Source organism: Pelobates fuscus, chromosome 2 (genome assembly GCF_036172605.1).
Source record: "Pelobates fuscus isolate aPelFus1 chromosome 2, aPelFus1.pri, whole genome shotgun sequence".
In the NCBI taxonomy this organism is placed as follows: Eukaryota; Metazoa; Chordata; class Amphibia; order Anura; family Pelobatidae; genus Pelobates; species Pelobates fuscus.
Window position 1 is genome coordinate 112,712,114 of NC_086318.1, and position 278,325 is coordinate 112,990,438.

The window sequence follows — 278,325 nt, forward strand, 5'->3', positions numbered from 1 at the left end:
CTCCTAAGCCCGCCTCCTAACCCCTGTCAAGGCCCTTTTCTGCTAAGCTGTGCTTTGGCAACATGGGGCTACACAAGCTAAAACTAGGCCCCCTACTTAAACTTCTATAACACGCACACCGTTTCTCAGGGATTAACCATCATATGTCTTGCTATTTTTAAAGTTTGTCTTTATGCACAATCTGCATTTAATCTACATTTTTATGCATTTTCAGGTATCAATTGTAGCTATATTTACAAGTGCCTAATATGCCATTTGGTTATTTATATTTTAACTTTTAGGTTACGTGTAATATGTTGTCCAAAGTGATATTTTCTAAATACCTTTTTTATTCTTATTGAGCTTTTCACTAATTTGGATGGTTCTGTTCTGTACATTTAGTACAGATTATTACAACTATAAAATGTGTCAACCTTATTTGAAAAGTCTCGTCCTCTAATGACAACATAGATTTAAGTTAAGGTGAATTGTTTGCACCTCCGAATATCCACAAAAAAGTCTATCATAATTATTCTCAAGAATATAAATCTTACTGATTATTTGCAAGAAAACCCAGGGAAAACTAAAAAGCAAAGTAGTGTAAATCCGAGTTGCACTATCCTGCTGTTCTAAAATGTAAGAACTGCGTAGTTTCCTAATAATTTTCATCCGTGGACATCTTATAGATTGCTGACAGGTTCCTTGCAGTGCCCTGGGACTTCACTATAAGCTGCGTTAGGCACCGTGATCCGTCCCACGGGCAGCACTAATGAAGGGGCATTCCACTCTGGATGACAGCCAGGGGAGGGCATGCAGCACTCCTCTCTCATCATTGGATTAATGTCATATCTAGCCTCCTTTCTACTCATGGACCGGCTGAATGAACCAGATGACAGACTGGGTAGATGTCTGTCTCTGTACTACGCAGTTGTGCTAATAGGTGGGTTGGTATGTGGTCTTGGTGGAGGTGGAGCGAGGCATTTACAGCAGAGGTGGGTAGAAAGATTGGGGAGGTGGAATTAGAGTACGGCACTGGACAGACAATAACAAATAGTACATTATTAATAAAATACATGATCTGAAAACTATGGGAGGGAGGACGACATAAGGGGCAGGGATGGCCTCAGGCCTTTAGGCGTCCTGTGCGAAAAATCTTAACAGCCCCCCACTCTCCCCTTCATCCATGTATAGTGTGTGTGTGTAGGGGTGTAGTGATTGTATAGGGGACAGTCATACACACAGTTAGCAAAACACAGAGGTAGACAGTCACACACACACACACACACAGACACAAAGGTGCAGTCACACACAGTTACATTCATACATGAAGACAGTCTCACACACACACAGTTGCAGTCGCATACACAGTTGAAGTCACACACACATGCACAGACAGTCTCACACACACACAGGCAGACAGTCACACACACAGGCAGACAGTCAGACATAGTTACATTCACACACAGTCAGGCAGTAACACACACGCAGTTGCACACAGGCAGACAGTCACACACACAGTTGCAGTCACACACAATTATATTCATACATTCAGACTGTCACACATACAAACAGTCAGACAGTCACACACACATACACACAGGCAGACAGTCACACACTCACACACACACACACACACACACACACAGTTGCAGTCACACACACAGGCAGTCACACACACACACACACACACACACACACACACACACACACAGGCAGTCACACACACACAGGCAGACAGTCACACATAGTTACATTCATACATTCAGACAGTCACACACACAGTCAGACAGTCACACACACAGTTGCAGTCACACACACAGGCAGTCAGTCACACACACACACACACACACACACAATTGCAGTCACACACACAGTTGCAGTCTCACACAGAGGCAGACACTCACACACAGTTACAGTCACACACACAAGCAATCACACAAAGAGGAGACAGTCACACAAATGGAAAGTTACCTCTCTCCATAATGAGCTGTAAGGGAGGAGAGGAGGCAGTTGCAGCTCCTGGAGTTGTTAGGGAAGCAGGGATTCCTTCCTGCTTCCTCCTTCCTGTGCAGTGCCGGCTTCTGGGCGTGCTTATCTCCGCCCCCACTGCTGTTAAGCCCCATCCCTGCTGCTTGGTAAGCCCCGCCCCACCACTCTGTAAGCCCTGTCCATGTGTTTTTGGCATAGTCCCAGGTGAAAAAAAATGAAATCCTCCACCTGGGTAGCAGGTGCACATACTTTACATCTGGCCATATGTGAGCTGTGTCGGCCGTATGGCGCCCCTTGGTGCCATGGCGGCCTGTGCGGTCGCACAGCTCTCACACCCCTAAGGCCGGCCCTGATAAGGGGTATACGGAAAAGGTGCACAAGGTGAGGAATGATATGGAGAGGAGGTTACCAGGGAGTATGAGCAAGGTACACAAGGTATTGGTGAAGGGGATACCAGGGGTATGGCAAAGTTATACCACAGACATTTGCAATAAATGTGTCTTTCCTGTTGGCTTTCCTTGTAACCAGGCCCGGACTGTCCATCGGCACACCGGGCAAATGCCCGGTGGGCTGCGGTGGCCAGGGGCCGAGGCTGGCAGGGGAGGTAACAGGATCTATCCGAGTGCCGGCCCCGCTGTGTGCCTTTATAGGCCGGTGGGGAGATCAATGATCTCCCTCACCGGCCCCCTTGTGATAGACCTGCGGCTGGGGAGGGAGAGGACCCGGCAGAACTCTATCTTGCAGCTCCGCCGGGTTCCTCTCGCGAGATCCGGCGCGTTGCCATGGCAATGACCGGATCTCGCGAGAGTGAACTCTAGCCAGCAGGCTAGAGTTCACTCACCACTGGACCACCAGGGATGGCGTGCGAGTGCCTCTCCCCCCACTTCCCAAGTACCACCGTGCCGGTCCCCCCCTCCCAGACTAAAGGTAAGACGGGAGGGGGGGATATAATGCCTGCTTAGATTTTTTTTATTTGTTTATTTACCCCAACACACAATCCCTAAAGTTTACACACAGCACTCTCACACACATCACATCCAGCACCCTCACACACATCACCCTCAGCACTCTCATACACATCATCCACAGCACTATCACACTCGGCACTCTCACACACATCACCCTCAGCACTCACACACATCGCACTCAGCACTATCACAAAACACATCATACACAGTACCCTCACACACATCACACCCAGCATCCATCATACACACATACTGCCCCTCACATACACACAGAACCTCCCCAACACACTGCACCACACACATGCACAATACTTCCAAACATATGTATATATATATATATATATATTTATATATATACACACACACACACACACACACACTCTGGATCCCCTATACACACACTAGATTCCTTGTAGGCAAACACATACTACACCCCTAAACACACACTCTCTACAAACACTACAGGGAGTGCAGAATTATTAGGCAAGTTGTATTTTTGAGGATTAATTTTATTATTGAACAACAACCATGTTCTCAATGAACCCAAAAAACTCATTAATATCAAAGCTGAATATTTTTGGAAGTAGTTTTTAGTTTGTTTTTAGTTATAGCTATTTTAGGGGGATATCTGTGTGTGCAGGTGACTATTACTGTGCATAATTATTAGGCAACTTAACAAAAAACAAATATATACCCATTTCAATTATTTATTTTTACCAGTGAAACCAATATAACATCTCAACATTCACAAATATACATTTCTGACATTCAAAAACATAACAAAAACAAATCAGTGACCAATATAGCCACCTTTCTTTGCAAGGACACTCAAAAGCCTGCCATCCATGGATTCTGTCAGTGTTTTGATCTGTTCACCATCAACATTGCGTGCAGCAGCAACCACAGCCTCCCAGACACTGTTCAGAGAGGTGTACTGTTTGCCCTCCTTGTAAATCTCACATTTGATGATGGACCACAGGTTCTCAATGGGGTTCAGATCAGGTGAACAAGGAGGCCATGTCATTAGATTTTCTTATTTTATACCCTTTCTTGACAGCCACGCTGTGGAGTACTTGGACGCGTGTGATGGAGCATTGTCCTGCATGAAAATCATGTTTTTCTTGAAGGATGCAGACTTCTTCCTGTACCACTGCTTGAAGAAGGTGTCTTCCAGAAACTGGCAGTAGGACTGGGAGTTGAGCTTGACTCCATCCTCAACCCGAAAAGGCCCCACAAGCTCATCTTTGATGATACCAGCCCAAACCAGTACTCCACCACCACCTTGCTGGCGTCTGAGTCGGACTGGAGCTCTCTGCCCTTTACCAATCCATCCATCTGGCCCATCAAGACTCACTCTCATTTCATCAGTCCATAAAACCTTAGAAAAATCAGTCTTGAGATATTTCTTGGCCCAGTCTTGACGTTTCAGCTTGTGTGTCTTGTTCAGTGGTGGTCGTCTTTCAGCCTTTCTTACCTTGGCCATGTCTCTGAGTATTGCACACCTTGTGCTTTTGGGCACTCCAGTGATGTTGCAGCTCTGAAATATGGCCAAACTGGTGGCAAGTGGCATCTTGGCAGCTGCACGCTTGACTTTTCTCAGTTCATGGGCAGTTATTTTGCGCCTTGGTTTCTCCAAACGCTTCTTGCGACCCTGTTGACTATTTTGAATGAAACGCTTGATTGTTCGATGATCACGCTTCAGAAGCTTTGCAATTTTAAGAGTGCTGCATCCCTCTGCAAGATATCTCACTATTTTTGCCTTTTCTGAGCCTGTCAAGTCCTTCTTTTGACCCATTTTGCCAAAGGAAAGGAAGTTGCCTAATAATTATGCACACCTGATATAGGGTGTTGATGTCATTAGACCACACCCCTTCTCATTACAGAGATGCACATCACCTAATATGCTTAATTGGCAGTAGGCTTTCGAGCCTATACAGCTTGGAGTAAGACAACATGCATAAAGAGGATGATGTGGTCAAAATACTCATTTGCCTAATAATTCTGCACTCCCTGTACATCACCTATACACACACACACTATAGCCTGTATGCACACACTTGCTACATCCCCTATACACACATTCTCTACAGCCCCTAGCCACATATGCATTACATTACACCACAAACACAACACGACTAAAACCGACCTTATAACACAATACCACACCACAATCAGCTCACTCTATACACACACACAATCACACAAGCAGGCTCCAAACACATGCAATACTCTTTCCTGGCATTTTTGTCTCCTGGTATCCATTTATAGAGACACCAGAGACAAGTGGCAAGGAAACACAGTGCAAGCATGTTATTACATTTGCTTGCACTGTGCAGAACAAATACAGGGCTTTTTTTCTCATTCTAGAGCTCTTTAGCAGAGCTCTGCGCATGGTCTGCCCTGGCCTGCACTTTGAGAGGGGGCGTGTTTGTTGTTAGTGATGACAAAACACACCCTCTCTGCCCCGCCCCCTTCTTAGTGGGCCGCTGTGATAAAAAAATGCCCGGGCCAAATTTTTATCCCAGTCCGGCCCTGCTTGTAACGGTGCCTACAACATCCCAAAACCATTGATAGGTCATATTTCCTAGCAATAGATCTTTCATTTATCTTAATTTTATTTTTGTGGATGCATCAAAATGAATTACGGAGTCTCTCTCATAGGAGAGAAAATGTCCTGTGTCATTAAAAGAACATGCCATGTTATCACGTGCAAGATGCATTGCTTTCCATTTTTAATTCTATTCAAAGTGTAAAGGTTTAAAGAAAACCCCACCACTATTCGTTACCTATACTCCTTGACAAATCCGAAGCCACATTAGGATGGCATATTCACTTTATTAATCTGCCTGTCTTTTATTATCCACTATTGCGTGAGCTTATTGAAAGATAAGTGTTTAAAGTCAGTGTGCACAAACCTTACAAATATTTTACTTTGTTGATAGAAGAAAACAAATGATTTAAATACAACAAACTCAATTACTCTAAGCAACTGATTAATGTTTATTGTGACATTGTCAGTGTTGTGTATAGAGCTATTTTTTCTGCGAGAATTCCTCGGTTAATGTTTATATTAAGAAAATAATATCTCCAGCAGTCAGCAATCTTTTCTCTGGTCATACGGTATTTATGTAGTAAAGAGGGTTTGACAGTGATGGATATCTTCAGGAAATATCTTCTTGCTTGATTTTGTTTGTATTTCAAAGTGTTTCCCTGTGATTGTTTTTTTATTTTTTTATTTTATATATATATATATATATATATATATATATATAGCGCAGAAATTACCTTATTTTGACTCATGAAAACTGTTTACGTAATGCACTTATAGATATATATGCATCCTACTGAAAGTTGTGAATTTAAACTGAAAGGTTGATGACAAATAAAAGGTAAATTTTAGAGGAGAAAGTCACATGAGTGTTGACCAAAGTACTGCGTGGGATATATTAAGCAGCAAGTGAACAGTCAGTTCATGACTTTCATTAAAAAAAAGTTCAAAAATGGACAAGTGAAAAGATTTGTGTGACTTTGGCTAGGACCAAATAGTGATGGCTAGATACCTGAGTCAGAGTAACTACGCAACAGCAAGTCTTGTGGGGTGTTCCCAGTATGCAGTGCTTAGTACATACCAAATGTGGTGCAATGAAAGACAACCAGAGTACCTGCTTTAGATTTGTGAATGCCCAAGGCTCATTGAGGCATGAGGGGAGTGAAGGTTAGCCGATCACACAGACAAGCTACTGTAGCTCAAGTTGCTGAAAAATGTAATTCTGGCCATGATTGTAAGGTGTCAGAACACACAGTACATCACAGTTTGTTGCATATGGGGCTGAGTAGCCGCAGACCGGTCAGAGTGCCCATGTTGACCCCTGTCCACTGCTGAAAGAGCCTGCAATGCGTCAGAACTGGCCCATTTAACAATGGAAGAAGGCTGCCTGGTGAAATTAATCATGTTTTCTTTTAGATCAGGTGAATAGCTGGTTGCGTGTGCATTGTTTACCTGGGGTAGATATGGCAGCAGGATGCACTACAGGAAGAAGACAGGCTGTCAGAGGCAGTGTCATGCTCTGGGCAATGTTCTGCCATGAAACCTTGGGTCCTGGCATTCATGTAGACGTTACTTTGACATGTACCATTTACCTAGATATTGTTGTACACCACGTACACCCCTTCATAGCAATGGTGTTCCCTAATGGCAGTGGCCTTTCAGCAGGATAATGCACCCTACCACACTGCAAAACCTGTTCAGGAATGGTGTGAAGAAGATGACACAGATTTCAAGGTGATGTCTTGGCCTCTAAATTCCCCAGATCACAATCTGACTGAACATCTGTGAATCCCCCTCTCCCCCCCACGATATCCTACGCGATATTATATAGGTGGTTTTTATGTTGTGGCTGACCAGAATATATATTTGGGATATCCATCCCTATGGAGATAGACAGATACATATTTTGTAAATTTTATTTATATGCATACATAATCTGTGGGTCTTTTATATTAAAAATAAGATGTTCAGTTTTTTGCCTCCTTTTTCTATACTCGTATATTTAGTTGACTGCGAATTGACGGTGTCCAATTTTTATGCCTTTCATATCATCCCCTTGACTCTGAAATATAAAGAAAATAGCACACGGTATCAATCTCCCTGATAAATAGGTAAATTTCAGATGCAGCTCATGCAATATTAAATATGTTAAGTGCTGAGTTTATACTTTGCAAGGAAACTTGTTACCGACCATTCAAACCACACTGTCTCAGGAAAGTCTAATGCTACTGTTTTGGATAGAAGATAGAAGATACCTTTGTACAGTCATGATGTGCTTTAGTTTGATGGCATGATTTTACAGCACTTACTGGTATTAATGCCAGGTAACAAACCTAATAAATAATAGTCAGCAAGCCTAGCATGGCAATTATTGTACAGGAGATGGTGAGCAATAAATGATACACATACATAAATAACAGGTAGTACTTGAAAGTGCTGTTGGAAACTGCCAGAAGTTGAATACATTCAGATCACAGTTTTAAACGGACATTCTAAGCATCAAAACGTAGGTGTATAGATAATTTCCATGCAGTCTCACCGCTCAAATCGCATGCGTGGGATAGGCATAAGACTATCCTAGCTATAAGATAAGGCCAGGGACTAAAGAAGTATTTAGAAAATTGGGCAGACTAGATGGGCCGAATGGTTCTTATCTGCCGTCACATTCTATGTTTCTATTATTTTTCGATAGTGTTATGCTTTGGTGAGTTATTTTTGCCCTAGGGAAACAGGGTATTCACAGTGAACACCTTAACAGTTAACGCATTTGACTTCATTATATCTACACGTACACCCTCCTATTGTAGCAATTTACTTCAAGCACTTCAACACACGTCAATGAGGCTAATACTCTGCACACATGGAGATATTATATATTGCTGTCGGAGGTATACCACCGGAATAAACAATGTTATTAGTACATCATGATGTCATAGCAAGAGTTCTGGGGCTGGCTAATCTAAATTGGTCGGCTGAGATCTATCAGCTGACCATCAAGACAGGAGGCTATAACTCTGTCTACACTTTTATATTCAGTGTGTACTGGAATATGGAGCATTGTTCAAGCATTAGTTATGATGGTATTATATCTATTGCTAAAAACGTTTTCTACACAGAAAAATAGAATTCACACTTCATGAAGGCACTTTATATATCATTATGACGGTTTAGAAGTCACCATTATAATTTTGATTTGTTGACCTTAGCAACTGATTATATATGTTTTGTGATTACTAAGACATTTATTTATTGGTAAAAGAATCCAAATGATCATAAAATGTATAGAGCAGAGACTGAATGAATATCAGCCCACAGTCTGCTGTTTAATACATATTCTGGATCTGTCTCATTAAATATAGAACGGATCTAAAATGTTTACTTAAATACACACTTCTATGTATATGTTATTTTAAATAATATCAACCTTACAATATGTAAAAGCATTGATCTCCATGTAACTTTGAATTGTTTATTGTGTTCTGTTTTGTATAAGGAAAGAGTTACACTTTCTATTGTATTGCTGTATTTAGCTTTTTCTTGATAAGCATCTCCATGCACGTAACAGATTGCTCTCTTGTGTATTTCCATTCAAATTAAGTACAGATTAGCCCTTGCTATAGGGGTTTAAACCTTTTTGTCTAAGTCTGTGTGTCACATTGTATGACTGGTGATTAATTGAAATCACCAGGTGTTGCATATATTACAGTTACAGGTCCATTGATTGAAATGACCCATTAGCAATAGGTTAACACCGTGGCATCTCATCCCATTTTCGTGCGTAATTTCAACATATGACTGTCATTTGTTTATTTCGAGAACCGTTCAGTACAACACAAGCGAAGCCAGGGACTAGCTAGCTGAATGGCATGTACATCCAAAATATATTAAACTCATTGTTTCCACTATCATTTACAAACAAGAGGATATAGACAAATGATTTCAGCTTTGCCAAGACAAACAGGGCTAATTAAAAGCACTCTGAAAGTGACTTTAAACCCCACTGAGATACAGCTCTTGCCGTTATTAAACTGCTCATGTACAGCTGATTCACCCTTACGGATTTCATGTAAATATCACTGGCAAATAATAATGTCCATAATAATTATATAGAAAAGAAAGCTTTGTTTTAAACATACTAAATATGACTCCTTGAGAAACCCTAGCTACTGGAAGTGGGGAAGATGGGTCTTAACCTTTAAAGGAGTGGGGGGGGGGGAGGGGGGGAGGGGGGGAGGATGGAGGGATAATAGCATGTCCACCACTCCTTTATTTTAATTGTTTTTGTATGCCTCCCCCCCTCCCCCCCATGTTTTAGTTTTTTGTATAGAACCCCCACCTGCTGGCCAGATGTGGGGGCAAGGTACCTTTTCTCCCACTCTCATTATCCAAGTTCTGCCAGTGGAAAAATAGCACTTTAAATTATTGTTTACTTACTATAAACCAAATGAATGATATTTTGCAAATGTGCATCCTGTATGATGCACTCAGTACCAATTTAGTTTAAAATCGGTGCTTTGTAACTATTCCGGATCCTTTACTTTGTATAGAGGTCAGATGGAAAAAGCACTGATTTTAAACCAGACATGCAATGCATCCAAACAACTGTAGAAAATGTGGTTGTTTGACCGAATGCAGACATGAATTGCCATGTCAGTCGGAATTCGGCCATTTTCACTGAATTGGTCTCTCCAGAGAAAATCAGGTGTTTAGTAAAAAAAAACCTGAATGTTTCTATTTCTACTCTATATTTGCAATGTTTGTCTTGGGTTTGCCTTGTCTTAGCCGGATTAATTTGTAATTTGTTAATCTTAAATATAAATTTAAAAGAGAGCAGAGTATGTCATGAAAAATATAATGAGAAAACAGGGGGCTGGCTGCACTCACCTAAATATGCATAAGTAGGGTGCTGCTGGGAGCCAGTTTATACAATAAAAACAGAATACCCAGCGCACTTCATTATCCCCTAAACAGCAACTTCAGTGCTGACAGTTTTTTTTTTGTTTTTTTTTTAAACACCTAATCCAGGCAAAAATAATGGGGGTTTAGTTACATTATATGATCATACATTGCATAAGCCTGCCACAATGTCAATGTACACCATCTTTGGCAGGTCCTGGCTGGTAGTGTAGGACCTGCCAAAGATGGGGTATATCGATGTTGTGGCAGGCTAGGGGGATAATGGAGTGCGCTGGATTTTCTGTTTTTAATGAAAAATATAATAACATAAGTTATAGATGATCTTCAATGTTTTATCTGTTTTATCCAATGGTGAAAATTCTAGAGACGTGACAGCTTTCCTTTAAACATAACAGCACTGTAATCATTTAATTTCTTCTCTGCTTATAAGAACCCCACTAGAGACAGTGGGGGACATTCATTTCACACAGGGACCGGTCCATCACATACTTAACCAAAATGGCAATGATTACTAAGGACTTATTTATTAATTGGTCCCCTTTAAAAGCAACATACAAATGTGTTACATGCACCATTCAAAGAGCATTTTTTTTAAAACTTCTATCAAGTATGTTTTTTGTACAGATCAGTGATGGCAAATTTGGAATCCCAGATGTTTGTGAACTACATTTTCCAAAATGTTTAGCTGGGAATTATGGGAAATTTGCTCATAGACATTTTGTTTGCCAAGATTAGCACTCACTGCTCTAGATAATAGTTAAAGGGACACTATAGTCACCAGAACAACTACAACTTATTGTATTTGTTCTGTGAGTATAATCATTCCCTTCAGGCTTTTTGAGTAAACACTGTCTTTTCAGAGAAAATGCAGTGTTTACATTACAGCCTAGGGATAACGCCACTGGCCTCTCCTCAAATTGCTACTAGAGGTGCTTCCTGGGGCAGTGCTTCACAGTGTGCAGTACAGCCATTCAGTGTCTCCACCCTCTGCATGGAGACACTGAACTTCCTCATAGAGAGGCACTGGTTCAATGCATTTCTATGAGGAGATGCTGATAGGCCAGAGCTGTGTTTGGCTTGTGCTGGCTCTGCCCCTGATCTGCCTCCCTGACAATCTGTGCAAATTAAATGCTTTCCTATATGAAAGCATTGTGATTGGCTCAGAACACCACTTCTGCCTGCCAAGCAGGCAGATCAGGGACAGAGCCAGCAGCAGAAGACAGGAATAAAAGTAAAATGTTGTGTTATTTAGGTCGGGCAAACAGGGGTCAGGGGGGCTGGATGGTGGTTTTAACATTATAGGGTCAGGAATACATGATTGTGTTCCTGACCCTCTAGTGTTCTTTTGACAGTTTAGTTGCTGGTCAATCGAGCAATGTTCCATTTATAGAATGAGTTGCAGGTACATCTGGCAGTAAACAGCAGACAGTACACAGTGATACCTCATATGGCTTCCTCTGATGTTCTGCACTGCAGTGAGTGAGAAAAGTGACTCGAGGTTGGCATCTGGAAATGAACAGCCCATATTTTTTAAAAGCTTGGGAGTCCAGGCAGTTCCTGAAAGTGTAGGAAAACAATGAATGGTTTTAGAATACCAGAACGTAAATAGATCAGACAATAACAGGTAAGGTAAAGAATTGTTCACATCCTAATATGGACTAATTACTATAAAGTAAATAAAATTAATGTGTTCACCTCCGAGTAAGAACCAAAAGATGTATTGAGATCATACAGCAATTTACAAGGCTGTGAGTTTCAAATTGTTTATCTGCAAAGAGGAGCGGGGAGGGGTGAATAAATAAAAACTGTATGTGCCAGTCTGCGATTTTGTGTTTTTGTATGTATGCAACTTTGCGCATAATTGTGTGTCTGTGTATGTGCCCGTGTGTGTGATTGTGTGTCAATGTGTCCATGTGGCTGTCTGTATGTGATTGCATCCAAATCTATATATGTATGTGACTGTGTGTGTTAGTGTATGCATGTGATTGTGTGCATATGTATGTATGTGATTGAGTGATTGTGTGACTGTTAATGTATGTGACTGTGTATGTGATTGCTTGTCTATGTATGTATGTGACTTTGTGTGTGCCTATGTACTTATACGATGGCATGCGATTGTATCATGATGTATGTGATAGTGTGTCTATGTATTTTTGTATGTAACTGTGTCTATGCATATATGTGACTGTGTGTGTGATTGAGTTTCTAAATATGTATAAATGAGTTAAGAGAATGGCTAATTGCACATTTATCCTACTTATTAGAAAGTGGTTGCGTACCAACTCTGGTGCATTGAAACTAGACTGGAGCACAAAATCCATGCCAAGTAATCCGTTTCATTGACCATGACAAATATCCATGCATATAAAAGACTCAATATCTACCCCAGACTTTTAAAAAAAGAGGCTCTGCCATGTATTTGTTTTCTTTCAATTTTCCTTTTCCTTATACCCCTTTTATCTTAATGATTATACTCCCATATTTTTTTCCATTTTTTTATTACTTTTGATACTTTTTTTCCTTGCACCTGATCTGAATACCTGGGCGCCTCCATTTTGTTCCCATCTGTCGATGATGTCCGCAGTTTGTCCTTATCTGGGATTCTTTTGACTGATGCATTGTGGGTAAATTAGCTCAGCAACTGAAACAGAACTTTGCTTAAGCTCCGTCAATTACCAATAGCCAGAGATCACAGATTCCATGAGAAAAAATTGTCCCTTTTTCTTATGTATAGCTAAAAACTATAGTGAAATTCAAAAAAATAAAAAGAAGGAAAAAATAGAGGGACAAAAAAATGTATTAATTTAAAAAGTAAAATGTCAATTTGACAGAGTCACTTTAAATCAAAGTGGCCTTTTATGAGTGTGGTATCACATTCATTGTCAGGGTTAATATTAACCCCTTAAGGACCAAACTTCTGGAATAAAAGGGAATTGTGACGTGTCAGACATGTCATGTGTCCTTAAGGGGTTAAAGTGACTGAATTTTATTTTTATACTTTAGTATGTCTGGCAGTATCAGCATAATCTTTTTGTGTATATACAGATTACAATCACAATATTGAGTTTCTACATTCACAATCTGTCCCGGTCATGTAGTAACACTCCTGATCATTAACCACGAAGCTGTGCTAGATCTGGATGCAGGGAATTTGCTCACTCTATCCTAGCCTTTGGGATAGGATGCCCACATTATATCAAGTCATAGAGCAAACAAATGAATGGCATTTTTAATATAATAGACATGAATCCAAATTGTATGTAATAAGTCTTCTTAAATACAATCATAATGTGTACCCAATGGGTTCCATCTTGGCAGAATTAAACTGGGTGTTATTCAATCATTTTTTACTAGACATTTTCATTTCATTAAGAAGTGAATATTATGCCCCCTATCATTTGAAATGCACTGTAGCAGGGGTAAAGGAAAAATAATTAATTAAAAGCTAGTTACCCTGAACATGTTTATCTAATAGTTATCTTGGTATATCACATTTGTATTTAAATGAATATTATATCAATAAGATTATTTTAAACATATGCATTTTAGTATAGATGGAGAAGATTCAATTTAATATATATCATAAATATTCAGTTATATAATTACATGAAATTTAGTTTTTATTACTGCTATTGCCCTTTGGAAATAAGAAACTGTAATATGTATTACTGTAACTACACCATATATTATCTGGGTAGAGATTATGTATTGGAACGCACATTAGATACGTCGTGCGTTCCAGAGACGCAAGGGTCGCAACAATTAATACGTCACCCTGTGCGACCCGGAAGTGGAGCGCACGACGTACAAGTTGGAACGCACAATGCGTTCCACGTGCGCACAATGCCGAAACCCGGAAGTAATGAGTAGAAGAACAGAATCTGGAAATGAACGCCAGCAACCAGGTACATAAAGCGAAGAGGACTCGTCACAACACTACACCGACTGCGGAAGCCCCTATATTGGTGAAACGCATATCGGCACTGGTACAGAAGCTACCATAGGTACCATTTGGACTTTTTTATTATATACTGGACTTATTTTTATTGGGACTTTATTGTTGGGTCTGATCTGGCTATAGACAGCACCCATACACAGATATTCATTATAAATATTTTTATCCACTATAAACACATAGATATATGTGCACATCTTTCCAATAAAGAATTGTTTATTTTTGAAAAGACGTCTTTTTTCATCTATTACTTCCACCTAATCCATCAGGAAGCAGGATTGAGGACGTCCTAAAAGAGTCCTCCTGTGCTATTCATGAGAGCCTTATGATTCTATTTGGCTCCATGTTTGTGAGTATTTATTCTTGATTCTTTATAATCTCATTCAGTCTTATGGTATTACCCTATGTGATATATTTCCTCTACAGATCCGCCTAAAGTGTTCCACCTACTGTATGTATTTGTACCCTGAATATGTGATCACATACAAACTTTTTAAGACTGGGTAAAAGTGAGCTAAAAATCAAGGAAAAAGATTGGAAAACATAATGAGTACACCGAAGCAAGTATCTAAACATTATATAAGTGTTTAAACACTTGACGTCCCATGCAAGTTTCTAAACCAATGTAATCATAGAAGTCCAAATAAAGGTATGCACACAAGGCAAATCAATTTCAAGGCCTCTAAATTGTATGTGACAGTATATATAGCAGATGGTTCACACTTGGTCATGTTGATAAAGTAAACAGAACGTCTTTTGCTCACAGGTCTCCCAGCACAGTAACTCTTTCCCAATATTGGCAACAAGGTAAAACGCGTGCCTTTTGAATTAAAGATAAATCAAAGCAATGATCTGGCGAAGGAAAGCTAACAGCCGAAAAGCAGCAGAACAGCCCAAAAATAAGGTTTATGATTCCACTCACATTCTAATAGTCCAAAAGCAGAACATACTCTGTATTGGCAAGGGTGACACTAACAGTTGGTTCCTTCAAAACCAGTAGCAGTAATAAACAAAAGATGGTCCCGCACTCCTTTAAAGCAGTGATCCTATTATTGGGTGCCCAAGAAGACAGGTAACATTTCAATCTTCTCAACAGATTGATAAAGGTTTTTTGAGAAGACCAAAGCGTTCCGTTTTGCTTGGACAACCAATAACAGGATTACTGTATAAAAGGAGTGCTGGACCGTCTATTGTATTTTAGGGTTTCTCTTCCAGCTGAATGATCATGGTCTCAGCTAGAAATAAAATTCAATATAGATTTTGTTTGATCATCTGTGGAATAAATTCCTGACAATCAGTTTAACACTTAACATTTCTGTATGATAAGAGCGCAAAGCATTGCTTCAAAATGGACTGCACTCTTCTTAATAGAGCATCAAATTAAAGTGATCATTTTGTACTTGTTATCATTACTTTGTCTCACGATGCACCATATTTAGCTTGTATCTGCAGAAGGTATCTGTTTAAATTTCACATGCTGCTTATATTTCATGTTAATATGCATTCTGCATATTGTTTGGTGGGATCCCATTAAAAGCTGTAAGTTTAGAATTACCATTATCAGATAGCTCTATATTCATGTCAAAAATATGAAAGTGGTCAATTATTCTTTCATGTTCAAAACACCCATGTTAAATATGGCAAGTCAATGTGAAACTGAAAGAGGGGATTTTTGTTCAATAGTTTTGGCCTAAGGTCTGAAGCTATTTCCATAATATACAAATACATTCTACTGGGACACAAATACTAAACTTCAATCCATGCTCTTCTGGCAATAACTCTTATCTTGCATTTTAAGAAGAATAATGGTAATTATTCAGTTCAAACTGTAATCATCAACTGAAGTCATTATAATGCCACAACTGAGTTTATTATTTGGGCTGTCCAGAGACACTCTACCCCACACAGACCTACAGGCCACTGGTTTCTAACTTGTGTATAAAGGATCCAAAATTAGGTCCCTAAGCTGTTTCAGTGGATCCCCATTGGTTGGAACAGGCATATAATAGCCCCATAAGGCCCCGGCAACAATAATTGACACTGGAAAGAGACTAATTAATGTGTTATGTAGAATTAATTGAGTTATATATGATATTCCAGTAGAGAAATATATTCCTAATCTCACGCCATGTACATAATTGGAGTCCCTACGAAAACAGGCTAAAAACTATTGTAAATTAATTTAAGTCGAGTCTTCCTCACATTTTGTTTCTGTTTATTTGTTTGATTTGTTTTGTATATCTTGTTTTACAAAATATGTTAGTGATCTCTAAAAATCTTAATTGAATGTGAATAACCAAATACTAATTTTCTGATTGTTTTTACTTGGGACAGGATCCTTTGAATGAACTTAGTTACATGTCTGTTTTATGTGATGTCATAAGTAAATCCTTGTAGTCACTTCACTAATTCAACAGTGCTTTTGATTGGCATCTTTTTAATTATGTTATTCAAACACAGCCCACTTATTGATCACATTGAGAACTGTCATTTGGGCAAATATAATAAAATATTCATTGATTAAATTATAATCTGTTTGGTAGCACAACCAGAGTTCTTTGTGAATTCTCCTTGTGAGTAACTAAATTATGAACGAATGTGGTCAGCCAACAGTCAAGATGCAAATTTGAAATTGTGGTAAAAAGAGGAGGGTTTAAGCCCAGGAGATAAGACAAAGCAGGGGTGTAAAAAAGAATTCCTATATTATCTTTCACATAACGTAAAGAAAAACTATATACATATTTTTATTACAACATTTTTATAAATATAAACACAGCAGAAACATGTAAGGCAAGATAGAGAATGTTCATTATTAGACATGGGAACTCTCTGAAATAGTCCAAGATAATACAATGAACTTTTATTTTTATTGTGCTATGACCTATACATCTTGAACTTTCTCTTCCAGTCTTTTTAGTCTAGGATAATGATTTGGGGATATTGTCCTTCAAATACTGATTGTACTTCACTGTGATCTACAAAGGCCTGTCAAGAGTTATGTACAGCCATATATTGTATAGCAGCAACAAAGCCAAGTATTGTAATTTTGCAACAATGTGACATGCTAAGTTATAGTTCTAGGCATGAAGTATATCCCGGTGCATATAAAATACCAAAAGTAATTCTATTTTCCCTTTTTAGTCTTAAAGAATGTCCAAAATATAAAGTAATAAATATTACATCACAAGAATATAAATAGAGTTTAGTTTTATTTTATAAATATATTCTATTTTAGCGTAATCATTATTTTGTTATGTCATCCACATTTTGAGTATTTTCAAAGACTCTATTTTGGTATCGGAAGTAAAGCACAATTTTTGCCAATAGCCTTTCATTTGGGAGATTCTTCTGATGAAGAATAGTAAATTGTTTGAAACCTCAGGATGCAATTTGGGGTTAGAATGCACTACCAGTGTCTTCCTGTCCACCTCTCATAGAAGGTAACCAAGCTTTATTCAACGTGATAGGGTCAGATACAAAGAAATAGAAGTATCTTATGAATGAATTGATGATACGTCTCACGTTTTCATTAAATATGAGTTATTTGGTTGTGGGCAGACTAATTTTATAAAATCAAGTTGACCAAAATTTGAGCAAAATTAACCAATATTGGCAACCTATGACGTAATTATTATGATATTCTGTGGCTTTGATTCGTATAAGCCACTAAGATTTAATTAAAGACTTTTTTTTGGAAATGTAAAGTTATTGATAATGTGATAAGTATTTTGGTTTGGCTTATAAAGGGATGCCAAAATAGAAAGTGGCATATGGTACTGGACTTAAAGTATAACCATTCGTCTACTTCACCTAACACTGTCTCCAGCCACATCTTCACAAACATAAGCTAAAATCCCTCCTTTCCATATTAAACCACTGATGTAAAATGATCATAGTACTGCAGCAGTTGGGGTCATCTGCGACCCCAGTAGTTCATTGCGTCCTCTCGGCATGGTAACTTTCCTAGTGAATTCAAGGGAGCAATGCACACCGTCACCGGTGTATTCAACTGCTCCCAGTATTAGGAAGATTTCTTTTTCACTTTAAGACTGGGTGGACAGCTTACTGGCTGGGTGGACAGGAGCAATTAGAGAGAGGGGAGATAGCATAGATTTAGAAGATGGGATAGACACTTTAAAATCAGTTTTTAAAGTAGATGAAGAAAACACTATATTTAATTTAATAGCAGACAATATATTTGATATATCTGATATGTAAGATTTCCATACAATACCTATGCATAATAATAATAATAATAATAATAATAATAATAATAATAATAATAATAATACAATTAGTTTGTCCAAAGCCAAACATTTTGCAATGTTGTTTAATTTAAATAAAATATATGAATATCTTTAGTAAACACCATTTTAAAACCAATAACAAATTATTACATCCCTAATGCAGATCTGGTTTGTAAAAAAAAAAAAATATATGTGTGAGTGTGTGTGCTTTTTTAAGTTAGTTAGCACAGACCAGATTAAAAATTCCTAGATATTTAGTCCTGATAGAATGAGGGTACATTTAGTAAATGGGAACTTATGTTATACCAGAGAATAAGCTGTACTCTATTAAGAATTTAGACCTTTTGGAATCAGTCATTTTTGTTCTATTTATTCAGCAAAGCTGGTAATCTGGTCTTAACATTATTATTAATAATATTCTGTTTTATATTCCGTTTGCAGCTAGAGTCATCCTTTAGGTAAATAACACTGAGGATGGATTCTGATTGGCAAATGAATATATACATTTGCTATATTCTTATATGGTATAAGTTTATGGTTTGTTTAATGGTATATATTTTTTACAGACCCCAAAATACATGCCACACAACCTAAGCCCACCTGAACTTCAATGGTTGTTTATTACTTGTATGTTGAATTTACAAGCTGCAAACTCTGCATACATCTCACATTAGTACAGTGTAATGGGTGATGTCTGTCTCACTCTGACAGTTGGATTGCTGGCTCGATAGTGTTTGTCTCATCCTGACAATTGGATCTCTGTCTGTGATGATGGATGTAAATTGACAATATAATAAAGATGCGTGAGATTCAAATATCATTCTAATACAAAGCGTGTGATATCTGGATTTTGCTATAATACTTCTAGTCGAAGTCTCATGCAGGTGAACATTCATCAGAATTCAGTGTGGTTACCTCTGAACGGAGAGTCTTTCTAAGGTCATTCTATTTCTGTTTATATTATAAGATCCTAGTGCCCTAGAATTTCAATACACCCATAACATTCCAAATCTAGGAAGTCTAGTGCTTTAAAATAATACATGTCTGAAAATTAGCTTTTAACCTGTTGTATCGAGCTCCAACCAGAAAGGAATGGACCGTCTCTCCTAGAGACATCGCTTGCAGCCTGGGGAAAAGAAAGGCAAAAAACACACATTAAAGCAGGCCTAGATTTGCCTAGGAATGACAGCTGCATATTAATCCAAAGAAATTCTGAACAATCAAAAAGCCATTTTTCAGCAATATGTACCCCTAGAGTCTTCATCAGAAAGCAAGGGAATACACTTAAAACAGGATTGATTTCATCTTAAAGGGGTGGTTTCTTTGAAAGACTACCAACTGCAGTTGTCTTATTTGGTTTTCAAAATTATAACAAAATTGTGCCATATTGTGTCAAAAAAAGAGATAATATAACAGCTTTTAAACAAATTTTGTAATTAAGGGATCAATGGAAAACAAATTAAATTCTTATGCATAAGGTAAGGAATGCCACTGAATACTGAGCAGCTTGTAGTATTAACTTTATTTCACAAGCTTCTGCCTGAAAGTACAATTTATAACTGTCTGGATATTGTACTTTAATGTGCCCAGGTTGCTAAGAACAAAATAGCGTATATACATAATATATTTTTATTTTGTAAGCAAATAAAAGTTACATTTTACTTTAAAGAAGCACTGGGAGTGCTATCTTATCATACTCTGTATATATAGATGTATATATATATATTTTTTTTTCACACATTATAATATATATATATATACACACACACATATACAGAGTATGATAAGATAGCACTCCCAGGGCTTCTTTAACCCCTTAAGGACCAAACTTCTGGAATTAAAGGAAATCATGACATGTCACACATGTCATGTGTCCTTAAGGGGTTAAAGTAAAATCAAATTTTTATTTGCTTACAAAATAAAAAATTGACGCTTCAGTCTGACACAGCAGACTTTCGTCAGGATAAGCTCAATATACATCAAACATACAATATATAACAAAAGATACATCATAAACTCACCACAGAATCCATCCAGGGGGCAACCCGGTCCGTCCGAGCGCCTGACTCTGTCCCCATTCAATGACGTCATCGTGCATGCGTCCCTGACGTGTTTAGTCCACACACTTTGTGGATCTTTTACGTAATGTCTTTTGTTGTTGTTTAATTTTGGTTACTATGGCAGCGACCGGGGGAGCATCCTGGCATGTCAGGGACGCATACGCGATGATGCCATCGAATGGTGACGGAGTCAGGCGCTCGGACGGACCGGGTCACCCCCTGGATGTATTCTGCCGTCGTATATGGTGAGTTTATGATTTATCTTTTGTTATATATTGTATGTTTAATGTATATTTAGCTTATCCTGATGAAAGTCTGCTGTGTCAGACTGAAACGTCACTTTTTTATTTTGTAAGCAAAATTTACAAAATTTACATTTTACTTGAAGGAAGCCCTGGGAGTGATATCTTATCATACTCTGTATACTATGCTGACAAGCACCGGGCAAGATTATTAGATTACAGTGAGTGCAGGATCCTTTGCATTTTGCATATATATATATATATATATATATATATATATATATATATATATATATATGGCGTCCTGAGGAAAGTTCACAACTGTGAACTGAAACGTTGACCATTTGGATTAAATGGCAAAAAAAATTTGAAGTCCTTGAGTGCTAGCTTTTGTCTTGGAGGGTGTATCTATGTGCAGCTGAGCACCGGGCCAAAACTTACAGGAGAGCTGGAGTGCAGAACCACCATCGAACTGTATATATATATATATATATATATATATATATATATATATATACAAAGTCAGAAGGGCCGCACTCACCTAAACATGCATACATTACAGGGTGCTATTCCTTTCCTGTCACAGGTGTCTCGTTCCAGAATCCTATTTAGCCTTGACTTGCAGAGAGTCCCAGTGAGCAAGCATTTCCCAAGTAAGTGGATTAATCTCATAAGAGCAAGCATTAAGCTGCTAGAGTAGGACATGCCAAGAATGGGGTACTTTGATGCAGTTGGCAGGCTTATGCAATGTATGATCATATAATGTAACCAACCCCCCATTATTTTGTACCTAGGTGAGGTGTATTTAAGTAGTACTATTTAAGATTTGAAATCACTGTTTAGTTGATGCAGTTGATAGGCTTATGCAATGTGTGATCATGTAATGTAACCAACTCCCCATTATTTTTTATCTAGGTGAGGTGTTTTTAAATAGTACTATTTAGGATTTGAAATCATTGTTTAGTTGATAAGCGAGTGCACTGGTTTGTGTATTTTATATGTATATATATACTGCTCAAAAAAATAAAGGGAACACTTAAACAACCCAATGTAACTCCAAGTCAATCACACTTCTGTGAAATCAAACTGTCCACTGTCAACACTGAGTGACAATCAATTTCACATGCTGTTGTGCAAATGGGATAGACAACAGGTGGAAATTATAGGCAATTAGCAAGACACCCCCAATAAAGGAGAGGTTCTGCAGGTGGTGACCACAGACCACTTCTCGGTTCCTAGGTTTCCTGGCTGATGTTTTGGTCACTTTTGAATTCTGGCGGTCCTTTCACTCTAGTGGTAGCATGAGACGGAGTCTACAACCCACACAGGTGGCTCAGGTAGTGCAGCTCATCCAGGATGGCACATCAGTGCGAGCTGTGGCAAGAAGGTTTGCTGTGTCTGTCAGCATAGTGTCCAGAGCATGGAGGCGCTACCAGGAGACAGGCCAGTACATCAGGAGACGTGGAGGAGGCCGTAGGAGGGCAACAACCCAGCAGCAGGACCGCTACCTCCGCCTTTGTGCAAGGAGGAACAGGAGGAGCACTGCCAGAGCCCTGCAAAATGACCTCCAGCAGGCCACAAATTTGCATGTGTCTGCTCAAACGGTCAGAAACAGACTCCATGAGGGTGGTATGAGGGCCCGACGTCCACAGGTGGGGGTTGTGCTTACAGCCCAACGCCGTGCAGGACGTTTGGCATTTTCCAGGGAACACCAAGATTGGCAAATTCGTCACTGGTGCCCTGTGACTCTTCACAGGTGAAAACAAGTTCACACTGAGCACATGTGACAGACGTGACAGAGTCTGGAGACGCCGTGGAGAACATTCTGCTGCCTGCAACATCCTCCAGCAACACCGGTTTGGCAGTGGGTAAGTAATGGTGTGGGGTGGAACTTCTTTGGGGGGCCGCACAGCCCTCCATGTGCATGCCAGAGGTAGCCTGACTGCCATCAGGTACCGAGATGAGATCCCCAGACCCTTTGTGAGACCATATGCTGGTGCGGTTGGCCCTGGGTTCCTCCTAATGCAAGACAATGCTAGACCTCATGTGGCTGGGGTGTGTCAGCAGTTCCTGCAAGACAAAGGCATTGATGCTATGGACTAGCCCGCCCGTTCCCCAGACCTGAATCTAATTGAGCACACCTGGGACATCATGTCTCGCTCCATCCACCAACATTGCACCACAGACTGTCCAGGAGTTGGCAGATGCTTTAGTCCAGGTCTGGGAGGAGATCCTTCAGGAGACCATCCGCCACCTCATCAGAAGCATGCACAGACATTGTAGGGAGGTCATACAGGCACGTGGAGGCCACACACACTACTGAGCCTCATTTTGACTTGGTTTAAGGACATTACATCAAAGTTGGATCAGCCTGTACTGTGTTTTTCCACTTTAATTTTGAGTGTGACTCCAAATCCAGACCTCCATGAGTTGAAAAATTTGATTTCCATTTTTTAATTTTTGTGTGATTTTGTTGTCAGCACATTCAACTATGTAAAGAACAAAGTATTTCAGAAGAATATTTATTTAATTCAGATCTAGGATGTGTTATTTTTGTGTTCCCTTTATTTTTTTGAGCAGTGTGTATATATATATATATATATATATATATATATATATATATATAAATATATATATATATCACTATGGCTATGTTTAATTATTTATCTTCATAATATGGATACAAATTTTAAATGACATACGACACATTCTCATCTAGTCACTGACATTCTTTATGTTAACACAGTAAGCAAAACAAATCAAAGAATTGCATGTCAGTCCATATTGCACCATCTCTCTCTCTGTCTTCGTCTAATTACACTAATTTAATTTTGTGAACAAACCACAAAGGTTTCACGCCGCTTTCTGTTTAAAGAAGCATTCTTGGACATGTGAACCTGAGCCCCAGAATAAACTGGTTAAAGCCTGGAGTGCCAAATACGGTCATTTGAAATGTACACAAAATTTATTGGTTTGAGTCCCTAGAAAAACATACTAATCAGTCGGTTTCCTCTCATTAAAAGTTAATTAGTTTGACATAAGCTTCCTGCATAGGAAAGTATGAGGTACTTGGAAATCATTAACAAGAAGACGAATTGCAGTAACAGGGAAACCAGAAAGACACACACATACACGGACAATATTCTTTGCATAAGACTTACCCACTACTGTGACTGGAAGCCCTTCCTGTACCCTGTCCCAGAGATCCTGAAATAGAACAGAATTACAATAGATTGTGTCTTTGGATCAGGTCCCTGCTTTTCCCCGTAAGAAAATAAATAAGATAACCACAGAAAAATAACAGAGTGCCATCTATTTTATTCATCTTTACTTAGAGTTATTTAGAGTCATCGCTGATGATTACTTTTTTAATTGGCGAACAAAATAAATAAATCTGTAATGCATGGAAACAAAGCTTGCTATAATTATGTGATAGATAGATAAATAGATAGATAGTGCAGATATAAAATATTAAAATATATAGTGATATGTTTTTTATTGATATGGCTGCATTTTATAGACTCAGCGTTTAAATGGCACCTTCTCTCTCTTTCTAGGTGTAATCTTTAGCAACAAACTGCCAGTTAAGCAATTGGTGTTAAAGCAAATGTATTCTTTTTCATACTATATACAGCAATGTATTCATGTGCTATGGACACTTTAAAACAGTCAGTACAACAACAGATAATGGCCGTTTGCGTCTGAAGCTGATAATTTGGTATCTATATCATTATCGAGTTGTTCTAGTCAGAGTAACCTGGAGCGATGAGTCAGCTGTCGCTTCAAGCCTTCTCAGTACCAAAACTGCTACACATCGCATGTATATGGGCTCAGTACAGTAGTCATTGGCACATGATGCAGAAATTCCGGTGCTTCCTTGACAACTACGGACACCACCCCATCATTGCCAGGATAAGTAATCAGTGGGTGGATATCTCACAGGGGTGTAATGCTATTCTATTGCCCACGAATAGCTGTGGTGACCTCAGCAGATTTGTAATAAGATGTGATTTAGATATTTTATGGGATAGTAGTATAGCTACTCTATATGAACATATGTCAACAAAACTTTTAACATTTTAGTACTGTGACAAGGTTGTTGATCACAATCCGCTGTTAGTATTTTAATTGATAATGTCCTCTTAATTTTCCCCGGTATTGTGTGAATGTTTTCTAAAATACATAGACCGCTTTTCTGCCAGCAATGCTAGCAAAATACAGAAAGAGAACCAGCACTTAAAGTTTTACATTTTACAAGGCTGCTTAAAATGACTTATCTTAGCAAACAAATATGGGGATTCGGTTCCATATGGCCATGTTGTGGTAGGCATAACACAATATGGTCATTTGATAGAACTGAATCCCTATGTTTGCTGCTTTCATTTCATTTCATGAATATGACACCAGCCGCAGAAAATACTCCAAATACGGTAATATGCCAAGGATGTTGATTCCTTTCTTGCTTTAAGCAAACTAACGACAGATACTGAGAAGCCTTTCTTTAAGAGTCATTGCCTCTCAACTTCCACGTAATCATGACTTCTCTTGCTGGAACAGGCTGATGAGGAATCAGCTGGAGAATTTTCGACTGGAGTTTTAGACCTTTGTCCAAGGATAGGGATACCCTTGCACTCGCTGTATCGAACCTTGCACCTATGTATACCATTACCTGAGATGGAGAGAGCTGACTTCTGGACAAGGAAAATAACTCCATCTCGATGGAGACTCAGTTGACATTTGTCGTTGGAGAGGGCTAGAATATCATTCAGGTAATGGAAAATGGTGATGCCTTCTAGACGAATATGACCAATCAAGGAAATTAGTGTAGCGGAGCTCCCTGTACCCCAGCTGGGTACCTCCGCCAAATGACTGCTTCCTAGCTGAAATAGGGGACAAACCGCAGCACTTCTGCTCACAGTCTCCGTGACTGGACTGGGGCCCTGGAACCGCTCCTTCCTTGAGCTGAATGGGGATTAGCTCAAGTACTTTTCCCTGGTGAATCTCCTGCAAGCTGGAACAAGAGACACAGGAGCAAACCTTCTTCCCTGAAATCTCCTGCAAGCTGGAACAGCAGACAGAGGAGCAAATCTTCTTTCCCTCCAATAACAGGACAACACACAGTTTTGGAGTGTAAGCAGGAACAGAATGCACTGAGGCTTTATTGCTTCTTATATACACATTTTCCCACAAGGTTACCACCCACGGTACACAGGACACAAAGTTAAAACAGCCAGTCAACACAATACAGTACACTCAGACACACCCAGCTAATGCACACAAACCCTCCCCTCTGCCTGTGATTTAATTACTAAACACAATGGGCTAACTTAATTAGCCACGGGCAGAAAATATACAGTTTTACCCAAAACACAGAAACACCCCAAAACAGCAACATATTATACATCCCTGGATAGCCCTGATCTGGGTGAACAACATACCCAAAAATCACCCAGATCAGAGCAGGGGCTCACAAATTCCATGGAAGTCACATTTGACCGACCGCAAGCATGGCTTTCCTGCCCAAAACAGTTCCACAGATTTAGGCTGTGCAGCCGGTCTATCTTCTCCTCTATCCTGGAGATAATTGGCTTAAGTGGGTGTGGTTACTTAATTATCTCCAGTAACAGGAACAATCTCCAAGTCAAAAACTGTTACAAAAACCACATAAAAATACATAACTTTTATAATACTTTATTTAACCTATATGTCCAACATATCCCCAGATACCTTGAATCTAAGCAAAGGGAAATACTTTATTGGTTGGGATATGTTATAAACCACCAAATGTAAATGAGGAAGAACTGCTGTTAGAGCAAATTGGTGAAGCTGCAAATCGGGGGAGATTTTAATTACCCGGACATAAATTGGGATAGAGGGACTAGTACTTCAGCTAGGGAAATCCGTTTTTTGAATGTGTTAAATGACACCTTTATGTCACAACTGGTACAAGGACCAACTAGAAAGGATGCTTGTCTGGATCTCGTTATAACAAACAATGTTAATCTTTTAACCAACATTCAAGTAGGGGAGCATTTGGGAAATAGTGATCACAATATGGTAACTTTTGAAATAAACTCAAAAAAGCAAAAGCATGTGGGGTATATTAAAACGTATAATTTAAAAAAAAGCCAATTTTAATAAGATTAGGGCAGCTCTACAACATATTGACTGGCATAAACGCCTTAGTGATAAAAACACTGAGGAAAAATTTAAACTATTCTAACAAATATTAGAAAGGTACATTTCACAGTATGTACCATTGGGTAATAAATATAAAAGAAACAAATTAAACCCAATGTGGCTTAGTAGAGAAGTAAAACAAGAGAGTAAAAATACGAAGGCTTTTAAAGCATTTAAATCGGACCAATCAGATGCATCCTATATAAGATATAAGGAAGCCAATAATACTTGCAAAAAGGCAATTAAAGTGGCTAAACTAGAAAATGAGAAATTGATAGCCAAAGAATGCAAAACCAACCCCAAACATTTTTTCAAGTACATTAATTCTAAAAAAACAAAAAATGAAAGTGTAGGTACACTGAAAACAGAGATGGGTCTGTTAGTCAATGATGACCAGGAAAAGGCAGAAATTTTAAATAACTATTTTTCTTCGGTATATATTAATGAGGATCCTATGGCAAGAGATATGCCTATGATTGCTGCAACAAACTTGCAGATAACTTGTGATTGGATAACTCGAGACAAGGTACTACACCTATTAAAGAAAATTAATGTAAATAAAGCTCCGGGGCCTGACGGTATCCACCCACGAGTACTTAAGGAGCTAAGTGGGGAAATAAGTGAACCTCTGTATTTAATTTTTCAAGATTCTTTTGTTTCAGGTATTGTACCGGAGGATTGGAGGAAGGCAGATGTTGTTCCTATATTTAAAAAGGGTTCAAAATCCTTGCCTGGAAATTATAGACCTGTGAGCTTAACTTCTGTGACTGGGAAATTATTTGAACGGCTATTACGGGATAATATTCAGGAATTCATTGGGAAGAACTGTGTTATTAGCAATAATCAGCCTGGTTTTATGAAACATAGATCATGTCAAACTAACCTAATTGCATTCTACGAAGAAGTAAGTAGAAATATAGATCAGGGTGTTGCAGTGGATGTGATCTACTTGGATTTTGCCAAGGCATTTGATACGGTTCCTCACAATAGGTTAGTCTTCAAACTAAAAGAAATTGGTCTAGATGAATATTCTTGTTCTTGGGTAGAACATTGGCTTAATAGAGTACAGCGAGTTGTCATAAATGGTAAATTTTTTCTGTCATATGGTGGCAGTACCAGAGGGTTTTGCTCCTTCCTGTGGACAAGAATCTAACAAGCTTAATTAAATCAACAAAACCCCTCCCCCTTGCCCTATAAGAAGGGCTATCCGGCAAAACCAACCTCAGTTTCCTTTCTTGTCCCAAATGGGAAGGACACAGCATCTGGAGGGTGAGACACACAGGCTGCTGGTCTGGGGGATTCCGGTCCGAGAGCTGCCCGGGCGGTTAGCTGAGAGACCATGCTACCTCCGTTATGGTTACGGAGCAAATGGTTACATTGCCTCTTATGCCGAGAAGGTTCCGGCGAATACTTTCTGGAGGCGGTCTTGATGACCTGCGCACAGCGGTGGAACGCACGCCCGGGAGGTGATGCGTTCCACCAAAAGTTTCCGGTGGTGCGCATAAAAAAAAAAAAAAAAAAGCGAAGTTTGATGCTCGGCATAGACGAAGCTGTGCAGTACCCACTGACAGCATGGATGCTTGCCAGAAGTGGTACGCCGTGTCACCAACCCCCCACACGGTTCAGATGCATTTTGAGGTAAGGTGAATTAATCTTTCCTTCAAAATGATCTCTGTAAAAGTTTATAGACACTTCATTTGCAAAGTGTGAAGCCACGTGGTAAGAAGAGGACGAAGATGACGATTTGCTGTGAACAGTATATGTTCCCACGATATGCTCTAGGAGGAGTTACTGTGAGCAGTATATGTACCCACTTTATGCACTATGATGAATTGCTGTGAGCAGTATAGGTACTCTCTATATGCTCTATGACGAATTGCTGTGAGCAGTATATGTACTCGCTATATGCACTATGACGAATTGCTGTGAGCAGTATATGTACTCACTATATGCACTATGACGAAGTGCTGTGTGCAGAAGATGTATGCAATATATGCACTACGATGTGTTGCTGTGAACAGTATATGTAATCACTATATGTTCTATGACGAGTTACTATGAGCAGTATATATATACTCACTATATGCACTACGACGTGTTGCTGTGAACAGTATATGTAATCACTATATGTTCTATGACGAGTTACTATGAGCAGTATATATATACTCACTATATGCACTACGATGTGTTGCTGTGAACAGTATATGTAATCACTATATGTTCTATGACGAGTTACTATGAGCAGTATATATTCTCACTATATGCACTATGACGTGTTACTATGTGCAGTATATATTCTCACTATATGCACTATGGCGTGTTGCTGTGAACAGTATATGTAATCACTATATGTTCTATGACGAGTTACTATGAGCAGTATATATTCTCACTATATGCACTATGACGTGTTGCTGTGAACAGTATATGTAATCACTATATGTTCTATGACGAGTTACTATGAGCAGTATATATTCTCACTATATGCACTGTTGTGTTGCTGTGAACAGTATATGTTACCACTATATGTTCTACAGGGCTGCCATCAGAAATTTTGGGGCCCCTGACACAGCTCAAGGTCTGGGCCCCCTGGCGCCTGCACCCGAGTCCCCCCCCCCCCCCCCCCCGAGTCCGCCCACAGGGATGCAGTGTCTGCAGAGCCGGTGCAAGGATTTTTGCCGCCCTAGGCAAAAGTAAAGTTTGCCGCCCCCCCATGTGACATCACAGTGCCCCCATATGATCTGCCATGTTAACTAACACAGTGCTGCAGTGCCGCCGTGTTTACAATAAAAGGCCTGCAGGGACAGGCTATAGACACCAGAACCACTACATTAAGCTGCAGTGGTTCTGGGGACTATAGTGTCCCTTTAATGTGAGGTAAATTAAAGATTAGTGCCACAAATAATATACTAGATTGCCTACTTACAACCAGATGAGGATGATGATGGGCTTCAGCTGCCGTCTGGCTCCACTGGTCTGGTGTAGAACAGGCTCCCTGGAGGTGGTTTGTAACTGTGGTCACAAAAATCAATGTTCTGGGAGAACGGGAAGCAGCTCCATTTTTTGAGGGCCCTTTACACAGCTCAAGGTCTGGGTCCCAGGGTCCACCTTCATGTTCCACGAATGAGTTTGTTCACAGGGGTGTGTGGGGGGGGGGGGGGTGTCCTGATGTGTGTAAGGAATGCATTGTGTGAATCTGTGTTTGTATGTGTAAGGGCTGCAAGGTGAGTTTGTGTATGTATGGGATGCAGTGTGTGTGTCTGTAAGGGATGCACTGAGTGTGTGGAAGGGGTGCATTGTGTGTTGCTGTGTGTAAGGGATGCATTGCTTGTGTATGTGTGTCTGTGTGTAATGCATTGTGTGTTTTTCTGTGTGCAAGGGGTGCATTGTGTGTGTGTGTGATGGATGTCAATCTCTCCCCCTACCCCCGTCAATTTCCTTCTTCTCCTCCCCCTCCAATTTCCTTCTTCTCCCCCTCCCTCTCATTGCCTTCTCCCCCCTCCAATTTCCTTCCTCTCCCCCCTCTAATTTCCTTCCTCTCCCCCCTCAAATTTCCTTCCTCCCTCCCCCCTCAAATTTCCTTCCTCCCTCCCCCCTCAAATTTCCTTCCTCTCCCCCTCCCTCAAATTTCCTTCCTCTCCCCCTCCCTCAAATTTCCTTCCTCTCCCCCTCCCTCAAATTTCCTTACTCTCCCCCCTCCCTCAAATTTCCTTCCTCTCCCCCTCCCTCAAATTTCCTTCCTCTCCCCCTCCCTCAAATTTCCTTCCTCTCCCCCCTCCCTCAAATTTCCTCCCTTCCTCTACCCCCTCAAATTCCTACCTCTCCCTCCCCTCCCTCAAATTTCCTTCCTCTCCCCCCCAAATTTCCTTCCTCTCCCCCACATCACATTTCCTCCCTTCCTCTCCCCCCCACTCCCTCAAATTTCCTCCCTTCCCTCCCTCTCCCCCCACTCATTCAAATTCCCCCCCCAACCCCCACTCCCTCAAATTTCTTCCCTTCCGTCCCTCTCCCCCCCCCACTCATTCAAATTCCCCCCACTCCCTCAAATTTCCTCCCTTCCCTCCCTCTCCCCCCACTCATTCATATTTCCTCCCTCCCCCCCACTCATTCAAATTCCCCCCCACTCCCTCAAATTTCCTCCCTTCCCTCCCTCTCCCCCCACTCATTCAGATTCCCCCCCCCCACTCCCTCAAATTTCCTCCCTTCCCTCCCTCTCCCCCCCACTCATTCATATTTCCTCCCCCCTCTCAAATTTCCTCCCTTCCCTCCCTCCCCCCCCTCCCTCAAATTTCCTCCCTTCCCTCTCCCCCCCACCCCACCCCCACTCACTCAAATTTCCTGACACCCGGCGGGCGCGCGAGGGAGCACTCTCCTCTGAGTGCTTCCTCTTCAGCTCCCTCGCGCGCCGCGTACTGATGCCGGAGCCGGAAGATGACGTCATCTTCCGGCTCCGGCATCAGTACGGTGCGCGAGGGAGCTGAAGAGGAAGCACTCAGAGGAGAGTGCTCCCTCGCGCGCCCGCCGGGTGTCAGCAGGGCCAGCCTCTGGGGGGGCCCTGAGGTGACCAGCTGCTGGGCCCCCCAGGAGAAGAGGCTGGCCCAGTGGGAACATACCGGGGTCGCAGGGCCCCCTGTGACCCGGTATGTTCCCACTGAATGTGGGGCCCGGACGACCTGAGCAGTCCGGGCCCCCCAGGACCGCCGGGCCCATGACAACCGTTGCGGTTGTCATGCCCTGATGGCGGCCCTGATGTTCTATGACAAGTTACTATGAGCAGTATATGTACTCACTATAGGCACTACGGCGAGTTGATGTGAGCAATTTATGTACTCACTATATGCTATATGACGTGTTGCTGTGAGAGTAAATGTACTCACGTTATACTCGGACGAGTTCTGTGAGCAGTGTATGCACTCACTATAGGCACTATGACGAGTTGCTGTGCACAGTATATGTACCCACTATATGCTCTGTGTGTGAGTGTCTAAGATGACTCAGCCTCAGTAGGGGTACACACTATAAAGTCCTTGTATAAGGACAAGAACCTCTTTAGATGTATCCACTAGATGCTCTATGTCGCATTGTTTTGTTATCCACTCAACCTTAGTAGATGCACCCACTATATGCTCTATGAGTTTGAAGTGTGGCCTCCGCTTCATTAGTTGTATGCACTGTATTCGTTAGGAATGAGAACTCAACCTCCGTGCATGCTCTGTTAGGAGTTACTTGAGGACTCAGCCTTAGTATATGCATCTACTATATACTCTGTCGAGTTGATGTGTGGTCTCAACTTCAGTAACCACTATAGGCTATTTTAGGGGGGTTCATTTCCTTTTATATACTCTAAAAAAATAAAAAAAATAAAAAGCCTCACTAGTTTCTGGGATATAGGTATACTCTATATGCCTTATGTATGAGGTACTGGGAAGACAGGGCCTCAGTATATGTCTTCACTAGTTTCTCTATGGATGAGTTACCAGGAGATGTATGCTCATTAGACGGTATAGAGATGGCATCTTCACAGTAGCTCATATATCTATATCTGTATCTATATCATCTCCACAGGAGTTGCGTAACCCTGGTATATGGCATAGGTTGTGTAGGTATGCTTTCTGTTCATACAAGATTCAGTATAGGTTACTGATATCTCTGGCAATTTGGACGGTTAACGAACACACACAATGTAGGTGTTTTTCATCAACACACTGCAGAACAGGATTAACCTCTGCCCCAGTCGTTTCGGAAATTGCAGTGGTCTAATAAATTCCATTACTTGTATCAGGTGATTAGCGTGTAACCTCGGTACTGTCTAAAGAAGTACTGTTGTGTATATTAAGGCGATTATTTAAATTTTTGGAGATCAGACGGAGCGTACAGAGGGAAAAATTTCTGAGACCGACGTTTCCCCAGCAATCCATATATTCTATTGCCTATTCATAAGAGTCCCTAGATCTCGTAACATGTAAAAAAAAAAAAGAAATCCCACTGTTTTCTCTCCCCGATCATAGAAGAAGGGGTGTTGGTAGTAGCGGATCCAATTTTCAAATTAGATAGAGTTCATTTCAGGAAGTCTGTCTTCCGTCTAATGTTTTCTGGTTGGGGATCGCTACAGATGCTCTTTTTTAATCCCCTTCATGTTTCGTGGTAATGATTAAGGGAAAATCCGCAGATTCCAGGGGTTTTAAGGTGTATTGCCACCCTTCATCTCTTCATTCCGTAGATACGGCAGAAGGCTGTAAATATTCATGTGCACTCTTGTACACTCTCTCTCTCTCCTGCATGCGGTTATCTTGCTGAGGTGCAAATTCATCTAGTAGATATTTCGGTAGTTCCTTTCAGAGGGATTGACATAGCCGTCGAGCTCAGAGAGGGTATTTGGAATTAGGAAGTTTGGTCCTTATGTCCGTGTAATTTTACTCTCTGGAGTGGAAAATTGTTGTTCCAGCCAGGGCTCTGTTGACAAACTTTTCAACGACCAAGTCACTTCCTGTTTCAGTACAGGTCCCTCGGTGATGGATTACTCTCTTTGTAATGTGTCTTACTTCCGCTTACGTTTTTTCTAGTTGTCTTAGAAAATTAGGTCTATCGGAGCCTTATCCTGGTTCTTATTCCATGCTGAGCATAAAGATTCTGATTCCCAAACGTTCAAAGCTCTATCGGTCTCATGATGTATAGGGATCTACCCTAGTGGTTCTGTAGAGTTTCAGGTTGATAGCCTGACTACGGCTAGGGTTCTTCTTCATCATCTAGGTCTGCGGGAAGATTTGTTTGGCTATGTTGCTTGGCAACTATATATCCTGTTTAAAGGTCTACTTTCTGATAAGGGTTAGAAATTTTTTGGGGGGATTTTGGGAACACCCCTGCTGGTGTGTTTCATTCGTCTAAAAACCCTTGCTTTAATGTCTTCTGTTTTTTTGTTCGGCAGGCTTCGGCGTTTTCTGCTTTGAGGTCCAGGCCTTCAAGCCTGAGAATCCTGCTGTTCTTAGAGTTTACATCCAGATTTTAAGCTTGAGGTTTTTTGTAATCTGCCAGGTCCAGACATCCTCCTAGAGTTCTGTTTTCCCTTCCTGGTATTTTTGTCCTTGAATTTTGATATATTTTTTTTAATTTTTTTTAGGTAACACCCGTTCGATCCTGTTAAAGGGTTTCCCTTACAAGTTTTGTTTCTCCAGGACACCTTCTTGGGGGCCATCTTATCGGCTAATAGGTTCAGAGAGCTTCAGTCGTTTTCATCCCCAGATGATTTTTCAGTATTGCTCATGGACACGGTGGTTCTTCACGCTAAACATTTTTTTTTTCCCTACGGGTTGGTACTAAGTGTAGCTTGAAGGAGCTTTGTAATGTCTCTTTTCCTAGGACTGAAGAGCTCAGTTATTCTGGTCCTCTGTTTGTTATCCTCCCATAAAAGGTGTAAGGATACAGTGATTCCTGCAACTCTTTTGTTTCATTTGACTCAGGCGAGTATGTTGGTTGGCCATTTTCTCCCGGTGGTCTTCAAGTTCCGGCTTCTCTCAGGACGCTTGGAGTATTGGCTGCCTCTGGGTCAGTAAGAACACTTGTTTTTTCTAGTGGCCATCAGTTAGGCACCATCTTGGGCTTCCATTCCACATTTTCATAAAGCTCTACAGGTTAGAGATGTTCTCATCCTCTGAAACTGCTTTTTAGGCGTATAAGTTGCGACCTACGGTGACATTGAACCCGCCCTAGTTAAGGATCTTGCTATATCCCACTGGTACTGCCACCATATGACAGAAAAAACAGAAATTTTTACTTACCGTAAATTATTTTTTTCTTAATATGGTGGCAGTACAGCTTCCCTCCCTCTATATTACATTTTCTTGATTCAGTATGAGTTCTATTTGGGATTTTTCTTGCTACTTACTGAGGTTGGTTTTGCCGGATAGCCCTTCTTATAGGGCAAGGGGGAGGGGTTTTGTTGATTTAATTAAGCTTGTTAGATGCTTGTCCACAGGAAGGAGCAAAACCCTCTGGTACTGCCACCATATTAAGAAAAAAAGAATTTACGGTAAGTAAAAATTTCTGTTTTCAAGCTGGACAAAAGTGGTAAGTGGTGTCCCTCAGGGTTCTGTTTTGGGACCGCTTCTATTTAACATATTTATAAATGAGCTTGAAATGGGCATTGAAAGCCATGTATCAGTGTTTGCAGATGACACAAAACTTTGTAAACTAATAAAATATGAGCAGGATATTGCCTTGCTGCAGAGGGATTTGGATAGATTGGGGGACTAGGCACTAAAATGGCAGATGAAATTTAACGTAGAAAAATGCAAAGTTATGCACTTCGGGGTTAAGAATGCACAAGCAATTTACACCCTAAATGGTAGTGAGCTAGGGATAACCACACATGAGAAGGATTTGGGAATTGTTATAGACAACAAATTAGGTAGCAATATGCAATGTCAATCTGCCGTTGCTAAGGCCAGTAAGGTTTTGTCATGTATAAATAGGGGCATAAATACTCGAGATGAAAATATAATTTTGCCTCTTTAAAAATCGCTGGTAAGACCACACCTTGAATATGCTGTGCAATTTTGGGCACCTGTTCTAAAGAAGGATATCATAGCACTAGAAAAAGTGCAGAGACGAGCTACAAAATTGATAAAAGGAATGGAGCATTTTAGTTATGAAGAAAGGTTAAAAAATTTAAATCTCTTCAGTTTGGAAAAACGGCGCCTTAGAGGGGATATGATAACATTATACAAATATATTCGGGGCCAGTACAAACCATTATCTGGAAATCTATTCATAAACAGGGCTATACATAGGACACGAGGTCACACATTTAGGCTTGAAGAAAGGAGATTTCATCTATGGCAAAGAAAAGGTTTTTTTACAGTAAGAGCAATAAGGATATGGAATTCATTGCCGGAAGAGGTGGTTTTGTCAGAGTCTATACAGATGTTTAAATTGCAATTGGATAAATACTTGCAAAAACATAACATACAGTGATACAATTTCTAATTAGTGGGGTAATAGCTGCTTGATCCAAGGAGACATCTGACTGCTATTTTGGGGTCAAGAAGGAATTTTTTCCTAGTTTGTTGCAAAATTGGAAGCGCTTCAGACTGGGTTTTTTTGCCTTCTTTTGGATCAACAGCAAAAGCATATGTGAGGAAGGCTGAACTTGATGGATGCAAGTCTCTTTTCAGCTATGTAACTATGTAACTATGTAAGCACTCAATATGTCCGAAAAGCTATCAGATCTCACAAATACAGTTGGATCGCCATGGGGTTAAACAATAGCAAGGGATGATGAAAGATTGAGGAGGGACAAAGCAGCCAGTTTCAACTGGTCTGGCAGTGTCCCTGGGACAACGCCCTGCTGGATAACAATAGGACAGGAAAAAGGGGGAGGGGGAGGGGAAGAGGCACATTTTCCCATGGATTTAAAGGGGCAGAAAAAGTGTTTTAAAATCCAATAAGCCCAAACAGACTTTTTAAATGGCAATACACCCCAGGGGCCATAGCCACAGGGCAAGAGGCTAGCAAGCAGGCCTCTCCAAAACCCAGTGGCTAGGTCCCTTTTGTCACAATTAGAATCTTTGAGAAGGTTCTGGGAGCAGTGCTTAGGCCGAATGGAATAGCCCAGAATTGGTAATGCTGCTGATTTACTGTATATCTGAGGAATTTCTGATGAGGAATGGCGATCGGTACATGAAAGTAGTATCCTGAAGATATGTGGAGATCATCCAATCCCCTGGAGAGACCACTTTGATGATGGAACTGACGGATTCCATTTTTTATTTTTTTACAAACAATCCTTCGTTGAGATTGTGAAGGTCTAAAATTGGCCTCCATACCCCAGATGCTTTCGAAATTAGAAAAAGTCTTGAGTAATACCCCAATCTTTTTTCTCCTGAAGGAACTTGACAAATGCTAGGAGAGAAGTCACAAATGAATGGAGCGCTATTTCCTTTACTGGAACTTCAGGCATTTTGGTTTGCAAGAATTGAGGGAAACGAGTGAAGGAGAATTCCAGGAAATATCCTGTACTTACAATTTTTAAGTTTTAATATTTCTTTGGAATATTGAGAGACCAGATCTCGGAGAAGTTCAGAAGTCTTGCTCCCATTCACCTGGACTGGACTGGCGCCCCATCAGAATTGTTTAGACTGCCTGGTACCACCAACTCTCCCACGAGTATTTTTGGAGGAGGAGAAACCACCCTTCCATGATTGGAATATGGAAAATTCCTTCCCTGGTCTATAATCATGATAATCCTTATCACGAAAGGATAAGTGGAAAGGATCTTTTTTGCCCTTCCACTTCCCTTTTGATGCATTCATCCAAATGTTTTCCAAACAGGGAAGAGATAGGGATAGGGAAGGGCACATAAGCTATTTTTAGAAGCTCAGTCCACAAACCAATTTCTGAGCCACAATGCTCATCTTGAGGCTACCGAAAAGACCATGCTTCTAGACAGGGATCTGACTAAATCAATAGAAGCATCAGAAGTAAATTCAATGGCCATTCTGAAATTCTTTAAAGAATCCAAAATTCTACATCTCCTGACCCCATGGGAAATATCCTCCTCAAGGTCTTCCAACCATTGCTTTAAGGCCCTAGAGACAGATGTCAAGGCCACAGCAGGACGAAGTCCAGAACAAGAGGAAATATAGGCTTTACACAAGTTGGAATACATTCTTCTATCCATTGGATCTCTAAGTGATCCTGCATCATCAATTGGTAAAGTGGTATTCTTGGCCAGACGAATAATGGCTGCATCAACTCTGGGAGCTGAGTCCCAAGGAGCACAATCACTAAGCTTAAATGGATAGAGTTTAGAACGCCGGCCTTGCAAGGAGACTTATTTTCTCAGTCTTCCTCCATTCCTCCTCAATCAGATCCTCAATAGTTTTGTGAAATGGAAAAGTCAGGTTCTTTTTCCTCAACTCTTTAAAATGTTTGCTAGATGCTGGTTGCTCTTCTTTCTTATCCTTCAAATCAAGGATGTTCCACACCGGCGGGGGGCTCACGGTGCACGGTGGGCTGGGGCAGTGACCGGGGGCTATGCCCAAGCAGGACCCCTCTTTCCCATCCCCTTTTTTTTCTCTTTTTTCTTCCCTTTCTTTCCCTTCTTCCTTTTTCTCACTTTTCACTCCCCCTCTCCTCCTCCCTTCCCTCCTTTCCCCATCTTCTAACTCACCCACCCCTAACACTTGAAACCCACCCTCTCTGCCTACCAACGTAGACCACAAGATATCACAGAACAACCCCTGACAGAACAGACCAACCTACCCCATAGACGTAACCCCACGCCTGACACCCAGTAAACCCTGAGACACGACAAACGCTCAGCTGCCCAAACTTAATCACCTGCCAAAATAGCCACACAACAACAACAGACCGATACATCACTCAATACTATACGAAAAAACTGACGCACGCCCTAACCCACGTCACTGACGAGCTTAATTATCAACATAAATATGTTGAAAAACGAGCTGTAACTGAACCTTAAAATAAGTACTAGACATACGTACACTCCCCTGAATGGGAAACTTGTTAAATATGCCGATCTCAACAATAACAGAGATCACACATTATAAGCCTCTGCGAAGGCAAATGTCAAAATGCCAATGATATACGGATCCTGCATTTCATATCGCTTGTCAAACATGCATTACAACCTCTGCGTGGGTAAATTGTTCCTCATATTGACCTCAATAAAAACGGATTTAATACAAATCAAGCATGTTCAGAACTGCCTTAATAAGAGCTTCGATTTTCTTACTACCCATGAAAGCTGGATCAGAAGGCATATCTTCCTCTGAAGATGAAAATTCCTTTATACCATATATTGGAGGCATTCCCTCATCTGAACTCAAATCTGGGTTCCATTCAGGACTGAAAGATCTGTGTATTTTCCTAGTTTTTTTCTGCTTGTTGTAGACCCTCCATAACAGCTTGACGGATATAGGCTAAAACATCAGGATCCGATTCTTTATGACCTGCCACTGCTTTTAAACAGGATATGCAGAGCCTCTTCCCCGGGATAGCCTTAACATCACATGCTTCACATTAAGGAGTCTTGTCCTTCTTTTTCTTGTAGGAGGATCTATGAGCAGAATGAGATTCCGTATTAGGATAGGAGGAATGCGCATTCTTTTAAATATTTAACTGTATGAATATAAATAGAAAATAAAATGCCAGTGAACTACTCATAAACTAGAGAATGCGACCTATTTGTAGATGAGTAACCTGGGGATTCCATGAGATCTGGCAGCTAGAAAATAAATAATATTTCTAGCTAAAAAAACCTCTATCCAAACTTCAACAATATAAATGGATTAAATGAGAAACAAAAGGAAATAAACTGACCTTCAGCAGAAAGAAATGAAAACAGTACCTAACCACAACAACAGGAACAAACTCCTGAAGCTCTATTGACAGAAGCCAAGTATTTGCGTTGCAAGAAGGACTGGAGAACCGGAACCAGAAATGGCGCGCTACCTTCTGCACATGCACGTCATTACGCGGGCATTATGGAGTGCATTCCAGCTTGCGTTCGACCATCAGAACGCTTATACAAACCCCAGATCACACAGCAACAAGGTAAGGAAAGGAGAGAGGTCACACAGAGAGAACCTTAATAAGCCTACAACCTTACCTGAGATAATAAAGAGGATCCCCAGACCAGCCTTCATTACTTCATCCCCTAAGGGACCAATAACTGGCTTTACATGTGCCATGACACGTCCAGGTAGGTGTACCCGTGTAGGGAATTACCACCTATAAAGGGAAAGCCAAGAACCCAAATATGTGAGATTTATCAGAAGGGACATTACCACCATAGTGGGTATGGTACATACAGCTGCTACCTGTCTGGTTACTGCAGCATACGCTCCCCGGTCGCTAAGGGGAGACTCCTCCAGGGGATCACCCTTTGTGAGGCGCCGTATCCTTAAGTCTTCCATGGGAAGAGAGGCTGAACTTCCCAAGGGATAGGGGTATGGATGACCCAAGTAAGTCACAAAAGAAAAAGGAGGTGCAAAGCATCCTGTGTCCAAAGTGAAGTGGACAGGAAAAAAAGACTGAGGGGTAGAAGGAGGCATCTCTCTTTTATTGTTTTAATTAGGAGATGTTCCTGTCCAGTTTGGAAGGGGGCAGAGCTATACCCATCTGTAGTGCTCCCGTGGATATATCCGGGAAAGAGAATTTCAAAATTAAGGACAAAGTAGTTAAACTGAAACCATAGTTTACATTGAGAATTTTTAATCTATTTTGACCTTAAATTTAAAATTCACTTGAAATTCACCCGTAATGTTCTCTTTAGGGAATAACCCTGTAAGAGTTTTGCAGAAATCTGGAATACATCCAACTGATTTTCACCGTTAGTAAGAAAGCCCACAACAAAGGCAGGATTACTCTTCATTTGTCTAATTTTAAGCTTCACTTAATTAAATAAAGTTAATTTATGTACAGAACAATAAAGTTTTAATTTACATAATTTTTGCATGCATTTTATGGCCTGAAAAACCATTGCTAATTGCAGACATTTTGCATGCTTCAATCACCACATAACTTTTTTTATAATGAGACCTGTCCCTCACAGACCCTTTAGTGAACACACTTTTGGTGTTACAGATGCAATGCTTTACAGATGATTTAAGATCAGGGCAGAAAAGTACATACAAAACATAAGCTGTTGAAACACTTGACCTCTGCCAGATTTCACAAAGAGATGTCACATTACAAGTTTACTAAAATTACAAATGGAACCGCTAATCCTTTGAGGTCGAGGGAAGCCGATTTGGTATCTGCAGGCCTTTTACACATCTGTCCCTCTTTACAGAATTTCCTTCACTTAATGCAATGTGAAGTTTGACTCAAACACTAATAGCCATGTTTACCCAGGGAAAATGTCAGTTTGTTTTTTCTTCAATTAACTAAAATGATTCCTGACCTTTAATTCCACTTACGCTTAAAGCTTGTTAATGGTGGGTTCTAACACACACAGTTAAACTAAAACAAACAGAAACATTTATTATATATTACAGTATAGGGGAAATAGGAAATGGTACAAGACAGGAAGATGAAGTACGTAGGAAATTGGACACAAAATAAAACGACACAGAATATTAGGAAGTGGGCTCGTATTACAAGTAAATGGGCTTATTTCAGATAAATAATGCAAAGGGGTCTTATATCAGAAACTCAGTAATAGGGCAACTAAGGGAGTCACAGAGCTTACAATTAACTATTTGAGTAACAGGAGAAGGAGCAACACACTTAATGCCAGAGGGGTATTGTAAGTCTTAATCTCCAATTATCAATATTAGATTAATCAACATAATATGTATATTGCAGCTAAGAATTCTTTTTTAATTGGGTCAAAGTAATTTTTTTTTAAATTAATTTATGAGAACTTATTTTAGCAAACAATTTTTAATGAAATGTATATTTTTTATAAGAAGTAACGTTTTTAAAAGCATCATCCACTTGCTGCACAGCCTCTGCAGTAAATAAACCACAATAATAAGTCAGGTAAGGTTGTAGGCTTATTAAGGTTCTCTCTGTGTGACCTCTCTCCTTTCCTTACCTTGTTGCTGTGTGATCTGAACATTACTTCTCCAGCCCTTCTTAACACATATTTGTCTAGAATAATTTGCTTGGTAGTTAAAAGAAATGGGAAAAAACAAAGAATGTGAGAACTCTGGCAAAAGCTGCCTTAGAGGAAATAGTTTGCCGTTCCGTAAATCCACGTTCAGGTCTCAAAATAGTTTTTGCTCACTTGTGCCATTACAGAGTGAACCTATACCTATACCATTTGTGTGGCGGACCGCCTGCAATCCCGACTGGGTACTTCTGCCAAAAACGCTTCCTAGCTATCGCCGGGACACCATCAGCACTTCAGTCCCTAACCGCCGCAGCTTGGCTGGGGTCTCGCTGTTGCTTTCAGTGATCAAAACTCTCCTGCAGAGAGTATAGCTGTGTAGTAATTATAGCGGTTATAGCATTCCCCCCACACATTAGTCGAGACTTAATGCTGGGAGTAAATCTGTTTAATGCAGGCAAGCACTCACAATTTATACACACTGTAAACTCCTCCTCTGTGCTTGAGAGATAATTGAGTCAGGAACTGTACAAACTCAATTATCTCCAGATACAAAAAAGTAGAACAATTGTTAAACACACCAAAAGTACCCCTAAAATACATGGAATCCCCTCAAGAGTCACATCTCTGGATATCTGGTATATCTGGTTCTTATCTGCCGTCACATTCTATGTTTCTATGTCCGCAATTCGTGCCTTTGTTCGGTTTCCGAACTAAAAGGGGAAACCACATGAACCAAGTGTTTTAAAGGTCAGTTACATGGCACATAATCCTTGGACATGAGGCTAGCCAGCAGGCTCCTCCAGGAGCTCGTGGCAGAGGCATCTTTGCCACAATTTGCATATTAGACTGATCCTATACATAAGGATGTCCAGAACTGAAATGCCTGCAAGTTCTCTCTGCATGAGCGTTACAGCAAGCCTGGATAATTGATTCAGCCTTCTTTGGGCCTCAACAGTGAGGTGTAGCTGATATTTCTCTAGGCACAGTGAGCGTGGGGCTGATGCCTGAATTACACTTTTGTCTTAGGGAGAGTCCAAGATAATGCTCTGCGTCAAAAACAAGGAATATGAGAATTCTGAGAAAGGAAAAAAACTTAGATAAACTCAATAAATAGCTTGCCCTTTGTGGACCCGTGCTCACTGCGCCAAGAGGGGTATCAGTTATACTTCGCTGATGAGACCCGTTAGCCAAAATGATCGTCTAGAGTTGCTATCTATTGTGCAGAGAGAACTTGTCAGCATTTCGTCATATTGATCCCAAACGTTTTTTTTTTATTTGCATTTCTTTTTTTATTGCTGAACTCTGAATCATGAAACAAATTAAATGGCTCTTCCAACTCCTAATTCGTTAGTTTCATGATATGTTCATATGGCTATTCAAAATTCTGGAATTTGACTAGACATGTGCATTTGTTTTTGTACGAATACGATTTCGTCCGAAAAAATTTTTTTTTCGTATTCGTTTACTGAAATGTAAACGAAAGCCCTACAAACGAAATATAAACGAAACGTAAGGGCAAATGACTAATGCATTACCTTTTTGTTTTGTTTCATTCATTTCATAGACTCACGGAGAAATAACAGTGCGCATGCGCGACAAAAAAAAACCACGGAGGGAGCCGGCAGCGCTACCAGCTGCCTCCTTGTAATAAATAACTATTCCTAGCCCCTACCCCCCGCATTCAAAATTAAAACATATAGGGGCATGTCGCCTAAACAGCGAGCAGTGGCTGATCGCTGTCATTTAACACTAAATACAAATCAGTATGGGGGTCATTATTAGACCTAAATAGCTACTTTTTCATACTGCAACATTGTTATAGCTTTTGCTATAACTTTTGGTTACACGTAGCTCTCTATCACTTCTATATAAAATACAGATTTTTATATCCAGTTTTAAATTACAGCGAGCAGCCACTGGCTGCTCGCTGTTTAGGCAACATGCCCCTACTACACGGTTGTACCTGGCACAGGTAGGGGCATGCAGCACAGGTTCACCCTTATTGCATTAGTGACTGGACACCAATAGCAATAGCTGCCCAGTCACTAATAGTGTTAAATTTAAATTTGTTTAGGCGACATGCTCTTACTTGCGGCATGCAGGAGGATTTAACCTCCCTTTTATCAATATGGGGGTAAGAGTGACCCCCATACTGATTTATATTTAGTTTGTAATGGCTGCTCGCTGTTTAATAAATAACTATTCCTAACCCCCGCCCCCTACCCGCGAGGGGGCGGGGGTTAGGAATAGTTATTTATTACAAGGAGGAAGCTTTTAGTGCTACCGGCTCCCCCCTTGCTTTTTTATTTTTACGCATGCGCAGTGCTGTTTTTGTCCTAATAGACGAAAATGAATTATTTTTAAACGAATTTCATTCGAAAACGAATGGTCATGAAATCATGTCTAAATTTGACCAAAACAACAATTACACAAAATCTGGATGAAGCACGATTCATTTGAAACGGAATGCACAAGTCTATCAATCTCTATATAGAAGTATTAAAGATCAATAACATGTGAATCTAGAGATAGGCATTGCTTTTGTTATCACTCTTCTTTCTTGTTGTTTCATATAACTGCTTATTTCTTACAGAAGTCACACCCTCAACACTTGAATATTAGTATACAAATTAGGAGATCCAGCACTCCTGACATATAGCTTAGGTGCAAGATCCCAAATCTACCCTCCAAATCCTTCAAAGTACAGAAATAAAATAATATAGAGCTGCAACCAGGGGGGTATTAGCCGCGAGGCAAACAAGGCATTTGCCTTGGGCGGCATTTTCCAGGGGGCGGCAAAAAAAGCCACCCCCAAATGCCCAAGGCAAACGTCTTGTTAGCCTTGCGGCTAACAGACATGCCGGCGGGCTGCTGGGCGATCGGGTGGGCGGCCGGCCGGCGAGGGAGCACTTCCCCTGAGCTGTCTGCTCAGCTCCCTCGCCAGCCGCAGAGTGAGGCTGGGAGGCGGAGCCGGAATATGATGTCATATTCCGGCTCCCAGCCTCATTCTGAGACGCGCGAGGGAGCTGAGCAGACAGCTCAGGGGAAGTGCTCCCTCGCCGGCCGGCCGCCCGATCGCCCAGCAGCCACTGGACCACCAGGGAGGAAGAGACACCCCCTCCCCAGCATTCCCAAAGGTAAGGAGGCTGGGGGGGGGGGGTGTTAAATAAAAAAAAAAAATGTGTTAAAAAAAAAATTAAAAAAAAATGTGTTACAAATAAATTAAAAAAAATGTGTTAAAAAAAATAAAAAAAATGTGTTAAAAATAAATTAAAAAAAATGTGTTAAAAAAATTTAAAAAAAATGTGTTAAAAATAAATTTAAAAAAAAGTGTTAATGTGGGTGGGTGAGTGTGTGTCTGTGTCTGTTAGTGTGTGTGTCTGTTAGTGTGTGTCTGTGTCTGTTAGTGTGTGTGTCTGTTAGTGTGTGTCTGTGTCTGTTAGTGTGTGTGTCTGTTAGTGTGTGTCTGTGTCTGTTAGTGTGTGTGTCTGTTAGTGTGTGTGTGTGTGTGTCAGTGTGTGTCAGTGTTTGTGTGTGTCAGTGTTTGTGTCTGTTAGTGTGTGTGTGTGTGTCTGTTAGTGTGTGTGTGTGTCTGTGTCTGTTAGTGTGTGTGTGTCTGTTAGTGTGTGACTGTGTGTGTCTGTTAGTGTGTGTTTGCCTGTGAGTGTGTGTGTATGTCAGTGAGTGTGTGTGTCTGCTAGTTTGTGTCTGCTAGTGAGTGAGTGTGTGTCTGTTAGTGAGTGTGTTTGTCTGTTAGTGAGTGTGAGTGTGTCTGTTAGTGTGTGTGTGTTTCTGTTAGCGAGTGTGTGTGTGTGTGTGTGTATTTAGAATGCAGGGCGGGGGGAAAGGTTGGGTGGGGGTGGCGCGGGGGGTGGGGGGGGCGCCTGAGTTTTGTCCTGCCTAGGGCAGCACAAAACCAGGATACACCACTGGCTGCAACACTACACAGTTTGCAAATGGAGATTTATTCCAACGATTAGTGGACTAAGCAAAGTGCCCTCCATTTGCAAAGTTTTTACAAAGTCTTTTATTTTATTTTCAAAGCTTGAATAGGTCACACAGATTTACAGGTCTGTGAGAAGGTAATGTTTTATACTATACCAGTGGTAATAGGAAAACACATTTTTTCACAGAGAACTGGGACTAGAGAACTAGGCTTATATCATTATTTTATGTGAAAACAAAGCAGTTCTTGCCATTTTAACACAGTCATGGGGACATATTACCAACAAACAGTTTACAGGAACACTCCAAATCCCTAATATACTTCGGCTTGCAGAAGTACTTTAGGGGTTGACAGAGTGCCCTCTCGTATTTACTTTATAAAAGTGCAGATTTCAAGAGTAATTGCACGTTTATAAGGGTCCTAGATTGTCAGTCAGACAGCCGGGCTTGTGTTTTTCCTTACATGTTTTGAGCACTCGCTCAAACTGGCTATGAGGCTTTTTAGAGAAGCATTGGATTAATGCTTTTCCATGAGAAACATTGCCAGCATAACACAACAATTGCCACTCATGAATGAATCCTGTCTGCTAATGCTTCCATATGCATCTCTATGATTATACTGGTGATTTCCTGGAGTTGGAGAAGTGATGTGGCATGGAGTCCCTCTTGCCTCTGGAGTAGAGGTAAGTAACCTCTTTTTTACCATGAAAGTAAGGGCTCCCTAACTCTAAAACATTTTCTTAAAAGTATTTATTTATAACGCTGGAGTGTTTCCCTAATAAATGTTCTTTTGACTGGTTTCAAATCTGTCCTCCAATCTGAACATGTCCAGGTTGGAGATATCCCTACTGGTAAACATGTGAGTCAATGAAAATGGCTAAGCCACTGATTAAATCAGGTAGTTCATTAAAATGTTAATTTGTTGGTAAGTTCCAAAGACATATTTGAGGAATCTTCTATTTAAATAAACAAAAACTTCAGGAATAAGCAATTATTTGTAAAACCGGTTTCAATCATACTTCTTTAACTGCGTCGAATATGTGTCTATTGCTGTCATTGTCTTCCATTTTTCCAACTTGATATGTAGTTCTCCAAGGATCAGTTCTAGTCCCACCTTATATTCTTAATATTTATTAATGACCTTGAAATTGTGTGTAGAACATCAAATGTGTACACCTATGCTGAAGACACAATCATCTATGCAAGGAAATACAACTTATCACAACTTGAGACTGTTACAAAATGATTTCTCATAGGTTAAAAGGTAGAGTGCTAAAAAAAAAAAAAAAAAAAAGCTTTCCTTAAATTTCTGCAATAAATTTTCAAGTTGTACTTAAACTGCTCCAAACTGCTTAACTACCTAATCCATGGCTAGTATCGAGGTGTGTGTGGTTAGATCCCAATCTCTCAATAGGCTTTTTATATTGAAACACTGTCCTTCAAACTTTATTCCAAACTCTGTGCTCAGTACAGAAAAAAAGGCCTGCTTAGATCTTCCTGTAGGGAAATGCATTATGAAGCCAGTAAAGAACTATGAGGATGTAGTAAGTTTGATCTGAACCACAAAGATTTCTCACTAAGTTTAACACTTTGTATATTTTGTGATGTTATTTTTTTTTCTCCATTGTCACTACAGTATTTATCATTTTGACATGTTGGAACAATTAAACATGTTAACTCTCAAATCCTAATCTTAATTTTCTTCCATCTGGTTCATAACTACTTCTCTGGAAAACCCCCGACTCTACCTGAGCAACATGATAACACTTGCCATCTTCATCCCCAAGGCTTCTTTATTATCTATCCCCACCTCAAAAAAGAGGTACTTCGAGCAGCTTTCCCCTAGGTCCTAAATACATGGAATAGCCTGACAGTGATCATCAAGTCTGCCAACACTCTGAAGTCTGTGAGAACATCTGCATTAGTCCACCTTCAATCAAAAAGCAACTGTACTCATGGTTAATGTATAATAGTATTGAGTGTCTGTTGTATGTAGAATAATAGATCTATCATTGTAACCTATTTTATGTGTTAAAATGTTTTTGTACCTGCAATTATATTTCTGATCTTCTATGGCGAGATTTCAAATTTTGAGTGGTGTAGAGCAAAGGTTCCCAATGTATGAAGAGTCCAGGTTTTGTCAGTATCCCCACTGGAATAAACTGTGGAATGACCTACATTCTGGACTACTGGTGTTTCTTCAGATTTGGGTCAGGATGAGGGTACACCTTGCCACTTTGTTTGTGAATATGAATGAGCATCATTCTAAATATTATACATAATCATTTCATACTCAGGGTTAACTGTGGTTGGTGGAGGTCAAGAACTTGGGTTATTTTGTCATAAAATATATTACCTGGAAAAATACATAGCCATTTTTCTTGTGAAGACCAGGTTAAGGCTGAGAAACAGGCAAACGACTGATAATAATAAAGAAGGTGGGTCTTAAAATGAGTTAACGGTGTCTTTAATCTTTTGTTTTACTCCACTGGCCCTTATGTAACAGCTTTTAATAAAAGTCTATTCATTTTATACCTCTATGCTAATGGAGGAATTGGAATCATTCATATATAGAATAACACAAAGAAATAAATGGCATTAAAATTGCAGCATCTGCTTTTTCAAAGACATACCCAAGCTAATTAGGCTGTTAATATCTTCTTTATTTCAATAATTTACAACTTTCAGTGTTGTAAATTATCATATTTAATATTACATGAACTCTGTCCTTTCAATGGAACATGGATAGAGGGATTTGATGAGTAAGGAATTACATTTACAAATTTACAATCAATTTGCTTCTCCATGAAAAGGGTATAGAGTTTACTTTCTTTAAAAAATAAATGACCTATGGCTCTCTATAGTCTGTTTGTTATAATTAGCATACTGTCTTTTAAAGAGGACAGAGTGTTTTCTGTTCATTAACAGTAATACTACCTTGGCATACAATCAGTCCCCATGATCTAAAAGCACTGAGGACGCCAAATTATCTTCCCTACTAGGACAAAATCAATTAACACCACTAGGGATGTCATTATTGTCACATTAAGTCACCTGATATTCTCAAGGGGATATAAAGTGATTTCTGGAATTTGTAATGGCTGAGTTCTAGAATGAAACACAGAGAGTTAAAGAGAAGTATGGTGCAGTTTTAAATATTACACAGAGTAATGGTAAAAATAAATACTGAAAAATTAGTGCTGATAATCACACCACATTCTTCTTGTAGCTTTGTGACTTATTACATGGTCATATTATTATTATTATTAATTATTATAATATAAAGGACTAAATGTATGTATGAACAAAGAGAGCAAAGAGCACTGCCTATAGAGTATATATGGGTATATACAGCTATATTGATTTAGAGTAAAAATAAAAAATAAAAAATATATTTATTAGTGAACAAGATACAAGGTGATTATTTCATACATCCACTCCTGAGCCGTCTGTATAGATGCATACAGGGGCATACAGAGATGCTATGCAGAAATAAAAAAAGGTTTAAAAGGACAGTTAACAGCACCTAGATCACAGCTATTCTCAGATCAGTCGTTACAATGTCTCCACCGTTACGATTAGTAGTACTTTTGGCAGTTCGTCCAGCTGCACAAGATACTTTCTGTAACTATGATCAAAATGCAGGAGACTTAAGCTGTCTGAGTAATATCTCTTCCGTTATGGTTAATAATATCTCGATATAGTTTCAAATTGAAAAAGATATCAACTGTAATTGGAATTACAACGGGAGACCAGTGCTGTCTGAATGCTGTCTTAGAGTTATAATAGGCTGCAAGCTATGGTAGTGGTACGTTCAATTCCTGCAATGGTCCCTACTCCGGGCAGTGAATTTAGAATTACCCCAAATATAGTGTGGAGAAAAGACAGAGAAAAAAGGAAATATATATCTCTGTGCCTTCAAGGGCACCTACCAGATAGGAGAGCTAACTGCAGGAAAAGGAAAGGTACAGAAGGAGAGAGGTATTTAAATTAATCACAGAGTAGTCAAATAGTAAGTACTGACTGTGCCTTCAAGGGCACCTTCCTTTCAAATCACTAGCTGGCTTGCGTCTAAATAACTAGGATATCAACACAATAAAGTATTATAATACTTTATTTTGTTGATATCCTAGTTATTTAGACGCAAGCCAGCTAGTGATTTTGAAGGCACAGTCAGTACTTACTATTTGACTATTTGTCTGAAACCGGATATTATTAAAATCCCAAATATATGTAAGCATCCCCCATGTGTTTCACTGTCTCAATAGAAATTAAATTAAGCCTAAAAAACAATGTTGTTTATTTTTCATAGCATTACATTTTTAGATGACACAGGATCACTCTCAAGACTTGATGCAAGTAGGAATAAACTACATTGAAAATGTTCCAATTTTGTCATATTCTGCTAGGGAATCAGGAGTAAGGTCATATTATAATACCCAGAGCTTTGCAATATATTGGCCTACACCCCTAAATACACTACTTCTTTTGAACAATGGTAGGTTTGAGAATACTCTAGCCCTAATATTTAAATTAAATATAATTTAACTGAATGATAACAATGCATATTGTGGTTATGTGATAACCCTCATCTCATATCTTCATATATTTTACTTGGCGCAGTGACTTGGGAGGATAGGAACTATTGTAGGGTGGATAGTGGGCAGAGATTACAATGGTGTGACAGGGGCTGTAGTGGGGTGAGTTGGCCTATAGTGTGGTGACAGGAGCTAGAGTGGGCTGACAGGGGCTACAGTAAGGTAACAGGGGCTGTGGTGGTGACATGGATTGCAGTGGGATGACATGGGGGGAAAGAGGCTGCAGTGGGAAGATAGGGATAACTGTAGGGGGATAGTAGGTGTAGTCAGGTGGCAGGGTTTGTAGTGGGGTGACAAGAGTTATAGTGGGTTGACAGGGGCTGTGGTAAAAAAAAGTATATGGGCACACATAGGCTCTATCAAAATTGCAGACTTTATTGACGTTGAACAGGCAACATTTCAGCTCAAACAGGAGCCTTTCTCAAGCCACAATATATCATCTCCATATGAGCAAATATATACCCTTTCAGAGTCTCCTAATTAGTTTGATAATTAGTTATGACATAATTGCAAACAGTTTAGTTAACCCCTTAACGCCGTTACGACGTTCTATGCCGTCGCGCTCTAAGTGGGCTTTAAAGCCGTTGTGACGGCATAGAACGCCGTAACGGCTTTGAGCCCTGGAGCGCCCGGGATACTTACCTTCCCGGCGCTCCGCTTCGGGAGGACTGCCTCAAAGCTCAGGCAGCCCCCCCATGGCAAATCAGGCCCCCGGGGGCCATGTGATCGCTCTCAAAGAGCGATCACATCGCCCTCTATAGCTGGCTGTGGATCTGCCAGCAGGGGGACTGTCTAAAATATCAGACAGTCCCCCTGCTGGTGGGATCTGTAAAAAAAAAAAAATTAATCATGTGTAAAATTAAAATAAATAAATTTATATATATATAATATATGTATATATATTATATATATAATATATATGTATATTATATATATTTAACGTCATACATAGTGTATTTTAATACTAATTTAAGTACATATATTAGTATTAAAATACACTTAGAATGACGTTACATATATATAATATACATATATTATATATATATAATAGATATATACACATATATTGTGTATATAAATATGTATAATTACAATAATAAATAAATAAAATAATAAAATTAATAAATAAAATATTGAAACAAAATGTTATATAAATTATATATATTAATTTCATTCTAACTGTATTTTGTTATTAATATATATAACAAAATACACTTAGAATGACATTCTATATATATCTATCTATATATAAAATGCAAATAACCGCAAATATATATATATATATAGATAAATACATATAATTACATAAAAGATTACATTAGTATACACGTAGAATTTAAATACCTATAAATGCATATATATTAAAATTATACGTGTATATTTAAGTAATCTTTTAACATAATTAGGTGATTTGATTCATTAAAATTTGATTGACATACCTTACAACACAGGGAGAAAGTGCAGAGAATTTAATTCGCAAGCACTATATTTGACCTTGTAACTCTCCAAGACAACATAAAACCTGTACATAGGGGGTACTGTTTTACTCGGGAGACTTCGCTGAACTCACATATTAGTGTTTCAAATTGGTAAATTGTATTACAACGATGATATTTTAAGTAAAAGTGACGTTTTTTGCATTTTTTTACAAACAAACTGCACTTTTATGGACTATATTATTGTTGTAATATGTTTTACTGTTTTAAAAAACTAATATTTGTGTTTAGTGAAGTCTCCCGAGAATAACAGTACCCCCCATGTACAGGTTTTATGGTGTTTTGGAAAGTTAGAGAGTCACATATAAGGCTTGCATTTCATTTTTTTGACATTGAAATTTGCCAGATTGGTTATGTTGCCTTTGAGAGCATATGGTAGCCCAGGAATGAGAATTACCCCCATGATGGCATACCATTTGCAAAAGTAGACAACCCAAGGTATTGCAAGTGGGGTATGTCCAGTCTTTCTTAGTAGCCACTTAGTCACAACCACTGGCCAAATATTCGTTTTTTGTTTTTTTAACACAAAAACAAATATGAATGCTAACTTTGGCCAGTGTTTGTGACTAAGTGGCTACTAAAAAAGACTAAACATACCCCACTTTCAATACCTTTGGTTGTCTACTTTTTCAAATGGTATGCCATTATGGGGGTAATTCTCATTGCTGGGCTACCACACCGTCTCAAAGGTCACATTACCAATCTGGCAAATTTCTATTTGAAAATGGAACGTTCTATATTTGACCCTGTAACTTTCCAATACACCATAAAACCTGTTAATGGGGGATACTGTTGTACTCGTGAGACATCGCTGATTACAAATATGTGCATTTTTGTGCAGTAAAACCTAACAGTATTATGACATTCACAGCTAAAATGTCAGACGGAAATACAAATGTAAAAAAAAAATCTTATTTTCTCACATTTTTTTTTATTTTATTCATAATGAATTATGTTCCATATATGAATAGTTAATGATAAATTAAAGCCCTGTTTCTCCTGAACAAAATGATATATAATAAGTGTGGGTGCATATAATATGAAAGAGGGGAACTACGGGTGAACAGACATATAGCGCAAATTCCAGTTTTTGTTTACGTTTTGTTTTGATCAGAACGTGCACTATTGACTCCGTTCTGAAGGGGTTAAATGAGCAGTAAATGCATCAGCAAAATAAGTACACACAGAAAACAGTGTCAGCGGTATGAGGTAGCTGTCATGACCAGGAGTATGAAACCAGAAGTCATCATAATTCTCACAAAATAAAAAAAAGAAATAAGGGTCCAGGCTCCAGCCCTGCAGGTGATGGCCGGGGATATCTCCCCTGTCTGCCTCAGCCACACAGCAGGAGAATGGGCTGGCCGGCGAAGGAGATCTTTGATCTCCCCACTGGTCAAGCCGCCATTTCTCCTGTCTGCTGGTGGACTGCATCTGAGAAGCCTGGGGGAATTTGCCCCCGCCCAGATTATAATTGTTGCTATATTGATCACCTGATGAATATACTTCCCAAATAGTGATGTCCCGAACGGTTCGCTGGCGAATAGTTCCTGGTGAACATAGCTTGTTCTTATTCGCCACCGATGGCGAACATATGCGATGTTCGGTCCACCCCCTATTCGTCATCATTGAGTAAACTTTGACCCTGTACCTCACAGTCATCAGACACATTCCAGCCAATCAGCAGCAGACCCTCCCTCCCAGACCCTCCCACCTCCTAGACAGCATCCAATTTAGATTCATTCTGAAGCTGCATTCTTTTTTTTTTAGACAGAAGTGTGTTCTATTTGAGCATGCTAGGCTGAACGTGTGTATATCATGGCTAGTTGCACTGAGGGTATGAGTATATAGCAGTACATTGATGTGAAAGATGGCTGTCATGTTTAGGGTGTAGCTTGCACGTTATCAACTGTGTATTTATATCAGCAGCTCCACCACTAGTTATAAATCAAGTGTGAGTCGCCCCATAAGATGAGACTAGTGAATAACATAATACATGAACCGTTAAGGTAAAGGCATGTAAGGAACTACGACAATAAACTCTTTAGGAGGTGAAATAATGACATGTTTAAACGCTTGCTACTTTACGATTAGTTAATGTGCAGAGAGCAGTTCATGTGATCAAAGGCATGGTCTGGAGGATCGGCTATAGTGGGACATGCTTGGCAGGCTGCTGTTTACTGCTTGTGCTCATCCAATCCCTTCTGGGCGCCAGGTGCAGACCCTGGGAGTCCCTGATACCTGGAACAACAAAGGCAAGTCTCTGGCTGAGTGCCGGGTTCGCGGCTTGAGGTGGTGGAACCTTGTTTTGTCGGGTGGTTGGATCTGTCCCGGTGGCGCTTCACTTCCGGTGCGGGATTGTGGTGGCTTAAGGTGGAGGTGAGTGCTTGACGTGGGGCAGGCTCTGCATTTCTGTTTGTGCCTCCGGTCCCGTCTTCGACGCCTTTTGCGTTGGTGGATTTTAATGGGGACTGCTTCGCTTAGCTGTGGTGGAGCTTGTTGGGGCTGTGGTGGAGCTTGTTGGGGCTTCCTGCTTGTTATTTGCTTCCAAAATTGATTAAAGAGTCTGTCCAGCTTAGACTCAATATCCTGCCATGCTTTGCTGGTACCAGGAGGACACGCGGCTGCCGCCATATTGGGAGAGTCGCAGATGAGTATGTCAGCCTGGGCGGCTGTGCTATGTACGTCCATTAGCTCCAGACAGCCTCTCAGGGGTGGACCGGGATAACCCCCACTGGTCCGAGGGGGGGTAACGGAGCTCCTACCGGGAAGTAACTGCTCCTGGGCATCCCAGGATCGGGAGATCGGCCGCCTCTCCCGCCCGGTGAGCACCAGGCCACACTTGCCACGTGGAGGTACGTAAGACTCTGTCGAGTTGCTGACCGCTATTAAGCATGTCGGGTCGGTCAGGTAGGAGCAACATTGCTGGGTCATCCCCTTCTGGGGTGAAATTCGCTTGTTGATAGCTGCTTAAAGTGAGATATTGAGGGAGCTCACACGAAGTGCGTCTTTCCTCCATGACAGCTAGGCCCTGCCCCCCGGAAGCTGCATTCTTAGTGAGAGGAGGGACAGTGTAGCTGCTGCTGATTTAATAGGGAAATCGATAGCTAGGCTAGTGTATTCAGTGTCCACTACAGTCTGATCTCTGCTGTAAGGACAGCACCCCAAAAAGCCCTTTTTAGGGCTAGAACGTCAGTCTGCTTTTGTTTTTTCTGTGTAATCGAATTGCAGTTGCCTGCCTGCCAGCGTGTGTGTCAGGCTCACAGCGTATACTGTGCCCACTTGCCCAGTGCCACCACTCATATCTGGTGTCACAATAGCTTTCATTTAAAAAAACAAAAAACTTTTTTGACTGTAATATAATAGCAGTCAGTTTCCTTCACGTTTCAGGGCCTGCCAGGGCACAGTGTCACACCAGTGCAACTCATATATGGTGTAACAATAGTGTACATTAAAAAAAAACAAAAAAAAGAAATTTGACTGTGAAATAATAGCAGTCAGTTTCCTTCACACATGTGCGTTTCAGGGCCTGCCAGGGCACAGTGTCACACCAGTGCAACTCATATCTGGTGTAACAGTACTGTACATTTAAAAAAAAAATACAGGGGGCTTGTTGTCACCTTTCGGGGACCCCTGGTGTTGTACGTGGCTGGGTGGAGGAAGAGACCTTCAATGACATCAGTGAGGACAAGGAAAGGGACATGGCTAGCTTGGTATCCAACCTTGTGCAAATGGGGAGTTTCCGGTTGTGCAAATGGACTGTTTGCGGTTGTTTGCGGTGCGTTAAACGGGGAGTTTGGTCTGTCACTGTGAAGCGGGCGTAACCCTTACACTACCTGATCGAAACAACATCATACCTGATGTTTTAAAGCACATTATTCCAAACAATTTAGGAATGTTAGGTGATTTATGCCCTTTATGGATTAAAACCAGACTCTGCATCAACTATGTAATTTTCCATGGGAGTTTTGCCATGGATCCCCCCCTGGCATGCCACAGTCCAGGTGTTAGTCCCCTTGAAACAACTTTTCCATCACTATTGTGGCCAGAAAGAGTCCCTGTGGGTTTTAAAATTCGCCTGCCTATTGAAGTCTATGGCGGTTCGCCCGGTTCGCCCATTTGCGAACATTTGCGGAAGTTCGTGTTCGCCGTTCGGGAACGGAAAATTTTATGTTCGCGACATCACTATTCCCAAAGTATTTTTCTATTGAAGGTGGGTTTGCCATCTTAAACTAAGGCACTCTAAGGTCATTGACTTTTTAAACGGCTAAGCTATATGCCTATTACTTATCTAACCCCTAGTTTAAAATATATGTTAATTTGGAAACATGCAAATTACATATTTAGTATTATTGTGCCAAAATATTAAGCATTTGCATTAGATTTTGCATAGTTAAGTATGTGGCACACTGTGCAAACAAATGGTTTAAAGACAATGGCATACATTCTTTCACATATTTTATTTTACAGTTCTTATATAGCACTCTTGCATGACCACTTTAAAAATTATTCAAAAAGAACAGGGGTAATTTTACATACAAAGGGATACATAATTTGAGACAATGATACAGGAGGAGTAGAGGAATAGGAATGTGAACTTCAACATCTAACAATGTGCTGTGTGATGTTACTACCGCAAAGGATTCTGGGTGGGCATATGCAAATTAGTTTAACAAAGAATCCAATTTTTGCCTCATTCCATTTTAAACATGGATTCCTTTGAGTCTGTGTTTGCTGCAACAACAAGGTGCCCATCACAGAACTGGAATATTACTGATACCATCACACAATTGCCCTTAATACCTCAGTCACATTAAGCCTTTACATATGAGAGGCACAGAGATGACATCATGGCATTCTGCCTTCTACACACATCCTTTTCATCAGTATTAACATTTTCAGTTGCAAGTGAATATTTTTAAAATGGAATTCATTTTAAGGAAACGGAACCTCTTAATGCCAATTAGCTGCTGACATCATTCGACTTTACAAAACAAATATGTATCAATTTACAGAAAGCGAATGTTGGATACCCGAGTGATGGCAATATAAATATATATCTGATGTATGTATCAATTTATGTGCTTGATTGCTCCATAAATGATTCATATTTTCTATGTGCACATTTTGTAAGAAGACAGCGACAATACTTCAAAGTATTCTGTTTGCAAAAGCAATATACAATTTAACTTACAGGAAAACCCAAATAGTACATATGACTTTTATATTTGTGTGCTACTTCAGGGGGTATTTAATTAAGTCGATCCTGTCTAACATGATCTGATGTCATTGTACAAGGATATGTTCTCAGTTAGCAGCTCTCTCACTTTCAGACTCCTCTGTGTATTTGAAACCATGGTAACAGAACAGTCAGCTCAAGCCAATGAGATAATGAGATAGTCTCATTGTAATTGAGCGGTATGATGGGGCACTAGCTCCCATGGGTGGTATATGACAGTCTTACAACTGCTAATAGAATTTACAAAACACACAATATTAGTATGATGTTATTTGCAACAAAAGCCACAGGAAGACGTGGGACATGTTAATCCTTTTTTTTCGACTAAAAAAAAACAAAGTTATGTATGTGAGCTACGCGCACTTATTAAACCAGTGGTCATCGATATATCTAAATCAGAACTTTAACTTTAAAAAACTTGTGCTAAAATTAACCAACTAATCCCCGAGCAGATGTCTTGCATTTTATTATGGTTTTATATACTACATTAATGGATGCCTAATGATAAAGTAAAATGTTTTCTGTGTGTTTTTTGTTTTTATTTTTTCTTTCCAATTTAATAAACAGATCAAACAGTTTAATGTATTTTCTGTTTCTGAAATTGACAAGCATACAAAACACATTATAAGAATGGAAAATATTACAGATTCTCAAGTACATTAACAGCATTAATTTTGAAGTAAAAAACAAAAATAAACATTTTTTCAATTGTGGTTGAAAAAAATTCTAAATTCTTCCAGTAATGCATGCCATATGCTCTTATTTTATTATCAAATTAATACGTTCAGTTCCTTTGAACATGCTAATTCTGTTGTAGGATTTGTACAGTTTAACCCACGCTACACACGTGTAACAGGCTGTGTTTACATTATTTTGTTTACGATAGATTATACATACTTATTATTCATGTTGTAATAATGAGATGATGCATTGAGAATGGGTAAAATCACTGAATATTTCCAATTAACTCATTTATGACAGAATAGCAAATAAAATTTTATTAAAAAAAAAAACACTTATTAAGTAGTAGTAGTATTCACGAAAAGAAAAAAAACAAAACGTGAAGGTGTTTAATCACTAAACAGAGGGGTTTAATTATTAAACTAGAATTTGTAATAATAATAAAAAAAAAAACCATTCAAGATAAATCCTATCTTAAGTCCATAATAGCGCATAGGTGAATGGGATTTTTTATTCAAATCATTTAGCCTAGAATTTGCAAACACCTTGTCGGTTCTAGATATTTCCCAGTTTATTACAAAAATTTAGTGGAATAGACAAAACACATTTCTATTTTGTCTAAAGTTTAAAAGACTTTTGGAAACTCATTGCTTGGGGAATAACTTGTTATGAAATGTCTGCAGATTTAACTCTGTCGATGGCTAAAGTCACCCTAAGAAATCAGTTTTATTCACTAATGTGAGAACTGTCAGGAATTCAAGTGGTGTCAAAGTGAATTTAAAATTGAAGGCCAGAATAGTTGAATTGGAATTATCCTCCAAGTTGGCTATGTTTCCAATTCAGCTAATTTGCCCTTAAGCACTTACTCTAACCTTAATGACCATTTCCGCTTTTAGAAATAGTCGTGGAGCAAGCAATGTGTAATCTATGAGAAGCATTTAATTGGACCATGGACGGGGTAGGCAGCAAGGAGAGCTTTACCATGTGCTGGATTCCAGGTAGGAATTCCTTATTCTAATTTTTTTTAGTAAACATTGGAGTTGGTTCAAGTGAATAATGCCCACCTGGGAATTAAAAATGATAGAATGAGAAGGGGCAGAGCCTGGCAGCCATGCCGAGCGGCCACACATCATGTGAGCTCCAAGCTAAAAGTGAGCAAATATAGGCGTAATTCCAGCTAAAGCCCTACATTTTGCCAAGTTATAATCCCGCAGATGAGGGGCTAATGCTGCGGCTACAAGCAACAGGTCTCACGACCGTAATCGGTGGCTCCTACCTGGAGATAGATCTGAGACCTGCGGGGGCCTGCTCGGAAGGCGCAGGGGAGGCGGCCGATCCCTTCGCCGACTGGGGCATCTCAAGCAAACGCTCCCCCCCCCCCCCCCCCCCCGCCGGTGAGGGACATCCCGGCAAGCATAGCCTGAACAAAGCATCAGCAGAGCATTATCTGCACCGCTAAACCAGCGCTCATAACTATGGCGGACGCCACGTGCAGCCCCGCACCCGACTCTCCACTGCCCTTCTTGCAGAACGACTCGATCGCATGTTTGCTGCCTTCTGGGACAAACTATCCCTCCGCAGAGGCACCATCGAGCAGACCCCACAGAATACCATCCCGAGCGCTACCACACAGGGACCCTCAGACCCCAGACGGAACACCGGTACTGCACGGACGGGGAGGGGAGGGAGAAGGCGAAGGAACAGACGACGGCCTCAGAGCTGCAGAACGGCGGAAAGCTACCCTACATCAGAGCAGAGGGCCGCATGGGGTAGACCCCCCCCAAAACCCCTCTCTCCCCTGGGAGATCACTACACCGCATCTGAAGAGACACCCTACCCGAGTTCAAGCAGCACGCTGTCATGAAACTCAAGCACAAGCCCTGGACGCATACAGCAACGAAACCTGCAAACTCAGAACACCGGACTGTGTTGGTAATGGGGGTGGGGGGGGCACTGCCAATAAGGAACTGAACACTCATTCGTGCCTGGAGAGTATCCAGCACCCGATGGGCATCGGCTAGACCCCTATGGGCAACTCACAGGCTTAACAGCCAAACCTCCCCTGGAGACAATTGCCTGGCTCCTGGACTACCTCCACATTGCCTATTGCTTGTTCCTGACAACGGCTGGCTGCAAACCCACCAGAGCACACATGAGTACTACCTAGCAGTTACCCAAAGCTTACAGTTTCACATCTTGAAATGCACTTATAAATAGTAATTTACCTTGTTACATCCCAGTCAATGTGCATAAAATATGTATTTCTACCTCTCTTGATCAAGCAACCACTGACTGGAGCAATTTAAACATGTTTAATATAAAATACCTGTGCAGTTTTCCTCATGTGCCACAATGCTTTACAATTTGAATTGCTTATGTTTTACTATGTTTTAAAATGCGTTAAACTGTGGCAACACACACATGTATGCCAATCTTATGCTTAAAGAATAAAATAAAAAATTATAAAATAAATATATACAATAAAAAAGGGTTGGAGTGGGGGCGGGGCCTGACTAGCAAACAGGGCAGACGTGCTCTGAACTAGCTCCTGTGCACCGGGCACAAAACGTTGAATAAAACAGGCTAACCTGCGCTCATCCTCCTACAAGAGGGCCTACTGGACTGGGGAAACCGACCCGAACCCAGAGACACCAAACTCAATGTCTGGGGTGACCGGGAACCACATCGGCAGACTAGGGCCTACTGAGGGAGGCGGTGGAGAAAGGCGGCCGCTTTCCCGCCAGACGCACGAAGCAATCGGTAAGCTCGGCGCCGTACCTCTCCCCCCCCATGGACCGGTGGGGGACATCCCGGTCCCTGCCAGCCGGAGAGCCCCGCGCCCGGCACCCTCCACATGGGCCCGCAACAGCTCCTAGCAAAACGGGGGAAGGGGCCTCCAAAATGGCGGCAGCTTGTCATTCAGACAGACAGAGACCAGGCTCCAGATCAGGCTCCACCACACTGCCCGCGCCGAGAGAGCTGATTCTCACGCAACCATGGGGAGCAAAAGCAAAACCAAACCCACAAACAAGCAGCTCCGCCATAATGGCAGAGGAAACGAGGCTCCCGCGCTTCAACGACATACTTACCCGCCTGGACAGACACTTCCAAGTGTTTTGGCGGAAACTGCGGAGCAAATTGTGTCCACCCACACCACCACAGCGTTTGAAAGCCCGGCGGTATCCCTGCATGACCAAGCAGGCACGGCCACGGGTAACAGACCGGAGAGGTGAGAGCCGCGAGGCACGGGGGACCTCCTCGGGCCCATCGAAACCACTAAAGCCTGTGCCATCCACTACTGGCCTAACCAGGCCGAAGGCCAATCGGGGCGCTACCCCGAGACATCACCCACATTGGAGGAGGGTTCGCCGCCGCACTCAGCAGCCGACCACCAGGACCCCCTACCACTCCAACAGGGAGAGAGGTTCGGCCCCTAGTGAAAGCCGGACCTGTGGATTTAAAATGTCGGCCCTTCTGATGGCCTGGAGCGGAGGGGAGGACTTACCTTGCCTGCACAGAGCCGCCAACTCCGGTCTCAACTCAGACCCATACGAAACCCACCGCGAGCAGGAGACTACCGCAACAAGCCCCAAGAGACCTATCTGGCGGACAAAGCCCAACCCTGACCACACGCTTCTTGGGGAATGTACCCTGACACTAGCAGGCATCGGGTGAATTGCTCTCACGGACTGGGACTTACTACAGGTTACCGATCTCCCGCCATCCGTCTCCACAACTACACGTTCTTCATACCACCGAAGTTTTTCGTTAACTTACATTACGTTTCAAGAGGCCTTCCACTTTGAAGCATGTTTAATGTATGTCTTGAACTGAGGCAGAAGCATCAAAGACTTGCTTATCATTAACCAGCGATATAATTTGAACGTTTATAATTTTGTTCTCCTGCTATAATGTTATAATCCTATAATTTTAAAATCAGTAAGCCTGTTACCTAACTTTATTGAGAAAAATTACCATTATTAAGCGATGCAAACTTGTTACACATATTATACATATGTTGGATTTATACTCTAAGGCTAGCATAACAATCATTTAGTCCATGCCTAGCTAGACTAGAGCAATGCCTGTCCATCTCGCTAATCAGCTATGCAGACTACAAGATGTAGAATGTTCTGAGACTAACAAGCAAGTTTTATGTTGCACGTAGGTGTGTTCCTGCAGCTGAGGCACAGTAAGAGTCCAGGCCGTAATGGTTAGGAAATGCAACTGTCTGTAACGTACTATGTCATAGCCTATGTATCATTAGCCAGTATCTACCATAATGTTCTCGTGCCTAACACGCACCATAAGCGTTTGTCCTCCCTACACCTATTCGTATATACGAGTTTAACTCATAATTTAACTAATACATGCACAACTGGGTTAACATAACCAACTCACCTTGCGTAGATACACGTAGTTAGTTCTTATGTTCTGTCGCGTATAAACGTTATAATTTCTCTGTGTACCCAATAATGCTGAAACGTACATGTCGTATACCACTAGATAGTCTTACCAAGTCTGAATATGTTTAAATATTGTTAAAAAAAAAAAAAAATGTTCTTTCACCTCAACGCCACGTATGTTTGAACCTGTGATTTACTGTGATTACGCCTGCTGTTGTGGCAGCGTATATCTTTCTGTCAAACCAAGCACGACAAAAATAAAGAATTCAAAAGAAAAAAAAAAGGGTTGGAGTAAACCTTTAAATTCACTTTCACAATTCTCACTTTGGTGAATATCTTTGTATGTGTTCTAGAGCACTCCAGAGCCACAAATCTATTTGGGCAACATATCCACAACGTGCCTCAGCTTTAGAAGAATTAAAATTCATTGTTCATAATTTATTTATATAGCGCTACAGAATCTGTTGGCGCTATTTAAATGCCAATAATAATAATAATAATAATAATAATAAAAATAATAGAAATAATAGTGCACCCAGCTTGCTCAAACAAAAATAGGTTCTGCAAAACAACCAATATATTTATTTAAGTGGGGACCAAAGGTATAAGATGCACCTTCATAACCAATCAATCCGTACTATGATCTCTCTATGAACTTAGGGGTCATGGTCCATATTGGTACCAATGACAAAGTAAGAGGAAGATGGAAGGTCCTAAAGAATGATTTCAGGGAATTAGGTAGCAAACTCAAGAAAAGGACCTCCAAGGTGGTATTCTCCGAGATATTACCTGTGCCACGTGCTACAGTGGAAAGGCAGCGGGAGATTAGAGAGGTTAATGCGTGGCTGAAGTCTTGGTGCAGGAAGGAGGGTTTTGGGTTTTTAGAGCACTGGGCCGACTTTGCGATTGGGTACAACCTATATAGTAGGGATGGATTGCACCTAAACGGAAGGGGGTCTGCAGTGCTGGGGGATAGGATGGCTAGAAGGTTGGAGGAGATTTTAAACTAGTAGTAGGGGGGGAGGGTCATAGCAATCTACAAAATGGAGATAGGACAGAAAGGAGATGGGCTTTAGAACAGTATAAGGAGGGTGGAGACGGGGGGAGGGGCAAGCTCAGAACAGAGAAGCTATGTAATGTTGGTAATTCACAAAATAAACAAGAGACGCATGATATTAAATGTATGCTTACTAATGCAAGGAGCCTAAATAACAAAATGGGGGAACTAGAGGCATTAGCATACACTAAACAATATGATATAATAGGCATAACTGAAACATGGTGGGATGAGACACATGACTGGGCAGTTAACTTAAATGGGTACACATTATTTAGGAAGGATAGGAAAAACAAGAAGGGTGGTGGGGTATGTTTGTATGTCAACCATGATTTAAAGCCAAATCTTAAGCAAATTGAATGCGATGAGGAAAATGTGGAAGCTTTATGGGTAAATATCTGCTTGGGGGAAAAGAAGGGAAACCAACTATTGGTTGGGATATGTTATAAACCACCTAATGTTAATATTGACGAGGAACAACAGCTGTTTGAGCAAATTGAGAAAGCTGCAAATCTTGGTAACACTTTAATTATTGGAGATTTTAATTACCCAGACATAAATTGGGACATAGGGACTAGTAGCTCAGCAAAGGGAATTAGGTTTTTAAACTTGTTAAATGACAACTTCATGTCACAACTTGTACAAGCACCAACTAGAATGGACGCTTGTCTGGACCTGGTTTTAACAAACAACGTTGATCTTTTGACCAACATTCAAGTAGGTGAGCACTTGGGAAATAGTGATCACAATATAGTGTCCTTTGAAATAAACTCAAAAAAACAAAAGCACATGGGGTATACTAAAACATATAATTTTAAAAAGGCCAATTTCAATAAGATAAGGGAAGCTTTACAATATATTGACTGGCATAAACTCTTTAGTGAAAAGAACACTGAGGATAAATGGATCATCTTCCAACAAATATTAGAAAGGTACATTTCTCAGTATGTACCATTGGGAAATAAGTATAAAAGAAACAAATTAAAACCAATGTGGCTTAGTAGAGAAGTAAAACAAGAGATTAAAAATAAGAAAAGGGCATTTAAAGCATTTAAATCAGACAAATCAGATGCATCTTATAAAAGATATAAGAAAGCAAATAATGCGTGCAAAAAGGCAATTAAACTTGCTAAACTTCAAAATGAAAAAATGATAGCTAAAGAGAGCAAAACCAACCCCAAAGCATTTTTTAAGTACATAAATTCCAAAAAACCCAAAAATGAAAGTATAGGTACACTTAAAACTGAAACGGGGGTGTTGGTTAAGGAAGACCAAGAAAAGGCAGGAATTCTAAATAACTATTTCTCCTCCGTATATATTAAAGAAGAACCCATGGCAATAGATGTGCAAATGATTGCTACTAAAAACTTGCAGAATAATTGTAATTGGTTAACTCAAGACAATGTGCTGCAGCAACTAAAGAAAGTTAATATAAACAAAGCTCCAGGGCCTGACGGTATCCATCCACGTGTACTTAAGGAACTAAGTGTAGAAATAAGTGAACCTCTGTTTTTAATCTTTCAAGATTCTTTTCTTTCAGGAAGTGTTCCGGAGGATTGGAGGAAGGCAGATGTGGTTCCTATATTCAAAAAGGGTTCAAAATCCTTGCCTGGAAATTATAGACCTGTGAGCTTAACTTCTGTGGCTGGTAAAATATTTGAAAGGTTATTAAGGGATAATATTCAAGAATTCCTTGAGAAGAATATGGTTATCAGCAAAAATCAGCACGGTTTTATGAAGCACAGGTCGTGTCAAACTAACTTGATTGCTTTCTACGAAGAAGTAAGTAGAAGTATAGATCAGGGTGTTGCAGTGGATGTGATCTATTTGGATTTTGCCAAGGCATTTGATACAGTTCCACACAAAAGATTAGTGTTCAAACTCAAGGAAATCGGTCTCGATGAAAATGCTTGTTCTTGGGTAGAACATTGGCTTAAAAACAGAATACAAAGAGTTGTTGTTAATGGTAAATTTTCAAGCTGGACAGAGGTGGCAAGTGGTGTCCCTCAGGGGTCTGTTCTGGGACCCCTTCTATTTAACATTTTTATAAATGATCTTGAAGACAGCATTGAAAGTCATGTTTCAGTGTTTGCAGATGACACAAAACTTTGTAAAATAATACAATGTGAGCAAGATATTACTTTGCTGCAGAAGGATTTAGATAGACTGGGGGACTGGGCACTCAAATGGCAGATGAAATTTAATGTTGAAAAATGCAAAGTTATGCACTTCGGCGTAAAGAATACACAAGCAACGTATACCCTTAATGGAAGCGAATTAGGGATAACAACACACGAAAAGGACTTGGGAATTGTTATAGACAACAAACTATGCAACAATGTGCAATGTCAATCAGCAGTGGCCAAGGCCAGTAAGGTATTGTCATGCATGAAAAAGGGCATTCATTCTCGGGACGAGAATATCATTTTGCCTCTCTATAAATCACTGGTAAGACCACATATTGAATATGCTGTGCAATTTTGGGCACCTGTTCTAAAGAAGGATATCATGGCACTAGAAAAAGTGCAGAGGCGGGCTACAAAATTAATAAAAGGAATGGAACATATCAGCTATGAAGAAAGGTTAACAAATTTAAACCTATTTAGTTTAGAAAAACGTCGCCTGAGAGGGGATATGATAACATTATACAAATATATTCGGGGCCAATACAAACCATTGTGTGGAAATCTATTCACAAACCGGACTTTACATAGGACACGAGGCCATGCGTTTAGACTGGAAGAAAGAAGATTTCGTCTAAGGCAAAGGAAAGGTTTTTTTACTGTAAGAACAATCAGGATGTGGAATTCTCTGCCTGAAGAAGTGGTTTTATCAGAGTCCATACAGATGTTCAAACAGCTACTAGATGCATACTTGCAAAGACAGAATATTCAAGGATATAATCTTTCAATGTAGGGTAATGACTGCTTGATTCAGGGATGGGTCTGACTGCCATTCTGGGGTCAAGGGGGAATTTTTTGTCCTAGCTTGTTGCAAAATTGTGCTTCAAACTGGGTTTTTTTCTTTTTTTTTTTTTTTTTTTTTTTTTTCTTTTCTTTTGGATCAACAGCAAAAAACAGGTGTGAGGAAGGCTGAACTTGATGGACGCAAGTCTCTTTTCAGCTATCTAACTATGTAACTATGTAACTATGTAACTTGATATGTAGACAAGATTCCATTCATGTGTCCTGAAACCCAACTAAGGAAAACCAAGGGAGGAATTCTGCATCCCAATCTACAAAGTGCTCAATCAGTGCTTTTACTTCCGATTTACATGGATACACAACCATGCCAAAACCACCACTTTGCAGTGATGTTTTTTTAGCCTGGAAAACCAATAATTATACGTAAGACCATTAATTCCATCATGTATGAGAGTGAAAAGGGGATACATGTAAAATGCCTGCATCTGACTTTATCAGCAATAGTGCACAATATAACGCTGTTTCTATAACACTGCAGCGCATATTGTAATGTGACCTTTACTGCCTGTGACGTATATGCGCAATCATTTCTTGCTTCAGAATAAATGACTCAAATTGCAGGAAATCTATGAAATTATCACAGGATACACAATAAACATTCATTTTCTAAACTAAACTTTCAACGATGCTCAGTCGGTTTTTAGGAAAACGCCATTTAGAAACGTTAATCTTAGCTATTATCGCTTTCCAATCTCTCTAACTGCAAAGAAATGGTTTAACTATTTGAGTACAATACAGGTTTTCAATTTATTCCTGACTCATACCTTGTATAACTCTTTTTAATAGAAAGGCTTATAATGAAGCACATTGTACCAGCATAAAACCATAAATAGCACGACCTAAAAGTACAAAGAGAGACCAATAGTGCAGACAAAAAAGCGCTAAAAAACATAAAAAAGGGGGAACTATAAAACACTCACAAACATAGAAGTTAAAAGACAGGGTATACTCAGTCTTCTTCAAGTGCTTCTTTTCTTCTTGTATGTGAAGATAAGTACTTAAAACAAAGCACAGAAAAAAGACATAGTGTGTAACTGTATAATATTCCAAGAAATGCTTTATTGTGTACACTTACAAAATCAAGAAGTTAAAAAGGCCCATCAATATACACATCCACTGTCAGCTACCAGGTACAGATGAAACCGCCAGGATTAAAAGACAAAATTGGATGAAAAAGGGTCCACAATAAAATAATTTAAAAGTGAAATAAAGCTTGCCACCCTACGCGTTTCGTCTGGAAGACTTCGTCAGGGGCTTGTGGCAACTTTGTTGGACCCTTATTGTGGACCCTTTTTCATCCAATTTTGTCTTTTAATCCTGGCGGTTTCATCTGTACCTGGTAGCTGACAGTGGATGTGTATATTGATGGGCCTTTTTAACTTCTTGATTTTGTAAGTGTACACAATAAAGCATTTCTTGGAATATTATACAGTTACACACTATGTCTTTTTTCTGTGCTTTGTTTTAAGTACTTATCTTCACATACAAGAAGAAAAGAAGCACTTGAAGAAGACTGAGTATACCCTGCCTTTTAACTTCTGTGTTTGTGAGTGTTTTATAGTTCCCCCTTTTTTATATTTTTTAGCGTTTTTTTGTCTGCACTATTGGTCTCCCTTTGTACTTTTAGGTCGTGCTATTTATGGTTTTATGTATAAGATATTGAAGACGTTGAGGAGTCTTCGCACTTCCTATTTCTGGGTATTTATATAAATTTTATATTTTACCTTAGTAATAGCCACAGAGGGTTTTTTGTTTTGCATTTTATAGTGCAAATCACTTTTTTTCCACATTGTACCAGCAAGCTCAACTGATTCCTACACATTCATCTATTTATCCATCCATCTATCCCGCCATATGATGAATTGATATGTTATAAACAATTCAAATTAAGCGTGGTTATAAAAAAAAACACACACATTCTCCAACCCAGAGTTTGGCAATTTGTATTTGCAGCATTTTCAAAATATTTAAGCACCTACTGATACAACAGTGATGTATTGTTGAGCTGCTAAAAAAAAAATAAAAAAACAATTCTGCTGTGTAATTTGCAATGCATAATGTAGCGATGAGAATTACATGCTGACATTAGATCCATTTTATTTCTTTATGCAAAGTCTCTGATGTTGAAAGGAGAACTTACTGTGTGTAAAGCATTGTATTAGAACAAATGCTAAACACTGTCACACACTAGTAACCATACAATGCTCAGATTAGTGTGAATTATGCTAAAAGCACATTTGGAAGGAAAACATTTTGTAAATGAATGTCTAATAATATTTTAAGAGAGCTCAAAGTCTTTTATGATTTGGAGAAGTAACTATATCTTTGATACCAGGGTGAGCATTACAAAAAGTCTAGCACTTTGGCTTCTGTAGAATATGAAGCCCGTAATGGTCTAGCTATTATGGGTGTTCTATGTGCTGGAAGCTAGGCAGCCCTGCTGTGGGGCAGAGTTACTTACGTTTATGCAGTTCAAGCTCTCCTGGTATGGTTCTACTTAAAGATGCAGATTGATGTGCGGAACGTAGAAGACTGAAAATAAAAACAATATGAGATCTTTACATAATCTGATCTATGTGGATAATATGTTCTCAAGATCAATGACATAATAATGCTGAAAATGTGTGTGTGCAGTCAATTATGAGAGTGAATGGATAGACAGACAGACAGACAGACAGATAATAATTAGATAGATAGATAATGATTAGATATATACATAGATAGATAGATAGAATGATTAATAATGATTAGATAGATAGATAATAGATAGATAGATAATTAAAATTGACACAGAAAGGAACATGACTGCCCATGTAACTCCCCAAAACAACACTCCTTCTTAAATTTGTCAATGGATGCTACATATATATTTACTAGTCATACCCTATTCATTTAAACTGAACATAAAAAGATCAGGTGTGTGTGTTTGTTTGTACAATGCTAATAACAGTGACTTGGCCTGTTAAGCACCATAAACACTTATGTCACTATAGTCTCTGGGTGCCATCCCACAATACTTTATCAAACTGTTTTGGAGCAGTTTAGCCCAGTGTTCTAATACCTTCACTGCTTTCTGGATTGAATAAAAATTAACACTGATAATGTGGGAGTGTAAATTCCACATTATCAGTACAGCTGGGGAAGGGCGGTATTTAAGTCTTGAGGAGAACCATGCTTTTGAAAATGGATTAAGAAAAAAATTGCTTTCCCTGCACCCAGAGACCAGCACTGATTGGCTCAGAACACTGGGATGACCTACTCCAAAACAGTTAGAACTAGTGGATGAAGTCAAGAGACTCTTAAGAACATAATTCCTATATTTAACTGTAGTGGATATTGTTAAGAATGTTCCTTTAAAGGGACACTATAGGCCCCCAGACCATTTCAGTTTATTGTCCCATGTCCCTTAACCCTGCAATAGTAATTATTGCAGTAATTGAGAAACTGCAATAATTACTATTCAGGGTTAACACCACCTCTAGTGGCTGTCACATAGAGGCCACTAGAGGGCTTCCTGGTTTGAAACGGACCTTAGGTCCGTTATCTGAAGTTGGACTGATAACTGGGCTCTGCATGAGGACCTCAGCGTGGGCAGAGCCTGACCCAGTGCCGCGGAACATTGCCGTTGGATTCAGGTAAGTGACTGAAGTGATTTTGACCCCTTCAGCACTGGGGGTGGAGGGGGGACAAGGGACACGAGGTATGTGGGCACTGTAGAATTCTATAGTGCCAGGAAAACAGCTTTCTTTTCCTGGCACTGTAGAATCCCTATAAGGATATCTACACCGATGGGTGCACCCTGTCAATGTCATAGTTCAGAAACGTAGTGTAGTATCCTGATATAACTACAAAGGCTTTATTCAAATGTCATCACTTTTAAAATTCCATCAATTGAAGAGTAAAACACAATACCTCAAAAAAAAGCACAATATCCGATTTACCAAACCGCTGAAGCTCAACATTCCCTAATATATTTTTTCCTAATAATTTCCATTTATGTTGTAAGTTGGTGTCATTTAGGGCTATTTAGAGTAAGCTTACTGGGTGGCATGAAAGTATACGAAAGAACAAAAAATATAATGTGATTTGATCATCTGGCAAGGTATGGTATGGGTTCCTTTTTGGGAACAATCCATCTTGCTAAAAAAAAAATCCCTTTAGTACATTGTCATGGTCTTAAAAGATTTCCAGTATTAAAGTAGCTTCATCATGTTGATTGCTAGTCGCTTAGAAAAGTAATCACTTTGTTTCCCTTCTACATCTGCAATTGATGATATAGATTACTTTACATAAGCATTGGATTCAGATGACATGACTTTCTTCTGAAACGCACAGTTATGCAGATCTTGTATAAAATCTTTAAAAGTCCTGAAATCTATTCTTTTGGGAAGAATATTTTTTTTCTACTTATTGCAGAGTAAAGCATATACTGTAACCATTTTATCCTTTCTGTTATGTATTAGCCTGTATGTTCCATATGAACTCAAAAAGATAGTGATATATACGCTAAAACAGTGCCACATACTATATATCCCCTACCATGCCATATTACACAGTAATATCAAGCTATAAAAGAACCCTGGATTCTTACCAGCAGAATATGGACCTAAGGGTATTTTTTTGTTGTGGTCCTGCTTAAAGGAAAACTGTCATTAATTATTATTGCTTAAAATATAAGATTACATGTAATATAGTGTTATAGTATAATTGTACATTATTTTGTAATCAATATAATATACAAGTTAATACATATTTTTAGTAAATCTCCTGGCTTACATCTGCTCTGAGGAATTGGCCATCTTTAACCCCCTTTATTTGGAAAACTACATACGTGCTAAGCACAATTTTATGGTCCAAGAGTGTATTTTTGAGATACATGATGCTTGCACATTACATCAGGATCTGTGAATGCTCACTAGCTCTTACATGCACGTTATGTGGTTGGATAAGTTGGGCTTCTGAACAGAGCGCACTTAAAGATGGCTGCCCTCACAGAGTAGGTAATGCAGGTCAGGAGAGGAACTGAAAGTAATGATTTATTTATATGTATGCAATACAAAATAATACACACACAGGGTATAGTACCTGTAATCTTTTCTAATATATTAATTAAAAAATTAGGCAAGTTGTTTTTTTGTTTTTTTTTGTATTTAAGGTTTTTATTGGTTTTTACAATTACGAGTACAACATTGATAGCGCAAGGGTACAATACGTGCGGTAAGGCAGCGTTGGAAGTTTAAGTAACAAATAACAGGTTAAAATTAGCGGATTTCAAATGCTATGGTAAGGTTCAGCATGTAGCTACAGTGTGTCACAGAATAGTTTCGGTCTTAACATTACCATATTTGTAACACATTAAGGTCTAAACAAGATTATTTCGACGGTGGTGGATGAGCAGAACTAATGTAGTCGAGTTCACATTTGTATGTCTGTCCACTGAAACGGACGTAATGGTTACATACCTCATCGTCCCCTTATTGAACTATAGCAACAAGCTCCTGTTACTGACGGGGAGAGTTTGGGCCTAGCTTGCTGCACGCTTGCATTCGTTTTAGGTACGTGACGGTCTGCTATGGATGTCTGTCTTGGATGTCGGGTTTTTGTATTCTTTCTGTACGTCCGATGGAGATGGGTCTGGTCGACCTGGTCGTTTGGCTGTAATGTCGGTTCCGTCCTAAGTCGGATTCATGGGTATGTCTTGGGTGTAATGAAGGCGTCCCATAGTTCCCATGTCTTGATGAATTTCCCATAGTTTCCTAGTTTAGCATGTGTAAGTGCTTCCATCTGCTTAATGTCCTCTACTCTCGAAAACCACTCTCTGATTGACGGGGGTTTTGGTTGTTTCCAGGATTTAGGTATCAGTTGAGAGGCTGCCAGGGCTAAGTGGTTAAAGAGGAGGGTTTCGGCTTTTGCGAGTCCCTGTGGGGCTAGAAGGAAGATGTAGTGGTCTGGTGTCATAGGGAAGTTGGCGTGAAAGAGTGTTTGTACGATAGTGTGGATTCTATTCCAGAACTTGGATATAATCGGGCATTGCCACCAGATATGAGCATGATATGCATCTGTATGTGTGCATGGGTCGGAAGTCGTGTTGTGTATTTAATGGATTTGTGTTGGCGTGTAGTGCCATCTGGCTATACGTTTGAAGTTGCTTTCTTGTGCCGACAGAGAGGTGGTAGAGTTGTGCGCCGTTTTGAGAATAGTACGCCATTGTTGTTGTGTGAAGTTTGTTTTGAATTCATCTGCCCATTTTATGGTATAGTTTGGGAGGTTTGTGTCTTGCATTTCCCTGATTAGTGCGTACATAGTGGATAGAATCTTTTTCGTGAGTGGATGAGAGATCCATAGTTGTTCGAACCTAGTTAGCGGTCTTTCTCCTTTGGGTAGTAACTTCTGGGTCTTTATGAAATTTATCAGTGAGTTGTAGTGGAAGATTTGATTACCTGTATGTGTTTGCTTTGGTATGAGTTGTGCTAGGCTTTTTAATTTGCCCTCTAGGGTTACGTCCCGCAGTTGTAGTGAGGAGTTTTTATAGTAGCCCTCGTATTCCTTCCCCGAGGATCCTCTTTGGAAGTGAGGGTTTTGTGTGAGTGGGTATAGTGGGGATGGGAAATGTGATATGGTTGTTGTTTTCCTCAATTTGTGCCATAGTTTAATGGTTGTGTCTATTGTTGGGTGGACTTTTTGTTGGCGTTGTTGGGATGGGTGGTGTTGAATCCAGAGGCAGGTATTTAGGGGTGTCTCTGCAAAGCTATGCAAGTTGTTTTTTTATGCCGCAGCTTTAAAAGAAGCCAGGTAAACCACGTCACAGTTTACGTCCAAAGACCACGTCCAGTCACTTTTGTGTCAAGATAAAGATATTACTAAGAGTGATAATATAATGTCAGAATGTGTTTGTCCTTGTGTAGAGCAACTGGCCCTCTTCTGAACTAAATAGAAAACCCTTAAGATTGCTTTAATACAAAGCAAAATAAAACAATCAGATTTCAGAATTATGCCTACATAATGTTTCAACTAAGGCAAAAAACGCATTATGGGAGATGCTGTTCTACAATACCTAGGGATCTGTCTTTAGCCACCTTTGCACTAGAATATAGAATCCTGCGACCTGCATTGACAATTTCACCTTTAATTGTGAAATATCAATTCTGATGTCATCTTTAAGATATAGGCATTTTTTATAATCCAATTGCAATGGTCCCGTAGAAGTGATTTTATTCTAAAATCTCCTTCTCTGTGTCATTTTTTTTTTTAATATTAACCTATTAACAAGTTGTAAATGAAAGGACTATATCATTTAAAATATGTTCATTGTTAAGGTTATTAAATTGTCTCAACTCTCTATGTTGTGCTACCAAAAGTAAAAACAGATAATGCTTAAAAGAACACTCCAAATGCATAAAGCACTTTATCTCTAGGTGAGAAGAATGTGTCTTCTTTCTTCATTTTAGAGAAAGTGCAGAATTCAATAAAAACTGATACTTTTATTAATTAACCTTGCCATACCCCTTCGCAGTCAATCAGACAACCGGTCATAGAAACATAGAAACAAAGAATGTGACGGCAGATAAGAACCATTCAGCCCATCTAGTCTGCCCAATTTTCTAAATACTTTCATTAGTCCCTGGCTTTATCTTAAGTCTAGGATAGCCTTATGCCTATCCCACGCATGCTTCAACTCCTTCACTGTGCTAACCTCTACCACTTCAGCTGGAAGGCTATTCCATGCATCCACTACCCTCTCAGTAAAGTAATACTTCCTGATATTATTTTGTCACTTATGTCCTCTTGTTGTGGTAGTTTTCTTCTTTTAACCCCTTAAGACCGGAGGGCGTACTATTACGTCCTTTTAAAAGCGTCTCTAAACGCCGCCGGACGTAATAGTACGCCCTCCGGTTTTTAGTAACTTACCCGGTCGCTGGCGGTCCCACGCCGGCGATCGCGGTTCGGGGGACTCCCAGGGAGCCCCCCGCGGCACGTCCGCCCTCCAGGAGCCCTCCCGGCCATGTGAGAGTGAGGTCCTTGCGAGGACCTCACAATCACATGGCCGGTATAGCTGCCTGCTGCATTGCCAGCAGGGGGACCAACTGTAATGACAGTTGGTCCCCCTGCTGGCTGAAAATCAAATAAAAATGTTTTAAAACAGTGTAAAAATAAATAAATTATATACTTAGATCATATATATATATTATATATATATGATCTAAGTATATATATACACATATACACACATACACATACACCGTCTAGGTGTATTTTAATATTAATATATATATAATTATATATATATATTAATATCAAATTACACGTAGACTGATACTGATTAAATATATATATAATTATTGTTATATATATATTTATAAATAATATAAAAAAATTTATATGTAAATACGTAAACAAATTAAATTAAAAAAATAATTAAAAATAAAATATTAAAAAATATATAGATGTGTTTTATTTCGTTCTAACTGTATTCTGATATTAATATATATATATATTTATATCAAAATACACTTATAACGAAATAATATATATATCTATATACATAAATATATACGTATATATCACTATATATATACCTATATATAAATAAAAATATTAAAAAAAAAATATATATATATATATACATATATATACACATATGTATATATATACATATATTAATTCTACACATATATTTATGTAATAATTTTACATAATTAGGTATCCTAATTAATTACAATTAGCGGGACCTGCCTGACCACCCATGCCGAAAGTATAGGGAATTTAATTTGCTAGCACTATATTTAACCCTATAACTTTCCAAGACACCATAAAACCTGTACATGGGGGGGTACTGTTTTACTCGGGAGACTTCGCTGAACACAAATATTAGTGTTTCAAAACAGTAAAATGTATTACAACCATGATATCGCCAGTAAAAGTGACGTTTTTTGCACTTTTCACGCACAAACAGCACTTACAGGGACGATATTATTGCTGCAATACTTTTTACTGTTTTGAAACACAAATATTTGTGTTCAGCGAAGTCTCCTGAGTACAACAGTACCCCTCATGTACAGGTTTTATGGTGTTTTCAAAAATTACAGCGTCAAATATAAGGCTTGTGTTTAATTTTTTTCACATTAAAATTCGCCAGATTGCTTACGTTGCCTTTATGACCCTATGGTAGCCCAAGAATGAAAATTACCCCTATGATGGCATACCATTTGCAATAGTAGACAACCAAAGGTATTGCAAATGGGGTATGTCCAGTCTTTTTTAGTAGCCACTTAGTCACAAACACTGGCCAAAATTGGCGTTTTTTGCATTTTTCACACACAAACAAATACAAACGCTAACTTTGGCCAGTGTTTGTGACCAAATGGCTACTAAAAAAGACTGGACATCGCTTATTTGCAATACCTTGGGTCGTCTACTATTGCAAATGGTATGCCATTATGGGTGTAAATTTATTTCCTGGGCTACTATACAGTCTCAAAGGCAACGTAACCAATCTGGCAAATTTCAATTTCAAATGTAACACGCTATATTTGACCCTGTAACTTCCCAAAACACCATAAAACCTGTACATAGGGGGTACTGTTTTACACGTGAGACTTTGCTGAATACAAATATGTGTATTTTATTGCAGTAAAAGCAAACAGTATTATGACATTGACAGTTAAAATGTCATGAAGAACGAAAAAAATCAAAAAAAATCTTATTTTCTCCCATTTTTTTCATATTAAATTATGTTTCATAGCTAAATATTTGATATTAAATTAAAGCCCTGTTTCCCCTGAATAAAATGATATATAATAAGGGGGGGTGCATTTAATATGAAAGAGGTGAATTACGGTTGGACAGACATATAGCGCAAATGCCAGGTTTTGTTTACGTTTTGTTTCGTTCACAACTTGTACATTTGGCTGCGGTGTTAAGGGGTTAAATATAGTCTCCTCCTTTACTGTGTTGATTCCCTTCATGTATTTAAATGTTTCTATCATATGCCTCCTGTTTCGTCTTTCCTCCAAGCTATACATGCTAAGATCCTTTAACTTTTTCTTGTAAAAAACAAATTAACATTTATATTATGGCTTTGGACCTACTGAACATATTTCAAAGCATGAGCCTGGAGCTGCCTGTCTAACAGCCCCTATGTCAACCCCTTAGTGACCAAGGGCGTATCAGGTACATACGACAAAAAATGGTCCTTAAGGAATTGAAAGCTATCATGATCGCTTCCAGCAGCTCTAATGGTATTGCAGCGATACCTGCATCGCTGCAATACCCCCCTCACTGCCGGGCCGCCGGCAGTGAGGGGTCGAGGCACTCAGTAAATATATATTTTTGTATTACTTTTTTTTTTTAAATTAACCCCTACCCTCCCTCCCTCCCTCCCTCTCCCTCCCCATGTACTAACCGATCGCCGCTGTTCCCCCCTGGCGATCGGTCTTCTTCTTAGTGGGACTGTCTGGGTTTAGCCCAGACAGTCCCCCCTCTGCAATTTAGGACCCCCAGAGGTCATGTGACATACACACACACACATACACACACACTCACATAAGAATTTTATACATACATACACACGTATTATATCTGTGTGTGTGTGCATATATATGTATGTATGAATATATATTCACATATATATATATATATAAACCCCCCACACACATTTTATTATATATATGCACTACCAAGCCTCAATAAGCAAACCAGTAACCAACCTCATGCTGATGAGTTGCATTAACAACGAAACAGCTGTCCATGAGTGGTTCACTGGTTTTGCATCTTTTCCTAAATTGTGTTCCAAGCAGTTGTATACTGCAAACACAGATTAAAAGGAATCCATGTTTAAAATGGAATGAGGCAAAAATGTGATTCTTTGTTAAACTAATTTGCATATGCCCACCCAGAATCCTTTGCGGTTGCAACATCGCTGCAGTTTTGGGATTTCTGTGGGAAAAGCAAGTCTTATGGCTTGACTGGTGTGCAGATTTTTGTTTAACATTGTATTAACTATCCATATATATATATAATAGAAATTGAAGAAGAAAAAAAAGAACTTTTATAAAAAACAAATATGAATACTGTGGGTTGTCTACTTTTAGAACTGGTATGTCATGATGAAGTTAATTTTCATTCCTGGGCTGCTATACAGTCTCAAAGGCAACATAGGCCCAGCAAACCAATCTGGCAAATTTCAATGTGCAAACATGGAAAAGGGGAAAGCCCTTTGCAAAAACCCATAAAACCTGTACATTGGGTGCACTGTTGTACTCAGGAGATGTTGCTGAACACATATTGGGGTGTTCTTTGTCAGTAACACATAACAGGAACTGAGAATCCATGCCTAAAGTACAATGTGAGAGGGAAAAAACACACAACAAATGACTACCCAAACATTTAACAAGACTGGTGGTAGAATTAGTGTATGGAAAGTGTTAAAATATCAACATTTTGATATACCCTAGGGTGTCTACTTTTCAAAAATACGTGGTTTGCTGGGGGTAAATTACATTGGCCAACTTCAAAAATGTCCCAAATAGGACATGGGTGCATGATGACCAGCTGAGAAAATTCCAAGTTGGAAAACTGGAATGCGCACCCTCCAAATAAGGTATTTTAGCCCCCAGAGAACCCGACACACCTGTACATGAGTGGTATCACTGTACTCAGTGGCCGCATGCTGAACACATATTGTGGTGTTCTTTGGCAGTAATACATAGCAAGGGCTGAGAATCCATGCCTAAAGTACTATGTATGTGAAAAATAACACAAAAAAATGACTACCCAAAAGGATGACAAAGACTGGTGGTAGAATTAGTGCATGGAAAATGTTAATACCACCATTTGAAATACCCTAAGGTGTCTACATTTCAAAAATATATGGTATGATGGGGGTAAATTACATTGGCTGGCTTCAAAAATGTCCCAAATAGGACATGGGTGCATGATGACCAGCTGAGAAAATTTCAAGCTGGAAAACTGGAGTAGAAGTAGGATTGTATCAGCAGATAATATATTTTTCTCTTGCAGTAATCTATGCTTTTTAGTATTTGTATTATATTTGTTTGAGCAAATCATTTGTTTTTTTTATCACATACCATTCTAAATGAAGGAACGCTGCTATACAGCCCAATAATTCTAATAATAATTATAGCAATGTTCCCATAATACAACATGTAAGCCACATTTGTTTTTGTTTTTTAATCAATGTATTTGCGGATGGTCAAAATGTGTTTTGTGATGTTTGTTTATATATGAGTTATGTTTACCCAGTAAACTGTTACTGTTAAAAAAAAAAACACGTAGCAGATATAAGAAAGCGTTAGAATGATTAGAACCCACCCACGCTGCCTTTGGCTATTGCCATACCTAGATCTTGTCGGCCTGCCAAATTGAATTGTGTAGGTTGTAATTTGTGGCTTCTGATCGATAGCAAGGTCATTGATAGATGACTCAGACATGGTAGCCATCAGATACTTGTGTGATTGCTCGAGTCTGTTGAAAAGCTGTCCTCTCTCTGCTTTTGATAGCTTTGGGCTCTGGAGTGAGGGTCGACCTGACAGCTGTTCATCCTAAGGGAGAAATAAAACAAATATATGAAGGTTCTATACCTTGCCACTTAGCTGCTGTTAGAACGTTCATCTGTGATCTGGACAATAAATACCATTTTCAAAGATTGACAATCAGAAAAAAAAAACATTTGAGGATACCTGAACAAAAACAATATCTATCTCACAGGCTTCATAGTAAGCCATGAACATTGATTTTGTGGTTTAACGATGATTCCTTAAAAACGATCAAGGCATTTTATTTTAAATACATATTTATAGCATCTGTTTTACATGTGGATTTTATTTAGATGGGAACCCAGATATCGTTTTGTGTAAAGTTCTGTCTTTTTTGTGCTGTCTATATCAATTTATTTTAAATGACTATTACATGTACAGATGGCTGAGGAAGGATAAAATGAAAGCAGGAATTATTCTAGAAATCATTAAGATCAAGATAGAATGCTATCCATACTGAAACATGAACCAAATGCAGTCTTTGCGGCTTTTGAAGGAGAAAAAAAAAAGAGTAAAAAAAAACTGGTCAGGCGTAAATTAGGGCAAAAACAACATTTGCAGTCTTCAGAAAATTATAAACGACCTTTTTAAATTCAGCCAATTAACACAGAAAAAAAGCTAACATATGACTCGCATAAGAAAAAAAAAAGGATCTTAATTTTATTTGAAGGGATACCAATAACAATAAACATCGCTTTATGTAAAAAAAAAAAATTATAATGTTATTCTGGGCAAATGGTGATAATTTATCTTCTCAAAGAAAAACTTAGCTAATTGAAACAAACTTTGTAGTCTGCATTACTGCCATTTGTATATATGCCACTAGTTAAAAATTGACATTGAAGGCTGATGCTGCTCTCAACAACGCCACAGTTTCCCAGTTTTATGTACTTTTTAATTTCCTCTGTGGAAAATCTGGTGTTCATAAAAGTACTGCTGAAGAAAATGTGGAAAAAGTTGATTCATTCCATATTTACATTCCTGCTAGTACCTGGAAACGGACCAATTGCAGTCTAAAGCCAAAAGAGAAGTGGAACCAAAACTCATCTTCCTATAGGCAGCCCTTAAACCAGACGTATAAAAATAAAATAGTCAAAAATATTTTTTAAATATTTAACTTTGATGCTATAAGCAAAAAGAACAACACGTTTTCTAGATGAATTTGGATGAAATACTAAGCATTGTGGTCAAGTGCTTTCATACGTAGGTCACATCAACACAAAAGTTATAGTGTTCACCGCATGTACAATGATGTAAAAAAGTCCTTTATCTGCTAAGTGCTAATGTGTCGATATATTTATAAATTGAGCTACTACATAAGCATCTGCCTAGGATTCTCATTGATGAAAGGATCTTATTCAAAGCCAGCAAGGAAAAAAAATGACATTGCTAATGCAACGACTAGAATGTTTTGGGCTTAAAAAGATCACGTGTGAATATATGTTCAGCATCTTCAGGGTTCCTACACAGTAAATGCATCCATTTTAGAACTTTCTGTTCTGTCCATTCGTCATTAGTTGAACACAAGCGCATGACTGGTCAAACATCTACTGATTTTCAATGAGGTTTACTAGCTTATCCCATCAGCCTATAAAAATATAAAGGGAAACTCCGCCTAGTGCTTGGATATTCAGTTGCATTTGTGACCCATGGCTTATCTCGTGTACAAGTCACTGAACACAAATACATACCATACCATATGCTCATTCTTCCATTCCTATGTCTTCATTCCACTCTATCTCCTGATTTGGTTGATCACTGGTTGTCTAATTTCTAATTTACCACCCATAGCTCAATGACTTGACTTTAGACGTGAACACATCACAAAATTGTGACACTCCTCTTTTGAATCTGACTACATATTTACTACCTGAACCCATGTTTCAGTTTCCCACATTATATTTTTTTAATTTTTGTATTATGTCCAATGCAATCACAAACTTCCTCAGATGCTTTCCCATCATCGGTCCTTCTAAAATGAGCATGCTTTGCACGTTTGTGCCCCATTTCTTACATTAGAAGAGGTTACCCATGGTTGACTTTCTCTTAAACATAATGAGCATCATTAAATTAAGTCTAACTGCACCTGAATTGCATTTGAAATGCCTTAAAACACTTTATTGCCTTACCCACCTTATTGGGTGACTTCAACAAACAGTCTTTGCATTTCTAATGAATAATAGAATACACACTAGAAACAAATTGGGAATACTTAGAACTTAACTAGCTTTGATTCCAAATTTATGATTACGTGTGACAATGGTCCAACATGAGGCAGTGTTTATCCTGCCCCTATAAAAGACAAACAAGTTGAGGAAACATCTAATTTTTATATATAAACGTAACCGCACTGCATCTCCTGGCTAATGCTGAAAGAAAATTAAATAATCATAATACTAAAATAGAAAAAAAACTGTTATTACGGGAAAAAAACATAAAATGACAATGATGTTAACATTGCAAAGATCTTGATTATGAAATCCTGTAAGGCTTGATCAGAGCATACCATCAAAATGAACTAAGTGAGAGAACTAACAAGTATTGTTATATTGATGCAAACACGTTATTCTGATAGCTGTATTGTTAACGGTCACCATAGAGAAAAATATTTGGCCATATGTATGGTACACGCATAGACTACATTGCATTTGGTTAACGTTATAATGTCATGTGGAACAAATTCTAAGAAATAAGCAACTACTGGAACCAGCATCTCAAATCATGATAATAAAATCAATGAAGTAAAACGCAGTGGCACTATATCAAACAATATATCAAGTTATATCAAAATGAAAATACTAAGAGAAAATAAATGTATTCCATGTGAGTTAACTCTTATGTGTCAAAATGTGCAGAATATTACCCAGTAACAAGCTGCACACCTTATCTGGCCTGTGTCAGATAATGTCTTCAACTGCGTTCTCCTACTTTTCATGATAAATCCAGCATCGTGGGAGCTAATATTCATGGCAGCAAAAAAGATGCCAAAGCTTCTCCTGTTGAAAATGTTGATTTTCTAGATTTTGTAAAATAGGTAATTAGTAAAATAAAGTGTTTTCACCAGATAAAAGTTTCCATCTCCTTGCATTTTATCTGTTGTATTGATCCATGAACTCCCATAAAGGCCAAGAGCAAACAGGGAGGAGGGGCATAGCAACCAAATGGATACAGTTGGTTTAACAGTTGGAAGCACGGAATTTTAGGAAAATTACCAGATTACTGGTGAACAATGCTCAGGGAGCCTGGCAGTGTCTTTCCCCACCCACCCTCCCCATTTGTTCTGTTCTGGAATTGTTGTTTTGTGTTGTGTTTTCTTTGTATTTTTTAATTTTGTCACAGCTGCAGGTTTCCTGCACCACCAAATTTGGTAAATGAATAATGCCCAGATGGGTTTGGGGAGTCGCAGCCTGAATTTGGTTGATGACGAAGGACAGGCTGAAGAGGCTCTGGAAGAAGTTTAAAGTGTACCTGTCTGCTGGGTAAAACCAGTAGCTGACCGTATTTGGTTGTGCTGGTTTAAATAAAGCTGTGGCCGTTGCCCTTACCCACTTAACATGGTGTTCCGTTACTTATTGGGAATGAAAGGGTAACGGGATTTGGTGATCGAAGGAGTCAGCAGTCAAGCAACATTGATATTTTTGCAAAAATCCCCCAATGTGAAATGTCCACTTGCATTCTGACAGCCAGGGGAAAGAGGGATTCGAGGTACACTAAAGCAATTTTCTCCATCCATCTTTTGGTTCAGAACTGTCTTCAGCTCTTGGCATTTGCAAGAATGAAAAAAGATGGGACTATAAAAGGCCTTCTCATGCCTGAGCAACAAGAAGCCATTTTGCAAGAAAATGCCTATTCTCATCAGTGACGAGTAATGGCTGGTGGGTGATGGTGAACTTTAGAGATTTGAAGGTCATGGGCGTCCGCAGGGGGGGCAAGAGGGGGCACCCCCCCCCTGGATTTTTCAGCTTGTGCTGCTATTTTTGGTTTGTGTGAGAATACACTGCAATACCGGTGCCGGCTAGTAGGTGGCTGTGAATGTTGAAAGGCAGGAAGCTACAGCTTATCCCGGCCTCTCGCTCATGACTGAAACCGCAGGGGAGCAGCACAGAGGCAGCCTACAGATCAGGTAAGTGAGGGATGGGGGGCACTATTACCAACCTCACCACCCTCAGCATCAACCCCCCACCATCCTCAGCATTACCCCAACCACCCTTAGCATTACCCCCCTCACCTTCACCCCCTTGCTCAGCATCACCCCCTCACTATCACCCCCCTGACCACCATCAGCATTACCCCCTCCCTCAGCATCACCAGCCTTAGCATTACCCCCCTTCACCATCATTCCCTCCCTCAGCATCACCCCCCCTCACCACCCACAGCATTACCCCCATCACCCCCACCCACAGCAGCATTACCCCCTCCGTCACCATCACCCCCTCCCTCAGCATTACGTCCCCTCACCATCACTCCCCCCCTCAGCATCACCTCCCCCACCATCACCCCCTCTCACCATCACCTCCCCCACCATCACCCCCTCTCACCATCACTTGCCTCTCCCTCTCACCATCACCCGCCTCTCCCTCTCACCATCACCAGCCTCTCCCTCTCACCATCACCCTCCTCTCCCTCTCACCATCACCCCTCTCTCCCTCTCACCATCACCCCCCTCTCCCTCTCACCATCACTCCCCTCTCCCTCTCCCATCACCCTCCTCCCTCTCACCATCACACAACACACTTCAAGCAGCTATCCCATACACATAGGGTACCAAACAAAAACACAAACATGCTCACAGAGACATACATTCACACACACACACACGGATACTCTCTGTCAGACACACTCTCAGGCACATACACAGGTAAACTGTGCATCAATGTGTATATGTGACAGTGTGCATGTATTGCAACTCTATTTTTTTCACTTTTTGTTAGTGGGGCCTCATGTTTGAGTTTCGCCTAAGGCCTCATAAAGTCTAGAGCCGCCTCTGCAGAAGGAGCCTCAGAAAAAAAAAGAAGACTGTGTCAAATGAAGGAGAAGAAAATGAGATTGGAGCACTTCATTCTGGACAGCACATCATAAGGCTTTGGTACCTGGGCCTGGCAGGGAAACTTTTGACCTTCTCATCTCCCCAGGTAAAAAAAAATATCAGTGTTAATGTGTTCACTTTAATTTACTGAGTGTCAGGAAACACAGAGGGCCGCTGGGTAGGGGTGCCGCTGATTGGCTAGAGGGTCAGCTGGCACTCTAAGCCAATCAGTAGCTCCCCATTCATGAAAACGTAAAAATGTTTATGAATCGGGAACTAGCGATTAGCTTAGAGCGTCAGCTGACCATTCTAGCCAATCAGCGGCACCCATGCCTGACGTCAATCTGCACTTCCTGACACTCCGCTTAAGAAGCTGAATACCACAGAGCGACCTGGAGATCTGGAGCTGGAGGAAGCCTTTGTGGGTAAACCATTTGAGAGTGGTTTCACCCCTTAAAGGAAAGAGAGCGCCCAGGGGCCTCCTTGCATCATAGAATTTTCATTTAGTTGTTATGGTGACCAGAATGTTCCTTTAATTTAAATAAAGGAACACTATAGTGTCAGGAATACAAACATATATTCCTGACATCATAGTTGTAAAAAAGCTATACACCCTGGCTTTATGTGAAAATGATTATGCTCCTTCCCTTTCATGACACTGTCAAAAAGGGGCCAAGCATGGATGTCATTACAATTATGCCCCTCCCCCCCTGGAAAAATTCCTGCGGATGCCCATGTTGAAGGCCCCTAGGTATTACAAAGTCCATAAAAGTTTTAGGTGGTAAAATGAAAAAGAGAACTTAGATCATAGTAAACAGTTATCACATTCATGAAAAGCGGCTAGGGTAATCCCTGTGCTTCATAACTTTTCTTTCCCGTCACTTCTCATATAGAGGTTAAGGTAACACATATTAAATTAGAAATTCATACTTGGGGGTCACACTCTCACTACCAACCTCTACCTAAGCTTTCCATTAAGAGGTTTAGACCAGTATTGTCTCTATGCTTCTAAAATAATTATTCAGAGTTTTTTTGCATATCTCATGGAAACAAGCATAACAACTGGAGAATCTCGCTTTATATTTTAATGTCCATATATAGTAGTACAATATGGAGAGTCTGAGATATGTTTTCTTCCAATCATAGAACAGCAGTCCAATGAGCAGATCATATTGATTATGAAATCAATCACTATCTGACTTATATTTCGTTAGTTTGTTATTTGGGTCAACATGAACTTTTCCAAAATACACTGAAATGCATTCACTTTTCTCCCCCTAATGTTTACATTGTTCCTCCTTATACATTTCAGAATTTGTTTTATTCTTACAATGACTTCCTGAATCGTTTAGGATCAGACTTTAATTCTTGGTGCTATCCTACAACTTCACAATATCTGTACTCAAACTTCATATCATCTCTAATTCTACCTGCGACCTTTGCTCGGTTTCTGTTTGCATTCTCACAACATATTCTATCATACAGCACTTTTCTACATTAGACAGCAAACCAAATTGTCCACTCTTTACAGTAGTTTATAATTGCCTTACCACGCACATTTTGCACTACTGTAGTTTATTCACCCTGTTTAAACTGCGATCTTTTCTGCTTCCTTATACTTCTTACATTGAATATACATTTGTTTATTGAGATACGGATTGCACATCTGGAAATTCATAATGTTTCATTACAATTTACCTCTTGTGTAATTAAACCCCACTTCCTCTAGATTGCAAGCTTGTTTGATCAGGGCCCAGATCATATCTTGTTTCCATCTACCTATACTTGTTTGTCACAACTTATTTTGATGATTTATTTCAATGTTACAATGCTACATAGCCTGTAGGTTTTTTCTAAATAATAATAATAACACTAATAGTATTTAATAACTATTAAAAAGCAATTATTGTTTAGAATTAGAAACCAAATTACTTTAGGGACCAATGAAAGATATAATGCGAGGGTTATCATCAAGGGGACACTGGGCACCAGAATCACTACAGCTTAATGTAATGGTTCTAGGGCAAATAGCCGGTCACTTCAGGCTGCTTTTTGATAAAAGGCAAAGTGTACACTGCTGCTCAGTGCCAGCTTTAGTAGATTTAAGAGTATCTGTCCAGAATTTGTGTCCACTTGTGTATAGTATCAATAAAGTTTATTTCGCTTCAAGCTGATCGCACGTGCATACGCGGAGGGATAACTAGACGTGACGACGCTGGAAGTCCTGTTCTGTTCTGTTTTGCCCAGAGAGACACGCAATGTGCCATGTTTAAACACCGCATTACGAGGAGACACTTAGCTCTTGAAAAAGTCCTAAAGGACGAAACACGTCGAGCTCATTGAATGCCCCAGAAAAGATTGCAGCTTGAAACCTTACCTACACAATTGTAACCAGACTGTATCCAAAATTCACTACCTTTTCTATAGACTGGGCGGGACTACTGGTATCCTGAGGTACTATTGGCAGCTCTACACTATATGGGGACTAAGCCCTTTTGTGGCTGAAACGCCTGATTGCACATTAAGGAATATTTCTTATTGTGCCACTAATTTTGTAAGTGTGTTTTTTAGCTACTTTCCAATGTTATCTTGTTATTAATAAATACTAAACTATAAGCTATTTTATTTTATCTCTTTTCATGCATTCCTCAACCATCCAAGTGGTAATTTTATTAACACACTTGTGAATGTGGCGCCCTATAATGTATATGTTTCTTGATTATACAGAGTCCTAGGGCAAGAGGCTGGTAAGAAGGCTCCTCCAGGAGCCCATGTCGAGGTTACTTTCACCACACCTGGGTTGTCTTCTTTTTCAAATGATTTTCCATGATGGTGGTAAATTTCATTCTTGAGCTGCCATGCGGTCTCAAAGGCAACATAGGTCCACCCATTTCAAATTTGAAAACGAGGAAGGCCTGTATTTAACCCTGACTTTCCAAAACTCTGTAAAACCTGTAATTGGGGGGTACTGTTGTATTTGTGAGAAATCACTGAACATAGATATGTGTTTTTTATTGTGTGTATTGTATTGCAGTAAAAGCTAGTAATATGACATTCACAGAATTGTTAGATTATATTCATATTAAATTAAGTTTCATATATGAATATTTGATGTGAAATAAAAAGACCTGTTTCTTCTGAACAAAATTATATATAATACGTGTGAGTGCACTTAATATAAGAAAAGGTCAATTATGGTTGAACAGACTTATAGCGCAAATTCCAGGTTTTGTTTTGATTAGAACTTGTAAAATCGCTTCCGTCTTCAAGGAGTTAAAAGTGTTTGTAAAGGCTGCAGATCTTATGAACTGCAGCCTTAGCAAGCCCTTCCATTTGTTCCTAGAAGAGACTTTTTGTCTCTTCACAGGGGAATAATTGAGACGCCTTTGAATTGGTTACCATGTGCATGTACGGAATTAGGCTGCAAACCTATCAAGCAATCAAACAGTCAGGGAGTTTACCTTAGCTAATTTCTAAAAGTGCTGATTTGTCATAGACATCTGCACTTTATAAACTGGGGTTAAGATATTCCTTACCCGTAAAGCATTACAGCAAGATGGAGTGTGGAATGGTTCTTTAAGTACACAGAGAATAATGAAACTGGCTTTCTGTGGCGGCAGTCAGTAACTTTCCGTCCCTACTGGTAAAAGTTTGCCGTCAGGAAATGGCTGTTACCCGCTAACAGTAACGACAGGCAGTTTAGTGAGTAGCGGTTGGTTGGTAAAAAGTAGCGACAAGATTGTAAACAAGCCCAATGTGTTCTATATTTATTCATTTATTACTGCAAATTAAGTTGAAATGTTACATACTACAATTCAATTCCACCAAGCCTGTTATGGTTGTAAAACTGCTTTGATTCAAATATAAAGTTTTCTGCAACACAAAAATGAAAGATTTAATTGCAACAACATAATCTCCTATCAGTTCCTATTTAAACACACAGACCTGAAATGGTCTGGAACACAGCTATTATCACACTGTGCATTCATTTGTAATTATTACATATAAAGCATTATCTTAACTTGCTGATAAATGTCCAGAGGCTTTTCTGGTTGGTGTTAGCAGTGTGGGAAGAGAGACACAGAAAATGAACAATGGATACATTGGAATCCTGTTGACAGGTCAGAGTGTTTATGAATAGAAAAGAGAGCAAGAGACAGATAAATGCACTCTTCAAAAATTAGACATAATTTGGGGGAGATTTAAAGGGAGGGGGCTTATCTGTTGGCCTCATAAAGATGTGAAATGGAAAAATATTGAGAATTTATACAAAAAATATTAAGAATAGAGAAGAAATATTTAATTCCTAATATCAGTCTTTTCATTTGTTTTGGGTCCACAAATGTAACCCCTTAATGCCAAATGACATACGTTGTAAAGTATATCATGATATCAATTTTGCATTCCACTTGCACCTTCCAATCCTGCTACTTTCCCACCCTGTCACTTGGTTACTTTCGCCCATGCTGTCCTTCGTATTGTGTTTTTGTATCCTTTAGTTTGTAAACTTGTTCAAACAGGGTCCTTATCAATCTGGAGTTCTTGACGACATATTTAATACCTTGGCTCATTTGTTGTTAAATCCACTTTTTTTTCGTAACATGTAAAGTGCTGTGGAATAATTTGGTGCTATATAAATGTGAATAATACGTTTGCAAGTGGTAGGCATTATCCGTATAACTCAAGGATACTACTTTATGGAATAAATTAACCACAGAAAATAAATTAAAAGTCAGAAAAAAACTTCCCATGGTGAACACATTCTAAAAATGTAATATTAAAACGTTATAGCTTCTTTTTTGACTGGGTTAACTCCACAGTGTATGGGGAGGGGGAGAAAAATGTGTAAATGTAAACCATAACTAAAATGAACAGAAAAAGGAATAAATGTTGATATGCATTCCAAAAGACATGTCCATATCAACATGCACCTCCACTAGGCTACTAAGCATCGTGTATGCGTGGGGAGCAATTATTGTATGCGTTCGTCTTAGAAACTATGAGGAATGGTAATTATCTAAACTTTTCTAGTTAACTAGACCTCTTTACTTTTAGATACAATTTGCAAATTCTGCATTGAGTGGGCCAACATACAAAGTTATCAAATTTTTAAAGACAGGTCAACTTATTTTTAAAGACAGGTCAACATGGTGATCCAGAGTTAGCTCAACGGAGGTATGCCGATGGAAAGGTAATTTAAGATATATGCTTTTTTTTAAATATTTTGTTACAAGTGTGCTAACTATGAATAGGGTGAGCTAGGAAACTAGTTAACATGCTATTGAAAGTATGCTAACTCTGCATTGGGCCAATCAAGATATCGAGTGGGATTAGTTATACAAACAGTCCCCTGGGCATATACACCCTGTTCCAAATTATCATCCAAATTCTATTTAAGTGTCACAAAGTTTAAATATTTTGTTTTTCAGTTTAACTCCTGGAGGGCTCTTTTGATCAGTGAAAACAATTTTGGACACCTGTGATAATTAGATTGCCAGGTGAGCCCAATTTAAGGAAAAGCTACTAAAGGAGGGTGTTCCACATTATTAAGCAGAGCACTATTTTCATTCAATATGGGGAAGAAAAAGTATCTCTCTGCTGCCGAAAAGAGTGAAATAGTTCAATGCCTTGGACGAGGTATGAAAACATTAGATATTGTCAGGGTGGCGGTCTGATGCCCGGGACCCAGACACTATCCTGGCGGCGGTGCAGGACCGGGACCCAATAAGCCTGATGATCCGAGTAGGAGTCACAGTGTGGAAGTAGAATAGCAGGGTCTGGAGCAGGGTGACTGCACGCCCCCTGGTGTTGAGCACCAGCGTTTGTGCGGCCACAAACCAAGACCCTTGAGCAGCTGCCTGCAGGAACTCTGAAACCAAAGGGAAAATGGAAAACAACAGGTGTGGCAAAATAACAAACATTTAAATGAAACCAAGAGGCTGGGAAATCCAGGGACGGAATATAAGAATGAACCCAGAAACCCAGCAATAAAAAAAACCAGACACAGAATAGAAAACCAAAAAAACAAGAAATACTAAACAAGAATAGTAAAAGGAGTACTGGATACCAGAAGCCAAGTCCAGACATCAGAACAGAGCAGATCATGACAGATATTTCACGAAAACGTAAGCGTGATCATCGCACTATTAAGAGATTTGTGGCTGATTCAGAGCACAGACGAGTTCGTGCAGATAAAGGCACATTGAGGAAGATTTCTGCCAGATCCATACATCGGATCAAGAGAGCAGCTGCTAAAATACCATTACATAGCAGCAAACAGATATTTGAAGCTGCTGGTGCCTCTGGAGTCCCACGGACATCAAGGTGTAGAGTCCTCCAGAGTCTTGCAACTGTACATAGACCTTCTATTCGGCCACCACTAACCAATGCTCACAAGCAGAAACGGCTGCATTGGGCATAAAAATACATGAAGACTAATTTTCAAACAGTCCTGTTCACTGATGAGTGCCGTGCAACCCTGGATGGTCCAGATGGATGGAGTAGTGGATGGTTGGTGGACGGCCACCCTGTTCCAACAAGGCTGCGACATCAGCAAGGTGGTGGTGGAGTCATGTTTTGGGCCGGAATCATGGGAAGAGAGCTGGTCGGCCCCTTTAGGGTCCCCGAAGATGTAAAGATGACCTCTGCAAAGTATGTGGAGTTTCTGACTGACCACTTTCTTCCTTGGTACAGAAGGAAGAACTATGCTTTCCGTAATAAAATCATCTTCATGCATGACAATGCACCATCTCATGCTGCAAAGAATACCTCTGCATCAATGGCTGCTATGGGGATAAAAGAAGAAAAAGTCATGGTGTGGCCTCCATCCTCCCCGGACCTCAATCCTATTGAGAACCTTTGGAGCATCCTCAAGCAAAAGATCTATGAGGGTGGGAGGCAGTTTACATCCATACAGCAGCTCTGGAAGGCTATTCTGACAACTTGCAAACAAATTCAAGCAGAAACTGTCCAAAAACTCACAAGTTCGATGGATGCAAGACTTGTGAAGCTGCTATCAAATAAGGGGTCCTATGTTAAAATGTAACGTGACCTGTTAAAATGTTTAAAAAGTTAAAATGTTGTTATAAGTTTCATTGAAATAGCTTTTGATTTCAGTAAATATGCTGCAAACACAACAAATTTCAATTTTCAGTTCTTTACAACCTATAAAGTGTTTTGAAACTTGCTGTGCATAACAATTTGGAACAGTGCATTGTAAGTTTTTTATGTTTTCAAAAAATACTGTTATCATTAGGAGGTTTGTTCAATAAAATTTGAATTGTACTCTTAATAGTTGATAACATGAGAATTATGCTGACTGTTATTTACATCAATTATTTAGGTAAATGAGAAAAATATAATTTGCATAATAATTTTGAACAGGGTGTAGTTAGGGCTTGGCCAAAGGAGCCACAGTTTGTGTCCTAAAACACATATGATCCAGAAACACATTGTGACAAATTTTACAAAATATTTCACACAGTCAAATTGGTCCATGTTTTTAGGCAGTGTGGCTGGAAGAGAGGCCAGGGTGCAGTGTTAATATTTTAGATTACTTCTTAATCTATGGATAGTCAGTTGAGAGCAGGGGAGGCCAAAAGGTAGATCCCCAGATGTTGCAGAACTACAACTCCCTTGATGCTTTGCATGCCTTTATAATGCCTTTAGATTGCTTCTCTTGCATTTCCGGCATTTGTTTTGTAGATCTCCTGATTGTATGGAATTGCCATGAGCAGAGAAGCTCCCTTACTGTTCAGAACTGCATTGAGCAATCTGTAATGGGTGTATTAATGAAGTAATTAAGATTCCTGACAACAAGTGCACTGAGAATGCCCAGAGGGTGTTCTTGCATGATATTTCTTCCTATATATTGTGGGTTTCTTACCATTGTAGTCCGCTTTCACCAATATTGTTAGTTTACGCATTTTATTTCTTTTTTTGCACTTATACATATTTTATTCTTTATATATTCAGAGACAACAATTACTTCCAGCTTCATCTATGTAATTTTGGCAATTTTCTAACAAACTGTGTACATCAACATTGTATCCACGTGTGTTGTTAATTGTGTTAGCAAAATCACATTGATAATATAATAAAGCATGAGAGTGGAATAAAAGACAACATAATCATTGTTATACAAGACGCTAGGCCAGAAATCCCATAAGAGAAGTCATGTTCCTCTATACATAAATATATTTTGCAATTACTCAAAATGCTTACTCAAGTCCTAAAAAAAAAATATATAAAAATAATCTGTTATTGCTACAGGGCACTTCATGGAGTTTAAAAATTGTAGGCCTTATAGAGCCAGCTATTGCCCTGTGATTTGCCCGGTCACAAATACGGCAGTTGACCAATCACAAACAGGCATTTCAAACCAGATTGACATTAGCACAGTATATACCGTATATACTCGAGTATAAGCCGAGTTTTTCAGCACATTTTTTGTGCTGAAAAACCCCAACTCGGCTTATACTCGAGTCAATAGTCTGTATTATGGCAATTTGCATTGCCATAATACAGACAGGGGCTGTGTGAGATGTTACTTACCTCTCCTGCAGCTCCTGTCAGCTCTCTCCTCCTCCGCGCCGTCCGTTCAGCACCTCGGTCAGCTCCCAGTGTAAGTCTCGCGAGAGCCGCGGCTCTCGCGAGACTTACACTGGGAGCTGACAGAGGGAGCTGCACAGACCGCGCGGAGGAGGAGAGAGCTGACAGGAGCTGCAGGAGAGGTAAGTAACATCTCACACAGCCCCTCTCTCCCCCCCACTGAACTGCCAATCCCACTGGACCACCAGGGAAGGAGCCCCCCTCCCTGGCACGCTAGCAAGCAGGGAGGGGGGACAAAAAAAAATGTATAATAGTAATAAAAATAAATAAATTAATAATATAACAAAAAAAATTAAAATAATAATACAATAATAATAAAAATAGTAATAAAAAAAATAATATAATAAAAAAAATTAAAATAATAATAATAAAAAATATATTAAAATGCCCACCCCCCACCAAGGCTCTGCATCAAACTCTGCATCACACACACACACACTGCACTCATATACACACTGCACTCATATACACACTGCACTCATATACACACTGCATTCACACACACACACACTGCACTCATATACACACTGCACTCACACTGCATTCATATACACACTGCATTCCCCCACACACACTGCACTCATACACACACTGCATTCACACACTCACACTGCATTCATATACACACTGCATTCCCCCCCACACACACTGCACTCATACACACACTGCACTCATACACACACTGCACTCATACACACACTGCACTCATACACACACTGCACTCATACACACACTGCATTCACACACGCACACTGCACTCACACTGCATTCATATACACACTGCACTCATATACACACTACATTCACACACACACTGCACTCATATACACACTGCATTCATATACACACTGCATTCACACACACACACACTGCACTCACACTGCATTCATATACACACTGCATTCATATACACACTGCATTCATACACACACTGCATTAACACACACAGCACTCATACATGCACTGCACACACTGCACTCATACACACACACTGCACTCATACACACACACTGCACTCATACACACAATGCACTCATACACACTGCGTTCTCATACGCACACACTGCATTCATACACACACACTGCATTCATACACACACACTGCATTCATTATATACACACACTGTAAATAAAAAATTCAATTAATATAATTTTTTTAGGATCTAATTTTATTTAGAAATTTACCAGTAGCTGCTGCATTTCCCACCCTAGTCTTATACTCGAGTCAATAAGTTTTCCCAGTTTTTGGGGGTAAAATTAGGGGCCTCGGCTTATATTCGGGTCGGCTTATACTCGAGTATATACGGTAATCACACTGAATGCTGGCTCATATTGGAGTAGCAATATATATAAAATCTCACTTTGCTTCCAATATTTGTTTCCTCATCAGTTCATTATGATGGCTAGAGTGTAAAGCACCCATTTTTTAAATGCATTGACAAATAAAGTTTAAAGGCACAGGATGCAATAATTGCTGACATTGTTTTCATTACACTGATCAGGATAATTTTCACATCAGTCCTCACCCACACCTGCTGCTCTGTCTGCTCTCCTCAACCCCTTAGATCTATAAGGACAAATAATGCACCGTAATAGTGCTAATGGCATTGGGGCTTGTCAAGATAAGAATTGTAACAAAAAGGATGACTCCCCATGTGCACTGTGCCAAAAGTAATTTTAGTAGCACACGGACTGTGGCTCACCAGAGATTGTCACACATATCACATTTCATGCACAGTTAAAATATTCTGAAGATAACCTCATGTTCAACAGAAAGAGTAGTCCCTTTAAATAGAAATGTATATCACACGTTCTCATTTAGCATGAATTAAGTACAGCCATAGAACAAACTAGGAAATATACTAACAAGAGCAGTTAATCTGTCATAGTAGTGATTATTATGTTTATCTTCCTTAAGCCTACACCGTGAGAATCTCAAATATTCATTCTTGGAGCCCCACATGATCATTTCCCTCTTTTACATATTTCCAAACTTTTCAAATGGACAAAGAGGGACACTTTGATTGTAGGGGTGGGGGGCAGGTTGTTCTGAGAAATATATATATATAATAATTTATACAACTAAAATTCAATGTTGATCAAGAACAATGTATCTTATTTAAACAGATTAATTTCTAAAAAATATATATTGTAGTTTAAAGACACATTACTGTGAGCATTATTGATGTGGAACTCTTTAATTCACTCAAACACACAAACAACATGGAGCTCCTAGAAAAGACGGACATTAGGTAGAAAAGAGGGATGGAAGGATTTGGGCTTAAAAAGGGACAGTCCTGCCGAAATAAGGAAACTTGGTATGTATACTGAGTATCTAAAGTTTGGAGATCAAACTTTAATCACAGATTCAGTAGCTCCACCTGTGTTGGTAGATGGGAAGGAAAATATCACAGAAGAATAATCTTTGATCTATTAATACTGAGATTTGCAAACTCAAGACTGACACTAAATATTAAAATTAACCTGGTCTAAAACACATTTGTAAATGAGAGGCATTAAAATGTCCCTGCACAGGGCTGTATTAATTCTGATTTAGTGTGCTCTTTGAAGCTTTGCGTGGTACTTTTCAAGGTCCTGATTTAATATAGTTGGGTAAACTTTACAAATTGATTAATAAAGTGGGTTTTTTTTTTTTGCTCTTTTTGCCCTTTTTTATTACAGGCCTACTTGTTTGTTGGTTTCGGCACACCTAAACCAACTCTGCATCTTCTAATACATTCCATAACCAATTAAATTCCGAGCACAAATATATATTTATATATTGTTATATTATTTACCTTAGTTATTTAATATATGTTTATATTTTGGTATATATTTATATATAATAAACGTGTTCATGTTTTAACATTTTGAAAAAATCATTTGAAAAACTTCCAAATTTAGGACCTAAATGAGCATTTTTTAAGTACAGTTAAGATGCATTTTTAAGCCATTATCTCAGGGTGAACACCCTAATAGGATGTGCTGCACACATCTATACCTATACCATTCTACTGGATTCCATTGCTATAGCATTTATAAAGGATATTCTTAATTTGTAGTATACATACAGGGAGTGCAGAATTATTAGGCAAATGAGTATTTTGACCACATCATCCTCTTTATGCATGTTGTCTAACTCCAAGCTGTATAGGCTCGAAAGCCTACTACCAATTAAGCATATTAGGTGATGTGCATCTCTGTAATGAGAAGGGGTGTGGTCTAATGACATCAACACCCTATATCAGGTGTGCATAATTATTAGGCAACTTCCTTTCCTTTGGCAAAATGGGTCAAAAGAAGGACTTGACAGGCTCAGAAAAGTCAAAAATAGTGAGATATCTTGCAGAGGGATGCAGCACTCTTAAAATTGCAAAGCTTCTGAAGCGTGATCATCGAACAATCAAGCGTTTCATTTAAAATAATCAACAGGGTCGCAAGAAGCGTGTGGAGAAACCAAGGCGCAAAATAACTGCCCATTAACTGAGAAAAGTCAAGCGTGCAGCTGCCAAGATGCCACTTGCCACCAGTTTGGCCATATTTCAGAGCTGCAACATCACTGGAGTGCCCAAAAGCACAAGATGTGCAATACTCAGAGACATGGCCAAGGTAAGAAAGGCTGAAAGACGACCACCACTGAACAAGACACACAAGCTGAAACGTCAAGACTGGGCCAAGAAATATCTCAAGACTGATTTTTCTAAGGTTTTATGGACTGATGAAATGAGAGTGAGTCTTGATGGGCCAGATGGATGGGCCCGTGGCTGGATTGGTAAAGGGCAGAGAGCTCCAGTTCGACTCAGACGCCAGCAAGGTGGAGGTGGAGTACTGGTTTGGGCTGGTATCATCAAAGATGAGCTTGTGGGGCCTTTTCGGGTTGAGGATGGAGTCAAGCTCAACTCCCAGTCCTACTGCCAGTTTCTGGAAGACACCTTCTTCAAGCAGTGGTACAGGAAGAAGTCTGCATCCTTCAAGAAAAACATGATTTTCATGCAGGACAATGCTCCATCACACGCGTCCAAGTACTCCACAGCGTGGCTGGCAAGAAAGGGTATAAAAGAAGAAAATCTAATGACATGGCCTCCTTGTTCACCTGATCTGAACCCCATTGAGAACCTGTGGTCCATCATCAAATGTGAGATTTACAAGGAGGGAAAACAGTACACCTCTCTGAACAGTGTCTGGGAGGCTCTGGTTGCTTCTGCACGCAATGTTGATGGTGAACAGATCAACACACTGACAGAATCCATGGATGGCAGGCTTTTGAGTGTCCTTGCAAAGAAAGGTGGCTATATTGGTCACTGATTTGTTTTTGTTATGTTTTTGAATGTCAGAAATGTATATTTGTGAATGTTGAGATGTTATATTGGATTCACTGGTAAAAATAAATAATTGAAATGGGTATATATTTGTTTTTTGTTAAGTTGCCTAATAATTATGCACAGTAATAGTCACCTGCACACACAGATATCCCCCTAAAATAGCTAAAACTAAAAACAAACTAAAAACTACTTCCAAAAATATTCAGCTTTGATATTAATGAGTTTTTTAGGTTCATTGAGAACATGGTTGTTGTTCAATAATAAAATTAATCCTCAAAAATACAACTTGCCTAATAATTCTGCACTCCATGTATATCATACAGTCATGTGCACAGTGTAACCACAGTCAGATATTCATATACAAATTAAATTAAATGTACAGACGCATATACAAAATACATATACATATAAAGTCACATGCTTAAAGATTTTCTCCAAATACCATGACCACGTCTCCTTTTGAAAGTAGTCGTGGTGGTGGCATCTGCTTGTGCGTACTGCTCTCTGGTGACAGATGTAACAAGCTTCTCCCTTGCAGGAAACTCATTAGCAAGAAGAAGCATCAGTGTCCTGTTCCTCCCTTCGCTACCTCCCAGCCCTCCCTTTAGTTTCAACAATTACATTTTTGCTTTTATAATTAAAGTCCTTCCTCTCTTCCTATATCCTCCACACAATTCCGCTCTCTCGCCCAGAGCTCGAACATGCGCTCTGAGCCAGTGAAACAGTCCAATCAAATGTTTCTCTTTAAGAAGCATTTGATTGGACCATGGATGACGTGCTGTGATGGCGCTAGATTCAAGGTAAGTTTTAATCTATTTAGTAGGTTTATTGGTGTGAACAAGATCAAAATGCCCAATAGAACATAATAGAAATAAAAAAGAGAGTGAAGAAAAGGGTTATAGTAATCTTTTAAAAATCCCCAAGATACATTTAAATATGCATTCAATCTACAATTTTGTGAAGAACCTTTTTTAGTTGTTGACTTGACAGTACATGAAGAAGTTGGCAAGAAGGGGTCACTGGGGAAGTAATAAATTAATATAGGTTTTGTGTGTTTTTTTGCTTTAGTGGGCTGCTGTGTGCTATATATTTGTATATATATACCTACATATATGCAGTATTGATCATGTACCCCTTATACACAAGTATGTCCCGTCTAGGCCCTTACGATCTATCTTCTGTCCGTACTCCCACCTCTGATGCTCGCCTTCAAGACTTCTCGAGGGCTGCACCATTCCTGTGGAACTCACTTCCCTCCTCCGTTAGATGCTCACCCAGTCTCCACTCCTTTAAAAAATCATTAAAAACCCACTTCTTCATAAAAGCGTATCAATTAAACTCTTAATAGCTCCCAACTGATTCCTCTTCTGCAACTGTCACTAGTCTAATACTATCCTTCCCTTTTGTGTCATTTTACCCCACTCTCTCTAGCACGTAAGCTCATTGAGCAGGGCCCTCAACCCCTCTGTTCCTGTGTGTCCAACTTGTCTGGTTACAACTACATGTCTGTTCGTGCACCCATTGCAAAGCGCTGCGGAATTTGACGGCGCTCTATAAATAATATAATAATAATAATAATAATGTACCTATCAATATGGACAGCATTTTACACTGCTAGTAGACTTAAGAAAAAAAAAAGATTTAAAAATCAAGCAATAAAAGCTACATAAGGCAAAGTTCACCGCTGCGCAATCTATATTTAATTAATATACTGTATCTTTTTATTGAAATTATTTAGAATAATTTGTATCTATCCAGCATATAATTGGAAATAATTTATCTGTGCTTGATTTCGACACAATGACAAATCTTTAATGTGGTTCACTTCGAGCTTGTACTAGCGACTGTGTATACAGATTTTAATTTCTCCAAATGACTTGCTGCCTTACAGTGTCCTGCTCCTCTGGGACAATTCTTTCATGTATTTTTTAGAATGCACACAGAGCGCCATGACACTACAAGGAGGGTGTAATATGGCAGCTACTCATATCTCTAATACATTATTAGTCAGGAGAATAATATGAATATCAATTGCTTTTAATTATGTTTGTAATGTTTTGTCTTTATATTTCCAGAAGGAAGCAATACTTTCAGAAATCCTTCAAACTACTCGCTACTTTGTTGAAAGTAAATTATTGATTCACATTTTACAAATAGTCACCTCCAAAATCATTGGTATATTAGATTATAATTGGCAAAAAAAGATTGTACATAGATATGAAAAAAAATGCATAGGGAGTTATATTAATGATTCATAAGAGTGAAAATATCAATCCCTCATTTTTTAGTTGTTATGAGACCTTGGAGAAATCTTAACTAATTCCTCTATGAATAATCTTTCCAGGCCTTGAGATCCCAGACTGCTCTTGTGGACTGGCCTCACCAACGTGAATTATTACTATTATGTATATTATTATTTATAAAGTGCCAACAAGTTCAGTAGGTGGACTAACAAACAAGTATTTGCAACAAGACGTCTTGAACGATCAAGAGCAGAATGTGCTGAGTGCCCTGGTCAAACAAGCTTACATTCTAAGGGGAATGGGGTGAAATGATACAAGAGGTAAACAGTTGTTCAGTGGAGATTCAATCTATGAAAATGTGATCAATTAATGCATTCTCACTGGGTATTGGTGAGCCATTAGGGTCCATGTCCCTTTCTGTTAACCCTTAGCCTCCTTCGGTGGAAACATTTTAGTTTTTTGGTGAAAATGACATGGTGTTCGGTAGAATGTTACTTATATGCCACTTTGCAGGTGACCGCAGGAAAGTATACATTTGAAAAGGTTTTGGTTATAATGAGATATAGAGCATATATATATATATATATATATATATATATATATATATATATATATATATATAATCAGCTTTATGAGTATATACATCAAAGCACTATCACTTTGATTATTTAGTTAGGACACTGTATTTTTTTTCCAATTTTTTTTAATCACATTTATTTTGAATGATATATATTCACAATGCTCTTACAATACATTAATTAAATACACTTTGATTTATTTAGGACTAGCACTATTTAACTTGCCTCCCATGTTAAAATTAGCACCTCCAATATTGGGGTACTATGGCATAGTGGTGAGCTTAAAATTATATGTCTATATGGTGGAACTGAATCTCCATATTTATTTGCTGAGATAGGTGATTTTTTTTAGATAGTTGAAATAGTTTAAATAGCCTCGTCAAATTTAAAACTGTATTTTTTTGTGTGCGTACTGTTGCTTAATCTGTATTTTGTTTTCACCGGATTTTGTCCATCCAGTCTTTAGTGAAAAACTTTGATGCTAAACTTCATTAAAGGGTTAAAGACTTGTAACCCCTAATATCCTGAACTACCAGTGAGCAAAAAAATTCTTACATAAAAAACAAACAGAGTGTTGATTTTTTGGCACATTTTTTTCTTTCTGGTCAACTCAGACCATATGGCCATCTGCTTTTATGAAGATCATGGTGACAATATCTTCTTTTTTAATGAGGAAAGCCTTCCCTTTTCCCCTTAGTAATATAGAGATAAAATATGGATCCTGAGGGTTGTAACAACACTTGAGTTTGTAAAGGTATATTTGTTAGAGTGAAAATTTCGTCAGCTAGAATTAAATACGTAAAAACAACTGATCATCACTGCGTCACTAAATCCAACTTCAGCACTACTTTTCTAAACTAACTTTTAATATGTAAGTTCTTCTTAAAAAGGTACGCTCGAAATAATTAGGAGAAAATAAAAAACAGCTGAAGAAGTTGAAAATGATTAAACTGGACATTGCATTTCCGTGTTTGTGTGGGTGGCAAAGACAATCTAGATTATACATTTCAACATTTGTCTATTTTAGGAAGTTGATACTATGATGATTACTGCAGACTCAAAACATATTTGTCTATAAAAATACCTTCTGCTTTATATGGGCAGTCACCTTCATACAACCAACTTTATTATTTCTCCTGTAGGATAAATAGGGTTTTGGATTTTCTTTAAATATCTTTTTCAACTGTATCAGACAGTCGTGAGTTGCATCACACACAAGTACTCACTGATACCCAATCTTCTTCATATTAGCAATAGTTTAATTTGACTTAAGCCAAAACCCAGTCAGACAAGAGGTTATATGTTAGAAGTTAATGTTGGTGTTTAGACACTACATGCTGAAACTACCACCAAGGCACCACCAGGTAGCAAGTGCCACTGCTTCATCCTTGCTGAAATAGATGTAGTATGAGTTGTATCCGCCCAAAACCTTTACCCACCAATTTGAATATTTTGGATAATTTTTAGGTGTTTCACCCTGGCATTCATGCATTGACATTATTGCAGCAAAATACTGATGTAAGAAAATTTCAAGAAGGATACCTTTTTAGATCTCAGAAAAACATGGACATCATTTGAGTGGCCACTCACATTTCTAGGTCAAATCTAGAATGGTATGAATTATGGTGCTACAGATGCAAACATATGTCCTGGAGTAGGGAGTCCAGTTAGAGATGTCCAATCTTCTATTCATTGACAAATAAGGGTTAATAGGGACTCACTTTGAGTCTACTCTCTTTACAACAGTTCATGTTTCTAGTGGGGTCACATGTTTTCATAATATGTTTTCTTCATATTAAAACAAGAAGTATGCGGGACTATATAGATATATAAAATATCCTGGAGCATGCGGGACTCATTTAAAGCAGTCAATGGACAACGCATTCTCAACAATTGGCCAAAATGAATCCTACTTTGTCCTTTTTCTGAACTGGGGTATACTCTGATCAAGTAGTATAATCAGGAAGTATGCTATTAAACATACAATGAAGGGAACAAAGAGATAAAAAACATATAGTGTAGATGGGTTTAGTGAAAATGAGTGAAGAAAGTAAAAAACTGAAACCACTCACATGGTCTGGAGCCTATATAATATTGGCTTCGTACGTAAGCCTATGTGTTCTTTGGGCAGCAACACACCCCTTCCTCTGAGATGTACCTCATCAAAGACAAGGAAACAAAAGGAGAAAGGGACCCAATGGGTGGTATATGTGCAAACAGGCAGATAATATATAGGTGGTAACTATTATGCTCACCTAGTTGAGAGCCTTAAATTCCTGGCTCTGAGGGTGGTCAGCGATGTGCCAAAATGAAGGGATGGCACTTCCCTGTAAAGATTCCCAGAGGCTCCAAGTACTTCAATGGATAAAGAAAATTTATTGAGGGCTCCCATTTGCTAATTTAATTGTAACACTCCTGTTTAATTGTAGCTAACGCTAACCATATCATTGGTGGTTCAGAGATATTTGAAAAAAACGGTAGGTGGTTTGCGGAAATGGTGCCATTCACCACTTCTGCCCTCCACAACCGGGAGTTGTATTATTTTTTTTTTGCCCTTGTTGTGCAGCAGAAGCCTTCTCTCCATGTTGAGGGGGAGGTCCTTGCGCCGATCAGGGGGTGGCCGTAATGACGTCACGAGCTAGCGTGCGTCAGCCTCATCCCCCTGTGTACATGCCAGGACCTCAAAAGAAACCCCATATTGGAAATGGGCATATGGGAGGGCGGAATAAAGATCCATAAAACAGAAATATAGAAGGGATGGGCAAATTCTATAAAAACAATGTAAGGGTAAAAAATCTTTTTGAGTGTTCACTAATATTAGGACTCATGGTAGGGTAATAACAGCAGAACTCATATGATGAGAGTGGGAGAAAAAAACATACACACATAGAGAGAAATATGATTAAACCTGGTATAAATTTAGACACAATATAACTTAGCAATAAGTTCAATTTTTCATAGATAGTGTATCTTATTGGTGGGAATATAAAGGGAATACAATCCAGAAAAAAATAAATATGAAGTATGTATAAAAAATATATTAAAAAACGATTTAGATGCCTCATGTATAAAGTGTTTAGTATAAGGGTGTGAATGTATGAAATTTAAAGGTCAGAATATCGGTTAATAAACTGAATTCAAAATAGATTATTTTTAAAAGGGATTATTTTTAAAAGGGATTATTTTTTAAGAGATACTTTTTAAAAAGAGATTACTTTTAAAAGAGATTATTTTTATAAAGAGATTTTTTACATTTTTTTAACCCCTTAAGGACCAAACTTCTGGAATAAAAGGGAATCACGACATGTCACACATGTCATGTGTCCTTAAGGGGTTAAAGATATAGACAGCAGGTTAAAAAATGTGGATAAAAGCTATTTGGGAAAAAAATTTGGGGAAAGAAAAGTGGGGGGAAGTAGACTTTGATTTGACTTAGATTTTGTTTTGTGTGTCCTACATACTTTTGGCCACACGGGCATTCTAGTAGATAGATCATGTTGATTGAGTGACATGTGATAAGGTTTTTAATAGTGAATTCTTTATTATTCTTCATTATTTTGTGTATTGTTAAATTTTCTTATATATCTTTTTTACTGTTCGTATTCCTACATGCTAGACACATGCCACATCCAAAAACATTCCTGCTGTCAATGGGTTTTATATTGCACTCTTTTTAATATGATTTTTCACTAGTAATTTTTCATATTTGGTGCACCCTTAAAAATTATTTTAGGTTTATCTGGTAAAATGTTGGATAAAATGGGATCTTCTCTTAAAATTGGCCAGTGTTTATTGATAACCTTTCTTAATTGTTAATCGTATTGAGCCAGGGTGTAAAATGACAATTCGTAGTGTGTATAAAACTGTTAACATCTACTTTTTTTAAATGTGTACTTGTTTTAATTCTATTCTCTTTGATAAAAACATCTAGATCGAAAAAATTTACTTCAATCTTGCTAAAATTGGTAATTAAAGTTATCCTCCAGTCATTAATATTTAATTTGTTGATAACATTTTGCAAGGATAGTTCAGTGCCTTCCCAAAAAAAAACAGGTCATCTATGTAGCGGCGACAGGTAACGAGGCCCTCCACCCAGCCAGCATTATGACGAGTAAATTGAAGTTCCAAATGGGCAATGAACAAATTGGCATAGCTGGGTGCGAACCTCGTCCCCATTGCCGTCGCACAGATGCCGTCCAACAGACCTGTAGATAAAAATCCCCATTGTACCAGAAATAATTGCTAATTAAAATTTAAGAGAATGCCTTCCATAATAAAATCAATGTGTTCTGGTAAAAATTCCTGATTGATTGTTCTAAAAAATATCTGGTCGCAGCGCAGCCCCTTTCATGTGAAATGATAGTGTAAAGGGAACTAACGTCTGCCGTTACAAGAAAAAAGTTGTCCTCCCAGGTTAGTTCATTAATGTGTCTCAATATATTACCTGTATCTTTCAGATAACTTGGTATTTTTTGCACTAATGGTTGCAGGCACCGGTCTATGTATTCGGATAATCTACATGATATTGATGCGATGCCTGAAACTATAGGTCTCCCTGTGGGTTGGGTGGGGCTTTTGTGAATTTTTGGGAGATGGTATAATACAGTAATCTTAGGGAAATCAATTTTAAGATAATTGAATCCTTTTTGATTTAAAATTTATTTTTCTAACCCCTTTTTTAAGTAACTGTGGAATTTCTCTTTTAAATTATTTGTGGGGTCTATTCTCAATTTTTTATATGTGTTGTGGTCTTCCAGTAGCCTTTGAGACTCGTTATTATAATCCTCTATTGTCATAAGGACTACTCCTCCCCCTTTATCCGCTGATTTAATTATTACAGAATTGTCCTTCTGAAATTTCAAAGTCATATATTCTTTTTTGGTGAGATTTTGTTGGTATTTATTTGTTTTTTTGATCTTGTTTATTTCCCTCATTACCATTTTTTCTAAAGTTATCGTCTCACTGGATATTAAGTTTTTGGGGAAAAAAAGTAGATTTTTCTTTTAAATCTGTATGCTTATATTTCTCTTGTTGTATATCTTTGGAGTTAGTTATAATGGGGTTCTTGTGGAAAAATTTCTTTAGACGCAGTGTTCTTTTGAATCTATTCAGGTCCACGTATGTTTCAAATTTATTTAAACTTTTGGTGGGTGCAAATTTGAATCCCTTTTGTAATAGTTTAATTTTGGGGGTATTTAAAACATGGAGTTAAATTAAAAATTCCTACTTGTTTTTCCCTTTCTTCCTTATTTACTGGTTGTGTCTGTCTCGCTTTTCTCCTTTGTATGTCCACTCCTCCTCTAACGCCCCTTCCTCTGTACTCCTTCGTCTTTTTTGTTGTGATCTCTTTTGGTGGTGGGTTTTGTGTTTTTCTCTGTTTCTCAAATCCCAAAAATCCTCTTGTTGAGGAGTTCTGCTTAGAGTTTGGTATCTATTTGAAAGGGGTATATGGGACAGCCTTCTGGTGCTGTTCCTTACTTGACTTTGTGCTGTTAAGAATTCATCTGACTTTGCCCTTCTGTCTGTTCTTATAGGTGTTCTAGTAATATTTCGAAGAGTTGGTTTAAAAGTATGGGGATTATTTGTCATAGGGCTGGATTCTCTATGTTGGTTTCTTTCCCTGTATGGATTCCTTATCCTGTGGTCTGTTTTTATTTTAGGTCTGGTGTGAGTATTGTTTTCATTATATCTCACTGGGTGTTGTGTGTGATGTCCACATGGGGTTGAGGCTGACGCATGCTAGCTCGTGATGTCATTATGGCCACCCCCTGATTGGCGCAAGAACCTCCCCCTCAACGGGGAGAGGAGGCTTCTGCTGCACAACAAGGGGGAAAAAACACCACTTCCGGTTGTGGAGAGCGGAAGTGGCGAACTGCACCATTTCCGCCAACCACCTACTGTTTTTTTCAAATATCTCTGAACCACCAATGAAATGGTTAGCTACAATTAAACAGGAGTGTTAAACACCCATTGGGTCCCTTTCTCCTTTTGTTTCCTTGTCTTTGTGGAGGTACATCTCAGAGGAAGGGGTGTGTTGCTGCCCAAAGAACACGTAGGCTTACGTACGGAGCCAATATTATATAGGCTCCAGACCATGTGAGTGGTTTCAGTTTTTTACTTTCATCACTCATTTTCACCAAAACCATCTACACTATATGTTTTTTATCTCTTTGTTCCCTTCATTGTATGTTTAAAAGCATATTCCTGAATTTAAGACAACACAAAGTTGTTGGGGTAAGTGAACCCCTCTATCACTTATATTTGTATTAGCGCTCCATTAGGTGGTGTATTTTACACTACATTTCTATATATTGTTAATTTATTGTGGAAATAAGGGTATTCCACTTTATGTGTTTGAACTGCTTTGTATTTTAGGCACTGAATAGTTTCACCCATCACCTCTGTAAAGAGGGTTTTTTGTTTAATCAGGAAGCATGTCTGCCATTGTAACTTTATGATTGCATGCAACAATTCCACTACTAAGTATAACCAGGTTGCACAGTCACGTATAATAACAGGGGTGGCAAGAGAAAGAGCAACCATGCAGGTAACCAGCCAGACTCATCCTTTACACTATGGAGGTAAACATGGTGGATTACTCTGCATTTTCCTCCACACAGTGAGGACATACAATCAAACTCATTATTTTATTATACAAATAATGCAGTCAAATATTCATAATAATAATAATAAAATTAATTTACATCAAAAACCACCAAAAATCTGTTACTTCTAAAATGATTTATATATAAACCAGTAAGTGAATGAAATACATCAGCCAATCACAGACTCCGTATTGCTTTCAGTGAGAGAATGTTACGCATCCTATAGAACTGTCTGCCACAAGGGTTTATATCATAATTAAAACAACAATTGTAGGGGCACATTCTGATCTATCAATCCATACAATATTTCAGATTCATGGCACACCGGTTAATTTTTAAATATTAATAAAACAAATTAGAATCATTAGTGTGAGTGAATGAAAGCCAACAAAGCAGCTAAAGTAAACAGTCTCTTACTCATTTGTCTCTCCTCAAAACGATGACACTAGCTAATAGAGACAAACAAACAAAAAAATAATAATAATTTGAGCACCAAAGTCAACACCAGTGGTGGCTCCCTTCACACCCTACATTTTGTTTATGTTTAGGCAGGATGAGAAAATTAGAAATGTAGTTTACAAACATCTGGAATTCCGTCCATCCATCTATCCAATCTGTCTGTCTGTCTATATATCTCTGTGAGAAATGTATTACTATATTCATCCCATCATTCTCGTTTTATATGGAAAGAGGCTTTTCTGAAAAATAGCTAGCTGTGACATTCTAGTAAACAGTACCAAATACCGTAATTGGACTCTAATTGAACGTTGCTTACATAATTGTCTGAGTGGTTACTTTTATGCTGCAGTTTTTTTTATAAATGCAATTATTTAGCCTTCCTATTTTTCCTTGACCTTGCAGGAAAAAGGGTATATTCCAGTCAGCATAATGCTTTATCTTTGAAAGCTACAATCAATAAGGATAATTAATGATGCCTGCTGCAATGATAGCCTCAGCAATCATTATGCCACATTAATCCATGCAGTCAGTCTGAGGTCAAGGCCATTTAAATCATTTACCGAGGGGCGGAGAAATTCAAATAATATAGCCATATAAATCTGGGGGCATAATATTACTCCCTATCTGTAGGTGATTTTGAGCATTTAATATGCTGTATAATGAGACTATTTGGTAACCACAATAATATCGGCCAGATCCCGTGGTATGTATGAGCTCCCCTTTAATTCAGGTCAATAACTCTTTCATATAGATATCATGCTCAACAGCTCAGCAGACAATTAATGGCACATAGTTGATTAGAAGATTATGTGCAACCGCTCAACAGGTTGTCAGACAGCAATAAAATATATTTATTATTTTCCTGAAACTGTACATGTTTTTTTTAGTATGGGGGTTTCAACATTTTGGACATTAAATTGGGTAAAATACATGCATACAGTATGTTCCATTATCAGGTCTAAATCATTATGTTCAGGGTTCATGAAGGTGTCGCCCCCTGCCCCTCCACCCCCACCTTTTCACAAGAGTCATTGGAACATAGGCAAGAAAAGTATTGTTTGAATTGTCCATGTATTAACTATATTTTCTCATAGTTCACACCATGTAACTTCTTCCTTAGCTACTGTCTTGCTATTTCCCCTTAGACACCTAGACTAGAAATAGAACAGGTAACGTGGTCCAGAGATCCTAAATTTGGACTGACTACATGTTAATGGGAATTTGCTTAATCCTGGACATCTGGATTAAGAATCATTAGTCCTTAGGAGACAATAGATGTACTAACTTTTTGGATAGTCCATTTCCATGTTACAGTAACATATACACTGACTTGAATAATTACAGTCCAAGGAGGTCCCTACTATGGAAAACAAAGAGAAGACAAATATATCACCTGGCCCTGGGTCAATAGTAAAGAATGGCCTCGTAAGTAGACAGTGACACTTGGGATGCTAACTATTAAAACTTAAAAAAAGGAACTCTCTCTCATACCTGTAGCTGCTCGCCCAAGACATGGATGGAGACATAAAATTATTTATCACTCAAAATAGCTTTTTGCCTGCATGGAAGCATAATGTTCTCAGCATACAGTGTGCACAAAGAGTATGCTTAGCTTAACTGGAAATAGTATTTATTAGGTACACAATGATGATGATAAGACAGAAACATCACACTTTCTGGTTAAAAAAACAAAAAACAAAAAAAGCCACTGTAATGCCGTGTACAGCTTTTCTACCAGCATAGATGCCCAGAAACATCTAGCTGCTTCTCAGCATATCAATAATTATTAATATTATTATTGCCATTTGTATAGCGCAAACAGGTTGCGAAGCGCTTTACAATATTATGAGAGGGGGGATTTAACTATAAATAGGAAAATTACAAGAAAACTTACAGGAACGATAGGTTGAAGAGGACCCTGCTCAAACGAGCTTACAGTCTATAGGAGGTGGAGTATAAAATACATTAGGGCAGGAAATAGCAATCAAATAAAGTGGGAGTGAAGCGGAGCTGGAGGAGAGAGTAGAGTGCTGCCCTTTAGTAGTGAGCAAGAGGCAGTTATGTAAGGTAGAGGTTACTCTGGGAGGCCATAAGCTTTCCTAAAGAGATGAGTTTTAAGGCACTTCTTAAAGACTAGGGGAGAGTCTGATGGCGATAGGCAGGCTATTCCATAGGAAGGGAGCCGCCCAGGAGAAGTCCTGCAAGCGTGAGTTTGCCGTACACGTGCAAAACCGAGAAGGGTCATACCTTACCTATGGATCTGTGAAGAGATATAAAAGGGACTAGAATTGTTCAGTGCTTTATAGGTATGGGTTAGCAATTTGAATTGACTCGTATAGGATACAGGAAACCAATGTAAAGACTAACAGAGGGGTGAGGTGTGAGAGAACCGACTATAGAGTTAAATCAGTCTGGCGGCAGCATTCATTACAGACTGTAGCGGGGCAATACGGCTTTTGGGAAGACCAATTAGGAGAGGGTTACAATAATCCATGTGGGAAATTACTAGAGTACGGACAAGCTCCTTGGTAGCATCTTGTGTAAGAAAGGGGCGGATGCGGGCTATGTTTTTAAGATGGAATCTACAGGAATTTACATTTGTCAACATGCTGGATGTGAGGCTCAAAGGTGAGGCCAGAATCATGACACCAAGACTTATGTGGATACCACTAACTTGAAGGGCGAGCGAAAGAGGAGGATCAGTATTAGGAGGAGGAAAGACAAAGAGCTCAGTTTTAGAGAGATTGAATTTCAGAAAGCAGGAAGACATCCAGTCAGAAATAGGAGAGAGGCATGCAGTGACACATTGCAGGACGACAGGGGAGAGGCCCGGGGAGGAGAGATATATCTGGGTGTCATCAGTGTACAGGTGGTAGTGGAATCCAAAAGAGGTAATAAGTTTCCCAAGAGAGGCAGTATAAAGAGAAAATAGAAGGGAACCAAGGACAGAGCCTTGGGGGCTCTGACTGAGACAGGACGAGGGGAGGAGGTATAATTAGAAAAGGAGACACTGAATGAGCGTTGGGAGAGATAAGAGGAAAACCAAGAGAGGACAGAGTCACAGAGACCGAGTGATTGAAGAGTTTGAAGAAGGAGATAATGATCAACAGTGTCAAAGGCAGCAGAGAGGTCAAGAAGAATTAGTATGGAGTAGTGATCTTTGGATTTAGCTGCGATTACGTTGTTAGTAACTTTGGTAAGAGCAGTCTCAGTAGACTGGAGGGGGCAGAAGCCAGATTGAAGAGGGTCAAGGAGAGAGTTGGAATTGAGGAAGAAACAGAGAGATCTGATAAGGTGAGATGGGACAGGATCGAGCGGGCAAGTGGTGGGCCAAGAGGAGAGGAAAATCGCAGCCACCTCTTGTTCAGTAGCTGGGGAGAAAATCTGAAGGGTAGGAAAGGCATGATCTACGTGTGTTGAGATAGAGAGTGGCAAGGTGGAGAGAATTCTTTCCTTAGCTTTTCAATCTTGTCGGTAAAGTAACATACAAAGCTATTGGCAGTAAGGTTAGTTTGGGGGGTGGCCACAGTCAATAAGATCCTCAGTACTCAGCCATATAAAATATATTGGTGGTGTATTCTGCCATCAAAGTGAAAAGGCAGTGTTTCAACACTTTTAACACTTTTGTTTGGGGTGAAAACCTATTTAAAAATGTTTGTGTTTCCCCCCCACTTCTCAGTCAAATCTTTGGCATACACTCTATGCAGGTGAATCGACTGTCAAGGGAGACCAGTAAAGACATCCCACAAATGGTCCTTTTGCTCATCACACGTCGTGGCAAGATCGCATGCAATGCACAGCAAATCACAGAAGTCAGCAGGCAGAGCGGGCTGAAGGTGGGTGTTATATGAATAGGACACGGCAGCGCTGGAACGGAGGTATAGTGAGTAAATCTCAATATTATACATTTAATCCATCATGTATAAAGATTACATTTACACAACAGGTTCACTTTAAGTATCTTTCTCAAGTCTTTTTCCTTTGCTTGAGAAAAACACTTAACATGTCAAAACATTGCTGTAATGAAAGCACCTTCGTCACTGGGATTTGGAGAGGCCTGCTTGCCAGCCCCTTGCCCTGTGACTATGGCCCCTAGGATGTATTGCCCTTTAAAAGCTTTATTTGGGCATATTGGATTTTAAAACCCTTTTTCTGCCCCTTTAAATCCATGGGAAAATGTGCCTCTTCCCCTCCCCCTTTTTCCTGTCCTATTGTTTCTCCAGCAGGGCGTTGTCCCAGGGACACTGCCAGACCAGTTTAAACTGGCTGCTCTGTCCTTCCTCAATCTCCCATCAGCCCTTGCTATTTTCTGAACCCTTCCTTGTACTATAGGGCACTTTAAACATTGGAGATATTGACCGCTCAGATCCAAGCTATCTGGGGATATGTTGGACATATAGGTTAAACATTGTATTATAAGAGTTATGTATTTTTATGTGGTTTCTGACTTAGAGATATTTCCTGTACCTGGAGATAATTAAGTTACCACAGCCACTTAAGCCAATTATCTCCAGGATAAAGGAGAAGATAGACCGGCCGCACAGCCTAAATCTGTGGAACTGTTTTGGGCATGAAAGCCATGCTTGCGGTCGGTCAAATGTGACTTCCATAAAACTTTTGAACCCCTGCTCTGATCTGGGTGATTTTTGGATATGTTGTTCACCCAGATCAGGGCTATCCAGGGAGGTATATAGGGATGTTTTGGGGTGTTATCTGGACTTTGGGGAAATTTTTTATTTTTCTACCTTTTGATAATTAGGTTATTGTATTAGCTGTTTTAATTATATCCCAGGCAGAGGGGAGGGCTTGAGTGCTGTATGTGGGAGTGTATAAAAGAAATGACTTTGTGCTCATTAAACAGACTTGTTCTACCTTTCATGAAGTTTCGGCTCATGTTTGGGGGATTGGAGAACTACCTACACTCTGGGGATTGCTATTGTGACAGATCCATCTGTCTAAATACTAATTGCTGGTTCGTCTGTTTTGTCTACATTCGTGGAATTACCTGCCTGTATGTCCCTGTTCGTTTATTGCAAGTTATGCCGAATAAAACTACCAAACGGACGGCCACCCAGATGAGAAGTGTGCTGCTGGTTAACCTCTTGGCCCCAATTAGAACATTGTGGTTAACGCCTCTTCATTCTAACCGTATGCAGGGTGGTCGTCGTTTGTATGCTGACCACGAGGCGGCGGCCATTTTAAATATGCAAATGAACAGCGGTGTTCGACGAAGAACTTAAGGAACTCTAAACGGACATTTTTTCTACCGAACACCGCTGAAACTGCTGACCGTCCTTCTTATCATCGGTCATACGAACGCCAGTCCGTTTCGGGACTTTTTATTATACGAATGGACTTAACCCAGAGAGCCATCCCATGGAGTCAATCGTATACCGAAAGAACAATGTGAAAGACTTTGACTCCATGGCAATTGAACTGTGTGCATTGGGTCTGAGCGCTATTCGGTAGTAATGTGCGCTCAGATACAGGCTATCTGTGGATACGTTGCACGAATCAAATGTATTCGGTATTTTTACAGTTATGTATTTTTATGTATTTTTAATCTACCATGTAAAATGGCGGTTTCCCTCTATCCCTGGAGATAATTGGATTTCTTCCCAATTATCTCCAGGATAGAGAGGAGGGATTTACTTGTGCAAAGGGGAGTGTTTAAACCTGAGCCACTGTGATTGACTACTGTACGTTATGTGTCCCAGTCTTCCATCTGGTCCCCTAGGGGAGCATCCACCAGGTGGGAGACCTGCATAAATACCGGGCAGGTAGCCCTCATTAAAGCAGATTCCTGTTTTACCCTCAAGACGGAGCTTGGTCTCGTGTTTGGGGGGGATTGCTACTTGGAAGTATTATTTTGCCTGTTCTAGCCGTGGAAGGAGTTCGGCTGATTCTTTGTTCGGGAGTTTAATGCATTCCCTTATACTCCATTCGGGAGTTTGGAGGTCTACCGCAACAGCGTCTGTGTCTCTAAAGGGGGAGGATCAACTAAACGGCGGTTTCACTCATTTTAGCTGGGAGTGTCTTAACAGCTATAATCACTATACTCCCCAGAGTAAGCTCTTGTAAGAGCTTGTTTCCTGTTCCTGTTCCTGCTCTCTGGATTTAGGAGAGGTCTGCCTACTGGAAGCTGGTCCCTGGCCTTGGGCCCAGAGTAGGAGGAAGACAGCGAGACCCCTACCAAGCTGCGGCCGTTCGCGAGGTCTGCGGTGGTTATAGTGGAGTGCTTGGAGCCCTCGGGAAGCACTAGGAGCATCCATCAACGGAAGGTACCCAGTCGGGGTACCAGGCAATCCGTTACAATTGCCTTATCATTTGGCTGAAAAAATCACCAATATATTTATATTGCTTAGTGCTGGGGAACTTTTTTGAATTATTGATTTACCAAGATTCTGTAGATCTTCACTAGGGATCTTACCAAAAGTACAGTGTTGGAAATAAAAAAGAGAGACAAAAAGAGGGAGAAATTGGATTAGGGAGGGCTCTGCAACAAGCTAGGTCTTCTGGGTGGGTTCCAATATTCGATAAATCAGTGATGATTTTAGCCAGGCAACTGCACTTACTACATTGAAATTATGCTTTATTCTTAGATGGAGGTGGATTTTTTGGAAATCTTTCATCCCAAAAATGTATTTCATTCCACACAAACATCCGTAAGCACTAAAAAGTTTAGCTACATGAAGGCGTTTTAGTGTATATAGATTATGACCCAGTAGTCTCACTGCTCAGTTGTGTGACATCTAGGAAATAAATCACTTTGTTTATGCAGCCTTGGCCACACCTCCCCTGACTGTGACTCACTAAGCCTCCATGAAATAAAGGTTTGATTACTTTAGAATTCTTATCTTCAGCTCTGTTACTTGAGCTTTATTTGCACATAGGAGTCTTCAGTGGACTCTAGCAGGCAATTAAGATAGCAGACAGGTTAGACATTCTATATTAAACACACTGTGCAAAAAAGGAAAAAATATAAGCCACCTTGCAGGAAATGTTTTGTAACGCTGCTTGAATTACAGTCAGGTGAGGTGTAGATAGGGCTGTATAAATAAAGTAATTTACAGTGAAGGAAAAAAGTTTTTTATCCTCTGCTGATTTTGAACTTTGTCCACTGACAAAGAAATGATCAGTCTATAAATTTTAAAGGTAGGTGTATTTTAACAGTGAGAGACAGAATCACAAAACAATAAATCCAGAAAAACGCATGTCGAAAAAGTTATACATTGATTTGCATGTCAATTAGTGAAATAAGTATTTGATCCCCTATCAATCAGCAAGATTTCTGGCTCCCAGGTGTCTTTTATACAGGTGACAAGCTGAGATTAGGAGCACTCTCCTAAACCTAAAGGGAGTGCTCCTAATCTCAGCTCATTACCTGTATAAAAGACCTGTCCACAGAAGCAATCAATCAATCAGATTCCAAACTCTCCACCATGGCCAAAACCAAAGAGCTGTCCAAGGGATGTCAGGGACAAGATTATAGATCTACACAAGGCTGGAATGGGCTACAAGACCATCGCCAAGCAGCTTGGTGAGAAGGTGACAACTGTTGGAGCGATTATTTGCAAATGGAAGAAACACAAAATAACTGTCAGTCTCCCTCGGTCTGGTGCTCCATGCAAGATCTCACCTTGTGGAGTTTCAATGATCATGAAAACAGTGAGGAATCAGCCCAGAGCTACACAGGAGGATCTTGTTAATGATCTCAAGGCAGCTGGGACCATAGTCACCAAGAAAACCATTGGTAACACACTTCGTGGTGAGGGACTGAAATCCTGCAGCGCCCGCAAGGTCCCCCTGTTCAAGAAAGCACATGTATAGGCCCGTCTGAAGTTTGCCAATGAACATCGGAATGATTCAGAGGAGAACTGGGTGAAAGTGTTGTGGTCAGATGAGACCAAAATCAAGCTCTTTGGCATCAACTCAACTCGCCTTGTTTGGAGTAGGAGGAATGCTGCCTATGATCCCAAGAACACCATCCCCACCATCAAACATGGAGGTGGAAACATAATGCTTTGGTGGTTTTTTTTCTGCTAAGGGGACAGGACAAGTGCACCGCATCAAACGGACGATGGACGGGGCCATGTACCATCAAATCTGGGGTGAGAACCTCCTTTCCTCAGCCAGGGCATTAAAAATGGGTTGTGGATGGGTATTCCAGCATGATAATGACCCAAAACACACAGCCAAGGCAACAAAGGAATGGCTCAAAAAGAAGCACATTAAGGTCCTGGAGTGGCCTAGCCAGTCTCCAGACCTTAATCCCATAGAAAATCTCTGGAGGGAGCTGAAGGTTTGAGTTGCCAAACGTCAGCCTCAAAATCTTAATGACTTGGAGAGGATCTGCAAAGAGGAGTGGGACAAAATTCCTCCTGAGATGTGTGCAAACCTGGTGGCCAACTACAAGAAACATCTGACCACTGTGATTTCCAACAAGGGTTTTGCCATGTACGAAGTCGAAGGGGTCAACTACTTATTTCAATCATTGACATGCAAATCAATTTATAACTTTTTTGACATGCATGTTTTTGGATTTTTTTTGTTATTCTGTCTCTCACTGTTAAAATACACCTGCCATCCCCCAAACAGGCCAAGAACATCCACATAGATGGGACTTTTAGAATTCCAAAGCCACACCAAGCACCTGCAACCACCACTGGAGACATAGTGGTACGACTTACCTGCAAGAGAGATAAGGCAGCAGTAATGGCGGCACTAAAAGGACTATCGCCTTATAGGTTTGAAAATATGTCGCTGACATTTTACAATGACCTCTCAGGGGACACACTCAAATGAGACACTCCCTGCGACCCTTCACAACAGCACTCAGAAACGGTGACATTCCATATAGATGGCGCACCCCTCGGAAACTACAGATCACACAGGGAAACATCACCCATGAGATCCGAGATATGGATGAAGCAGCTGCCATGCTGGCAACACTGGGCCTCCCGAAGGACTCACTTACCGGGCCTAGCACAAGAGGTGCCACAAAGCCGTCGCATGTCTGGGACCCGGCAAGAGTCACCCCCTTTATCCCGGCAGACGGACGTGCCACAGAAGCAACCTGAGCAGATCGTTTATATTTTAATTACTTGCTTTATTAGTTAATACCTGTTCATGTATATATGTTTATGTTTATAATGACTATATAGCCAACACAACCTAACAGCCACTGACGTGGGTCGCTATGGCCCGACAACCGAGAGCCCATAATCTCTCCCCCCCGCCTCTGCACCCCAGGACAATCCCAAAACCACTTAAGCTACACCCAGAGGCGTAAAATCTCTAAGACCCGGCAAACCACCCAGATGTTGATGACGCACCAACCCGAAACAAGCGCTCCGAAATTCGTGCGGTCTCCAGCCTACACACTATGCTATCCCCTAACATAGACCTCCCATATGACTTAAGGAGTGTAACGATGCCCATACAGAGGCCACAACCCTGCCGGCATAGGAGACACGGGACCAAACACTTCCATAGCCCTAACAGACCACACCACTTAGAGTACGCTAGTGCCTCAGCAATTTTATTATGCACAACCCTATAGAACCTTTTTGAAAACAAAAGGTATTTACGCCACTTATGCTACTAAGCACTCGTAAAATACTAGCCCCAGGCTCCTCAGCCGAGCACAAGCTCTCTGTCCAACATATACGTTGTTACCTCAGCTGCGGATATACATTACTCAGCTATGTTTCTACTTCAATGTTATGTTCGTTTTAAAAAACTAAAATGTGCAACTCAATCCTGTCACGATAATGTACCTGTTGATAAGCCTGTCCTGCTATCGTGGCACCTCAGGCCTGTATGTACACCCTATTGCACGAAAAAATAAAGAATAAAAAAAAATAAAAAATACACCTGCCATAAAAATTATAGACTGATAATTTCTTTGTCAGTGGGCAAATGTTCAAAATCAGCGGGCGATCAAATACTTTTTTCCCTCACTGTAGCTCCTGAATGGTAGAGAATTAGGTAGAGAATTGATTTGGAACATTTCAAGGGCATATTATACACATCAAAACTGCATTACTAAGGTAAAGTTGTTTTGGTGCTTAGAGTGTCACTTTAAGCTTATTATTTAAAAAAAATTGCATGAATAGATTTAAATTGAATATTTTACAATATACAGAAAAGCAAGTGGTTCTGATAATAACATAGATATGGACAATTCCTCATTCATGCTTCATAGTGAATTGTTGTACGGATTTGTGCTTGCTTTCAGTTGCTTACGATTGCTTACAAATTACGACACTTTGTAGTTGCATTTGTTATATGCGTGGAGAGAGAGTTGAAAAGCTTAGACTGCTAGTTCTGCGGATGTCTGAAAAGCACTAAGGTCACAAAAGGTAGAGAATAGAATGAAGTGAGAGCAGATGGTGGAAATCCAAGACTCAGAACTTGTAACTTGCATGCAGTCCATCCATTTATAAATGAATCATGTTTTCCAGCAACCCAAAAACTTTTTTTAGAGGGACACTTTTCTTAGGCTTATGTATAACTTTTCTTCAGATTGCTTGGTGATATTTATCCATCTATATAGAGATATTCATTTTTACATATTTTGTCAAACTTACTATATGTGATGTAATTTTTGTGCATCTAAACACGTCTTAAATATTGCAACATAAGGAGTATCTTATAATTTTAACGGGTTCTATTGCTCACAATTTCAATAAAAGAAAAAAATATATATATTTAGATTTATGTTTTATATTATGTATGTAATTTTCAACAATGTACAAAATTAACTTTTGCTTTCTCCATGTATTAAAATATTTAGATTTATTTTTTAACAAGGTTAATGATGGAGTTAATTTATATTTTGTTATATATGATACAAAAACTAATGCAATGGTATTCACTTATTATATATGATAGAGCATCTAATGCAATGGCATCATAAATTAAAATAATAATTATTCAATTATTCTGTGCAAGGTCCTAAAAAGTATATATTTATTTTTTAAATAATACAATTTACAAAACATTGGGAAAACTGTATATATATATATTTTGTATTTTTTTTATTTTTTTTTACAATATCTTGTGATTTAATAAGTGCCAATTGAGAAGTGAAATAACAGTGATGAAATTAAGGTGAACTCTAGCTCGACAACTTTATCAACAAATAATTTATCAATAAAACAAATATCCAGTAGATGAACTGCCCCTTTAAACAGCAGTAACCCTTACAACTTTTTTAATAAATTCCTGTGTTTGATGCGGTTTAACAGAGCACCTGATAACTGATATAGCAGGGCAAACATCTGTTGTATTATTTCCAAAGGAGGCTAGGAGAACGTAATTCCATTCACATAAAATATGCATTTGTTCCTGACTGTCAAGTACCTCTATTATTTTATTAAAAAGTCAGGGGAAAAAAAGAACATAATCAGACTTCATAATTTATGTGTGACATTTTCATTACAGAAAACTTTACGCAAAATCGAAATCTAAAATTTAATTTCCTGTGATGTTTAAATTACTTACTAACTGGCCCACCTCCAAACATTGTCATTATTTGAAGTCCCATATGAATTCTATTAAGAATACGATCAATGGCTGCCAAAAAAAAGGGTAGTGAAATCTTCTACATAAAACAGAGAAAAACATATTTATATACTAAGTGGAAATATACAAGTCTTTGTTATCATCCCCTGACCCTTCCCCCTCCCTACCAACCCCCCTCCCCCCCCCACGCAAAATAAAATATAAAGTAAATCATGATTATATTAACCTCTTCTTTGTTCTACTTCACATTTTATGTGGTAACTTGGGATATTATAGCTTAAAATTACAGACTAACAGACACTATTTGTACAAATAAAACGCATTTCTTTAAACCAATGTTCATTACATAATATTACATAATATGGCATCACATGACATTAGATAGTCAAATACAAGAGATTCTTATACAAGTAGTCAAGTTAAAAAAGAAAAGTTAAGAATTAAATATAAGTGTTACTTCTGTGAAAAAGAAGGGTCAAACATGTAATTGAAAGAAAATTGTATGCCTAGAGGAACTACCCGTATCCTTAATGCAAAATGAATCTTATAATTACCCTTATGTAGCATTGCAATGGGTATTCCTACAACATACGGTATCCTTCCTCTAAGCCGCCATTTGGAATCTTGAAAAATTAACAAGACCTCAAGGAACCCCTACCAGTCCAGGATTTAAGGATTACCAAGTTGTGTCTAAAGTGTTTTTAGAAAAAAGAAAATAAAAAACACCTTAGACACAACTGGGTAATCCCTTAATCCTGGACTGGTAGGAGTGCCCCTACTTAACGCCAGATGCGACTAAGGTGTTGGTCCATTCCACTGTCCTTTCTCGCCTTGACTACTGTAATCTGCTTCTCAGTGGTCTTATGTGCTCCCAACTTGCGCCGTTACAGTCCATAGTGAATGCGGCAGCGAGGCTCATCTTCCTGTCCGCCCGCACCTCCCATGCCTCACCCTTCTGTCAGTCCCTACATTGGCTTGCTATAAAATATAGAGCTCAATTTAAAATTCTGGTTCTTGCTTTCAAATCACTACATAATGCTGCTCCCACCTATCTATCCTCCCTTATACACAAGTATGTCCTGTCTAGGCCCTTACGATCTGCTGAAGACTTACGTCTATTTTCTGTCCGTAATCCCACCTCTGATGCTCGCCTTCAAGATTTTTCGAGGGCTGCACCATTGCTGTGGAACTCGCTTCCCTTCTCCGTTAGATGCTTACCCAGTCTCCACTCCTTAAAAACCCACTTCTTCATAAAATCGTATCAATTAAACTGTTAATAGTTCCCGACTGATTCCTCTTCTGCAACTGTCACTAGTCTAATACTATCCTTACCTTTTTGTGTCATTTTACTGCACTCCCTCTAGCATGTAAGCTCATTGAGCAGGGCCCTCAACCCCTCTGTTCCTGTGTGTCCAACTTGTCTGGTTACAACTACATGTCTGTTCGTCCACCCATTGTAAAGCGCTGCGGAATTTGATGGCGCTGTATAAATAACATAATAATAATAATAACAAGGTGTCATAACAAAAAATTAATAATTTATTACATTTGATTTAAAAAAAAGTCATAGGTCTAACTAATTAATTAATTAAAAATCGTGAACATTCTATTGATAATTTTTTTTTTTTTTTTTAAATTAAGAATTGAACTACAGGAAAGTTCACCAATTGACAAAAAAAGACAAAACCAGTAATGTGGTATTCTTGTATCAGCACGGAGAATCAGCACAACCTAATACATGACAAACATGACAAGCTAGTCATTACAAGCTATTGAATGATTGTTAATGCGACTAGGACATATAATATTTCTGAATATATAGGTACAAGACCCGCATGAGAGAACCCCTTCACAATGTTTCCGCATCCTTCCCTGCTGTTCTACTTGGGACATAGCTCTGGTGGCCAATGCCAGATTAACATAGGGACAGTTGGAGAAAAAAAAAAAAAAAATTTATTGTTTCGCTATTCTTTACATACTTTACATACTCTTGCTTTGAAATGATGTGCAGAAGGAATGGGGAATGGGAATTTAGGGCGGCAATACTTATGTGGAATGTCTGACTATAAAATTATTAACTTAAAGCTGACTTGGTGGACTGTGCAAAGGCTCTTGTTGCTTCTATCTCTCTTCTATCGCTCTTTCATTCCAATATCTTGATGTGTCAGTGTATCTTCTGCTACACTCACTCGCTTCTTTCTCTGTCCTAGGCTGCATACGGACAGCAAGCTTCTGTCTGCTGATAAGAAGGGTAGGAGAGGATTGGACAAATGAGTCCTGAAGAGAGGATTTGGAGTTTGTGGTTAATGAGAGAGAGGAGATGAGAGCTGTGTGACTTAAAATGTGTATTCTGTGAGTGTCCCTCACCAGGTACAAAACACTCACTATGTCTGCTATGTGCAGTAGGGAATCCAGGGGGGTAACGGATCCTGAATCTGAGTGTATATGTTTGTATATGTAAGGATGTCTGGGTATGGCGTGTATGAATGTTGTGGGTGGGGGGGTTATTCTTGTAACCCCTTCTTGCTTACGTTTTGGAAAGATAGGGCTGTTATCCTTGGTGATCCAGTTGAGGACACTCTGGACTGGATTCCTGGTGGTGCAGTAGAGGGTGATCTGAAGAGCAGGATGACTGGGAGCATTGCAGATCACTTTAAGAGATCACTTGCGATTTTAGCACTCAATCAATGACTGGTTGCAATGCTCTAATTCCTTGAGAAGTGCTGTGGGACCGCGAGGGAGCTTGTAAAATGATCTGCACCTGGTACTTGTGCAGAACACAATGCTCCCTTCGAGCAGGTGAGGGGGCTCTGAGCCAAGCAGGAAGATCTTTTGATCTCTCTTCCGGCTCAGGCCCAATCCACCTCATGTGTAATGCAAAGCCTTTAATAAGTGTCAATGCAACCACAAAACATGCATAGAAATTGGAAGTTTACAACAAAAAAATGAAAATGATTTACTCTGTGATCTGCTTGAAAAACAAAATGGCTTTATTCAGTAGTATTCTTATGCTAAATTAATTGATTTCATACAGATGACTACCAAAAATAAAGTCAGAAAAAACACAATAATAGAAGCTAGTTTAAATTGAAACTATATTTCGATATTTAATTATACGAAATCTCAAACCTCAGAATCATATTTCATTAACAACTGTTTTCTATATTTAGGCAAATCAAAGCAACCTAAAAGATCACATGGAAATTATTATTATTATTATTATTATTATTATTGTTTTCGTAATAAAACATTACAACGAAAAAATACATAGCTTGTAACTAAGACACATATGTCAATTCTGGAAAGGTCAATACATTCTGGGCATAGTAACTGGGTTTCCAAAGTTAAGTCTTATGATGTTCAGTACATGAAGGGTTGCACAATCCTTTAAGTAGCATGTCACGGAAAGTAAAGTAATTGCTTTGTAACATATCATATTGAGTTAATATTAAAGGCTTATTTAATTGTCATGTAATACACATCAATGCTCATCTTCTTTAATAAAGCAACCACTGTTTGCTAGAATGACAGACTCAATAGACCATATGTTGTTGCAGTCTATAAATTACTATATATAACCGTGTTCTTTCCCAGAAAAAGATCATTAAATCAATGTCAGTTTTACTAGCCCAGCATGTGTAGTGGATTGATGAGATCACGCATAGATGGAGGACCCTAACCAAGTATCGCAGACTATACATTTCCGTTTGCTTGTCCAACAGATCTATACGTTAGTATTCCTTCAAACTGCTCCTTATGTATATGCAAACCCTTCATGTACAAACACAGCGCAGGTAAAATGCACATTTTTAGTAAAGTATTAAAAAAGCAAACTTTCCAACTGTGTTTCTTGCACAGGTTTGTTAAATAAATGTACATATATTCATAACATCAAAATAAAATGCATATGCATAGCATATCTATGAATTAAAGGGACACTCCTGCATGGACCTGACTTGGTTTTTGTTAATCAGAATGCTTTAACATTATTATTTATATATGTTTATGTAAAAACAAATTAAAAGTAAAGAAGATAGTTTTTATTTGGCATTCCTACATTTGCCCTTAGTCCTCAGGATTTGTAGCTTCTCCTGTGAGCAGTGCCCAAACAAGGAAGTCAGCAAGTCATGATATTCCTTTAACTATATATATATATATATATATATATATATATATATATATATATATATATAGTTAAAGGAATATCATAGAATTCAATGTTGAGGTGTGATACAATCTGTACTAGAACATTATGGTGTGTATATATATATATATATATATATATATATATATATATGAAACAAGGGGGGGTTGGCTGCACTCACCTGAACATGCATAAATAGGGGTGCTGCTGGGGCCAAATTATACAATACACAAGATCCAGCGCACTCACCTATCTACTAAACAGCAACTTCAATGTTGAAAGATTTTTTTTAACCAAAGACCAGGTTTTTATCCATGTAAAATGTGCTTACCGTGCAAGAATACTACTTTTAAGAAAGATACACAGAGCACGTTTAAATCCAATGTTACAGGAACTAGTTTTAAAATATGTGATGTTGTCACATGCCACTCCACTAATGTGGTGTATCTCCTCTGGTGTCCCTGTGGGCTCCAGTATGTCGGCATGACCACTAGAAGCCTAAAAACTCGCATTATGGAGCACATGGGGAACATACAGAGGGGATACACTAAACATAGTGTGTCAGCACATTTTATTGAATTCCATAATGGTGACACTTCTCTCTTAAGTTTTATGGTTATTGGGAAGAAGCGGATGAATTGGAGAGGAGAGGATAATGTCCGAGAACTTAGTAAGTTAGAGGGTAAATGGATTTTCACTTTGGACACTATGTGCCCTAAAGGTCTCAACATAGATTTTGAGTTAGTCCATTTTTTATAATATAATATTTTATATATTTTTTAAATATTATATTTACATTTTTATATTAATATCTTTTCTTCTAGGACGTTTCCTCTCCCTTCCACATCCCCCTGAGTTACATTTCTTCTATTTTATATATGATGTTTTATATGTACCTATATTAACAAATATTTTGTATTTTATATTTCTATTCCGATTTATTTATTCACAGCTTACTCAATTTGTTTATTTATTTTACTATATTATTGTATTATTTGTTTGGGCAAATGCCCTCTTTCAATATGAACACTTTCTGTAGTCAATTCCACCATGCCCGAGTGTGGAACGCATGGTGGAACGCAAATACATCACATGACCGCATCCAACCGGAAGTCACAAAAAGAGAAGGAAAGAAAGGAATTTTTTTTTTTTTTTTTGTGATGTGGCCGGCGGCATTTCTGAAGCACAGCTGGATGCAGTTGGACTTATCAAGGGGGCTACTTAAGCCCTGAAGTTTCTCCAGGAATTTAGCACTGAGGAAGGCCCTATCTAGGGCTGAAACGCGTTTGCACTTTACTGGACTTTTTACTGGGACTTTCATTTGGCGGTATTGTTACTTTGTGTATATGCTGTGGTGCTTTGCTGCTTTTAATTTTGGCCATTATTGCAGTACCATACCACGCTGTATTTTATACATATATCTGCCTATTTTTGTCCTATATTATTAATATTTTATATAATATTTCATCAATTAATAAACCCTTATTTACTCTTGAATTTGTGGAGTCTGGGTCTTCAACTGAAAATTATCGAAAGCCTGAATAGGCACCCGAGAGCGAAGTACATAGAGCCTAAGAGGCTCCATCCTTGTGAGTTCAATACTCATATGATACAATTGTTTGTTTTTACCTATATGGAAAACACTATGTATGTCTCATTTGTTTTACAGATGTAACCACCATATCTATATCTGCAATAGGTGGTATATCCTTTTTACTCTGTATATTTTCCTAAGTGGGTGTGAATTATTTTAATTGTTTCACTTTACCTTTAGGTGTTAAGGGATTACACCTTTCTGTCACACTTACTTTTATTGTCTATTTTAAGTTGGAAGCGCCTACACAACTATACACCTTGTGTATATTTTGTTTTCTTAAAGATTTTATTTGTTTTTTTAAAAACACCTAATCTAGGCAAAAATAATGGGGGTTTAGTTACATTATATGATCATACATTGCATAAGCCTGCCACAACGTCAATGTACCCCATCTTTTGGCAGGTCCTACACTAACAGCCTAATGTCTGCTCTTATGAGATTAACCCACTTACTTGGGGAAAAAATTCCATCTGAGGTTCTCTGCAGTACAAGGCTAAATAGGGCCCTGGGATGAGGCACCTGTTACAGGGGGCGGTGCAAAACCAAGGAGTTGGCTAGACTCCCAAATATATATATATATGAAACAAGGGGGGGTTGGCTGCACTCACCTGAACATGCATAAATAGGGGTGCTGCTGGGGCCAAATTACACAATACACAAGATCCAGCGCACTCACCTATCTACTAAACAGCAACTTCAATGTTGAAAGATTTTATTTGTTTTTTTCATATATATATATATTTGGGAGTCTAGCCAACTCCTTGGTTTTGCACCCCTCCCACAGTGTTCAAGTACAGATTGTATCACAACTCAACATTGAATTTTATGTGTCGTCTTGCTCAGAAATGCTTTAGACTTGAGAAAAGGAGGTTCTCCCGAAGGCTTATCATTAAAAAATTCTGTTACTCCAATAAAAAGGGTATTACAAGATACAAATTGTATCTGGTTTTTTTAACATATATATATCTCCACAAAGAAAGGCACATGCTGGGCTTTTTGAAGAAAATTATTTGTCTTTATTCATAACACACGGGTTACAGCAAATCGACGTTTCAGTCCATCATAGGACTTTCATCAGGATAACCCCATAGCTCCAAAAAACATCTTTAAATAGCAAAAAAGTGCGAAACTTGTAAAAGTGAAGTACTTCATGGAGATTTATGTTGATTTGACTGAAAGATCACAGTGGCACTTATACTACAAATGTGAGTACAGGTTTATATATATATATATATATATAGTTAAGGGAATATTAGATCTATTTGTTGCCATCTGAACTATATGTCAAAAAACATTTACTTTATATCTTTTACAACTGTATTATTAGAGCACGGATGTTGCAAAATGGGTGGGAGGGGAAGAAGAGTATTTAAAAAAAAAAAGAAAGATAATCAAATCAATCTTATAATTTATCAGACTACTTTTAAAGCTGAATCATACGGTTTCTTGACATTCAGATGAGATCTCATTGTTGGAACTATCTATGGACTCTCCTATCTGATATATATATATATATATATATGTATATATATATATATATAAAAATGAAAAAATTACAAGTTATAATTGAGTTATACTAGTCTGGCAAATGGAAGAGTTGTGGTGAACAGGTTGAGAAATAAAGCAGAGATTCTTGATACTGTCCTGGTTTTGTGGTTTGAGTACCATTTAAAGATATATTTTACCAGCAGTGCCCGACCAGTTCTTTGTTTTAGTTATTGGACAATTCTTCAATTACATCCCCAACATTAGGAAAACTCGATGCAGGGGCAGGGCCTGGCTGCAGACCGAGATGGACGCACACTCGATGGGTTCTGCATCCAGATTGATGAAACTAACGTCTCCCGACTAATGAAAAGGCTGTGACCATACCTACTAGGCTCACAAGGGCTATGGGACAAAAACTAAGAAGCAGAAAGCGGACAAAACAAAGCCGGGAGTAAATATCGGCGATCTGTCCCGCCAAGCACAAAGCGCACATGGGGCCAAAATGGCCACCGACCTAGGGGAGACTCCTCGGAGGATCTGAGCCTGGATGACTGCACAGGCAGTATGTTCGCCCTGCTAGGAAAGCAGGCTCCTACAACAGGGGATGCCCAACCAGTCACTGCACCGATGCTCAAACACATGCTGGGAAACTTGCAAAAGATGCAGGCTGATGTGGCCCAGCTTCGTACAGACCTCACGGGCATAATTGGTCACATTGTGAAAGTTGAGACCTCCATAGAAACTCAAGCCTAAACCATTGCAGAGCTCCAACTGGAGGTGAAGGCGCTCAAAGTGCAACAAACCAAAACGGAACAGCGTTTATCGGCGCTGAAAGACCGAAGGTGCCACAACAACGTGAAAGTCTGTGGAATCTCAGTGGACACCCCAGCGGAAGAACTCCCGCACTTGATGCAGAGACTCATCGGAGCCCTACTGGCATACCCTCATAGAGGCAGTCTTCTGGGTCCCTAAACCCCGCAGAGTTCCGGCAATGGCTCCTAGGGATCTTGTGGTAAAGTTCCGTACATATGCCAATAAAGCAGTGGTGCTGGCTGCCCTCAAAGGGTCTACACCAAATCAGTTTGAAAACATGACTCTGTAGTTTTATGCTGACCTGTCTGGGGACACTTACAATGGAGGGGATCGCTACAACCCTTTACGGACATACTCAGAAAGAGCAACATAGAGTACAGATGGCGCTCACCGCGGACACTGCAAGTCCCGCACAATAACACAGTCCACTCCATTGCGGACCTGAAGAAGGCTGTCACACTGCTTCAGCCGCTTGGCTTGCCAAGGGACTCACTAACCCCCATCGTACCCCCAGGATCGTTGGAATCCTGCAAAGATCAAGCCTTTTGTGACCCAGGGAGGGAAGCCAGACGCATATGTGGCTGCCATTGACTGAATCAGGGGATTCTTAGCCATAATGTGTCCTCTACATGCATAAGGACACTTACCTCTAACATTTCGAAGTTCTTTATATTTTCTTTCGGTTCTCCTTATCGTTACTTTTATCTCTATGGCACCAAGTGCCAGCAGGGGGCACTAATTGCCTTAAACCAAGGAACTCTCAACCTAATGATGACCTCACAGGACTTTGGGACAACATCTTATCGTGTTTCGAAGCTGGTTACTCTTTGTTTGCACTGTTGGTTTGCTTTTTGTTTTTTGGTTACGCTACACTCCAATATTAGGAACAGAGTTGCATGGGTGAGACCCACGGCCCGTCTTGGCATTAGCAACACACAGGGATACATAACCCTCACACCCCCTCCCCTCCTCAGATACCTAGACTAAATTAGGCCCCCCCCGCTTAAAACACCAGGTTATCGGAGGTGCATAGCGGTTACATTACACCATTACTTGAACGCGCACTGGACAATAATATCTAGCCCAATTAGGGTCCTATTCAGCCCAGAAGTACCATAGCATTTGATGCCTCCTCCCAGTCCTTCAGACCATTCGGTTTATTAACAACAAGCTAATTGTTCCCTAACCACCTATGCTCCCCTGGGGGTTACATAGGCTTGGAATGAGCATACACCACATAGAATAGAAGCCACAGCACAGACCTAACTCACATTCCACAAGCCGTTTCAGTCTCCCCATTATGATTTTCCATAAACATATTATCTTTCTGTTCTGTTTAACTTGTGTTTAAAACCTTTCATGTAAATTGAGACTTAATTGCTTAAGAATAAGCTATACATTAGCACAGTCACTCTGCTAAGTTATCATCTAAATACAAAAACCCACAGTACGACAAGCGCACCTATTATCTTTGAGAAGCGATGTATATGTTTAAATATCTGTCTACTTACTAATCTTGCTATGTCGACTTCTTGTCTAACTGTAGCAAAAATAAAGAATTTTAAAAAATTTAAAATAAAAACTCGATGCAGTCATGTTTGACTTAGCTCCAAAGTCAAATAAATGTCACAATTTGGTAGAATCTCATTTATTTAGTCCTTCCTTGATACATTAGGTGAAAGGACTTCATAAAGCAAGGCGATTATTTGCAGAACTTAAAAAGTGTTTCTCTAGATCCAGGTGGCCCTTTCACTCTGATGGTCATTCATAGAGGGCTGCAGGAACATCCCCTGCAGGCACAATACTGCCTCCAAGCAGGAAGCAATATGTCCTTTAATGGAGGTAGCGTCTTCTATACCAGAGGTACCACCACTATAAAGTATAAACCACCACTAGAAACTATAAACATTGCAATTCAAGTAACTATTCCATGTTTACGCTGGGGAGACTCCATCTCAGACAAGTTAGTGTTGAGAATTTTACAAAAATGTTTATATCTCCCTCTTGTGAGATTACCAGTGTAGCGTCACCCAAAAATACAATAGGTATTCTCTTTCCTTTGCCTTAGCTTTGGGAAAAATATAATTAGCATATATGTCAGTTTCAGGATGGATCAGTCCTTTATTTTTTATCCCTTTAAACTTCAATCTCAAAAGAAAGAGGATCAAGATGGAGGGATTGTCAGTCTCTCTGGCCTGGTGCATAAAGAATATTTCTGCATCAAGCTATATCTGATAGACCCCTTCCATTCTATTTTTATTGCCAAAAAGCACAGGCGCCATCTGAGATTCTGAGATGGTGTTTGGCCTTTCCAATGCTCCCTACACCTTTTCCAATGCTCCCTACACCTTTTCAAATTCTGGCAGAAAGGATTTATGTGCCTTTTTTATCCCTTCCTAGGTTTCAAATTGGAAACAAGGGCGTTGTCTTTGGAAATTCCCCAAGAAAATAGGAAAACTGCTAGATCATTTGGAATTTTTCTGAGGCATCATAGTTGGATGTTGAGATATCTTGAAAAAGTGATAGAGAAGATAATACATCTGTCCATTGGCTCCAATGACTCCCCTTATTCAGAATTACCCAATTATGTTTGGAAAAACAATTCAGGCTAGGACTTCTCTGAGCCTCAAATGTGTTCCTCCCTTGCACAATAAGAGAAGAATTGAGGGCTATTCTGGTGTCTGTAATTCCTCAACCACATCCTTTGATTCCTCTTCCCTGTGCCTTAATGCTCATGACAGGTGCCTCCTAACATGTAAGAGAGCTTAATCCATTCAAAAGACAGTAAGAGGTATGGTATACGGTCAAAGCAAGAAAGTTCCCTTCATTTAAACATTCTACAGCTGAGGGCAGTAAAATTGAGCCTTTGCAAACTGGTTCCTTTAACCCCTAAAGGACACATGACATGTGTGACATGTCATGATTCCCTTTTATTCCAGAAGTTTGGTCCTTAAGGGGCTAAGCCCTCTAGAGATGGCTGTTTGTGTTCAGCTTACATAAATTACAGAGGGGACCCAAAATCAAAAATTCTGTTTTCCAATTTGGACATCCAGACCTTTCTACTCACTGTTTCAACCCCTGACCAAAGGCGTGAAGATTCCTTTGGGACTAAAGGCAGATTGTTTTCAGGGGAACAGAGTTTTACTTTTCAATCTTCCTAGAACGAGGTGGATAAAGTTTATTGGACAAAGTTTGGGTGTTAATTAATTCTTCCTTAAGACATTGCACCAAGGTAAGATATAAAAAAAAATATTGAGGAGTTTAATGATAGGAAAATGTAATTTTTCCCTTCTTCCTGTGAGATTGATTCTGTTTTTTTAGTTTTGGATTTCCTCAAATTTTAATTTCATTCTGGTTTAGCGCATAACACTACTAACACTTATGACTTTGCCCTAAATCTAACAATACCAAATCTCACACAAAATCCTTGTTATATTAGACAACCAAGGGGTGTAGCGTTTTTTTAGTCTAGCACCCCACAGTATTCTTCTACTTCAGATATTGATCCCTTTTTTAGATTTTATTAATATCTTTGGCCTTGATAGCTAGAGGTACAGAATTCATATTTCGGATCCTTGGCTTTCTAGGACACCAGGCATATTATTCTTAAAGGCAAGTAAAAAATTATTCTGAAAGGAAAGTAAAAAAACTGCTCCAGTAGAATATGACTTGGTCCATGATTGTTCTGTTCCAGCCGGTCTATGCCTGGTTTAATCCCTTCAGTCATACCTCAAGATATTGGCTTCAGTAAAGCACAATATTTCCAAGCTCTTTATCACTTCTAGGAAACCTCATCGACCTGTGAAGTATAATACTATTGGGGGAGTTAAATTCTCTGTGCCATGAGTTCTACAGGAATTAACAGATCTATTTTTGGGGGTCATGCTATTAGAGGTTCTTCTGCATTCAAAGGAGAGGCTAAGGGTCTTCCTCTCTCTATTAATTAAAGGCTGTTTGGTGGTCTTCTGATACAGCCTTTGTTAAGTTCTATTTGTGGCCATTTGAAGTAGAAAGACTTAAATTTTTCAGATCTACCAGTAGTTGCGTGATATTCTACCCACTAGCTGATGCTAGGTGGTTATGGATTCCGGAGAAACAAAATAGTGTTTGCAGAAATCAATGACCTGCAAACTTTTTTATACTAGGGATAGGCATAACCACCCAGCAACAGCACCCATCCCCCCTCACTGTTTGTTAGGATGTTGCATGGTGGTGACTTTTGAAAACTGTATATATTAAGTTTTATGTAGATATATAGATTTTATTTCTTCAATGGTATGTGCTAAGGCAATAATTCACTTTCGTTTGGTTTTCTTTGGTTTCCAGGTTACAACCAAGCATCCAGACAGGATTAACCATCTTAGGATCCTCCTAAATAATATGAGCAGAGGTAAAGAAACGTTTTCTAATAACATTTTCTGTTTGAATCTATTTTCCTGCAATATATTAAAAATAATTAATAAAAAAAAAAAAAAATAATTAACATGGTTAATTTCTGATGATTACCGTATTTATTGGCGTATAACATGCACTTTTTCTCCCTGAAAATAGGGGGCAAATGATGTGTGCGTGTTATACGCCGATATACATATTTTTCGCTCCATAAGACGCACTTTTTTTCCCCTCAAAAGTGAGGGGAAATGTCTGTGCGTCTTATGGAGCGAATGTGAAGGTTTACTTACCTGTCTTGAAGCGTGGGCCGGCTTCACAGCATGCACCGCGGTACTGGAACTTCAATTTCGGGTTCCGGTTTCCGGCGGGACTGAAAGGAAGTGCTCACTCAGTTGGCCGAAACCGGAACCTGAAATTAAAGTTCCTGTACCGCGGTGCGTGCTGTGAAGCCAGCCCACGCTTCAAGACAGGTAAGTAATTATGTGACAAGGGGAGGGAAAGTGCACTATGGGACAAGGGGAGGGGGGGAGAACACTATGGGATGAGGGGAGGACACTATGGGAGGGGGTTGAAAATACTATGGGAGGGGGGGGAGAATACTGTGGAAAGGGGGGAACACTATTGGATGAGGGTGGGGGAACACTATGGGAGGGGGGAAGAATACTATGGGAGGGGGGGAAATTTCCTTCTTAAAATGAGGTGCGTGTTATATGCCGATAAATACGGTACTTGTTTTCCCTTTTATAGGTAGATCTAACTTGTATTGCTCCTGTTAATTCACCATACAGTTGACTACACTGAATATATCTATTTAAGTTATAGGTAATTTATCTTTGTTATGTAAACTGGAATTTTTTTCTTTCAGGATCCTGCGTAGCTGTCGCTATTTGTACATATTTGTACATTAAACTGTTACATTTCACTTTATTATTTAGTTGCATTCTTTTTTTTCTGTTTAAGTAGTGCTGTTACCTCTGAGGGCTATTTCGTTTATCCTGTTTTTTTCTCAGGATGAGCAAACCATCCACAGTTTTCCCTATTTTAAATTTGAGGTGACATTGGTCCAGATCATCTGATTGGCTAAGAACTACTGAGTTGGGTGTGAGGTCAGTGTGAGCCTGCTGCATACAAACTAGCTGTTGCTCGGTGGTTATGCCTATCTTTAGGACATAGAAAGTTTGCAGGTCATAGATTCCTGATAAAACTCTATTGTTATCTCCTTATTGTGCTCTGTGTGTTATTTCTCTGTAATTTACTCATATCTACCTGTTGTTTGGGTATCTCTGTAGTCTACCCAGCTCTATATACTGTATAGGTATGTTTGTGTTGTGCCAGCTCTGTGTATTGTATCTCATATTTTTTCATAGTCCTGTTTGTGGTATGTTATGTCTGTATTGTACTCAGCTCTATGTATTTTATATCCATCTTTATGTTGTGCACAGCTCTCTGTGTTATATGAGAATCTCTGCACTGTATAGGCATATATATTCTGAGGGAGGAGTCTCACGCCCCACCATCCTAAAACTTCACTAGGTCCTTATAACTGCGTATGAGATGTTGGGAGGCTTGGGTTAGGTATGTAATACAGTAAAGCCTTTCAAGAAAGTTCATGGCTGCATGAAAAATGTGTATATAAAGGGCAAATGTTTGATAGCAGTAGGTTAAATTACTGGAATAAGAATAAGTATTTTCTTACTTTAATACTAGATCGAAGATTGTTTTCTAGCACAAATACTACATTAGCTATTACTAGTATACCTTCTTAGAGTATTTTTAATTGTTTAAGGGCCACAGACTCATACTGTACCTCAAAGGGTTATTGGACTATATTTACATTTATCAATTGTCATGGTTTCCTTGACCATTATTGTATTGCCCAGCTAACCCATCATCTATATCAGTTTGCCAATAGCAAATCAACAGAATTGCTGTTCCTTAATTGATAGAACATCCCCAACGACCTACTTAAGTCTTGATGTGCAGAGGATGCACTCACAGCATATGCTGGGTATGCAAATTGGAACAGGCATATTTGATATCAACAAAATCATTATCTTATGATTGTGCATGTCTAGCTTTGTTTCAGTAGCATTATTTATGAAAAAAATCTGAAATCTCAAAGTTAAGCTAATGGGAAATTGCAAATCTTCAGTCTCAGTGCAATGCTACATTATGCAAAACATTTTCACAAAATCAGTCGTACTAAAACACATTGTAGACGGAGATTATGCTCGTGGTAAAATTTACAGAAATTAAAAATAAGGTTATTATGAACACTATACGGATAGATAGATAGACAGATAGATAGATAGATAGACAGACAGACAGACAGACAGACAGACATTTAGATAGATAGATAGATAGATAGATATTTAGATAGATAGACGGACAGACGGACAGACAGACAGACAGACAGACATATATTTAGATAGATAGATAGATAGATAGATAGACAGACAGACAGACAGACAGACATATATTTAGATAGATAGATAGACAGATAGATAGACAGACAGACAGACAGACAGATAGATAGATAGATAGATAGATAGATAAACAGACAGACAGATACACTATGCAGTGAGAAAGACAGTGTCTAGCCATGCTGGTGACAATTGCTTACCAAGCTAACAAGCAGAGAGTCACACTTATGACTTTTCTTCGTTTTGATCTTAACTCAAAGGTGATGTTTAAAATTGCAGACCAGACTATGAGAAACCACAAAATATGTTGAGGAAAGCTAATGAGTAAATGCTTCATGAAGCCCATGGAACAGTGAAACAGGGGAGTGGGCCTTGACAAGGCCAGGAAGTGGGCAGGTGGGAAATTATGGGATGGTTTAGGGTGGGGCTAAGTAGGGGAGGAGTCAGGTAGTGTAAATAGGCGGCCATCTTAAGTGAGGAGCCAGTTTATCTGAATTGCACTGACCTGTCACTTGTGGCTGGTCGGCGGAGTTCTTTTCTTTTTTCTCCCTCTGCAGGTAATGGTGTCCCTGGAGGAGATTCTGGACGGAGTTCGGGCGGCGGTTCGTGACAGAGGAATGGCGTGGCTGCATGAACAGATCGGGGCTGCTGCCACCCACGCGGAGGGACCGGAGAGGAGGTCAGCGCGGAGGACCAGGCCGCCGCAGAGGTTGAGCCCAGGGGAGGCCCCTGCGGCCCGGCGGCGGAGGAGCCCTTCGGCGGTCGGCGGGTCGGCTGCCGGACCGAGCACAGCGGCGGAGGACGGAGTGCGGCGGGCGCCATCGGGCGGACCCGCCGGGCAGGCGACAGCGGGCGCGAAGCGGAGGCCACGAGGTCAAAAGGCGCCCCGCGTAATGGCGGCCGGCGGGACAGCAGGAAGTGGGAGTGCTGCAACGCCAGCGGACCATGCGGCTGCGGATGGCATCACCCACGCGGCCAGTGGGCAACAGACGGAGCGTCCCGGTGAGTCAACCTCCAGTGGTATCACTGAGGGGCAAAAGGGGAACGCCAAACGGGTTCCCATAGTACAAGCGGTCCGCCAGGCATTGCGGGGAGACCAGGTCAGCAGGGGATCCGAAGGGGCGGCCGGAGGGAGGATCAGAACTGAGCACAGTGGAATGGGAGGAGAAGGCAGCGGAGCGGGTCGGGCAGCTCAAAGGTTTTCGGGAGCTAGGAAGGCGACAGGCGGCCTATCCCAGGGGGTCCTGGCGGAGTCAGACAGGGCGGCCGGAGAGAGGCCAGGCGCAGCGGCTGTGGGAGAGCCGGTGGGTTCGACGCGCTACAGGGAAGCAAGGGGCGGCAGTATAGAGCGGGGGGGCCCATCCGGCTGCCCCCAGGTATGGCCAAGTGACAGGGAAGCGGCAGTAAGGGGCCAGGGCGGCGAGCGGCGCAGCAGCAGCGCCAGGTGCAGCAGTGACAGGAGCTGGTCAGGAAGACAGGAGAGCAGGGACAGGAGCCATTCACGGCTAGGCCGCAGCGAGTCAAGGTTCAGTGCCAGGGAGAGGAGAAGGAGGTCCAGGTCAGAGGAAGGGAGGCGGAGCAGGAGGCGCAGTGCATCGGGATCTTCGGAGAGGAGCTTCAGGGAGCAGCGGCGGGGAGGACACAGCAAGGGAGGTCGGATGGAGCTGAGGAGAGGATCCAGGGCAGTCGGAGAAGAGCGTAGGGAGGAAGGGCGGGTAGGGAGCTACTCGGGCAGACTACCCAGGATGTCTTCTCCTTACAGGTCACGGAGTAACTCACCAGCGGTTCCGAGGCGGGACCAGGCGGGCAGGAGTCGGCGACTATTGGGAGCTCCAGTGTCTGAAATGGCGGATGGAGGGACTGCAACCCCGCGGCCTGCGGCGGCCAGGGGCATCAGCGATGAGTCTTCCTCTACACCACACCCTGGGACATTCATACACTGTTTGAAGTCATTCATAGATTCATGGTCAGAGGATAGGGAACCGCTTAGGTTCGATAAGGTTTGGTCAGCAGGTGACGGCAGCGGGTCTGGGTTGGAGAGGGCGACCTCAGGAGTGACAGGTGGTAATGGGGAGGAAACAAGGCCCACTGATAAGCCCGATGGATCGTCGGCGGGGGACGGGGTACTTGACGTGACGGGTGGGGACATTGCGGAAGCAGCGCGTCAGAATGTACATGTGTCCTTCGCGGGGCCATTAGGTTGCCATTTGAAAGGGGAGGTGAAAGAGAAGATTGCGAAAGGGGAATTCGTGGAAATATTTTCCCTTCTTCCCCTGGAGGAATTCTTAGATTTAAAAGAGGAGGACAAGAAGGACGCCAAGAAAGAGGAGGAGGAGAAAAGGCGGAGGTATCGGAAGATACCGAAGACCTTCGGCAATTGGCTACGGGCCTTTTGCATTTTGGCTAGTGTTATTGGGGAGAAGCGGCCGGAGTGCTGCTCGCAGTTGTTTTGTTACTTAGACGGAATTGGGGACGCATACCGCACCTATGGGGGGTTGGCATGGTGGAGGTACGATGAGCAGTTCCGTCAGCGACTGGCGGCCAACCCTTCCATGCGCTGGGACCAAATGGACCTGCCGCTGTGGATGCGGTTAATGATGGCGCAAAAGAATGCGCCCTTTCCAGGGACTGCCGGCTGCCGGGGGGCGGTGGCGGCAGGTCAAAAGAAAGGTAACTGCTGGGCTTACAACGAGGGACAGTGTAAGTGGGGATCCGCTTGTAGATTCCGGCATGAATGCTCAGGGTGCGGCGGGAACCACGGGGTCAACAGGTGTTTCAAGAAGGGTAAGTCGGCTGCAGGGGGAGGAGCAACGGGAGCGGTCGCTCCCGCAGCTCCCGCTGGGGGTGTCACCAGTGAAAGTAGGCGCGATGTTGCCTTGGCTAAGGCAATACGCTGATCAAGCAGTAGCAGAATTCCTTCGGGCGGGCTTTGCCGGGGGTTTTAAAATTCCCTTCAAAGCTACGGGGCCGGGTGCACCTTGTGAGAACCTCAGGTCGGTCAGGGAACACCCGGGGGTGGTGCGGGAGAAATTAGCCAAGGAAGTCCAATTAGGGAGGATGGCGGGGCCATTTCCGGCCCCGCCCTTGGCGAATCTGAGGTTGTCACCATTGGGGGTGGTCCCTAAGAAGGAAGAGGGAAAGTTCAGTTTGATTCATCATTTATCGCACCCGAAGGGGTCTTCGGTGAATGATGACATCGACGCCGACCTATGCTCGGTCTCCTACACGTCATTCGACAAAGCCGTCGAGCTGGTTAGGAGAGCGGGGCGCGGGGCGCTGATGGCCAAGGTGGACGTGGAGGCGGCTTTTCGGCTGCTGCCCATACACCCGGACTGTCACCACCTGTTGGGGTGTCACTTTGAGGGTGAAATCTTCGTGGACTTGTGTCTGCCTATGGGTTGTTCCATCTCTTGTGCCTACTTCGAGAGGTTTAGTACCTTCTTGGAATGGGTGGTGCGCATGGAATCGGCGGGGGGTGCCGTAGTGCACTACTTGGATGATTTTCTGTGTGTCGGCCCACGGGACTCTGAGCGGTGCGCTCAGGTACTGAGGGTGTTCCAGCGGGTGGCTCATACCTTCGGGGTGCCGTTGGCTGGGGACAAGACGGTGGGCCCCACCACGTGCCTTAGCTTCTTGGGACTCGAAATTGATTCGGAGCTCGGGGAATGCAGGTTGCCTAGTGACAAGCTGCGGCATCTGCGACAGCTAGTGGCAATAGTCAAGGGGGCGAGGAAAGTGACCTTGCAAGGGCTCCAATCCCTCGTGGGGAGCCTCAATCTTGCGTGTAGGGTGATCCCCAAGGGGAGGATATTTTGTCGGAGGTTGGCACAAGCAACCAGTGGAGTGCGGCGGCCGTCTCACTACATTCGGGTGTCAGCCGAGATGAAAGACGATTTGGGGGTTTGGGAACAGTTTTTGGGCAACTTTAACGGGAAAGTGTTCTTTCGGGAACCGACGGTGTCGTCGGCCGCGATGAAGTTGTTTACAGACGCTTCCGGCAGCATTGGTTTTGGGGCCTACTTGGCAGGTAAGTGGTGCGCGGAGGCGTGGCCGGAACCATGGAAGGTGAGTCCTCTGATTAAGAACTTGGCATTCTTGGAGTTGTTTCCCATCGTTGTCGCAGTGGTACTCTGGGGTACGGAGTTGGCTAACAAAAAGGTGGTATTCTACTCCGATAACATGGCGGTAGTGCAAGCGATTAATAGCTTGACCGCCTCGTCGCCCCCGGTAGTACGCTTGCTGCGAAAATTGGTGCTTGGTTGTATGTCATTCAACATAGTGTTCAGGGCTAGGCACATCCCGGGGCTCCAGAATGTGGTGGCTGACTCACTGTCTCGTTTTCAGTGGGAACGCTTTCGGGAGGCAGCACCGGACGCGCAAGCCCGAGGGCAGGAGTGCCCGGGTGTGATGTGGCAACTCGGGACGGCCTGCTTGGAGACTGTGTGAGGAGGTCACTGGCGCCGAGCACTTGGTCGTCTTACGTAAAGGTTTGGAAGCTATGGGACGAGACGGTGGCTCAGGTGGGTAGCGCCCCTACGGAGGGGCAACGCTTGGATGCACTTTTATGGTTGCTCTGTCGATTGTTTGCGGCTCAGGCGTCGCCTGCCATGGTGGACAGACACCTATCTGCCTTGGCTTTCCTGTTTAAGTTCAATGGCTGGGTTGATGATACAAAACACTTCCTGGTCCGTCAAGCAGTGAAGGGATTCAAGAGGGGGAAGAAAACTGTGGACACGCGTAGGCCAGTGTCCTTTGATTTGTTGCGGGAGCTGGTGGGGGTTCTACCGGGAATTTGCAGCTCCACGTTCGAGGTAACGTTGTTCACGGTGGCATTTGTGTGGGCTTTTTTCGGTGCATTTCGGATCGGGGAGTTGGTCAGCGCAAACAAGATGGGTCTTGGGGGTCTTCAGCTCGCAGATGTGGAGGTTCGTAGGGACAGGGTGCAAATTCAGTTGCGCCGCTCGAAGACGGACATTTTTGGTAAAGGTTGCACAATTGTGCTGTTTGGGTTGCCTGGTTCTGGGGTGTGCCCAGTGGAAACGGGGTCGGAGTACCGGGCATTGCGCCCGGGGGGTGATGGTTGCTTCCTTGTGCACCAAGACGGCTCGGCCCTGTCGCGTTTCCAGTTTACGAGGGTGTTTCGGATGGGAGTAAGTAAGCTGGGCCTGGAGCCTGGGCAATTTGGGACTCACTCCTTTAGGATTGGGGCGGCGACCGAGGCCGCACGGTTGGGACTGGGGGATGAGAGGATTAAACGCATTGGGAGGTGGGAATCCTTGCGTTTTCGATCATACGTTAGACCGGATAGGCTGGTGTGAGAGGGGCAGTGTTATGCTGTGTTTGGGATCAGACAAAATATGTCTGATCCCAAACCCATTACATAGATAACTGTGTGACCTTTTTAAAACCTGTGCCTCTGATGTCTGAAAATAAAAATGTGAAGAAAAAAAAGCGTGATATAGAACACATTTCCTTCTTATTAGATCACGACAATTCAACAGCAGTTGAAATGTGTAATATTTATTAAATAAGATTCCTAGATGGCTTATCATTATTTTTATATTATATGTTACAGCCAGTGGAATCCATCTGTTTGGTATTAACGTGTTTTTCTTTGCAGGATGGAAGGTGTGGATCTGGGGGCATTCGTATATCTATTGGGCTCAGAAGAGGGCTGCTGTTCGGAGAAGTGGAGCACAGCTGGGTTTTCTTCGAGGAGAAGTGTCAATTTCATGGTTCGGCTTTAGGGGGTTTAGCTGGCAAAGCCTTAGTAGCACGTTGTTTAGCAGGTTGACCGGAGGGTCCTCACCAGACATAGTTTTAATACACGGGGGTGGGAATGATTTGGGTCTGATTCCGCAAAGGGAGTTGGTTAGACGGATGAAGAGAGACGTTGATCGGCTGTTGGACCTGGTCCCTGGCGTGGTGGTGGTGTGGTCGGAAATGGTCCCCCGTTTCACGTGGCGGCACGCCAGGGATCCAGCTGCAGTGGCTCGATGCAGGGGCAAGGTTAACAGGGCAATGGCGAGCTTTGTGCGGCGAGTGGGGGGCATTGTAGTTCGGCATAGGGAACTGGAAGACATGTTGCCGGGTTATTTTAGGAGAGACGGGGTACACTTGTCAGACGTGGGTTGTGACTTGCTCAACCTAGGCTTTCAGGAAGGGATTAGCTTGGCCCTGTTTCAGGGTGGTGGGGGGCGCACATGTCCTTAAGGGATCAAGTCATGTGCTATGGCAGAACAGGGCGTGTTAAAGCCAGGAGTTAGCTGGAATTGGGAATGGACAGGCCAAGGCCTAGGCTGGAGTAGGCCAGATGGATTAGAGTGTTGGTAGGTTCAAGCTCTTCGGTGGCTACGAACCTAGGGGGTAGGGGTGTCTGGGTACACCCCTACAGTTAACAGTATGGTTTTGGGGCCTCTCTGGTAGGCCGTGTGTTACTAGTTATATGTTAAGTGAATGTTAATTATTGTTCAAAAGATAGGGTCATTGTCAGGGGTATTGTGCGGGGGGATAGTAATATAATGTTAGCTGGATAAATTGTTAATTTATTTATTTATATATTTAATAATTAATAAAGCTGTGGACGTTATAATCCAACAGATAAATTTGGTGTCAGTGTTTTATTTAAGGTAAAACTAAAAGTAGCACCTGCCGAATAACGACGGTGCATATGTCAAGAATGTTTGTGCTCATTTGCATATCCCCCACAGCATTCTGGGATGCTCCTGCTTTACAAAAGTAGAATTTCAAAGTTGCGGTAGGGTAGTATTTTTTAATCTGCTTATGATATGCTGATTAAATATATGCATAATTACATTTAGAAATATTTCAACAGCAACACCAACTGCTTGCATTTGCTAAACTGCTAGAATAACCTGTATTTCCCATTTGTTTTATTTGAGTTGTTTAATAAACGATGGAAAGAAAATGTTCTACCTGGTGATCGCCCCGAGTATTTAAACGTTACTATGAAAAATGGTGGGACAGATGCTGGAGACTAGTGTGGAGGGTTGATCTCATAAAACAGTGAGTGGGATATCGTGTAAAAGTTTATGGTGCACAATATATACTTTATAGTACGCTCTCATATAGAAGCATGTGGTTTTACTGGCCATATGATTTACAAAGTGTTTAGCACCATCGTTTAATGCCATATAAGCCAAGAAGGAAAAGTAGTGCAAGAAAGAACATACTGTTTGTAACAACAACTTAACTACATCATTTAACTCTTTCTCTGCCACAAGCACCAATACCTGCATCCACAACGGCAAAAAAGATAAGTCCTATCTATTAATTGTCAGGATTTTAAAGTCCATTTTCAAGGCTAGTAAAGGTGAGCTGGGAATATTCTCCAATCGAGCTCTGTTTTTAGTTCATGTATGTTGGTTTGAAATCTTAAAATCGTTTTACCTGCCGGGAAGAGTCTTAGGCCATGTTTAGTTCAGCAAAGAAAAGTAGTTTTATTCATGAAAAGGCATGAATGAAACTGTTGGACAAACTAACAGATACTGCAGTGTGCGTTACATACATAATATAGTTACCACTGTAATTTAGATTTCCAATTGAGTAATGAATTGGATTCATAGCAGCAGAGATTTGTTTAAAAAGTGGAACTAAGCAAGGCATCAGTGGATGCAGACAGTAAATAGGAATTAATGAGTCCAGCGTACACAGAGTACTCCTTTCCAACACATGCAATACAGTTAGTAATGAATAACATAGAAACATAGAATGTGATGGCAGATGAGAACCATTCAGCCCATCTCATCTGCCCAATTTTCGAAATACACTCATTAGGTCCCTGGCCTTATCTTATAGTTAGGATAGCCTCATGCATATCCCTCGCATGCTTAAACTCCCTCATTGTGTTAACCTCTACCACTTCAGCTGAAAGGCTATTCCTTGCATCAACTACCCTCTCAGTAAAGTAATACTTCCTAATATTATTTTTTTCATCCTTTGCCTCTCTAATTTATGATTAGGTCCACTTGTTTGTGGTAGTTTAGTAGTAGCTACCCTGTACACCATGATGACACATTTCATCCAGCGCTCCTATAAAGAAAACAATGACATGGATAATTAAGACCACCCAGTGGGGATTACCTACCACAAGTTGGGAAACTACAGTGTAGATAAACTGAACAAACTCCTAATTTAGCATTGTGATAGCACCCAATAACCAGAGGGACCTTTCGATAAACAGCATCTATAATGTATAACTGGCAAAGTATGAGTCAAAATATTAACTGCTTTCCACAACTCGATTACACACTGAGTTGTTCTGGGCTATAATGCTCATTATGCTACATATGCTTTTATTTTTACAAAACACACAACACAAATGGTAGTCAAATGTGAAATTAAGACAATTGGTCCACTTCCTTATTAAACGTTGAAGAACTTTGCATGTGCACAATATCCTTCTAATCTGCTGCCACACGGTTTTTATCACTGTCATACATTACAAAATATGTCTGATCCCAAACCCATTACATAGATAACTGTGTGACCTTTTTAAAACCTGTGCCTCTGATGTCTGAAAATAAAAATGTGAAGAAAAAAAAGCGTGATATAGAACACATTTCCTTCTTATTAGATCACGACAATTCAACAGCAGTTGAAATGTGTAATATTTATTAAATAAGATTCCTAGATGGCTTATCATTATTTTTATATTATATGTTACAGCCACCAATATAGTGAATAAAGACTTTACAGAAAGCAAGGAAATCCAAAGTGCAAAATATTGTCCAGAACAGGAACATAAACCACTATTTCTATGATTTATGAAGCATCTTTTCTTTTTCCATGTTCAAACATATTAGGTCATGACAAACTAACCTAACTGAATTGCAAGAAAGTAAAAGTATAGATCAGGGTGTTGCAATGGACCTAGTTGAATGTTGCCAAGTCGTTTGATACGTTTCATCGCAATAGGTTAAAAAAAATTAGTCTCGATGAAAAATCTTGTTCTTGGGTAGAACATTGGCTTGTAGATCGAGTACAGAGAGTTGTCATTAATTGCACATTTGCAAGCTTGAGAAAAGTTGTATGTGGTGTCCCTCAGGGTTCTGTTCTGCGACAGCTTCTAGTTAATATATTTATAAATTATCTTGAAATAGGCATTGAAAGCCATGTTTGGGGACTGGGCACTCAAATGGCATATGAAACTTAATGTAAAAAAATGCTAAGTTATGCACTTCGGGGAACGCACATGCAACTTACACCCAGGGCCGGACTGGCCCACCGGGATACCGGGAAATTTCCCGGTGGGCCGTCGGCACCTGGGGCCGGGGAGAAATGTGGGTGTCCTGCGGCTGGATGGCGGCCGCAGGGGAAGCTCTCCTTGCGGCCGCAGGGGAAGCTCTTCTGGCGGCCGCTGGGGGAGCAGGCTGTTCTGTCTCTGCTCCCCCTCCCTCGCGCGCTAGAAAGAGACCGGCGCCGGAATATGACGTCATATTCCGGCCCCGGTCTCATTAAGCTGCGCGCGAGGGAGGGGGAGCAGAGACAGAACAGCCTGCTCCCCCAGCGGCCGCCAGAAGAGCTTCCCCTGCGGCCGCAAGGAGAGCTTCAGGAAGGCTGGCTGGGCTGGAAGGTGAGCAGGGGAGGGGAGGGGGTGGGGGAGTAACAAAGGTCACAGGAAGGGGAGGGTGGGGGGTAACAAAGGGCACAGGAGGGGAGGGGGGGTAACAAAGGGCACAGGAGGGGAGGGGGGGTTACAAAGGGCACAGGAGGGGAGGGGGGTAACAAAGGGCACAGGAGGGGAGGGGAGGGGGTGGGGGGTAACAAAGGGCACGGGAGGGGAGGGGGTGGGGGGGTAACAAAGGTCACAGGAGGGGAGGGGATGGGGTGGGGGGGTAACAAAGGTCACAGGAAGGGGAGGGTGGGGGGTAACAAAGGGCACAGGAGGGGAGGGGGGTAACAAAGGGCACAGGAGGGGAGGGGGCAAAGAGGTCACAGGAAGGGGAGGGGGGTAACAAAGGGCACAGGAGGGGAGGGGGCTAAGAGGTCACAGGAAGGGGAGGGGGGGTAACAAAGGGCACAGGAGGGGAGGGGGCTAAGAGGTCACAGGAAGGGGAGGTGGCTAAAGAGGGCATGGGAGGGGGCTAAAGAGGGCACAGGAAGGGAGGGTGCTACATAAGGGCACAGGAGGGGAAGGGGCTAAAAAGCACACAGGAGGACAGGGGGCAAAATAGGGCACAGAAGGGGAGGGGCACCTATCAGTCTGCCCACCCACCCACACAGGTAACAACAAGTATGTATGTCAGTGGGAGTGTGTCTGTCTGTGTCATGCTGTGTGTGTGTCTGTCTGTGTCATGCTGTGTGTGTGTCTGTCTGTGTCACGCTGTGTGTGTTTCTGTGTCATGCTGTGTGTGTGTGTGTGTCATGCTGTGTGTGTGTCTGTGTCATGCTGTGTGTGTGTCTGTGTCATGCTGTGTGTGTGTCTGTGTCATGGTGTGTGTGTCTGTGTCGTGTGTGTGTCTCTGTGTCACTGTGTGTCTGTATCATGGTGTGTGTCTGTCTGTGTCATGGTGTGTGTATGTCTGTCATGGTGTGTGTGTGTCAGTCGTAGTGTCTGTGTGTGTTTGTAAAAATAGTGTTTTACTCACTTTTTTTTTTCCAACGTCATGCTGGTCTCTGCCTCTATGACTGAGATCATCAAGCTTGATGATCTCAGCCAATCCGCACTGACACAGGAAGCGCCTCTAGTGACCGTCTGAGTGTCTGTCACTAGAGGTGTCACTAGGAAGCAATGTAAACACTGCCTTTTCTCTGAAAAGTCAGTGTTTACAGTGTTTACATTGTGTTTACATTCAAAAGCATGCAGGGACAGGCTATAGACACCAGAACCACTACATTAAGCTGTGTGTGTGTGCGCCTGCTAGTGAGTTTGCTTGCTTGCATGTGTGTGTGTGTCTGCTAGTGAGTGAGCTTGTGTTTTTATGTCAATGAGCTTGTGTATATTAGTGAAATTGTTTGTCTATGAGGCTGTGTATCAATGAGCTTGTGTGTGTCAGTGAGATTGTCTGTGTCTGCATGTGAGTATGCTTACTGTATAATTAAACGTTTTACTCTGAAAGGACCAATATATTATATTAGAAAAAGCAATATATATATATATATATATGTGTGTGTGTGTGTATATATATAATTACTCAATCATCTGGGGTGGCAAGCCTTACATATTACATGCGACAATATATGGCGCAATGACTTATGGGGCTGGCATAGATTTTTTTTCCCAGGGCTGCTTTGTATCCCCAGTCCGGCCCTGCTTACACCCTAAATCTAGGATAGGCAATCTTCGGCACCCCAGATGTTGTGGACTACAACTCCTTTGATGCTTTGCAGGCATTATGGCTGTAAGAGCATTATGGGAGATGTTGTCCAAAACATCTGGAGTGCCGGAGGTTGCCTTTCCCTGCCCTAAATAGTAGTCGATATGTAATGTCAATCGTCATTTACTAAGGCCAGTAAGGTATTGTCATGTATAAATAGGGACGTTAATTCTTGGGATGAAAATATAATTTGCCTCTTTATAAATCGCTGGTAAGACAACACCTTGAACATGCTGTGCAATTTTGAGCACATGTTCTAAAGAAGGATCTTATGGCACTAGCAAAAGTGTAGAGTTGGGCAACAAAATTAAAAAAGGAAGGGATAATTTTAATTATGAAGAAAGATAAAAAAAATTAAAATCTCTTATTTTCGTAAAAAATGACACTTTAGAGGGGGTTTGATAGCATTATACAACTATACTCAGGACCAATACAAAACATTGTTTGAAATTCTATTCATAAACAGGACTATACATAGGACACAAGTTCACGCATTTAGACTGGAAGAAAGGAGATTTAGTCTAAGGCAAAGGAAAGGGTTTTATACAATAAGAACAATAAGGATGCAGAATTCTCTGCTTGGAGAGGTATTTTTTTTATCAGAGTCTGTACAGTTGTTTAAACAGCAATTAAATACTTGCAAAAACATAATATACAGGGTTATAATTTTTAATTAGTGGGGTAATAGCTGCTTGATCCAAGGAGATATCTAACTGCAATTTTGGGGTCTATCAATAATTTTTTTTCCCAAATTTATTGCAAGATTGGAAGCACTTCAAACTGCATTTTTTTCTTATTTTGCATCAGGAGCAAAAACAAATGTGCGAAATCCTGAATTTGATGGACATGTGTCTCTTTTGGCTAACACTAATCTGAGTTGAGAGATTTGTGTAGAAAAATTGCAATCTTAATTAAGGTGGTGTAGTTTTCCAGTTGGACTATTTTGAAAGAAACTTTGGCATGACGTGCAATTCCCATGTATATTCCCACCGGTTCTCATTTAATTTAATAACACTGTTTGTGTTCTAAGTAGTATTTGTGGCATTTGTAATGCCAATATTGCCTGGGCTTCCTCCTCATGTCACAGAATTAACCTTGTATAAGAGGAAAACAAGGATATTTCATAATATAAGAACAGTGTCAGTGTGACCCCACTCCCAAACAATATGGCTTGGATCTAAACTGAATGCAGACAAACAGTACCAACATCAGAAAAAGGGCCAGTGCCAAAGTCTATATGACTTATTGCTCAGGCAGGGCAGGTTAAAGTATGCATTTGACTTAATAAGTAAGAACAGATAAAAGAATTAGCTGGTCCTTACTAAGCCTCTAAGTGTATTATAAATATATTTTTAAGTTTACATATTCTTTACAAATCACCCTTCACAAAGCAATGTATACAATTTCTGACAACCAAGTCTATCTCATCTTCACAGCTCTACATAGGTCAGGTTAAAATTATAAAAGTACCGTATATCAATAAATATACATGAATATCTGTAAAACCAGAGCAGCACCAGGGGGCATATCAAGCATACCATTATGGCATTAAGCCATTATAATCAAATGATGCTCTCACCCACTGGCCTTATACAATGGTTTAAGTTTTGTATTTGCATTTATAATTTAGATCAGAAATTCTGTAACAATGAATGCTGCAAATAAAGATGTATTTAGCTGAGGAAAAATTATCACAGGGAGCAAAAATAATGGCCCTAAAATTGAATTTAAAGGATTACTCCAAACCCCGTGACAACGTCATATCTGGCACATCACTTCAATTTGTGGAAAGGATATGTGAACTCCAGAGTTTGGCTGTGGGTGATGGGACGGCAACCCAAATATAGCTTTAGCCACACTTTCAATCCATAGAGATTTTCTGGGTATCTTTCACTTATTTAGAACCTGTACATTTATATATATATATATATATATATATATATATATATATATATATATATATATATATCAGGCACCAAAGGGTTTAATAATGAATACCTTTATGTTTGGAGTTGTTTTTTGTGAGGGAGGGGAGTTCTATATTGCAGCATAGGTTTCAAATAAAGGGACACTATTCCTTTCAAACAAACATGTATTCCCGACCCTATAGAGTTTAATCCACCATTTTGGTGTCTTGCCACCCTTAGTCACCTTAGAATGGGTTAAAACTCACCGCATATCCAGCATCGTGCGGGCCCGCAGGCTCTGACCCCTCCCCCAGTCTGCCTACTTGGTGACATAATCAGATTTCGATTACATAGGAAAAGTATTTGATTGACTAAATTCTGCAAGGAGGCTGGATGGGGACGGGGCAAATATCATTTTGGCAAATCAGCACCTCCTTGTAGAGAAGTATTGAATCAATACATCTCTATGTGGAGAATTCACTGTCTCCATGCAGAGTGTGGAGACGCTGAACGTCAGTGCTGCCTACTGTGCAGCACTGTCCCAGGAAGCACCTCCAGTGTACATCTGAGGAGTGGCCTCTGGTGGTGTCCATATGAGGCAATGTAATCACTGCCTTTTCCCTAAATGACAGTGTTTGCATGAAAATACCTACAGGTAATGATTATACTCACCAGAATAAATACATTAAGCTGTAGTTGTTCTGGTGACTATAGTGTCCCTTTACAGTGTCTAAAGAATACAGGAAGAAGGTTTGATTTTGTTAACAAGGAGGGGGCATAATATAATGATGGCCATGATTAGTAGTAATTCATATCACTTGCAAATATAGTGATATTTTATTATACTGATTTTATTCATTAAGGAGTAAACTAGCTGTATAGTTCTGTAGTGTTTGTAGAAAGAGATACATGGATATCCTTTATCTGTAACCTGCTATCTGACTTAAAAAAAGGTTAAATGGTTCACATGAATGTGCTTCCACGTTGGCAGCTTCAATGAAATATGTCGAATGAATGGCTTCTGATTTGAAAATTACAGCCGCTTCTTATCAAGTGACTGAACCATATGGTGTGTGAATGTGGTCTGTGAGCGACAAATGCTATCATTGCAGCAATGGCAGAAACATCTGCCCCCATCATCATGTCAATGTGTAAACCATGTTAGAACTGTCTTCTATCATAAGCAATCACGGACCTTTTATTTATAGCTTTAGTGAACCACAATGCCTTTAAACAGCCTATTGATTATATATGGTGACTCAAAGCCAACGATTTGTAGAAGAAAGCTTGCATAGAGAAGTAGCAATCACACACTGGGGGCTCTAACATTCAGTAGATACGTTTCACTCTCATTGCCAGTGGTAAACAAAGTAGGAAAGAATGTAACAGACAGGGGTTCTTGTACATTAATTAATTTGGGATTCCCCTTTGCTGTCCCTCCCCCATTGGACTCACAGCCTTGTTAAAATCTTGTGTGTGGAACTCCCTGAGGTCTCCACTAGTGGTAGTTGTCCAAAGTACAAATAATCCAACACCACCTCAGGATGGAGGGGCAAAATATTATTTAATATATTAACTTTCTCGGGGAGATGAACGACAGATAAACAAACTATACACTTTGGGGTCTATCTGCTGACCCTCAAATTGTAAATTTGAATTCAATAGTGAATTGCAAAACTCGGGCAAAAAGTGCTGATTTAATAGAAATATTTTTTTATTTTTTTTTGTGCATTGCATTACACAGATGCATATCCGTCACTTTAGAAAAATAAACAGACTGATATTGTACTTATTACACATATACAGTGATTGTGATTATGCACATTTTTTGTTTAAGTATATCATGAGTGGGTCCTTAGGGGGCTTCTGTTGAGTATGGTGCATGGTACACTGGTGATGTCTGTTCAAGCCCAGGGCGGGTGGTACAAGAGGTGCACGTTCCTAGGGCAATGTAGGGGTTTATGAGTCGGTTGTATTTGCTCATGTGTGAGCAAGCTTGGGACCGTGTACAGGTCTTGAGTTAGATCAAGCGATTTCTGCACTTGGGTGTCTTTAGTGTGAGTGCTGCCCTCCTCGTTTTAGGGGGGCGAGGTGACTACCTTCGTGCATGGTTGACCTCTCGGTGGAGGTGTCTCCTCTAACCAAGGGGGTAAGGGGATGTTTGCGATTCGGTGACAGGTTATGTGTGGCTGTATGAAACCGGACTAGGGCCATAGATGGCACTGCTTCATGAGTGCTTGGTTGTGTTATAGTGAGCCTGGTCTCTCTATTCCTAGGTGACCCAGGCCAAAGATTGTATCCTCGTATGAGTGATTCTACAGTAATAAACAAAAATAAACAAAAGACATAAACAAAAACATATGGCAAAAACAGGTAACCAAGATCATATCGTTAAAACTTTACAACTCTGTAACTTTATTTTTTAAATCTCCAATTCATCTATACTTACAGTTTAGCTATTTTAACCTAAATTTGCTGTTTGTTTTGTTTAGTTCACTACAATGCCTTGTGTACAGGGCCGGACTGGTCCACCGGCATACAGGGTAAGACAGCCCAAATCATTAGGCTAATGTAATTTAAATGATTTTCCCCTTGGACAGTGCCAGTCTGTCTCAGTCCAAGAGGAGTAAAGAGGGAGGAGCTGGGGGCTGGTGCAGCCGCAATTAGGCTACTGGCGGCCGGAGGGAGACATATGTCAGTCTCCCTTCAAAATGTACCTCAATTTCGCCCACATGCTCTGCACGCAAGCCCCACCTCCTGAACAGAAGCCCCGCCTCTTGTGCACAAGCTCTGCCCCCACACGCACATTGCTGACCTCTCTGGGAGGAAGAGGTCACAAAATGGCAACTTCACCTACCAGTGCCAGGTAGGATTGAGCCATGACAGTGATTGTGTGTGTGGCTGCTAGTGAGAGAACTTGTGTGTGTCGCTACTAGTGAGTAAGCTTGTATGTGTGTGGCTGCTAGTGAGTGAGCTTGTATGTGTGTGTGCCTGCTAGTGAGTGAGCTTGTGTGAGTGTGTGCCTGCTCCTGAGTGAGCTTGTGTGTGTGTGTTGTGGATGTTGGTGAGTGAGCTTGTATGTGTGTGTTTCCGCTCCTGAGTGAGCGTGTGTGTGTGTGTGTGAGTGTGCCTGCTCCTGAGTGAGCTTGTGTGTGTGTTGCTGCTAGTGAGTGTGCTTGTATGTATGTGTGGCAGTGAGCTTACCTGCAGTGAGCATGTGTGTGTCAGTGGGCTTGTATGTGTGTGGCTGCCAGTGAGTGAGCTTGTATGTGTGTGTGCCTGCTAGTGAGTGAGCTTGTGTGTGTGTGTGTTGTGGATGCTGGTGAGTGAGCTTGTATGTGTGTGTTTCCGCTCCTGAGGGAGCTTGTGTGTGTGTGTGTGAGTGTGCCTGCTCCTGAGTGAGCTTGCGTGTGCGTGGCTGCTAGTGAGTGTGCTTGTATGTATGTGTGGCAATGAGCTTATCTGCAGTGAGCATGTGTGTGTCAGTGGGCTTGTCTGTTGGAAGCATGTGTGTGTGTGTGGGGGTTAGTGAGCTTGTCTGTGGTGAGCATGTGTGTGACAGTGAGCTTGTCTGTAGTGAGAATGTGTGTGTTATCTTGTTTGTAGTGAGCATGTGTGTGTCAGTGTGCTTGTCTGTAGTGAGCATGTGGGTGTCAGTGAGCGTGTGTGTGTGACAGTGAGCCTGTCTGTAGTAAGCTTGTGCGAGTCAGAGTTTTTCTGTACTAAATTTGTTTGTGTACCAATAAGCTTGTTTGTGTGTGTCAGTGAGATTGTCTGTCAGTGAGCCTATTAGTGTGCATCACTGAGCTTGTGTTTGTATGTCAATGAGCGTATGTATATCAATGAGATTGTCTGTCTGTGAGTCTGTGCATCAATGAGCAGTGAGTTTGTCTGTGTCTGCATGTGGGTATGCTTACTGTATAATTAAATGTTTTACTCTGAAAGGACCAATATTTTGAATTAGAAAAATAAATATACCAATAATATGTAAGGATATGTCTTGCCACCCCAGAGAACTCTGATCCTGATGAAAGTACCTAACTGGGACTGAAACGTTGATCCTGTTTTTTACAACTCTAAAATAAAAGTTATATTTTAAAGACCATGAGTGTAGCTGTTCATACAGCGTTTTTATACACTGAACAAAATTATAAACGCAGCACTTTTATTTTGCCTCCATTTTTATGAGCTGAACTCAAAGATCTAAGACCTTTTTCTATGAACACAAATTATGCCAAATGACTTATGGGGCTGGCATAGATTTTTTTTCCAGGGCTGCTTTGTATCCTCAGTACGGCCCTGCTTGTGTAAGGAGAGTTTTTATATAATTCCCCATTAAAACTAGAAGAAAGTATAAAAGAAAGATGGATTAATCCACTTTCAGAACGTCGCCCTAGAATTGTGATTTTGTAATCAACCTTCATAATGTCCAAATATGCAACTAAAATAGTGCTTGATTTACATAATGTATTACATGCATGTCGCTGTTACTACTGAACACGTTTCAGGTTTCCTTGCATTAATCTCCAAAATTACCAATTAGATACATGTTATTGTATTGTTATTGCCAGTTTACCTCCCCACTCATTTACATACACACCCTGTCATGAACGCATCCTATACAAGTGTGCGTGACTTGGTTCCGGCAGTGTAAGGGTTAAAGAAATACTCCAGGCACCAAAACAACTTCATCTAAATAAAGTTGTTATGGTGCCAGGAGGCCCCTGGAATCATACTTACATCAAAGGGTTAAACCGCAGAGGGGCACCGCTGATTGGCTGAGAGCGGTCAGGTAAAGCTCTCAGCCAATCAGTGACTCTCATTCACTAAACTGACTTGGAAAAGGTAAGTTTTTTTTTCTAAGGGTAGGTGCTGCTGCTCAGGGTAGGTGTCACTGGATGGTAAATACATCACAGAGGGGGAGGAAAAGAGCCCAGTAAAGTATCTCTGTTCTGAACTACAATTTCCATGATGCTCAGCCACTAAATATTGAGGATCTTGGGAAATGTTGTTTAGAAAACTCCAGGAAATGAAAGCTTGCCATCGCTGCTTTAGACTATAGTGCCATGTTAATGATGGACCTGCTTGTGTATAGTGGTAATAAGCATTGTTTTTTAAGGTCTACCAACGTGCTCATCGAACTATCATAGCAAACTGGCAATGTTTAGACCAAGCATTTCCTGTTCTAATTATTGTATTAGCCATGTCAGAAGATGGGCATAATCTTTCACACCAGCTCTAACCATGGCAATTGTTCTTTCTCTTAACATGCACTAGTTCTATAATGCCTCGTTTCCACTGAGCGGATCGGTTCGGGTTGGTACAGTTTGGAAGGTTTAGAATGGACCAGCCCATTCTGGTGAGCGTTTCCACTGCAAGTCAGACCTTCAGGGCCATGCAGGGTTTAGAAAAAATGCTCTTCCTGTCCACCAATCAATGGATTGTATAGTAGTTCCGCCCTAACCGAACCGTTCCATTTTCTATGGCCCTACATCTGAAGCAGGACCCTGAATGGATCGGTACGGTTCGCTTGTATGGACCACTTTCATAATGGAAACACCCAAAATAGCGAACCGTACCGAACTGAACCGAACCGATCCGCTCAGTGGAAACGAGGCATTAAACACCTATCATTATTAATTTGAGGAGACGTGCAACAAGCAAGCCCGCTGTTTGCTATACCATGTAAAGCCTGCGCCACCTGTGTCACAAGATCTGTACGGCAAGATAGAGGGTCCACATGCCAATCAAGAGACATTTAATTATTGTGCACCCATTTTTCCAAAGGTGTCACAAGAGTCAATTGTGCTTAATCCCTCACAAGACCAAGACACCACAGTTAGATACTTGATGGGAAGGTAGCTGTTAATTATCTCGTAATTAAAAAAAAATATATATATATATATATATTAGTTTAAAAAAAAATATTGGGCATCAATTAATTCTTGCTAATGGATATAAATATATCACAAGGGCTGGTGAAATTCAGTCCCTACTTGGGCATTAGATTAGAAAAAAATTTGCATTTTTCACTGATTGCCACTTATTTAAATATATCAAGGAAAATATGATAGATTTAATGTCCATTTGCTGTGACAGACAGAAGGACATTTGCCATCATCTCCACATCTCTCTTAAGTTTGAGGTTGATGGTGGGTATGATTTGAAATATGCTTGGTTTCCAAACGAAATAAAAACAAACAGAATTTTACATCCGAGGAGCAAAACAGAGGTGATTAGAGAAAAAATATTTTTCAAAAATGATAACTTGGATAAAGAATGGATAACAAGATTACATAGCCATTGTTTTTTTTTTTTTTGTTTTGTTTTTTTTTTTGGTTTTTTTTTTGTTCATCTCAAGACATCATGTTGGTTCATTAGTTCATGCATTACCTTCAATATTCCAAACTTAATGATTACCCAGCCACATGTGCCATAACTACACTTATAGGAAACATATGCGATATCTAACTGAAAGTGCAGTGGGGTGATTCGACAGCTTGCCTCACCCAATTTGTGTAGTTCGAGGATAAATACAGATTATATATTGTGTAGGTTTATAATATATGAAAATGAGCAATGAATCTCACTGGAGTATGTTTTTTCCCCCTTTAGAAGTTGGCGGTTTGTCCGCTGCTTTCATCTCCACATATCTAACTGCATATCCCTTCTGTTTCTGCGGATTAGGAAAGAACGGTCCCTAAGGAAGAATGTTCTTTAATGATGGTAAAATTCAAATAACAAAGCAAAGGCAAGAGATTGATGATTTAATGGGTCCATTTCTTCCAATGTATTCTCCTCTGCGTAGGAAACCAAAAAAAAAAGAAAAACAACTCTCCATTGAATTGTGTGTTTTAAATAGACATGAGCTTTGTTGGTAAAAGCAAGAACAAATTATGTTTTTATCATAATATTTTGGAGAAAATACAACAAAACACCAATCACAGAACAAATCATGAAATGTTTAAAGGAACTGAATAAATCCAATCCCTTAACATAATCATATTTAACAAAAAGTATTTAGATTGCTCACATGTAAACATCTATAAATGCCTCTATTTATTTAAAAAGCTAATTATCGGGTATTTTAAAGCATTTCATCTCAAATGATGGGGTTGCTTATCCGCAAAGCTGCTTTTCATTTTACCAGGACTGTACGCAAAACCAATAATTCAAAATATGATTTATGAGCTGGCTATTGTTTTCCAAGTACTTGACTTTATAGGAGTTGAGTTAAAGGTATGCCTTCTGGGGATTTATTTCCCATTTGGCATTATGCATAATTAAAAGGAAATGCTGACAAAATATTTAACAAAAAGACTGTGTGAGGAATTATGAAGCCACAATGATGCTGACAATAGAACATATTGTTAAAAATTACATTTGCCCCGTGACCCAAAACGTGTCAAATTACAACGTTGTTCGTTAATCAGTCCATTTAAACAATGTGTTAAGAGGCATAACAAACTCCTCCAGACGTGATTGGACTAGATTTCAGTAGAATGTCCTATCAGCCAATAGAAATGTACTCAAAAACATCTGGAAACCCTGGCCTGTGGCTTTATTCTTTACACATAATACACATTGGCTATATGGAATTCATACTGGAAGCCTATTTGTTAAATTTTACAAACATTTGGACCTATTTGCCAAAGTTATCTGTAAACCAGAATAAAAGACGCAGGTGTTCAGGGCCCACAAATTCCACAGGGGCCCACAGATACTGCCCTGTGCCAACTACCGCTATTTAGATTTGGTTTTTACCCCCCTCCATATTGCTGGCTTTTATAGAATGAATAGCTCTCTTGCTGCTGAATGCTCAGAGGAAGAGAGAAGCTGTTTTGCAGGAGCACACTTTATATATCGACTGCTCTGTGTGTGTGGTACAGCCTTCTGGCTGGTCTGCAAAGAAAAAATCCACCATTGTCTCCTCCACCATAGGGAAGGGTTTACAGAGAATGTTAAACTGTTGCTCCTGTAGAGTGTTTTTCTGTGTGTAAAGTGAAGTTGTTTGTGCTAAGCATGTGTAAATTGGGGATTTGTGTCACTGTGATCTAAGTGTGTGAGAGATGCATTAGTGACCTGGTTGTGTGAGATGTATAAGCTATGTTTGTGTGTTAGTATGAGCTATATTTGGGAGATGCGCTTGTTAGTGTGAGGTGTATATGTGTGGATGTGAGCTTAGTCTGTATGAGAGGAGTTTATTTGTGTACAATGAGTGTGCGTATGGTAACATGAGCTAAGCGTGTGTGAGATGAATATGTGTGAAATGAGTTTGTAAACGTGCATTAGTGTAAGATGAATGTGTCACTGTGAGCTGCATATGGATAAGGTAAGCATGATTTTACTTTTATCATGTATATAGCGACAACATATTCCGCAGCACTTTACAATCAGAGCCTGCTTACAATCAATGAGGATTAGAGGTAGGCAGATGGATATCATTTGCTGCCTTTGCCTGAGGACATTTGCTGGTGAGGTGGTCTGACAGAGATTCAAACCTGAGTTTCGCAGGCCGAAAGCCGTGCCATTACCACTTTTCTGACTAGCCGATGCCGGGATATCAAAATGGAACCTGGCTTTGACAGTAAAAACAGGCATATCATGTAATATTAAATATATAATATATAAATAGCCTTCCAACATTTCAAGGGGGCAAAGAATTACACTTTATTTGGGGGTGTGGGTGTGGCCAGGGGCAGACTGTTCTGAGAAATTTTAGGTGACTTACTAATAAAAGTTTACACAACTAAAATTTAATTTATAACAAGAACAACATGTTTTATTTACACAGATTGATTAGTAAACACGTGTATTGCAGTTTAAAGACACAGTACTGTGAGTATTATTGCTATGCAGTTCTGCTATACATTGAAACACACCAACAATATTGAGCTCCTAGAAAAGAGGGACAGACAAATTTGGGTCCAAAATATGTTCTGTCCCTCCTAAATAGGGACACTTGGGAGATATGATATAATGTCTCACCCAGAGTGCCAACTCTATGTATATCAAACAAATATTGAGAAGAGGGCACAGACTGAGGTTTGTCCACAGCTCCACTGATTGGTGGTACTACCATTCGATCGCTGCATATGGACTCAAATGAAGCAAACACTCAGTACATCCCATTCAGTGAAGGCTAAGTGTTGTCACAATAAGACTTACTTTATTGCATAGACTCTGCAGAGAAGATATTTAGTAGGTTACTATACATCTTACTGTACAATGGTCACCCCACTAGTGTGTGGTTTGATAAAATGCTATTAGAACTCTATCCCCTCTGAAACGCATATGTATAATTTGATGAATCAACTGTTTGGAATGTCTCAACTATGCATAGCATAGCATTCAATCTTGACCAAAAACGTATCAATTGGATTGCCAAGATCAGAAATAGCTTGAGCTCTAGTTTATCGATTAAACAGGTCATTCTGATTGATTGATTGATTGATTGATTTAAAAATGTTTACCTGTAAGGATATATTGAAATGTCTTGTTTCCAGTATGTCCTGGTAATTGCACATTTACTGCGCCGTAATATCAGCTCAATTTGTTAGTGCACATATAAACCAGCATGGCAGTGTTAGAATTTCTGGCGTAAATATATTTAATTTCAGCAAAATTGCATATTCTATCTAATAAATACTATTCCTGTCCCTGTTTCTATATTTCTTTATTGGTGTTTTTAAGAACTTGCTTCACCAACATTACTGATTAGATTTGGACATTAGTAAACGCTGTTTTCATGTATCTTTTACCCTAATAAAATGAGAAGTAAAACATTTAGTTCGGGTATTTTTTACAACTACAAGTTTACAACCCACAATGCCAAGTCCCCTGTTTAGTGAATAAACCCTTGGTGTTAATATGGGACACCTTCAACCCAATTTAAAGTGGAGAAAAAAACAACTAATACTGTACCTTTCTGGTTGATAACATTTTCTGTTTAAATAACGGAAATTCTCCAGTATGGTTATGTACCTTACTCTTTTCAATAATCCAATCTGGCAAGACTTCATCTGCTTTTAACCTAAAAAAAAAAAAGTTAAACTTAAATGAAAGTTTTGTTGTATTGTGTATTTTATAGACCGCACTGTAATTTTGCATACAAAAACTCAATCAACACTGTTATTGTTTGTCTGATTAGATTTCTGATTTTCTCCCTGTCTCATATTTATACAAAGTCAAAGTTTTAGGATGTGAAATTAGTGTATCAGATCTATGAGCTGTACTTATTGCTGAAGGAAATAATAAATCAATGCAAGTGTTGTTTATTTAAAATGATGGAACATTGCACGTAGATTTCTTAATGTTAATCATATCAAATATGTATTGTGGTTGACCTCACCTGACCAGCAGCTAAGACTTTCTAATTCTCTCAGTATACCGGCACCTACGAGCATGATGTAAATGAATGATATTCTGGTTCTTATTTGCTTTACTGTGGCGAAACGCGTATAGAAACTTTTTTTATATAATCTAAGTTTTATTAAAGGAATATTTGGCTATTATACATTTGTTTGCCACATTCCTCTTTCCACTACAGTATTATATTATTATTTGTTATTTTATTATTTGCAAGTTTATTTTATTCAGACCTAACTACTACTGCCTTTTTGATCATATTGGAGTACCAAGAATCCTAAGGTGGGGATTATACCACCCATACGCCATCCACCGAGCAGTACGTCTGCTCTATATACCGTGAGTATATTTTATTTTGTTTTAACATTTTATCAACTTTACAGTGAGTACTATATATTTTATCCTTTTATCCCGAGTTGGACTACTCCACCAAATTATTCTACTAAAGGACAAAAGAGGAGCACCATATATCCTTAAGTGGGGATTATTCCACTTTGCGCCATTCATACCAGAGCTGGATTTAAGCTCTGAATATTGTGAGTAGTTTTACTATTATCTACACAATATTATTTATTGTTCATACTACACCATTGGAGTTTTCTTTCTCTTCTGTTTTTTCCACATATCCATTTTCAAGTTGCGGATATACATCTGGGATTTTACATACCATTTTATGTACTACTAGGACCACCACCTGCATATTTGGACTATTTATATTCGGACTATAGGGTACCACTGCTATTACTCTCTAGTCATTTTCAACATTTTTTATATTATTTTATTTTCCACTTGTTTTAGGCGCACCCTTATTCCTTCTCCTCTCTCCATTGTATTCTAAGGGGTTCAGAGGGGATTCCCCTTCTTTATAGGTGTGCTGCCTTGTTGTCATATTCCCTGGTTTCCTATCAACGCTGAACCTCTTTCCTGATTTCAAATGTCTTGTTAGCCTTGCGGCTAACTAACAATCCGGTCGGTCAGGCGGCGCTGGCAAGGGAGTGAGTGTGGCTAGTGAGTGAGTGTGTCTGTTAGTGAGTGTGAGTGTGTTTGTCTGTGAGTGTGAGTGTGTTTGTCTGTTAGTGTGTGTGTGTCTGTTAGTGAGTGTGTGTGTCTGTTAGTGTGTGTGTGTGTTTTAAATATGTTGGATTTAGTTATTGTGCACTTTTTTTTAATGTATATTTGATTTTATGGTACAGTGGTGTTTTTTGCAAATGTTCAATTGTTGAAATTTTTCACATTTAATGCACATTATATGCAACAGCAGTATTTGCACTGTAAATCTTTTTTATTTATATAAAGTGTGGGTGAACGTAAACTGTATGGCTATGCTGTCGTTCCTGTAGGCTTTGCATGCGTACGTGCGTGCGTGCGTGCGTACGTGCGTGCGGAGGGGGGGGGGGGGGAGTTTGGCCTCCATGTCCATTTTGCTTCAAACGGCCCTGCTTGGACTCTCTAGGTTTGCAGTGGCAAGTAACTTTTAATGCCTGACTTGCTGCATGGGACTTGATATTTGATGCCCTTCTCTAAGTTGCGTATCTATTGTATTTCTTGATAGATCTTGATCCCCTTAAAGGAACACTCTAGCGTTAGGAATACAAACAGGTACACAGCCCCACACCCCAGAAGTAATAAAATAAAGCTATGTATTACTTTATTATTTTCCCCAGCACACCCCTTTTCTCAGAAAAGGCAGTGTTTACACTGCTTAGTCTGCAGGAATGATCCCCAGAATCACTAAATTAGGCTACAGTGGTTCTGGTGTCTAGAGTGTTCCTTTAACATTACATTTATAACAGTAACGGCTTCCTGGTGATGACCTGCTCCCCATTGTAACCAGTATCCTCCCCACTGTTATTCCATCTCTATGCCGCCCAACTACAGCCCCTATCCCGCCCTATAACCCAGTCATAGCCATTACCCCAACCTCTGCCACTATGCCTCTACAACAGCCACTATTCCCCACCATACCCTCTATATCCCTATATTCTATATAAGATACTTATATCCCTATCCACTGCCCCCCTACGTCAGCCCCAATGCACCAACTATAGCCTCTATCCTCCCACGACAGCCCCCCATCCCCCCACAACAGCCCTAAATGCAGCCCCACAAGCAGCCATCCCCAGACATTCAACCCCACAAACAGCATCCCTACAAACATACAATCCCACAATCAGCCTCTACACTCATACACACACACACACCCTATCCTAGCCCTGTCCAACTTATCATGTAACCTCCCTTCTAATCACATTCATCATTCAATTATAACACCGACTAGTTGTATAAATGTTAACCTAAAAAAAGGAAAGAAAGATAAAACTGGAGCCAATATCTACCAAATCTCCTAGCTGTGGGGTAGCTCTCTCTTTGTAGTTGTATAACTGTATCCAATGGAATACTCCAAACCATATATATATATATAGAGAGAGAGAGATAGGGGGGAGGTGGGGGTTAAGGATACCAGCTTTGGGGCAGCAAGAAAGGTAATTCCATCCCTGCACGTCATACTCCTGTAACTTGCAGGGTGTGTGGAATGTGCTTTTAAATTGTACACTCATTTAATTAAATTTAAATTAGTGTCAGCACAGAATATAGAATTTGGGTCAGTGCTTTGTTATGGTTTATGGTTAGCATTTAAAGGGTAAGACTTAGTAACACCCATATCAGGGTAAGTACTGTTTTAGGTCTGTGCTACCTGGGCCAAGGTTTGCGTTAGTATGGTCAAGGTTTACATGTTAGATGATCTGGTCAAAGATTTAGGAGCTTTAGGTTTTATAGGATCAATAATTATTTTTATTTGTGCTTTATTTTTTTTCTTTGTTTGCTTGGTTGTTTTTTTCAGCCTTGGACACAGTACTGCCACCGTACAAACAGAAGAAAGAGTAAGCGATCTCCTATAGCAACATTTCCAATATACAACCATAAATTTTGCATTATATTGAAAACTCTGTCAATACCTCCAGTCGCCGCCATCTTGATTCCACCTCCTTCAGGACTGCCCTCTATTGTAATGGTTAGCTTGGTCTATCTTGGTACCTATACATTGATTATAGTCACCTGCTGTTTCAGAGCGGGCACTTGCCTCAGTTCTTCCAAGTTCTCTCACTAGTAAATCAGTCCCACCACTTATTACCAGAGCCAACCCTCCACTGCGAGGATCTGGAGTAGGTAATATTTCCTAACTATTGCCAAGAACACACCAACATAGGCCAGATTCTTTCAACAAATGTTCAAACATGTTTGGCAAACATTTTGACATTTGTTTTACATTCTCTAGGGTGGATACAATAGAACTTCGATTACAATCACTCAAATAAATGTAAAACTTGTGTCAGAGTGTTATTCAAAGATTCGGTTGGGCAATCTTCAAAGATATCAGGCATATATTAGTGCTCTGAGTTGATGTTGTGAAACATTCGCCCATTACAAATCTGGAGTCCTGGTCTAACATTACAGAACGCGGAGAATCCAAATGTTTTTGATGAATGCAGAGGGATGGAGTAATTAGAACAATGTATAAATTAATACTTGGATGCAATGTTAAAACGCTAGTGATAAAACCATTTTTGAGGAAAGTTGCAAAAACAAGCTGAATTTCCAGCCGTTTGTGCAGCACGTGTCCAAACACCGGCATTTATAGTGAGGACGTGAGGTGCTATAGTTCCTTAAACCATTCCCGGTAAGTTCCAGTTTCTAACAATAGATTCAGTACAACAAAAAGAAAAAGGAAGATTCAAAAGCAAACTAAGGCCTCGATTTAATATCGTTGGAAAATATTTTCAAATGATTTAATATTTTTGGATTCACTTTTAAAATGTTTTTGTATTTAAAAAAACATTTTTTTAATAGTTTTTTGATAAATTGATATATACTTTTTATCTCATACATATTTTTTTACTATTTTAATATTTGAAAATTTGGTTGTTTTTTTTTTAGAAAATATTAAATAATTTAAAAAGCTTATCCAAAAATATTAAACCTAAGTGTGAGTGCATAATAATCAAATTTGGACACTTACTCAGTTATATATCTACATGTTCGCAGCATCTCTTGATGTTCCTCAGTGGGAGAACATGGCCTTACAACACCTGCGTAAAAAAGAAATGTGGGTTTATGCAGCATAGTTTCAGCTTTTTACAAAATCTGCCACCATTCACATATAATCCACACAAAAAAGAAACAAAAGAATGTGTGTTTCTGAAATATTATCACCACTGCTCGTTTCACGTAAAAAAAAAGCATTCAAATAAGCATATTGTTCTCATTTTTCGTTCCCATTCACATATTTGACCTGTTACCAGTTAAAACTAACTATATTCTATATAAGATACTTAATATTCATGTCACCATGTTATTTATAAAGTAAACTAATTGACAATGAAATGGAGACCACGCTCACAAGCACATACTAAATGCATAGAGAATAAAAGAAAAGGCCAATAAAATGTAAAAGTATAAATCTGTCATTAAGTACAAATAATGGGAGATCTGAGTGACAGTCAATAATGATAAAGGCAGGTAGGGGAGGTCCATAAATAAGGATAACTAAAGGTCAACCTGAAGGTCAGTAATAGAGTTGTGGCTGGTCCAGGAACAATGAGGTCTCATAACAAACACTGGTATACATTCTGTTTGTCAACAAACACAAATCATTATACTGTGCATGTCCAATCAGTTGTAAATTAGAACACAGGTATGCTTTAGAAATTTATATACACTATATAGAGAGTTCTACCATTTCAGCAGATACAGATTTTGTTTCACCCTAAGTGAGTTGCCAAATCATCAAAGCATATTGTTTGCTGTATACACTTATAATCGTAAGAACAAGTTCTGGAGTTGCAAACCATTTTCTGAATAGACCAGCCATGCCTTGCCTCCATAATGGCCTGTAACACAATGATCGGTGGTCTCGATAGCACAGTCTAGTTATGATGGTTTTCAGAGTGCCATCAACATTATAAAGGATGATTAGTGAATGAATAAGCAAGGTATAAGTTACATAAGGCTCTTTGTCCATTGTGTAGGGATGTATCAAATTCTGCATCATGGCATGTCATTTTTCTTCTTTAACCTACAAATTCTCAAGGGACAAGGTACAAACTCACTGGCTATATATGTGCATTTATAACAAAAAAATCAATTAACACAGTGCTTTTCATCAACAATGGACAGAAATAGAATAACAACACAGCTCTCGCAGTTCACCTTCCTTGTGAATATGTATGATAACTCAATGTATAGTAGCAGGTAATGAGCCCCTACATTTGTTTTAGTATGCACAATATTGATATTTTGGCTCACAAAAGATTTACTACCTAGTACTATTTCCAAGAACTATTTTCTTGTTTATTTTAGAACCAAAATAAGGGATATTAATGCTTATACAAATGTTAATTGTATATAAAATAATATTTAAGAGACTAACTATATCTTCAAATGTTATGGTGCTTGGCTTAGTTCTAATTTAATTTAATTGCTCTGGGTATGTTGCATTTTAAGATAATAGGGTGCTGCCATTAGCTTGTTTTCATCTGTAGGTTTTATGGTTCCTGATGTTCGTTTCAAAGAGGAGCATTGGGGACTGAAGCACGTATATGGCGAACGGCGTAAGCACATCCAAATGCTTCTCATAAGAAAGCATTTAATGCAATGCTCTCCTATGAGCCGCATTTGGTCACATGACTGAGTTTCCCTCAGTCACCTTGAAGAAAGCACATCTTGTAGCTGTCAGCAAAAAAACAGCCACTAGAGGGCCACTGCTTCCATCCCACTTCAATGAGATGCCAACTATCACTATATAGCTACTTTGGGTATTATTGACTAATTGGGTATTTATATTTTTACTTTGGTAACTAGTCATCAATTGTCTTCTATGGTATTGAACTCTTGGAGAATCAGAGGAACAGCTAAATATGTTTGGACATTTACAATTGGTTTAAATAGCTTGTATGCCTAAAATTGTAAAACGGGATTTAATTATCGCTATTTTGCCTCTTTAAGTCCCTCTCGGTCGTCGTCCTCCACCATACCCTAGCCCATTGAATAAAGTTAACTCACTATGACTTGGGCAAGTACAAAACTTATCAGACATACTGTTGAAAATATCTGTTTAGCCACCAGCACCCCAATTTAAAAGGCACTGTAATTAAATATCTTATGGGCAGACATCTCTACTCCATATCTCTTTTCCTTAACAGGTTTACCTATCAATGTAATTAATTGTAATGAAACTATAATTACTCTACAGATTTACTCATAAAGCCTAAGGTGTGAAAGCAGAGTATTTTATCTGCCCCTAACACACTACTCCAGGCCTAACACTACACTCCGGGATAGGGAGACATATATAAACAACTTGACCTTCACTTTCAGATCACCATGGTGAAATATATACATATTTTTATTAAGATGAAGATATTAATTGGGCCTCCATAGGGTTTCAAATATGTGACACACCTAATACAAAAGAGTTTTGTATAACCACATTGATGTACAAATACAATTACAAGTCCAGATGCCAACAATGTCACTTTGTACATCCCAGATTTTCTGTTTGGCTGCCAGTCCTGGTATCCTGCTGCCTGGCACATATCCCAGGATTGAAACCAATTCTTGATTTTTTTGAAAAGGTTTGACGAGCGATGTTATTTGCAATATGTTGATAATTTTTCATATATAACATATTTCATGTGATTTGATACTCTGAAAGTGTTTTTTTATCCGCAAGTGCAATTCTACATTTAATCTGCAAAATTCCCCATTAACCATGCATTGAGTTACTGTAGATATTACAGTAGCTAACACTGTTAGTTTTTTGTAATTATTTTTAAAATAAGCAATGCATCATAACAAACATAAACGTAATCAGTATCTAAAATAGATAAATATCATCCCAAATTTTAAATTATTATAAGTTTACTATATATCCATCTGTGCTAGTACCATCATCTAGAGCAATGGTTCCCAAAGCAGTCTTTACGACCCAGCAACAGTCCAGGTTTTGTCAGTATCTCCATTGGAAGAAAAAAGAGAAATACATCAATTCTGGATTGTTGGTGGGCCATGAGGACTGGTTTGGGAACCTCTGCTCTAGATCTTGGTGAGCTAAGTCTGGACTGTTAAAGCATAGCGTGCTGAAATGCATTATGTGTAAAGAGCGTGTCCTCTATTTTTACAAAAAGAGCAGATTTCAATAGATATTGGCACTTTTATAAATTAATTAATCACTTAACTTTGTTACACCTCCCCGGCTGTCAATCAGGCAGTGATCTGTCCTATTACTTCCTGGTTTGGTTAGCTCAGTGGAGCTAAACTCAAGAAACAGGCAATTGCCCAGAGCACCTATCCGGCAAAGATTTCTCACTGAGCTGCAATGGAAGATCTGTGATTGGTCAGTCACAGAAAGCCTGGGCTGTGAAGTTCTTTTATGCAGTTAGGTAAGGCTGGGACTGGATCTCTCTATAACGTAGGAGCTACTACTGAAACCAAGAGGCCTGCATTCACCTGAGAAATGCAAACATTATAAGAATTCTGCTGGGGCCAATTCATACAACATACAAGATCCAACACACTCACTTATCCACTAAACAGCAACTTTAAAGCTCACAAATGTTAATAGTATTTTTTAAAAACACCTAACCTAGGCAAATAGAATTAATCTCTTTATTCTGCTTAAACTCCAATAAAATGTTTTGGGAAACATTTTTGTACATGTGAGTATATGTGAAAGGAAGGTTCTCTCAAAAACGTGTCATCCCAAAATTATGTTAGTCCAATAAAAAGATATTACAAGATACTAATTTAATCTCTTATCTTACATCTGTATCACTAGACTAATACGGCTACAATATCTACCCCCACTCTCTCTCTGGATATATGTTTATAGATATAAATAATTTATTTTTAGCCTTAGTTCCTTTACAAATAACAGCTTCAGGTATAATGTGGAATTTGGCATATTTTCATTAAAAGTGTGTCTATCACTACTGAAAATTCATGATTGGAATATTGGGATATTGCTATCTGTAAATCATTATTATGAGCAAGCTTAGATTGCTGGATACATGGAACATTCTGGAATTATCAAAATGCGAACCTAGCTCATTAAGTAGATCAATTGTATATTTGTTGAACATACAGCATAGATACTCTCAGAACTAAAGAAACCAAAGTTTTGCTCTAATGGCCACTTCCAGTTAATCAAAAGTAACAGAAGCCAAGGGGCCATAAAACTGTTTAGAACTGATACGTAATGATTTCCAGGACTTCTCACTGGTACACGGAGGTTATTTTTCATCCAGTTTGTACAGCTTTAATCTAGGCATTGTAAGAGCTCCCTAAATAGATGAAAGCCGCATGAAACGTATACAAATTAAATGCCTTCCAAAGCCCTACTCAGATTTGTATTTTGTCAAACGATATAATGTATTTAAGCATAGTACCAATATGGCTGTTTAAAAGAAAAAAAATTATATTTTGGTTTATTACTTTTCCAAATGCAGCTGAGCTCAGAGTTGGAGCTGGATCCTTTCCTGCTTTGGCATTTTTAATATGTCAAATATTATTGAGTTGACTTTAATATATTTTCCATTGAAAACGTCAATTTAACTGGTGAACGATGCTGGTCAACCAACCTTTAAGCTACCATCTGTTCAATTGCAACTCCAATCACCCTCAGATATAAATATATCTTGATGGGAGCAGTTGAGGCTGGCCCATAGGGATTCCCTAAACACTTTTTGTTGAAAAAAAATATATATAATCTATTGACATTTTAATGACTAGTGATAAGTGTGTGTTAGAAAAAACATGTGTCTAATATGAATATATCATGGCTGGAATTGCAGCTGGTATGAACAGAGCATGACATCTCATGGAATTACGTGGGGAGAGGCCAACAAATCAGAAGGGGGCACTGACCCACTATATTTAATATTTACTAGTCGCCACTGGCTGGGAGTGATGTGAATTCCTTGATGTTAACAGAAAGCAACCAATAAAAACTATTTTATTCTAAATAATAATAGCTTCTTATAGGTTTGGCAAAGCTCTCTATATAAATATATATTTTTTTAAATCTTGAAGCATGCTAATAGTTTAAGAGAGTCAAGTAGATGTCTCTAAAATTAGGAGTTGATTGAAGAAAATGCACATCACAACAGAGGAATAGAAAAAGGCATTATTTACATCCATTTTGCATGAAAAACACTGTTTTAACCCCTTAAGGACCAAACATCTGGAATAAAAGGGAATCATGACATGTCACACATGTCATGTGTCCTTAAGGGGTTAAACTAATTCATCAAGAGCCATGAAGTATATGCAATGCATGCATAAAAAGAGGCCATGTCAAAATTATTAGGAGGTTTGGATACATGCACATGACATTTGACAAATATTGCACCTATTGAAGCATCAAAATAAACTTAACCCCTTCCTTTCCAGCCCCAAGAATACACAGTGTACATTTTGTTTGTATTGCAGTGCTAAGCAACTTCCAAGCATGGTTTCCTTTCAATAACTTTAAATATCTGCAGGGAGTTTCACTTGTTATATATCATCTACTTACCTACCTGCTCTGTAAGTCTCCCCAAAGGTAACATAGTCATTAGATCTAACCAATTCCTAGAAGCCTACCTAACACTTCTCCCCCATTTCTAACCTGAAGTAAGCTGCCTATATTAACAAGTCCTTCATCCAACCCTACATTAGCCATCACTGTCTTCTCCAATTAAACCTCTTAACTTCCTATCTCTTAAAGGACCACTATAGTGCCAGGAAAACATACTCATTTTCCTGGCACTATAGTGCCCTGAGGGTGCCCCCACCCTCAGGGCCCCCTCCCGCCGGGCTCTAGGGAGTGGAAGGGGTTAAACTTACCTCTTTCTCCAGCGGCGGGGGACTCTCCTCCTCCTCTCCTCCTCCTCTGCTGAATGCGCATGCGCAGCAGGAGCCCCGCGCGCATTCAGCCAGTCCATAGGAAAGCATTCTCAATGCTTTCCTATGGACGCTGGCGTCTTCTCACTGTGAAAATCACAGTGAGAAGCGCGGAAGCGCCTCTAGCGACTGTCAATGAGACAGCCACTAGAGGCTGGATTAACCCTACTGTAAACATAGCAGTTTCTCTGAAACTGCTATGTTTACAGCAGAAAGGGTTAATCCTAGCTGGACCTGGCACCCAGACCACTTCATTAAGCTGAAGTGGTCTGGGTGCCTAAAGTGGTCCTTTAAAATCACTCCATATTACATTGTAGGCTTGCAATAGCGCCACCACCCTTTATCGTTCTGTACTGATGTAGCTATGTGGATGTTAAAGATAACTGTAATGTATTTTAAACATCATTGTCTGTAACATGTTATATTATATAGTGGTTATGGAATCTACTGTACTGTATAAAAATAAACAATAATGATAAATGTTTGCCTTAGCAGTACATCATGTTATGCTTTACTTATTTGGGATGTATGTATGTCTGCTGGAAATGTAAAGTGAATTATTAATTTAGGCCAGGGGTGCCTAGAAATGTAGATCCCCACGTTTTCAAACTACAATCATGATGTCTAGTCAATATAAAGTCATGCAAAGACACGCAAAGCACCATGGGAGTTGTAGTTTTAGATCTGGGGATCTACCTTTTGAGCACCCCTGAATGTGCCAGTTAGTGATCTCAATTGTCTCTCTATCAACCCATGACTTCCTTGCTCACCCAGATCTCTTTAAATCATACTGGCATTTTCTTTCCTCCCCAATTTCCCTTTTGCCTCTCTTTTTTCCATTTCCCTGCATGATTTAGCCAGAATCTGCTCTCTTTTGAACTGGAAAAGAATGTTAATGAACGTGATGATTCCAGAATAAACAAATCTGAACATAGAACTCTAGGAGAATGTAAATAGATTACTTTCCAATAGTTTTTATATTGTAATGAAAAGAATGATGTATCAAGTCTATTCAGTTAATGTCTCAATTTATTGATAAAAAAACTGTGCTTTTATTTAAAATTACATGAATTCCTATTGGTTCATAAATAAATGCATGTACTGTATTTATATACATGTAGATTGCATACGAGATAGCAATAGGGAATGGCAGGTTTAGCTAACACCAGTACAGCAGGGAATTAATCTAACATAAATAGGGAAAGTATGGTATGGAGTTGAAAGATGAATTAGGACAATTAAAAATGGAAAATAATGATGAGTGCATCAGATAATCAGCAGTGATGGTAGGTTTTGACATACTCTTTAAAGATGTACATAGAAAAAAAAATGTAGTAACGTAAAATTCATCAGGTAAGACAAAATATTTCACTATACCTCTATAAAGCCAGTTAGTGATAAAATCCTCATATCGAGACTTCCATTGATTAGTTACTGTTCACTTGGGTTTTGGAAATACAGACAGAATTTTTGCTAAACGCTGAGCTGCAGCAAATTAAAAGCTGCCTTGCAAACAGTGGCGGCTCTAGACTTTATGAGGCCTTAGGCGAAACTCAAACAAGAGGCCCCCAACTAACACTTATAATAAAAAACATATAGGGGTTGCATCTTGTGTATAATGAGCTGTAGTTATAATGTATGACAGGTTTGCAGTGCTGGATACAGAGTGCTAGTCTCTGTATTCACTGTTGGGGTGAGTGTGGCACGGTTAAAGGAGAAAGTGTCAGGGCGAGGGGAGGTGAGAGTGACAGGATGAGGGAGGGTTATGTGACAGGGTGAGTGTGGCATGTCTAGGCAGGATGAGTGACAGGATAGGATAAGTTAATGTGATAGGGTAAAGAGGGGGTGAGTTTGACAGGGTTATGGGTTATGTGTTGAACGGCTGGAGTAGGGAGTGTGACAAGGCAAAGGGAAAGTGAGCCGGACATGATTACGTGACAGGGTGAGTGTGGCATGGTTGGGCCCACGTGAAAGGGTTAATGTGAAAAAGGATGAGTGTGACAGGGTTGGGGGTGAGTGTGACAGTATGAGAGAAGATGAGTGTGATAGGGTGAGTGTAGAAGAGCGAGGGCCAGTAATTGTGGTATGGATGGAGGGGGTGAGAGCAACAAGATTAGGAGAGGTTAATGTGAGCGAGGTGAAGGGGGCATGACAGCATGTGGGGGGTGAAGTGGGTGGGGTGGCTGTATGTGTGTGTGGAATTGTGACGGTGGGTAGGTGAGAGTGTGGGAGGCAGTGTTGGAAAGGGTGACAGTATGTGCAGGGGCAGTGTGTGGGACTGTATGTATTGATGACATAGTGTTGGGGGCTGACAATATGGGTTGCAAGTGTGTGAAAGGGTAACAGGCTGAGAGAGCAGTGTGGAGGAATGTGACACTTTTGGGGGCAGGGTGTGAGTGGGTGACAGTGAGGAGGAAGATGACAGTGTGGGGGCAGTGTGTGACAGTGTGGGGGGACAGGGTGTGTTACAGATTGGAATGGCAAGGTGTATGGGACACAGTGTAGTGAGGGCAGGGTGTGTGACAGCATGAGGGGGCAGTGTGTATGACAGTGTAGGGGGGCAGGGTGTGTGACCATGTGGGTGGCATTTTGTGTGAGAAATTGTGTGGGGGCAGAGTGTGTGGCGGACAGCGTGGGGGGCAGGGTATGTGGTGGTCACTGTGGGTGGCAGGGTATGTGTGGGAAGGTTATGTGGTGGTCAGTGTGGGGGCAGGTTATGTGGGGGTCAGGGTATGTGGTGGTCATTGTGTGGGTCAGGGTATGTGGCGGTCAATGTGGGGGACAGTGTCTGTGGTGGTCAATGTGGGGGACAGTGTCTGTGGTGGTCAGTGTGATGGTTAGTGTGGGGGGCAGTGTATGTAGTGGTCAGTGGGGAGACAGTGTCTGTGGTGGTTAGTGTGGGGGCAGTGAATGTGGTGGGCAGGGCAGTGTGGGGGGCAGGGTATGTTGGGGCAGGGCATGTTTGAGGCAGGGCATGTTTGAGGCAGGTTATGTGGGGGCAGGGCAGTGTATGTGGGTGGGCAGTGAGGGTGGGCGGGCAGTGTTGGGGAAGAGAGGGTGGGCGGGCAGTGTTGTTGAAGAGAGGGTGGGCGGGCAGTGTTGGGGAAGAGAGGGTGGGCGGGCAGTGTTGGGGCAGTGAGGGTGGGTGGGCAGTGTTGGGGCAGTGAGGGTGGGTGGGCAGTTTTGGGGCAGTGAGGGAGGGTGGGCAGTTTTGGGGGCAGTGAGGGGGGGTGGGCAGTTTTGGGGGCAGTGAGGGAGGGTGGGCAGTTGTGGGGGCAGTGAGGGAGGGTGGGCAGTGTTGGGGCAGTGAGGGTGGGTGGGCAGTTTTGGGGCAGTGAGGGAGGGTGGGCAGTTTTGGGGGCAGTGAGGGGGGGTGGGCAGTTTTGGGGGCAGTGAGGGAGGGTGGGCAGTTGTGGGGGCAGTGAGGGGGGTGGGCAGTTTTGGGGGCAGTGAGGGGGGGTGGGCAGTTGTGGGGGCAGTGAGGGAGGGTGGGCAGTTTTGGGGGCAGTGAGGGTGGGTGGGCATTGTTGGGGCAGTGAGGGTGGGTGGGCATTGTTGGGGCAGTGAGGGTGGGTGGGCAGTTTTGGGGCAGTGAGGGTGGGTAGTTTTGGGGCAGTGAGGGTGGGCAGTTTTGGGGCAGTGAGGGTGGGTAGTTTTGGGGCAGTGAGGGTGGGCAGTTTTGGGGCAGTGAGGGTGGGTAGTTTTGGGGCAGTGAGGGTGGGCAGTTTTGGGGCAGTGAGGGTGGGTAGTTTTGGGGCAGTGAGGGAGGGTGGGCAGTTTTGGGGGCAGTGAGGGGGGGTGGGCAGTTTTGGGGGCAGTGAGGGAGGGTGGGCAGTTGTGGGGGCAGTGAGGGGGGGTGGGCAGTTTTGGGGGCAGTGAGGGGGGGTGGGCAGTTGTGGGGGCAGTGAGGGAGGGTGGGCAGTTTTGGGGGCAGTGAGGGTGGGTGGGCATTGTTGGGGCAGTGAGGGTGGGTGGGCATTGTTGGGGCAGTGAGGGTGGGTGGGCAGTTTTGGGGCAGTGAGGGTGGGTAGTTTTGGGGCAGTGAGGGTGGGCAGTTTTGGGGCAGTGAGGGTGGGTGGGCAGTTGTGGGGGCAGTGAGGGGGGGTGGGCAGTTTTGGGGGCAGTGAGGGGGGGTGGGCAGTTGTGGGGGCAGTGAGGGAGGGTGGGCAGTTTTGGGGGCAGTGAGGGTGGGTGGGCATTGTTGGGGCAGTGAGGGTGGGTGGGCATTGTTGGGGCAGTGAGGGTGGGTGGGCAGTTTTGGGGCAGTGAGGGTGGGTAGTTTTGGGGCAGTGAGGGTGGGCAGTTTTGGGGCAGTGAGGGTGGGTAGTTTTGGGGCAGTGAGGGTGGGCAGTTTTGGGGCAGTGAGGGTGGGTAGTTTTGGGGCAGTGAGGGTGGGCAGTTTTGGGGCAGTGAGGGTGGGTAGTTTTGGGGCAGTGAGGGAGGGTGGGCAGTTTTGGGGGCAGTGAGGGGGGGTGGGCAGTTTTGGGGGCAGTGAGGGAGGGTGGGCAGTTGTGGGGGCAGTGAGGGGGGTGGGCAGTTTTGGGGGCAGTGAGGGGGGGTGGGCAGTTGTGGGGGCAGTGAGGGAGGGTGGGCAGTTTTGGGGGCAGTGAGGGTGGGTGGGCATTGTTGGGGCAGTGAGGGTGGGTGGGCATTGTTGGGGCAGTGAGGGTGGGTGGGCAGTTTTGGGGCAGTGAGGGTGGGTAGTTTTGGGGCAGTGAGGGTGGGCAGTTTTGGGGCAGTGAGGGTGGGTAGTTTTGGGGCAGTGAGGGTGGGCAGTTTTGGGGCAGTGAGGGTGGGTAGTTTTGGGGCAGTGAGGGTGGGTAGTTTTGGGGCAGTGAGGGTGGGCAGTTTTGGGGCAGTGAGGGTGGGTAGTTTTGGGGCAGTGAGGGTGGGTGGGTAGTTTTGGGGCAGTGAGGGTGGGTGGGTAGTTTTGGGGCAGTGAGGGTGGGCAGTGAGGGTGGGTGGGTAGTTTTGGGGCAGTGAGGGTGGGTAGTTTTGGGGCAGTGAGGGTGGGTGGGCATTTTTAGGCACAGTGTGTGTGGAGGCTGTGACAAGCCTCCACACACTAAAATACCTTTTTTTATTATATAATTACCTGGTGGTCCAGTGGTTGAAATTCCCTGGTGGTCCATTGGCAGCAGTCCCTGGTGGTCCGGTGGGATGACTGTTCTGTCTGCAGCTCCGCGAGAGCTGCAGACCTTGTTCTCGCGAGAGCCTGTCAGAGCGTTGCCGTGGTAACCCGCGGCAACGCTCTGTAAGCCCGCGGGAACCACATTATGTGATCTGCAGCTCTGCACTCGGCGGAGCTGCAGATCAGAGGCTGGCTCTCCCTGTGGGCAGACCATGTGGAGGGGCCACCCGGCGGCATACTGGGCAAGCCGCCGGGCCCCCTCTCACTGTCGGATCCTCGGTCATGGACCGAGGACACGACAGTTCAGTCTGCCCTGAGGCGATTTAGGCGGCCGCGAGGCCCCAGCAAGCGCGAGGCCTTAGGCGGCCGCCTAAATCGCCTAATTAGAGAGCCGCCTCTGCTTGCAAATTGTAAGCTAAAATAGCCAAGCTGTGACTTAAAGGAACAATCCAAGTATAATATTATTGTGTCCCTCAATTTTTTACACGTTTAAAAGAGTAATTCTGTGCTCATGGTAGGTAATTCAGGTTATGTAATCTCTCCTTATGGATGATATTCCTTTGACAACATATTTTACATTTATAGAAACATAGAACGTGACGGCAGATAAGAACCATTCAGCCCATCTAGTCTGCCCAATGTTCTAAATACTTTCATTAGTCCCTGGCCTTATCTTATAGTTAGGATAGCCTTATGCCTATCCCACGCATGCCTAAACTCCTTTACTGTGTTAACCTCTACCACTTCAGCTGGAAGGCTATTCCATGCATCCACTACACTCTCAGTAAAGTAATACTTCCTGATATTATTTTTAAACCTTTGCTCCTCTAATTTAAGATGGTGCCCTCTTGTTGTGGTAGTTTTTCTTCTTTTAAAGTCCCCTATATCTTTGTGTCGAGAATGCATTAAAACAGATCCACCTCCTTTACGTCTCTTAACTATTCAGTGGTTGAGCACCTTGCAGCCAATCCCTGCTCTTTAATGTAGTCATTCAAGGATCTAATAGGAATGCATGCAAATACTCACTAAAGCTTGGGACACTTTCTTTTTCCCTTTGCACAAATGTTACCAATTGATTGACTTCAAATTATGCAAAGGCCTGACTGCTGCTTCTTTGATATAACCATATTACAATCAAGATTTTAAAATCCTGTATAGGATTTTAAAATTGCAAAAGCTGGCCATATTTCTGGTTAGTTTTTCTCATCTCTCCTTGGAAGTAAAGAAACAGGTGTGAGTATTTGTCAGTTACACTATTTCTCCCAGCAACCAATGGTACAGCTAAGTCCAAAAAATGGACCTTCTAAAAGGTTAGTGTGGTCACAAGACAAGCCAAGGTCAAAGGAAAAACGAGTCTGATTGTATTCAAAGTGTCAATGGTACCAGAGTACAGAATAAACAAGAAGCTAAGCTGGTCAAAAACATAATAACAAAGACAGCACTATTGTGCATGTATGTATGACCTGCAAGACGATATCAAAATAAAAATGCAGCAGTGCATCTTCAAGCATCAGAACTGGCATGCAACGGCATTTTTGCGTTATTATGGACGCAGGGAGATAACAAGCCGGTTTACAATATAGTAGCAATAGGTAACACAACATCCCGTTATATATTATATTTATACATCTGTATACATCCGATTATCATAACTGTTTGCAAAACATGGATGTATAAACATGTTTTCTAAATTTAATTGGAGACAACATTTTATTTAAAAAGTGCTCAGTATTATATAATTGTACATGATTTTGAAAGCCACATATTTAAATCAACGGCAACCCTTTAACATGTCAAGCGTACTTGTTTAAGTAAATTCAGCATTAAAGAAGAGGAGCTAAGACCAGTAACCTTATTTATTTAACATCACTTTTTCAAATTGCTTTCCTACACAAGCTGTATTAATTGTTCAGGACCTACACCGCATGCTTCAATGACAATAAATTACTTTATTTCTCTCACACTAGCAGTGACAGTGTAACTTAATTTCATTAGCTCGAATCTGTTGAGAGTATTCGGATTTCCATAGCAGGACGCACTTGAAATGAAAAGATGCTTTCGATTCTCAATTAACAGAATCATTCCCTTTCAACTGAAATGAATGTTATTGAAACCAATTAGCATGGACTGGAAAAATCCCTCATTAATGAGGGGAGTGTGGGTGAGTAAACAGCAATGAAGAGATGAAATCAGAGAAGAGCTTCTTTTCGTTGGGCTGAATAATTACATGCTTAGTTGCCTAATTGTCTGGTGAAAAGCGTAGTTGTGGTAATAACAGATTGCCGTGTTCATTAGGCTGCAAAAGACCACCTGCTGCGGTGTCTCATACTGTTGCAGTCTATATACACATGTTTATCCCAGGGCGCAGATATTTGGCCACAAGACTAGCTGCGAAAAGCAAATGAGTTTGAAAATATGCTGCAATATTGTGTCCTTTGTGCCAAAGTAAGGGAGCTTGATATGTAAAATTGTAATTAATAAAACTAACAGCTAAAATGTATTTTTCAAGGCAACTGACCTTATAATGCATATTTATCCCTCTAAACTGCATTGATGCTATCTTAATGGCAGACTACAATTCTCATAACTCCCTGCCGATAGGGGGGGCCAAGGCTGGACACCCCTGTTCTATACAGATGTTTTGTCTGGCTCCTGGGTTTCTTTGTTGCCTCTGCCAGTTATACAGTACAAAAGATAAATTGCAACTGCTATGGAACCATTTTTATAACAATGGCCATATAAAAGCACACAGTGTATCTGGTAAAATTGGAAGCAAATGTTAAATATCGAGGTACAATATGTGTTCATGAGACACAGCATTGTTTGAATATCTAGTCCACTGTGGCATTTAACATCAAAGCGTGGCAGCCTCTTTGCTTAAACCCCTTTGTGATTTCGCATTTTATGCATTTAATGTACATATGTTTATGGTGTCGCAGAGCAGATTCGTTTCAAAAAGCTTTAGTGCAATATTTGGTTTCCTACTTCATTATATTCTAATATTCCAGTTTTCATTATTGTTTTATTTTTTTTTAGACGGCAATGAAAAGGGATTGCATTTAACTGGTTTCCAGTCCAGTGGTTTAGTCCCATTTTTATCTGAAAACTTTGGTTTGTGAGTTTGAGTGTCTACGTTCCTATCCTCAATACCGTACATAGGAAAAGCAATAACTCTCCTCTCCAATGAGCCTACTCTCTATATAATCATCATATATATTTCTTAAGGCAGCAAGACCACAGATATTAATTAAACAGCAACTGTTCTCATAATCAATATCGATCAACATTACATTTCAGAGAGAACAAACCTCACTCCAACCAGAGACAGAAATCTCAGACTTATTTGTTGTTGATTTTTTTTTATTCCAAACTTGATACTAAAATAATATAAAATGGTATCAATCTGAAACACATATTATGGATATTTAAAATTCCTTGTGGGTGCCATTCTGGTATAAATACATTATTGCTGCTACATTGACATTTAATCATTAAACAAGCGCTTGTAAAAAAAAAAACCCTCACAAGGGAGTTGTATGTTTTAAAACAAACTAGTTAAGATGGAAGGTTTTTACTGTGTGGATACTATGGATTAAAATTGGTATTTTATTTTTTATTTATTTTTATTTCAAATACTTTATTTACTAAAAAAAAAAAAAAATCAGTTCAGGCGAGATCACAATTGAATTGTAACTCTTAGGCCTAAATTACTTAAAAGGTTATTCCAAGAATCATGACCACTTCAGTGATTTGACAGTGATTTGACGTGCCTGGTCTTTATGTGCCTTTTTCCCACTTTGAAATGCTGCACATATAAAGTTTAACCCCTCTGCTGCAAGAAGTGTAACTCCACCTAGCAATGTCCAAGGGGCAGTAGAGTTCATTGCCTGCTAATGTCAATCCTGTGCATATTTTTATGCACAGAGTGGAATTCATTGGCTGAGACAGTCAGCCAACGCACTCATTGGCTGCGAACAGTCAGCCAACGCTCTCAGCCAATTCATGGCCGGTGGGATCGACATACAGCTTCTGCAGCTTTGCAGAAACCAGAAGTCATCCCGAGCCACAGGAGGACACTCGGCGCCCAGCGGTGACCCAGGCAAGAGGGCAAATCAAATAGTTTGCAAAATAGTTTGCCTAATTACCTGTAACTGGGGCCATGGTACTCCTGGCATTACAACTACTACAGCGAGCTGTAGAGGTTATGGTGATTGGAGTAACTAATTAAGCCAAGACACTCAGAGGTTTATTCACTAAACATTCAACTGCAGTGAAATGAAAAATAACTGATTTGCAATTTTTTTTTTCACAAGCTCACAGATTGTCTCTTTTAGCCTAAAAAAAACAATTGTCCTGTTTCTGACTTAGGGATACTTTTACACATTTTACAAATTATGTTCAAGTGTGCAATATATTGTGGGATCCCATGGCATTTAAGTAGTTAATACCAGAATGGTTATGAAGGTTATCTAAGTTGATTCTTCCCTATTTTTTTACCTCAATGTAAGTGAGTAGGAGGAATGTGTAATCAGTGCAGTAGACGTGTCCCTTTTGCTTCCTTCATATCCGTCTAGCCAGTGTCACTAGGAGAGTAACATATGTCATTCAGCTAAGCATCATCAAAGAGTATCTAGAGCCAGTGATTTACGCTTTGATGTCTTCTCCAATATGGGATATGACAGGTATGTGGAACTTTAAACTCAATTAAATATACTACTGTTAGAAGATCATACAGTTTCTAAATTCTGTTGGTTATGGGTATATCCCATCTTAAAGTTTTTTCTTCTACAAAGTTGATGCACATTTTGCTAGTTCTTAATATATTATCAGGCATAGCCAATATCCAAGTAGGTTCATCAGAGCTAAATATCAAATCTATGCATTTTAATAACACAATTAAGATAGCAGCCTCGGCAAGGGACACTTTAACGCTTTATATAAGTACATCTTTATTCACCCCCTGGGCTGCCATACACAAATCAGGGATGTCACATTCGGAGGTCTTTTCAAAATTTGCAAAGATCCTGAAAGTAGTAAGAGAGGTTTGACTCTTTATTTTATTTTTATAAAGTCTCTTTTTCAGAGTGCTTTGCAAAATTTAGCAGATTTAATAGTGGGGCAGCTGCTTGCTTCACTACAGTATGTGACCTTTACTGCTATGGGGTTCTTTGTACATTATGGACTTATAATATTTAGATTTTTAATGGCCAATCTTGGCCATTGGAAACCTGGCTGGAAGCGGCGTCATTAACAGATAATTTATTAAGTATGCAACATTTCAAAATATGGAATAGATGGTATATTACCCCGATCAAGCTATGGAAAATCAAAAAAGAGAATATATATTGATTCTGCTGGAGAGGCTGTGATCAAATAGGCTCAGCTCTACATATGTGGTGGTCTTGTCCCCTTGTCCAAAACTATTGGAAGGAGGTTGGGGCTTGGATATCTCGAGTAGTAGGGGAAAAAATTTGTAAGAGTCCAGAATTAGTATTGTTACATTTTCTCCCCAAAAATACTACAAAAGAAGTTAAAAGATTGATACTCCAATCTTTAATGATAGCTAAATGGTTGATAGCATTAAATTGGAAGGGAGAAAAGATGCTGACGAGTGCGGACATTGAAAGTATTATGCAGAGAAATAGAGCATTAGAATGGAATGATGGTTTGACAGGGGTATATAAGGTCCCGAAATATAGATGGGAACTATGGGATAAGTATCTTTCGAACTCGAATGAATACGTGTCATAGAGACTGTATTTTCCCCAGTTCCTTTCCTCATGACTCTTGGAATAACATATGATTCTTTGAATAACATTTGACGTGGGCATTGGGGCAACGGGAAAAGAAGAATGATAGATGGATAGGCATATATAAGGCTTCGGAATATAAAAAGATGGTTTGGGACAAGTGGCTCTTGAACCCTGGTCATTGCGCTTTATTGTTCCCCCCCAGCCCTCTCCCCCTCAATGCTCGGAACAGTGAATGGTGTGTATGGGTGTTCTTATAGAGAAAATCGATATAGAGAGTTTGGCACTCTTTGGTAAAGGCAGATATAGTCGGAGCAACCTAGTCTAATAGGCAGTGCAACTTAACGTAAAAAAAAATAAATTGGGGGGTATTTCTGTAATTTTTTAATTTGGCGAATGATGATAGAAAATGGAGCCTGATACCCAGATATCCACTTGTAATGTCAATAGTGATAAACAAATGTATTTATCTTTTGTATCTGTTGGTTGCATGATATGTTTTTTTTTTTAAAGAAAAGAATGGGAAAACATAATAATAAAATAATTGATTTTGCACTGTATTTTAGAGAGCTTTTTGTGAAATTTTTGTGCATTGACTCATTGACTCTGTAAAAATGATAATGTTTTTCGTATAGAATAGTGGGGTAATGAAAGTAGGAAGGTCACAACAAACAAGACCCAGTGGAGCGCTAGTAAATTAAATAAACTCACCCTTTTACAAAGGGATATAAAGTACGTGGGAATCTAGAGAAAAAATATAATCGAGACAATGGTGTAGTATGAATATGTTTTTCGTATGAATGAGTATATGTATTTATGTTAAAAATCTAATAAAATATTATTACATTAAAAAAAATCTATTTTTAACTCTCAACTGATGTTGGAGCAGCATTAGTTTAATTTCCACCTAAGAAATTCTGCTTATTTGCATATCAGATTGCAGGTACAACTCAAAGAGTGGTCCAGATCCAAAATACTGGCCAACTCCCTCTGCACGAGAGATACAGCAACCCCATGAAATCATTTTGGCCTTTGTGAGCCTTGTCAATGAGGTGTGGCTTCTCCCCCTCTAGGCACAGTGAGCAAGGGGTCCATATGTAAGTTATCCTTTTACCTCAAGCATACTCTCTGTAATTTGCTAATTTACCAAAACAGAGTGCAAGTGTCAGAAATTGTGTTATATATCTTTTTTAAAAAGTCTTAAATGCCTGCTAGATTTTTGTTGTTAATTAACATGACTTATTAAGTATAGAATGTGAATTAAATTAACCCTTGCAGCATCAGTGCAGTGGGTATGGCACTAATGAAGCTACTCATGCTCTCATACAGTAGTGGGCATTATACGACGACTAAGTTGCCCTGGATGCTAACGTGCCACAAAGATCAGTATAGTTTTTACTTATGTCCGTAACATTAATTACTCCATTATGCTCTTCAATAGCATTTACTGGAGTGATGTAACAAAATGTAGTCACTTTTAGTGTAAATCTCCCTTTGCTGCCTACCCATCACTTTTCCCAACACTCCCAAGGGTGCCAGCATGCCCGTGGAGCATTAGTAACCAATTTTCCAGCCAAGCTAATATTACAGATGAACAAAAATGGAAAAATGATTGATAAAAAGTTTAAATAGCAATCTATAAATAAAGTCTACACAAATAAATTGTTTTCTTACTCCACCAGTCACTCTGGTATCAGGGCTGGACCCCTTAACCTGAATATTATTTGATTACTAGAACCAGAAAACTTGATATTTTTCCAGTCATTTTGCAAGCTTTCATGAACTCTCACCAACTATTACTGTTCATTAAAGACGTCCAATGGTACATAGTACTGACCCCAACATTTTAATACTATATGAAGTTTATTCATGATTCCTAAGTAGTATTAAATACTGGTCTGTTATTTTGTTTTTAGATAATAAAACATTTCCTGAATTAAATATCACAAAAAAAAAGAAAATGGCAATATTTCGGGGTTATTATTGAAATGACAGCCTCTAATGTAATTCAGATGTTTTATTGCTACTAAAATGTCATTTCAGGGATTCTCATTTGGAATCCACACACTCCACACATCAGGCTTCCGACTCGATTTTCTCGGGATAAAAGAAGGATGTGCTGATTTTGTGGTGAAGGCCAAAAGCAACATCAAAAGAGGTTTAAATGATAAACAGAGTTGGAAAATAAAAGACAGACTTTACATGTGACGATTCGACTGTCCATCTGGTCACATCGGTTCCCACTATCATTTATAAAAAAAAGTATAATTTTATGTTTTGATATTTTTTACTAGAATTCTAAAAAATAAATTATTTCTTTAATGTAGCTGCAGGCTTCAAAATCAAACTGTGTATTTTACAAAGTTATTACATGCAAATAGGATTAGAATTAAATTATGTACTTATTCTTTAACAAATGTTGCTGTATTCACACGCAAAAGAAGAACAATGTTTCATCTTTAAATGTATAATCTCTGTGATGTTTGGATTATATAGCAATTACCATGCCAAATTTAATCCAGTCTCTTTTATACTTGACAAATCTGTTCCTTATTTTTATATCTTATTGTTATTTGTATTAGAATTTTAAGTTGTTCTCCTTTCATTCTTTTGCATACAGAATAGGCATTGATATTCTATTGTCACATCATTTATTTAGCTTCAGAAATATACAAACTTGGCAAATGTAACAAATAACACTTCGAAAAGTTTCAGATCACAGTTCGTATCACTTTTGCCATTGTATTTTAAACATCTTCTCAGATTTCTTCACCTTCATTTGCTTATGAAACTAGTTATTGATGGCAGACCATTGTCACTTCCTCTGTCAAGGACAGTTTCTGAAAAGCACTATGTGAGATGCAGACAAAACCTGAAGTGCAAAGTCTAGCCATCACTGCCATAGTTCATGGGTGTGGTAACTTCAGGCGGCTCTTTCACCCCCCAAAAATAAACCCATAAAGTCTGTATTGGAATTTCATTGTAATTCCAAAGCAGCCAAAGGATATCGTAAGACAGAGTAAGGACTAGTTTGTCTTTGGGAAAACTTGACAACTGGCAGAGCTACCACCTGTAGCGGAGCTCCCTGTACCCTGGCTGGGTACCTCCGCCAAGGACCGCTTCCTAGCTGGAACAGGGGAAAACCTCAGCGCTTCTGCCCCAGTCGCCGTGGCTTGACTGAGGTCCTCCTAGAGCCTCTCCATCCTGGAGCAGGATAGGGGACTTGCTCTATTTCCTCCCAGGGACTGGACGACACACAGTCCTGGAAGCTCTAGTCCTTACAAGGTATTTCCCAGCCGAATCCTCCACGAGCTGGAACAAGGTGCAGAGCAGTGATTATAGCCCTTTCCCTCTCAGTAACCAGACGACAAATAGTTCTGGGAGTACAACTAATTTTAATGTGCCAAACTCGGCCTTTTATGCACAGACCCCAGGAAGGGGTCTCAATTGTATTCAGCACAAGCCCCTCCCAGGAATCTCTGGACCAGGAACAAAGAGCCAAACACAAAAATATAAAAACATAAAAGTACCCAAAACATAAAATAACCCCACAAATAATACATTGTTAAATAGCCCTGATCTGAGTGCCCAAGTTCTCAGAATAGCGCTCAGATCCATGCATTGTAGGGGAAATGCCACCGTCTTAAAGTTCTGCACACGTGGTCCTATGCCCAAAATAGTTCCAGGGCGTTTGGTGCTTTTTCTGGTCAACTATCGGGAGCTCCAATACGGGGTGCTCCTCCTGTCTCTTAGGTAGCGTTTGTTCCCCTTAGTTTCAGGCATCTTCCCTCCATAAAGTGCTCTCCTGGCGGATTTCAAAGTGGTTCAAAACTGTGAACCAATTTGTCCGGGAACCGCACGGTCACCTCATACCGAAAACAGTTCCATAACATTCATGGCTAAGTCCCGCTGAGGAAAATTCGTGAGTTTGGTTTATGAGAGTGGTCACTGGGGAGCTGTCAGGGTACCTGTAGTCTCTACCTCTGATAAGAGGAGAGACTTAGACGTTTTCCCGTTCAGAAGGGCTGTTTCCTCCGTTCCTCGCGGTTCCTCCGGTCGGTTACACGCCGGCCGCGAGGGATCCACGCCCTTTTATGACGTGACGCCCAGTAGCCGACGTCATGACGCCAAGCCTGCTCGACCTGTCACTCAAACCCTGAACACGAACCAGGACTCGTCGGGGGTGTGATTACCTCCTAGAACCGGGGTATTTAATAGAGCTTCCCGCATTTGCTCATTGCCCTGTCGTGGTTCTAGCCAGTCTAGTCACTCAGTGCTCTTGTATGTCTATTGTCTCTTTGGTTCTGATCCGGCTTGTTTGTATTTCTCTGCTTCTCTCTGTTATCCTTTGACCCGGCTTGTCTCTCGCTTACCTGTCTTCTCGTTCCCTCGACCTCGGCTTGTCTCTGACCATCCTCTACTTACTCCTTACGTTAAGTCCGGCCATTCTAAGGTCCGGTATACGTACCTACTACGCTTTGTACTCTGCGTGTTGGATCCCTGTCCCGATCCTGACATTACGACAGGGCCAATGGATCCTGCAGGTACAAGTAGTCAGCTTGGTCCTTCCGATCCTAGGTTTGACGCCATGGAACATAGAATGGATCAGATGGCCTTAGCGCTACAGGCGTTATTATCTCGTCCTAATAATCCACCAGAAGAGATGCGTAATAATTCTATCTCTCCTGTAAGTTCAGGTTTAGAGGTAGCCACTGTAGGTGCCTCCTCCCGTATTACCCCACCTGTACGTTATGGTGGTTCTCCTGAGAAGTGTCGAGGTTTTTTAAACCAAATCAGTATCCACTTCGAATTACAACCCCGTTCCTATCCTACAGATAGGGCGAAGGTCGGATTTATTATCACCTTACTCATTGAGAAAGCTCTGAGATGGGCCAATCCGTTGTGGGAAAACGATAACCCGTTAGTATATAATTATAATGCCTTTGTAGCTGCTTTTAGAAGAACTTTTGACCCTCCTGGTAGAAAGGTCAATGCAGCCAGATTACTGTTGCGCCTTAGACAAGATAACCGAACACTTGTGGATTATGCACTAGAGTTCAGGTCCTTGGCGGCAGAAGTTAAGTGGAATGAACAGGCTTATATAGACGTATTTTTAAACGGATTATCAGATGTAATACTTGATGAGGTTGCTACTAGAGAGCTTCCTGAGAATTTGGAGGATTTAATCTCTTTTATCTCTCGCATTGATGAACACTTAAGAGAGAGGCAGAACACTCGAGATAGAACTTGTAGACCTTCCTTCAAACTAGCTCCCTCATTTCTAAGTCCTGAGACCAAAACCTTACCATTTCCAGAACCTATGCAGATAGGCAATACTCATCTCTCAGAAGAGGAGAGACAGTACAGAAGAAGGGAGGGGCTGTGTATGTACTGTGGAGTCAGAGGTCACTTACGCCTAAATTGTCCTAATCGATCGGGAAACGCTCGCACCTAAGTTTCTCTAGAGGACAGGCCTTGGGTGTTTCTATTTTGTCCTCTACTCATAATTATAAAGATCATAGGCTTCTGCTACCCGTTTCCTTAACTTGGGAGAGGGGAGTAGTAGAGACTGTGGCATTGATAGATTCTGGAGCTGCTGAGAGCTTTATCGACCAAGTTTTTGTCACTAAACACACTATTCCATCTCAGTTAAGGGAGACGCCCTTGGCCGTTGAGGCCATAGATGGTAGACCTTTAGTTGAGCCTGTGATTTTTCGTGAAACCATACCCGTTAACTTAACTGTTGGTATTTTACACGAGGAAGACATATCTCTGTTACTCATTTCATCCCCTTCTGTTCCCATAGTCCTGGGGTATTCTTGGTTAAAGAGACATAACCCTATTATTGATTGGGAATTAGGGGAGATAATATCATGGGGTCAGAATTGTCAGGAGAAGTGTTTACAGAAAGTCTCACCGCTTTGCATAGTTAATACATCCACTCAGTCTACCGACTCTACAGAAGTACAAATACCGCCACTGTACCTGGACTTAAAGGCGGTATTTGACAAAAAGAAGGCCGATACTTTACCTCCACACAGGACCTTTGATTGTAAGATTAATCTACTCCCTGGTACTATGCCTCCCAGGGGCAATGTATACCCTTTGTCTACTAAAGAGAACGTAGTCCTAGAGGAGTATATTCGTGAAAATCTAGACAAAGGATTCATTAGGAGATCCTCCTCCCCTGCCGGGGCTGGGTTTTTTTTTGTTAAAAAGAAGGATGGTACGCTGAGACCTTGCATTGACTACCGAGGTTTGAACAAAATAACCGTTAGAAATGCCTACCCGATTCCTTTGATTACCGAGCTGTTTGATCATTTAAAGGGTTCCAAGATTTTCACCAAGTTAGATCTCAGAGGGGCATATAACTTGGTGAGGATTCAGCAGGGTCACGAGTGGATGACGGCGTTCAACACTCGATATGGGCACTACGAGTATACCGTAATGCCTTTTGGTCTCTGCAATGCGCCGGAAGTATTTCAGGACTTGATCAATGAAGTTCTTAGGGAATTTCAACATGACTGTGTTATTGTATACCTGGATGATATACTTATACATTCTAGGGACATTGAGACTCACCACAGACAAGTCAGAAGGGTTTTGCGCAAACTTCTTCAACATGGCTTTTACTGCAAACTGGAGAAATGTAGTTTTGATCAGTCTCAGACAAACTTTCTTGGTTATGTGATTTCTGGGGAAGGGTTCAAGATGGATCCGGATAAACTCCAGTCCATTTTAGACTGGCCCTTACCTAAGGGTCTCAAGGCCATTCAGAGGTTTATTGGATTCTCCAATTATTATAGGCGCTTCATTAAGGGTTACTCCTCAATTATTGCTCCTATCACCAATATGACCAGACAGGGGGCTGACACTAAGAATTGGTCTACTGAAGCACTTCTTGCTTTCAAGACTCTCAAAGAACTTTTTGCTTCCGCACCAATTTTAGTTCACCCTGATACTACTCTGCCTTTCCTACTCGAAGTAGACGCCTCAGAGACGGGTGTAGGCGCTATCCTGTCCCAAAGATTAGGTGTGGATAAACCATTACATCCATGTGTTTTTTTTTCCAAAAAGCAGATATGACATTGGTGACAGGGAACTACTAGCAGTTATCATGGCTTTAAAGGAGTGGAGACATTTATTGGAAGGGACCTTACATCCTGTTACTATTTTGAAGGATCACAAGAACTTGTCCTATATTGGGGAGGCCAAGCGATTGTCCTCCAGGCAAGCTCGTTGGTCTTTATTTCTCACCGATTTCAATTACGTACTCACTTATAGACCTGGTTCTAAGAATTCTAAAGCCGATGCTTTGTCTCGCCAATATGAACCTTCTACTGTATCTGAGCCAGTTTTATCCTCTATAGTCCCCAAGTGCAATATTATCGCCAACACAAGTCTTAAAATTCATTCTCCACTGCTTGACCAAATCATGAAGTTGCAACATCTGGCACCTAGGCAGACTCCTGTGGCAAGACACTTCGTTCCTCCTGAACTCCAACGGGAGCTCTTACAGTGTTTTCACGAGAGTAAGGTGGCGGGGCATCCTGGCATTCGCAAGACATATTCCTTAATCTCTAAAGATGTCTGGTGGCCTTCTTTACGAGAGGATATTAAGGATTTCATTGCAGTGTGTGAGATCTGTACTAAGACTAAGCAACCTCATACTCTTCCATGTGGTCTATTACAGCCCTTGGGCATTCCAGAGAGACCATGGTCCTGTTTGGCCATGGACTTTATTGTTGATTTGCCTATTTCTAAAAGACAGACTGTTATTCTCACTGTAGTCGATAGGTTTACTAAGATGGCTCATTTTGTGCCTTTACCTAAACTTCCGACTTCTCCTGAATTGGCGGAAATATTCGCTAAAGAAATTTTTCGTTTACATGGGATACCTTCCGAAATTATTTCTGATAGAGGTTCCCAATTTGTTTCACGTTTCTGGAGATCCTTCTGTTCTCAATTAGGCATCAAATTGAATTTTTCTTCTGCTTATCACCCTCAGTCTAACGGAGCTGCTGAACGTACCAATCAAAAAATTGAACAATATTTACGTTGTTTTGTTTCCGAACATCAGGACGATTGGGTCGGTTTGATTCCTTGGGCAGAGTTCGCACACAATAATCTTGTTTGTGATTCCACTCGTTCTAGTCCCTTTTTCATGAATTATGGCTTTCATCCTTCCATTCTTCCTTCGGTCTCTTCTTCCCAAGGGGTACCGTCGGTTGATGTTCATGTTGCTAATCTGAGGAAGTTGTGGGATCAGACTCGACAAATTCTCCTACATAATTCCATGTTGTTCAAGAAACACGCTGATAAACGCAGAAGGGCGGCTCCTGTTTTTGTTCCTGGTGATAGGGTATGGTTGAGTACAAAAAACATTCGTTTAAAGGTTCCTTCTATGAAATTCGCTCCTCGTTACATTGGTCCTTACAGGGTCCTGACTCGTATTAACCTGGTTGCGTATCGCCTAGTTCTTCCATCTGCCTTACGCATCCCTAATTCTTTTCATGTTTCCTTGCTGAAACCGTTAATTTGCAACAGATTTTCCTCCACTGTTTCCTCCCCTCGCTCTGTTCAGGTTGAGGGTCAGGAGGAATACGAGATCAACTCCATCATCGATTCTCGAATTTCTCGAGGGAGGTTACAGTATCTTGTCGACTGGAAGGGATATGGTCCTGAGGAGAGGACTTGGGTACCTCAGGAGGATGTACATGCTCCTCGCCTCCGCAGGGCTTTTCACTCCCGCTTTCCATCTCGTCCCGGTTGCTTCCGCCCGGTGGGCGTTTCTGAGAGGGGGGGTACTGTCAGGGTACCTGTAGTCTCTACCTCTGATAAGAGGAGAGACTTAGACGTTTTCCCGTTCAGAAGGGCTGTTTCCTCCGTTCCTCGCGGTTCCTCCGGTCGGTTACACGCCGGCCGCGAGGGATCCACGCCCTTTTATGACGTGACGCCCAGTAGCCGACGTCATGACGCCAAGCCTGCTCGACCTGTCACTCAAACCCTGAACACGAACCAGGACTCGTCGGGGGTGTGATTACCTCCTAGAACCGGGGTATTTAATAGAGCTTCCCGCATTTGCTCATTGCCCTGTCGTGGTTCTAGCCAGTCTAGTCACTCAGTGCTCTTGTATGTCTATTGTCTCTTTGGTTCTGATCCGGCTTGTTTGTATTTCTCTGCTTCTCTCTGTTATCCTTTGACCCAGCTTGTCTCTCGCTTACCTGTCTTCTCGTTCCCTCGACCTCGGCTTGTCTCTGACCATCCTCTACTTACTCCTTACGTTAAGTCCGGCCATTCTAAGGTCCGGTATACGTACCTGCTACGCTTTGTACTCTGCGTGTTGGATCCCTGTCCCGATCCTGACAGGAGCTAGAGTTCAGTTCCATTCACATGAAGGGAAAGTACCGAACTAGGGGCGCCCAGAGAAATCTGCTAATGGCAGCTGGGCAGGTTAACTCCCAAAAGGTATCCCAGACCTGGACCACAGTCGGTGGGCAGGAGGCTGGCTTCCACACTCCAGGAGTCCGTGGCAAACGTACGTGGAAAGGAGCGTTTGTCACACCATCATCAAGCTTTATCACTTCCCACAGCCATCGCTGGTGACTACTGTGGGCAGTTAATGCTGCCTCCTATGATCCTCCATAGACATCAGTTTTGTACTCTCGTGCATGTATAAGAGTACAGTTTTGATGTGGGCTTCTGGCAGATGAGACACCAGGAGCTGAAGATCAAAGATGGTGACAACTGGGTAGGACAGCATCAGGTAAGTATAACTCACCTCTGCTGCACCCCCAGGCCAGTGCTCAACATTCAGGGTCTCTAATCATGGAAATAAATTTCAAAGAAATACAAGCCCTGATATTTCTTAAACCAAATCATGACAAGTAGTTAGATCGATTATTTTATAATGACGGCAAGTCATCTGTAAAGATGGCAATAAATAGTACAAAACTATAAATAATGTACTTGTCCGTTAATGGCATGTAGCAACATACCTGTAATTAATATAAACTGCTTTATTAAGCATGAACAATCCCACAGCAAATTTGTGTTTTCCAAAACAGTCTGTAATACGTGCATTACAGTTCTTATTGTATTAAAGATATTTGTGTCAGAAGATTGTTGGTAGTGCCAGGAAACTGTTTTGTCTGAGAGGAAAAGAAGGTTATATTTGGTATCAGCATCTAAATAGAAATACAGGGACCTAGTCCAAGCATCGTACGATCAGTTTAGAACAAAATGCAAAAGAAGATGAAACTAGACTTGTGCATTCAGTTTCATCCGAATTCTGTCTCTAAAAATGCCATATGGATGAAATATCAAAGCAAACAACCACATTGGTAGGAGTCAGCAGGGCCGCCATCAGGGCATGACAACCATAACAGTTGTCATGGGCCCGGCGGCCCTGGGGGGCCCGGCCGCCCGGGCCCCACGTGTGGGGCCCATCGGGTGGCCCACACACTTAGGGCCACCCAATGAGCCCCCTCCTTCAGGGGCCCAGTCAGCGCTATGGCCGTTGTATAGCGCGACCGGGCCCCTTTAAAAAAAAAAAGCAGCCGCAAGTGCTGCTGGGAGGAAGTGCTCACTTCCTCCCAGCTCACTCCGCGCGGGAGGAGCGCGCCCGCCCGCCCAGCCGTAAAGAGGGAGAGCCCGGCAATGAAGAGGGAGCAGCGCCGACTCCCATCATCCCCAGCCACCCTCCTGCAAAGAAAAGGTAAGAGACAGGAGGGTGGCTGGAAAATGAGCTGTGTGTGTGCATGTATGTATGTATGTATGTATGTATGTATGTGTCTGTCTGTATGCATGTATGTGTCTGTCTGTCTGTCTGTGTCTGTCTGTATGTATGCATGTATGTGTATGTATGTGTGTGTGTCTGTATGTATGTCTGTGTGTCTGTATGCATGTATGTGTGTCTGTCTGTCTGTATGTATGTCTGTATGCATGTATGTGTATGTCTGTCTGTCTATCTGTGTGTCTGTATGCATGTTTGTGTATGTCTGTCTGTCTGTATGCATGTCTGTGTCTGTATGCATGTATGTGTATGTCTGTATGTATGTCTGTGTGTCTGTATGCATGTCTGTGTGTCTGTATGCATGTATGTGTATGTCTGTATGTATGTATGTGTGTCTGTATGCATGTCTGTGTATGTATGTCTGTATGCATGTATGTCTGTCTGTTTGTATGTGTATGTCTGTATGCATGTATGTCTATGTATGTATGTCTGTCTGGATGCATGCATGTCTGTCTGTATGTCTATGTCTGTCTGTATGCGTGTATGTCTGTGTGTCTGGATGCATGTATGTGTATGTATGTCTGTATGCATGTATGCCTATGTATGTATGTCTGTCTGGATGCATGCATGTCTGTCTGTATGCGTGTATGTCTGTCTGTATGCATGTATGTCTGTGTGTCTGGATGCATGTATGTGTATGTATGTCTGTCTGTGTATGTATGTCTGTCTGCATGTATGTATGTCTGTGTGTATGTCTATGTATGTATGTCTGTCTGTATGTATGTATGTCTGGATGCATGTCTGTGTGTATGTCTGTGTGTATGTCTATGTCTGTCTGACTGCATGCATGTATGTCTACGTATGTATGTCTGTCTATGTATGTTTGTGTATGTCTGTATGCATGTATGTCTGTATGTATGTCTATGTATGTGTATATGTATGTCTGTATGTCATTATATATGTATGTCTGTATGTCAGTATGAATGTATGTCTGCATATTATTATGAACGTAGGTCTGTGTGTATGTGTGTATGGATGTCTGTATGCATGTATTATGTCTGTCAGTATGTCTGTATATATGCATGTATGTCAGTCTGTATGTCTGTATGCCATTATGAATGTATGTGTGTATGGATGTCAGTGTCTGTATGTAGGAATGTGTGTGTGTGTGTGTATGTATGTATGTATGTCGGTGTCTGTATGTATGTGTGTCTGTCTGTCACTATGTATGCCTGTGTGTATGTCTCAGTATGTGTGTGTCAGTATGTATGCCTGTATGCGTGTATGTCTGTTTCAGTATGTGTGTCTGTTAGTATGTATCAGTGTGTGCGTTTGTGTCTGTGTGTGGACCCAGCAAGCGGTATTTGGAGGCGGGCCCCAGGGGGCCCAGACCCTGAGCTGAGTTAGGGGCCCCAAAATTTCTGGTGGCGGCCCTGGGAGTCAGTATGTGCAGTGGTGCAGGTTGTAACACTGCATATCTAGAAATGGTTTTAATTGTGTGCTGGGGGTTAGTTGCACACCCAGCACATGTGACGTAGGCAGCTCAGAACTCTTTTCTAGGTTGCTTATGTCCAGTGGCGTACACATGACCCATGGGGCCCCGGTGCAAAAATTGATCCGTGGGCCCCCTCTCCCCCCCCCCCCCCCCACTTACTCTGCGCGGGCCGGGGCAGCAACACATGGCGGCGGGCACCTGGTCGCAGGGGTTGCAGGGCTGCGACCGCGGTATGTACGCCAGTGCATGCAGATGCGCACACACACTTAAAGGACCACTACAGATACCCAGATCACATCAGCTCAATGAAGTGGTCTGGGTGTCAGGTCCCTCTAGTTTTAACCCTGCAGCTGAAAGCATAGCAGTTTCAGAGAAACTGTTATGTTTCACTGAGGGTTAATCCAGCCTCTAGTGGCTGTCTCACTGACAGCCGCTAGAGGCGCTTCCGCCATTTTAAGACACTGAACGTCCATAGGAAAGCATTGAGTAATGCTTTCCTATGGGCGGTTTGAATGCGTGCGCGGCTCTTGCCGTGCACGCGCATTCGGAGCTGAGAGGCGGAGGGATCCCCAGCGCCATGGGAGTCCGGCGCTGGAGAAAGGTAAGTGCTGAAGACACACACACTCTCACGAACAAATGCATACACACTAGCTGACAGACACACACATTTACTGACAGAGACATACTCAGCGGCAGACATACATACACACTCACTTACAAAACATACACTCTCACTGACAAACACACACTCACTAACAGACATCAAACAGACTCACTAACACACACACACAAACACACTCAGTAACAGACACACACAGTAACACATTCACTGACACTCACTAGCAGACACACACACACACACACTAACACCAACACTCACACACACACTAACACTCACACACACACACTAACACTCTCACACACACACTAACACACACACACACACTAACACACACACACACACTCACACACACACTAACACTCACACACTTACACTCACACACACTTACACTCACACACACACACACACACACACACACACTAACACGCAGACTAACACTCACACACACACACTAACACTCACACACACTAACACATGTTTTTTTTTAATTTAATCCCCCCAGCCTCCCTACCTTTTGGAGTGCTGAGGGGATTCCCTGGGGTCCAGTGGTGCTGCTGGGCTCCTGGGGGGCCGGTCACCCATCGGGCAGTCAGGCTGGCCGGTGCGCGAGGGAGCACTCTCCCCTGTGTGCTTCCTCTTCAGCTCCCTCGCGCGCCGCGTACTGATACCGGCGCCGGAAGATGACGTCATCTTCCGGCTCCGGTATCATTGCGGTGCGCGAGGGAGCTAAAGAGGAAGCACACAGGGGAGAGTGCTCCCTCGCGCACCGGCCAGCCTGACTGCCCGCCGGGTGTAAGCAGGGCCAGCATCGGGGGGCCCGGAGGTGGCCGGCTCCTGGGGCCCCCAGGAGAAGAGGCTGGCCCAGAGCGTACATACCGGGTCGCAGGGGCGGCCGGGCCCCCTGGTGGGCCGGGCCCGGTCGCAGCCGCGACCCCTGCGACCCTGGTATGTACGCCACTGCTTATGTCAATTCTGTGCATAAAAAAAGTCCGAGCCTGCAAGGGAGAAGCTGTTGTCTCCTCTTACTCCCTCCCTCCCACCCTGAGTAAAGCCCTCTCTCCTCCCCTTTCCTTTTTTAATTCTCTGAGAAGCTTTTTATTGGACCGTGGTGCAGCTCCCATGACATCAGACAGGGGTGCATCGAGCAGCACCGTGGAGTTAAACATCAAGTTAAACATAATTTAAAAATGCTCTTTGATAATTTTTGTAGGGGGGGGGACATGTTGAATAATGCAAACAGGCTATTCTAATAACTATAAAAAAGGGTTGGAGAAACCTTTTAGTAAATTAAAGCAGTTAAAGTACAGGTAAGTACTGTTACAAACGTGAAAAATAAAAACTAGTGTGAAAATATGTGGCGCTTATTACTTATACTAGTGATTGTATTTTATGTAGCAGCTGTAAACCGGACAGTGGTACCTGACACAGGGTAAATTTACAGATTGAAAAAGCCGCTATTCCAGGCGAAACGCGTCTCGGGAGACAGGAGCAAAGTATTTTTATTTTACCAATGTTTAATTTTTGTTAATCACACTGTTTTTAAAACATTAAATTGGTTATAAAAGGTAATATACTTACTCCCTCCTGTATTCATCTGGTATCCGGGTTCCAGACAGGGTCGTGTCACCACCAAATTGACACAGGTATTTCAAACTTGGAGCCAGTTGCTGAAAGGCTCCAAGCAAGGTGAGCCTTTAATCATATAATATTTTTTTTAAAAATATACAATATTTACAACATATAGAAGGTGTTTGTCTCTCTACCATTTCTCATTCACATTAACTTTATTGGGAGTTATTTACAGAATATAACTTGAAGATAGGTTGTTGTTTGCCACCTTAAAGGCACAGAGGCTGCAGAGGTTAGAGCCTATATCCTCAAAAGGCTCTATATATTGTGAGTTAATTTTCACCCACTTTATTTGTGTTAAAAAATACTATAAACTTACTACACTATAAATTATTTTCTGTTTATGCTTGCTCACATGTATCTGCAATCTTTACAATTTTGAGGGTAAGTCCCTATTTTTTAAAAATTGAGCGCTGCACTTGCACTATATATATTTGGTAGGGGTGTACCACCTAAATATACGGTGCATATATGGTATACTGTTACAAGAATGTGCAAGTACAATATTCTCTAAATGTTTATTTTGAACATCATTAAGGAAATATATGCACCAGTGTTTATATGTCACACAACTACGGTCTCGCTGCTCAATTCTCTGTCATTTAACCCCTTAAGGACCAAACTTCTGGAATAAAATGGAATCATGACGTGTCACACACGTCGTGTCCTTAAGGGGTTAAGGGTCATTTTGTATTAACAGCCCTAGCCACACCTCCAATACATGTGACTCATACAGTCGCCAACCGTACACATTTACTGTAAAGAGAGATCTAATGTTGAAACATCCTTTATTGCACAGTCTGCTTGTTTCAGATTTCTTATCTCCTGCTAATTATTCCCTAGATGAGATATTAATTGTTGTAATTGTTGTGTTTGAAGTTGTAATTTCATAGACTTCTTTATGTCTGATTGACTACTACATGGGCATTTGCAAAATGTTGATAGCAGTTTGAAACACACCAAGATCTTCCAATAAGATTGAACCATCATGCATCTCACACATCTACTGAACCCTCTCAATATTGCGAGTGTGTGGATGTATCAATATTGCAGAGACTAGAATAGTAAAAGCACAGGGAAGTAGTTTTTATGAAACAAAGTAGCTGACAGAAAAAAAAAAAGTTTTTATTTATTTATATAATTTAACATAACATGTTAACATAACAAGATAACCTTTTTTTGTTATGCATTAAAAGTGATTTTTTTCTCCCACATTTGTAGATCTTCAAATTTATGGTTTTGATCAAGGCCTGGCAATCCATTTCTTCATACGAGGTTTGCATAGGGTTAGGTGAGCAGAGTCTGACTGGACAAGGGCGGTTTACAGAGATTGATGGCAGAGTTAAATTTCATTGGTGGAACCAAGTACCCACCATCTTAAAACTTTACCAGCTCCCACTGCCTGTCACCATCATGCAAAATGGGTGGAATTTATCAAAGTATTCTGAAAAGTGTCTCTTGTTGCTATTCTTCTAAAAAATGGTTTAAAATATCAACTTTTCTGAGCTAAATTCCTCAACCTTCTCTCCGTCCATTTTAAAATTGAGAAAATCATCAACTTAAAGTAAAACAGATCAATCTTCCGGCTGAAAAAGTCATAGAAAGATCGATAAAGCTGTTGCATCAATGAAAAATTGGTGTACATTGAAAATTGACTGTTAGAGCGCAAAACAAGCAACTGACAAAAAAGCTGATAGATTTACTAAAGTGTGCTGGAAAAAAATGCAAAAAACCCAAGTCTGCAACACTTTTATAAATCATCCCCATTGTGTTAGCATTTAAATGTCTCTTCGTTAATGGGAGTCTGCCCCCAGAATTATTACTTACACACAGAGCCGGCTTAAGGGCCGTGCTGACAATTATGGTGGGCCTAGTCAGGGCTGCCATGAGAAATTTTTGGGCCCCTAACAAAGCTCAAGGTGTGGGCCCTTGGGGCCCATCCCAAAGCGCTGCCACTCTGCCAGCCCCCCGAGTCCACCCATATGCCCTGTGTGTGTGTAGTGGATGCAGAGTGTGTGAGTATATGTGTGGGTAGGATTGGCGCTGCATTATTTGGAAATGTATTGGTTTTTTTATCATTAATTTATTTTTATTTTTTTTCCCCACATACCTCTTATTTATTACTGGCATTTTATGTGTCTAGAGCGGGGAAACATTACACTCCCTGGTGGTCCGGTGGCATAGTGCAGGCTGCCAAGTGCTGTGTAGTGAAGAGGGGGCCCAGCCAACATAATCTTCATCTTCCGGCATCTCTGAGTGTTGCGCGGAGCATTGCCATGGTAACCTGCAGAAACACACTGATGGCTGGGGACTTGGTGAGTTGGATAGAGCATCTGGAAGATAAAGATCGCATGTGCCAGGCCACTTCTTTATTCCACAAATTGTCGAGGGCCTGCAGGAGCAAGAATTATCTTTTGGGACACCTTCTAGCACAAAGGTGGCCAAAATGTAGCTCCCCATCTGTTGTACAAATCCACAATGCTTTGCTAGCTGAGGATCTACAAGTTGCCCATCCTTGCAGGGTTGTAGTTAGCAGTGAGCAGTGTTTGTGTGTAAGCATGTTTTTTATATGGAGTATGTGTGTGTGAATGTTGGCTTTTGAATGCAGTCGTACATTTGTGTGTAGTATATAAACTGATACACACATACACACTGATACACATACAGATACGCAGACACTCACACATACGCACGCTGACACATACACAGAGATATGCACACTGGCACACAGATACACACACTGGCACATACAGACAGATACGCACACAGACATCCATTTGGTAATTATGACAGGGTTTGGGGAGTAGGTGTGAGGGTGAGTAAACATGTCACAGGTAAGGAGTAAGCGTGACAGAGGTAGGGGAGTGAGTGTTGTAAGTGATTGTGGGAGGGTGGTGAGTGTGACAGGTTAGGGGGATTAGTAGAACAGTGTTAGTGTGACAGGGTTAGGAGGGTTAGTATAACAGTGTTAGTGTTACAGTGTTAGTGGGGTTAGTGTGACAGAGTTAGGGAGGTTAGTGTGACTGTCTTAGGGGGTTAGTGTGACAGTGCTGGGGGGTTAGTATGATTGTCTCAGGGGGGGTTAGTGCGACAGGGATAGGGAGGTTAGTGCGACTGTCTTACGGGGTTAGTGTGACAGTGCTGGGGGGGTTAGTGTGACAGGGCTAGGGAGGTTAGTGTGACTGTTTAGGGGGGTTAGGGTGACAAGGTTATGGGGGCAGGGAGAGGGATAGTAAGTGACTGTGTCAGAAGTGGGACAAAGGGAGAATGACAGTAAAATATTTACTATATAGTTCTTTTCCCCCCTCCTGTTTACCTTCCGTGCAGACAGGGGACAATAATTTCTCCCATGGTGGTCCAGTGGGTCCCTGGTGTTCTGGTGGGCAGCTGGTTCACTCCCTGGTGGTCTGGTGGGCAGCTGGTTCACTCCCTGGTGGTCCAGTGTGCTGCTAGTGGTCTCCCTGGAGGTCCAGTGTGTTGCTGATGATGTCTGAGTGCAGACTGCGAGCCCAGTGCCTGTGCTCTGACACTCACGGATTGCGCAGGAGTGCGTCAGCCCCAGCAACACACTGGACCACCAGGGAGACCATTTGTAAGAGCTGGCAGGGAGATCCACTGATCTTCCTGCTGGCTTGAGGAAGGGGGGCCCGATCAGAGCTAGAGATCCTGTCTGCCGACGAGACCCTCCTTTATATGGCATCTGAGCGGTAGCATTTTACCAAAAGTCTGGATGCAAAAGAGTTTCGGAGCCCCTGTCCACTGAAACAGAAATTCCTTACGAAGAATAATTGAGAATTTGTTGTGCTCACCGGGTCGGGAGATCGTCCAATTCCCCCAGTCGCCAGACCCGTAAGGCCGCATACCCAGCATGAGGTAAGTGCTTGTCTGACCGCGTTGATCTGGACAAAGGGCGGTGTAGGCTTAGGGAATGATGGTCAGCTGCTGAAAGCAAGTTTTGTCTGCGTCGCTAAAGGGCGATTTAGCCAGTATATAAATCTAACAGAGCTAACAGAGAAATTTTACAAGGCTACTTATAATCACCTATCTCAGCAAACAAATATGGGTATTCTGTTCCACCATCTGGCCATATAGTGTTAAACCCACCACTATGAAACAGTAAAAAAAGCACTATAACTTTTGACACTATTTTTTTTAATTGTGTTTTTTTATTGCATTAATTTAGCATGTTACATATTAACAATGGACTTACAAAAAAATTAATTAAATACACTTAAGTTAATTTAGCACTAGGACTATTTAAGTTGTCACATGTTAAAACTAGTGTATGACCCACCGATATTGGGGTACGGTGGCGTAGTGGGAGGCTTGTATATATTTTGGTATTTGAGGCAGTACCATTGCTGAAAAATGCATGTTACAAGTGTACCCTTAATTCCCCTTTTTTCTACAATATTTGCTACAAGCAACTGATCAATTATTATACGGAACATTGCAAACGTTAGCCATCAATCCGATTTTTATATCCATTTACACTTCACTACCAACCAATATATCGAGCAGAGGTAGGCAACCTTCGACACTCCAGATGTTGTGGACTACATCCCCCATAATGCTTTTACACCCAGAATGCTGGCAAAACATCATGGGAGGTGTAGTCCAAAACAACTGGAGTGCCGAAGGTTGCCTATGCCTGATATAGAGAATGACACCACTAAGATGATCAATAACATCACTCTTAGCCAGCTATTACAAAAGCCAGGCATCACAAGTATTTATTGCACATTAGCTGAGAGAAATGGAAAACAAACAGAATTCACTGTACATGAGCTTTAGAAATGATATTCTTCCGGCAGCAGTAAAAAAACACTCACAAACCAATAAAACAAGACATATCTTACTATAAAGAGGTTCCTTGCATTGTGCAAGTGGAGTTAATGGCATGCTTCTAAAACAGGTGCTCTGGTAGACCATCTCATGACTCTAATTTACTAAAAGCTAGCACTGCAGCCTATACTCTGCAGTGTGAGAAACTAATTGAACTACTAGGCAAGAAATAATTATATCCAGAGTTTAAAATGCAATTAACAAATCCTTTATTACAGCCACCACAAAGAAGGGACGTGGCAACCTTTCAATCTCTCAGGTCTTTATTAAAGACCCACATGTCTATGGCAAAGACCCAGAATATTGGCTATTGTTATTTCTGGTTTAAGCATTTATACGTCAATCACTGGTAATTGAATAGCATGCATCGCTGTAATATGTGGAAAAAATTATATTCGGGTTATAAGTGTTCAATTTATCCGTCCTCATTGATGCAGCCATTGAAGTGAAAAATTCTTTAAATTAAAATCCTTTCTAAATGACTTACATGGTCTCTGAGAATTGCATAAACAATCCCACATTTTGTTTTATCAATGGATTAAAACATTTCAAATGTTCTGGTAGTCATTTTCAGACAGTTGTCCCAAAGTAGGTGCTCGATATGAAATACTTAAATGTATATGTGGAGTTCTCAAATTGTGATTGTTCTGTATTTCAGATTCTGTACAAGATAAGTATTGCCTTCCTGTTCTTTGTACAAATACTCATCGCATCGTTTCATTGAGAGCCAATTAGACAAGTATTTTGCTGTGTATTCAAGCTGAAATAGGAGCAGTTATTTACTCTATCTCTAAACACATCCCATGTACCCTGTCCTCCCTCCCGCAGCAATTATATCACTGTAACATGAATGAAGTACCGAAAGCAAGGAGACACAGTCGTTTCAAAACAGGAAACAAATTACCTTGCTGTTTAGAAAATTACCAACTGCTTGCTTCTGCTATTATCTGATGGAAGATACAAATTATTTTTACGCACATGCAATTATAGCATTCAATCAATTTAAAGGAAGCTTCACCGCAAGAGTGGCAGTCCTATTATGGTTAACCAGAGTTTCAAAACAATAGCGCATAATGAAAGTGCACGAAATGTCTGAGCACTGGGGCACACGCAACTGTACAACACACAACACACAAGCATTTGTGTGTTGTGCATTTACTTGGAGAGACGATCACTAACAGATCCAAAAGATGACCAGTTCTACACATTTTATTCTACCATGAAATGTGATGACTAAATAATTTTGTATTTTTTGTATGAGACAGTGCACACAATATAGTGCCTTCAGATTGGAGCTGCCAAACTCCACACAATACAAAAAAATCCAGAAAGTTCACGAGGCTTGAAGAAGGCTCCGTTGTTGCGCTGTGATCCTAAATAAAGTATGCTAAAGGACAGAACAAGTGTGTCTGGACCTTTGTCATTTATTTGTAAATCATTATGTACAACTGTATTTTGTAGATATATATGCACACATGTATTATTATGCCATGTCACTACAGTATTATATTGAAAAAGTATTATTTATGCAGGATTGAGATAGGGATTCTATAAGACAGACTGTATTGAACCCGAGGGAAGCACCACCTGTTGCCAGACATGTCTTAATGGCTGGACACCAATTGGCCACGTTAAAGTTTATTGGCGCCGACTATAAACTACGGGGAGGTGGGGACAGAGACCTTGAATTGTTGAAACATGAACCTTACTGGATTTTTACACTAGATACTGTGGCCCCAAAGGGATCAAACAAGCTTAATTCATTGCACTGCTTTCTGGCCAAGAGATAGACCCTCTAATAGCAACTTTTTCGTGATCATTTAATAAGCTCATTCAGCCCACAGTTTTTATGTGAAAACTTTGTTATATTTTTCTTTAAAACGATTGTTTTTAAAAGCTTTTATACTTTGTATAAGGAAGAATGCGTCTATATTATTAAGTCTTTGATAGTTTAATTGTTGTAATTATAACCAGGGCCGCCATCAGAAATTTTGGGGCCCCTAACACTGCTCAATGTCTGGGCCTTTGGGGCCCACCTCTAAGCACGCCCCCAAATCCCGCCCCGGGGCCCTCCTCCAAATCCCACCAACAGGAATACACACACAGACACAAACACACGCACTGATACAAAAAGGACAGAGATACACACACACACACACAAGATACACACATACTGACACAGGCACATACTGAAACAGACATAAACACTTACTGACACCCACATACTGAAACAGATACACAGACATATACAGACACACAGACATTGATTTTTTGATAAATTAAACAGTTAATTTATTATATTGGAAATATTTTAGCTCCGCTGCTCAATAAGCTAATTACATTAATTACACTAATTTTTATTAAGTGTCCTCAATCAGTTGCTCGTTTAACCTATTGCCGTAAAACCATACAGCAAATACATATATAAGCAATTCTGCCTGCCTTCAGTTGAGAGTACATTTCTTTTTCTGATTTTAAAACCACATATAATTCTCTAGCTATTCAATAAAGTGCTAAATGCAGTTTTCATTAACCTTAATAGAAGGCAATGCAATTTAATGAATTCTACAGTTTCCAGGAGAAAGTAATTGCAGTTAAGTAACCACTTAATTAAGTGTAACTGCAAAATGCTAGGTGGGCTTTCTATAAAAGTAATAGTGCCCTCTCGACAGTTTAGGCTTATAGTGAAGAAGAGGTCAAGATACGTTTATGTCAACTATATTCTATTAACTCCTTCAGTTACATTATTTTCTATGATGTTGTTCATATCAATGTCTGATTAATATCAGTTCAACCTACAAGCATTAAAACCAGGCAGTAAAGAATGGAAAATACGAGGGAGTCTTCATAATGCACTATTGGTAATGTGCTGGTGCAAAGAATTGTAACACAAATTGGAAAGCAGAGACTGCCTCATTGTTAGAAAAAGGTGGGGATGTTTTTTTTATATATATAAAATAAGGTAAGGTAAGCCCTAAATCTAAAATACACACACAAACACATACACTCACACACACACATTTACTGACAGACACACACACTGACAATCACACTAACAGACACCCTTACTTACAGACACACAAACTCACTGACAGATACATTTACTGACAAAAATACACACACGCTCACTGACAGACACATACTTACTGACAGACATACACACACACACTCACTGAAAGACACACACTTACTCACAGACTCACGCACACACGTACTGATAGACACACACTTACTGACCGACATACACACACTCACTGACAGACACACACTTACTCACAGACACACACTTACTCACAGACACACGCGCACACACTTACTGATAGACACATACACACTTAAACAGTCTAATATTTGTATTGTTTGTTGCTCCTACCTTTAGGAGTCTTTTGGGTCCTCTCCCCGGGGTCCAGTGGCTTTCATGATCTTCCTGCTCCTCTCTCCTCCCTCGCACTGTTTAGTGATGCAGGGCAGGAATTACATCATATTCCAGCTCCCGACATCACCACAGAGGGCGCGTGAGGGAGCAGCAAGATCATCAGCACAGGCAGTGCTCCCTCCCTGCCTCCTTCCTCAGCCGGCTGGTATATTGCTGCAGAGTAGGCACCTGCCGTCTGGGAGAAGCAGGTGCCTACTCTGGCTTGCTACATAACCGCCATTCCGGGGAGCCCTTAGGTGGCCAGCTGGCCTCCTGCTGGGCTCTTTGTGACAGACCATCAGCCTCCTCCGTGCAGGGACCCTACCTCCTGGCGACTGGGCGCGGTGCACCCCGTGCACCCGCCCATTATCGTCCCTGCACCCAGCCATTGTTCCGCCTTATATATGTTTGTTTTTAACATTAGAGTGTTACTTCAGCTTCTTGTAGAATTGTTTTTAGTAACTAATCATCAATAAAACTTTTTAAATAATGAATGATCTCATTTTAACAGAAAAAAAACAGCCAATATGTAATACTGTAAGTTTGAATTTTGCTCATTGCCTTTTAAGATTTGATAAATTTGAATATCTGCCAATTCTTAATAAGTAATTTTTAAAAAAAAAATTGTTTTTATCATTTTAAAAAATACATTTTTTAAGTAGAACTGTCACTTTTTAGAGTTGTAATGTTATACTTGCTTTATTTAACACATTTGTGTTTGTGAGTTGTGAAAAGTATAACTAAATTTAGAAATCCACTAGACTTGTAGATTTGTTTTCTTATGAACTGCAATTCTTCTGAATTTGGGCCGTGATCCTATAAATTCCTGAACTCCAAGCCGAAATGTAGTGAAATGGATCGCACAATATAAAGCCATGTTCGTTTAGTTTGTGAATCAGAATTTTGCACATGATGTTAAAAAAAAATAGAGATGCTTGATGGGAAAAAAAAGACGATTTCTGGATAGGAGACAGCAACAAAATGTAGATTTTATTGACAGATCAAGTGAAAAGTGACGAATAGAGGGAAAAAAGGAGGAACAGTAAAATAAAAATCTATATTTATATATTATATACTTAATAAATATATAATATATAAACATGGATTACATTTTTTATCGCTCCTTTATTTTCCCTCTATTGGTCATTTGATCTGTAAACCAAATGGTGGGAAAACGCACCAATCACTTTACTGCAAAATATATGCATTCTATTCTATTTATGTATTATGTATATATTTAGCAGTACACTCGTTGGCCCATTTTCACAGCCTTTTGGTTTGTCTAATGAGTTCTCAGTGCAGAATAGTTCTAGTTTACAGGAAACAAACTAATATTTGCAGTTCAGTGCAATTCTTCACTGTCAGACATTTGGCTATTAATGGTATTAGATTCCTACCAGAGGTAAGTGAGGAGTCCCCGACACAGACAGGTAAAGGCTTGTGGACATCTTTCTTTAAAGGGACACTCCAAGTACCAAAACAATTTATGCTCTTTGCTGAGGTTATGTTGTAAGGAGATCCCATGTCTCTCTTTTCTCTACTCATAATTGCTTATAACCGCAGAATTACATCACACACAATTGCTACAAGTGGAAGTGATGCTTCCAATTCTTCACTTCTAACGCTAGCACGGTACTCCGACATCATTGATAATGAAAGGTTTTGAGCTCAAGTAATATCCCTGACTCCATTTTGTTCATCCTTCTTTTTATTCCATTAACTTTTTCTGTTTTCTGTTTGTTTGTTTTTTCTTTGACCACTCTCCTCATTTGAGTCCTCTCTTCTACTCATAAACCTCATTCTTTCTGATGCCGACATTATCATTAAGGTGGCTCACCACGTATCTTGGAATGCAGGGTTTAAATAATCCTCCAGGGTTGATGGCAAACACTGAAGGACACTTAAGAAGCCTCTGTCTGCCTTAGTTATTCTATCCCTACGATTCATTAACTGCTACATCATCCAACATTTGGCTGACATCTCTCAGGCAATTGTTGGCCTCCCATAACTTTTTTACAGAAAGAATATCTCATAGGCATCGCTGTACTAAAGATTACCCGCGCATGTTTCTGTTCATTTGTATTTAAGAATAAAATGGAGCACCATTGCATATATACAAACTTTAATACAATATTGATCTTGATTAATGCAAGAAGGATCTTGATGGAAGAGATTATGGGATGTATTATAATCTTTATCATGATAATAACCTAGAAATCTTGCAGGTCATTGGTTGTCCATATGCCTGGAGCATCGCTTTAATAGCTGCTCCCAGTCTAGTGCACTTACCTATACATCCAAGAAGGGAGCAATTTATTTGGGGGTCTCGGTTTCTATTAAAATTCTTTACCCTCTCTCGTTAACAGCCAAATTGTACTATTCATTAACAAGGGAAATGAAAGCAGTTTATGCAGAAGCATTTGGGGGCACACAGTCTAATTACAGGACATGGTGTCAATTTCCTGATCTTTAGGCTGTCAAATTCGGTTGACAGATGAAATAAATATTTACTGTACGAGAGGAAACATTTATTTCCTGGCCGTGCCGCAGAACAATCCTATTCTTTCTACTATTGAAATACAGAGCTGGTTCAGAAGCTAGAAAGTAATTGTCACACTTCCCTAAATTCACTGCGAGCATTGTCTCTTCAATTGACACGATCCATTAAGTACTGGAAGACTTTCCTTACTGCAGAAAGGAAACATGAAAAAAGACAAAATAAACAATACAGCACCCAAAATCTGGATTCCTTTATTGTTGTTGTAATTTGTAGACTCTTTAATTTAAAAACTACAAATGAATGAACCATACAAGGGTCACAAATTAGAATGACTCACAAGAAACCACTTCCTGTGTAACAGCATTATGAATGGTACAGATTTTTAAAAACAAGCAATGTTAATTACCATTTGGAAAGAGCTACAGCTATTAGACGGAACTGTTCATGCAATGATAAAATGTGTGCGTGTTTTAACTGGTCTAAATTAATATATACACCAATGTTCACCATACTATTTATAACAGGATGAATGGAGACAGACAGACAGACAGACAGACCAATCAATCTGGTCTAATCCAGCTAATCTGCTGTGCTAACACACAAATACTTACTCAAAAGATTTGAGATATTGAGACTAATAAAAGCACTATTGAATTAGTTTTATTGAAGGAAATCTATAGTGTTAGGAATACAAAATTGTATTTCTAACACTGCAGTGTCATTCTGTCTCCCCTCTCCCCCCTCCTCACCCGTCCTTCCCCCCTGCAAGTAAATAAAAGGTTAAAAACCCCTTTGACACTTATCTTATTCAGGCACCGATGTCTCATGGAGCTAGGTCTGCTTTTCTTCCATCAATGTAGGCCAATAAAGGGAACTTTGAAACATGAGAACATAGGAACATGCATTAGGCCTTCCCCCAAGGAAAGCATTGACTCAATGCTTTCCTGTGGGGATTTTAAAGACACTGGACATCCTCGTGCAAAAGGACGTCCAACGTAATTTCACGGAGTCAAACTCTGTGAAACAGCAGGAAGCACCTCTAGTGGCTGTCTGGTAGACATTCACTAGAGGCAGTCTTAGCATTACAATGTAAACATGGAGACCGGGACAAGGTAAAGTATTGTGGAAAATGTTAGAGCTGTATCAATGCAACTTATTATTATTATTTTACAATGTCTACGTGTTTACTCATGAGCAGAATAAAGACCATAAACTCTTTCCCTGACTTGAAGCATTGTTAATGCAAGATCCCTCAGCAATCAATGATTAGTGAAGAGGCAAATACGCACTGTTACAATATAACATCCTATTAAAACTTTGTGTACAATATCTGAAATGCCTGTTTAAAGGTGCCTTAAAGAAACACACATAACAATTATTATTATTATTATTATTATTTTATTATTTATATATAGATTCCGTAGCGCTGTACAATGGGTTATCATAAGGCATATAATAAGTGATTGACACGCCTGTTATCTGTGAGCATCATCAATGCACTTGGCTGCCCGTAACCTACAAACTGTAAAGTCATTGAAAAAGGCCACCAACTTTGTTACTAACTTTGCAATATTGGTTGCCATGCTTGACATTACAAGATTAATGAGTAACTCCAAAGTTAGACCTAGTTCTAAGTCGATAATGTTTTTGCCATACTGTTATCTTTTTTTTTTTTTTTTTGTAAATCTCTTTTTTATTGAGGCATAAAGGTATGTGGGTACAGAAAGTAAGAAGGGAGACAATAAAATTTCAAACAAGTCAGGGATAATACAATGTAAGGCATATCATCTCTATATAGTGCTAGCCTCATTTTTGTGTAGAATATTAAGGTTACGTCAAACGGTTATTCAGTTGCTGGATATGGAAATACATGCTAAGACTAGGTTAAGGAATCTAAGAGTTATGTAAAGTCGGAGTATACAGGCTGAGCAGTGACACAGTACGACGTCTCTTATACAGGGCTGTCTCATGCGATACCTCGCGAGCAGGCTAAACGATAATTGACTAGAGCAGCTTAGTTATAGTATTTTCAGCGGTTCCGGAGTCCAGCCCAGATAGGGTGGCTGTGAAATTTAAGGCTAAACTATGGCCAACATGGCGCGTGCGTGTTTAATATGCTTGTCATTAACAGGCTATGTATCATTGTGTGTGAGCATAAGAAGACAATAGGATAACATAACAGTACATATCCCGCTTATGCCTGTGGTATGAGGCCTATCTAACCATATAACAGGATTAAAACTTATATGATACAAGAAGGTAGCTATGCAAAGCCAGTTAGTATGGCTGGAGTATGCAGGCCATGCCCAGTGCTATAAACGTGTAGTATAACATGCCTAATAATCATAGGTAGGACTGGTATTGTCTGGTAATACAATCTAGACAAAAAAGCATAGGTAGCGAGCTAAGTCATATACAGATGAAATGCTAATGATATGGTTCTATGTCCAACATATGCACAAGTGTTGCACGGCTGTGCTATTTATGAGTCTGTCTAGATGTCATACTGGGAGATCGGAGCATCGCTGGGTCAAGGGGTCCTGACAGTGACGGTTTCGCAAACCTTGTGGTGCCATACTGTTATCAATATTAAAGTATTAAAACCAGTATTCAAACTTAACTATAAAGCAAAACAAGACAAAAAAATAAGAAGGTATGCATAAAATATATGAAAAGGTGTATCAACTAATACACCATGCTATTAAATGCATGCTGCCAGTACTATCTTCCATGCTTGTTAAGTACTATTCACTAGAGAACGACAGTAGTCAAACAGCAGGTTCATTATACATCCTGATAAACTGCGCTTTGCACAGGAACAGAAATCACAGTTACTTGTCCTGGTTTACTCACTATCTAGAATAGCTGTTGAGTGGCACAATTTATATTTGTATTTTTTCACTGCACAGAAAGAAACTTCAGAATAAATATTAAACATAAATTGTTATATGCCCAGGACATACTTAAAAACAAGCGAAATCTCGATGTATAATTCTTGATAAAGTATTTGATAAATAAATAAGGAGTAACTGCACTGCAATTTCTCTAATTATAAATTGAGAGCTGTTAATACTCTATATCTGTATCTAACTTATGAGATACCAGTGTCTATAATAGTGGTACTGACACTGTGTCTGAAGTGTAAGCCCTTAATGAATGTTGAAGCACATCCACCACTACCACGAACGTTTCAAATACTCTCTGCCACTTTCACTACAGTCACTACATCTACTAGTCTACTGTTTATATCACTTCCATTTAAGACTAAAATAGATAGCTATCTCTGTATGCATAAGCCACATACCCCAATCTATGTTTTGCTTGCAACGAAAGTTCATCAGGGTAACCACTGTAACAAAAAAACAAACAAGAGTCCTGCACATCCAATATAGGTGTGCACACCCAGGTGCTACCAAAATGTCTTTGAGGACAAAGTTAAAGCCCTTTCTCAATGCTAATGTCCACTGTAATGGATAACCACTGTACAGGCATGGTGTGGGTTTAAATCCCTGTTGCATTCAAGGTAATCAGTTAACATGTTAATTAAGGTGATTGGCATGCTGATAAGCTAATCTCAAAAGACACACACACACACAGAGGAAGAAGGGCTGTCAATAAGGATGTATCTATGTACACCTCGTAATGGACAGGACAAAGTGGTTAATCCATCCCCACAGCTCTCCCTGCCTATCATCGCCATCCTAGGTTGTACAGAAAATGTGGGATATAAACTTTTACATTATCTGTGAGGTTGTACAGTGGTTGGACTTTGTGTGCCTGGTTGTGGTATTAGGCTCCTTTAAGTATACGCCACTGGCTTTACAATTCATACCTATCTCTTGCAACACAATATTCATGCTCATTAACAAGATAACACTATTAAAACATGGAGATATCATGTATAGGCGATGGATAATATTAAGCATTCCGTCTCTACTAAATCCATAGGTTATACAATAAGACACATGATATGGCATATGCTTAGATATATATATATAATAAACCTTATACTAATTATGCTAGTGAATCAAAGAAAGAGAAATGTTACATATTTTTTTATGTTAAAACTGTATTGTTCTTTATTAAAATGACTTATATGTGTATAATAACTCAAAAATATTTTTCTTTTTTATATAATGTTTTTTTTTAAAAAAAAAGTAAAATATTTTTGATTGGAAAACCAAGTTTGCTTCTAATATCCCAGTCATGCCTTGCCTGCAATAACTTAGCAGAACAATACAAAATGATAAAGAACACATTACAGAGAACAGTGTCAAAATGAAGTAGATTGAGCCAAAAATGGATATTGGAAACAAGTGTTAGATACATATTATTTTTCAGTGCCCTATTATTTGATGCAAATAATACTTTTTATTGCCAATAGCTACATTAGGCGAGATTTCATAAACATGGATGATAACTCCTAAGCTGACAGGACATCTGCTATCAAATTTTATGTATTATTCACATTAGGCTGTTAGATGGAACATTTAACACCTGCAGATACATGAAGTGGCCTCGTTAAGGCGCAATAAAATCGGAATTGTCTGGTACAGAAGAGGGTTAATGAAAGGAAACATCAGCACTTGTATTTTTAGGCCGTCGTAATTAAAATCCATTATGTACGCTACCTTTATAAATATTGTGATTTTTCTTTTTTTTACCTCAGAAGACACCTGGGCTCTGATTTAACACTGACCTTAAAAGAACCTAAAGTAATTGATTATACAAAAACAATAGAGGCTACCTCATGGTCAGAGTCATGCTTTATGAGAACAGGATAAGACGCTCATAAAGAACAGAAATATTTCTAATGGTGCTGTAGACAGCTGTAGTCAAATAAATTTATATCTGAGAAAGGTGTGCTTTTAACATAACTGCTTGCTTAATTTGGGACTATTTATTAAATTGCATAGCAGCCAACAGATTACATGAGAACACAAATACAAAAGAGATGTGGCTGATAGATGTATTTGGTTATTATTAAATAAATATATATATATATATATATATATATATATATAGTGTGGTAGGATCATTTAATAACTTCACTTTGCATAAGATATAACTTTTGCAGATTGACTCAAGCTGGGACTTTACTGACTATTGAAATAGCTATTTTTACCTAAACGTTGAACGTAGAACCCTGGAACCAGGATAGAGTTGGAATTTGGGTCATGTCTGAATTTGGAATTACTGGACAATATGAACAATGTAAGCACCAGACCAATGGTTTAGAGGGCTGCTCTTTGACCGGAATGTGTCTTGCAATCTTAAAGGAACTGTAGTGGGCACCATAACAGCTTCATCAAAATTTAGTTGTTATAGTGCCCAGAGGCCCACATCTATAAAAAAAAAGGTATGAATATTTTTTGGGGGGAATGGGGAGTTACTGATTGACTTAGAGCATCAGTTTACCACTCTAGCCAATCAGCAGGCATTCCACATTTCCTGAAACTCAATAGAAAAAGCCAGATGCCTCTGGGGAAAGAGAGGCCCGGCACTGGAGAGCAATATTTGGGGTTAAACTGTTCTCTTCAGGTAATAAAGCAACAGTGACGTCCGGGCACCATAACAACTTAATATCAATAAAGCTGTTATGGTGTCACGGTGCCCATACAATTCCTTTAAGGTCAGTAGATTGTATCACTGGACTAAAACAACTGATGTGAACCTGGAAAAGACCTGACATGGCAGCCTTAATGGACATGTCCAGAAAAAAAAACGAAAGTCTAGTAAAGTGTTTAGTAATATAAAAACAACTTTCTTGAGGAATAGAAGATAATTTTTGAATTTGTTGCCAGCTAAATAGCGTCATACTATGTGCTGTGGGACCCAACTGTACACTGCCTGAAAAATAGCACCATCCAATATCCTGTCTGACCCATCCCTGCAAAATTACAAAATATAGCACACACCTGTATCTGGCCTGCAATTCATCTATCTGTACCTACCTATGTATGTATATTTTTTACTTAAAGTGATCTAAATTTCATTCTATCAACAGATGCATCATGTATGCTTTTAGGCTGATGCCTACCAGCTATAATTTTATAATCCCATAAATGTGCTGTGCAACATAGTTACACACAAGCACCTCTCTAACAGTTGTAACTCTGTATCAATATAAACTTGGTATCATGCGTCTAAGCTTCTAGGGCCTCATGAATGAACCAGCTGTATATGCAGCTAGAACTTGGAGGAAGCCAGCTGTTTAAGCATCTAGAACCGTGATGAAACCAGTGTTCTAACCATCTAGAGCTTGGAGCGAAGCCAGCTGTCTACACATCTAGAACCAGGAAGAAACCAGCGTTCTAACCATCTATAGCCTGGAGGAAGCCAGCACATATCTCATTAGTTTATTTACTTGTTGGGAACACAATATGCATATAAATGCAACTGGCTGTGTATAGGGGTCATAAGAGTTTTGTTAAATTGCTTTATGGTCTATAGCTCCAAATAATTTAGGAATCTACAAACGCCCCCACTACTAATTATAATAACCTACTCATATGCATTAGAAATGAACTTTATTTAAATAATTGTGTGATCAACAATATTGCCTGTCAGGTTCTGCATAATTACTCAACAACAACATCTTGAAAGTAATTGTCTTTTCTCACTAAGACTTTTTTGTCAAGAAATGTTTTACCTCTAGCTATAGAACTGTAACTGCTATCAAAGATTTAATTGTGTTATTCCATCTAAATTTGTCAATATCAAGAAAAAGTATAAAAAGCTATGAACCGTTGTAATGACTTATTTAGTGTGCAGGTAAAATCTGCAATTAAAACAATTCCTAAACATGATTTGATTCTGTAAATGAGGTTTTTGTCTTGTAACACAGCCCTGCAGTGCATACACAAATATGGTGTCAATCATAAATCAGTATCGAGCCAATTTAATAAGTTGCTTAATTAATAAACATGTTAAAGGATAAACATCAGCATTCTGCTGCAAAAGCCTAATGGTTTATTACACCCAGGAGAAGGTGGCAATTTTGGGTCTGGGGGACCCAGGCCTTTTTGTGCTGTTGAAACATATAGATTACAATGTGGGTTGTCCACCTCCTGTATGCTATACAGTAAAGGACAGACCGGCACAACTTGGCAGTAGGTAGTGGCTAAAATTAAAATAAGCTAAATTTCTTTGGGCCTCAGAAAGATTTTTAGACAAGCATACAGATGCACACACTGACAGACATACAGTACGCACACACATGGACAGACATATAGATACACACATAGACACACACGCACAGACATACAGATACAAACTCCCGGATAGACATACAGATACACACACAGACACACACACTTACTGACATACAAATACACACATACAGACATACATAGAGATACACACATAGACACTCAAACTGACAGATACACAAATAGACACACAGTGACAGACATACAGATACACATGCTGACAGACATACAGATACACATACATGGACAGACATACAGATATACACACACAGACTTACATACAGATACACACATGCACAGACATATAGATACACACACACTGACAAACATACAGATACACACAGACACACACACTTACAGACATACAAATACACACATACTGACACATACAGATACACACATAGACACGCACACTGACAGATACATAAATAGACACACACACTGACAGACATACGGATACACACAGACATACAATAACAGATATACAGATGCACACACAGACAGACATACAGATACACATACACATACACAGACAGACATACCGATACACACACTGGCAGACAGATACACACAAAGACACACACACTTACAGACATACAAATACACACACAGACACACACACTGACAGACATATAGATACAGACAGACCTACAGACACACACACATACACACACACTGGCAGACATACATATACACTCAGACACACACACTAATATACATACAGACACACACATAGACACACACTGACAAACATACAAATACACACACATACACGCAGAGATACACACACAAACACACACTGACAGACATACAGATACACAGACATTATTATTATTATTATCATGATATTTATAGAGCGCCGTCAAATTCCGCAGCGCTTTACAATGGGTGTACGAACAGACATGTAGTTGTAACCAGACAAGTTGGACACACAGGGTTGAGGGCCCTGCTCAATGAGCTTACATGCTAGAGGGAGTGGGGTAAAATGACACAAAAAGGTAGGGATAGTATTAGACTAGTGACAGTTGCAGAAGAGGAATCAGTTGGGAGCTATTAATAGTTTAATTGATACGCTTTTATGAAGAAGTGGGTTTTTAACAATTTTTTGAAGGAGTGGAGACTGGGTGAGCATCTAATGGAGGAGGGAAGCGATTTCCACAGGAACGGTGCGGCCCTCCAGAAATCTTGAAGGCGAGCATCAGAGGTGGGAGTACGGACAGAAGATAGACGTAAGTCTTCAGCAGATCGTAAGGGCCTAGACGGGACATACTTGTGTATAAGGGAGGATAGATAGGTGGGAGCAGCATTATGTAGAGATTTGAAAGCAAGAACCAGAATTTTAAATTGAGCTCTATATTTTATCGGAAGCCAATGTAGGGACTGAAAGAAGGGTGAGGCATGGGAGGTGCGGGCGGACAGGAAGATGAGCCTCGCTGCCGCATTCATTATGGACTGTAACTGCGCAAGTTGGGAGCACGTAAGACCACTGAGAAGCGGATTACAGTAGTCAAGGCGAGAAAGGACAGTGGAATGGACCAACACCTTAGTCGCATCTGGCCTTAAGTAGGGGCGGATGCGCGCAATGTTTTTGAGATGGAAATGACAGGATTTGGCGATAGATTGAACATGAGGCTTGAAGGAGAGGTCAGAGTCAAAGAGAACACCTAGGCAGCGAGCCTGCGTGGTGGAGCTGATGGTAGCACCATTGACTTGGAGGGAGACACAGGAGTTACAACACTTGAGGGAGGAAAGACCAGAATTTCAGTTTTGGTCAAGTTTAGTTTAAGGAAGTGGGCAGCCATCCAGTTAGAAACAGCAGAGAGGAAGTCAGAGACACTAGTCAAGAGGGACGGGGAGAGATCAGGAGAAGACAGGTAGATTTGCGTGTCATCTGTATAGAAATGATATTGGATGCCAATGAGTTTACCAAGGGAGGCAGTATAGATGGAGAACAGTAGGGGACCAAGGACTGGACCTTGGGGGACACCAACAGAGAGGAGTTGGGGAGAAGAAGCAGAGCCAGAGAAAGAAACACTGAAAGAGCGCTGGGAGAGGTAGGAGGAGCACCAGAAGAGATCAATATCTTGTAGACCGATATTGCGGAGGATGAGAAGAAGCTGTTGATGATCAACAGTGTCAAAAGCCGCAGACAGGTCACGGAGAATTAGGATAGAGAAGTGACCACGAGATTTTGCAGCGAGTAGATCATTGGATACTTTGGTCAGTGCCGTTTCCACAGAGTGCTTAGCACGAAAACCAGACTGAAGCGGGTCTAGCAGAGAGTTGGACTCGAGGAAGTCTGTCAATCTCGCATACACAATTCTTTCAAGGATCTTGGATGCAAAAGGCAGTAGCGAGATAGGACGATAGTTGGATGGGGATTTAGGGTCAAGATTGGGCTTCTTTAGAATTGGGGTTACAGTTGCATGTTTGAAGGGCGATGGAAATATACCAGAGGAGAGAGAGAGATTGAGAATTTTTGTGACAGGTGGAGAAAGAGAAGAAGAGTACGGATGAGATGCGAGGGAATTGGATCTAGGGAGCAGGTGGTGGGGCGGGAGGACTGGAGCAGAGCAGAAACCTCTTCCAATGTAGCGGGTGCGAATGAACATAGAACAGCAGAGGGAGTGAAGTTAGGGGAAGTATTGCAAGGGGGAGGAGAAAAATGAGAGATCTCTTCTCTTATTGTAGAGATCTTGTCAGTGAAGTGAGTTGCAAAGTCTGAGGTGGTCAAGTTAGTAGGTGGAGGAGGAACAGCAGGGCGAAGAAGAGAGTTAAATGTGTGAAATAGTCGTTTGGGTTCGCGGGAGAGTGTGGTTATGAGGGTATTGAAGTAATTAACTTTTGCAGAGGAAAGAGCCAAGCTGTATGAGCTCAGCATAAATTTATAGTGGAGAAAGTCAGACGCACAGTGAGACTTTCTCCAACAGCGTTCAGTAGTTCTGGAGCATTTTTGGAGGTATCGAGTGAGCTTGGTGTGCCAGGGTTGTTGTTGGGGGCGCCTGCGGCGTTTAAATGTACAAGGTGCCATGATGTCTAGTTGAGAGGAGAGGGTGGAATTGTAGAAGGAGGTTGCAGAACTAGGACAGGTGAGGTTTGAAATAGGTAAAAGGAGAGTTTGGAGATTAGTGGAGAAATGCTCTAGGTCAAGACATTGGAGGTTTCTGTGAGAGTGATGTTCAAATGGTGGTGTCAATTGGGTCTTAGGTATGCCAATGTCAAAAGTCAGCAGATGGTGGTCAGATAGAGGAAAAGGAATGTTGGAGAGATTAGAGGCAGTACAGACATACGTATACACATGCAGGTCAAAGTATACACTTTTATAGCCTCCCTCCAGTTTCCTACCTTTTGGGTGCAGGAGAATGGATTTCCTGAAGTCCAGTTTGCAGGCTGACGCTGTTGGGAGCTGGCTCTTGAAGTCTGCACTACCTCATCTTCTGCCTTCTCCTCCTCTGGCTCCTGTCTCTCCCAGCCTGGCCCCATGCTAACTGCCTCTTCATCCCCATCCATGCATCTCCTGTGTATGGGAGGAACTGACTTGCAGCTTTCACTTCCTCCCATGCTGCTGATAAGCAAGGGATCTGGTTGCTCTGGTAAAGGGCCACAGCACCCAACCTAATTGCAGGGACCACACGATGGGTATCCTGAGTGTGTGGACAGCACAAAATGCTTTGGAGGTCCACAAGTGGCCCGCGGGGCCCATGTCGTGCAGGCCTGGTATAGGAGCTACACAGTTGGAGGCTGCTGGTGTTGTCAGGTGTGTGACATCAAATATCTCTGCTACATCCAAATGACCTGTGCAGCCTAATCTAGAATATACAGAGATCTGTGCATGCCTAAGACACACAGACTAATTTGCCCAAATGACAACTGATGCATGCTTTGAATGTGATGATCACTGCTGTCTCTAGCAAACACCTCCAGAGACATCATGTATTGTCATTATAGTGACAAATGTCCTCAGATACAGTCCAGGCCTGGAGAACATTGAAATTGTGAACCAGCAGCCCATACAGTGCTGAGCTAGATTGCTGCACAATTCCTGCCTTGTTCATGCTTTACTCTGCAAAAAGACATCCCAATGCTCCTCAACATCCATTTAATCAGCAAAAGAATGGCACAAGGCTGCAGCCCACATCCCCAGTATTTTAATGGGCTGGGGACAATTATCTCCACCTGCCCCACTTGCCTACCTTCCCTTGAATGCCTCAACTACATTGTTTTCAGCACCTGTCCAAATGTCTTCTATCTGATTCTCTGCTGGGTCCACTAAACTTTTTATCTCAAATAGATGACATAAAACTTAATTTATATGGGTCATATAACCGCAGCACAAACGTGAACTCTAGTTATAGCTAAATGTATCTCAAATAATTTTATAGTTATTATTACATCATCAACATTCCTGGTAGATGTTCTGAAGGACAAGCTGAAGAAACCATGCAAACATGTAGGTATAGAACCAACATATTTGATATGAGACCATGACAGATAAGTCCATCTGCAAGCAGGGCATCATTTTGCACTCTTGGAGAAAACTGTTACTGGGCAGGGCTAGGATGACCAAACAGTACAACGAGAACACCAGGAATTCGAGAGACAAATTTCAAGTGCACTGGTGGGAACACCTTCAACTTAAAGAAAAAGCCTATTACATCGAAGATTCTCATTTATCATCAAGCTTGAGACACTGATGCCTTACACACGCAGGAAAGACAGATAAATAAATATAGAAAACAAGAGATGATACATTTATACAGACAAGAAATGAGAGCCTCATAACAGTGAGGCTGTATATTGTGGGACCCTTATTCTCATCTGGACATTTATATCCCAAATAAACAAACTGTTTTTCTCTCAACTCTTTCTCTACTAAGCATGCTTTACAAAAATATTAGCAAACAACTTATTTCAAGCATGAGAATCATATTTAACATATAACTATTTTATAAAATAGTGATTTTGTGCATAGATTTTTATTCAGAATACATAATGAAAATTATGTAAATGTACATAATTTTTATTTATTTTTTCATTTAATTTCTAACTTTATTGAAGTATTAGTGGAATGGAGAGGTTTAGACAGTTACAGTGTCCCTAATTTGGCAGTATTGCCCACAGGGTCTGAAATAATAGTATAAAATAAAACATACAGTGAATGCAGCAAGAAAAAAACATATGATGTTATGATGATATTATGCTTGAATATTCCTTTACTTTATTGAAGGAGGAGAGTGGCTGTTCATTTTCAGCCCATTTGCATATATTAAGTCTTTGATTTAATATTTCTGCTTTTAAACGATGTACTATTTTTGGATAAACATTTAAATAATTTTTTTCCAATATCCAAATATCAAAAACTAAATTATATAAAAATAAATATATTAACATATCAAAAAATATATTATAAAAAAAAATCATAATATTAAATCTTTTCAAAAGTTTATCCAAACCTCGAACAAATGCTGTGTTCAAACCTAGAGTAGTGGTACGTTGCGAGTAAACACACATACATATACGCATACATTGATACATAATCCGAGGATGAAGCTCATCTACTGCACTTCCATTTAGGGGAAGGGAAACACGGAACTTGTAAATAGATCAGTATTCAGAGCTTCAGATCTTGAAAAGTTATGTTTAATTGTATTTTGTTGAATCTAGGAACTTTCATGTTTACTTTGATTTATACCGGAAATATTGTATTTCTTTCTGGCCTGCGAGCCAACTCTTAGCTGACTTTTATGACCTAATAAACAGATTTACAAAAAAAAATAAAAAAAGTTTATCCAAAATTATGGACTTGGTTGAGAACTAGTAATCGCTCTTGGAGGATAAATAATGGTATGTGAGCTTCATAGAATAAGTTTGTTTTGCAAAGTAAATGAAAGTGAAGAGGTTAATAGATGAATACAATTGTATACTTCAGCTGATGGAAGAAATGGAGAATATTAGCCACTTTTAGAAAAATCTCTGTAGAGAGTCTCCCCCCAAAAAATAAAAAATTAATTTAAAAAAAAGAACACAAATTTGAAGCTATATGAGAAAAGGAAAAATACATTTCACTAATAATAATTTAGATTCTTACTTGTCACATGAAGTAGAAAAAAGAAACAGAGTCTCTATTGGGCTATGAGGAAGCTAAGTGAATTCTAGTGACAAACATAGAGCTTGAAATAAACCAACATGATAGACATACCCTAAACGTATGCCCTATGGGGTAGGCAACCTTTGGCACTCCAGATGTTTTAGACTACATCTCCCATAATGCTCTTACAGACACAATGCTGGCAAAGCATCAAGGATGATGTAGTCCTCAACATCTAGGATGCCAAAGGTTGCCTATCCTTGCCCTATACCTATAAACATAACAACTTTCAATCTTGTAGGTTGAACTCCTTAATGCCATAATTTACCCATAAAACACTGTTGAACATTGTGTATCATACAAACAACATAAAAACCCACTGACAGGTGAAGTGAATAACATTGATTATATCGTTACAATGGATATGCACTTGTCAAGGGTTAGGACATATTAGGCAGCAAGTGAACAGTCAGTTCTTGAATTTCATGTATTGGAGCAGGAAAAATGGAAAAGCAAAATGATCTGAAACAGATGAGAGCCTTTGGCAAGAGTCAGATAGCGATGGTTAGACGACCGGGTCAGAGCATCTCCAAAGCAACAAGTCTTGTGGGGTGTGCCCAGTATGCAGTGGTTAGTGCCTACCAAAAATTGTGCAAGCAAGAACAACCTGTAGATTGGCATCAGGGCATGGGTGCCCAAAGCTCATTAATGCACATGAGGAGCGAAGGTTGCCTATCTGGTCCAAACACACAGAAGAGCTACTGTAGTTTGCTGCGTACCTACAGACTAGTCACAGTGCCCATGAGGACCCCTGTCCACCACCATAAACATGAGCTTCAGAACTGGACCATGGAGCAATGGAAAAAGTTTGCCTGGTCTGATGAATCAAGTTTTCTATTAGCTCAGGTGGATGGTCAGGTACGTGTGCATTCTTAACGTGAGGAAGATATGGCAGCAGGATCCACTATGGGAAACTATGGATCCTGGCATTTATGTGGCTGGTACCTTGACACATACCTCCTACCTAAAGATTGTTGCAGACCACGTACACCCCATCATGGCAATAGTGTTCCCGATAGCTATGATCTTTATCAACAGGAAAATGGGCACACTGCAAAAATTGTTCAGGAATTGTTTGAGGAACATGACAAAGAGTTCAAGCTGTTGCCTTGACTTCCAAATTCCCAAGATCTCAATCCAATTGAGCATCTGTGAGATGTGCTAAAGCAACAAATCCAATCCATGGAAGCCCCACCTCACAACTTGCAGAAATTAAAGGATCTGCTGCTAATGTCTTGGTTCCAGATAAAGGAGACGTTCAGAGGTCTTATGGAGTCAATGCATTAGAGCAGTTTTGAAATGCCAAAACGTTATTAGATAGGTGGTTTTATTGTTGTGGCTGAGCAGAGTATATATATATATATATATATACTACATGATCTGACCATTATTTTAGCTGGTAGATCATGTTTTAAAATTCATTCTGCATGGATGGTGGCATCATGTGTGCAATTACTCTCAGTAATGAATGAGCAATAATGTACAGATCCATATAGTTCCATATAGTTCCATATAGTCTGGCGGCTCGAATACAGGCATGTTCCTGTCTTCCTGAGATTAATTAAAATAAATTCTAAAATAAATTGTTGCGGGCAGCGGGCCCGCACACTAAGGGGCCCCTCAAGAGGCCCATGCACCTAGGACCATCTGAGGCATCTGAGGCTGTGGCCCTTTAGCAGCGCGACTGGGCCCTCTTGCTTATCTGCAGCATGGAGGAAGTGACAGCCGGTCACTTCCACCCAGAGAGTAAAGATTAAAAAAAAAGGAATTTGGGGCACATCCGGAACATGCTTATTTCAGGAATGATGCTGCCATAGTGACCAAAATTTCTACATAACACACATTAAGGAACATCGCACACATAAAAATAAATGTTTACATTTTATAAGGCTACTTAAAATCACCTATCTCTGCAAACAAAGAATGAACAAGAAGGAATGTGGGGCTGACCATGGAGAGAGCTGCAGGGTACGCGAGAAAAGGTAAATAAACATATTTTTTTATCCTTACAAAGTGAGGGGGGCTGTCAACTAAATTGTAACTAGGACACTGTACTGTTCCTTTAACCTAAAAATATCATGCAATATAAAATAGCATGCAACTGTTGTAAATAGTCACATCTTGGGGTTTTATATACATCTATAAATCTTGGTCTTGTGGTTTATTACAATGTCTCTGGAATTTGTTATGTATAAAGATAGATAGATAGATAGATAGATAGAAAGATAGATATATAGATAAGATTTATTTGACATTTACATATTTCAGATTGATATTAGTATCACTATTTAAAACGTATTGAATAAATAATTCTGGAAATCATTCAACCAATGGGTGAACTTTTAATATGTACTGTCTTTTTAAGCCATTGATCAAACAATAGCGCTGAAACGTATTGGGTTAACCGACAGTCACCGTAATGAGGAAATAGCCTTCTAATAGTCTGTCAATCAAACTCTGAGCAGTCCAGTAGGCAGATCAGAGAGCTGCATTAAAGGATGTCTTTTTAGGCGGCCCACCCTGGGCCGTTTAGGCAGGTCTTTATGTAGACTAATCATATTATCAGTCTAAAAGAGATTTACAATCAGATTTGCCAAGAATCACTCTCTGTGTAATCTTGGTTGAAGACTGACACCATTTTATCTTCACATGATTCCGTGTTTCTCACACAAGTAATTCAGTTCCTTCCACATTGTCAATTCTGACAGGCTGATTTAATCTGCAGCCTTCTCAATGCCTCTGACCACTGTGCTCAATCATTAACCTTGACTCACATAATTGAATTCAAGGTTGATTGCTTGTGACCCTTCATGGAGAGGTCTTGAAAATGTACATATTCATTACTGACTGCATTACTAAACGGACTGCACAGGGAGAGCTGTAGCAATCAGGTTTCTTGGTATTCAGAGGGCGAGGAGGGCATTAATTGCATGTTTGAGTTGAGGATTAGATTATGAAAAGAGAGAGAGAGAAAATGAAGATATATCAGGGCCTGCACTATACACACACACACCAGAGGCTGACACAACCTTACAACATCATCTTTTTTTAAAGATATTATCTCCTATTCAATACACAAACAACACGTCTCTAAAGGAATTGATAATTATATAGGAAGATAGAAAGCAAAAGGAATGGAATTTAGAAAAATTAAAAAAAAACAAAAAACTAAGCAGATTGGAATGTTAGAAATTATTTGATTCAATATCCAAAACAGTTAACACAACAAACACAACTAGTAATTATCTTTAAACAATGCCTTTTGTTTAAACACGGCGTGGATCACCGACATTACATTCTATAGATTAACCCTTTCTTTAATACAGGCCGAGTTATTCACTAATTGAGGAGAACTGACAGGACAGCTGGATATTTTAAGCAAATTATTTATATAATACAGCCTGATTAGAAAAAGTCTGTAATTCAGATATTATGACGCTTCTGGTTACAAATTTAGCAAATTCACACACATGTTTTGACAGTAATAAAGAGGAAATATATAAATTCATCAAATCTATTGAACCTGCAATATGAAACACAAAATGATACAGACTTTCAGAAATGTATTGATCACAAACAGAGCAGTAATTTAATGAAGAAGTTACATTAACAGCCAATACAGACATTTGTCAATAAGACGCTTCTTTTGTCAATGTAGAAATAATATTCCATTGGGTTTGTCTTTTACATAGATCAGGAGCGAGGGAAATATCGCAAAACCCAAAACCACAACTAGGTTTGCTATAACATGGCATTCATATCAAATGTTTGTTTTGTGTTGCTGCATGTGCAAGGATTATCATTTAGAATGAAGGCATTAGAACAGTCTACGAAGATGAAAGACATATAAATAACTAGATAAAGAGACATGGAGTTCTGTGTTTGAACAATGAATCAATCTCTAATACAGGTTAATGTAACCAATATTGACCTGACAATCCCATTCCATGATCTTCTTGGCATCTGCTAGTATGCCCGTCTGTCTGTCCCTCAATCCGTCCAATGTCAATTTGAAATGAAAACAATTCTCTAACTACTATTTTCTCATTTCAGGTATTTTGTCCTAACATTTTAAATTCTCTTTCCAAACATTTAGAACAGAATACATTATTTTGCCCTTGTTAATATGGACATATTTGCTGAAATGTATGTATATTTTCCTCACATTTGCTCTTAATATGTAAACCTGGATGAGCTCAAAGAAGAAGAATGAATCACTAAACAGTTAATTGTGGCGAGTTAAAACCCAAACTGCAAAAATTTAGATTTAATTAACCAAATTGCAACTACAGTGGGTTTGGACAAATTTTCTAAATCATGGATTTTTGCTATAATTTGTGCTATTTAGTTTTTTAATGTCCTATAATCCACTGCTAAGTAAACAAACCACACTGTTAATTCTGCATGAAACCCTATGACAGACACCCAATTTATTTTATATATATTACCCAATAGTCTTCTACAACATTAGCAACATTAGCAAATAGTGTCATTCACTAAAATGAGAATTGCCGGGAGTTCAGAGTGAATTTCAAAAGTAAGGTCAAAACAGCCAAATTTAAGACATAATTGACTGGAGAATTTCTCTAAGTCGGCTATTTTGGCCTGAATTTTAAAATTCAATTTGCGTTGCCAGCAATTCTCACATTAGTAACCATGAAAGCTTCTCAAGTAATGCAGAGAGAAAGAGCTCTCATTTACTCCAATGGCAACACTTACCATCCCTGGCAGCGGACACATAGAGGAAGTTGCTGTTTTTAACTCCATTTTGAGATAATTTCTTGGAAAGAAGACTGCTGGTGTCTAAATATTTGCCACTTGAATCCATTTTCCTGTCATTCGTTTGTGACTTTACAAGACTCTCTGGGGGTATTATTTGTTTTAGCTCTTTGCTGTGTTCTGGTTCGTCCTGTATGTTATGTTGTTGAGTAAAACATTGTCTATTGAAAGCAGCGTGCACTTTCTTTTGTCTCTCTTGTTATCTGTTGATATTGTTGCTAGGAAATCTTTCATTTTAAATGATACTATGACAGCTACTGCAGGAGGGTGCAAATACATACATTCCTTGGTCACACGTTTTATGTGCTAAAGTGTATACACTCATATCCCTTGTATTTTTAAACACAATTCCTGTATATTTATATTTTACTTAACAGAAACATATTTTTTGCAACGTTCATATTTAAGTTATCAATATGTATCCTGTAAAAAGACCTGTTAAACAGAGCAAATTGTGTACTGAAGACTAATTCTCAAGTATTCTTTAAAAAAAAAAATGTAAAGTTTAATTTTGCATTAAATGTAATAGCTTCTTATTTTGAAATAGTTTATAAAGGCAGGAATACTGTGACCACACAGTTTGCTGCATACTGATTAATACATCATTTGCAATAAGAGAAAGTGTCAGCGCTTAAAAGTCTACTCCTAAATGTTGTCAAAAAGGGGAATAGCAGAAAAGGTCCTTGTATTCTTAAGTGCAAAGTCTATTTCCCACCTCCACGGTGGCGGATATAAACAAAATCAAGGTTGATAACAGTGTATTTGATATTATTGCAAAAATAAAATTGTATTATGTATCCACAGTTCAGTATTATTTTGTTGTCCCTTGAAAGGATACTGCAAGCGGGATGTGATAAAACAGTAGTTTATTTAAATTTGTTTAAAACCCTAATGAAGAACTTTGCCACTTATAAAGAAAGTGGTTAAGAAGTTATAATAACCACTGTAAAGTCCAGTACATGAAGATGGGCAATGTATAGATAAAAAAAGGTTTACCACTCCGTCGGAGCAGCTGATTCAATATAAAATCCTTTCTTCAAGCCGCAGTATTGGAAGCCGGAACGCTGTAACTTTACACCGCTGGAAGATTCTGCTGATACCGGTGAATGATGGTAAGTGAAGGCCTTTTCCTCAGCTCATCAAAGCGTTTCGCCCGTACTTGGGGGGCTTTGTCAAGATAGTGAGGTATCCTTCTGTTATATACAAACACAAAGATAAAGCACCACGCTTACAGCAGCAGTAGCTTAGTATCCAAGAGCTCAAAATACATAGTAAAAACAAAGAGAAAGTTACCTGCGCTCTGGCCTAAATCCCTATGTACATTTAAACAAAATGGAGGCTCTTTAGTTTTATTCCAATGGCCATTTGAATATAAGCTCACCTGCCACGTCAAGGCAAGCCCCAAAAGGTGAGTCCTACACTAGCCCTTAGATTTGCTGATATCAGTCAAGAATCTTCAATTAGACAGGAAGGGGTATTTTCTAAACCCTTTCACATTTAACCCTTTATAGGGCTTCTACACATACAATCCTTCTGTTATAGTATATACAGGCATACCGCACTTTTAAGTACACAATGAACCAGAGCATGTATGTAAAATTAAAATGTACTTAAAGTGAAGCAATATCTTTTTTTTTTTTTACTTCCCAAGCATGTACTGCTTTGCAATAGTCATTTACAGGCATAACTGATACTGCAAATGCAGATTCCCAGTGATTTATTTAGTGATTTCCAGTGGGCTTTTATTCAGTTAAAACAAACAGAAAAAAAAAAAATCTCATTACAGATTGTGCCATTTATCTTTAATGTTTAACTCATCTGACAACCTTAAACCAGGAGGAAAAGTAAAATAAACCTGCCCACTGGGCCATTTTCTGTCAATACGGTTCCAATTTGTATTTGTTAACAGCTTAGTTGCACACTTTGTTTAGAAACACCTCTTCATCACTTTAAGCATTTATGGTTTAACTTTGAATCTTCAGAATTGTGGCTAATGCAGCTAAGCTGCTAAGTCATAGTTATAGAAAATGGCAGGGTAAACCCTTTCACTGGATGGCGCCAATTGCAGAATATGGAAAATGTATGGGCAAAAAAATATATATTCAGCTAGTTTGTTCAAAGCTAGTTTGTTCAAAGTGTGAGGACGTCTATGGTTGTTTGACAGAGTTACACTCTGCACCCAGAACACTTCAATGAGATGCAGTGGTCTAGGTGCCTATAGTGTCCCCTTAAGTGTACATGAAACCTCATCAAACTATGTGTTATTTTTTCTTTTATAGTTTACGTTTATTTAAAGTGTAAGTACACTACTTTTGTGTTGTTGTTTTTTTTACAGCACTTCTAAAAACAAATGCCCAGGTTTAGGCACAATTAGCACACACTTATTTAATTGTTTATCATTTTTAACTTGATCTGCATTGAACATGTAAAAGTTTAAATGTCATTATAGTGAACCTTATGCCGGCAATCAGAATAACCCGAATTGTTATTTCTTTATGGGATACTATAATGTTAGGAATACAAACATGTATTCCTAAAACTATAACTCCCGCTCCCTCTCCCTCTCCTCTCCCTCATGGACCCCCATCAATAAAGGGTTACAAACCCTTTATTTACTTACCTGATCCCAGAGCCGATGTACCTCGGTGCTGGGTCAGCTCTCCGCCTCCTCCAACGTCAACCGACGGGGGGAGCATTATGCCCATACGCAGCGATTGCATTACGCCCTGCCCATATGCAGCTATTGCATTACGCCCTGCCCATACGCAGCGATAGCATTATGCCCTGCCCATACGCAGCGATTGCATTACGCCCCGCCCATGCGCAGCTATTGCATTACGCCCTGCCCATACGCAGCGATTGCATTACGCCCTGCCCATACGCAGCTATTGCATTACGCCCTGCCCATATGCAGCGATTGCATTACGCCCTGCCCATACGCAGCGATTGCATTACGCCCTGCCCATATGCAGCTATTGCATTACGCCCTGCCCATATGCAGCTATTGCATTACGCCCTGCCCATACGCAGCGATTGCATTACGCCCTGCCCATATGCAGCTATTGCATTACGCCCTGCCCATATGCAGCGATTGCATTACGCCCTGCCCATACGCAGCGATTGCATTACGCCCCGCCCATACGCAGCGATTGCATTACGCCCTGCCCATACGCAGCTATTGCATTACGCCCTGCCCATACGCAGCTATTGCATTACGCCCTGCCAATACGCAGCGATTGCATTACGCCCTGCCCATACACAGCTATTGCATTACGCCCTGCCCATACGCAGCGATTGCATTACGCCCTGCCCATACGCAGCGATTGCATTACGCCCTGCCCATATGCAGCGATTGCATTACGCCCCGCCCATACGCAGCGATTGCATTACGCCCCGCCCATACGCAGCGATTGCATTACGCCATGCCCATATGCAGCGATTGCATTACGCCCTGCCCATACGCAGCTATTGCATTAGGCCCTGCCCATATGCAGCGATTGCATTACGCCCCGCCCATACGCAGCTATTGCATTACGCCCTGCCCATATGCAGCGATTGCATTACGCCCTGCCCATACGCAGCGATTGCATTACGCCCTGCCCATACACAGCTATTGCATTACGCCCTGCCCATATGCAGCGATTGCATTATGCCCCGCCCATACGCAGCGATTGCATTACGCCCTGCCCATACGCAGCGATTGCATTACGCCCTGCCCATAGTATAGATTTGAATCAATGCTTTCCTATAGGGCTTTCATTGATGCTGGATGTCCTCATGCAGAGTGTGAGGACGTCCAGCATCAGTTAGGCAACTAAGTCTTAGTGTTCTTAGTTCTCTAAAACTGTAATGTCTTACATTGCAGGACTAAGTGTGACAGGGACACTGCACCCAGACCACTTTTATGAGCTGAAGTGGTCAGAGTGCCTATAGTGTCCCTTTAACCCCTTAAGGACACATGACATGTGTGACATGTCATGATTCCCTTTTATTACAGAACTTTGGTCCTTAAGGGGTTATCCTCCTACCCTGCAAAATACTGTCCGGTCTGAATTCCAAGATGTCCCCAATTTCCTGAGCAAGAATGCTGTCTGTCCATTGTTAGTATTTATACATGTAAAAATGTAGGTTTACGCTTTGCTAGTTGTAGAAACCAAAATGAAAAAGATACATTTAAACACATATTAACTATGAAGGCATTTAGTACGCTTTGCACATCGCTGGAAAATGTAATGACATTTCTAAGTATGTGTAATATTTTCAGAACTGTTAGCGCAGCACATTGCTGGTTAAATTGATTTATTATACTTAAATGTATCCCTTTTTGCATTTTTTAAATAAACCTCAATATATGAAGACATATCTGTATCTGTCTGTCGGTCTCTACATACACACTTTTATAGGTAGCTATACGTATTCCCAGATTACACTGAAAATGACTGCTAATCATTCTAATTGAAATCACACTAAGTACATAGGATCTATTTTGATCCCAGCTGTAATTCATTCAATGATCCAAGCCTGCATCTCGGATCTGCTCAATCGCTAAATCAATCATTGCTCGGATCAAAAAGATTTGAGCTTCTCATCTCTATTTAGGAGAACCGAGAATTGTTCTCATATTGATTTCTTTATAGCTTTAGTCTTGTTAAAATATGATCTGTCCCTGAAAAACTGGCATTAGTGCAGTTAGCAATTATATAACCGTGTCCAGAATGACAGAAATAAACTGTAAAAGTGATTTCCACTAACAAATTGAGATTGTACTAGAAATAATTGCTCTAGGGTTTCAACTGAATCTGACAGTGTTAACTTACTATACATAAATGTATATAATACTGTGTGTATATATATATATATGTATATATTTATAGTATGTTTATTATGTAAATATATTACGTATGTATACTAAACAGGAGTGTATTGTTCTATGCAGTGATATATTTTTTTTTTTTTATTGGAATAATAATAATACATAGTAAAAGACCATTTTTTGAGTTTCCTCTTCTCCAGGTCAGAAGCAATAGTGATCAATATAATGAAATTCAAGATTTGTAACTCAACTCCTAATGACAATGGAGAGACAGTGTATGTCTGCTGTCATTATGCAGTTAATGAGCACCCACATACGGTATTGGTATAATATAATAAAAAGTGCTATTAAGAAGCCAGTCTCACCAAGATTGATGAACCGTTGAGACTGCACTATCTGGATAGCTCAGAAATAGCAGGCTGGAGGTCCCCACGCCAGGACAGCTCGCCACAGCAGTGTAACCATTGGCAGCTAACACAGGGTACATGATTTATTCATGCTACATAAAGGTAGCCAATAATAGTGACCAATTGTCTCTTAGGCTTCCTGATCGCCCGGGGAGGAAGCCACAGTTGTCTAACTGTCAATTTAGACCTGTAATCACTAGGATTACCTCTCACGGTGTCCAGTGATCAGTCGGCCTGGGTGCCAAACTACTAACCAGAGTATGTTTAGGGTTAAGGATTGCAAGAGTCAGGATTAGGGTAAACTATAGTTATGGTTAGTTAGAGTTAGCTGGGTTTATAGATAGCCAGTGTTAGGATTAGTTCAGGTTAGATGTGGTTAGTGATAGACAGGGTTAGTTAGGAATAGATTTAGCTAGGGTTAGAGTTAGATTGGATGAAGGTTAGTTTGGGTTAGATGAGTTTAGAAATAGTATCAAACATTGACTCTGGTCATTCTGGTGACAAAGACAATGTCACTTTTACAAATTAGTTCCCTCTGAAGCAAGCAAAGAGGATGTATGTGGAAAAAACAAAAAAATATATTGTATCACCAATTTGGCATTATTTGGTGATGACTTAGCCAAGCAAAATGACTCAGGTTATCGTCTTGCTTTGGTATGCCATGATGGGGTAAATGCAGGCCTAGTAAATCAATCAAATAAAAATTAATGAAATTGGCATGTCTGGTTTTACCCTATAACTTTTTAAATCTTGCTAGACCTATACATGGTATATTGATGTTTTTGTGGCAGTAGAAGAATTCAATTTTTGTCAAATTGTCCACGAAAATGAAACACACAGAAAATTATACAAACCAATAGAGGTTGGTGATAAAATAATTAAATAAAAAGTATCAAAGTATATTTTGCTTCCATGACTGATAAAATTACAGTCTCGGCAGACCAAATTTTGCAAAGGTTTAGCATTTAAAATGTAATCCACTCCTTGCAATATTTGTCCTCTTGCTTCCAAAAATGAATTGAAATCCTATATATAAGGTACATTGTAACACTGAATGAATGTTAAGCCATAGGTTCATTATCGGTAAGTTGAAGAATGTAAAATGAGTATTTTAGGATTATTTAGACTGGAATGTTTGCAGTAAAAATAATTTATTTTCACTAGTTATGGTTATGATACAAGAGACATGAGTTGTTGTTTTTTATTTTGTTTGGAACAAATATGTACAGTTGCATTACCTTTTTGTTCAAGAGTTGTTTAATAGCAGACTGTAGGCACTATAATCATTTCATCTCATTGAATTGGTTTTAGTTCTTAGAGTCTATTGGCACTGTCCCTCCACTCAGTGTTAAACCATTTTAAAGCAGTTTAACATTAAATAGGGTTTCATGGTCTCTGGTAGCCTGGCCTTTACTGGGGGTATGGCTAAGGCAGAGATTACACACTTCCTTCTAGACATACCAATTCATACCAGCAATGGGTCCTCTGACACTTTCATTTAATCACAGCCACCCACTGCTGTTCATGCTAATGCTTCCTCAATTTTCCAAACAGCACAGCGGGGATGGACTGCTAGGACTCTCGTATAGTATTAAAACATTACAATCGGTTTAACACTGAATGGAAGGATAATGCAAGGAGAATGCAGACACTATAACCACTTCTATGGGGGGACACTGTTACACTGTTTACAGAATAGCTTCAAATAATACATACTTTAGGTCATGAAAAAGTAGTTTGAAGTTGACAGTCTAAACTGATAATTGTACTAAATTGGCAATTGGCAAATGAGATTATCTTAAAATAGACAAGTTTTCCATCCAGCTATTTATTTTTTTGAGTTTGGCAGTTTAGGAGTAAATTTTGCAATTCCCTTTTCAATTCTCCATAATTCTGATTTTAGTGGAAAAAAAACATAATCATAATTTAAATCCAATGTAGGCATGAGATAGACTTTTGTGTATCAGCACTCCTGAAGAAGTAAAATACATGGCTCTACTAACTATAACTTTCATGTAGAAAATGATAAAGGACTTTGTCAGATAGTTTGCACCATTTTCCGATAAATATGCATCTATCTGCCCGAGACAAGCAAGATAGTTTATTGTTCCAGCTCAGAAGTATTACAAAGTTTGCAGTTACACATTCGACAAGAGAAGGCAAAGCAGGTCACAGGCCAACAGCTAAAACCAAATGAAAGTAAGACAGTCTTATTATGATGAAAGCCTTCAGTTGGCAAAAGGAAGGGCAGGCTCGGAAATAAGACAGGTTTTGACACAGGCTGTGTCTTTCTCCCTAAAAGACAGGATATTAGTTTATGTTTTAAAGAGAGGACAAGGGTCTCTAAATTGCTTAAATGCATGTTTGGTTGTAAGTAATCTGAGAATTTAGCAGCCGCTCTGCTGTTGTACACTCTGTGAAAACAGAAACCAGATTCTTACCACAAGAATCTATATTCATTAGAAAGAACTCAGATTGACTTTATATCTATTTGAAGACAACAACCAGTTTCCAATTGCTTATGTCTTTTAAATGATACATGTTGCTGACAGGGGAATGGCAGAGATAGCACGTGGATGTTCGGAAGATTCCAGAAATACACAACACACCAGATTCATAAAAATAGCTCACGACGTGTTGTCGTGTAACAAGCTTTATTATAACTGGCCCATTAAAATGTTGCTGCAAGACATTCTGGGAACTGATACAAACTCTCTCAGACCATGCTACATCTCCATACAGTTGTGCTCAAAAGTTTGCATATCCTTGCCGAAATTGTTAAATTTTGGCATTGATTTTGAAAATATAATTGATCATGCAAAAAAAGTATTTTATTGAAGCATAGTGATCACATGAAGCCATTTATTTTCACATAGTTGTTTGGCTCCTTTTTAAATCATAATGATAACAGAAATCACTCAAATGGCCCTGATCAAAAATGTACATACCCTTGAATGTTTGGCATTGTTACAGACACAAAAGGGGACACACACAGGTTAAAATGGCAATTAAAGGGGGGGCGGAGCCAAGCAGCCGAGCTAAACAGTCGCATGACTTTAGAGCTCCCGCTTTTTCGGGCCAAAAATCGCTATTGCCAAGCAATTACACCCGCTTTGGGATCCCCTCGAGGTCCAGGAGTGTCAACGCAACACGATGGGACGCAAGAGCAAGAAAATAAAACCCGAAAAACCAAGGCAGGGACCTAACATCGCGGATCTGCTGCAACAGACACGCGAGGCCTCTAGGCCCAAGATGGCCGACTACCCGGAACACTACTCCGACTTATCCGATGACTTCTCCTCAGGAGACGATACAGCAGACTTAACACCCATGCCGAGACCTGCCCCAGCCGTCCAAAAGGCAGATACCTCACCAGTGACAACTGAAGTACTGAAGGCGCTTCTTGCGGACCTCTAGGAGAACATCCATGCGGACGTTGCCTCACTCCGCAACGACATACATGGTCTAACAGGCCGCATGGGTGCATTGGAGACTGCCTCCACTGTCTGTTCGGACCAACACCCTTCGTCCCTCGAGCTCCCACGACTGACCTGAGCGGGACTGCGACCACCTGAACAGTGAAATGCTGGACTTAACTGTTTTCTTGTTACATATATATATTCATGGTTTACAGCTGCGATCACGTTAGCAGGCTGCTATAGACGATGGCATGTTAGCCACACTCCTTCTCATAGGAAGATCTAACGACCACTTTGTTTCCCCCCCCCGTCCGTCCGTCAATAGCCTAACATCCCCATAGACCAAGTACCGGTCACAGACGGACGTAAATCCCACAAGCGACAGGCATAATGCCCCGGAAGAGAAATTACTGGTAACATTTCGACGGCAAATATACGCCAGTAGCACCCATAGAGATAAATACCCTAACCAGGATGGAGAATTAGAAAGTGTATCTATCCCCAGTAGGGCCTGGGATCCTCATTGTTTTATTATACCTTGTTGTTTTAGCCTATGTTTTTCTAAATTTACCAGGGAACAATATAGGTACTCAAAATATTTGCATATATAAACACCTATATCTTAGCGCACTACTGCACAGATTATAGCCTTAAAAGTTCCCTATGAGCATTCTAGCAGGTCAATTTTTTTTTCTGTTTTGACAAATATAAGAGAAACTGCATGTCTAGACCAGAATACACTTATGAGTCTTCTTCATATAAAAAACAAAATGTGCCTAGCCTTCTATACCACATGTTTATAAGCCTTTGTTTTATGCTGTGTACGACAACTGTTGTGGTTGCGCACACAAGTCTGTTATACTTATGCACAACTTAAATAAATAATTTTTTTTTTAAATGGCAATTAAAGGTTAATTTCCCACACCTGTGGCTTTTTTACTTGCAATTAGTGTCTGTGTCAAAATAGTCAGTGAGTTTGTTAGCTCTCACGTGGATGCACTGAGCAGGCTAGATACTAAGCCATGGGAAGCAGAAGAGAGCTGTCAAAAGACATGCGTAACAAGGTAATGGAACTTTATAAAGATGGAAAAAGATATAAAAAGATATCCAAAGCCTTGAAAATTCCAGTCAGTACTGTTCAATCACTTAAGAAGTAGAAAACTCAGGGATCTCTTGATACCAAGCCAAGGTCAGGTATACCAGGAAAGATTTCATCCACAATTGGCAGAAGAATTGTGCGGGATACAAATAAAAACCCACAGGTAACCTCAAGAGAAAGACAGGCTGCTCTGGCAAAAGACTGTTTGGTTGTTTCAATTAGCACAATACGACGATACTTGAACAAAAATGAGCTACATGGTCAAGTTGCCAGAAAGAAGCCCTTACTATGCCAATGCCACAAAAAAGCCCAGTTACAATATGCCCGACAACACCTTGACACGCCTCACAGCTTTTGGCACACTGTAACATAAGCGCTATGTTTGGAGAGGGGTCAACAAGGCCTATAGTGAAAAGAATAGCATTCCCATGTGAAGCATGGTGGTGGCTCACTGATGTTTTTGGGGGGGTGAGCTCTAAAGGCACAACGGAATCTTGTGAAAATTGATGGCAAGATGAATGGAACATGTTATAAGAAAATACTGGCAGACAATTTACATTCTTCTGCACAAATGCTGCTCTTGGACTTTCCAGCATGACAATGACCGTAAGTATAAGTCCAAGTTGACCGTCCAGTGGCTACAGCAGAAGAAGGTGAAGGCTCTGAAGTGTCATCACAGTCTCCTGACCCTAATATCATCAAGCCACTCTGGAGAGATCTCTTCATGCAAGACGATCAAAGACTTTGCATGACCTGAAGGCATTTTGCCAAGATGACCACCTGCAAGAATTATGGGCTTCATAGACAACTTTTACAAAAGACTGCACACTGTCATTGATACTAAAGGTGGCAATACACGGTAATAAGAACTAAGCGTAAGCAAACTTTTAAACAGGGGTCATTTCATTTTTTCATGGTTTCCATGTTTTTTTTTATGATTGTGCCATTCTGTTATAACCTACAGTTGTATAAGAAATAAAGGAAATGTGTTTTGCCTGCTCACTCAAGTTTCTTTAAAAATGGTACATATATTACCAATTCTCCAAGGGTATGCAAACATTTGAGCACAACTGTATAACAATGGGATTACAGTATGCTTAGTTTGGTAGCAAAAATTCATAGGGTCTCCTACTCACCCTATTGGTCGGTCAACCATCTTAAAGGGTACAAGAGGTTTTTTTTTCTAGCAAATCTCTTTGTGTTTCTTTTTTATTTGTTCCCCTAGATTTTTTTCTTTTTAATTTTTAACACCAGATTTTTTCCATTCTTCTCCCAAATTCACAATTATTTTCCCCAGGAGCATTTCACTTCCTCCATAGGTTATTGTTTTTATCACCTCTCCTGAGGACCGTCTCTCTACTGTAAATTCCTTACAGAACACAACAATGTGCATACAGTGTTACAATGAAAATTAATCGATAATGAAAATTAAAATAACAAGCAATAGGTAACATATAGTTGGCTGCTAGGTTGTGCTAAAATTTAAGAAGTTGCAGTTCCACTCTATTTTCACATATCTCATCGATACAGGTATCCGTTGACTGTATCTTTAACTTCTATATACAAGCAAATAATTTGATATTATTGCTGTGCATGCTGTTTTCTAGCTTGTTTTGATCTGATGTTGACCACGTGTATTAAGACTACAATAACATTGTTAAGTATTTCCAAATATACATAGTAATGTTTATAAGTGTCCCTCTTGTTCTTTTTTAAGGTATCATTCCTCAGACATTCAAAAACTGGAGCACGAGAGATACTGAGCTGTACACTGCTTGCTCAGACAGGAAATGATTTACCAATGAATATTTTATAAATATGCCATTAGAAATCAACTAGAGTCAGTGCCGAGCAGGCATAGATAAAATTATCCTTCTTTAAGGTGTACTGAACTGCTTCACTTACTTAACCCTTTGTTGTGTTATTGTTCACAATTAAAATGAACCTATACAATCAGTGGATATGGTGTACACCGAGAAATTATTTGATATTTCTGTTTCTATTCATTAAACGAGCGATGACCCAACTGCAGATCTACAGAGGTTCCTGAACTTGAACAATGCTCCTGATTGTTGTACATATTGTATATATTAAAAATATTATGTAAAAATTAAATCTAAATTTTCTATGGCAGTATATTTGATTTTGAGGGTAGATTCTGGCAAATTTCCATAAATGGTTTTAGAGAATGTTAAGTCCTTCATATCGTCACATTTTCTACTGCTTAACGGAATAGAATTGGTCATATTGGTCCATTTATGGCATACTAAGGTCCATATTCATCTTAAATTTTTAGTAGCCGCAACTGGTGGACTACTCTATAAAAAATATATCCACCGATTTCAATGATGAAAGACTAAAATGCTATTTTGAGAAAGATACAGAACATAACCATTTATTTATACACTGCAGACCCTGTCTATCCAAATTGGTTGGAGGACGGCCTAATATAGTGTGGAATCTGACAAATAGTGTGTTCGAAGCCCAGACAATGGTGGATTACATTCTCAAACCACTAAAGGATTTACAGGTTAAAATATTGTATATAGATGGTGCAGCTGGGATTAATAGTAATATAGTACCAGAAAAAGCCAGATGTTGTGTGAATCTAAAGAAACATATAGCAATTGGAATGAACATGTGGGTCATTTGCAACAATGTTATGTGAAGAATATATAAAATTAACTAAAAATGCATCATGACGTGCAGCTTCAAATGTGTTATGTGCCATACACACACCAAAACAAATAATTTCTCAATAAAATACTTTGACTGATTCAAACGTGAAAGTTTCCAATTGCCACAACACACAGTAATTATTAAATTAAATCTCTATAATAAAAAGATACCCACAGTTGCTGTAGGATTCCAAACACTCTGCATCATGTACCCCATATCCATTCATCATGTAATAGTTAATATTCTAAATTTTATCAATGCCAAAAAATGTTTTTCTAATTTTTAGATCACTGTGACTGATTAAATAAAATGTAATGAAGAAAAAAAAAAAAAGTGTTTTGGTAACGTAGTAATATAAGTTAGAAAAATACATGAATCCACCCTTTCACACATACCTGTTACTGTTGTTGAACCAGACAAAGGCACATAAATCCCAGTTGAATTGGACTATGTTGGTTCAATAAAAGGGAAAACAAAGTTGTTTCATTTCTGTAGATGACCTCAGTTAAAATTGATACTGTAGACTACAAAACAACTTTAGCTTAATGAAGCAGTTTTGATGTATAGACCATGCCCCCGCAGTCTCACTGCTCAATTTACTGCCATTCATTAGTTAATCACTTTGTTTATACAGCCCTAGGCACACCTCCCTGCATGTGATTTACACAGCCTTCCTAAACACTTCCTGTAAAGAAAGATTTAATGTTTAAATGTTCTTAATTGCACATTCTGTTTAATTTAGAATGTTGTATGTACTGCTCAGTTAATAGCCTACTAGACCTTATAGGAGCCTCCTGTGTGTGATTAAAGTTCAATTTACAGAGCAGTAGATAAAAACTTCCAAAGCATGTTAACATCTGATTGAAACTGAAACTTTTTTTTCATGCAGGCTGTATAAGTCACAGTTAGGAGAGCTGTAGCTAGGGCTACATAAACAGAAACAAAAGTGATTTAGTGCCTAAATGGCAGACAAGTGGGCATTGAGACATGAATCAACGGCATTACCTTTACACCAAAACTGTTGTATTAAGCCGAAGTTGTTTTGATGCCTAAAGTATCCCTTTAAGGCAAGTCTTTTTCGTCTATGCAGTCTAACTTGTTTATCAGAGATTTATATTGATCCTCCATATTTATTTGCTTGTGTAATTGGATCATATTCATTTCTTTAATTGCTATACAGTATAACTCATTTTAGCTTTTCCAACTTTCATTTTTAACTAAACTGAAACATTCATATGATTATGTTTAGCTTACCTGTATACTTTTTTCACTTCTGCAACGCATCGTTTCCAATGTAGGATTATATTGCTCATTTGCAAGGAGACATACTACATATTCTAATCATGAGTCACAATTATACTGACACTTGCAGCCAATGAATGATATTGAACAACTTTGTCTTCAATTGTTTAAAACCCTTCTGTTTTACAGATTTCCTTCAATACCGTTTAGAGTATATCTTTCTTTGTGTTCCCAGAATGTTTAAGTTTGTATTTGTCTATAATGACTCAAACCGGTCGGTTGCCTCCCTAGTCTCATAAATATACAGAAAAACAGTATCCTGTTATCACTTATACCATGCAAACATTTGTGTAATTGGCTCTCATTGCCCCCTGCTAAGTACATTACGAACTTAATAACATTTAAAAAGTAAGGACAGGACATGATTACTCTTCATACTCATTTTATCTAATTGCTTACACACACAAATGTCCAAATTCTATTTTTAACCCATTAAGGACCAAATATTGCATTTTATTTTCCCATTATCTCATCCTGTTCCCTGAAAGGCTTATGCCGCATAGAATGGCCTGCTTATTTAGCTTGGAAAACTATAAACAACATTGCAGTCATGAAATCAGTTGATGACTTCATTTTGGACAGGGTCTTTAAAGCAATATTCCAAGAATTATAACCACCACAGTGTTTATAGTGCAACGATTGCTCAGGTTTCAACCCCCATTGTAAAACTTAAAACTATTTTAGAATGTTTGACTTCTTATCTAGGGTTCTCGGGACGCCCCTCTGGATGTCCCTCCCCGCCTCCACTACAGCTCAGTGAGAGCCAGCGCATGGCTTAGCTTGGCTGAGAGTGATAAGCTGATGCTTTTAGTTAATGTGCTAGCCCTACATTGCAGAGCTTAGCTCAGAAGCGCTAACAGAAGTTCCTGAGTAGGAGCTTTCGGCTCTCACTGAGCTGTACAGGAGGCAGGTACTTGGTGAACCCCAGGTAAGAAGTCAAACCATTCTAAAACAGTTTGGCTCCTTACAATTGGGTTTGGGGTGCCGGGGCTCTGCTGGCACCATAACCACTACAACATAGTTTCAAGAAGAGACATTTTATCGTACCTATTATAACTAGTACATTCACTTTTCAATTCCCTATTCACTAGTATGACCTAATTGTTAAAGGAACACTATAGGGTCAGGAACACAAGCATGTATTCCTGACCCTATAGTGTTAAAATCACCATCTAGGCCCCCTTTGCCCCCCTAAATATTGTAAAATCTTACTTTTGCTCAAGTCTGCAGCTGCTGGCTCGGCTCCTGGTCTGCCTGCTTGGCTGACATAATCAGAAGTTTTGTTCTCAGCCAATCACAATGCTTACCCATAGGATTGGCTGAGATTATAATGGAGGCAGATCAGGGGCAGAGCCAAATACAGCCCTGGTCAATCAGCATCTCCTCATAGACATGTTTTGAATCAATGCACTTCTTTGAGGGAAGTTCAGTGTCTGCATGCAGAGGGTGGAGACGCTGAATGAAAGCAGTGCCACAGGAAGCATTTCTAGTAGCCATCTGAGGAGTGGCCACTGTAGGTATCCCTAGACTATAATGTAAACACTGCATATTCTCTGAAAAGATGGTGTTTACTGCAAAAAGCCTGAAGGGAATGATTCTACTCACCAGAACAAATACAATAAGCTGTAGTTGTTATGGTGACTATAGTGTCCCTTTATGATTTTAGACTCATTTAAGATTTGCGTTGTCCCTTCTGTTGCTCCCACTCACCTAAATTAACCTCCCTCCTAATAAACTAACAACATGTACTGAAGTGCTTGCAAGTAAGTTAACATTCTAAAGGAATAAGTGGATTTTTTCTTACATAGAAAAAGTTGGTTGCTAGAGTTTACAATAAAATATGTTGAATGTTAGATAACGGACATGGAGAAAAGGAAGTGAAGCGGGTTAGTGAGGTGTGGGGGAGATCAAGGGAGGAAGGATATTTACAGTTTAATTGATATATCTTCTAATAGAAGTGAGACCATCTAATGGAACAGAGAAGGGAATTTCATTGAAACATTGCAGCCCAAGAGAACTCTTAAAGGTGAGAGTCAGAGGTGTGAGTATGAGCATAAAACAGGTGCAGATCTTTTGCACATTTGTAAGATAAGCTGTTTTAGAAAATGAGATATTTGAAAGGAGATTGGCCCTCAAAGGTCTCTATAGAAATGGCTAAATATGGTTTACTAATAGTTACATCTCATTGAAAGTCAATCTTTTAGCTTGATCTTGCTCCCTTGATCAAGAACATAAGTTAACGTCAATGCTTTCGCTGCAAACCTTCTATATGTAGCTTGTACTACTATTATTAAATAATAATTTTGTTATTTTCAAGAGAAAGAGAAAAAAAGCAGAACAATTGTAGATCTATGTTATTACGTCTTCTATAAAAAATCTCGCTTTGCCAGAAGAAATTCTTGCAAAACAGAGCAAACTCAGGTCGTGACAGGTTCACTTTAAATTCATATGACTGCCCATTGTGGAACTATGAGCAAATTCTAGAATCTCTCATACGTTCTCCTTTTCTTCTGTTTTGTTTTATGTTGAGTTTTTATTTCTTTTCTTTTATTTCATTTCCTATTATTGTGTACTTATGATCATATGATTTTTTTATGTGAATGAATATGACTCACAAAATAACTAAATACTCATATCGATCTATTTATAGCTAAGTGAAAATGTTTTTGTTATAGAAGAAATGATTGTTTTCAAACCTGCAATTACTTTTCAGTACATTATGCTCAGTGATTTAAAAGCTTATTTATTTTATGTGTTTTTTTTTTTTTTACAAAATCTGTAAGTTAAAAACTAATTTAAGGCATTTGTGGCACGATGGGAGTGCAGTGTCCATGCCTTTGACGCACCTCATACCCACTGTCCAAGGCAATAGAGTTCTACCCCCCTCTTCCCTATCAACTCCTCTACCAGCTTAGGATAATACTCTTGGGAGATGTGATCCAATCGTTCCGTCTTAACATTGTATTTATTTATTTATTTGTATTATATTTTATTTTTTTTTAATGTATTTGTTTTATTTTTATTTTTATTTTTTTCACTTATTCCTATTTTTGACCTGGCCATCACATACTTCTTTTAACATGAAAAAAATATATTCGTAGCTGTGTTAGAAGTAACAAAATTGATGCTTTACTTTGTTTCACTTGTGTTAAATTAAATATTTACAAGCAATATAAGTATACTTGAAAATGAGAGAAATCTCAATGTATCCTTCCTGGTAAAATATTTTATAGATAAATGAATTAATTAATATAAAAACAATTAAAAATACATATTGCTTAGGATATTACGTTAGTCTCTATCTTATATTGCATCTTCAAAAAGCACAGACACTTTAATTATATTGTGAAGAAACTACAGAGTACTGTGAGATTAAATAGGATGAGATGATTTAAATGGTTGTCAAATTGATTTGGTAACAAGCCTGGAGTCAAGGCTAGGATCCTCAGCCCATACCCCAACTGTCATGAACTACAATTCCCACTATAATAGTAGATAGGCATGATGGGAGTTGTATTACGCAATACCCATGTGTTATCAGTCCCTGTCTAGTCTCATGGGACAAAAGCAAAGAAAAACAGAATCTCAGTAGTGGGTATTCCGTCCCCCCTCCCATTCATGCATAGCTGGCTTGTCAGCCCCGTATAAGTGAAACATAATCTATATTTCTATATGCATTCAGTGATATTTAAGAAATCTCTCTGGGATTTAAACTGATGACACCCACGCAATAATTCAGCCTAATTGTGCAGTCAGGTTGTAAGACAGCAGAATCACTGATGGTTTGCTCTGCTCAAACAGAATGTTGTTAAACCTCCCTCACTGACATCTAATGTTTCAGATTTTAAAAAAAATATTGTATAAAGACTGAGATTTATTTCCTGCGATGTTTCATTAATGGTTATGGCAGGCAGCTGGCCTGAGGTTTGACACCCAATAAAATCCATGTCAGGAATATTAAAGATAGTGCAAAAGATAACTATGAATTTACATTCAAACGGAAGCTTGACAAAGCCATTGCAACAGGCACCTAATCAGGTCTCGGGACCTAGACTGCCCTCTCTTTAAACCTGTGATCTTGAAAAGAAGCTTTAAATTGGAAATTATTACACATTAAAACCTCAACATGGCTCAGATCGAAGCGGATCGATATCTTGCCGGGTACAATAAATCAGCCTTCTGCTCTGTGGTTACTGTTTGCTGAACATATTTAAATTTTCTTGTAACAAATTAATTCTAACATTTTCTCTTGATTGAATTAGGGCAAGTGTTGGAACTGTCACAAGTATTCCGCTGCTTCAGGGAGACAAATTGCTCGTCTGGACACGGGTAACAAGCCAAAGTGTTGAGTCTCTGATAATCTTTCCACTAATTCTCCATTACAGCAAAATGAAGCCATAAATCACCGTGACAGGTGATCGATGTAAACATTGTTTCCGTCATGATTGCCAGAGCTCCCTGTGGAGATACTGTCCGCTTACAATTCGCTGAAATTACTCCCTGTACAGCCTCCCAGGAAACTAACTGAGCATTGCAACCAAAGTCACTCTGGTCTAAAAAGTAACCATATCATTTCAGCACTCAGCCTAGTTATAACACAGCAAATATTAATCAAAATACCCTATTTTGCTACAGGCTGGGTAATCATTTACAGCTGAGAATCATTCCCCACGTAATCATTCTTCGGCGAAAAAATAAAATAAAAATAAATTACATTCTCAACCCGAGCCGTATAAAAAGATATTTGTGTAAAATGTAAGCTTGTCACTCTCAAGTACTGTCATTTGCTCTTAACTAACTAGTGGCAACTTGGATGAAATTACTTGACCCTTTATCGAGTTCCACTAATGTGCTCTAAAAAAGAAATTAAACCGCCTTATGGCATGCCCCGTGGCAGGGTTCTGTGTGCATTTAATTTTAGAATAGATGCATTAAATAGTTCTGCAGAGAACTAATTCACATACAGATCTTGTATTGGAGGTAATCTGTCTGCATAATGCTGTGCTGTTCAAGATGCATATAGAACATTTTAGTTTGCTAAGTGAAAGAATTTGACATTTTCAGGTGGTGCTGAATGCAAGAATTTAGGAACCATAGAGATGACAGGACCTAGACAGTACTGAAAAATGGAAATTAATATCGTTAGAGTCACGTTTCCGCAAATGAATGAATTATAACGTTTTTAGAAAATGTCAGAATTTTTTTATATCTGTAAAAAACTAAAATGGATAGCACTAGTTGGGTTAATAAGAAGATTAAACAAGATTAGTAATAAAAATGAGAGTGATGTAGAATTGAATGTACATCTCTGAACTGGCAAGTAAATACATTTCTATAAACTAATATTAGATGCTAAGTTATCATAAAAAGAAATCTGACATCACAATCATAACATTTCATCATTAAGCGACCCCCTTTCATATAACATCATATGAAATGCCAGTTAAAATACGTCATAATGCTTATTACACCCTGGGCCATCTGTTCGTCATAGGTCTTTGAAAAAATGCCATATGCTTTAAAGGTTGGTAAAAAAAAATGCAGGCACTGTTTTTTTGAATTTATTTATATATGGTCTTTTGGGAAATGATTAAGTCCTATCTACAAAATCATAAACTGCCGTTGGTGCTTCTTCATCCTGAATTTGTTCTCATTTTTGGTATACTATAAATGCCATTGCCTCTCAATACAAGAAATCTTAACACTCCTGGCTGCAGTAGCTCAAACAACCATAATCCAAGTCTGGAACCAACAGTTATTTCCCAAAATGGCCTTATTTAAAACCTAGCTTGCCAAAAAGTTTCACATTGAGTTGTTACACATTCTAACCAACAACAAACCTATGTCAAATTTTTTTCCAAATTTGGTGCCAATATATTATCATGTAAGAACTCGCCTCTATAAAAAAAAAATAAAAAAAAAAATTGGTCCTACCAATCATATTCTTCTTGGTAGGTAAGGGATAGGTCAATCCCCACTTACTTACCAACATATAATCCCTGACAGCTCGGACTCGATTCTCTCATTTCATGTTCTTTTCCATAAAACCCCAATTGCACTAATGAAAAGGCCTTTCGATCTGTCCAATCTACATTGCCAATGTAGAAATAAGGGAATATACCAATGTGCAGTATGCTACTTATTTAGCAACTAGTCAGGGTTAATTAGTATTTTGTTGCTGTAATAAATTTGTTCATGTCCATTCTGATTACAATAAAAATGTTATTTGAAGAAAAAGAAAGTCTGACAGGAAAGGTTTATAAACAGTTTGTACAGTATAGTAAGAGCCTTCTAATTGTAGTGGCATATTCTAGGAGCATTTTGAGACCCCATAAGAAGACTATTGAAGTGTGATGGCTTTTGTAGTGTAAGGGTAAGAGTACACACAATGATATTATATGGCCTACTGAAGGCTGAGAGGGTCATAAGGGATGAGCCTTGCAAGATGAAGTCAAGACCAAAAGACATTCCTGCGGTCACTTGAGGCTCACATTTTTTTGTATATGTTCTCATTCTGTACATTTATACTATTCTACAATCACGAACAGTAAATTTTGATTGAAAAAAAAAATGCTGTATGTTCCATTCTTCAGATGGTATATGTCAGTATTAAGACATGCTACAGCAGGGTCATTCATTAAACTCTGAATTTTCACAAATTAAATTTTGATTAAAAAACTAGGCAAAAATAGCTGATCTAAAAAAAAGACTCCAACTCATCCATAGTCACAACTTAGAAAATGTTTCTAAGGAGTCTCCTTCTACCCACCAACTTTCTGAAAATAGTTATGTAATAGATAAGAATTCGATGTACCTTGATAACAAATCACAAAAAGTTGAAGCTGAGCCTGGTCTGGGATTTTTAGATTTCTTATGCAGAGGAGACCTGCCTAGCATTTTTATACAGGACTACTTTTTTGGGTCATGTTGTTTTGATATTCAAAAAATATAGGCTGTGTCTGTATGGTGCAAATTAGCTACAATTTGGTTAAGACCTGAATAAAAATAAGTCAGAACAGAAGAACTATCTTCTGTTCTGGTTTACTTTGCACCGCCGTGCTCAGTCACCATGTATATTGTCTTCTCTCTTCCCCTGCCATGATCCCTACATGACCGCAACAGATATTTTTCACGGTATAGCCCTTCATTTTTGTCCATGAAATAGTCCTTTCTTCCCCTCTGTCTTAGTCATGTTCCATTTTCCACTTACTGTCTATTACTGCATTCCTCCTTTTGCTCTTTAATTTATTCTTCTTTTAATTTACTCCCCAAGTATCTGGCAATCACATATTTAATAAGAGCTAAAAGCTCCTCATAAACTCTGGCCTTCCATGCATTGGAGGTGGCAATCATCACTGATCAGAGATGAAGCATCTATGTAGAGTACAAACCACACTTTCACCGTTTCTTCTGGTCCTATGAACATGTTTGGGTCATAGTACAAACTAGGTCATGATGTTATATTACAGCAACCATACTCTGACTCATAAGAAGACACCTGGAAGGTGTCCATTTGTACCCTAGACACACTTCATCATAGTCCTTAAAATAGAAGTTCACCAAAGGAAGATGTACTTAATCAGCTCAAAGTCCACAGCAGAGCACCATCCATATGGCAGTTTTGCAGTATACCATCAACGCAGCCACCTTTAAAATTTAAATACTCTAACAGGCAGCCTTGAAGACCACCTTGGCGTGCAGATGGCCCTATGCGTTCCACACTCCAGTCATATATAACAATCCTGAAATACCTCACATTGTTAAAGGAACACTCCAAGCACAATAACCACTAAAGCATGCTGTAATGGTTGTGGTTCCAGGAGTTCTCTATCGTCCCTCCTGTGAAAGTAGTCAAACCATTTTAAAATGGTATGACAACTTACCCAAAGTCCTCCAGGCACTGCTCCACTCCTCGACTACTGACTTCAGAAAGCCAGAAGCTCTCTGTGTGACCTAAGCCCTATAGTGCACAACTTACCTCATTGCCTATGAGAGATCAGCTGATGCCAATGGGCTAGCCCTGCATTGCAGAGCTCATCTCACAAATGCTAATGGAAGCGTCTAAGCAGAGGTGAGAAATTAAACCATTCTAAAACTATTTGACTACTTACATTGGAGGGAATCCAGGGAACTCCTGGCACCATAACTACTTCAGCACACTGTAGTCGATAGAATACTTGGAGTGTTCTTTTAATTAGTGTAAGCAAGCAGCTGTAGTGACTAAGAGGAATTTTGTTTAAGTAGTCTAACAAAGCATGTTGTTTGTTAATAAGAATTTTGTGTTGTTTTTTTTTGTTAAAATAAACCAACAGTATTTTTAAGTGGTAAGTATGTAGACAAACAAGCATGAACTATTAGCTTTGTAAATGTGACCATGTATGTGTGCTACTCTGTGGCTATCTATGTGCATTTATTTGTGTGTTAATATTAATATGTGCTCATTTATGTGTTCTGATGTGTGTGTCTACATATGTGTTCTACCAAGTATCTATGTATATAGTCCAGTGTCGGCTATGTTTTTGTGTGTGTATGAATGACTGCCTATGTGTGTCTGTGTATATCTATGTATGCATTCCTGTGTGTGTCTACCAGTGTGTACTAGGGTTTGTATGTATGTGTTTTAATATGTGTACTTTTTATGCATGTGTGCCTACCTTTATGTGTCCTTGCATGTTATGGGATATTCACAAACAGAGGAAAACTGAGATCAGGGGAAACAAGCTTTTTATACTATTGCATATTTAATGATAGGGTGCTCCTGGTTTTATTGGATTTTTTCTGTAAACCTTTTTTTTTGGATAGGGCCCACCCTGGATAATATAATGTGATAGCCATATAACTTAAGATTGGATGGACGTTCGAGCAACCATAAAAGTATATAAAGTTAATAAAAATACTAGTTTCTGAATATGTTATGCCATTTATAAATACTATCAGTTTATTTTAAAAAAATAAATAAAAAATAAAATTTTATTTTTTTTAAATTTCAAACAATATCCTGCAGACAGAATAAGAACATCACATGCAGATTGCTTTGGGCTGGGGACACATTTAGGCTTATCAGGGCTATTTAGCAAAGTGAGAATTCAAAGTGAATTAAAAGGGAATTTTAAATTTAAGTCCACGGTAGTCGAACACAAAACATATCTGACTTAGAGAATTTTTCCTGTTTAGCCTTGAATTTTTTTACCTTAAATTTTAAATTAACTTTGAATGCTATGTTCTATTAATTTCAAATGGACATTATAAACACAGAGTGACAAATGCAGTATGTCTAGACCTACAGGGGATGTAACACAGAATATATAAAAAAGAAAAACACTGCTCACTTTAAAAATGAAAAACAATTTTCATTATTGACTGTCTTTTATGGCCTTGTGTATTACCCTTGTGATTTGCTTATGTCTCTAAATGTGCCCTTGCTATGAACTCTGTTGTCTACAGTTCTTCATATTGTTATGACTGTTGTCCTATGTCCAGCTTCTCAAAGGAAAGAAAGTATAAATCAACATATAACCTGAAAAAAACAGCTTTGTTCTTCAATGATCTTTTATTTTCAATATGCTCTCGGGAAGGGTAATTTGCTTGTAATGTGGATTGTCTACCTTAATACATGTTTACCTAGGTTGTTGTACAATATATTTAGCATTTTTTTAGAGGCATATGAGCTATGAGGTAAAATAGGTAGACGTCTAGAGCTCCAAAGTAACAGGAGAATCAAAGCTCTACTTGAACTATTTGATGCACATTAGATCTAGATAAGCTGACAGTGACATTAGCTCCATTGGAGTGGAAGCTAAGCTCACTCATGTACACCAGTTGGTTTTTCAAAAAGACCTAAACACCTGAATCTGAGAGTTAGCATCATTGCCCACTCCCCAACAGAGGTCCTCTGTGAGTTTAACATGACGACCGGTAGTTGAGTTTGTATAAAATATGGCGCAATTACCCTCCTTCCTCAAGGCTATTTGATGCAGTATTGTGCTGAATTGCCTGCGGACATTCTCAGGGTCCTCGGATAACTACCATGATTTTCAATTATCATACAGGAAATGTGAGGTCCATTTAGATTTTCCCAGCATTCTGGCTATCGCCTATTGTATCAAAGGCTCCAGAGTGTGTATTGCCTCTCCTCAAGTGTCTACTTCTTGCTTCTTGAACATTTGGACAGTACCATATACCATGAGCTGTTGCTTCATGTTTCGCAGCAAGTTTGGGAGCCACGAATCATATAAAAACACATACGAATTGGGATATAATCATATGCTAGAGCTATAACATGCAAGCCTTACCATTTGGTCGGACATCTTTAATCCAAGCGGAAATCTAATTGGCAACCAGAGAGTCTAAGTCCTCGGGTCTCATTGATCATTTGTTGCTGGTGCTTTTTGAGCATTTTGCGGTAGAACATACACTGAAGACAGGTTCCGCGTCATCAAACATCACACTTATGTTTATAAAGTTAGTAATTCAAACATAAATTAATATATAAATACATAAAAATTATTTTAACATTTAAACATATCTCAGTTACTTTATGATGCTGACATTGTACGTTTCACAAGTTACTGCATAAAGCAACACTATAGCATTATGAATACAATCATGTATGGTGAGGGGGGAAAGTATTTGATCTCCTGTTCATTTTGAATGTTTGCCCACTGACAGAAATTATCAGTCTATAATTTAAATGGTAGGTGTATTTTAACAGTGAGAGACAGAATAACAAAAAAAAATCTAGAAAAAAGCATGTCAAAATAGTTATAAATTGATTTGCATGTCAATGAGTGATATAAGTATTTGATCCCCTATCAATCAGCAAGATTTCTGGCTCGCAGGTGTCTTTTATACAGGTAATGAGCTGAGATTAGGAGCACTCTCTTAAAGGGAGTGCTCCTAATCTCAGCTTGTCACCTGTATAAAAGACACCTGTCCACAGAAGCAATCAGATTTTAAACTCTCCACTAGGGCCAAGACCAAAGAGCTGTCCAACAATGTCAGGGTCAAGATTGTAGACCTACACAAGGCTGGAATGGGCTACAAGACCACCGTCAAGCAGCTTGGTGAGAAGGCGACAACAGTTGGTGCGATTATTCACAAATGGAAGAAACACAAAATAACTGTCAGTCTCCCTCTGTCTGGTGCTCCATGCAAGATCTCACCTCGTGGAGTTTCAATAATCATAAGAACATAAGAACAGTGAGGAATCAGCTCAGTACTACACAGGAGGATCTTGTTAATGATCTCAAGACAGCTGGGACCATAGACACCAAGTAAACAATTGGTAACATACTACACCATGAAGGACTGAAATCCTGCAGGAGGAATGCTGCCTATGACCCCAAGAACACTATCCCCACTGTGGAAACATTGGAAACATTATGCTTGGGGGTGTTTTTATGCTAAGGGGACAGGACAACTGCACCGCATCAAAGGGACGATGGGGCCATGTACCAATGTATCAAATTTTGGGTGAGAACCTCCTTCCCTCAGCCAGGGCATTGAAAATGGGTCGTGGATGGATATTCCAGCATGACAATGACCAAAAACACACAGCCAAGGCAACAGCTCAAGAAGAAGCACATTAAGGTGGCCTAGCCAGTCTCCAGACCTTAATCCCATAAAAAATCTGTGGAGGGAGTTGAAGGTTTGAGTTGCCAAACTTCAGTCTCGAAACCTTAATGACTACTATGAGAATCTGCAAAGAGGAGTGGGACAAAATCCCTCCTGAGATGTGTGCAAACCTGATTGGCAACTACAAGACATGTCTGACCTCTGTAATAGCCAACAAGGGTTTTGCCACCAAGTACTAAGTTGAAGGGATCAAATACTTATTTCACTCATTGACATGCAAATCAATTTATAACTTTTTTTACATGCGTTTTTCTGGATTTCTTTTGTTATTCTGTCTCTCACTGTTAAAATACACCAACCATTAAAATTATAGTGATAATTTCTTTGTCAGTGGGCAAACGTTCAAAATCAGCAGGGGATCAATATTTTTTTTCACTCACTGTATTCTTAACACTATAGTGTTCTCCTACCTATGTAGGTGTCTGACCCCCTTCCTCACTGTGAGGGTTTAAAAGGACAAAGAATATGAGAACTCTGAGAACAGACAAAAGCTTAGAGAAACTCAGTAGCTTGCAATTCGGTAAATCCCCACTCCAGTTTCAAAATAGTATTTACTCACTTGTGCAATTCCAGAGAGAACATATTCTGAAGCATATCGGACTGATCCCACCCATAAGGGAAGTCTTCAAAAGAAATGTCAGCAAGTTCTCTCTACACGAGAGATACATCAACCAAAGAGGATCATTTCGGCCTTCTTTGGGCTTTGTCAGCAATGTGTGGCTAATACCCCTCTAGACACAGTGAGCATTACGTCTACAGCTGGATTACCCTTTTAACCAAGTTAAAGGACCACTATAGTGCCAGGAAAACATACTCATTTTCCTGGCTCTATAGGGTCCTTGGATTCAACAATGGATCTACAATACAATAATAACAGGAACAAACATAGCGTAATACTGTAACTTATTTGAAAGAGTGGAAGTATATATGATAATTCACACTCACAAACCAAAATTGATTGTAGGCATATCTCATAGAATGATGAGTGTCTCAGGTTAAGTGGGTCATCATATGGTACATGGAAGGGAATAGAAAAACAAAATAGTGCAGAGTATCTTGGTAAAAAGTTATACTTTAATGATAAGGCACACTTACAATGTTGCAGTGGCAAGTAGGCATATAAAATCAGCTGGTCTCAGGATCACAGGGTCTTGCAGGATCAACTTAAGCCAGTCGAAATAATAAAAACAAAATAAAATAAAACAGCCTAATATAGACAGTGAAAACTCTGACACTATAAGTTAGCCCTACGCGTTTCGTTCAAACGTCCTTGAACTTCCTCAGGGGCAAAAACGTCCTTCTGTGTGCAGATACAATCTTCCATATGATGCCGATTGCCCTTTTCAATCCGTCCGGTTTGGCGCGCTCGGGAAAACATCCAATCACTCGCTCGCTTCCGGGTTCGTCTGTCCATAGTACTTCCGGGTGCGAGCCGATGACGCAACCGGATATGCGTCTCACCTCTCTCTTCCGGGTTTTCATGCGTTCCACCTGATATGCGTTCCACCGCTCGGGCGGAAACATAGTCACAAATAGAGAGGTCATTTAATGTCTAAACCTGATAACAATAATTATTACTCATAGATATTCTCTAGGGGATAGTGCCCTTGCAATTATTACTAGACCTTTAAAGTATGTATATCTGACCAATGGCCATAATACATAATAGAACACTCCACAGAATAAATCTCTCATAATTATTAATAGGAATACATAATGTAATCAACAGATAACATGAAGATATATATCCTTCAAGACTTATACAGCACATAATCAAGACTCATATTGAGCTGCCTTGGATTCCCCTCATCCTCTGGGCCCCCCTCGCGGCGGGCTCTAGGGGGAGAAGGGGTTAATCCCTTACCTTTTTTCCAGTGCTGGGCTACCTCGGCACTGGGGACTCTCCTCCTCCTTTCCCCGTAATCGGCTGAATGAGCATGTGCAGCACGAGCCACGCTCGCATTCAGCCAGTCCATATGAAAGCATTCTCAATGCTTTCCTATGGGCGGCAGCATCTTCTCACTGTCACAGGGTTAATTCTAGATGGACCTGGCACCCAGACCACTTCATAAAGTTATTTATTGGATGCACCCTCTAGTGGCTACCAGGAATCCTGCAATATCCAATAAATAACTTTGCTATATCCACTAAACATCAACATTTTAGATTGCAAGGTTAACATTAAATGGTCACTACACCCAGACCATTTCAATGAAATAAAGAAGTCTATGCACCTTTAGTGGTCCTTTAAGAAAAATACAAACTGGAACAAAAATGTAGAAGACCAAGCTGGACATGCTGGCTAGGAAGAAAGGAGGTCTAGCCAACCACAGTCATTTCTCCTATTGTGTACTATAAATTACAGGCTGGACTTTCAATGGGCTTACTACTGAGAATTGTTGGAAACCGACCAGGAAATTGATATTTAGGTCAAATTAGCCAAGCTGGGAAAATCTAAATTGGAAAATATTTCCAATCTGCACATTCTGGCTTCAAACACACATTTCAACACTCAATATTTCACATTTTAGTGAATAATTCACAGATTTTACTATTAACATGACCTAAAGTCATGATTTTATTAACGACACGGAGGCGAGTATTTCCCACAGCAGCAAAGAAAAAATATAACATAAAACAGTATGGTAACAATAAATAGCATGCGAGGTATATCTCCCTAGCGACAGGAAACAGCCAATCGGATTCAACTCTCCAGCATAATAGGCGGTGCCCAATAAACTATTTCCTCTTTCTTGCGATCCCGAACAAGGACAACTATCCAACAGAAAAGGAAACACCAACAAAAGAGAATGCCAATAAAGATACAAGGTCAAAATCAAGCAATAGAAATGAGAAATATGGTAATATTCTAGTATAAAACTGGATGTATGCATAAGTCATATTACATGTCATCAAATACAACTAGACGAAAGTAGATAGTAAACTGAACTCAGACAATCATAGACAGGATAACCCCATACTCAAAAACTTACCGTGAAGTCAACTTACCCATAGCCAATCAATCCTCGGAATGGGAGGGATAATACTTGCCTCCGTGTCGTTAATAAAATCATGACTTTACGTCATGTTAATAGTAAAACCTGGGAATTTTATTAAGACACGGAGACTCCTATTATGCTGGTTTAAAGCTGGGAAACTACAGTCCCTGTGATGTGTTGGATAGGTCTAAAATAAAAATCATGAAAGGTAGACTCCGAGGACCAGTCAGAGACTTTCAAAAGGTCCTTTAGGCGGCAAAAATCGAGAAGGCCTCCAACTGAATGAGGTAAAAATAGTGAGGTATCAATACCAGCTAGATACATAATCCATTTGACCCAACGAGCCAGGGTAGGAGTAGATACTGGCAGATGCGGTTTCTGGAAGGAAACTAAGAGTTCGTGTTTTGATGGGTACCGTAGTGAAGAGGTGTAAAGCTCAAATGTTCGTAGGCATGCAACTGGACATAAAAGTTGTCTGTCAGGGAAGGATGGATATAAAACTTTCTTCGAGGAAGTTTTAGTTCTCCAAAATATATCAAAAAGTACACCTTCTGGAATATAGGAACGAGCAGAAATATCATGAGCTCTGACACCAGAAACCCTCTTGCAGGATATTAAACAGAGGAGCATGACTAGTTTTGCTAACAGTGGCTTCAGGGACAGAGAGGTATTAAAGGCCAAAATTAGAGAAAGTTGAGGATGATAGAAACGTCCCATAATACTGAGTAACGTGGCAATAGAGAACTTGCAAATCTGATACCATGTAGGTATCCAGGTCTCCAACCAGGTCTCCATCTACACCTTGCTGTCCAGCAGATATGGAAGAACTAGAAAGGTTCACTGTGCGGTAGGCTTTACCGTCAAATAGTGAGGGTAGGAAGAGGAGGATCGAGGTCAGAGGAGCCAATACAGGATCCAAATTTCATTCCAGGCACCAACCATGCCATCTCCTCCAAGTAAACTTAAGCCTGTCTCGTGCCGGGTGCCCATGCACCCTTAAGAAGACGGAGAGCTGATCTCGAAACTGATTGACCAAGGTCCCCTGAAATCAGCCACAGCACGAGATGTAGAAGGCCCTTCAGAAGAAGGGGATGGAACATTCTACCTGGATCCTGCAGGATGCATTCGAGGGATGGAAGGAGGTGGGGCAAATCAATAGCTATCGCCAGGAGAGGAGGAAACCATGGTTGGGATGGCCACAAGGGAGCCACAATCACCAGAGTTCCAGACTGGCGCAGTATCTGCAGTAGGCTACGGGGAATCAACGCAAAGGGTGGAAATGCATAGTTCCTTGCGGACAACCAGTCTTTGGTAACAGTATCTGTTGCTAGTGCTGATGGGTCCGGTCTCCAACTGAAGAACCTGGGAAGTTGTGTATTCAATCGGGAAGCAAAAAGGTCTTTGTCTTCTGAGGTGTCGTGAATACCAATCCACTGTGGTGTTGAAGAGACCAGGAATATATTCCACGGTAACGGAAATGCCTTGCACCAGACAGAGCTGCCAAAAATAGCAAGGACCTTCAATTTTGTGCCTCCTATGTGGTTGATGTAACGGACAGCCAATATATTGTCCATCTTCAGGAGGATAGAGCACTGGGCCTGAGTTGAAAAGAAACTGCGGATTGCAAATGAACCGGCCAGGAGTTCCAGACAATTGATGTGGAGGGACAATTCCAAATCGGACCATCTGCCACAGGTAGAGACTTTTCTACAGCGAGCTCCCCACCAACCGTCATATTCTATTATTAAATTTGGTTCGGCTTCGAAGATGGCGCAACCATTCCAAGTTTCCATGTGAAGAAGCCATCATTTCAGTTCGTCTTTCGCCCCCGAGTCCAGAAAGACTATATCTGCGTAGGACGCGCCGTTCTTCAGATGGGAAGTCTGTAAGCTCTGTAGGGCTCGATAGTGAAGAGGACCTGGAAAAATGGCTTCTATGTAAGCCGCCAGGAGACCAATCATTCTCACCAACTGTTTGAGAGTAAGTTGAGGGGACGCCAGCGTGCGTCTGATTTCCTTCTTGATACTGGTCAGTTTTGTCATTGGAAGATGCAGGGTCTGAAGAGTAGAGTCTATGATGAGACCCAAAAATTCTATGCGTTGTGTGGGAACCAGGATGGACTTTTCCCAATTGATTAGGAAGCCGAAATTCTGCAACAGAGTCAGAGACTAGTACAGATGGGTCTTGATGAGTTGTATAGATTGAGCCAGGATGAGAATGTCATCCAAGTATATTATGAGACATACTTCTCGACTATGTAACAGAGCGATCACGGCCTTCTTGAGTTTGGTGAAGCACCACTGAGCTGAAGACGAATGGGAGGCATGTGAACCTCTTTTTCCTTCCTTGTCACATGAACTGGAGGAATTCTTGGTGTTGTAGTGCAATCGGCACTGTGAGATAGGCATCTTGTAGATCTAAATTCACCATCCAATCCGATGGTTGAAGAAGAAATCGTAAACAATGCATCCCTTCCATCTTGAAATGATTGTAGGTTACATAAGCGTTGCGTTGCCTCAAATTTATCACTGGACGGAGACCTTTTTTGGCAAACAGGAAGAGGTTGCTCACATAACCCAGTGTAAATATGGGGATTTCTATGATGTCTTGTTTGCACCTCAGATTCCAATATTTCCTTGGTGACAAGGCCTTTATTAGGCTTCCAGCCCGTCTTAACCAGGAATTGAGTTATTTTTGGGTCAAATGCAGGCGTTCTGCAAGCGTCATCTGGCGTTGCCTTGTCCAAAGGCTTGTGTATTCGTGGCATGATATATCTGGCCACCTGGTCTGAGGGAGACCATTCTGCTGACCGTGGGTGGTGCAGATCATCGGGGTCAAATAGGGGTTCACCATGGGGCTCTAAAATCTTACCTGTGTCCCTTGAGGCCCCATGCTCTATGTCAATGTTAACGGGTTTTACCATACTAGTGTCCTGGGAAGGGTCAGATTCCCATACTCCAATGTCAGAGTCAGGATCCGATTGATCCTCTGAATCTTCCATATAGGACTAGTCCTCAATATCGCTGAGATCTGACTCAGAATCTATTTGGGCTTTTGCCCTCTTCCATAGTCTAACCGAATTTGCCCGGCTAGTGGCTCGTTTGCGCGGTGGCAGATTAATTGCGCCATCTGTGACAGGTATAATGCTGTCCATCTCTGATATTGAGAAGTGCTTAACCTTAGCAAGGGCTTTGTGGCCAGAATGAGGCTGCACAGGAGTCGTTGAAGGCAATGCCTGGGTAGTAGTTGTCTGCTGAGACGATTTTTGTGCCTGTATCAGGGCTTGTGCAAATATCTGTGACAGGGAGTCAGACATTACTCCCATAGCAGACATTAGGGCCTTAGTCATGGCCTTTGACATATAATTGTCAATCAACGTCTGCATTTCAGCAGAAGCATCAAACTCAGAGGAGAAAACCGCTACATCTCCAGACGCACCTGAAGGCGCATCAAAAGCAACCTGAATGGGTGCAGTAGACCCAGAGGGTGCTGAGGCATCTTTGTCAGATTGCATTATTAAATGTAGAACTGGCAACTGCAATAATACAGAGTATAACCTAAGTGAAGGGTTGATTAACCCAGAAATAAAGGATATAGGGGAAAGGAGAAAATGTTTTTACTTACAGGAGTTGAAACAGTAGGAATTTATAATCAAGAAAACCATAGCCATCCGACCGCCACTAAATCTAAACCCCAACTCCAATTTCCGGCAGTTGGAGGCAGTACTAGGGTCAGGACGCAGAAAAAAAACAAGAAAATGGCAACCGCAAATGGAAAAGTCGCTGCGAACGGTAAAAACACACAAATTAAAGTTAGATATCCAGGAGTGTGTTTGTGGAAATGAACGCAAGGCTAATAGAGCGTTCGCGGCATAATACGAATAAGCTGTTCATATAAGGCGCAGTATGCGTTCACGGAAAAAACTCCTGAACACTTTGTTCGTGGGACAAAACACCCCTGAATGCTATAACTGAATGAAACGCACAATCGCACATTCAAATCCAGTGAATTAGCGGTTGGACGGTTAAAAGTGAAGGAAAGATGGTGCGAAAGCCCGAACAGGGAAACAAAACTCCCTGCAGACGTCCCTGAGCCCTATTAATACAAACTGGGCTCAGGGAGGTAAGAAGGAAAATAAAACAAGATCTAAAGAAAAATATACATAACCATATATATCAATCAAATTTAATAAGTAAACATTAAATCAATAATGTTAATACTGTAATAACTAAATAATAATAATTCAAATATTAAAATCAATAATATTAATACTGTAATAATAATTAAGAATATTACGTAGAAAAAAGATCCCACAGATAAGAAACCGTGGGACCTGGTGTTACTAAACTGAGGGAGCAGCAAAGAAAGAGGCACCGCCTTTTATGCTGGAGAGTGGAATCCAACTGGCTGTTCCTGTCGCAAGGGAGATATACCTCTCATGCTATTTATTGTTACCATACTGTTTTATGTTATATTTCTTCTTTGCTGCTCAGGGAAATAAAAAAAAGAGTGCAGCATAATATGAGCCTCCGTGTCTTAATAAAATCATTCTAATGTCCTTCTATGTTCACAAACCATCCACAGAAGATTTACTACAGTCCATCAGTGGATGGAAAGACTTTGATCATTGGAATATGTGGCCTTACATGAGCAAGTTGGAAGACAGCAAGTTAGTACATTAATTTAGCCAATTAGTGTCATTAAAAATGTTGGATGATTTGCAGTATATACCGAAGCTAATAAGCTGTAAATACATTTGTCATTGTCCTGCTCTGTCTATTACACAGCCAATCACTAAATCAAATCAATAAGAAATGATTCATGAGATAAAATACATTACACTGGAAGACTGGATATTATTATGTACCAATAGTGATAAAATAGCTTGCTGTATAAGATGTTTCCCGTCTGCAACAAAACGTATGTACTTTTGTTTCTGACAAATGCTTTTTAACTGAACAACTTTCCCTTAGGAAACATCTGAATATTTAGCATAATTGGAAGACAATTAATTAACACTGTTTTGTCACTGGTAATAAAAGATAATCAATACAGAAAAAGAAAATCTTTGCGGTTTATAATCTTGCCTCGCAATGGAAAAAAAAAAAAATCAAACACATTTTGGATCTTCTGTGATTTAACATGTTTAGCCTGTTTTTGATTTAAGGAAACAAGTCTTCTAAGCCAGTTAATCTGAGTTGTTTTTAAGATGCTTGAATCAACGTATCGGTTAACATCCGCTTCACGGTAAATTCAACATCAAACTATTACAACAGGAACAAAACACAAGAGTTCTGTCCTTAATTCTCTGATTAGTAACTTTTAATTCTGATGTTAATTGCAGCTTTTCAAGCTGTTTGGTAGTACCTTCCTGTGTTCCGTATCGCGTACAGCTCTACGTGAAAAATATGACTTTTGATAAATACACCAGCCTCCCACAAATGATATTTTTCTTTATATTTTTTCGGTTATTGTTGTACTTTGTGTTTCTTGCCCCTAAGGAGGTCAGAAATGTGGAAACATAAAGGGCAATTTAATTTGTGCTTCTGTGGCTGCCAAGTATTTTAATTCAGACAGCTGTGACTGAAGAGTTAATATTTTACTTGTCAAAATCCAAAAGCAGGCCAGTGAATCACTCTAATTCTCATTAAGAGGCTTTCCCCCAGTAGCACCCTAATTCAAAATAATGAAAGTTGAGACTGAGTGCAATTCTAATACCAGTTGATACCTATCTTTTAATATTTTCCCAGTGATGGATTAGGGATAGGGGAAATTCATCTCAGATCATAGAACCTAATTTAATAAGGGATCATTCCTAGAGTATTGCATTTTATAATAATGTCATTTAATGTGTCGTCTTCCATTTTTGCTGTCCCACATGTATGGTTACACGTTAGTACCACGAGAGTAAACATTTAAAGAAGCAGTATTTCTTTTATTTTTTTTTTACTTGCGAATACAGTGATTCTCTAACGTACACACTGTGTGAAGAATTCTATATTACAGCCTTTGTGTAATTAAAGATTTACATGAATAAACGGTGGAATAAAATATAAAGCATTTATTTTAATTATATAAGGCTGCTGTGATCACTTGATCCACGCTGGTGGATAATGTATGGCTTTAACATGTACAATAGTCAAGTGACACCTTTAAAAATTAGGTATTTATGATAAACTCAATTTTAAAAAAAAAACATTAGGCTTATTTACTGAACTGTTAGTTGCAGCTGGCTTAACAATCAATATGCAAGAAAAGGCCAGAATAGCATAGTTGGAATATATCTTCAATTGAGCTCAGTTAAATGTTTGGTTTTCTCTTACAAAGCTATGGCAGTTTTAGTTTTGTCAACACGCCTGAGCTCCGTTTGCTACATTAAAGGCACCCAGACTACCTTAGGTTATTAAAGTGGTCTGGGTGCATATTCCCAGGTACCTTGACCCTGGCAAGGTAATTATTGCAGTTTTTAATAAACTGCAATAATTACCTTTATGGGTTAACTCCACCTCTAGTGGCTGTCTACCAGATAGCCACTAGAGGGACATCCGGGTCGTTAGGCGACTTTTGGTTACCTAGCTGACGCTGGCGCTGGATTTCCAGCGTCACCCGAAACCCCATAGGAAAGCACTGTACTAATGAGAGCGCAGCCATTGCAGCACATGTGCATCGAGTCTCCCCCTGCTGATGTCAAGCATGAAAGCGGACCCTGAGCCTGTGCCAAGGGACATTGGCACTGGATTTAGGTAAGTGACAGAAGGGATTTTTAATCCCTTCTGAACCACGGGGGGAAGGGGCAATATAGGGAACTATGGTGCCAGAAAGACATCTTTGTTATTTGTGTTACTATAGTGTTCCTTTAACCCTTCATCGGAAGGTATAACTACAGTAGCCAGCTCCAAGTATGTAATCTCATGCAAATTGTTAATTTAATGTATGTTTACCCCTAGTAGATAGTGCCCTATAGACATTTGCAACACTTTTCCCATTATATAGCTAATAGATATATTTTCTAAGAATATATATTACTGTTAATCAAAAGGTCCTGCATGTAGTAATGTACAATGTATTACAGTATGTTGTTTTTCCCTCGCATATCAGAGATAAAATATTAGCACACCCCTTCATATTTAACCACAGGACACAGCCAGGACCGGCACTAGGCCATTAGTCGCCCTGTGCGAAAAGTCTTCACGGCACCCCCCACCAAGTTGCCTGTATACAGTCACACACACAGGCATAGGCAGACAGTCACACAAACAGTTACAAGTAGACAGTCAGACATGCTCAGTTACAGGTAGACAGTCAAACTCACACACACAGAGTTACAGGCAGACAGTCGCACATGCTCAGTTACAGGCAGACAGTCACAGAGCCAAACACACAGTTAAAGGCAGACAGTCATACACACAGTTGCAGGCACACAATCACGAACAGTTACAGGCACACAGTCAAAAGCAGACAGTCACACATACTTCATAACAAGCAGACAGTCATACACACTCGGTTACAGGCATGCAGACACTCACACACGCTGATAGGCACACACACACTCAGTTGAAGGCAGATAGTCACACATACATGCACAGGCACACACAACGGACAGGAGTTTCTGTTTCCTGTACCCGGCCGGACTGACAGGAAGGTGCACACTGAGCACCTTCCTATCACTCCGGCCGGGCACCGCGGACCACACAGCAGCTCGGCCATGCTACGGGGAGGGGAGGTGAGAAGAAGGAGGGAGGGGGTGAGAAGAAAAAGGGGGGGGATGAGAAGAAAGAGGGGGGGGATGAGAAGAAAGAGGGGGGATGAGAAGAAAGAGGGGGGGTGAGAAGAAAGAGGGGGGAGTGAGAAGAAAGAGGGGGGGATGAGAAGAAAGAGGGGGGAATAAGAAGAAAGAGGGAGGGGGAGATGAGAAGAGGGAGGGGGGATGAGAAGAAAGAGGGGGGATGAGAAGAAAGAGGGATGGGGGGATGAGAAGAAAGAGGGAGGGGGGATGAGAAGAAAGAGGGAGGGGGGATGAGAAGAAAGAGGGAGGGGGGATGAGAAGAAAGAGGGAGGGGGTGAGAAGAGGGGGGTGAGAAGAAAGAGGGGGGATGAGAAGAAAGAGGGAGGGGGGGATGAGAAGAAAGAGGGAGGATGAGAAGAAAGGGGGGATGAGAAGAAAGAGGGAGGGGGGATGAAAAGAAAGAGGGGGGGATGAGAAGAAAGAGGGAGGGGGGGATGAGAAGAAAGAGGGAGGGGGGATGAGAAGAAAGAGGGAGGGGGGATGAGAAGAAAGAGGGGGGTGAGAAGAAAGAGGGAGGGAGGAGGGGGGTGAGAAGAAAGAGGGAGGGGGGTGAGAAGAAAGAGGGAGGGGGTGAGTAAGAAGAGGGGGAGGGAAGAGTAAGAAGAGGGGGGTAAGAAGAGGGGGGAGGGGGTAAAAAGAGGGGGAGGGGAGTAAGAAGAGGGGGGAGTAAGAAGAGGGAGGAGTAAGAAGAGGTGGGAGTAAGAAGAAGGGGAGGGGGGAGTAAGAAGAGGGGGAGAGTAAGAAGGGGGGTAAGAAGAGCGTGAGGGGGGAGTAAGAGGAGGGCAATTGCCCCCTCCCCTGTCCGCAGGCACCGTGCGGGCAGCCTGCAGGGGAGGGAGGAAGAGAGGACCCGGGAGCTCAGTCTTCAGCTCCTCTGGGTCCTACTTGCGCGAGCACAGATCGTTGCCACGGTTACCACGGCAACGTTACGGCTCTTACGAGAGTAAACTCTAGCCCTGGAGCTACGGGCTAGAGTTCACTCTCAACACTGTGACCACCAGGGATTCCTGGTGGTCGCAGTGGTGAGAGTGAACTCTAGCCCCATAAACACACTGCCCCCACACACCATACACATTCACACACTGCCCCCCATACACACACCATACACATTTACACACATTGCCTCACACACACACATACACTGCCCACCCATACACACACAGCCCCCCATACTAACATTGCCACACACATACACAGCCCCCTCATACACACATTGCCCCACACACCCTACACATTCACACACTACACCCCCTCACACACACTGAACCTTTCACACACACACTGCACCCCTTACACATTGCACCACTGCTCCTATACCCTACTACAGCCTCATATCCCAGCAGACCCCAGGTAAGTTGTCAAACTGTTCTTAAACGGTTTGACTACTTACTCTGAAAGGGGGGCCCGGCCCTCCTGGCACCATAACGACTACACAGAGCAGTAGTGGTTATTGTGCATGGATTATTTCTTTAAATAATCTACAAGTGCCCCAGTAGCCAGCAAGCCAGCCAGCCCACAGGCCACCAGTTAGGCTTACAGCCAGCAAGCCCACAGCCTGCCAACCACAGCCAGCAAGCCACAGCCTGCCAACCAGCAAGCCACAGCCTGCCAGCCGCAGCCAGCAAGCCAACAGCTTGCCAGCCGCAGCCAGCAAGCCAACAGCCTGCCAGCCGCAGCCAGCAAGCCCAGAGCCTGCCGGCAGTAGCCAACAGCCTGCCAGCCGCAGCCAGCAAGCCCACAGCCTGCCGGCAGTAGCCAGCAAGCCCACAGCCTGCCAGCAAGCCCACAGCCTGCCAGCCGCAGCCAGTAAGCCCACAGCCTTCCAGCAAGCCCACAGACTGCCAGCCAGCAACAGTAATTAAGGTAAGAGGAGCCAACTTGGCCTAGGTATCAGCGAGCTATGTTGTGTTGCTATATTGTGAATAGGAACCAGAGTATTGGAGAGACCCCCCTCCAGGCCCCATTAGACTCCATTGTAGTCTCTAATGGGACCCGGAGGAAATTCTTTCTAACACACCCTCTAAAGGACACTGAAGGACTCTGCTAGAATGCTCCCCCCCTCCATGGCCCATTAGCCCTCAATTGTAATCTCTACTTGGGCCTGGAGGCGACTGTTTCCAGCAGGGACACTGAGATGGCCTCTGTTAGAAAGACCCCCTTCCAAGCCTATTAGACTCCATTGTAGTCTCTAATAGGGCCTGAAGGGGATTCTTTCTAACACACTCTCTAAAGGACACTGAGATAGCCTCTGCTAGAAAGACCCCCTTCCATGGCCCATTAGCCCTCAATTGTAGTCTCTACTGGGGCCTCGAAGGGATTATTGCACTTTTGTTCCTTGTGTCTAAAGATTGTGTAGGGTGTGGCTGGAGGCGGTGCATGGAGGCGGGACATGGGTGGCGCTTGCTGCGGAGTATGGGTGGGGCCTGTAAGGGGGCCCTTGATTTATTTTGCCCGGGGGCCCTGAGGGTTCTCAGTCCGCCCCTGCACCCAGGTACCTGTTTTTACTCCCCTGACACTGGCCAGGGGGAGCCACATGGCGCCCTGTGCTCTATGGCGCTCTGTGCGGCCGCACAGCTTGCACACCCCTAAGGCCGGCCCTGGACACAGCACCCAGTAACTACACAGAATGTTCTGGTGCTCTGCAATTCACTTTGAAACCCAGGGAAAAACTAAGTAGAGTGGGCCTTGACTTAGCTAGGAGGCAGGCATATGGATAGGGGGAGTGGATTATGGAATTTGGCAAGGGGTGGCCTATAGTCACATAAGTAGCGGCCATTTTAGGCAGAGCCCCCTTTTAACTTAATTCCCACCTACCTGTTGTTGCTGCAGCACGTTGGTGTAGAGTTTCTCTCTTTTGTCTTTCATGTTCCATGGATACAGATCGAGATGTGGAGGCCTTCATTGCCGGTGTCTGGGCGACTGTAACAGACCGTGGTGTGGCCTGGATGCAGGAGTGTTGGATGGGAGCTGCAGGACTGGTGGGAATCCAGGCTCAACGGACGGCCCGGTGTACTAAGCCGCCACAAAGACTGAGCCCAGGGGACGACCGAGGACCATGCCAGCGGAGAAGCCCTTCCTTATTGACCCCCGCTTTCAGGATGGAGAGCGGACGGGTAAATACTCACCAAGGTCATGGAAGAAATACATGTGTGGCCACACACCTCAGAGGTCCGCCGCAAAGTGTGCGGCCAGGATCGCGCAACGCGGTTTACGGCTGTCGCAAAGAAGACACAGAATACGGCGGCAGGAGGTCCTCACCCATCGGGTGTCGCTCCTAGGGGAAGATTTTCACAGTGGAAGCCAATGGTGGGCCTCCACTTACAGAGAGGCGCCACTGGAAGGGAACAGCAGGACGCTGGCCAGACAATGACAATGAGGGCATGGTGGGGGGGAGTAGGGGAGACCACTTTTACAGCCAGGACTGTCCCAGGGTGCTCCATCCTCTCCAAGGCTTCTTCCCTCAGCTTCCCATCAACCCCCCCCATAGTGCGCAGCCATTACAGGTAGCAAGTCGCACCACGGATGATAGTACAGCCACTGGTCAACACAACAGGGTGCCCCACAAGAAATGGTCAATGGGGGTGACCTTAGATATACTCGTAAACGGGTGGGCAGAACTAGCCGCACTCAGGAGCCCTTCACCAGTTCCCCTGGTACGTAGCAGGGGTGGTAGGCGTGCATCACGTACTCACTCCAAGAGCTGCCATAGGAGCAGACATAGCAGCAACAGCAGTGCATCCTAACTATAGCCAGGACAGAAGTCACTATGGCTCACCTGTTAGGGCTGCAAGTCCCCGGGTGGAGTGCTTTAAGGTCCATCAGTGGGGGCTCCCCGGGAAGAAGGGAAACAGCTAGAGACGGGTGTTCAGAATGTTCTGGTGCACTGCAATTTACTTAGTAAATATACATATAGTAAGTAATTACACTTTGGTCTGAGTTTATTGGCTTAATAGTAAGTTTGGTTTTGTACTGGCATCTTGCTGAAACACATAGCATATTATGTTAGACTATATGTATTCTAAGGAATGCAAATGCATTCATATCTTTAACATAATTAAATTTGTCTCTTTTTTTTCAATTTTGTTGTCCCATATTTTATGAATTTTTGAAGCATGCAAAACGAATCCTGTCACTGAATTACAAAATTCTCTACAGCCTCCCTTGATTTATGCTTATTCCGAAATACTCCTGTTAAGCTTTCTCATACATTACCCATAGGTTAGGGAGTTGAAAGAAACAGATGTACTAAATACATTGTAAGACTTCACACAAACCAATTATGTCTAATAGCAACTTAAAACATAAAGTCCCGGGGCAGGGCCGGGCCGCCGAGGGAAGCGGCAGCCATCTTCGCTAGCTCCTGCATCTTGCCGCTAAAAAAGGCATTTTTTTATACCCTCAATGCCTGACAGAACCGGAGAAAACAAGAGCTGTGCAAGGAGGAACCCGCCGGACGTCGGGCGCAGCCGGTATCTGGCGGATCGCGGCCCGTTGCAGACACCGCGGTGAGACATGCACCCGGGCCTAGCTGTGGAGGCCCGCAGGACAGAGGTCCGATGTGACACAGGCACATGCAACCACGAAGCAGACGCACAGGCGACAGCACTACCAGGTGCACATGTTGAGGGGGGTTGGGGGTTATCCCGGCCCACGAGTCCCTGCTTCGACAACACCTAAGGGGATCAGACAGGGTCGGGAGTGCCGGCGACCTCCTGCCCTGTAAATGGAACAGTTTAAAAACTTACTGCAATGCCAGCATGTAAGGAGAGCCTCATTTTTATAGAGCGGCTCCCTCGATTTGCTCCGACGGCCCCAACAGCTGCTGCCCTGCAGAGGGATACCCTGGACGGCCTGCCCCCTGGAGAAGTATCAGTCCCTGCCTCTGGGTTTTGGGGGGGACCCAGGGGAGATTGTCCCTGCCGCAGTGAGTCCTGTGGGACGGCGATGCATGGACCTTTCCGGTGTACCGGTGGCCGTGAGGAAGGTCCTAAGTATGTGGCCGGCTCCAGGTGAGACATGAGGGTCTAAGTGCTTCACAGAGGCTGAAGTGGTGCTGGGGAGGTGCAGGAGACGGCCGGAACCTGGACTCTTGGTGTGGGGAGTCCGGGGGACAGATCTGGACTTTGAGCTAAACCAGTGGGATGGGTCAGACCCAGGGAGGACTGATGGAGGACAGGCATGCTTGGAGGCCTATGGGGGCAACCATGGAGGCAACTCTCTTATAATGTAATCACTGCTCTCCTTAACATATTTCGTGCAACGACACAGCACAGCATGTTCCTACTCCCCACGAAGTGACTCATATATTTTTATTTATTTATTTGTTTTTTTTAGCAGCCAATGCATTATAACATATTTGCAGCCTAGATTTGGGTTATCAATACTTTGTTTGCCATTAATTACCTGCATTGTATAATTAACCACTGTCTACATCAGATTGCGTGTTATGTAATGACTATCTCCTCTGAAATTGCAATCGTCTGTTAATGCACTTTTTCATTTAAATTGCATATAACTATTAGCTTACCTTTTATAAGGTTATAGCCTATACAACTGACTTTTATTTCCTTTGCATTCATTGTTGTTGCAGGCTTACGTTATAATTCATTAGACGTAATTAAGAGAGAAACGGCTATGCTTATCACAGCCTTATGATGCTTACTTATTATACTGTAATAAGAGTGGAAACGCTGTTTATGCTGCAGTACTTACACGAGCTACAGTCTAGGGGCGTAAATCACTACATACATAACCTTTCTCAGATATGGCCACTTATAGTGAAATGACTTACTTTCCTATCTGATGCCTGTCAAGATCGGATGGCATACTGCTTGTATTTCTAGTCTTAGCCTATTATTAAACATTGATTTTTCTGTTCATTTTATTATTTTAAATTAGGGTGTCTTGTAACACCCGGCTGTGCGTGCTTGGCACAAGGCCCTCTGGAGCACAGGGGACACTCCCACTGGAACTTTACAGGGGACCTCACGTAGGCCCTTTTTTATTACACCCCTCCCCTTCCTAGAAGGCTGGGGCATTTTTCTTTAACTTTCTCTTATAACCTATAACTAAGCCTTGTTAAGACTTATGGAATATGTCTATCTATGCTGTTATTTTGACGTAAGCTACCATAACCCAGCCAACTAACCTAGCAACACACTAAACAGTAGTAGTGGACCATGTGATTATACTAATGTTACTTATCCTGATTAAATGCTAAATTAACGTAACACTCGTTGAGATAGCACCTGCTAGTAATGCTATACCAAGTTTTTATATACTACAATAGTGAACATGTCACACGTTAATATACGATCTCCTTAGTTTAACGTACAACTGTGTTACGTATATATGTCACACTAGTTTAGTTTGGCTATTGGTCTAATCTGGAAGGTTAATCTATTGTAAAATTTATAAAATTGTGCTCACATTAAGCTACAGTATTAATAATTACAGTTTAGCAGGTTACGAGACCTTTTCTTTGACAGCGTTATTGTCAGCCTACTCAATATGTCTAAAATGTGTTAACTGTCATCTTATTATCGGACATAAGTTGACTCTGCTTGTTTATTACTTTTAAACAATGTGTGTTTATTTGATGCCTACCCATTTGATATTCTCATGTAAAAAAAACAAAAAACATGTTTGTAAAATGTCCATGTATGTTTAATAAAAACCTTTGGAATAAAAAAAAAAAAACATAAAGTCCCTTCTTGGAAGAAAAAAAAAAGTAGTCTTTACATACTTCTTTTATTTTATTTATAAACCATCTCAAAGGACAGTAATGGCTGATATTGGTCCTACGTGTGTTAAGGGCTACCATTCCCAGGATGTTCAGCTAGCCATTAGACTGGGCACTACAACAAGAACATCGCAGCAGTTAACCACAAAGCCTTAAGTACCAAAGGTCAGTCGTCAATGTATTTGATTGTCATTGCGCTACCTGGTAAATAAAGTAGAGTAAGAAGAACTGCTACTGAAATGACAAATTGTTAACTAGATCCTCAAGAAATATTACACACATTAATTTCAGGCGGGTCATGGAGTATTACTGACATTCATCTCATAGTGGTCAAGAACGTCATGAATTTGCCTCTAGCTTCCCGAGCAAGCTGTTTTATTATTTTGTTTCAAGCTTAGGATCTAACGCTGGAAAGCAGAACAGAGATTGCAGTCCAACTGAAAAGGCTGGATATTATAAATGACATGTGGCTGATTAATTTTTATTTGGCAGGTCTGATATTAAGAATGTGGTACTCTGAAACCACATATTAGAAGAATGGTTAAGCTACTTAGATGTTCAGGTGACATACAAACCATGAGACCAGAGGTCAGGAGGTTTTAAAAGAGTCAGTTAAACCGCAAAGTGCCTTAACAGCAAATATAATACACAATACGGGTAACTCTTCATCGCTTCGAACCTCTGTACTTTCCTACCATCTGGTTATATTTCTTAAACGTAACATATAACTACACAACGGTTTCTAGAAATGTATGGGCCTGTCTGTCTTCATTTTTAGAGGACGTGCAAACAAAATAAGAATGAGGAAATCCTTCAAACTATCATGTCGATTTGCTAGAGACCAACGCTATTTTTTTTTCTGGTGTTGCAAAATGCCATTTGCTAGCTTGCTTATTTCAGCTGCTACACTAAGGAAACAAAGACTTTCACAGGAAACCGTAGGAATTGCGACATCAGTAGATATTTACTAGATGGCGTTTTCATTGAACAAGGCTTTAAAAGACCAAAACCAGCCAAAGAGTCCGCACTTGTTAGGATCTCAGAATAATCCACAAGGTAGATCATGGAAAGTGCATACTTTATTGAAGAAACATGGTTAACAACATGACATAGAAATATGTGCAGTCCTTATAACTGACAGACAATCCAAAATCTTAAAGCACACGTCAATCAATGCAGATTCTATCTCCCTCAAGGGAGTACAAGGCTAAAGATTTTTTTAAAACAATGCAATGATATAAAAAAAAGGAAAAACCTGCAACTGCCAGAAAGGGGGGAATGGGGGTAACAAAAATATAAAAAAAAAAATTACAGTAACTCTGGACGCGTTTCTCGCCTGTCATGACACTTTATCAACATGGTTTTGGTGATTTCTATATTTGGGATGAATCCAGCACCAATATTAGGGTCTGGGATACATTTAATCATGTAAGTGTTTACATTCTCTTACATATTTAATTCCCCTGTGGAACTGGAGTTTGTGGCAACAAGCATACCTAGAGTATTTGGCACCCGTGGCGGATCTTATAGTTGGTATTCCCTCTGCCCCCAACACATATACAGTTTGTGTGTGTAGTGAATGCAGTGTGTGTATAGTGTGTATGCAGTATGTGTGTGTGTATAGAGTGTGTAGTGTGTATGCTGTGTGTTTGTGTATAGTGTGTATGCTGTGTGTGTGCATAGTGTGTATGCAGTGTGTGTGTGTATGTGTACAGTGTGTATGCTGTGTGTGTGCATAGTGTGTATGCAGTGTGTGTGTGTATGTGTATAGTGTGTATGCTGTGTGTATGGTGTGTGTATAGTGTGTATGCTGTGTGTGTATAGTGTGTGTGTGTGTATAGTGTTTATGTAGTGTGTATGTGTATAATGAGTGTATAGTGGGCAGTGTGTATTGTTTGTGTGTGCCTCCCCCCCCCCCCCCCCCCCCCACTCCCTGACTCTTACCTGTGTCCAGGGAGGGGACCCACACTACATTCCCTGGTGGTCCGGTGGCACAGTATGACTGCCCAGTGAAGAAGGGCCCAGGAGTCTCCACATCCAGCAGCAGCATGTCCTCTGGTTGACTGCCCCCTCCACCCCCACCCCCTCCTTCCCCCCCTTAGTATGCCACTGAACTGAAGAAAGGTTTTTCATGTAATTCGGTTGGTTTTATTACTTTAAAAGACCAGGTTTTTGGCCAGTTTAGCCTGATATAACAAATGTGCCATTTTAAGAATTTTAAATTGACTCCCTTAGATACAGAAAGGGGAGTGAAACTTACCTGCTCATATGTATCGTGACATGACATGTCATGACATCACCAAGTGACATATGTATAGAAATGCACTAATCACAGTAAACTAAATGCTCTTCAAGAACTCTGATCCTCATGCATATAAATAAATACATTGATATAACATACATACAAACACACGCATACTTCATCTATGTATCTATTAAGCAAGTAAGCTAATACCTGCACATATTCTGTATGTTACTTCTACATCCTTTCTCTGCACACATCATGTTCTTAACTTTGCTAAAAGGTGATTCTCCAAATCATGAGGATACTACTTACAAGCACAAAATACACTATTCCCAAGGATACATTGAAGGGTTACTAAAACCCTTCTTTTTTGTAAGTTAAAATGTGCTATTGAGCATTACTAATAGGTCCACCCATTTAAAAGTTGCAAAAAAGTTTTAAAACTGTCTTGTAATCCAGCACCAAGCAAAGCTCCTGGTGCTCTCCCTACCCTGTCTGATGTCATCAGGGCCTTGTGAGGTCCAATGAGAAGCCTGTGATTGGACTGTTTTATCAGCTCAGAGCGAATGCACATGCTGTGAGCAAGAGGGTGGGAAAAGTAGAGGTTGGACACTGGAGGGGAAAAACAAAATGCAGGGAGGCGAAGAAGGAGAGCGCTAAATAAATTAGGGCAGGGAGTGTACAGTCAAGCTCCCCCTTTGCAGGCTCTGATGGTGAGCACGTCAGGCTCCAGCTGTGCACACTGACAACACTGACGTCATAAAATATGCATAGAATTGACATATGAACTGGGGGTGTATCTAGATTCCAGCACACAAGTGACAATATCTTTGTATGTGAATTGTTTCAAGCTGAAATAATACACATGCAGACTCCTACTACCATGACCACTTCAAATCACTGAAGTGGTCATGGTGGTTGGAGTAACCTTTTAACATGCAACATGTCCACAAGCATTATCACGATGCATTAATTTCACAAACACACCTGCTAAGCACGATAAAGACTATTTGCAAACAAATATCCTTAGCACACTACAGATTACTCACAAATATATATTATCAGCACATGAGCAATTACACAGCACTAGCACACTAAACTGTTTTTTTCTTCCTCCTACTACAATACTACAATGTGTTAATCATGTTACTATTAAAAGCAGTTTCCTATGGTCCTAAAGACCTCTTAAAACCCTCAAAGGAACATCATAAGCACAAAAGCAACTTCAGCTTAATGGAGTGGTTTTGGTGTATAGAATATGCCCCTGCAGTCTCATTGCTCAATTATCTGCCATTCAGGAGTTAATCACTTTGTTTATGAAACACTAGCCACACTGCATGTGACCTATACAGTCTGGTTAAAAATTTCTTCTAAAAAGAGATCTAATGTTTAAACTTCCTTTATTGCAGTGTCAGTTTAATTTTGAATTTCTTATCTCCTGCTCTGTTAATAGCCTGTTAAAGTATACCGGAGCCTAGCATGTAAGCTCATTGAGCAGGGTCCTCAACCACTCTCTTACTGTGCGTCATTTGTCTGGTTACAATTACGTGTCTGTTAGTCCACCCATTTTACAGCACTACGGAATTTGCTAGCGCTATATAAATAATAAAATAATAATAATAATAAGAAAAGTTAAATTGAATGGGCAGGAGATAAAACAAATTCTAAAGTAAACACATTGTGCTGTCCCACCTGATTGAAAATGTAAAAAAAAATTTTTAATGTAGGCTGTGTGAGTCACATCCAGGAGACAGGGAGGGAGTAGGGGTAGCTAGAACTGCATAAACAGAACCAAAAGTGATTTTAATGCCCAAATAGCAGTGAGTTGCACAGTAAGACTGCAGGCACATGATCTATACAACAAAACTGTTTTATTAAGCTAAAGTTGTTTTGGTTCTTAGAGAATCCCTTTAAAAGAAAAAAATAACAATTAATGATTAAATTTCAAATTTCAATAATCAAGAATGTTTGTTCCACACATACAGACGTCAAAACTTTTTTTTTTATAAATTCCCAGCACTTGCTGTCACACCTGGTGATATCAGGAATCTGGGGAGATATGTTAATCTATCAGGCCTTCCAATTCATTTCAGTCAGGGTGCCCCATAGGCTTTACAGGGCCTTCTGAATGCTATGCCAGAGATACCCACATGAACTATAGATATTGTAACAAATCACCAAAAGAAAACTTTTGAAACATGTAGACAATTCCTACTGCTTTACCTATCTAACTTTTGAAAGAGAAGTAAGTGGAGTAAGTGAAAATGTAATATCCTGGTAATACCCTGGTGTAGAAGCTCTACAATAGCAATTAAATAGGCATGATGCAAAAATAAAAGATTAATTTTGCATGATATTTTACATACTTTGATGAATGTCTGGACATTCCTTATTATTATTGCTGTATTGTTGCTGTGTATGGTGATACCCAAATAAAGTGTACACATAGCACACAAGACTTTTATCTGACTCTAATCTTTATTTCAAGGTAGTCAGTTGCTTTAATAATTGTGGACAAGACGCATCCATCAAAATTAAAAAAAAATATATACTATTTATGTTTGGTTTTTATATTGGAAGATGTTGGATATATTTCCACATTTTTGAATGTTTCTTCCTTTTTCCTGAGTATATTAATAGCATTCAACTTGCCAGTCAAAGGACTTTAAATTCCTCAGATCTAAAGTGAACATCATAAAAATTTATAAGACTTCCAGGAAACTTTTAAAAAGTTGGAGCACATGAGATCTTGTAATCAGTCAACACGGGTCTTGTCTGCAGAAAGGTTTAAAGCTGTACTACCTTCCAAAGGTAATTTGACAATGTTTGCTTTTTAATTATGTTCAGCCGTCCCAAAACTTTTTTTGTAGTAGATCAAAGGACTCATCTTGCATATGATATAGGCAAATGTAATGGAAATCAGGCACTAGAAGACTTATTTTCCCATTTAAATGTAGCATAAAAAAAAAAGAACTATATACACTTTTTTAAAAAAAAAATGTATGCCTTAAACTGTTTAGATTACTGGAGAGCTTGTTATGGTGTTAAATTGTCCCTTTAAATGTAGTTTTTGAGCTGAAACTATGCATTTACACAATGTAAGGCATCCAGGCTACTTCATCTCATTGAAGCGGTCCAGGTGTAGTGACTCTCCCCTTAACCCTGCAATGTTACTTATTGCCGTTTCTGAGATATTGCAATAATTACATTGCAATGTTAAGACTGCCTCTAGTGGCTGTCAATTACACAACCACTAGAGGCACTTCCTGCTTGCTAGGTGACTTTTGATTGCCTGCCACTGGACATCCTCAGACACTGTATGAGGACATCCAGCAATGCTTTCCTATTGGGAGGGCTGAATATGCTCACGACGCATGTACATTAGAGCGCCACTGCCCTCCCCCTCCTGTTGAGAGACGTTGTAGGAGGCGGACCCAGCGCCGAGGGAGATGGGTACTGGAATTGGGTTTATTAAACCTTACATTGCCGGGAAAAGGGGCTGCGAGGGAAGGGGGAGCCAGAGTGAAGTATATACAGATTTGTATTCCAACCGCTATAATATCCCTTTAATATTCCAAAATAATTTCTGGAGAATCTATTTTCCCCGTAGCTAGGTCAGGGACCACTAGTAGAAAGCTGCATGTAATACAGTATTGTTTAGGGTTGTATATACATGTTGTGGGTATATATATATATATATATATATATATATATATATATTATTTTTTTAACTATAGATATATCTATTAAATGAATATTAGCGCCACCTTCTTGACGCTCTTTTTCAAGAGAGACTTTTTTTATTGTAAAACTACAGGGAGCTAAGGGTCCTCGGAAAGAAAGCAGAGCTGGCTTGCACCTTCTGTGCCTTGTGTAAGCCATAGAAGAGAATGAGGGCTACATGAGGCTATCTGGCTTCCAAATAACACTTTGCTACATTGGTAGTGTGGCAGGCTTATCTAATGTATCAACGTGGGATCATAATTTGAAAATAAAGTAATTATATTTTCCTTCAGGAAGGTGGTTTTTGAAACTATATGCTTTCTTTCATTCTGTCTCTGTCTGTCTGCTTGTCTGTCTGTCTATGTATTATCTATCTATCTATGTATCAATCCATCTATCTATCTATTTATCCATCCATCCATCCGTCCATCTGTCTGCATGTCTATCTATTCAGTTTGAAAGACCAAACCATTTATCATGCTGATCTCTCTGTAAGAAAATGGTTGAACAGAAAATATTGAGTGAGAGACATCTCTAAAAACGTTCTCATCAAAGTGTGGTGCTAGAGAACTGATCAAGCATTTGTTACTGATATTTGGTACCCCTAGCTTACTCTTTCTATTGAATTAATTTCCCTTTTTTTAAACAATTTTCAGCAACTGCAAATCGGCACCCCCTGCACCCACTTATATTCTGTCATTGCGGGGCAATAGTCATGTCTCATTTTACTGTCCTCGGATTTTCTAAAAACAATCAATGTCAGGAAAGGAATAAATCACTTTTTTCCCCGTCCAGAAGTTTGTTCAAGTATTCATTTCATTCTGTTGCTGCTTTCTGTTTAATGTATTCCTGTGCTATATGAACAGTCATTTCTAATTTCTTTCATTGGTAACATTCAGCTGAAATTCTGTTTTGATTTATCACAACATAGCTTTGTTTATCATTTTCTCTTGGCAATATATTGAAAGCAGTAAAAAGGATCCAGATACAGACAGGGTGATGTGCAACAATAATAATGCTGTATTTTCCTTTTTTCTTTTTTTTTTTTTAGAAACAACTTTAACAAACAAAGTGCAATGGCTGGAAAAGATGCGCCAGTGGAATGAAAACAAAAAGCGATTTGCATAAGTTCACACATTTTCGCTGATGGATTGAACCCGAAAATAAAATGGGAAGGCTACAATTAGTTGTCATGGCTGGTGCATGTGAATTATATGGTGCGAAGTGTTTCCAAAACTCCCCCTTGCACTCTGTAATCAGACGTTTTTCTAGGAGTTATGCTAAGCTAACCATTTTTAGGGGGTGTCTCCAACTGTATAGGAAAGGAAATAAACTGAAGTGATACATTGGGGGTTATTTATCAAAGTGTTCTAAAAAAAATGGGGCAATCACCATGGAAACCAGTGGGACAAGCAGGCACATTCCATTGCTGACTCCTCCCCTTTTATGTTCTTGCATCACGTTTTACAGAACACTCTGATAAATTCATCGACTTTTAACCTAGCATTAAATCACATTTAAATCATTCTCTCTGTATGTGTGAATGCAGCAAGTCCATTTACACACCTTGGATACACAGCTCTTCCAGTAAAGTGTGCTGGCATACATCATCAGAAGAATTAAAAAAAAAATTAAGTAACCATTTAAAAAGAAAAAATACATTGTTTACAGAACTAACATTATATAGGTAAAACAATATAAATTGTATTTTTTTTTTTGTGTAAGTGCAATTTTCTAGTATATTAGGCAGGTTAACATTGCTTATTGAACAATACCCCAGAGGGCTTCGGCTATTTCCTTTAGGTTCACTTAGTTGGAACCGAGCTCCTGCTTCATGTGTCCTTTACTTGACCCATTTCTACCAGTATATAGCTGGTAGTGGATACTGTATGGCAGGCCCAGGACTCTGAGTTTGTAGAGATCTCACCTCCTGAAGGTCGGTTTTCTAGATATAGATTACCTGCCTATATATGTACCCTCTCTACCACAGAACCCCTCTGTCTTCCCTTTCCGATCAATCTTAGTAGGGGTTTATTATACCATTGTACCAGGTTGTGTTACCTGTTTATTTTTTTATTTTTCAGTTATAATAAAGATAATACCTGTTTTAAGCCTTTGCTTCAGTCATTTGCCATCCCTGTATGTTTGGCGTAGGCATCCTATCTTTCATTGCTCTATTCTAGTACCAGGGCTATCCCCTTTTTCCATTACTGTTGATTATACAATTGTGGAGCTTTGATACCCACCAAAAAAAATCATAACAAAAGACATAAAAAGAAAAGAAAAATGTTATTTCAGTTCCAAAGATGAACTACCCTTCCAAGAAAATGAACATGGGAGATATGTAAAGGTTCCTGCGGCACTGGTGCATCACTCTGGCATAATTTTCTAAAGAGATCATCACTTGCCACCATCATATCAACATTCTGGTTTCAAACCCATATCCATTTATGACATTTCCAACGCCTGCATACTTGTTTTATTTCTACATTACCCACACACAATTCGGCATTGCAGTAATAGTGCAGACCAATCAAAAGGTTTCTAGGGCTAGTTAAGCCCTCCTCTCTGCTCTAGCTATGCCCTGTTGAGGTTACCCTTGTGGTAAATCCAAAAGTGTATTATTTCCTTCTTCTGAGTGCTGCTTATTTGTCTTCGGGTTGCATTTGACTATTCTCCTTTCTGTAATCCTTGGCCATGGCTTGTTTACTCATTATTGCTGTATTCTATTGTCCCCGATCTTGGCTTGTATCTGACTATTCTAATACCTGTTCCACAGGTCGTTATTACTTTTCTACCAACGTAAAAAAAAAAAAAAAAAAAGGCAATATCCATGTATATTTCCTATCTCCTTAGGCTTGACCTAAGATCGTGTTGAACATGGTTGTATCATGACAAGATGTATGTGACCAGTTTTTAAATGAGGTTCTCCTTTAGAACACAGTCATTGCTATGTGTTTCTGTTAAAGCAGTGGTTGAACAATACAGTAGTTACAATATGTTACACCGAGTGAGATTCTGCGGCACAACGTGTTGAAACCAATGTATTTATATATTAAGCCGTACAGCTATCACATGTGGTTTCCATTCATCTTAATTCAACTCTGAGGAATGTCATCTGTAAGGTAATATTTACATTTTCTTACATTGGAAATGTTTGCTTTCCTTTTAAGGTTTACCAAATGTCAAAACAATTTAAAATGTAAATACATTTACAATGTTAGAGAGCTTGTGTATTACAAAAGCCCTTAGAGAAAAGGCAATCCAAAATAAAATTAGATTTAACACAGATTATTTTGTAAACATTTAGAAAACTGCCTCTAATGGAGCTACATTTTTGTATAAACGTAACGCAACATAACTTTAAAGCATTTTAATTGAATGATGTCATTGTGGCATTATTATTTTTATGCAAATTAAGGTTTCTCCTCCTACATCTATCTATCATTCTCCCAGCCTCTCTTTCTTTCTCTATGTCTGTGTGTCTGTCAATCGAACTATCTGTCTGCCGATCTATATCTATTTTTCATAGGAGACTTTGGCTTTGCACTCACTGTAAATTGAAAATGCCTGGGATTAGCTCTGGTTATAACAGCAAAAAATAAAAAATAAATAAATAATAGAAGAAAAGTATGTTAAAGTAAATTCTGGTAAAACACATTCTAGATTAAATAAATAATTGATGCTTTGACATTTCAGTTGTTTTTCAAATTCTTAATTTAGATAAAAGTTCTGGGGGGAAAATTAAACACTGATCCAACATTTTCACATTTTGTTTCCACTACTCTTAATGACCCTAATTAATGACCATAATGACATACCAGTATTTAAAGAGTAATGATATTTTGGGTACCCAAAGGCATAACGGTACATAGTGCACTAAAAATTGTAACACGTTCATCCATCCTTAAAGGCTGTCAAGTGCCAATTGCTTCAGAACCATAGCAGCTGATTGAAATAAAACAATTTGGAACTGCTGAACTACATATCTTAAAATGTTTGGAATATGTGCAACACTGACATTGTAAATTAGCAATATCAGGAGTGTCTGAGAAACCTGAACACGAAAGAAACCGTAGATTAAAATGAAAATACAGATGTCAATTTATTTGTCATCTTTACATTTTCAATTTTTTTTTTAATTCTGCCTTAGAGTTAGCAAGAGGTTTTCTTTTTTATATAAAGTAAACTACAGTATTCTTCTCTTAGATCCTCTAGAGCAGTGTTCCCCAACCCCCGGGCCGCGGACCGGTACCGGTCCGTGGATCAAACGGTACCGGGCCGCCCAGGGGTGTGCGAGCCTGCCGGCTAATGCAGGGCTGGCATTGCCCAAGTGCCAGCCCTGCAATGTGCCTGCGGACCGGAGGGGAGATCAGAGATCTCCCTCCCCAGTCTGCAGGCACTGTGCTGACAGCCGGCAGGGGAGTGAGAGAGGACCCGGAAGCTCTTACCTGCAGCTCCTCCGGGTCCTCCTCTCGCGAGATTTGGAGCGTTGCCGCGGTAACCACGGCAACGCTCCAAATCTCGCGAGAGTGAACTCTAGCCCTGTAACTGGGCTAGAGTTCACCTCACCACCACCGGACCACCAGGGAATCCCCACCGGACCACCAGGGACTAAGAAATGTCCCCCCTCCTCCCAGTAAAGGTAAGAAGGGAGGGGGGACATGAATATCTTAATTTTAATTAAATAAATTTTAAAAAAGCCTCCTTACCCCCATACACACACTGCCCCATAAACACACTACACACACTGCCCCACACACACACTACACACATTGCCCCATAAACACACTACACACACTGCCCCACAAACACTGCCCCATACACACTACAAACACTGCCCCATACACACACTACACACATTGCCCCACAAACACTGCCCCCATGCACACACTGCCCCACAAACACTGCCCCCATGCACACACTACACACACTGCCCCACAAACACTGCCCCTATGCACACACTACACCCACTGCCCCACAAACACTACACACATTGCCCCACAAACACTGCCCCATACACACTACACACATTGCCCCACAAACACTGCCCCATAAACACACCACACATTGCCCCACAAACACTGCCCCCATGCACACACTGCCCCACAAACACTGCCCCCATGCACACACTACACACACTGCCCCACAAACACTGCCCCTATGCACACACTACACACACTGCCCCACAAACACTACACACATTGCCCCACAAACACTGCCCCATACACACTACACACATTGCCCCACAAACACTGCCCCCATGCACACACTGCCCCACAAACACTGCCCCCATGCACACACTGCCCCACAAACACTGCCCCATACACACACTACACACACTGCCCCACAAACACTGTCCCCATACACACACTGCCCCACACACACACTACACACATTGCCCCATACACACACTACAAACACTGCCCCATACACAGACTGCACACACTGCCCCACAAACACTGCCCCATACACAGACTGCACACACTGCCCCACAAACACTGCCCCATAAACACACTACACACATTGCCCCATACACACACTGCCCCATACACACACTGCCCCATACACACACTGCCCCATACACACACTACACACACTGCCCCATACACACACTACACACACTGCCCCACAAACACTGCCCCACAAACACTGCCCCCATACACACACTGCCCCACAAACATTGCCCCCATACACACACTGCACACACTGCCCCACAAACATTTCCCCCATACACACACTACACACACTGCCCCACAAACACTGCCCCCCACACACACACTGCAACTCTCACACACACTGCCACCCTCACATACACACTGCACCGCTCACACACACATACACACAATTTTGAGTCTATGTCTTTATGTGACTGTGTTTGTGATTTTCTGACTATGTATGTGTCTGCGTGTTTTTTTTAATATATGTGACTGTTTGGTTTTTTTTTTGTCTTATTAAATCAAAACAAGCGGGCCACGGAAAAATTATCAAACGTTTACCGGTCCGCGGCGATAAAAAGGTTGGGGAGCACTGCTCTAGAGTACCTACCAAATATTTTGGTTGGATTACATGTTTGCAACATTAATTACTACCCTGCTTCTTCTGTGCCCTTTTAGTCCCCAAACAAAATAATATCAGTAAATGTCAGCAATTTTACTTTCCTGGCACACACACACACACACACACATATACACACACACACATACATATATATAGTATACAAAACCTGCCCTGCATCCAGGGCCAGATTAAAAACCCATTAGGCATGGTGCTGACAATTAAGATGGATCTAATAACAGAATCTTATCGACAGAAAACACTAAAACATTTATACCTCCCACGTATAATGTATCTGGAGGTGGTGCTAGAGGGAAACTTACAGGATATAGCTATAAATACATAACCTATGCTAATCTCTATCTTTCATCTTTCAAGTAAATCCATACCCCCTAACAGCAGTGTCTGGTAAAGCAGGACGTTGGTGGGTGGGGTAAAAGGGTAGGCCACTGAGGCAAATCATATAACTGGCACCGCCCAAAAGGGAGAACATGCCCAAAAAACATGCCTGCCCGAAGAATTGGATGGCCAGCCTTGCGTGAATGTACATCAGGCTGCTGGCTAATCATACAGAAAGACCAACCAAGGACATACAGTGCAGACAGCACCCTGAGCTTGGCATAAATGCTTCTAATGATGCGCTCGCTCCGCGCTTTCTAAGGACTGTCCATGGCACTCACTGGTCCACTTCTCTCCTAACCTTCTTACTAGCAGGCAGAAGCTCCTGGGACAGAGACAATGTGTATGTAGTGAGTGTAGAAGAAAAGGAACAGGCCACAGTGTTAGACAGACTGAAGCAGCAAGAGTCTTTGCATAGTGCGCAAAGACAGATTTACCTTAACTAATTTCATTGTCAGCCAGTCCACACAAGCTTTGTTCCTCTACATTCCTCTTTAGTGATCATGTGAAGCGTAGTATATATATATATATATACACATATATATATATGTATTTTTTATTTGTATTTTTTTTTTTAAATCAATGGGCCTATTCCACGGGCATTGGCCTGGAGCTGCAGCTCCATCAGCCCCTATGTTAATCCAGCCTTGCCTGCATTCATATTCTTTCTTTGCTAATCTACTTCCTCTCTCCCTCTCCTATAATTTTTTTTGTTAACATATTCAGTTACCTACTTAAACATGCTTCAATTAGTTCATGTTCTGCTTACCTCATTGTATGTTCTTATTGTTATCACACTGTATGAACCATATTATTCCTGTACTGGAAAACTTTAATAAAATGTCCTCCGATTTGGAGTATTCTCAAAACATACTGCGGTACTAAACACTCTGGTAAAGACAAATATTTCTATATAGTTCATCTAAATATATAGACCAATTTGTAAAATTTTCAGAAATGTGAGAATCTTTTGAGCTTGGCTATTTTGACCTAACATTTTAACAATAAACCTCTCAATTTGCCACAAATCATATATTAGTGGACACTCAACGTAATTTAGACAAACGTGGCTACAAACCTAGACTGATTAAGAAAGCTACATTAAATGTATGCAATTCAATAAAGATTTCAATAAACAATCTCTCGTATTTTCAACCTCTGACCCTTAATGACTGCTTCCATGACCTTTAACCTGCCAATAAAAACAAATAAAAATAAAAAGCTCACAAGGATTTTGCAAGTGCTAAATCCTTTGCTTTCAATTTTAATGTAAGTGCATAGCAATAATGCTACAATGACCTTTGCGTGCCACCATGAACCACAACTGTCGTTGGGTTTAACTCTTTAAGCTCGTATAGAGTGTTTAGATATTAAGTTACAAATGTGTTATAACCAGCAGAGCATGTACAATAGTGTCTATAAAAACATTTTTTTTTCCTGATATGTATTAAATTAATACATTAAAAAATTTAAAAGTCCCTACTAAGGAAAGGAGGTCCCAAAGAAAGGAGCAGAATACAATGGTTACCATCACCATTAGAGTAGGGTGGGAATCCAGAGTAATTTACCATAAAAAGGTTACTTAAAAAATTAATCTAAAAATGAGATGCAAAACACACATTGTTTACTCTAGTGATTACCAGATGCATCCAGAGATTTTCTTCAAACAGATATCAATGCCAACTCCCCAAAAAATGATATCTAAACAGAGAGGACAACTTAACCGTGGAAAAGAGTGAGCCTGTACATACGTGACACAAACCCTTTTGTATGCCTATGATCATGACAACATACACTCTAAAGATGAAAGATGAGATGAGATAATAAGTCAGGGTATTAGTTGGTCACTCATCTTTTATCCCAGTTGAGGCCAGACCCTTTAGTTCCAGGAACACTGGACCCCGATGACTGATCTTCTGAGTCATAGTGGACTAGTAAAGGTCTAGCAGATCTGTGTAGTATAGCTCCCGTTCATGCTCCCTTCTCTGAGCACGCTGAATTAGATACAGCAGGCATTATGATAGTTCGTCATAATGCTAAGAAATGCTAAGAATTATTGTGGCTGATCTCTCATTACCCTGATTATTATCACCAGACATACCAATGCCCAAAGACTAGAGTTGTGACATACATCATCAGTAGTGGTGAGATTGCCAAAATATCACCTGTTAGGTGAGGGTTTGAGCAATGAATGAAAACTACAATGACACTAACTTCATAGATCAATGTCCTAGCAATGTATGAGAGTGCACATGTGGGCATAAGAATGGGCAATTGGCCTCCCTGCAGTTATGTTTAAACAACCATTAAAGGACCACTAATAGTCCAGGATTCAGAGATGTTCAGTTCTTAGATTAAT

General features: G+C 40.3%; 1 protein-coding gene across 1 annotated transcript; it reads right to left on the minus strand.

Moving 5' to 3' along the window:
- Positions 1-7,384: 7,384 nt before the first annotated feature.
- Positions 7,385-220,797, minus strand: LOC134585589 (uncharacterized). The gene is made up of 9 exons (XM_063441027.1): positions 220,603-220,797; positions 160,482-160,551; positions 156,020-156,128; positions 78,424-78,626; positions 68,528-68,598; positions 24,067-24,112; positions 19,667-19,729; positions 11,844-11,958; positions 7,385-7,546 (listed from the first exon to the last, which is right to left on the minus strand). Exons 1-9 carry the CDS (start codon positions 220,709-220,711, stop codon positions 7,487-7,489), a joined length of 846 nt encoding a protein of 281 aa, XP_063297097.1. The 5' UTR covers positions 220,712-220,797; the 3' UTR covers positions 7,385-7,486.
- Positions 220,798-278,325: the final 57,528 nt, after the last annotated feature.

Excerpts from the sequence above, each read along its gene's own strand:
- LOC134585589 (XM_063441027.1), bottom strand. The coding sequence starts at position 220,711 with ATGGATTCAAGTGGCAAATATTTAGACACCAGCAGTCTTCTTTCCAAG. Across the intron at positions 160,552-220,602 it reads TGTGTCCGCTGCCAGGGATG|GTGTTGTAAGGCCATGTTCT; the intron begins GTAAGTGTTGCC and ends TTTTTTACGCAG. Across the intron at positions 68,599-78,423 it reads GGCAGGCCGACAAGATCTAG|TCTTCTACGTTCCGCACATC; the intron begins GTATGGCAATAG and ends TTTTATTTTCAG.